This window comes from Prenolepis imparis, unplaced genomic scaffold (genome assembly GCF_030444845.1).
Source record: "Prenolepis imparis isolate NDT839.2.m4 unplaced genomic scaffold, iyPreImpa1.0 SCAF_18, whole genome shotgun sequence".
NCBI classification, from domain to species: Eukaryota; Metazoa; Arthropoda; class Insecta; order Hymenoptera; family Formicidae; genus Prenolepis; species Prenolepis imparis.
Window position 1 is genome coordinate 868,342 of NW_028141176.1, and position 288,358 is coordinate 1,156,699.

General features: G+C 38.3%; 2 protein-coding genes and 1 pseudogene across 2 annotated transcripts; 1 reads left to right on the top strand and 2 right to left on the bottom strand.

Annotated features, from left to right (window-relative positions):
- Window positions 1-3,729: 3,729 nt before the first annotated feature.
- On the top strand, window positions 3,730-4,311 carry LOC145946703 (uncharacterized). Its single transcript, XM_083056462.1, has one exon. The coding sequence runs from the start codon at window positions 3,730-3,732 to the stop codon at window positions 4,309-4,311; it is 582 nt and encodes a 193-aa protein (XP_082912588.1).
- A 15,192-nt stretch (window positions 4,312-19,503) lies between these two features.
- On the bottom strand, window positions 19,504-219,721 carry LOC145946704 (dynein axonemal heavy chain 7-like). The gene is made up of 17 exons (XM_083056463.1): window positions 219,670-219,721; window positions 218,412-218,760; window positions 216,931-217,040; window positions 216,403-216,848; window positions 214,538-214,758; window positions 171,787-172,073; window positions 170,947-171,200; window positions 161,392-161,688; window positions 107,236-107,731; window positions 92,611-93,356; window positions 91,538-91,897; window positions 89,182-89,648; window positions 88,068-88,225; window positions 87,748-87,994; window positions 79,647-80,052; window positions 54,051-54,314; window positions 19,504-19,854 (listed from the first exon to the last, which is right to left on the bottom strand). The coding sequence occupies exons 1-17, from the start codon at window positions 219,719-219,721 to the stop codon at window positions 19,504-19,506; spliced, it is 5,511 nt and encodes a 1,836-aa protein (XP_082912589.1).
- A 36,659-nt stretch (window positions 219,722-256,380) lies between these two features.
- On the bottom strand, window positions 256,381-257,949 carry LOC145946705 (uncharacterized; annotated as a pseudogene).
- Between the last annotated feature and the right edge of the window lie 30,409 nt (window positions 257,950-288,358).

Here is a 288,358-nt window from a genome sequence, read left to right on the forward strand (position 1 = left end):
AACCATCTCAGGGGAGGCGGCGTGCGCGGTGTCGTGGACCCTACTGGCGGAAGCATATACATCGCTATACGAGATGAAAAGGGACCTTCGTCGTAGGGGGATAGCACTGACATCGCGCGCGGCAGAAGTGCAAAGGATACAAGCTCGACGGCGGGCGATAGAAAAATGGAAGGGAAGACTGTCCCTCCCTAGGGCGGGACATCGCGCCGTTGAGGCAATTCAGCCAATTCTGGAAGAATGGGTAGACCGACAGCACGGCGGACTCTCCTACAGAGTGGGGCATGGGTGCTTCGGTGAGTACCTGCACCAAAAAACGGGAAGGGAACTCACCACGAGATGTCACCATTGTGACGAGATCAGGGACACGGCGCAACACACTGTAGAATTCTGTCCCGCATGGGAAGAACAGCGCCGTGTCCTGGTAGAACAGATCGGGCAGGGTCTCTCGCTACCAGAAATAGTGAGGGCCATGTTGGACTCCGAGGACAAATGGAAGGCGGTAGCCTCCTTCTGCGAAGAATTACTCACGCGGAAGGTGGCTGCGGAGAGGGAGAGAGAGAAGGACCCTGAGGCGGACCCCTGTAGGAGAAGAAGAGCAGGGGTAAGGCGCAGGGCTTATGCAAGGAGGTTGCAGTAAGAGTGAAGGGGAGGAAGGGAATGACAAGGGAGGAGGCGGAATGAGCGAAGACAATGGCCGTCCTTAGTCGGTCGTCTCCGCTCATTCCGCCGGAGGATGTTCCCCTCTTTGGAGAGGGATATCCTCGACAGGGAGGCCTCGCGGGTCGCGGCCGAACCTTAACCCCCTTTGGTGGCGGAAGGAGCGGCGGCCCGCGGGGGAAGTCGAGAGTAAGGTTGTCCGGAAGGGCAACTGGCTCCCGTCCCTCCTGCAAGGGAGGTCCCCTCTCAGGAGGAGGCCTCTTGGAGGAGGTCCTCTGGGCCGCCGTCGAATCTTAACCCCCTTGGGGGGCGGAGGGAGCGGCAGCGCAGGGGATTGGGGGAATGGCAGGGACTTGGGAGCGGGGGCTCCTGGGTCCCATTGCAGGCTACTACCCACGCGGGGGAGGAGAGGGTGGTGGTCCCCCCTCTCCTCCACGACCAGCCGAGTGACACTGACTGTGTTGTAGGAGGGACGCACAATAGTGTGTCAATGCGGGCGGCCATCCCGGCGTATGCGAAAGCGATTCCCGGGATGGCCACGACAACGCCCGGAGGGTCACCGTCAGGTTTAGTGAGTCGGGCAGTGGGCCTTCTGCCCCTTCCCATCCCCACATAACCCGAAGCTTCCCCCGAGGTGGAGGGTATGTGTTCAGCACATTCCTGACGAAAAAAAAAAAAAAAAAAAAAAGGTTAAAGTTAAGTCCGTGCGGGACTACTTCCGGGAAAGAAGCATCGAATATGTGGACAGAGAGGCGGTATTGCAGAGGAGGGAGGTCACGTGTGGGGTTCCACAGGGGTCTGTGTTGGGCCCCCTGATGTAGAACCTCACATATGACGCGGTGATTCGGACTGCCCTCCCCCCTGGCTGCGACGTGGTTTGTTATGCGGATGACACATTGGTTGTAGCCGGGGGAAAGAACTGGGGGGAGGCCGTAGCTCGGGCGAATATCGCTACTGGGCTCATTATTAGAGCGATCAAGGGAATGGGCTTGAGGATGGCACCACATAAGACAGAAGCTGTCTTTATGCATAAAGGCAAGCATGGGGTGCCACCTCAGGCACGAATCGAGGTGGAACTAAATGGAATTCCTGTCTTGGTGGGGCCTCGGATGAAATACCTGGGGCTCCATTTGGATGGCCGATGGACATTTAGGGAGCACTTCCGTCAATTGGCCCCTAGGGTGGAAAGGGCAGCAATGGCACTTAGCCGTTTGCTGCCTAATCTAGGCGGGCCTGACGGAAGGGCTCGTAAGTTGTACGCCGGCACCGTGCACTCAATACTGATGTACGGGGCCCCTGTATGGGTTAAGGAAGCCAACGCCACTCACGATATCAAAAACTGTATACATCAAATTCAGAAGCGAGTGGTGTTGAGAGTGTGCAGGGGCTACGGTACAGTCAGTTGGACGGCAGTTTTAATACTGGCTGGGATACTCCCCTTTGAGATATTGGCGACCATGTACGCCGATGTTTATAGGCGTGCACGGGAGCTAAAACAAAGGGGGGTGATTGTAACCGACGGATGCCGGCGTGCAATAAGAGTCCAGGCGAGACGGTCCGCAGTAACAAGGTGGTCGGAGGCATTGGAAAACCCAGTGCTTCCGGGAAGGCGGACCGTCGAGGCCATCCAGCCCTGTCTGGCAGAGTGGCTAGACAGGACCGGGGAAGGAGTTTCATACAGGATGACTCAGGTGCTCACCGGACATGGGTGCTTCGGTGAGTACCTGAGTCGAATAGGGAGGGAGAAGTCAGCTCGATGCGCCCAGTGCGATACGGGAAGGGATACCGCGCAGCACACTCTTGAAGGGTGTGCTGCGTGGCACGAGGAAAGGGGAGAGTTAATTAGGATAATTGGCAGCAACTTGGAGTTGAGGGAAGTGGTAAAAGAGATGCTCACCAGCGAGGAGAAGTGGGAGGCCTTCTCCTCCTTCTGTGAAACGGTGATGTCACGGAAGGAGGAGGAGGAAAGAGAGCAAGAAAAGGCGGGCAGGAATACCCGCCACCCCGAGACGGACGAGGACGGACAGAGTAGCGAAGAGGAGGATGGTGCCGGCCCCCCTCCCTCTGTCCCGCCGGCTGTGGGTACGCCTGCAGGCGGCGTGGGGGGGGGGGGACGGGGGTCGACTCCTTAACACCCGCATCAAATACTGATGCGGGATGAGGTCGTCGGGGGGGGGGAGTGAAGACGTGTAAGGCTTCGATGCTCCCCCCCCGACGGCCTCACGGGAAAGGGGGGTAAGAGCGACTGGGGTTCACCTTGGTGAGGTCCATTCGTGACCGCCCCAAACGGGAGCCTCCCTGATTGCGGCCGAATCCTGACCCCCAAGGGGGCGGAGGGAGCCGCAATCGGGGGGGATGGAAGGAGGCTGGGCTCCTCCGGTGGCTGGGCTTAGGCCTGATTGTTGCCGGGGGCAAGCGCAGTCTCCTTCCGGGACGAAGATGCAGAGGTGGGCACCCTCATACCGGATGCCGCTAGGCGCCGGGGTGGGGATGCTGCCTCTGTAGGGGGGGCCTTTCTCCTTCTGAGAGGGGCTCCCCAGGTGAGGGCCTCCGGAGCTAGCTGCCAAATCCATGTCCCCCTTGGGAATGGAGGGAGCACTAGCCCTGGAGGCGAGGGGGCCCCAGCTCGAGCGGGAAAACTCGAGCCGGGATCCCGCCCCCCAACTTTTGGGAGGGCGTGACGTGAGAGTGGTGCCCTCCTGCGTCACAACCGCGTACGGCCGCACGATGAATTCGCGGGGGAGAGCATTGTTCCTTCGGGGATGATGCTCTCTTGGGAAGACAAGGCGGGGGGGCGTCAGGTAGGCATGGAAACAGCATCCCTGGCGCCCCCTATCAACGCCCGAGTAGGTACCCGCAGTGGTTTTAGTGAGGTAGGCCTTGCGACCCCTGGTCGAATCACTCGTGATCGGCCAAGGGGAACAAGGAGTCCCACATAACCCGTACCCTCTACCCGGAGGGTGTGTGGTACCCATGAGCGTTTTCACTGCGTCACAAAATAAAAAAAAAAAAAAAGGTTAAAGTTAAGTCCAGAGGCGGAACGTTAAGCTAACCGCCAGAGCAAAGGCAGTTATGAAATTCCAAACCCGGCGACGTCTATTGGAAAGGTGGGAGGGATATCTAGCCGATATCCCCGACACCAACTCCAGCAACAGAGTCGTCGGGACCGTGCGTCCAAGATTAGAAGAGTGGACGACAAGGACGCACGGCGAGGTGACCTTCCACCTTGCACAGGTGTTCTCCGGACACGGTTGTTTCGGAGAATACTTGTGCAAGATACAACGAGAGGAAACGACGCAGTGCCACCATTGCGAGGACGGCATGGACACCGCGCAACACACCCTGGCCTACTGCCCAGCGTGGGCCGGGGAGCGCGGTGTCCTAAAAGAGGCAATTGGTGAAGACCTCTCGCTCCCAACAGTCGTGGAGAAGATGTTGGAGAGCGAGGGGTCTTGGAGGGCGGTCTCCTCCTTCTGCAGCGACGTAATGAAGCAGAAGGAGGAGGCCGAAAGGGAGCGTGAGAGAGCTCCACGGGAGAGCAGCGAGGAAGATGTCGACGGGCCGCCAAGGAGAAGGAGAAGGAGGCGACCTCGTCGGCAAGACCCTGCGCACCCCCCGAGACCCGGGGGAAGAGGCCGGGGAAGGGGACGTTAAACCCCCTCCCTTTAAGCTTCGCAGGATGTGAGAGAGAAGCAGCGAAACTTCCTCTCGCAAAATGAAGAAGACAAAACCTCCCTGGGCGACAAGTCTGTCGTACAGGGAGATGGGGATCGGGCCTCGAGCGGGAAACTCGAGACCCGATCCCGCCCCCTGGGGAAAACACTTCCCCCCGGGAGGGCGTGGCATGGGGGTGCGATCCCCCTGTGCCACAACAACAAGGGCTGGACCCCCCCTCGCCGAGCCAATGCGGCGGGGGGTCGGGAGTGTCCGCAGTCACAAGCGGAGGCTCCCGCGGGCAGGACATGGCGGGGGGCCCCCGGAAGTAGTGCAATTGCCAGATTCCCGGGGGCTCCCTGCAACGCCCGAGAAGGTCGTCGTGTGGGTTTTAGTGGGTACCTCGATGAAGCCCCGCACAACAGTCAAGTGCGGGGTGGAGGGAAGTCCCACATAACCCGTGTTCCCTTTCCCGAGGAGCACGGGAATGCATAAAGCATTTCCCACACGTTAAAAAAAAAGAAAAGGTTAAAGTTAAGTATATATACTTAACTCCAAATTCAAATTTGTATTTTAAATGCAGATAATAAATTACTATCACTATCAATGTTAATATTTTATTAATATTGTATCGTAATCACAATTGTCATCGTTATTATAATTATCATCATCAACAACATTATCAACATCATTATCATTATTATCATCATTTTCATCATTATTATTATTTTATATTATTATTATTTTTGTACTATTTTATATCATTATCATCATTATATTGTCATTTTTTTGTCATCATTATCAAATTTTATTTTTTATTAAAATATCAATAAACATGTATATAAATCACATAAATTACATATATATATATATATAACGTGTAACATACAAGACAATAATATAAATAATGTAACTACATTAAATAAAAATTAATTAATATAAAACTTTCAATCTGCTTATGATATTATAACTAATTATATTAAAATAATAATTAGATACTTAAAAAGTCGCTAGTAAAATTTTAAAATAGGAACGAAGTAAAGTCGACCCAACTAGCCAAAATTATATTTATTTAAAAAACACACAACGTTTCGACCATATGGATGTGGTCCTTATCAAGTGTAATACTGAAACAATACAGTTTTAAATCATAAGTGTGAGACGGTTTGATATGTCAAAAGTTAGAGATTTTTTACATACTTTATTAGTAGAGGTGCAGCCAAATTAACGATAACGTCAACTTTTCCATAATATAGTTACAACATATTTAAATAAACATAACATAAATTCAATTTTGTCAAAACATTTGAAAGAGAGAAAAAGAGAAAACGATCCTATCGTTATGATGATTCGTCAAAAACTAAATATATAAAGCCAAAGATTATACGACCTTTATAATTTTATCATAAATGTTATTGAGATTCTCAGTGTCTTTATGTAGGTTAATTGTATTGCTAACTTTTTTGATAAAAAACATCTCTGCGATTTCTCTCTTTCTAACATGTTTTTCGCTGTGAAATATAACGGGTGATGTCCAATCAAAATCGTGTCCATATGTTAGTCTGTTTATTTATGATCGAAACGTTGTGTGTTTTTTAAATAAATATAATTTTGGCTAGTTGGGTCGACTTTACTTCGTTCCTATTTTAATTATATTAATATTTATGACACATTAATGTGTTTATATTATTATATATTATAGTTTATATAATTATATTATTTGTTATTTATTCCAATTCTTCATATTAATATTTATGACACATTAATGTTTATATTATTATATATTATAGTTTATATTATTATATTATTTGTTATTTATTCCAATTCTTCTTATCATTAATGACTTCTTCTGGCTCATTCTTTTGATTATTCTTCTACTACATCATTGCTCTCAATTCTGAAACAAAAAATTATAAATTAATACTTTTTATTTAAAACATTTTTATATTTATATATAGAGTATCCTCCAAATTATAAATTTTAATATTTAAATATCTTTTTTTATAATTTGTTATAAACAAAAATTTTTCAAACAAACATTGTAAAATTTTGGATGTTTAAGAATATTATTGAATTAATCTTTGATTGAATAATCAAGATAAAATAAAAGTCAATTTCAATTCAAAATGTAATTTATTTATACAGCATACCTTTCTTTATTCAATACTTTTTTTTCCTCTTCTTTTTTTATTATCTATTCTATCTTTTTTCTCTTTCTTTCCCTTTTTTTCTTTTATTGATTGAATCTTCTTTTATAATTCTTCGTTTTCTGTGTCAGACAAAATTAAAATTATATTTTATATTTGTATTCTGTCAAATAAAGAATAAATATGTAATATAAATATAATAAAAACTGAATGAAATAAGAACTTATTTTTTTATAAGAACTTATTTTTATTCAATGAAAATAATATGTACCCGGCGATGAAAGATCTATAACTCGTATATGTATACATTTTAAGTCAGTTTCACGGTATAACCCCAGAAAGAGGATTTGCAGATTTTATTTTTGCACATATTATTCTACATATTGTTATAATGAATTTCATTGAATAGAGGTACACAAATATGTTATTAAAGCAAATCAATATATTTCATATTATGTTAAAGAATAAATTATTTCTGATAGAGTATATTACTTTTTTGCATTTGTAATTATAATTCATGATTTAATAAAATTATATATACAATATTAATAATTGATTTTTTATACAATAAATAATTATAAAATTATTTTAGGTCTTTAATTTCTTTGTTTGTTAAAATATATGTATAAATTTATTATATGAATCTCTATATAAAATAAAACTAAATATACAGGGTGTCCCATTTTAAAGGATCCACTCAAATATCTCAGAAACACTACGTTAAATCGAAAAATGTTTCAAACAAAAGTATGGCTGCAAGGGGGCCATAAGATAGTGACAATGATTTGACCTTGGATAGTCAGTTAAAGGTCATGTGAAGGTCACCATCAATTTCTTAAATAGAACTACTAATTTTTCAGGAAAAATGTTTCAGACAAAAGTTGTATGGTTTCAATAGGGACATAAGATGGTGCCATTGATTTGACCTTGAAAAGTCATTTGAAGGTCACGTAAAGGTCAACTTCAATTTCTTAAACGGAACCATCTATTTTTCATTGCATATTCTTGTAGCTTATCTCAAGAGCTTTCCAAAACCCTATAATAAAGTATTTTTTCATCAAGTACATTTTGAGTTATAAAGGTTCGAAGTTAACAATTTTTTGACATAAAATGTAAAATATATTGTAAAATATTCAGTTTTCGGTAATCATACCTTAATACTTTTTTGCACGGAATAATGAGACCAATCAATTGGTGTAAAAAAATACATAGTTGCTTATAAAAAAAAGTATGCAGCTGCATGTTGAATATTACATATTTTTTTTAAACAATTATCTGTTTTCTTTATACCAATTGATTGATCTTATTATACTGTGCAAAAAAGTATTAAGGTATGATTACCGAAAACTGAATATTTTACAAGATATTTTACATTTTATGTCAAAAAATTGTGAGCTTCAAACCTTTATAACTCAAAGAGTACTCTATAAAAAGATATTTTATTATAGGGTTTTGGAAAGCTCGAGATAGCCTACAAGAATATGCAATGAAAAATAGGTGGTTCCATTTAAGAAATTGAAGCTGACCTTCACATGACCTTTAACTGACTATCCAAGGTCAAATCATTGTCACTATCTTATGTCCCCCTTGCAGCCATACAACTTTTGTTTGAAACATTTTTCGATTTAACACAGTGTTTCCGAGATATTTGAGTGGGTCCTTTAAAATGGGACACCCTGTATGAACGTTTTATGTGCAATATATATAAATTTATAGTAGAGACAATATAGAGTATAAAATTATCTATACAAAACAAAGATTTAATTACTATATATCAAATATATATTAATACTTGTAAGAAGACTATATATGTCCTGAATTAATGGCAATAATACTATAAAACATTAATGGTAATATACTATAAAATATATTAGATCCAATACTACGAAATACTGCCAATATTTTTCAATGATATGAATATTAGTAAAAATTATCATCTTTTTCATGATTGTAGATATCATTATGAAAAAATATTATTGTATCACTATTATTTTATAATGACCAAAATTATTATTTTATTTAATCTATACAGGATATATCAGAAACTGCACAAGCAAAATAGAAATAATTTCACATGCAAATGTAAGATAAAAATGCAGAAAAAAATTGTTTTCATATTAAGTTAATTTTTTCAAAAAAAAGTTTAATTAATTCTTAAGAAAAAAAGAATGTTTTTAAAGCAGTATTTTTGTTTATGTAACTTAGTAGCCATTTACTTTTTTTTAATTATTTTAATATACAATAAAATAAAATATCTTTATTATTCTATGCTAGAAATTAATATAAGAATTTTTGAAATATTTTTTATTTAATCGGCTTTCAATATTAATAAATAATAAATAAATAAATGTGATCTGATGTTATAGATGTCGGCCAATAGAGCCAAGCGCGAAAATTAATTTCTAATTTTTCGGAACAGTATCTCTTGGTTTGAGATCACTTCCATTGTAAGTACGAGGTTAATTGATAATTAATCAAATGGAACTCAGTGATCTCAAACCAAGAGATACTGTTCCGAAAAATTAGAAATTAATTTTCGCGCTTGGCTCTATTGGCCGACATCTATAACATCAGATCACATTTATTTATTTATTATTTATAAGAATTTTTGTTATGTAAAATTATACATTATGTAAACAATATAACTATACAACAAGCTATAATATATTTTATTTTATTAATTGTATACAATGCCAAATAAAAGATAAATATTACATTACGATAGAGAAGATATAGGACATGCTCATATTTACAAAGATCTTAAGAAAAAATTCATAATTTACTATAGAGATTAATTAATTTTTAAGAGACTTAGAAAAGCATTATATTGGACTGTCTTTTAACTTAGTACCCTTCCTTACCCAGCTAGATGTATTCATTAAAAGTATGTCAAATTTTATCACAATCAAGTTAGAAACTGAAGTTGTAGATATTATTAATATTTGCATAAATAAAGAAAAAAAATATTTCATAAAACTCATTAAAATTATATATATATATATATATATATATATATATATATGTATATATACACAATTTTAATGAGTTTATGTATATGTATGTATATACATATAGTTTTTGATCGTATTGATCGTTTAATATTATTACCTATAATATCGTTACCTATTATCGTTTTTGATCGTTTTTGATCTCCCTCTTTCTTTCAATTTCTTTCTCCCTCTTTCTTTCTCTTCTCTTTCTTTCAATTTCTCTCACTTTTTCTTTCTGCAACACCCGTAATTAAAGAAGACACTAATTTTAAATAAATTTTGAAAACCTTAAATTCAAAAGATAATATGAAGACATAATATTGGATATATAAGCATTCTCGATATTTCTGCCATTAAAATTATATAATGAGTTTATGTATATGTATGTATATACATATAGTTGTATATACATATAGTTTTTGATCGTATTAATCGTTTAATATTATTACCTATAATATCGTTACCTATTATCGTTTTTGATCGTTTTTGATCTCCCTCTTTCTTTCAATTTCTCTCTCTTTATGTAATATAAAAATAATCAAGAATAAATCAAGAATATCACTTTTTCTTTCTGCAGCACCCGTAATTAAAGAAGACACTTTTTTACTAAAAAATGTTAATATTATATATTAATTATAAATAATTATATTATATTTTATTATATAATTATATGGATGTATAATACATACCTGTCTCTTTGTTCTTATATGTTTATCTCTCTCTTCTATCTCTCTCTCTTCTCATTAACTTCTTTAATAACTCAATAACTTCTTTAATAACTCTCCGTAATTTTGAAGACTGATCTTCAAAATCAAAAATTGCGGTTAATTGTCAAACTGTCAACTATTAACCCTCGCGATGACAGCCGCTCAATGTTACGAATATAACGCACAATGCGAATCGAGACAGCCAATCAGCATCGCGGAAAAGAGGCTTCAAACTTCGATAAAAACGAAATTCACCCAGGTAACACGCCTTTTTTCAAAAAGGAAACACACATGCATATGTATACAAAGATATCCATGTTAGATAAAAATAATTGTATCAGCCAATCGAGACCTTAGAATAGTCAACACAAAACACTTTCCCTCGTTGTCTCGATTGACGCCCTCCGTACTAATGTATCACCCGCGACACATACACATACACTCACCCTTTCATTAGCAACTAAGTCCGTCGATTATATTATTATGTATATAATCTCTTTCGTCACTATATTAGGAATAAACTTATAAATTTCAACACAAATGATTTTCATTTATTAGCAAGCCCGTTCCCACTCATTCCCGTAAACCGAGATCGCACAAGGTCCCATCCTGCGCAAAAGAGATTAAATTCTTTTGCCGAAAAGGGACCACCGAGCGAACGGCCCTTTAAATAGAGTAAGAGCGACCCTTGCGGTCGTTGACCTATTTGGGCCCAGACGTTCGTTCGGGTCGAACAGACGGATAGTCTGCCGTCGTTCGAAAATAAATTTAGTTACGTCCTTCCTTTCGACTCTTCCTTCCTTGAGTCTGGACGTAACATCACAATCAGTGAACTATCTAACTATTCGGAAAAATTAATGGCGTAATGGCAAATCCCTCGGAAGGCCAACCAGCCATAAAGAAAAAGAAGAAAAAATTACAATAATACATATTTTTTCGTATAAAAATAATAACTGGTTTACCCTTGCCGTCCAAGTCGTAGACGTCAGCGGGCTTAACCTGGGGCGCGAGCTAGATCGTGAATTGGAGTGAGAGAGGAGGGGAGGAGAGAGAGGGGGGAGGGAGAGAGAGAAGGGAGGAAGGGAGAGGGAGAGAGGAACAAATGGTCTTGAATATTTGTGTAGCAGCATAAGAGCCGATATCCTTTTTCGTCCCGATTTATTACAGTCAAAATTGATTAAAAAAAGTACAAAATAAATCGCGATGAGTGATCACTGATGATTGACGAGAGTCATAATTAATGATATGGAGCGCGATAAACCTATCGAACACAACTCGCGATTCCTAGCAGGCAGTAGGAACGTTCTAGAAGTCGATACAAAGAGTTGCAAAGACTATCTGTAGCACAAGCTTTCGGAAGGTCTGTCTGGTATGTCGCGGATTCCGGGCGATTAGGCTTTTCGAGCTTCCCCGTCCCTACCCCTCTCGCGTCCAAGCTGCTCGATCCACCTAAACGGAAGGGAAGCGGCGAGAGGCCAGCCAAGCAAATAATAAGAACCAAATATCGCGGGTCATGGTAAAGGTATACATATATGTATTTCGTTCGAAGTTCGAACAATAATAATATTATAGTTCGAAAATGACTAATCTTTTAATATTATAATAATATACAGTACCCTCCATAAGTTTGGAAACTTACGTTTTACAAATAAATAGTCGCACGGCAGCGATCTGCGCGGATTTTTGGTATAAATATATCGTAAGACGTTTAAATGACGATATACATATGTACTTTCATTTTGATTTTCTGTAGTTAAATAAACATTTGTGTAGCAAATTTACAAAGCAAAATGAATCGATTTTATTATGTATTTCCTTTATATTGTATACTTTTATAGAATGTTTCCAAACTTATGGAGGATACTGTATTTAGGGGAATAAGTTATGTGTGATTTTACAAAAATATGAATTTTTTGCGACTCGTAACTTTTTTATACTTTAATTAACATTAAATTAGATTATTTTTTCTATACAAGGTAAGATAATAACTGAGTTCATTCATTCATTTCATTCATCAGCCCAATCGCGCCCACTGCTGAACATAGGCCTCCCGTAGACTTTTCCATTCAACACGATCCTGCGCCACTTACATCCAGTCTCCCCGAATGCGCCTTATGTCATCCATCCATCTAGTGGGGGGTCGTCCTCTATTTCGGAGGGCCCTTTCTCTGGGTCTTCATTCGATAATCCTTCTCGTCCATCGTCCATCGCTCATCCTTGCCACATGTCCAGCTCAATTCCACTTTAACACGGTTATTCTTTCGATGGCATCACTTACTCCTGTTCTTCGTCTTATTATTTCGTTTGGGACTCTGTCCTTCAAGAATATGTCAAGTATTGCTCGTTCCATGGCCCTCTGGGCTACGCCAATTTTGTGGATTGTTTTCTTGGTAAGAGTCAAGGTCTCAGCGCCATAGGTTAATACTGGCAAAACACACTGGTTATACACTTTACGTTTGAGGCATATTGGGATGTCCGATTTAAGGGCATACTTTAGTTTTCCAAAAGCTGCCCATGTCAAGCCAATACGTCTGTGCAATAATAATAATCGCAGGTTTAGTTATGTCTAGTTATCTTGATCTCGTGACCCAGATAGTTGTATGAAACCACTTCTTCAATAGAGCTACCTGCCATTGATAAATTCTTACTCATAACGAGGTTTGTCATGTATTGAGTTTTGGAGAAATTAATCTTCAGGCCGACGTAATGACAACAGGTATATAGCTCTTGCAGCATTCTACGGGCGTCTTCTATAGAGTCCGCAGCCAATATGATATCATCGGCAAATCGCAAGTGGTTAGATGCTCTCCATCTATGTTGATTCCCATGTTTCCCCAATTCACTCTCTTACATGCGTATTCGAGTACGGCATTAAATAGTTTTGGTGATATAGTGTCGCCTTGTCGCGCTCCTCGTTCTATTGGGAACCTATCTGTATCTTGGTGGAGTCTCACAGAGGCAGTGGCATTTCGATAGATATGTTCCTGATTAATGTCGAATCGGTGGTCCACTCTGCTCTCTGCTAGCGCTTTTAACATGGCTTGCTGCTCTATCGTGTCAATATAATAAAAATAACTCTGTGAGTATATATAGACAAATAATAAAAAAGGGGCAAATGAATTTATTTTTATAAATTATCTTATATATAAATAAGAAAAAAACTTATATATCAGAAATATGGAGGGATTTCTACAAGAAAAAAACATATACTCGGTGGTTGAAAAAAATCCTATAAAAGGTGAAAGATTGAAACAGGGTTAAATAACATTGTAAAACAACTTCATTTAAATAATTACATCAACATTTCAACTTATCATAAATTAAGATCCAATGACAAATTACTACCCAAAGCATATGGGATTCCTAAAATCCATAGAGGTTTTTCCCCTTCGAATCATTATTTCATCGGTCAATAGTCCGTTATATTCCATAGCTAACCACATACATACATAAAATCTTAAATGATAGCTTACCGCCTGCCAGAAGTAAAATAAAAAACAGTTTTGAACTCTCCAAGGTTCTGCCTCAACTCAAGGGTGACGACGATCACATGTTAATATCTTTGGATGTAATTTCTTTGTTCACCAACGTTCCCATCGATCTTGCAATAAAAGGTATAAACAATAGATGGTCCTATATAGAAAAATTCACTACCATACCAAAAACAGAATTTCTAAACATTATAAACTTTATTTTAACCTCTACATATTTTACTTTCAATGATGTCATCTAACAAACAAACATTTGGAACTCCCATGGGCTCCATGGGCTCCCCATTATCTCCCATAGTAGCAGACATAGTTCTACAGGACATTGAAAATAAAGCTCTACATAAAATTTGTTTAAAACTTCCTATGTATTTTAGATATGTAGATGACATCATCTTAGGATATCCAAGAAACCAGACAAATAACATAATCGACATTTTCAACTCATTCCATCCAAGAATCCAATTTACAGCCGAATTAGAAAAGGAACGGTCTTAGTTTTTTGGAATTAAATAAGAAACAAAGAACACTTAATTTCAGACTGGTACCATAAAAAGTCGTACTCAGGTCGTTATCTTTCTTATTACTCGAACCATCCACTATGTCATAAAATAGGAACCATATATGGTTTATTGGACAGAGCTATGTTATTGTCACACCCCAAATTTCACAACAAAAATATAACTTTAATTATAAATACACTTTTGAATAATGTTTATCCATTACCGTTTATATACAAGCACTTACACCGGCGATTAAAAACTCTAAGTGCAAAAAACGTTAAAAGATATGATGCAGAGTTGGTGAATGAAGAAAGTAATGTAAAATTTATAGCAATCCCGTACATCAAAAAAATTTCTGAACAGGTGAGCAATTCGCTCCAAAAGTTTGAATTGTCCACTGGTTTCAAATGTAAATATCTTTGTACAATATCTTTATAACGACGCTCGAAGTCCCGCATTGTCCGACATTGTATTATTGTATAAATCGCGAGAATAACAAACGCGCCGAGCGGACCCGACGACCGACGGCAACCTAAACAATGTAAAGTCGGTCTCCCTCCCCACCATTATGATCGGCGCAAACGAACCGCCGCCGACGCATATACCCAGATAGCAAAATGTTAGCAGCATGTCGGCAGTATGACAGCAGATCTAATCATGACTTTACAGCAGATTCCTATCCACTGTATCCGCAATTGATGATATTCTGCTAGCATAGTTAGTAAGCAAAATCTGACAGCAGATTGGCGGCAGAAACCGAGCAGATCTGCACATATAGTTTGATGGCAGATTGGTGGCAGAAATCGAACAGATCTGTCAAACGCAATCTAATAGCAGATTGGCGGCGGAAATCGAGCAGGATCTGTACAGTTCCTTGCCATTTAATATAATAATTTAGTATAATAAAATTCAATATTTTTCGATGAATATAACAGATGCATAAGACGTGTTATCCGCTACTTATAATTTTTTTTTCATAAATATGATATTTAATGTATAACATATTATATTGTATATAGTTATATCTCACATAGCAATTTTAAATGTTCAATTTAATCTATTAATTAAATTAATAAAATAAATTGTAAAAATAATTAAATTTATATAATTTATAAAATTTAAGATATAATTTATATGAGAATTAAATTCTGCTTTATGCTTTAAATAGAAAGTAAATGGATAATTTTTCATGTATATCCTATTGATTCTAATAAGTTTAATATTCTCATGTTAGACTTGTCAGATGTCAAAAATTAAACTGATAGAAAAATATACTTTTGACCTTTTATTAATAGCCACGACTTGCAGACTTTATATCTATTTTTAACAGAAATTTGATTGCGAGAAAATACATCACATAGCGGTAGGTGAAGGAACTATTAAATAACTGCAAAATGTAGATCCTGTTGTCAATTGTGCTCGCGCAAATCTTGCTCGATTTCTGCCGTCAATCTGACACTAAACTGCGTTGCGCAAATCCTGCTCATCCTGGTTTCTACTACCAATCTGCTATGATAATTCTATACAAATCCTGCTTGATTTCTGCTACTGACTTGCTGCCAAATTATGTCAGCAGATTTTATAACATTTCTGCCAACGTTCTGCTATCATTATCTGATATAACAAGTTTTGTATAAAATCTGCAGTTTTTTTGCTGGCAAAAATATATAGCACACAGTTTTAATACATGCTCTTGACAGATTTGGCTATCTGGGTATATATAAGCCGAAGCTAGCAGAGTCTCACTCATCCGTTTTCCGATCCAGCTCCGACTTGAACACTGAACCTCGATACCTTCCAGAGCTCCATTAGACACCCGAAGCAGAGGACCCGGGGTGGAGAGTACTCCGCCTTCGTTGAGCGATCTCAACGTCCATGCTTCGATCCCGCTCCGCAACTCGCGACCGATTGCGGTGGAGCGTCCTCCGCCTCCATCGAGCATTCTCGACTACGAGCTCGCGAGTCCTGACCAAATTTCCACGCATCGGGAATCTCCCCGGGGTAGAGAGTTCTCCGCCTCCGACGAGTATTCTCGTCACCCGACGTACGTCCGTTCCCACAGAACCGCGCCGCTCCGTAAAGTACAAGGGAACAAAACCTGTCTGCGAAACTTACCGCACCGCGCGGAGATTTCCGCGTACCGCCGCGTACGATTCATCCAAAATCCCGACCGCGGCAATGATCGCGTAATTTGACAGCACAAGAGAGAACTTGTCAGAGCGAGCGAGACGTACGAACAACAGAACCGCCCGCACCCCGCCGAAACGCACCAGTGGGAAGCGAGACTCCCAGCTGATACGCAAACACGCAAACATATACACCGACACACAAATACACACGAAGCGTTAGTCCGCGTTTTGCGCACACAGACCTCCTATAGGCGAATACTTTTCTCTTTTGGCAATAAAACAATCGTTTTTTAAATTCAAACATTTTGTATCTTACATCTCCCCTTTCTCGAGCCCTGATCCCGACTCACTGTCCGAGCTCGCGAAAACGACAAAATTACATCTTGATCGGCAAATTATTTGTTCATATTATATTCAAGACGTTAATTCAATCAAAAATTTGAATAAGATTAATAAGTACCGATTGTTTCATTAAAGTTGCAACATGCAACAAACTCATCAACACAATACCCAATGCGTCTCATACACCTAAAGTTATAAAAAAAGGGCCGACCATCACGAAAAGCACATCCGACCTTAACAAAGATATGCGCCGTTAGTTTAATTTAAAAAAATACCGCACCGTCTTCGATGTAATTTTGTGTTAACAATCAATTAATATAATTTCATATGACTAATTTATTTCAATATGTATGCGACTGATGAAGCCATAAGTCAATTGCGAAACGTACCGCAATTTGTAATTTCTAATAAACATCTTTTATAATAACTTCTGCTCGTTAAGGCCTTGTAAAGTTCTTATTAATTGTTTCATCTTACGGGCTTATTTTTTATTGTTAATGTTTAATGTTTATAAATAAGAAATTATCTGTTTCCTGGCGTGTCACACACAAACCCAGAATTCAGATTACAACACACTGTCACAAAATAATTTTAGAATTATATACAATTTTTGTTTTCTCATAAAGGAAGCTTTGTTTTCTTAAAAAAAATGTTTTTCCACTTTTTGATGTCAATGTGTTTAAAATGTTTTAAAATGTCGAAAAATCACATTTTTACAAAATGTCCGTATGTATGTGTGTATGTATGTATCCATCTACGGAAGGACGTGATTGCTCTAATTTCCGTAAATTTTGAGATATCGGGTTAAATTTTTTTATATGAATAGATTATTATTAAAGGTTGGTCGGTATTTATTGAATTTGGCTTGGATCGGTTAAAGGATTCTTTTTTTATATAATTTTGAATTAAAAAAAAGGGCGTGATTGCTCTAACTTTCGTAAATTTTGAGATATCGGGTTAAATTTTTTTATATGAATAGATTATCATTAAAGGTTGGTCGGTATTTATTGAATTTGGCTTGGATCAGTTAAGGGGTCCTTTTTTTTATAAAATTTTGAATTTTTTTAAAAAAGGGCGTAATTACTCTAACTTCCGTAAATTTTGAGATATCGGGTTTTTGCATATTGCTTCGTCAACATTTTATTTCGCTCATAAAGCTTCCTCTATGAGAAAGCCAAACTATTATATACTACTAATAATTATGATTTAATTTCAAAACAAGCTTCTTCTGACGAGGAGCTTTGTGAGCGAAATAAAATGTTAAGGAAGCAATGTGCAAATTTCTAATTTGCACACTTTTTTTTGTATTATAACTAATTTATATTAATCATTGTTATTAACAACAGTATTATTTATTTTATTAAATTCTATTTTATTAATAAAAAACATTATTAAACTTTGTCCTATGTTTTAATTCTCAGTCTCCTGATATTGAAATTATTTGCATTGTAAAGTCATATACGGTTTCAACGAAGAAGCGACTTGTGCCGAATGAATAAGTTTGAAATAAAGTTAGCGTACGTCAGTTATTTTTATTTTTATTCATTTCATTTCGCGTGATCTGTTATGATAAATACGTATTAGGTCAGTCAACTTCTCAGTCCCCTGATAAGTGTTATGTTAAAAGTTTAATTTTGTTTTTATTAAGTTTTGTTTCAATTAACTTTTATTTAATGTAAATTATAATATATAATATGTATAAATTTTACTTTTAAGTTTTTCTCAACTATTTAAATCTTTATACATATAATTCAAACGAGATATTTTTAATTTATATATCTCAAAATTCTCAGTCCCCTGGTTCTCAGTTCCTGGAAAACAATATGACAGGAGACTAAGCACTAACAAAGGATTGATAAATGTATATTAAAACGAATGTATCTTTGTATTTAAAGAGCGTTTTGCATTGTTTCTTGATAGTTATTGGCAGTTATCTTATTATTTTACTTACTTATTCAATGTTTTCCTATGAAAGAAATTTTGTAATTGCAACTAGATTTTTTATTGTAAAAAAAATATCAGTTTTTTGTTTAAATATAAAGTTTTAAATACTTATTCGTTAATTCTTTTATCTAAATCTTAGTTCCTTGGAAATCTTCCTAGTCCCTTAACCATATGTTTTGGAAAGATGCTCATAAAATCATAAATACATATTTTACTGACTGGCCGCTTTTATAATAACATATCTTGTTTCATGTCATAAACCAATTATAATCCATTAAATATATTAAAAGGAATATGAACAAAAATACTATCAAATAATTCCTATTTTTATAGAACGACCCTTATATAAATGAGAAAACGTTAGAATATTAAAATGAGCTTTTTCGTAAAACGCTTATCGCGCAGAAATGTTAACGCAACGTGCTACACGCGAAAGACAAGAAATCGCAAAAGTGCAAGCAAAGAACTTCGACTTTCGACCTGCTTCGTTTGCACTCGGACCTTAGACGCGCACGTTAATATATCTAATCGATTAGGGATCTGCTCCTAAGCACCTTCCGAAAAGGAATCAAAGACATGAAGACAACGAAGGACCGGTAGCGAGAAGCGAGAACGTACCGGGAGTCGCATATTGAACCGCCAATAATTAACAAATCAAGACGCGAAATGGAAAGGAGTGAGTTAGAGGTAGAGTTTGAAGAAAATCAATTTAGATAAGTGTAAAGGAGCTAATATAGAATTTACTAATAAACAAACTGATTGAAAAAAGGAGCAAGATATATTTCGGAGATTGGGAGTTTCTATTTCCTTCGTCCAAACGATCCTATAATAACCTTCCGGCAACGCCAAATATAATATTTCTAAAGTTAAATAGATTTGTTACAATATGTTTATATTTATAATGTTTATTTATATATATTTCATAATAACACAAATATAAATTCAATCATCCAACTGACAAAGTAAAGCTAATCCTCTTTTAATCCAGTGACTTACAGGATAATTTGTGTCTAGATAAATTGACAATATATAATTCGAAGAATGTCCTGTAGTCTTGAGCACACCAAAACGTGCTGACGTTATATAAAGCGGACACTCGTATCGATCTCCGATAAGGATAAATGCCAGTTCGCAGGGTTTTATCCATACAGTTGGCATAGGGTCCCACAGTATTTTTGGATAGCTCTCGGCTAGCAACTTTTGCTGGAAATCCCATCGGGCTCCGCTTAAATATATTCCGTAAATATAAGCTCCATCGATGGGCGGTATCTTGGGTTGATGTATCAAAAATACCTAAATAATTAATTTATTTGTTAGTATAGATTTATTTGTTAGTAGTTGTTAAATAAAAAAAAAAGATATACTTAAAAATGCGCACGAGACGCTACCGCGTCTCCTGATTTCTTTATAACTATGTAATTATTTAAATTATTTAAATTATAATAAAAAATATGCCAATATAATAGACAATTAAAATAATATAATTCATAATATATTGGATTGAATAAAAAGTAATTTCGTATTTTTAGATCAAATTCGAAGACAAAATTTTCATATTTAAAAATAACTTAGTTCACAACGGTCTTTTGAGATACAATGACTATCTGTGCGATGTCTCGTGTCGTATAACGTGTATTATTTTTAATGTCATCAGCCAAAAACGCCTCCTGAGCGCTTATCATCTTTACACGTCGTATCACCAGCACGAAATTTTGCAAACCAATTTTGGTACACACGTTCAATTATAGCATCCTCTTCATATACAGTACCCTCCATAAGTTTGGAAACCCTACGTTTTACAAATAAATAGTCGCACGGCAGCGATCTGCGCGGATTTTTGGTATAAATATATCGTAAGACGTTTAAATGACGATATACATATGTACTTTCATTTTGATTTCCTGTAGTTAAATAAACACTTACAAAGCAAAATAAATCGATTTTATTATGTATTTTCTTTACATTGTATACTTTTATAGAATGTTTCCAAACTTATGGAGGGTACTGTACATATAGCACATATCTTTTTTTTAGTTTTCGTTGCGTTTTTTCCTTTGCGAAAATAAGAAAACATTAAACACCGAAAATACTGCTTGTTTTGCTTCATGTTTACAAAGTCGCCAAATAAAAAATACTGAACCGATTTTAAATAATAAACTCTTAAAATACGCGGGAAAACATAGCGTTTTAGAGTAATATATGTTTGTCAGGTTATAAATAAAGTTAGCATCAAATATTCTTTTTTAATGACATCTACCCGCAAAATACGAAATTACTTTTTACTCAACCCAATATACAGGGTGTCCCGTAAAGATCGGATCAACTCTTCAGGGTAGATTTCTGAGATCATTTTAAGACAAAAATCCTAATACCAAAATGTCGAGGCTATAATAGTTTTTGAATTATAAGCATTTATAGTTAACGAATCAGACCGCCTAAAGTTGGCGCGCTCAGGGGTGACACAACGCAAAGTGCTAAAGGCGAAAACTGACTATCGCCCTTCTTGTTAATATTGATATAAAGGTTATTTATCCGAAAATAAGATTGCTTATATTAATATTTTTATAAACACGCATTGTTCAATATAACATTTTCTTTTTTTTTAATATTAGAAGTGGACAATTTTTACTTTTACGTGATACATAAAACGCAAGCTATCACATGATATTTCTTTAAGGAATTTGCTATTAATTTCATATCTTACAGACAAAACTGTCAAATATGTAGATATGTATAGTTAGCGAATGTATTTACAATTATTTAATAAAATAAGCAGTTATTATTGCTAATATCCAAATAAAACTCATTCAAATACATAATTAATTAATTAATTATTTATTTATTTTTGTTAGAGATTTATTGTACGTTTCGGTTTAGAATCTGAACTTCAGATTTGAACCATCCTCAGCATCTGATAATAAATTCGAATAATACATTAGTTATGTGATTCTATTAATATAAACTGAGTTAATTGATTTCATAATACAGTTTTATAAACATGAAGTCTCTCTAAAGCAAACTTAATTGATCCTTGAGGATCAACCTACATACATAATTAGTTAAAGCTTCTCATTCGTCTATCCGCCACGCGACCGCCGGGCGTAACGACAACGGACTTTCGCAGTAAGTCTCCTCGCAGTTCCTGCCGTAAGAATCCCTAATGCATTCTAAATGCATCTCGTGTGTGTGAGCCTAGTCGATTTATTTATTCTTCGGTTATTGTGCGCTATTAGTTAAATTGTAACGGCGGCATGCGGGGCGTACGTCGACGGATGCGGTATGTAAACTCAAAAAATTAACAAAAATTCAATTTAACTAAGAGCGCACAATAACCGAAGAATAAATAAATCGCAATGTAAACCGAAATCTTTTTTATCACCTTTACATATTGGTTTTGGGGCGTTTTTGTTTCTCAAAAATTTGGTTCTAAAGACCTCTTGAATATTTTATCGGCTTTGGGATTTTGCGTTACATACGACAAAGTTAAGCTATTAGAGGCATCATCGTTGATACAATCGCAATCATTGTAATGCAATATTTTTTTAAATTCGTGTTTGATAACGCAGATCACAATGTTAATATTATAGAAAAGGAAGATGATGTGGAAGGTGACATTTGTCAACCCTCCATTTTAAAAAGTACAAGATTTGAGTAATTGAGACAAGTAAATTAGGCCTACGGGGAATACTAAAAAAAAACTTTACCGCAAGGTGGAATGGAAATGGGTTCAAAAGTACACTATAGCCTCTGATAAGTGAGATATGGCGAAATAAGTCGCTAAACTCGTTTGTTGTAAAAAGTACCCGAATTCTTCCTGCTCTAGTTTCAAAACTATATGTCGTAGAAAAGAAACTTATATAATCCTTTTTGTAGAGAATTTAATTTCCTACAATATTGTATAGAACTATTTTTAACCTAAGTGTGTCTAATGGAAACTGAGATATTCGCGAAAAATCGATTTTTCACCCTTTTCTTCCAAGGTGGCGGCTGAAGCTCATCACGGAGGAGGTCGAAAACTTAGTATGTCATTACTGACACCCAAACAAAGCGATTAAAATTTATTCCAGCTTTGTCCTAATTATTCGATTAAAATTGGGCCGTTTTAAACGACATGCCGACTGGACTATAAGAGCAGACTTAGTAGGAGACATTAGGAGATCCCTGGAAAACAAAAAATCCGAGATGCTATTGACTGACCTCTCGAGAGATCTCAACGATAAACAAAGACTAGACATTCTAACATATACGAGGGCAGTTCGATAAGTCAGTGACTTTTACAAGATATGGCACTCAAATCGCAATCTAATTTTATTTCTGATATTTACCATCTTATTTAAGTATACACACCAAGTTTCAAGTAGATCTGTCAAATAGAAATTTTTTGACAGCGTTTTAAAGCGGACAAGTTTGTGTTTTTTGCTAAAATGGAAAAAAGTGAATTTCATGTGCTAATAAAACATTACTTTTTGCGTGGAAAAACCATTAAGGAAACTGAAGAAAAGCTAAAAAAGTATTATGAGGACTCTGCTCCGTCGCATGGAATGGTTCACAAGTGGTTCACTGAATTTCGTTGTGGTTTTTGGTCGATTGTGAGCAAGCGCGGCACCCATCTGGCCGACAGCTTCTTCATGCCCAAATGTTTATGCAAAATATTAAAAACACGTTCGTTTGAGATGTTTACCATTTTGGCTATCTCGCGTATCTTCACTCGACAGTCGTCCAATACAATATCATTGATTTTATTGACTGTTTCTTCAGTTGTGACCTCATTCGGACGTCCCGGGCGCTCAGCATCATTCGTGCTTGTACGACCACAACGAAATTCAGTGAACCACTTGTGAACCATTCCATGCGACGGAGCAGAGTCCCCATAATACTTTTTTAGCTTTTCTTCAGTTTCCTTAATGGTTTTTCCACGCAAAAAGTAATGTTTTATTAGCACACGAAATTCATTTTTTTCCATTTTAGCAAAAAACACAAACTTATCCGCTTTAGAACGCTGTCAAAAAATTTCTATTTGACAGATCTACTTGAAACTTGGTGTGTATACTTAAATAAGATGGTAAATATCAGAAATAAAATTAGATTGCGATTTGAGTGCCATATCTTGTAAAAGTCACTGACTTATCGAACTGCCCTCGTAGAACAATCATCTGCAAATTGTAGGACAATTATCAGTCAGTAGAGAATAAAAATTGGAGAGGTATAAATTGAAAAGTAGGGGGCAAAATAAAGCCCTGGGAGACTCCCTTATAAGAAAAGCTCAGATATCTCACCATTTACTGGACCCCCATTTCGTCGAAGAGGTAATCGATTCACTCTTCCCAGCTCGGAATGTGGGCAATATACAACCGTTGCCCATTATTGATTTCGAGTGGGATAACGACGAGATGGGGATCACGGGAGGGAAAATAAAAGACGCCGTCAAAAGGATCAAGAACGGTAAAGCTCCCGGTCCAGACGGCGTCCACGGGAAGATCTGGGGCCTTGCATTCCGAGAATTAATGGAGCCAATGAAGAGACTGTACAATACATGTCTACAAACTGGCTCCTTCCCCCCAGTGTGGAAGAGGGTCCAAATAGTCCTTCTTCCCAAGGAGGGCAAACCGAAGGAAACACCCTCTGCATACAGGCCGATCTGTCTACTGGACAAGGCGGGCAAAATACTGGAAAAAATTATTGCCACTCGACTCGTCCAGCACCTGTCCCTGGAGGGTCCAAACCTACATCACGAACAATACGGCTTCCGCGCCGAGCGATCCACGATGGACGCAATCCTCCGTGTGTGCTCAATCGCGGGGGCCGTGGTGGAGGAAGGCGGGGTGTTGTTGGCTGTTTCTTTGGATATAAAGAACGCCTTCAACACCCTGCCATGGCACCAGGTCGAGGCGGCCCTGAATTATCACGGGGTCCCCCCGTACCTGGCTGCCATCGTGATGGACTATTTCAGGGATAGGAAGTTAACATACAACGACAGAGAGGCCAACGTATGTGAGAGGGAAATGTCTTGTGGGGTTCCACAAGGGTCGGTCCTCGTCTCCTTAATATGGAACCTCACCTACAACTCGGTTATAAGGACTGCCCTCCCCTCCGGCTGCAGCACCATTTGTTACGCGGATGACACACTGGTGCTGGCCGGAGGAGACAACTAGGGGGATGCTGCGAGGAAGGCGAACCTCGCGGTGGCTCGAGTTGTGCGCTCGATAAAAGGAGTGGGTTTAAAGGTGGCGCCCCAGAAAACCGAGGCCGTCTATTTTCATGACGGTACTCATGGGGTGCCACCAAGGACGGTGATAATTGTGGATGGAACCCCCGTCTTGGTGGGGACCCAGATAAAATGTCTGGGTCTCCACTTGGATGGCAGATGGGCCTTTGGCGAGTACTTCCGTCGCCTGGCTCCAAGAGTTGAAAAAACGGCAATGGCCCTTAGCAGGCTGCTGCCCAACCTTGGAGGACCGGACGGAAGGGTTCGCCACCTCTATGCCGGAGCTGTGCACGCCATGGCTCTGTACGGGGCCCCTGTATGGTGCGGAAGAATGGAGGCCACCCGGAAATTCAAGGACCTGATGCATCAGGTCCAGAGAAGGGTGGCCAACAGGGTATGTAGGGGCTACCGTACGGTGAGCTGGGCGGCCGTGGGGATTCTCGCGGGAATACCCCAGATCGAGATGCAGGCCCGAATGTACGCCGATGTTTATCTTCTGTACGATAGAGTGAGAAAGAAGAGTGTCAAAACAACTATTTCACTCTGTCGTATTCTGCCAATTTCTGGCTTCACTCGCTGCTACAGTAAAAAAATAGGAATGCTTCGTCTATATATATATATATATATATATATATATATATCATTGAGCAAACTTCAGCACTGCCATGAGCCCTCTCACCGCAAAATTGACAGTGGACATGGCCTTTGCATTGCGAGCTCAAATGTCCAAAGCGGAAACAAGAGAATATAAGAAAGTCTTAGTAACAAAAGGCATAACTGGATGTCTCACCATATACATAAAAGTAAACATACTTGGGAAGAGATTGACTTTTTAAATTAATCAAGATAGTCTTTGAAAGCACAATACTCGAGTGCGAATCAGCACTTGAAAAAACAGAAAGATTAAAATGTCTGTTTCTTCTATTTTTAGTATTCTTACAGAAGCAACATCATTGTCTATGCCCTTAAGGATTTCGGACATGTCCAACAAAACATTCCGGATGATACTCTTTCTCTTAATCTTGAAAGGGGGATAAAAATCGTGTATTCTTTAGATTTAAGAACACAGAATTAGAGACGAGAGTATTTGTTGCTTTACGCGACTAAATTGTACATTAATGCTAGAAAAGCCTACTTTTTTTATTTCAACGATCTCTTTTTTCGAAATGGAATAAAAAGGCCCACCGCAATAGGGACGATTGAAGAGCCGTCGAATAAATTACGACATCAAAGAGTCCTTCCGAGCACATGTCATATTTATTATTATTATTATTAAAAGGAACTGAAGGAACTTGAGCCCTACTGCCAAAAAAAGTTTGAGAAGACTTACCTGGAACAAAATTCGCATTCTCCTCTTCCACAGACTTTCTACTTACGGAGGACGAAGGGAGATGCGAGACCACTATCCTCTGCCGTTTTTAACCCTCTTTAACGGGTTAACATTTTTTAACCAAATAGTAGAACCTTGCTCGTTACAGGCCTCTCCCTGCACAACGGAGACATTAGGAATGACTCAAAATGACTAAGACTTCGATGTAGTATCATAATTTGCGGCAGATTTTAAATCCATGCTGTCGTTGGAATCAGGAGAAAAGTTGCGATAAAATCAAGTTTATTCTCGTTTGATTTCGCCAAGAAGTCATTTATAGATGCAGCGGTATTTGCATTGTCAGTGCACAATGTAGCAGGCCTGAGAGAGAAGCTTTTTATAGGATCCTGAATAGACATACTGTTTGTCAAAAAGACAAAGGCCAGCTATAAGGCCGGCCAGTCAATATATCGCGAAAGTTGACCACATGACATATAGAAACAGTCAAAAGCACAGAGTAATGTCTCAATAATTTAATTCAAACCAAGAGAATCAAATAAATGTTAACGAAGTCCAGAATATAAACAGATAGAAACTCTGAGCGGGCTTACATTTAGTCAGGAAGAACAAGATAGATCAAGTATAAGATCACTGAAGTTCACTATATAGCAATCGGAACTCGAATCTCTAACTCAGGTCTTTTGAGGAAGGGTGAGAAGCAGGGAAGTCTGTGGGCGCAGGGTAATGACGTCACGCGCGGAGATCCGCGCGATGGACAAAGGGTTCGTGGGGAAAGGAAAACCGCTTAGTACGTCCATGGAGAAGAGATTCGCGAAGGACCGCGTGGAGCTTCGTAGACGAGGTGTCCGCGGAGAGGACCGCATCGGACTGGGAAGGTAGACCGCAAAGCGTCTACAAAGGATAAGGATGACGAGTAGGAGAAATCTATTGCAAAGCATACTGTTCAGAATCATGCAAAGAGTAGTGTGATCGATTATATTCGGAATGTACCGTCGACTCGCATCACAATACACCGCCGCACCGAAAAAATACTCGAGGTCGATCGACAGCACAAAGTCGAAAACAAATCATGACCCTCACGCTCGACAATAGCATCGTGCGAATTAAGTGTCGCAATATGATTGGATCCTCGAAAACACACGTTCTCCGAAACACATGAGTAACGATTGTCAGCTGATTTTCGTCTCAGACGATTTGTACGAATCAGCCAGCCAAGGTCGTGTTATCAGTTCAACCGAGAATCACGTGCTACTCACACGCTATCGACGGAATTCAGTTGCGTTTTCGTGTAGCGGGCTACCCCGAGGTGCCTCCGCAAAAACCCGAGCCCGTCATCTCCAACGGACATTCGATCTCAGAGAGAACCGCGTATAGCGATCGCCGACGCGGCGATTTCGATCTAATTTCAACTTCTGTCATTCGGCTCTCGCTGAAGAAATCGTGAATAAACCTTCGTGAGAATCTGGAGCCGTTTCTTTCCATACCACCAAACTCACAAACATCCGAGGATCCGCCCACGTCCACCACAATTTCGGCGTGTCAACCGACGCGCGTTCCGGCAGTCACCGTCCCGCTCGACTTTCCGACGGAAGAACAACGACGGCGATCCTGAAAGTCGATCATCGCCGTCCACCGATTCGACCGTAATTTCGTGACTTTGGAACGAGCCAGGGATGCAACACATACGCATGAGTGTGATCGTAATTAATTGGCATCTTTAATAACAATTGGTACGATTTTCACCTCTTTTATACAACTGCAAGAGACTTTATAAACACCATGGAAGCAGGCATTCTCTCGTTAAAAAGGTAGGGTATGTATGGCATTAAAATTAGCATGGACGCTTACTCTGTACATTAGATAACAAAATAAAAATTAGTATGTTCCCACGCAATCCGTAACCATGACAAGAAAAAGAAGTTAGCCTATAATGAATTATTATTATAGACAATAATAATATTTAAATCACTAACGAACCACTATCAAACCATTAAAAAAACAACAATCGAATTACTATTAAATTATTTTTAACTATATTAAATCACTAACGAACCATAAATAATGGAACAGTATCAACAATATTCAACAACAATCAAACCATTATCGAACCATTCTATCAATTACATTAAACCAACAATCAAATGACAAATCAACTGCACTATTCAAAGAAATATTTTATTGCAGCATATTATTATAAGATTGCTGCCTAGAGTTATGTATTGAAATTAATATTTGCAACACTGTCACGTACGGAAATATGTATAATACTTACATACATGGTAGAGGGAAAGGAGAGAGAATTAAAGAAAATATATTTTGATAACAGTTGATTTAAAAAAAAAAGATTTGGTTAAATCACTAAAATAATTGTGTTGTATGTTTTTGTATAACTGCATTTTGATGTTCGTTTATGCGTGTGATTACTATCCTCTCACTTTCTCCTATGTACACTTTACTACAGGAGCAAAGAATTTTGTATATGCTGAAGTATCTTAGCTGCTTTCATTTTCCGAATACATCTCTTTGGACCTACCTAAAGATATAACTTATAGATATCTCTGCGGTACAAGATTTAAAGATAACGAATGCGATTCAAGCATTGAACACAGTGGTGTTGTGGACGGAACAAGAGCTGGTAGAGAAGTCTTTAATTGCGCACAGTACAATTGGACACGTTGAAATTGCACACTGTGCTATTCGACACATGAAGTTGTGCACTGTTCGATTGGACACATTTTATTTGTGCACCGTTCTTTTGGACACCGTTCTTTTGCGCACATATTCTTTTGGGAACATGTTTTTTTGCACACCATTTAAAAGTTATAAGTCTATTTGAAATTGTACAATTATTGATCTCGTTAATTACTAAAAGTACCGGTCGATATAGAAAATCTATGTGGAACGAGGTAAAGTGTACTTTGCTTCGGAAAGTTGCAAACCTATGTGGTCAGTGTGCCATAGAACAGTGCGCAAAAAACACTCATTCCTTTTACATTTTTAAGTATGTTCCCATCATGTTTATGGAAAACTAATTGCACCACGTGATTCTACAGCCGAAAAACTATAAAAAAGCATACAAATTTTACTTGCCGGCTGGGGGCAAAAATCGAAGACTTTTACACATCCTTTCAAACTTGTTAAATAAATAGTTTTTGAGAAAAAAATGTGGGGGATTACTTTCTGAATAACTCTAATATACATATATGGGGTGTTCAGCGTAACGGTCCGCACGATTTTTGAGACGTTTCCGACAGTTTAAAAAAAGTTTATATAGTAAAAATTAATTTATTTTGCGCAAGTTATCACATGCAAAAAAAAATTTAAAAAAAATTTTTTTTATAAAAAATTTGTTATTACGTTCTGTGGACTCCACGATTTTTTTCTTTCGGAGAACGCAAGGCGATATTCGAAATATCGCAAATGCACAAATAAACTATGATCTGATAGGCGAGGAAGACACCTGCCGAGATAGTTCAATAATAATAGTAAAAAATCGTTACGTCTTGTGGACTCCACGATTCTTTTCTTTCGGAGAACGCAAGGCGATATTCGAAATTTCGCTGTTGCACAAATAAACTGTGATCTGATAGGCGAGGAAAACATATGCCGAGATAGTTCAATAATGAAAGTAAAGAATTGTTATAGAATTTGGGAACCAAATAGACCGATTCGTAAAATTCAAACTGTAACTCGTTATGCTCTAGGAAGCTAACCTATAGTCGACAGTCCTCTAAACAAAACCAACACTTAAAAACTAATAAAATTTTAGAAGGGATAATAACAACGATAACAGATCCCAAACAATCCTCGGCGGACAGATCACAGTTATACAATATCGGACTGAGATAAACTCGAGAGGGTAATAAAAATATCAATCTCACTTGATAGCAACAAATTCTCCATTGGTCGAAACATAAGGGCATAAACAAAAACCCTAACCAATACTAATAACTTTTAAGTCAAGGGAGGCGCCTCCGGGGCTAAAAGGGCGTCATAAAAAATTTCTTATTCGTTGGAAAATATTAACAAACCAATGGAGAGGAGGAGCAAGGAGGTTAATATATCGCGATATCCCTCAAGAGACGCACGACTTCTTTTCGAAATCTTCTGGCGTCAAGTCAAGCTTTGGCTCAAAACTTCGGTCAGTTAGACGCCCTTTATTCTCGAAAGTGACAATTATAAGTCCGTCTAGTGCAAGTGAACTCAGTGTGGGCCCGAAAATCCAGGACCTCGAATTCACTTACCAACATCTATCAACGATCTTTATAAGAAGTATGTCCCTTCCATACGTATTCTATATCAGTTCACTTAAAAGAGTTCTTGGATAAATCATACTGTCAGATTTATTATTTAATAAGTTCGCATCTACTTCCCTAAAAATTTCCTCGCTAACTATCATAAATCTGCAACGTGAACTCCACGGTCTCTCCTTACCTCCGTCGGGTTCCCTGCATAATTGCAGTGCGAGCCTCTGACTTCACAGATTTCCTGCATAATTGCAGCGTGAGCCACGGTCTCTCCTTATCTCTGTCGGGTTCCCAGCATAGTTGCAGTGCGAGCCTCTGATTTCGCGGGTTTTTTTGCATAACTGCAGTGTGAGCCTCGCGATCTCCCTTTGTTTCCGTCGGGTTTCCTGTATAATTGCAGAGTAAGCCTTCCTCAACTTTCCTCACCGTACTCTCTAATGCAATTATAAAGGTGCAAACTTCTCAATATTAAATAAATATTAAAATAAATATTAAACAAATATTAAATAAAAATTTAGTGATACTATATCTAAGAACTCCTTCAAAGACCCGCTTCTTTATTATTATCATCGTTTAGTGGAGACTACGGCCCATTCCAAGCGGTTTATTAAGCGGTCCCGAAATCGTCGGAATCGGCGCCTAAGGCGAGAGTTGACTCGAGCTACGGCGGATTTATTTACAATAACCGATAACCACGATTTACTCCGTGAACAATTGGAAACATTAACCAGGGACCATATTAGTATTATTAACGCCCATTCTAACAACGACACACCGCCTTACTCCTTGATTTCTTCTCCCAAACCACAGAGAATACCCTATCCCCCTTCTCCTCCTCCTCTTGAACGGGATTCTCTCAGGTCACCCTCTCCCCCGAATCCATCCGTTCCTCTCGAACATCTCGAGGAACACGAGAAATTTCGCGAGATCGAAACGATCGATCTCGTGGACGAATCGTCGGAAGCGCCACAATATCCAGAAACCTCGAATACTCCTTCCCTCTCCCCACCTAATATAGAGTGTGGCGAACGTTGCACTTGTCAAGAGGCGAGAGAAATCCCTTCTTATTACGCCGACGTCTATGCTTTAATCAAGGGGCATAGTGGTCGAATTTCTTTTGACCATGGAGACGAGTTCTATCAATGGCTCCTTTCTAACTTCCCTATCCTAGATCTCCCTCTCTCAGAAGGTGTTTATACCTGCGGGCCAGACGATCCCGACAAAGAATAATTCAACAGAATAGTAGCGGGAAGTCTTCCCGGCACTCTCATCCCTATGTTCACCTCCATCCATCCCAACCATGTAAGATTCCCCGCTGACATCCTCCGAGCTTCCCCTTCCCCCTCCACCACCGAAATTACCGAACTCCCATGATCCTCACTCGAACTCACTCACTCCCACATACACATGCACAAACTTTTTATATATCAATTATTTATTTATTGAAAAATTATTGTAATAACCAATCGGGACCCTAAATTTTAAACAATAATTCTTTCCCCTCTCTGTCCCGATTGAAGACCTCCGTACTAATGTAACACCCGCGATCCACACTCACTCACTCATACACAGGCGCATCTATTTTCTGACTTGGAGAGCAACACTCTTAGAATAAGGAATAATAGTAATAATATAAGTGTAATAATTCCGATGAATCTAATTTTTCTTTTCTTGTCCTCTATACGATTAAAATTAATTAATTATCTTCATATCATGCCTAATACTCTTTAATAGACCCGATCTCATTACTTCCTTTCCCGAAATCGCACTAGGCCTCGTCCCGCGTGATAAAGATTAAGTTCTTTTATCGAAAAGAGGCCACCGACCGAATGGCCCTTTAAATAGAGTAAGAGCGACCTTTCCGGTCTATTTGGGCCTAAGCACGTTCGTTCGAGTCGAACAGACGGATAGTCTGCCGTCGTTCGAAGTAAGTTTAGTTACGCCCACCCGCTGACTCTTCCTTCCACGAGTCTGGACGTAACATTATCTTGAATTTTTTAAAAATTGCATTATGCAATTTTTCTTTCAAAATATTGTAGAGGACTTCAAGACGAATTCAACGTACTATAATAAGTGTCACTTTTCTTGATATTTAATATCAAATTTACAGCATTAATTTAAAGCAGCACTTACAAACTCTGACTAAAAATGTAAACATAAACATTGAACACTAAACATTGTGTGGAAACTATTTTCATCGTAACTATCGTAACATCGAACTGTCAAAGAAGTGTTTACTTTACTTATAATCAGGAACCTGGACCGAACCGGAACCAAAACCGATAACCGTTCTATAACCGGTTTTTTAATAGAACCGAAACTGTAAACCGTATTGAAATTCTATTAAATTTATAACACCGGAACCATAACCGGACCGTTAAATTATTTTCGGTTTACGGTTTTTTTCGGTAGAAGCACACACACATACACAATTTGACTGAACAACCTCAGCGCGGTGTACATTGGATAATGCGAATACCGATGATGTGTCAATTTTGAAGCTTCGTATCTTGGGAACGGCTTGTGTAAGAGACATCCATTTAAGAAAACATCGATGATCTTGACCTGACCTTCAATAGGTCACTCAAGGTCAAGTCCACATTTTCATCATCTGTCCCCCTTCAAGTTCTACAACTTTTGTCTGAAACATTCTTCCGTATCTTTCATATTTTTCGAGATGTTTGCTTGGGGAGATTAAAATGGGACACCCTGTATATATATAAAGTATATATAAATTATAAATAAATATGATGTTAAAGTCGGCCAATAGAGCCAAGCACGAAAATTAATTTTAATTTTTCGGAACTGTATCTCTTGATTTGAGATTACTGAGAGTTTTGACTTTAACATCATATTTATTTATTTAATATTGAGAGCCGATAAAAATATTTCTTAATTTATATATATAAATTATATTACTTTAAAAAATTATTATTAATTTTTATGACATATGAAAATATATTTATATATGTATCTATATTATATATACCTATATCTAAATATATTTTCATGTATAATATAAAGTGTTGTGTTTATTTATGTCATAAAAATTAATAATAATTTTTTAAAGTAATATAATTTAGAAATTAATTTAATTAGAAAAACGAAAAGTAAAAATTTTTAAAAACCTGAACCGTAACCGAAAAAATCATAATTTAAACGGTTTCGGTTTTTTTATTTATCAAAAAACCGAAACTGGAACCGGAACAGTTATTAAATATTTTATTAAACCGTAACCGAAACCGAACCCTAATTTTGTTTAGGTCTGGATCCCTACTTATAATAATAATGAAAAACTGTAACTTACATATGTAAGCAAATACCCAAATTGCTTGCTTCCTTTTGCAACACAAAGTTCTGTTCTTTTTATCAAATGACTATGCGTAGTAGCTACTATATTATATGGATCTAAAATTGCACAAACTGTAATTATCTTTTGTCGAAGATCTTCAATATTATTTATGGCAATTGTGTATTGAAAAAGTGCAAATATCGATGTGATGTTAAGTTTTCTTTGTAAAAATGCGGTCTAATTAAATAACGATCTAATAAACCGCATTAGATATTAATTTCTGTATCAAGAAAAATAAAAAAAAATAAAGCAGAAAAAGAAATGATAAACTATTGTAAGTATAATAAATGAAAAAATTAAGAAGAAATAGAAACCTATATTAACTTGAAAGTTCCGTTCTCGAGATCAATGTAAATTTTCTGATGACCAGAAATGCTGATTATGTCTGTTGAAAATATCACTGTTCAGTTCCCATTCCCACTTTACAGAGAGCGAAAGAGCGAAAGAGCGAGAGAGTGAAAGGGCGTGAGAGTGAGAGAGCGAGAGGGCGTGAGAGTGAGAGAGCGAGAGTCGGGGGCAATGCAGATCACTGAAGCAGCAGTTACTAATCACAAAAGAATATTTCTCAAACTTGACAAATGAACAGGAAAAAACACAATTCTTTAATATAATTAAATCCCGCGAAAGCGCGCGAGACGTAGAGCAATCTTTATCGATTCATTCGGCGCGCGATCGTGAAGCGTGCGACTTCGATAGTTCGAGATTCGTAATCGGGCGTTATCCGCAGGCGACGGTAAGGCGTACGAACGTTTCTGCTGAGAATACAAGCGGATCTGGCCGTGTCGTCGGCAATCGCTTCGACCGATCAGCTCTATAGTAATTTTGGCGAATTGCGCACGACCGTGACAAAGCACACGCGGTCGAACGCGTGTTGATGCTCGCTGGTTTAGATAGCGAGTAAGTAAACAATGCTTACATTTGCTGGATTTATTTTCTTTCTCTCGAGTGTTGATATCGGATTGATTTACGACCGTTATTCCTTTTGCCCACTTTGTCTTATCTCGCAGATATTATTACCGTTCGGTGGCATCAAATTAATTAGAGTGAATTCGCGCTCGTTCGAACATCCCGCCTGCCTTCATCGATTTGATCGAATGAAATAGTCGTGTATTATTAATCACAAGACATACAATAATTTGCGCTCGTCGAATGTCATTAATCGACCCCCCCCTTCTCTTTCGAACGCAAGGTTCGGCAACGCGCAATCACGGCCGATTCTTCGCGTTCGCTGCAACAAAGCTTCCCGAATGACCTATCGGTCGGCCGATCTTCGCGCGGGACGAACTCCGCTCAGACAGTCTATGTACTCGCGGCGTTATTTTCGTAGTCACGCGATGGGAGTAAAATCAGGCGGTTCACTGGTCTCTTGTATCTCGAGGTCGCGGTTCGCACGGAGACTACGCGCACGAGGCCGTAGGTCCTCGCCGGGGTGGACGTCAGTGAATCTTGCAAGGGGCCATTTCGTCGGTGGTGTCGGTCGCCTCGTCGCGCAGGAGGCACAATCGGCCGATCTTGATGGTGGAGTCGCTTCCCCACCATTTCGGTCGATGATTGAGCGTGTGCAGATACTCCTGGGACCACCTTTCCCAAAAACTCTGTTTTATGCGTTGGATCAACTGCCAGCGTGTCAGTCGATTTTCTGCCGTGTCGAGCAGCGAGGGCTCAGGCACGGCGTTGAGTGCCGTCCTATTAGAAAGTGCCCTGGTGTCAGGGCCGCGATGTCGTCGGGGTCCTCGGAGAGTGCCTCAAGCGGCCTTGAATTGAGGCACGCCTCAATTTGCACTAGGAGCGTAGACATCTCCTCAAACGTCAAGGTGGTGTCGCCTAGCACGCGTCGAAGGTGTCGCTTGAGCGATTTGACGGCTGCCTCCCATAACCCGCCGAAGTGCGGCGTCGCTGGTGGGTTAAATTTCCATCGGATGTGGTCGCGTCCGAGCTGATCGGCGATTTGACGTCCTTCTTTGCTGCTTGCGGCGAAGAGCGCCCTAAGTTGCCTGTCCGCTGAAAAATTCGTTCCGCAATCGCTATACATCACCTCGCACAGTCCTCTCCGGGAGACGAATCGCCGCAGAGCGGCGAGGAAGGCGTCGGTGCTGTAGTCAGACACGGCATCTAAATGAACAGCCTTGGTGCTTAGGCAAACGAACACCGCGATGAACGTGTTGTAGCTCCGATGTCCTCGGCCCTTGGTGGTCCTCAACGAGATTGGTCCGGCGTAGTCAACGCCGGTATGCAGGAACGGCCTTGATGGGGTCACCCGCGGGCGCGGAAGGTCGCCCATCTTCTGCTGCACGGCTGCCGCCCGCCATCGCAGGCAGGGCAGGCATCGGTGGATGACGCCTTTGACCTCGGATCTTCCTTGGGGGATCCACAGTCGCTGTCGCAGTAGTCCGAGTGTTTGCTGCACGCCTCCGTGTAGCGTCTTCTTATAGCATGCCTCGATGTACAACTTGGAGAGGTGGGATGCGCCAGGCAAAATGACGGGGTGTTTCTCGTCATATGGAAACAGAGCGTGTTTCAGTCTCCCGCCAACCCTCAGTATTCCCTTGTCATCCATGAAGGGCGTCAGCTTCAGGATCGAGCTCGTTCGATGTAGGGGCCGTTCACTAGAGATTGCGGCGATTTCATCACGGAATCCCCACGCTTGGGTGACACGGATCCATGTCGCCTCTGATTTCTCCAGCTCAGTCACGGACAGATAGGCGGCGTTCGTCCGCTGCGGTCGCAGCCAGCGGCGGCACCACTCTGTGACGCGCAGGAGCCGGTACAGCGATGAGTATCTCGTCAACATGGGCTGCTCGGCAGGGCTTTGTTTAACGGCTGTGTGGACGCTCGTGCGCTATTCCGGCAGATTGTTCGTCACGTTCAGTGCGGGGCCGGCCTCCCAAGATCCCGACGTTGTGCTCAACCAGGGTGGTCCCTTCCACCATAGGTCGTGCGTCACCAGGTCACGGGGCGACAATCCCCGTGAAGCACAGTCCGCCGTGTTGTCGCATCCTGGTGTGTGATGACAATGTGCTTCGGGTACCGTCCGCTGGATTTCTGACACGCGGTTCACCACGTAGGTCTTCCAGCGTGACGGGTGTCCTTGTATCCAAGCGAGGGTCACGGTGGAGTCTGACCAGAGGTGCAAGGTGGCGTCCGACAGTTCAACGACAGTTCGTGCATGGGAAACGAGGGCGGCGAGTAGCGACGCCGCACATAGCTCCAACCGCGGCAGGCACACTTGCTTGACTGGCGCGACCTTGGTCTTGGCCGTCAGCAACGACGTCCTAGCGGTGATCCACCGCTCGCAGATACAGGACGGTGGCGTAGGCTCTCTCTGACGCATCTGCAAATCCGTAGAGCTCGATGTGGTCGCCGACGTTGTGAGGAATCCAGCGTGGTACTCGCACGTTCTCGAGGCACGGTAGGTCCTCCTTCAGGGTCGCCCAGAGTGAGATGTCGTTTTCCGCCAGGGGAGTGTCCCAATCCAGTCCCTGAAGCCAAACTGATTGGATAAAAATCTTGGCGCGGATGACCACGGGAGCCAGCCAGCCAAGCGGGTCAAATAACTGCGCGGTGAGCGATAAAGCCGTTCGCTTTGTAGTGGGTCGCTCCCCGGTCGGCCGGATCGCGTAGGAGAAGCAATCGCCTGGGTGCCACCGCAGGCCGAGCATTGAGTGGCTCTCGTGCGCCTCCCAAGCTCGGAGGTCGACGTGTGTCCGGTCTTCGGCGGGAATGTCCCTGAGTAGTTCAGGGTCGGTCGCGGCCCACTTCTTCAGGGGGAAGCCACCCGCCTTGCAGAGCTGGACCAGTTCGTGCTGCATGTCGAGCGCTTCCTGAATTGTCGGAGCGTCCATGAGAATATTGTCGACGTAAACATCGCGACGCCGGACGGCGGCTCCCATCGGGTAACGCGCTTCTTCGTCGTCTGCCAATTGTCGCAGGGTGCGAATGGCCCCCCAAATGGGCAACCTCCCTGGTTGCGACCGAATCCTAACTCCCAAGGGAGCGGAGGGAGCCGCAACCGGGGAGGCCGGGGGGAGGGGTCGCGCGCCTGTGGTGGTCGCGCACTGCCCGGCCGCATGGGGCGCGACTTCCCCCCTCTTAGACGTAGATGCGGTGGGAGCGCCCTCCCACCGGAAGCCGAAAGGCACCGGTGGGAGGGCGCAAGCGCCGTAGAGAGGGTCCTTCTCCTTCTGAGAAGGGCCCCCTGGTGAGGGCCTCCGGGGCTGGACGCCGAATCCCCTATCCCTTAGGGAGGGGGAGGGAGCACCACTCCGGAGGCGGGGGGTGGCGGCTCGAGCGGGATACTCGAGCCGTGACCTCGCCCCCCAAACTTTTTGGGAGGGCGTGGCGTGGGGTCGGTGTCGCCCTGCGCCGCAACCGCGAACAATCCACACGATGCGTGGAGGAAGAGTGTCGTCCCCTTCAGGGGCGGCGCTCTCCCCAAGAAGGAAAAAGGCGGGGGGGCGGCGAGTCGGCATGGGATACCAGCATCCTCGCCGTCCCCCACCTAACCCCCGAGTAGGACACCCGCTGTGGTTTTAGTGCGGTAGGTCTTGGGCCCCCTGACTGATCCATTCGTGGATCGGCCAAGGGGAACAAGGAGTCCCACATAAGCCTTATCCCCTACCCGGGGGGTGAGTGATTTCCATGAGGTTTCCACAGCGATAGAAAAAAAGGTGCGAATGGCGAGGAAGGGGGCGCACGCCAATCCACGTCACTGTGTTTAGCTGGTAGTCCGTAATTGCCTGTGTCTCGTTGCTCCTCCATACGATCCGCTGCAAGTCGCGATCCCCTGGATGCACGAGGACCTGCCTGTACATTTTCTCAATATCTGTCGCCATGGCGTGCTTATGTCGCCGCCAACGCAGCAGTACGTCAGGTAGAGCAAGCAACAGGTTCGGGCCAATGAGGAGGTTCTCGTTCAGCGAGGCGCCCGAGCGAAGGCGCGACGAACCGTTGAAGACCACGCGTAGCTTCGCTTTTCCGTCGGCGTCCTTCAGTATACCGTGATGGGGGAGGTAGCACATTCGTCCCCCTGACTCTTCCCCGCGCGGCGCGGCGGGTGTCATATGGTGAAGGTCTTCGTATGCTTGCATAAACTCCTTGTAAAGTTCGCGCATTCGACTGTCACGCGCGAATCGGCTTTCCATGCACGTCAGCAGGCGTGCGGCAAAGGGTCGCGTCCCGGAAAGGTTGGGCAAGCAAGCGGCAATCGGCAGGCGAACGATATACCGGCCCGTCGCATCTCGAGAATGCGTCTCCGCGAACTGGTCTTCGCATTGCTGCTCCTCCTTCGTCCAGAGAGTAGGTGTGTGACGCAATTCCTCCTGTTCCCAGAACTGTCGCACCATTGCGGACAGCGATTCCTCGATTATGCACGAGTGTGACCGAGTGTGATCGCTCTCGGCCGTCGCGTCGACAGCTCCCGAAAAAATCTATCCGAGGTATGTGTTCTGCGTGATCGGTTCCCGCGGGCCCCCCTTGCTTACGCCGGGCTCGAGAATAGATGCGTAGACGTCGGCGCCGAGGAGGACGTCCACCGGATCGTTGTAGTGGAACTCGGGATCGGCAAGGTCGAGCCCCCGCAAATGGTGCCATGCTTTTCGTTTGATGGTTGTTGTCCCCGAGTACGTTGTAAGGCGGGGCAAGATTAGCGCCGACACAATTATTGCCGAACCGGCGGCACGCGGTAAAACGCGCAACGATACACGACCCTTCGTGGCGGCCGTTTTATGCCCTCTGACGCCGGACACGATGACGGTAGTAGGTCTTCGAGGTAGCCGCAGGCGATGGGCGAGGCTTTCCGTGATCATCGACGCCTCCGATCCTTGGTCGATGAGTGCTCGGGCACAGTGTTGACCGCCGAATCGATCGGCAACCCAAACGCGCGCGGTAGCGAGGAGAACCGCCCCTCGCCCCAGCACCGGACACTGCGCTACGTGTGACGTCTTCGCCGGGAGTGCCTCGCGACATGCGTCGTGTAGGGACGAATGGTGCCTCACCTGGCACGCGGAGCAACTTTTTTTTATTGGCACTCACCGACTGAATGTTTGCCGAGGCAGTTGAGGCATAGGCGGCTAGCCTCGACGTGCTGCTTCCTCTCCGTCGTCGTTTTCTGCTTGTAGATCTCGCACAGCATGATGAAGTGGTCTTTCTGGCACATCGAGCAGCGACCCCGCTTTCCTTCTTCCTTCTAGACGTGATGCGAACGCGCCAGTCGAGTGCCGTGATCGCCCGTTTTGATCCCGTTCGTTTCCTTCTGAGGATGCAAGGCCTCCAGGGTATGCAGACGTCGTTCCAAGAAGGTCTTGAGCTCGGACTACGAAGGCGGCTCCGAGGAGCCGCTGACTGATTCCTCCCAGTCGCGGCGAGAGCGCGCGTCGAGGAGCTCCGCCGTGAGATGCACGAACAGATCCTCGCAATTTGAGACCGGTCGTTTAATGCTTTCTAGTGAGCTGACAGTGGTCACCACGCACTGTAGGATCTTCTTCAACTCGCCGGCTGACTCGCTCTTCATCCGCGTGAGCGCCGTGAACGCGGAGAAGTATGATCGAACAAGCAGTCGTTTGTTCTCGTAGTGCTCGGTGAGCACGTCCCACGCCCGTTGATAATTCTGTGAAGTCGTGGAAAAATTTCGGACGAGCGCCTCTGCTTCTCCCTTCAAGCTCGCTTTCAGGTAGTGCAATCTCTCTATTTCGGTGATGCTGTCATCCGCCCCTATGACTGATTGGAATAAGTCTCGGAAGGGCGGCCAGTCCGCGTACCTTCCTGAAAACTGCGGCAGTTGAATGCGTGGCAGAGTCGTGCGTTGCCGAGGACGTGCAGAGTCGGTTGTAGCTGTAGACTCCTCGAGATCCTGTCGCGGCGTCAAGGCGGCCCTCATGGTCAAGAGCTGCGTCTTCCTCATCATGTATGTTTCTTCTACCGCTGCCGCGACGTTACTCTTCCAGTAGTCGTGCGGTTGCACCTCCTCCCAAAAGGTTGCACACAGATCTTCGTGCTGCTTCTCATATTTTTCCCAGCAGCTTTCCAGTCGCTGGAGTCGGGTATCAATGGCTTCAGCAGTAATGTTTGCGACGCCCGTCTTCTTCAAATTCTCCACCATCCTCGAGATGCTAATCTGTAGCTCTGCCTGTCGGCGGATCAGAGCTTCCATTTCCATGCTCATCCTTGCGTGGCGCCGAGATTCGGTTGAGAGTCACTGATCGGATGTCTCACTCACACTGCACGTAGGTTGCATCAGCGCGAAAATCCGGCTCGAAGGACCAGAATGTTCAGTTCGCGTTCCCACTTTACAGAGAGCGAGAGAGTGAAAGGGCGTGAGAGTGAGAGAGCGAGAGGGCGTGAGAGTGAGAGAGCGAAAGTCGGGGGCAATGCAGATCACTGAAGCAGCAGTTACTAATCACAAAAGTATATTTCTCAAACTTGACAAATGAACAGAAAAAAAACACAATTCTTTAATATATTGGATGATTGCAAAAATTCGTGCCCGATTTGAAGTTATTACCACCATCTATGCAAATCGGGCACGAACTTTTGCAATCATCCAATATAATTTAATCCCGAAAAAGCGCGCGAGACGTAGAGCAATCTTTATCGATTCATTCGGCGCGCGATCGTGAAGCGTGCGACTTCGATAGTTCGAGATTCGTAATCGGGCGTTATCCGCAAGCGACGGTAAGGCGTACGAACGTTTCTACTGAGAATACAAGCGGATCTGGCCGTGTCGTCGGCAATCGCTTCGACCGATCAGCTCTGTAGTAATTTTGGCGAATCGCGCACGACCGTGACAAAGCACACGCAGTCGAACGCGTGTTGATGCTCGCTGGTTTAGATAGCGAGTAAGTAAACAAGGCTTACATTTGCTGGATTTACTTTCTTTCTCTCGAATGTCGATATTGGATTGATTTACGACCGTTATTCCTTTTGCCCACTTTGTCTGATCTCGCAGATATTATTACCGTTCGGTGGCATCAAATTAATTAGAGTGAATTCGCGCTCGTTCGAACAATCACTGACATTGGTATACATTTTGACTCTGTCCACATAATTTTATCTAATATACAAGGATTTTCTTCATAAACAATGGTAAGCCATGCTATAAATTTTAAATGTTGTATTTCGTCAATTAGACGTATGTAAATATTGTACTAAAGTTATTTTAAATAGATGATATTTGTCTTTCATTATTCTATCTACACTTCCAACTGATATGTTCATTTCAATAGCAATAGCACAAATCGAGGTATGTAGATTTACGTGAAAATGAGCCAATACTACTGCAGAATTATTATTATTATTTTTAACTACACGACTTTGATACAGACGTTTTTCATTAGATAATTTTTCAGTTTTCCGCAACTGCTATTCAATGTTTTTAAAAATTTTTTCTGATAAATGATTTCTATCTTCATATTGTTGCCTGTAGAGCAAGACTACAGCTTCACGAGAATTTCTTCTACAATCACCAAATATTAGTAACATCTCAATTTTTTCCGAATTAGAATAACGATTCATTGTGAACCGCACTCCTATTGTAACTATCAACTTTGGAATACTGAAATATTATACGATGTGATTACGATGTCTCGATTTTTTACGTTTATGTTTATATTTCAAAGTTCCAAACTTTTAATGTTTATATTTACATTTTTAATCAGAGTTTGTAAGTGCTGCTATTTAAAATAATGCTGTAAATTTGGTATTTATTATCAATAAAAGTGATACTTATTATAGTGCATTGAATTCGTCTTGAAGTCTTCTAGAATACTTTGAAAGAAAAATTGCATAATATAATTTTAAAAATTCGAGGTAAATGGATTTTTTTATGAAAATTTTTTTTCCAAATTTTTCTTGCATGTGATAATTTGCGTGAAATAAATTAATTTTTACTATATAAAATTTTTTTAAATTGTCAGAAACATCTCAAAAATTGTGCGAACCGTTATGCTGAATGTGGTGTATTTACGGTACTCATACATTGTTAGCTTAGCCTTGTAATCACGTGATTTGAGGAATTTCCGATTTGGCGATATATCGCCAGAGTGGGAACACGAGGGCAGAGTCAGTCCACGGCCGACGCTCGTATGTAACGTACCGGCATACAGCACGACATGTATTATAACTGGAGCTAGCTCACTTGATAATAAATAACCATCATATAGTTGTTCATTAAAAGTCACGTTGGTGTTTAATTAACAACCCGACCAAATCGCAAGACATGACAATTTTGGCGACGAGGTAACTCGAACTCAATAATCAGGAGTGCGATAAAGAAAGTAGAAAAAGTGCGTTTGATTCGCTGTACTCGAGATCCACTATATATACGGTAATTGCACGGTAGTCGCGAACAAGCTAGTAGCCAGCAAAGTGTGTAGTATACGATAACGACGAAACTCAAAAGTAACGGGAGACAGAATTACGCAATTGTTGAAAACGGACGCGTAATAGATTTAGTATTCGGTAAATGCGGGTATGCAAACAATGTGTAATGTAACAGAAAATCGCGGAAAAAAGATATAAACAATAAACGCGAATAAGTGTAAAATTTTGTAATATTTCACAAAATTTTGTAATATTTCACAAAATTATATTTGGTGAATAGAGACTTCTAGAATATTTCGTTATTCGAATGTCGTCGGAATTCAGTAGCGAAGAAGAGATAACGATTCATAATATTGACTACACAAGGACATCGTGGATTCAAACTCTCTCAAAGTCATAGTTAGCTGAATTATTATCGAACCTACACATCAAATTCGACAGCAACAGCGATATCAAACAACTACGAAAACTTCTGAGATCGCACGTACGCGACAAACAGCGTAAACAAGAAACGGAACGCAACGAGGCGCCTGAGAACGAAATAAACAAAGTCCCCAAGATAATTCACACGATGTCAGAACACAAAGCGTCAAACTTAGAGTTTATACTAGGAAAAGATGACTGGGAAACATATACGGAGCGATTGGAGCTATATTTCCTGGTAAACGATATAAAGGCTGAAAAGCAAGCAGCAGTCTTGCTAACGAAAATAAATCCGGAAACGTATAACTTAGCAAGAGACTTATGTGCACCAGATAAACCAAGCACAAAAACGTATGCGCAACTAGTCGCACTTATCAAAGGCCACTTAAACCCCAAACCTTCGGAGGCGATGGAAAGGTGTAAATTCCATCAGGCCCAACAAGCGTTAACGGAATCGGTCGCAGATTTTGTTGCAAGATTAAAGCGACTTTCACTATATTGCAACTTTCCGGATGTAAACAATGCGGTACGAGACCAAATTGTGTGTGGCCTCAAGGATCATGCGACGAAGAAAGCCCTATTTCGAGAAGAAAACTTGACTTACGATACAGCATATAAAATTGCGACGCAAATGGAAACGGCAGAAAAGGACGCGACGACGACCGATAAATTGAATACGGTAGCGATGCCAAGCACAAGTTCGGTACAATGGACACAGCAGTCACAACAACGTTCTTACAGGAGCACACAAGGATTCTCACGAGGTAACAAACAGTACACCAGAGGTGCGTCAAGGAAAAAATTTACGGACGACAGCTCAAACACTCAAAACTCGAATCAGCGAACAATCACATGTTACTGCTGCGGAAAAGACAATCACATGGCCAGAGATTGTTTTCAGCGATACCAGACATGCAAAGCCTGCCACAGGAAGGGACATCTTACAGTAATGTGCAGAACAAAGAAATCGGAGGTTCAACATCTTCAAGCAGGATCAACTCAGGAAACAGAGAAGGGAGAAGAATCTTCAGAAGACTTCATCTGACAAGAAGAAGATGACATCGGTAATAATCGGATAAGAGTCGGTAATGTAAACATTATAACTGATTGTAAGACCGCGGAACCGATGTACATAAATATTATTGTAGACGGAATTAATGTAAAGATGGAAATAGATACGGGAACTTATGTAACAATAATGTCGGAAGAAAAAAAAAAGAGATATTTCCCGACTACACGAATCGAAACGCTGAATATGCCCCTGAAAGCATATGGTAAAGTCCCACTCGAACATGTCAGTATTACGACGGGATTAGAGGTTCAATTAGGTAAGCGTAAGGCAACATTAAAAATGATAATAATGAAGGGATCGGGACCAACGTTAATTGGAAGATAATGGCTACAGGCATTAGCACTATGGCCACTACCTTTAAATGAATTAGTAAGCGATACGTTGAGTTGCCATAAAATAGATTTGAGTAACGTTATTAAAGAATTTCCAAGTAGATTTCCAAAGTTATTTGGTCCAGGAACGGGACTATATAATAAAGGTGTTTTAAAATTAGTACTACGAGAGAATTCACAACCAAAAGCGCTTAAGGCAAGACACTTACCTTTCGCATTGACAAAAAAAGTCGAGAACGAAATAAATAGATTAGAGGCACTAGGTCATTTGAAGAAAGTAGACGTTAGCGATTGGGCGACTCCAATCGTACCAGTAATCAAATCGAACGGGACAGTGAGAATCTGTGGAAATTTCAAGCTTACGGTAAACCCTTGTTTAGTAATGGACCGGCATCCGTTACCATTGATAGACGAAATCTTTGTAGCATTGCGGAATGGCGAGAAATTTTCACAGATAGATTTACAGCACGCGTATATGCAGATTCCAGTAGACGAGAAAAGTCAAGATTACCTCACGATAATTACACATAAAGGATTGTATAAGTATACAAAAATGACAGAAGGCATTGCATCAGGGCCGGGAGATTTCCAACGGAAAATAGAACAATATTTAGCGGGTATCGAAGGCGTGATACCATACCTTGACAACATATTTTGCACCGGTAGTAACGACAAAAAGCACTGGCAAGCTCTTAATACGATATTTACGCGATTGGAAGAGACCGGGTTCAAAATAAACATAAACAAATGCGATTTTTTCAAAGATCGACTCGACATTTTAGGATTCGTAATTGATAAAAATGGACTTTACAAGTCGGAAACGAAAGTCAAGGCAATGATTCACGCACCGACACCGAAAGAAAAGAAGCAATTAGACTCGTTCATAGGATTAATAACATACTATGCAAGATTCTTACGAAATAGAGCCGAGAAGTTAAAACCGCTATACGAATGTGCTAAACAAGGTGAATTTAAATGGAATAAAGAATGCGCATCTGCTTTTGAATGGATAAAAACAGAATTAGCGTCCCCGAGAGTTTTAGCTCATTTTGATCCTGACGAGGAGTTAGTCTTAGCATGCGATGCATCGGCATACGGAATAGCAGCGATACTATCACACCGATATAAAGATAAAACTGAGAGACCGATAGCGTTCGCATCAAAAGTGATTCCGGAGCCAGAATTAAATAGAGCGATAATCGATAAGGAAGCTAGTGCGATAATATTCGGTTTTAAAAAATTCTACAATTACATTTTCAGTAAACAGATAATTTTACGAACTGATCACAAACCTTTGACTCATATTTTTGGCCCAAAACAAGAAATTCCACTCACGGTGGCTAGTAGACTGCAGCGATGGGCATATTTTCTTTCGAGATTTTCATACACAATCGAGTACATTAAATCAGAAAAGAACAGTAATTGTGACGCACTATCAAGACTCCCTATCGATGACGCGACTCCAATTTTTGATAAAGAATTCACTGCGGTAAATTACATAGAAGAAATCGAAGTTTTAAATGCGGGAGAGATTGCGAGAGAGAGTAAAAGCGATAAAATGTTAAGCAGAGTTATTCGATACGTAAGAAACGGGTGGCCAAAGGTAAACGAGTTAAGCGAGGAAGAAAGAAATTTGTATACGAAACGAGACGAGTTATCAGTGGATAAAGGGTGTCTACTGTGGGGTTATAGAGTTGTGATTCCAGAAAAGTTTAGGGAAAGTGTCCTTCGAGAACTTCACGCATCACACTTCGGAATAGTGAAAATAAAGATGATTGCAAGATCATATGTATGGTGGCCGAACATCGATAGCGAAATTGAGAACATGATCGCGGCATGTACAGTATGTGTGAGAGAGAGAAAAACACCTGCGAGTGTACCGTTGACACCTTGGCCTTATCCCGATAGGTTTTGGAGCAGAATTCACGCGGACTTTTTAGGTCCATTCCACGGACACATGTTCATGGTAGACGCGTACTCAAAGTGGCCTGAAATAATTGACATGCACAGGTGCACGCAGGCTCCAAAAGCTATCGAAGAATTTAAGAAAATACTCGTTAGGCATGGCCTACCGAGACATCTTGTTACCGACAACGGGACTCAATATACGAGTAATGAGTTTCGAGACTTTGTAAATAGAAACGGCATTAAACACAGCTTCACTGCGCCGCACCACCCTGCTACGAACGGTGCAGCAGAAAATTTTGTAGAGACTTTTAAAGACAAAGTGGACAAAATAGTGAAGAGCGGTAAAACATTAGATTATGCGGTAAACTTATTTTTATTTGATTATAGAACGTCAGAGCATTGCACAACAGGAAGAACGCCGGCGTATATGGTTTATAAGCGAGAATTGAGAACTCGTTTTGACTTGCTAAAGCCAGATGTTAGTAGTGATGTTTCCGATAAACAATTAGCTCAAATTATTGCGAAAAACGGTAGTCGAAATGTCGAATTCCAAATAGGCGAAATGGTAATGGTTAACGATTTCAGCACTCGTAACGATAAACGAATCGAAGGAAAAATCATACAGAAATTGTCTCCGGTAACGTATAGAGTTGAAACAGCACCTGGTAAAATTTGGAAGCGACACGTCGATCAAATTATTAAGTACCCGAAGGCGAACGTTAGAACTGCGAGCACTATCAAATCAACCGAGAAAAAACCACTGAGTATATTGCGGCGTTCAGGACGATTAAAGAGATAATGTCGGAATAGAGAGGGAGGAGTTGTGGTGTATTTACGGTACTCATACATTGTTAGCTTAGCCTTGTAATCACGTGATTTGAGGAATTTCCGACTTGGCGATATATCGCCAGAGTGGGAACACGAGGGCAGAGTCAGTCCACGGCCGACGCTCGTATGTAACGTACCGGCATACAGCACGACATGTATTATAACTGGAGCTAGCTCACTTGATAATAAATAACCATCATATAGTTGTTCATTAAAAGTCACGTTGGTGTTTAATTAACAACCCGACCAAATCGCAAGACATGACACTGAACATCCTGTATATACATATATATATATATATATATATATTGTGTGTGTGTGTGTGTGTGTGTGTGTGTGTGTGTGTGTGTGTGTGTGTGTGTGTGTGTGTGTGTGTGTACAGGATGAGTCATTTTAATCAATACACGCAAATATCTCGTAAAGTAAGAAAGCTGGAAAAAAATGTTTTATACTAAAGTTGTAGGGTTCAGAGGGGGACACTTGATGATGACCTTGATCCTGATGGACTCTTTTGGAGTCAAATTTAGGGGTCATTTTAAGGTCAACTTGATTTTCTTAAATGAAACCACCAATTTTTCATATCATATTCTTGTAGTTGGCGTCAAGACCTTTTTAAAACACTATAATAAAATAATTCAGAAATAGTATATATCGCTAGTGGTAAATATAAATTGGTAGACTTAAATTCGACGTAACTAGCAAAGGTTTATTCAATTATACAATTATATTCACAACGTTTCGACCATTTGGTTGTGGTCCTTATCAAGTGAAAAACACTATAACAAAGGATTGACAAGTAATTTTTACATTTAAAACGCATATAAAAAATAAAATAAAACTGAAATTACAAAAGAACTTACTTAATTAATAAACGATGTGGTGGTTAAATTATAAATATATAAATCTAAATCATCTAAGTAATAAAATGTAAATAGAGACAATCAAAGAAAACACGTCTCATAGCTGTGATGATCAGTCAACAACTAAATTAACAGTCAAAAAGATGTTTATACGACCTTTATAATTTTATCATAAATATTTGTCAGATTTTCTGTGTCTTGTTGCAAATTAATTGTATTGTCATGCTTCTTAATCAAAAACATTTCAGCAATCTCTCTCTTTCTTATATGTTTTTCGTTATGCAAGATGATCGGTGATGTCCAGTTGAATTCGTGTCCAAATTCACATTTATGTTTACTGATTGCGGAGTGATTAGTCACATGCAATTTTATGTTATTAAAATGTTCTTTAACTCTCGTGCATAAATGCCTCTTTGTTTGGCCAATATAAGACGCATCACAATCCTTGCAATCAATCTTATAAACTACATTAGTTCGAACCTCGTTACTTAATTTGTCTTTTCCGCGCTTGATTAACGTATTTAATTTCTTAGGTAGGCTGTAGACGACATTTATGTTCACCTTTTTAAGTGAACGTTTAATATCATCACTAACACCTTCAACGTATGGAAGCGGAATAACACGTGCTTTTTTTTTATGCAAGTTAGAACCAACATTATTAACAGATTCAAGAAAACTATCGTTGCCGTCATTTTTTAAAAAGTTGATTCTTCTATTTACATATTTGTTGATAAGGTGTTTAGGAAAACTATTATTGATTAAAATATTTTTGACAGTCTCAATATTAGTCCGGTGAAATTGATCATCAGATAGTAAAATTGCGTGGTCTATTAAATTATAGATGGTATTAATTTTATATTTGATTGGGTGACCCGAAAAAAAGTTTATGTATCTGCCTGAACATGTAGGTTTCCTATACCAATTAGTTATAAGTTTATTCCCTCTACGAATGACTGTGGAGTTTAAAAAGTTGATAGAAGAATCAATTTCAACTTCGTGAGTGAAATTCAAGCGCTCATGATAGTTATTAAACGTTGTTAAAATTTCATTAATTTTGAAACCTGGTAGCTATGAGACGTGTTTTCTTTGATTGTCTCTATTTACATTTTATTACTTAGATGATTTAGATTTATATATTTATAATTTAACCACCACATCGTTTATTAATTAAGTAAGTTCTTTTGTAATTTCAGTTTTATTTTATTTTTTATATGCGTTTTAAATGTAAAAATTACTTGTCAATCCTTTGTTATAGTGTTTTTCACTTGATAAGGACCACAACCAAATGGTCGAAACGTTGTGAATATAATTGTATAATTGAATAAACCTTTGCTAGTTACGTCGAATTTAAGTCTACCAAACTATAATAAAATATTTTTTCATAAAGTAATTTTTGAGTTATGAGACTTAGTAGCGCCATTAAACTGCTGGTGGTATTTGCTATATATACATATATATATATATATATACACATATACATGTATACATAGGGTGTAACAGAGCGGCCGTATCAGCCATTTTTGGAGGAAAATACGCATTTTTTTGAAAAATGTTTCATACTAAAGTTGTACGGTTTTAAGCGCCGCATTACATATATAGTAATATTAGAACGACCTTGAATAGTATTGTCAAGGTCACATAAAGATCTTGAAATTTTTAAATGGAAACCCCATTTTTTATTGTATATTCATGTAACTTACCTCGAGAGCTCTTCAAAACATTATAATAAAGTATTTTTTTATTCAGTGCTTTTCGAATTATAATGCTTGAAGTTTACAGTATTTATACATAAAATACAAAATATCTTGTAAAATATTCAGTTTTCGGTAATCTTACCTTAATACTTTTTATGCACAAAAAAATAAGAGACCAATCAATTAATGTGCAGAAAACGCATAATTTGTTTTAGGAAAAAATATGTTGCAAATTGTATATATTTTCTTAAAAATAACTATGCGTTTTCTTTACACCAATTGATTTGTCTAATTATCTTATATATGTTTATAAAAGTAAGTAAGATTAACGAAAACTAAATATTGTACGAGATATTTTGTATTTTATGTCAAAATAAACTTCAAGCATTATAATTCGAAAAATGCTGAATAAAAAAAAATACTTTATTATAATGTTTTGAAAAGCTCTCGAGGTAAGCTATACAAATATGCCATAAAAAATGGGGATTTCCATTTAAAAATTTCAAGGTGATCTTTATATGACCTTGACAATGCTATTCAAGGTCGTACTAATACTACTACATATGTAATGCGGCGCTTAAAACTTTATAACTTTGGTATGGAACATTTTTCAGAAAAATGCGTATTTTCCTCCAAAAACGGCTAATCTGGTATACAGCTGCTCTGTTACACGGTGTATATGGTATATGTATATTACATACAATATTATATATAAATACAGAGTGTCCCATAATTCACGAACCATCTCTCGTATGCATGTAGAGCATCTTAAACTGACAATGAGTAGAAAAGTCCTCTAACATTTTGCAATTTTCACAATAATTAATGAGAAATTAATTTTAAAATATTGGCCAATTCGCGCGCCTAAAGCGAGAAGACAGAGACTGTTGGCTCACTCGGAGGTCCAGCGTTATTTATGCGCTGCTTATACATAGTTATTGTCTTTTGCAGATCGCTCCTTCCCGCTTCGTCGCACCTAACAACCGTGTAACATTAGACTGTTTCTTTTCGTCGCGTGCTTAATAACCACGTAAGACTGGACTATCTTTCCTCACCGTGCGCTTGTAATCATGCGAATTGGCCAATCTTTTTTGCGAAAATCGCAAAATAATAAAAAACTTTTCCACTCACAATCAGTTTAACACGTTCTACATGCACACGAGAAGTGGTTCACGAATTATTAGACACCCTGTATCCTGTATATACATATGTAAGTTCTGTATACTATATATATACCCAGATAGCCAAATCTGTCAAGAGCATGTATTAAAACTGTGTGCTATATATTTTTGCCAGCAAAAAAACTGCAGATTTTATACAAAACTTGTTATATCAGATAATGATAGCAGAACGTTGGCAGAAATGTTATAAAATCTGCTGACATAATTTGACAGCAAGTCAGTAGCAGAAATCAAGCAGGATTTGTATAGAATTATCATAGCAGATTGGTAGTAGAAACCGAGCAGGATTTGCGCAACGCAGTTTGGTGTCAGATTGACGGCAGAAATCGAGCAAGATTTGCGCGCGCACAATCTGATGGCAAATTGACAACAGGATCTGCATTTTGCAGTTATTTAATAGTTCCTTCACCTACCGCTATGTGATGTATTTTCTCGCAATCAAATTTCTGTTAAAAATAGATATAAAGTCTGCAAGTCGTGGCTATTAATAAAAGATCAAAAGTATATTTTTCTATCAGTTTAATTTTTGATATCTGACAAGTCTAACATGAGAATATTAAACTTATTAGAATCAATAGGATATACATGAAAAATTATCCATTTACTTTCTATTTAAAGCATAAAGCAGAATTTAATTCTCATATAAATTATATCTTAAATTTTATAAATTATATAAATTTAATTATTTTTACAATTTATTTTATTAATTTAATTAATAGATTAAATTGAACATTTAAAATTGCTATGTGAGATATAACTACATACAATATAATATGTTATACATTAAATATCATATTTATGAAAAAAAAATTATAAGTAGCGGATAACACGTCTTATGCATCTGTTATATTCATCGAAAAATATTGAATTTTATTATACTTATATATTCAAATGGCAAGGAATTGTGCAGATCCTGCTCGATTTCTGCCGCCAATCTGCTATTAGATTGTGTTTGACAGATCTGTTCGGTTTCTGCTGTCAATCTGCCATCAAACTATATGTGCAGATCTGCTCGGTTTCTGCCGCCAATCTGCTGTCAGATTTTGCTTACTAACTATGCTAGCAGAATATCATCAATTGCGGACACAGTGGATAGGAATCTGCTGTAAAGTCATGATTAGATCTGCTGTCATACTGCCGACATGCTGCTAACATTTTGCTATCTGGGTATATATACATATGTGTCCATCCTAGATTACTCGTGCCACCCATTTAAAAACTAGAGTTGTTATTTCGAAATAAACGAAATATCTATTTTATAAATCGAGTACGTTCTACCGAATAGTGATATTTTCAACTTCCGTTTCCAGTCGGAAATTGGGAATTAAGATTGAAAGTAATTTTTTAAAAATGGAACATGATATTTTTTATTACAGATTTTGATACAAATATAACATATAGGGGAAAGTGGAGCAAAACCAGATACTTTTTTGGATTTGTCTTCCTACAAAAAATCAGAAGATAAACAAAAATCTACTGACCGTTAGTAGTGTTTAATGAACCTTAAACTATAAGAAAATAAGGTTAGTTACTGAAAAAAAATATTTGCTTAGGAGGATAATAAGATTTTTCGAAGTAGTCAAAATATCCGGTTTTGCCCTACCGGTAGGGTAAAACCGAGTCATTCAAAAGCGTGTAAATCACCGTGCAATTATGAAATCTTGATTTATTTAAATCATAATACAATACAAAAATGCACAGAAAGAATTTTCTCTTAGATTTTATCCTAAAGATCATGGTAATCATGGGACAATATAGTATGAAAAGAATTTTATGAGAATTTCTCTGATTAATACCTAATAATTCTCTGATTTATCACAATAAAAAATAATATCTATCACAATAAAATATAAAATGTTTGATTAATTTTACTGAAAGTATAGTTTCACTAAAAGTATGGTAAAATTAATTAAACATATTTTTAAAATTTTTTCCATACCATATTGTCTCACGATTACCATGATTTTCAGGGTTAATTCTTAAAAGAAAATTCTCTTTATGTGTATTCTATATACAAAAATCACAAATAAAAACAAATATCTTGTTCTACATAGCTGCAGAACTCGTGGGCCCACCCTTGGCATGCAATGCATTGTATCTAGCCTTCGATTGATGTTGAGTACAAATTATTGCAAAAGATGCAACTACATCCTTTTTTTCTTCTAAAAATAAAATGTTTTCTTGCTTTTTTTATTATTTCATTTTTTAATCTTATATTTTTTGTACCCGATTTTGCCCCACACATAGATACCCGGTTTTGCCCCAACACGGCGGCTGTATATTCCGACGTAAAAGAAACGATGAAAATAATGTGATTTGTACTTTCTAATATGTACAGAATTCAGTTCTGCATTTATCAAAATAGATGCTTTGTAGAGAAAAAGTCCACGACGATTTGATTGTTGTTCCGATATCGATCTTTTTTGTTTCGAAAACTTCAAACTTCTCTCAAAAAAGAAGTATCGTGTATATGTGGACACGGTTCATCTCAGAATAATAATGGCATTAATTTATAACTAATAACATGAATAGGCCACAAATGACAATACTTATCACGAAGTAATAGAGGTACCCGGTTTGACCCGACTTTCCCCTACATATATTACAATAATGATGTAAATTACATTAATAAAAAATTAAGGAGACTTTATAAATAAAATCTAATATTATATATATTATATTATATTTGCTTATATTTGCTAATATTATATTATATTTGCTATTACGAGCAGTTTGACATACCTCGAAGTCAAAATCGATTTTGTCGATTGGTATCTTGTACTTTCTGGCATAATTTTGAGCAATCGCAGTGAGGAATGCGTGCGCAAATGAGAATCCGGATATCCAAAATGACGTTGGTTGTCCATGATCTAACCAGCTTTGCAGCATCTCAAGTCTTTTTATGAGATCATTTACGAAACTTGGCAGTCGCTTCAAGCTAGGATAGGCGCATGCTTTAGTCCAATTGAGAGGAATTTTCGCGGTAAGCATATTGTTGGCCATTTCCTGTCATATTAACACACACACACATATATATATATATACTATATATATCTATATATATGTATATGGGGCATTCCACGCCAAATCAACGACTTTTTTCCCTGATCATTTTTGATTTGCTTCATTTTTAAATGTTTTTATATCCATTGAAAGTAGCTTCCATGAATTTTTTTAGATTTTTATCTTTATCGATTTCCGAGTTACACATTTAAAAAAAAATTGATTTTAACAATTTTCGAAAATTTTAAATATTTATAACTTGAAGAAAAATAAAAATATTGTCATTAATAAGGTAGTCATTTTTTTGTCTTTGAATGTATTTTTCGAAAAAAATATTGAAAAAAAAATGTAATAGTGTTTTAATCAATTTTAACCGAAATTATTTTTTTTCCTCAATGAGACCCCTTCAATTTTTTTTCAAAAAAATGTATATCATTTTAGATTAAAAACTAGAACTTAAAAACAAAATTTTTGAGCAATTGGCAAAAAGGGGATTCAAATATTTTCGATTTTTTAAGACTACTTTTCGATTTTTTTTTTCAGAAATCGCACTTTTTGGTGTTTCACACAACTCTGATTTAAAAAATAAATCTTTACAAAATTAACAAGCACTTATCTTAAAGTTTTAAGGGTTTTAAGGGTCAGGAAAAAAGAAAATTCCAATATTTTTAATTTTTTTTAACATATTGGAATTTTCGTTTTTCCTGACCCTTTAATACTTCGAAATGAATGCCTATTAATTTTGTAAATACTTATTTTTTAAATCAGAGTGGTGTAAAACACCAAAAAGTGCGATTTTTGAAAAAAAAATCGAAAAATAGTCTTAAAAAACCGAAAATATTAATAAATCCCCTCTTCGCCAATAGCTCAAAAATTTTGTTTTTAAGTCTAGAATGATATACATTTTTCTTGAAAAAAATCGAAGGGATCTCATTGAGGAAAAAAAATAATTTCGGTTAAAATTGATTAAAACACTATTAAATTTTTTTTTAATTTTTTCAATATTTTTTTCGAAAAATACATTCAAAGACAAAAAAATGACCACCTTATCAATGACAATATTTTTATTTTTCTTCAAGTAATAAATATTTGAAATTTTCGGAAATTGATAAAGATAAAAATCTAAAAAAATTCATGGAAGCTACTTTCAATGAATACAAAAACATAAAAAAAAATTAAGCAAATCAAAAATGGTCGGGGAAAAAAGTCGTTAATTTGGCGTGGAATGCCCCATATATAAATATGCATACATACATATACATACAATACATACATACATACATACATACATATACATATATACATATACAGGGTGTCCCGGGAGGAAAGGTCACTACTCTAGGAGGTGATAGTATCGGTCATTTTAAGCAAGAAAGTTCATATAAACGAGTGTCCTGTTCCGAACGATATCCGAGATCATTTAAATTTAGTGCGCAATATTATTACGTCTGAAGTCAGTTGATTGTTGATATTGGTTGCGTTGCAAAATTCATTGCCAGTACTGGAAATCTATAGTTCACATACTACAGATTTTCAGTACTGGCAATGAATTTTAAAACATAACTGTCGTAGAAGTGTTATTAAAAATGCCGAAGTGTTATTAAAATTTATTATAACTAAAAAATATTATCTTTTTATGTATTAAAAACTTTATTGGTTAAAAGTAGGGTGCCAAGTTCACATAGGAGTAAAAAATGTGTCATTTGAACAATAAATTAAAAACAGTACGTAGTATCTCTTTCTTATCAGTAATTTTGCCACTGTACATTCAATAGCTCTATCTCGGAAATCGTTCGGAAAAGGACACTCGTTTATATGAACTTTTTTGCTTAAAATGACCGAAACTATCACCTCCTAAAATCGTGACCTGTGCTCCCGGGACACCCTGTATATACATATAACATATAACATATATAAACACACACACACACACAGGCGCTCCCGCACACTATAAACAGGGTGAATAAGAAAGGTTGCAACTTTTAATTTTACTAAATTAATTTTACTAAAACTATGCATTTAAAAAAATGTTCCACACAAAAGTTGTAGGGTTTTAAATGACGCATTACATTGCAATAACATGTATATATAATCTTGAATAACGTTGTTCAAAACATATAAAGATTATCTTGAAACTTTTAAATAAAAATGCTTACTTTTATCTTTTATTGTATATTCATATAGCTTCGAGAGCTTTTTCCACTATTATATAATGTTATTATAAGGCACTATAATAACAAAACACTATAATATTATTTTATTAGGTAATGTTCGATTATGGAATTTGAAAGTTACAATATCGTCGCCATTAGCATTACCCAAGATGTATCGTGCAACTTCCACGCGGTACATTTATGCAATAAAAATTGAAGTTTTCATTAATAAATGTTAAAGTGATCTTTACATGACCTTAACAATGATATGCAAGAATATATTAACATTGTATGTGTTACGTCCAGACTCAAGGAAGGAAGAGTCGAAAGGAAGGACGTAACTAAATTTATCTCGAACGACGGCAGACTATCCGTCTGTTCGACCCGAACGAACGTGCTTAGGCCCAAATAGGTCAACGACCGGGAAGATCGCTCTTACTCTATTTAAAGGGCCGTTCGCTCGGTGGTCCCTTTTCGGCAAGAGAATCTAATCTCTTTTGCTCGGGATGGGACCTTGTGCGATCCTGGATTACGGGAATGGAAGTAACGAGATCAGGTCTATTAATTAAAGAGTATTAGGCCTCATATTAAAACAATTAATTTATTTTACTTTTAAAGAACGAGAAAAGAAGAATTAAGTTCATAAGCATCATATTATACTTATACATTATTATTATTATTATTTATTCTAATTGTGTACTTCTCTTAGTCGGAAAAAAAAAGAAATAGATGCTCGTGTGTATGAGTGAGTGATTGTGTATAGATCACGGGTGATACATAGATACGGAGGTCTTCAATCGGGGCAGAAAGGGGAAAGAGTTATTGTTTAAATTTTAGGGTCCCGATTGGTGGTTACAATAATTTAAACGATAATAGATATATAAAAATTGTGTCCATGTGTGTGCGTGTGAGAGAGAATGCTAGTTTATGAGAGTTCGGTAATTTCGACGGAGGAGGGGAAAAGGAAGGCGCGGAGGATATCGACGATTCCGATGAAGAGCAGTTCATGAGAATTGTAGCGGGAAGTCTTCCCGGCACCCTCATCCCTATGTTTACCCCTATCCATCCCAACCCTATCGGAGAATCCGGATGGATAGGGGTAAACATAGGGATGGATAGGGGTAAACATAGGGATGAGGGTGCCGGGAAGACTTCCCGCTACAATTCTCATGAACTGCTCTTCATCGGAATCGTCTGGCCCGCAGGTGTAAACACCTTCGGGGAGAGGGAGCTCTAGTATAAGGAAATTAGAAAGGAGCCATCTATAACATTCATCTTCGTGTTGGAATGGAATTTGCTCGATGTGTCTCCTGAAAAAGGAGTAGGCCTCGTTATAAATGAAGGGGATTTCTACTACCTCTTGACAAGTGCAACAAGGAGAGGGAGGGTGGTTTCGAGGTGCAGAAGATGGAATGTGCGATGGCTCTGGAGAGGAAATCAGAGGGTCAAGGGGAGTGTCAGGGTTCCTATTTCTGCTGTGTTTATTTATTATATGAATGTGTTCTGTAATTAAGCGCTCTAATAGTTCCTGGGTTGGACTATCGTCCGGGAATGAATCGTCGGGCCGTAGCCCGAGCCACTTCTTGCCTCAGGCGTCGATTCCGACGATGTCGCGCATGCTTTGCTCCAGCTCTCGAAGTCCGCTTTCTTAAGTCGTCCACTAAGAATGACGAACGATAAGAAAAATCGATCGAGGCGATGGAGTGCAATTTCGAAATAATTCTTGTAATACTATTCTCTTTCCATTCTGTCGTTATTAATTCTATTTCTTATTCTTTGCGCTTGTAGGATTTTAGAGAGAGAGAGAGAGAGGAGAGAGAGAGAGAGAGAGAGAGAGAGAGAGAGAGAGAGAGAGAGAGAGAGAGAGAGAGAGAGAGAGACTGGATAATGTTGAGTAGGGGAAAGGTATGGGAAACGGTATCACGAATCTCGCCGTTATTACGAGAGATCCTGAGTGATTTTTCGGGATGGATGAAATCACGGATCTCGCCGTTATCACGAGAAATCCTGAGTGATTTTTCGGGATGGATGAAATCACGGATCTCGCCGTTATCACGGGAAATCCTGAGTGATTTTTCGGGATGGATGAAATCACGGATTTCGCCATTATCACGGGAAATCCTGAGTGATTTTTCGGGATGGATGAAATCACGGATCTCGCCGTTATCACGAGAAATCCTGAGTGACTTTTCGGGATGGATGAAATCACGGATCTCGCCGTTATCACGGGAAATCCTGAGTGATTTTTCGGGATGGATGAAATCACGGATCTCGCCGTTATCACGAGAAATCCTGAGTGATTTTTCGGGATGGATGAAATCACGGATCTCGCCGTTATCACGGGAAATCCTGAGTGATTTTCGGGGTGGAAGAGAGAGGGAGAAGAAGGTTTAGGGTTGGATATGATAGGACTTCCTCAAAAGGAGATAAAGAAGATGGCTTTATCTTAAATCCAAGAATTATTTTGATACGGAGTGAAAATTGTACTTTATGTTTTTCCCTTTTTATATACATATATGTGTGTCTTGACTTACTGTTAGTAGAGTGCGTTGTTAATAATGGCTGCAGGGTTCTAGTCTGGTTGTGTGGTCTTCCGGACTTCCACTATGTTCTTTCACTTGCACTCTAACGAACGTCGGAATTTGAGTTGAAAGCGGATTTCGAAATTGAAAGTATATAAAAGTCCGAAGAGTCTAAATACGAGCTCGGATAGCTTGTGCACGGCAAACTGCGCTCGAAAGTTCGGATTAAAATCTACTCTCTCGAGGGATATCGCGGGTATATAAACCTTCTTGCTCCTCCTCTCCATTGGTTTATTAACATTTCCTGACGAATAGGAAATTTTTCAATGACGCCCTTTAGGTCCCGGAGGCGTCTCTTTTAATTTTACAATTACTACGATTGGTTAGGGCTTTTGTTTAGGACTCTAGGTTTCGACCAATGGAGAATTTGTTGTAGTCAAGTGAGGTTGATATTTTTATTACCCTCTCGAATTTATCTCAGGCAGATATCGCGTAACGACGATTTGTCAGGCGAGAATTGTTTAGGTTCGGTTATCGTTGTTAGTCTTTCTTTTAAATTTTTATTAGTTTTCGAGTGTTGGTTTCGCTTAGAGAACTGTCGACTATAGTTTAACTTCTTAAAATATAATGAGTTATAGTTTGAATTTTATGAGTTGATCTGTTTGTTTCTTAAGTTCTGTATTTACTCTTTACTTTTACGATGGAACTGTCTCGGAATATGTTTGTCTCGCCTGTCAGATTGTCGGTTTATCTGTGCGTCTGCGATATTTAAAATATCGCCTTGCGTTCTCCGAAAGAAAAGAATCGTGGAGTCCACAGGACGTAACGATTCGTTACTATTATTATTAAACTATCTCTGTGTATGTTTTCCTCGCTTATCAGATCACAGTTTATTAGTGCAGCTGCAATATTTCGAATATCGCCTTGCATTCTCCGAAAGAAAAGAATCGTGAAGTCCACAGGACGTAACATATGTAATGCGTCACTTAAAATTGTATAACTTGTATAAAATATTTTTTTAAGTGCGTAATTTTTAAAATCCCTAAAAACTTACCTTTTCAAAAAAGGTAAAAAAGAGTCGCCAAGTACACGCGCGTCAGTGAGAAATTAAAGTTACGAACCCATATAGAATTGTATAATTAAAGCGCTTCCGATTGTGCAAATCTAAATTGAATCGTACTAACAAAAATAATGATATCAAAAATTGCACCAAGTGAGAAACTTGAAAGTAGAAACTTGTACAAGTGAAAAATTAATGATAATACAAAAAAATTAAAAATTAATAGAAAAATTAAAAATTAATAGAAAAATTAAAAATTAATAGAAAAATTAAAAATTAAAAATTTAAGCAAAAATTAAAAATTAATACTTAAAAAAAAATAAAAAATTTTTATTATAAAAAATTTTAATTATTAAGAAACTTCATCAAAATAAATCAAGATAAAGAGGTGAAACTGGTGGTGCATGAATTCCTACGCTCTCAGGTAAAATTTTTTTTCTAGAGGTATCCATGCACTTCCGAAGCGCTGGAACACTTGTATTGCACACCATGGAGACTGGATAGAAAAATAACGTAAGTGCGTACCTTTTGTATTCACTAAATTACGAGATAGAAAATATTTAAGGTTTTCAGTTGACTCACTTAATAAAAATATTTATTTAAAACAAAGTTGACTTGTCGATTACGTTGTAATAATCAAGAAGATACGACAGTTATGATTAATCTATATGACGGAAACATATTTCATTCTGTAACACTAAATACTGTAACAAATCATATACATAAAAAAAATTGTCGAGACGTCACGGTGGACTTATACATATGTATACATATGTATGCAATTACGGATTTACGATTTACTATTGGGATTATTGGTAAATAGATTTATTATTCAGACTATTTTTAGAGCATACCATTATATCAATTGTAGAGTGCTGCTAATGTCGCAAAGCGCTGTTAAGTATAATCTTGTTGTTGGAAATTATAAACGTACAAGAATTAATCTATGTACAATATATGTGTACAGATATGTAAGCTGACATTAATTTCCTAAATAAAATGTGCACAGATATGTAAGCTGACATTAGTTTCTTAAATTAAAAAATTTGATCTTTGTATATCGTAGTTAATAGTAGGAATACTATGCCGGTTCTAACTCAGGTCCTCCGAGGGGTGACGCGGGGTGGGGAAGGGGGGGGGTTCTCCGCGGCGAGGGAGTCTGACGTCACGCGGGGCGGGGGGGATCTCGGTGGCGAGGGAGATGACGTCACGCGGGGCGGGGGCGCTTATCGCTGTGTGGGAGACGCTTATCGCGTATTGTTTTTCATAAACAAAACAGCGTATTGTATTACTTTGAATTATCTAACATGTTTTATTATAAACAAAACACCACAAAGTGAGCACCGATATTCGGCCGCCCTCGCGGTACTTCCCCTCCCCTCCCCCATAAGGCGACGCGCTTTGGCGGTACTTCCACCCTCCCCCTCCCATGCCCATAAGGCTGCGACGTTTCTTCCTCAATGTTTAGGAAGAATTCTTTTGCGATAATTTTGCCGACATTCGGCCGCCCTCGCGGTACCTTCCCCTCTCCTCCTCCATCTGAGGGGATCTTGGGAGGTCGCGCTTATCGCAATGAACACGTCGGGACGTGTTTTTTTCGCGGTAAAAGACCGTGTTTGCATTACGCGCCGATATTCGGCAGCCTTTGCGGTACCTTTCCCCTCCCCCTAAGCGGGATTCTTTCTCATTGTTTAGGGAGCGCCGATGTCCGGCCGCTTGAATTTTTATAAACAAAAATGAGCGCCGATGTCCGGCCGCTTTGTGTCAAAAGCGATAACGCGATGAAGAGAGATCACCTTTCTGATATGTAATTAAACAATCCGTTAATCATGAAGAGGGGAAGAAATGATTAGACGAAATATAATAAGGACTGCTGCCACTTCAGACCATAGTACGTGATTTGAAAGTGCATAGCTCGGTTGAAAAAGTATAGCAGTTACTTTCTTGTGTCAAAATTGTGCAGTAATGTGTAAAAAATGGAAAATAATAATTTCGAGGCAATATTAGACGAGTCGTCTGATGAAGATGTGATTGTCATTGAAAATGGAGAAGAGGCCTTTGAGAATAATGAGGCCATTGAGGAAGATGAAGACATGTATACAGATGTCGAAGAAGTGGACAAGGAAGAAGTTATGAACATAGAAGAAGAATCATCCGATGATGATGATGATAATATAAGAATTTTAGAAGACTCCGATTATGATAGTGAGTGTAGTGCGGACCTTACTGAACAAAAACAAGTGCGGGTTCTAAAACGAGCTGATATCCACGATATTGACGAACTACAAAAAATGTGTTGCATTTGTTTTTATTATGAAGCTAATAACGACAAATTTTGCACAGCATGTTTTTTGCGAGTCAATGACTTATTTTCACGTGCTAGTGCTGTGCGGAAACACGATACTGAAAGATACATTTTACTTTTGGGAGATAGATGCTGCGAATGTCGATTATCAGTGTCTCAAATAGTATCGTGCAGTCTGTGCCCTATTTGCAGACAATAAACTGTTTAAAAATTAAAACACTTAAAGTGAGAACTCTGAAAGTGAAGATGGCGTCTCAGGAAAGATTGAAGAACATTCCAGTGACTTCGATGGTGCATTATTTAAGAAATCGCGAATTTGATGTGCAAAAACCTCAAGCAAGAGATGTGACCCATTTTCTGCAATATCATGAAAGGAAATTAATAAGAACTGGCGTATGTAACTGCGTCGTATCATCTAAACACAGCCGAATCGCGTGTTTTCAGCGTCGATATCAAGAGTTATTGCATTTTTTAAGTGGACAAATGAAAGTTTGTATTGGCCGAATGGATATGACATTGCCACCATTGCCACCATTGCTATTGCCATCCAAATCAGATGTGTTGCCAGAACATAATATTCCGGATGCGGACCTAGAAAACGATGAGTTGGATGTGAGGGGACCGAGATTATATTGTAAGTACTCATTTTAAATAAATTAAAAATATAAATAAAAATATATAATTATTAATTAAAAATATAAAAAAATTTTTTGTTATGCAGAAACCGCATCCACCTCGCCATGCCGCCGCCGTCGCACCTCGCCATGCCGCCGCCGATCGCACCTCCGCTTGCCGCCCCACCGCCCGGCGACCTTGCCGCCTCGCGATCTATCCGCCGCCGTCGCCCATCGCGACCCCCCAGCGCCTCGCAGCCGCCGCTTCATAGCAGCCGACGCATTTTTTTATTTACGTATATTTTATTTTCATTCATATTTTTTATTATATTTTAAATTCTATACTCTTTAAATTTTTATATTCTTATATTTTAAATTCTATACTCTTTAAATTTTTATATTCTTATATTATTCCTTTTATATTATATTTAATATCAATTATTTGATATATTATTTTTATATATTCAATTTTTTTCTTATATTCAGACACACATATATTACACGCATATATGATTAAAAATTATTAATATTAAAAGAAAAATATATATTTATTCTAGAATAAGACGTCCTTCTCCCTCATCGTGACATTATTTAAATTATTAAAAATTATTATTAAAATATTAGTAGAATTAAATTCTCTCTGCTTCGCGTACGCCTCACGCTCTCCTAAAGCGTTTGCTCTCTCGCGGTCCCTAGCGTCGCGCTATCTTTCTCTTTCATGTACCTCGCCGAGCCATCTCTTTCTTCTCTCGCGCGTCATCTCTCGCGCTCTTCGCCGCTACATCTCTCTCTCTCGCGCGCTATCTCTAGTAAACGCTTCACGCTCTCTCTTCTAAGCGCTCTCGTGGTCCTTTTCGAGGGTATAAACAAAACAGTATGACAGTGAGCGCAGGCAGCTCGAATTTATAAACAAATATTTATCACTATGGTATTCCTTTGTGGAAATTTTGAGATGGAGCTGAAGCTTATGGAGAGCGGGTCTATCTCAGCAACGTTCGTCATAAAGTCTCGAACAGTCAACGTGTCAAAGCGTGAAAAAAAAGTGTAAAACAGTTTTTAAAAAATGGAATTTATTGGAGAGATATTTGGGCGGCGCTTCTTTGAACCTCTAATTACGGGGATATTCCGGAATGTCCCTTTCCTGGGGACACCATATATATTTCGGGAGGAGTTTGAAGGAAGACGATTCATTGAATGTGTTGTAAGGGCCATATTCTGCCTCTTCGCTATGCCGGTAAGGCTTATTATTATATACATATATATTAATTTTTTTATTTTTATTTATTTAATTTTTGTTTTTAATTTAATTTTCTTATATTTGTTTTTATTAATTATTAATGATATTAATATTTTTTCCAGAGCTTTATGATGTCTGACGTTCAAATTGATGGCTTTGTGAATGTAGAAAGAAGGAGAGATGTGAGGTACTGGCGGCGGGTGGATCGTGAACTTCATGATTGGTTGTGGGGTGACCTCCCCGAACAAAACAATAATCATTTCGATTATGGGGATCGCTTCAACTTGAGACCAATGTTTGGGGAGGAGCCATATCCAGAGGATGAAGATTGGAATTGGTATGTGTCTTTCTTGTAATAAATTAAAATATTAATATGTAAATAATAATATATTTAATATATAATTTGTTGTAGAAGAAGCCCTACCCGGCTGCCCCCACCGCTGCCACCATCGCGCCGCTACATATATATGTATATATATATTTTATATCATTATTAATAACCATATATTTTTTATTATATGTATATATTTTAAATATAAATTTTTAATTTTAATAACACACACACACACAATTATCAATATTACACATACTCATTTTAAGAATAAAAATTATTTTAAATATTAAAAAATATATAGTTTATTTTAGAATAATTCCTCTTTCCATCTATATTAAGAATATTATTATAAAAGAATTATTACATATTAATATTATTATAAAAGAATTATATATTAATATTAATAAAATATTATTAAAAATTCTCTCTCGCGAACACCTCGCGCTCTCCTTCGCTTCATCATCTCTCGCAACATCTCTCTCTCATGCATATACGCCTCTCTTGCAATATCTCGCTCGCGTGCGCCTCGCGCTCTCTCTTTCTCTCCTAAGCGCTATCTCTCTAGCAATCCCTAACCTCGCGCTATCTCTCTCTCTCTTTCATGTTTCTCGCTGCGACATCTCTCTTGCAGTCCCTAGCCTTCGCGATCCCTAGCCTCGCAGTCCTTAGCCTCGCAGTCCCTAGCCTCTCGGTCCCTAGCCTCGCGATCCCTAGCCTCTCGGTCCCTAGCCTCTCAGTCCCTAGCCTCTCGGTCTCTAGCCTCTCGGTCTCTGGCGTCACGTTCCCCCTTCCCCGCATGACGTCATCCCCCGCAAGGACCAAGCAACTATTGGGAGCTGTATGTATAAGAGCTAGGGAACTGTTTACGGATGGGAGAGTGTGGATTGGAAATGCGTGCAAAGAAATTACATCATAATTTAAACTTAAACTCTTATTCTTTTACATATTTTTTTCTTACATATTATGAACTAAAAACTAAAGCTGCCAGCTCACAATCGACGAGTTGATGTTTATTGAAGGCGTCGCTAGCGTGTATTACATTTAATACTTCTTTATTATCCTTTACAGTAGACGCGATATTTGAAAATTGTGTAAACTTGATATCGACTGTCCCGATAATTTTAACCAATCGATCAAAAGTTACATCGATGCATGGATCGAGATCGAACATACGGTGTAAGTCGATTCGATCATCATCATGCGTACATTTGAAGATTCAAGACTTATTAACTTGGTGTCGTTAATCGTACGAACTCGCACTGTGAGCAGTCCAACGCTTATAAAACTGTAGACATCTTTAGAGTCGTTTCGAAGCAGATTCTGAATATTGTGACGTTGCTCGTAGAGTCCCTTCCACGCTTCGAGAGATAGTATCAGTTCCTTTCCTCGATGATCTCCTATGGCGATTTCCACGTAACTCGGTGGATCCACTTTGATACCAATTTCGAGGAATTTGAATTCGGTAGCTGTCAATGCATATCGTTTGCATAGTATACGAACCGCATGAGGTTTTAATGAAAAGCTGTAAAAATAAAATTAGTTTAAAAAATAAAACAATTTGTAAAAATATAGACATAAAAATAGAAAAATAAAAAAAAGTTAAATTTACTTGTCGCATTTGTTCTCAAACGATGGAGTTTCATCACAATTCGGTATGTAATTATTCACATGTCTGCCGGAGCCGCTGCTTCTTTCGGTGGAGTACATTTTTTTCTACGTTATTAAAGTGAAACCACCAGTACGAACGGTTAACGCGACACTGATCGTATAAAAAAATTAATCGAGTGCTGTACATGACGCTTATTTTTAAAAGTAGTGGGGTAAATGTGGTGGGAGATTAATGCGCTATGAAATTTAGGAGAAGGGGAAACGGCGCTCGGATAAAAAGAATTCTTAGAAACGATTCGTGAGAAAAGGATTGGGGAAGGGGAATAAGAGATAAAACACATTAATGTTTAAATATTTTATTTTTTCAAATCTTGCAATTCTTTCTGGCGTTGCGACCACCAGTTAAATATTTTGAATACATTTTGTAATGCGCAATTCTTAACATGTTTTCCACATCGCGTAGTGTTTTTAACATTTAGATTATTTAGAGACTCGATATCGTCGTAATCAGCATCCAAGGTCTCAATAATGAAACCGTTTCCCGTATCATCCAATATATTGGCTAACCATTCTCGCTTTTCAAGTCCTTTTACATATACGAGAATGGATTCTTCTTCTTCTTCTTCATGTGGTCCACCAACGATAGCTGTTGTAATCAAACGCTGAGCCATGCTATATGGAACGTTTCCATCTTTCCATTGTAATCCATGATGATTTTGAGTCAACCATGAGGATTGGTGTCTCTCCGATTTTATGAGCACACCCCATGGTACAGGACATGCGAAAAAATAATGTGATAAAATAAATCCTCTTCTCAGGATTGCCGCTTCCTTTACAATGAATCGTTTATTGAGGATAAACCCCTGTAGATCCACAAACGTTGGTACGGACATGACGAAATCTCTCTCCCTCTCTTCGATGTATCAGTTAAAAAAGAAGAATGACAACCATCTCATAACACTTTGATTTATATTCTGCTATGCTTCCCCCTCTCTAAATTGTTGGTGCATTTAGGTGATTTTGCACACAACGTTGGTCAACGGGTTGTACTGGATCACGCGATCATGTATGATGAGACAGTACGCAGAGGTATTCATCGGTATGTTTTCCTTACACTCAAATTCCAATCTCATCCACGGTTGCGCTCTTGATCGATTCGTTTTGTCGAGAACAATCGATGATTACGAATGGGCCGTTACGTAGAAACATTGAGACGGTGAGACTCGACTCGAGATACTCGTATCCGTAATAGTTTTTGCAGAAACGCGCATACGTGTCGTACAGAATCGACCATCTGTTTTTATCGAAGTCCAGATTTATGTCGTCGTACGGATAACATTCCGAGTTCAGATAGAGTTTCACATTGGTCAATTTGCAATCGTCGAATCGACTCATATCCTCAGACATGACATTCTTCCGGCCTGTCTGCAGAGCAAAGATAACGTATCGTGGTTTCTCCAGCTGAGTTGCGGTTTTAATGGCCCAGGAATGCTTGGTTGTACGCTGCAATAGCGGAAACTCATACAGATCCCACGAGCGAAAATCCATGCTGAGGTAGCGTCCGCTTTCCAGAGCGCGCAGCATAGACAGCTTCTTAATCTCGCTCAACAACACATGTGGCATTCGCCATTGTATCTTGAATATGTTGATCACAGGCTCCAGTGTCGAATCTCCAACCAGACAATTGTTGTCGTTGCGCGATCGTATTAAGATCAACTCATGACGAGCGTTAATCACCACTCGTCTGTAATCCTCGCAAAATCCCAATAACATGTAGAGCGGCACGCAAAAATTGAAGTTTCCATTCACAGTAGTCGGATCACTCCAGCTGGCGTTTCTCATAATCACGCTTCTATCGGATGATATCGTTACATAGTTTTTGAGCATACTTGTTATTCCCACGTTTCTGTTGCCATCAATCTCCACGCCATCGAGTTCATATCGAATCTCATCAAACATGAATGGGACGCAATTATTTCCCAGTATCACATCAGATCCTTCGGCTGGTCTATTTATCTTTAATTCTCCTTCGATGTATAGAAAACTGTCAAACGGCAACGTATACAGATCCTGTTGTTGTATGGGTATTCTTATCTCATCACTGTGTCCGAACGTGGTGTTGGCGAACGGGTTGTACGTGTGAGTCTCGATTTTGACGATGGGATCGTCGAAGATTGGCTCTTCCCCGATGTTGAGGATGTCGGTCATTGTTCAGATATTTCGCACCGCGAATCCCAAAGATTGTAAAAACGCAACGTTTGATGCGTTCAGTTTCTTTTTCTTGGCGCAACCGGATGATTGAATATTAGCTAATGTTGATGTTGTTGTTGTTGTCGCTGGCTCCGTAAAGATTGTGTTATCTCTCGTGTCTTTCGATCCGTTCAACACGAGCATCTCATACGCCGCACACGTACGTTATCACTGTCGTCGTCGTACGTGCAATCTAATGGTGATCTCTTCTCCTCGAAAATCGAGCAATCGTCTGTCCTGGTCGACAACGCGTAACGTTAAATCCGTAATGCTCCGCGCGATGATCGGCAAGTAAATGATGTGCGCCGGTGTTTCCGATATCTTATATCCTGGTGGTACCCTCGGTGAAAATTCATGTATCGTATGAACGAGTTTGCCGTTGCTGTACGCGCCCGCGGTCACGTTACACTCTACGCGGATAATGTTCACGTTGATAATGTTCATCGGCATGTCCGACTCGTACCATTTTCGCGGCTGCAGTATACGGTTCGAGAATCCCAGCAGCGATCCAATGTTGTTAGGCTTGTTAAAATTCATTCTGTAGGCGCATTTGATCTCACGCCTCATCATATTGTAATTAGCGCGGAGCACTATCGGGTATTCTTCATCTTCAAAGTCACCATTGTCAATGTGTTTTTTATCGTCATCACGAACAGCGTGTCGCGGACGTTTTCGTGAAATTGCATGTTTCAAAAACTCATGTATCGCTTGCAGCTCGTACGATCCCTCGGGAATCGTAATTTCCGCGTCATCTTTGCCAAAGTAAAATTTATTATTCGAGGAATTCACGTTCGATATCGTGTGATAAGTCTCAAAATCCGCTAGACCGAGTTCGTATTCATCGTCGCTCAAATCTATGGCGAGAAAGTAGTTTGCCGCGAGGACGCTACTCTTTCCAGTCAGCGTGAATGTTGTAGACATATAGGCAAAACTGTTTAACGAATACTGAGTTAAATAATGCAATGTCCGTATTTAAATTCACGTGTATCGACCGTTCGGAGAAACTGCAAACACAATTGTCCACAGATGCTCTGATCATAAGTTTGAACAGGTGTGTAATTATATTGTATCTTTGTCACATTTAAATATCGCACCAATTCATTCGGTGGTCGAAGATTGCCAAAACTGTCGAAATATATAGCGCGATTCCTCCTCTTTGCGTACGCCACCCAATGAGTACCTGATCCTTTAGCGTTATCCAAATTTATGATCCCGCTCTCGTTTTGATATATACCACCGATCGGTAGCGAATCACGCATGAAAACACCTCTAAAATACGGAATGTGCATACGTTTTGCCAGTTGTAGCAATTGTATGTTGGTAGTTAGGCATTTTTAGCGTCTCTTTGACGTTTTTTTTCCCCTTTTTTCTCGTTGAAACTCCTCGTTCGTGTTTGTATGGAGCGAGATACAATCCGTGACCTTCCATGGCGCGATTGTGACGTAGCATCTCTTGCAACTGACGTTGTGCAGCTTTTCCGTCGTTCACCATCTTTGCTACACCAGCCGCTCCACCAATCATGAATCCAAGCGCGCCCAACATTGGTAGAATTGGCAATATGCCACCGCGTTTCGATACCGGAAGTATCCGTTTTTTCGTCATCTTTTTCTTTGTCTTAGTCTTCGTCGTCGTCTTCAGGCCCATACCGAGCTTCGTCTTGATTTTCATCGCTGCCCAGACAGCTGTGGCGGCGGCTCTTTCACCGAGAGTCGAATCTCTCGCAATGATACGAGTTCGCGCTTTGTCGGCGAGTACCTTATCCGCCACGTGTTTCTCGGTGAGATCGTTGCTCCGAGAGTACGCAATATCGTGTTCACGGCACGCCGTGTCCAATGGGTTGATACCTCGATCGCCTCTGGCTAATCGCTTTTGTAGCCGCGTGCCCAGACCACAAAACTGATAGCCGGGGATATGGAATTCGATTGGAAGTGCGTTTATTGCGTGATTTAATCGCGTCCTCTACCTATATTTTCGCTGACATTCGCTGCAATCCTTTATCATCGGCGCTGGACCGTCGATGTGCGTTCGCTGCCACGGTCGATTGTAATGTTCGAAACAGCGGCGACAGGCCTGAATCTCTGGATCCGCCTTTATGTGTTCCGGAAGCTTGTCCCACACATAGTGGATGTGATTTTCACATTGCAGTAAAACTGCTTTTGGCACAAATTGCAGCTGTTCGGCGCTTAAACCGTGAATATCGGAGGCACTTGTTAGCAGAACAAACATTTTTTCGTTACTGAGCGATTCGTGGTTCCGCGCAGCTTTAAATAGGCAAGCGTTCGATTCAATAGGGGAGTGGGAAAATGAGATTCGTGCGACAACCTTTGATGATACGCGTGACGAATTGCGACGACAGATTACGCTCGGTGGGGGACAACGCGGAGATGCGCAGACATGGTACGATGTTGCCGACTACTATACGCGCGATCGTATGCGGCTCCTCGAATTGCGGTAAAACTAACGTCTTGATTAGTTTGATAGAAAGCCCGCACGGTGTTTGCTTCGAAAACGTGTACGTGTACTCAAAGTCACTGCAACAGCCGAAATATCGGTATCTAGAGAATTTGTTGACGTCGATCGAAGAAATCGGCTACTTTACATTCTCCAATAACAGTGACGTCATTCCACCGAGCGAGGCATGTCCAAACTCGATTTTCATCTTTGATGACATGGCGTGTGATAAGCAAGATACGATAAGAGAGTACTTTTCAATGGAACGCCACTCGAACGTTGATTGCTTCTATCTCTGTCAGATGTACGCGAGAATACCAAAACATCTTATACGCGACACCGCGAACTTACTGATCTTGTTTAAACAGGACGGTACCAACTTGAAACACGTGTACAACGATCATGTGAATACCGACATGTCGTACGAAGATTTCAGTAAATTATGTCGTATTTGTTGGCAACAAAAGTATGGATTCCTAGTGATAGACAAGGACAGCTTGCTTACAAACGGGCAATACAGAAAAGGATTTAACGAGTTTGCGGTACCGCAAAACGATTAGTCGCTGCCGATATTCTGTCGCGAAGAGTGAAACGCGAGCACTCTGCAGACATGGCTGATAACATTCGCGAGCGTGAAAAGATTGCGAAGGAAATTGTGAAAACGAGCGAATCGATCCGTAAGAAACATCGTGCTTTGAAGACTGGTAAGATCGATGACGATATCGCAGTCAAGACTCACTTTAAACCTATTATCGAACCACTACAAAAGATTGTCGACAACGCGAGCTTGATCGCAGTGAATAACGAACCTGAGAGTAAAGCTGACGTGAAAATTAAAACGTTACCCGCTGTTAAGCGGTACGAGGAGGAGGAAGAAGATGCGACACCGAAAAAGAGAAAACGACCAAACACAAATCGCTCATCGACGCCACGTACATCGGACGGATTTTTACTGGATGAACCACCGATAAGCTCTACACCGTCCACCTCTACACAGTCCGCGACAACGAGAATCATACCATTTACAATACCCGAATCACTCGCAAACGAAAATGTTTTCGAAACCACAAGCAATTCACTTGAAACATACGTTCGAAACACGTTACAAACGTTGGAAGGTCAAGAAATGTTGCGAGAGTACTTCGGACCACTGGGACAATAATACATGGGCGCTCTCCTCGGTGGCGATAAAAAAACGAGATCGATCACGTATATGGTGTCTATTTCGACAAGGATGGAATGTTGCTCGGTAACGATTCGACATGGATAAATATGATTCTATAATTATAGACAAAGTAAAGTACATTGGTACACCTGGATTATACGAGCTAGTCTTCAAGAGGATTCCCGATGACGTTATTTACACGGAAGACGATATGCAAAAATACAAGAGCATATTATTGGCGACGAACGCGCATAAACGCAAATATGAAGCGCAAGGTCAATTATGGAGCAACAGGGGATACAAATACAAACAAATAATCGCACCGTTGATGTCAATTGAAAAAAAAAATCTGGAAAGAGTGTATTCATGCCTCAAGCGATGACGCTAACCGACAATAAAATCGATTACGTGCACTGGGACGACCCCAACGAGCTAGTGGATCGGGTACGATTGCTCGATGCTTCGCGCCGAGCTGGCCACAACGCTCACGACAACGAGATCCTGTCGATCATCGAGGAACTTCGCGAAGCAGGCATTATTATAAATTAAACGGGGTCTCGGCAAAACTAATCAGTCGATCGGCGTCATTCGCATCGAAAAATGCCTATCAACAAATTTGGATTATTCGAACGGAGAAATGTTGCAACTGGCACAAGCGATCATTGGGATAGATTGGTGAGAAGTTAGTGCGCGGAAACGCTCTGTGTTGTGTCGCTACAGACTATGATGCAAGATCGCGCAATATTCGTCGTGTAGCGCAACCTGAAGCTGACACTGATGCAGTCAACAAACTGTATGTGGAATCATGTGTTAAAAGATTGATGAAACAACAGAAAGAATCAGATGAGAAGCTGACTTCGTTCGAGAAGCTGACTTCGTTCGAGAAGGACGTGCGAGCAGTACAGACTGCGATAAACGAACTTCAACGCGCGGCTAACGCTAACTCAAAAACGACTATCAACCTGAATGAGCAGCAGTGAACGGGTTAGGAGCGACTATCGAACGGTTATCAAACATCTACGAAGGGTTATCGAACGGCTACGAACAATTATCGAACAGCTACGAAGGATTATCGAACTGTTATCTAACTACAATGAATGGCAGTGGTAGTGAACGGCCTAGCAACAGCTGCGAACGAGGGTACGAACAACTCAAGCAGGGCTGCGAACGAGGCTACGAACAAGTCATTAAAGGGTACATACAAGGCTACTACCAACTCAGGAACGGCTGCGAACGGGTCAGGAACGGTTGCGAACGGGTCAGGAACGGCTACGAACGAGTTAGAAACGACTGTGAACAAGGCTGCGAACGGGTCAAGAACGACTATGAACGGCTCAAGAACGAGTCAGGAACGGCTACGAATGGCTCAAGAACGGGTCAAGAACGACTACGAACGGCTGCGAACGGCTCAAGAACGGGTCAAGAACAGGTCAAGAACGACTACAAACGGCTCAAGAACGGCTACGAACGGCTCAGTAACGGAAATGAGCGATAAAACAAACAGCAGCAAACGACGATCGGGAAAAACCGACGAAGCGATGAAACAACATAGTTTAGAAAGACGGCAGTTGGTGAACGAACTGCACGCGCCGGCGAGAAAAAATTTTCCCCGAAGACATGTCATAGTGCGAGGATATGATGATCTGTGGCAAGCTGACATCGTCGAGATGCGTCCGTACTCTCGTTTCAACAAAGGTTATCACTACATACTCACTGTCATCGATGTGTTGAGCAAGTACGCGTGGGCAGTACCACTCAAGAGTAAAAACGGAAGCGAGACGGCTGATACTATCGCCGAAATAATTCGAGATAGCAAGAGATGCCCGAAAAACATGCAAACTGATATGGGGAAGGAATTTTACAACGCTGACGTGCAACGGCTTATGCGGAAACATGACATCAATCATTATTCTACATATTCGGTAATGAAGGCATCGGTCGTTGAGCGATTCAATCGTACGCTGAAGAACGACATGTGGAAGATGTTTACGCTGAATGGAACTTACAAGTGGATCGACGCGTTGCCGCGACTCGTATCGGATTACAACGCGCGCAAGCACCGAACAATCGGCATGCGACCCGCCGACGTCACCCCCGCGATCGCTGATAAACTTTTAAAAACGGTCTATAGTAACATAAAATTGCCGCTCCGGCGAAATTCAAAGTAGGTGACTCGGTACGCGTTAGCAAGTACAAGAAACTTTTCGAGAAGGGTTACACGCCAAATTGGACGACGGAGGTTTTTAAGATTGTTAAAGTGCAGCGTACTAATCCTTTAAGCTATCTACTCGAGGACTATCGCAAAACATCTGTCGCTGGAGCGTTTTACGAGTATGAGTTGCATCGCGCGAATTATCCGGACGTGTATCTTGTGAAGAAAGTACTGCGCAGGAGGGGGACGAGGTTTAAGTGAAATGACTGGGATTTGACAATTCACACAATTCTTGGATACATAAGGACAATGTGATTTAATTCATATAGACTGTATTTATTTTAAGAAAAATATAATGTGTACAACGTATAAAATATATGAAATATACATGAAATATATGAAATACAAAATCTTTATTAATACATCCTTTCCTTTAATCGTTACAATATATTACACATGTTACATAACAATATATCACACACACACATTATATTATTATATTTTATAAGGGTATCTGGTAATGTCCCCATGGCAATGTGTCAGTCGAATCAGGTATAATATACCTTATCAGGTATAATATACCGCTTATCGTCGTACGGACTTAAAGCAATTTTTGTCTCGCGGATGGTATACACTTCATGCAATTTCGATTTAATACATGACTGCTGACATGTCATTTCAATCTCGTCATTCAGGCACCATGTATAATCGTCGAATGTTATACTACGCGCTACAACGTTACTTTTGACACCTTTTGCTTTTTTAGTGTCCTTTTTGTCATCCACCCTCACCGCGTACATTTTTGCTCTAAGTCCGACGAATTCGGTCATTATCGCGCCGTTGTTCTCATCCTTCATCAAGCCTGGCACCTTTTTGTTTGCATGCGCTATACCGTACGCATTGTCAACTGGATAATCGCTCGTATCGAATCTAGCGATTTCACGTTTCATATTCTCGTACACATCGTCGCACTCGATGTGATATATTAAACTGTCGGTGTCGGTGTACATTATCCGGCATCTTTCACGATAGAGCGGTGACATGTACTCGTAGTGAAATTCATACAGACACACTTTCGATATATCGAGTATACACATACCAACATAGATTGGTTTGTTAAATTTTACTTCTAGTTTACGTATTTCGACGGCGATTAGGTTTTCCGCAAAGACGCTCCTGCTATGGAAATTTGGTTTCGCGATCATCGCTTCCGCACCGTATCGTCCGTCCCACTTTGTCAATAATTTTACATCCACATGATTTCGAACGTTTTCCATAGTTTCGCGAATACCGCGTTGTTCATCAGTTTGTACAAATTTTTCTCAAAATCATTTTTCGCTTGTGTTCTAAATTTCGTATTGAGTTTGATGTAATCGCGGAGCCATGCGGATTGAGCGAATTGTAGTATACGGTGTATCTTTACGATACGAAGACCGTGACGTGTGCACTGCTGCAGGTTGCGGTAGTGTATGACGTAACGCTTCTTGTCATATAGCGTTGCGAGAAGCTTATCTTCCCGCTTGCCGGGCGACTTGTCGCGCGTCGGACAGAACGGTAGGTCAATGTGCGTGTTGTGTTTACTTTGCGGGTACTCTAGATCGACTTCGAGAATATAACCTGTGACCGAATCCGGAGCGATCGCGCTAACGTCAAAGTTTGAAACGTCTTCGACCCATCGAAAATCGGCATAAGGCAATGGTTGACACATTGCCCATCCGTACAAATTATTTACATCGAAATACATAAGGTATGACGATGGTTTCGATGAGTCGTATGACTGCATGTACTTGTTATTAGCATGCGCGTATCTGTTGGAACATTAACTTAGACCACCGCGTATACCCCGTTCGATAAACATAACCGATGTCGATATCGGTAAGCAATTCAAACGTAATATTTGTATGTTTTAACATGGCGTCCCATGTATACCCGGGAAGAGTATAATAATACGCAGGGTCGAGTCCGTAACTCGCAATGCAAGTGTCGCGAAAGTTTTCAAAAATATCTGCTAATAACAAGACATCAGTTTTTAAATACAGATCACTATATTCGCCTAGAGTTCGAAGGGAGAATTGATTCCAGACGTTCTCAGCGTGTGCGTAATCGCTCTCGGATACAGTGTCACCGGTTAAAGAACTGTAAAACGATTCGCGTGGTGGTAAACGCGTGTCCTGCAGCCTGTCCACGCAGTCAATGTACTCGTACGGAAACACACCTTTTCGCGTTAATAATTCAAAATTGTGAGCGGATAATGCAGAAAAATTGAAACGTAAAATTTTTAACTTATCCTTCTCGAGAAAAGATGCTAATTTGTCAAGACTAGCACTGAGAAATTTGTATGAATCGATGAATCGTAATTTTATGCAAGCTTTCCGATCTTTGCCGTCGTCGTCGGTACTATTGACAGTCTTTGTAAATGAAATGTATTTTTCTTTTGTTATTGGAAGCACATCTACGCGTCCTTCATACGCGGTAGCTATTTCTTTTATGATAAAATGTGCGTCATAGCCGGATAGATTATGGAAAACTACAGGAATGACATAAGAGTCTTTGTAATTTATATTACAGTTTGAGTGCGCGGGACCCCTGCATCGCCCGGTCAGATGACAATGATCGCGTATGCGTGTATCATCCGGCGCAAACGGTTTTTCGCAAATGTGACATTGCGTGGCGCTATGAAATTTTTCCCACTCGTCTGATGTTAAATTTATCATGGGGACATTATCAGACAAAATACCCTTTATGCGATGCGCTAATTCCTCGAGTTTGTTGGCGAACCACGCGACACAATCGGCACCGCGATAAGATCGGTATGCGGATAATGTTTCATCGTACGAGCATTGCACATAGTACCTAACGCTAAATACCTCGTGATGTTGATCGTATGACACGTGTTCCGATGTCTTCCTCAGCACACACTCCAAGTCGGCATACACCATGAATGGAAGCCGCTCTTTTCTGTTGTAGTTGTCGAAGCCGAGCCACTTATCTTTATCGCTTGGTAACCGGATAGCGCAGTCGTTCATTTCTCCACAGTCTACCGTATGTGCCTGCAACTTGTCCTCTGATCCGAAATAATGCAAGCATCTGTGAAAGAAAAAAAAATTACAATTTTATTTACAATTTTATTTACAATTTTATTTACAATTATATAATTTGCAATAAATATACATACCGATCGCAGATATATTTCTTGTGGTAATGTTTGCTCAGTTGCGAGCTTACGAGGCGAGACAGATTTTTTATGTATGCGAAATGTCCAACGTTGTCGTCCTCCTCCTCCACGTACAGCAAATTTACATGTTTTTCTCTTTTTCGATCGGCGAGTCGTATCGGAAGAATTGATAGTTCCTTCTTCCTCTCGATGCCGTATACGTTGATTGAGATATTGTTTATATGTTCAAACTTTTTTATTTGATTCAACGTCATCGGAAACTCAATGTTTTGTAAATTTAACACCGTCGTATAGTGCGGATATGAAAATTCTCGTTCCACATTTCTTTCAGCGGGGTACAGAGCGGCCATCACTGACCACGCGAAACATGCATTATCCGTTGATCGCACATTAATTACCGCTCTATTCGTCATAATTTCTCGCGGTAATTTAATATGGCATCCCGCGCGCATAGGATTGCACTTGTTGACGTTGACCGTAAGATCGAGGATTCGTGACAATGCCCATCCGCTATCACGTTCCTGAAACTCTTCGAGAGACGTCAATGTGGTTTCGATGACATGCCGCTCATACCACTCGCATAAATCGGATGTGCGAAAAAGTTCATAATTTCTTGTGTTAATACTTTTGTTGGCGCGCTTATCACCTGTCACAAACTCACCGTTGAACACAGTATTTACTTTTACACAGTTGTGTATTTTTATAACGTCTTGTACTTGCTCGAGTACTACACTACTAGCATCTTCCAAAATTTGTCGCGGTTCGATATAGTCTGCGTTAATCACCGCACCGGTCAGTATATGATTTTCAAACGCGTTATCGATTTCTCGCCAAACGAGTCTTCCCGCGTTATTGTCGCCACTGTAATTATCACCACTGGATATAAACTGTCTCTGCAATCGAGTTTTTGCACCCTCGAGTCGCGCGATTCTAGCAACCAAAGATTGTCTATATCCAATCGAGAGTCGCGGACGCTTGACACGGCTGTTTTCTTCGAGCAGTTTGATAAATTCCTCGCAGCGCAGCGCCCATTCAAAATACTCGCCCAAGGTGGCGATTTGATGGGACCGCTCCAACAGGTCGCGTTCAGTCTGCTCGATGTTTTCCATTTTTCCACACTTTAAAATCACGTTCTATAGAGCACTTGCACCCGCTATTCTTTTTTCGACCGACGTATCTGTGCGCTTGCAAATTACGTACTATGATTTGAAGTGGCAGCAGTTCTTATTATATTTCGTCTAATCATTTCTTCCCCTCTTCATGATTAACGGATTGTTTAATTACATATCAGAAAGGTGATCTCCCTTCATCGCGTTATCGCTTTTGACACAAAGCGGCCGAGCATCGGCGCTCATTTCTGTTTATAAAAATTTAATCGTCCGGACATCGGCGCTCCCTAAACAATGAGAAAGAATCCCGCTTAGGGGGAGGGGTAAGGTACCGCAAAGACTGCCGAATATCGGCGCGTAATGCAACACGGTCTTTTACCGCGAAAAAAACACGTGTCCCGACGTGTTCATTGCGATTAGCAAGATCCCCTCAGATGGAGGAGGGGGGGGGAGGTACCACGAGGGCCGCCGAATGTCGGCAAAATTATCGCAAAAGAATTCTTCCTAAACATTGAGGAAGAAACGTCGCAGCCTTATGGGCATGGGAGGGGGAGGGAGGAAGTACCGCCAAAGCGCGTCGCCTTATGGGGGAGTGGAGGGGAAGTACCGCGAGGGCGGCCGAATATCGGCGCTCACTTTGTGGTGTTTTGTTTATAATAAAACATGTTAGATAATTCAAAGTAATACAATACGCTGTTTTGTTTATGAAAAACAATACACGATAAGCGTCTCCCACACAGCGATAAGCGCCCCCGCCCCGCGTGACGTCATCCCCCTCGCCACCGAGATCCCCCCCGCCCCGCGTGACGTCAGACCCCCTCGCCACAGAGAACCCCCCCGCCCCGCGCCCCCCTCAGAGGACCAGAGTTAGAACCGGCAGTATTCCTACTGTTGATATCTTTATAGAGTACGTAAAATAAAAATAAAAATATTTTTATAATATGACTAAAACTCAAGCTATTAATTAAGTCTATTAACTACTCAATTGGCTATTATATTAGTTAACTGGTCGATAATTTAAGATATTCTCCATCAATTCGCCTTGTAAGTAAACGATATCGCTATTGCTATAACTTGGTATGAAACTACCATGTTCCATAAGAGATTTTACTTACTTAAAATTTTAAATTCCATCTTTTCCAAATTTTATTTATAAATATTTCTCAGTGACTCAATTGTATATTTGTAAATAGAACATACCTCTAACAATGGTGTCATCACTACCAGTCCTTTTACTGCTTTCTCGAACGTCGTCAGGCTATTCCGTATTTCTGCCAAAAGATCATTATATCTCTCTAATTCTTGTACTAATACCGTATTCATCGATTCTATGTACGTGATTGGATAACGCTTTTGCGCTTCTTCAATATCAAATAACTCCGGTATTCTTTCGTATATATCCTTTTTCATTTGCAATAAAATTTCATCTTGCTTTATGGCATCGCCCACGATTACGGCACTCCGTATTAATGTCATAGAATCAAATAAATTCGCCGTGAGTTCAAGATTGCGAGTTATGCCCGCATTTACATGGAGACCAAACACTTCCGGTGATGGATTCAAAGGAATCGATTGTATATGTTTCACTATGTCCTCATGACCATGTCTGTGATATATTTTTATTGATTTATTTGCGCGAATATTTATACATACAGGGTGTTCAAAAAAGGTGGAGAACCCTGAATAACTCCAAAAAGATATGCAAAATAGAAAAAAATGTTTCAGACAAAAATTGCAGGGTTTCAAGTAACGCATTACATAGCAATACCAGTATGACCTTGAACAGCAACAATTGTCAAGGTCACGGAAAGATCACCTTGAAATTTTTAAATAGAAACCCCCAATTTTTATTGGGGTTCCTTTTATTGCACATTCTTGTAACTCATCTCGAGAGTTTTTCAAAACACTATAATAAAGTATTTTTTTATTCAATATTCTTTGAGTTATAAGGCTTGAAAAGTGTGTGTGTGTGTGTGTGTCTCCAGGTGTAAATCCGACTATGAAATCTCCATGCGGTACAGCTTGAGTAATGCTAATGCTAGCGATACTGTAACTTTCAAGCCTCATTACTCAAAAAGTACTAAATGAAAAAATACTTTATTATAATGTTTTGAAAAGCTTTCAAGATAATCTACAAGAATGTGCAATAAAAAATTGGGATTTCCGTTTACAAATTTCAAGTTGTTCTTTACATAACCTTGACAACGCTGTGTAAGATCATATTGGTATTGCTATATAATGCATCACTTGTAATCCTGCAACTTTTGTTTGAAACATTTTTTTTTCTATCTTGCATATTTTCAGAGTTATTCAGGGGTCTCCATCTTTTTTGAATACCCTGTATGAAGCATAATATCATACACATATTACAAATGTATACAATAGAAGTTCTCAACTAGGGATTTCTCTCCCTGGGAGAAATTTTAGAATTTCAGGGGGGAAATGAAACCATGAAACAATCTTAAATTTTCAATTCTGTTGTAAATAAAAACGAAGTAAATAGATTGGAAGCTGAAAATGAGCTTTGTGCCTTTTCAAACTCCTTTTAACATCCGTCCGCGTATTCAAGAATTGGCAAAGAAAAAACAATCAGGTTTCTTATTAATTGTAATCTTCATCTGTATAACTTTAAACTAATTTACAATATCCTGGCATTCTATTGAATTTTTTGTTTATTAAAATAAAATTGACTATAATAATAATGTAAAAGTATATGTATTAATATAGAACAAATAAAATATTGTAAATTTTATATGCATATTACTTTTAAGTCAATATATAGGCAGGATTACATTCTGATGAATGGTGAAAGCGGTGAATGGGCCAAAAAGGTTGAAAACTACTTAGGTTAGTTAGGTTAGGTTAGGTATACAATGAATACAATAAATTATAAATTACTATTTTATTTCAATAATAGATTCTCTGATGAATTTGCTTCTGTTTAATGAAAATAAAGAATTTATTTTTAAATGATTTAAATTTGTATTTTTAGAATATAAATTTTGAAATTTTAAAAAATAATAGTTTTGTAACACATAAAAATCTTATTTTGTAAAAATATGAATTTAAAGGGATCCTAAAGTCATCTGTTTTATCAACCAAAATGATAATTTTTTTTCGCACACTATTCATTTTATTGATTGAATAGAATAATAAATGCTGTTCTAAAATTAAAGTACATATAGAAACAAAGCAGGAACCTATTAATTTTATGTTAAAATATTTAAAAAATTAAAAAATTTTATTTTTTATTGGTTTTTTACGTCAGGTCAAAACAATACTTTTAAAGTTCAAATGGCATCAGATTTCTATTCAAATTTGTTTGTAATTGTTTATAGTAGAAGACTTTTTGGTTAATTTCTATTTTAACATTATCACCTACGATTTGTTTCAAAATTTACATAAAGCTTCCTTTCTAGTGTACAATTAATTATTTATTTATATGATGTTTTTAAGCCGGGCAAATAATATGTTGTTTTTGGGAAAAATCTCAAACTCCCCTACTTTCAATGCGAACCAAAGTCTGTATTTTTACAATTTTACATAATTTTGAATCAGAAATAGGTTTGGATTAGCAAACACTATCAGAAATACTACATATATGCATTACACAATCCTAAAGAATCAAGATTAAGCGTGGAGTGAACTTTATTTCGTTTTGCAAAGTACATGTGTGGACACAGTAGATTCCGCTTACCCCCCCCCCCTTCCTACGGGAGCTCCCCTTCCGTGGAATATATAACCTAACCTAACCTAACCTAACTTAACCTAACCCCTAACCGAAATCTATTTCTGATTTAAAATTATTGATTTAAAAGGGATAAAGTTCCGAAAAGTACTCACCTCCAATTTTTTTGAAACTCAGTATTCTTACGTAATTTGACGCGCTGATTACGAATATTATAGTGAAAATTGGCGACTACTTGATTTTCATGGTAAAAACCATAAAAAACCCATAAAAATTATAGTTTTTTACGTTTATCTCAGTAAATACGAAAAATCATGATAAATGTTTTAGACAAAAGTTTTAGATCTCACAGAGATAAATATTTTAGGTTTTATACATTTTCACCGTACGAATAATAGTTTTCGAGGAAATGAAGTAAAGACAGTAACAGCGTTAACACAAAAATCCTAACTTTAGAGTGCTTTTTAACTGTGAGTCCCCTCACCTCTCACAAACCGGGGTGCTTTTTTACTGTGAGTCCCCTCGCCTCTCATAACCCGGGGTGCTTTTTTTTTACTGTAAGTGTCCTCGCCTCTCACAAACCGGGGTGCTTTTTTTTACTGTGAGTCCCCTCGCCTCTCACAAACCGGGGTGCTTTTTTACCGTGAGTCCCCTCGCCTCTCACAAACCGAGGTGTTTTTTACTGTGAGTCCCCTTGCCTCTCACAAACGGAAGTGCTACTGCTAGAATAGAAAATCCTAATATTTGCAAGTAATTGAATAAACGGATCTACGTTGCAAACCCATGTGGAACCTCGCTTCGCGTGGAAAAGTGTATGCGTGGAAACAATGGGTTCCATTCCCCTGCGGGGAGCTCCACTACCAAAAAACTAGACAAATAGGTTTGCGTGGAAAGTTGCAAACTCATGTGGAACCTCGCTTCGCGTGGAAAAGTGTATGCGTGGAAACAGTGGGTTCCGCCCCCCTGCGGGGGGCTCCACTACCAAAAAACTAGACAAATAGGTTTGCGTGGAACCTCGCTTTGCGTGGAAAGTTGCAAACCCATGTGGAACCTCGCTTCGCGTGGAAAAGTATATGCGTGGAAACAGTGGGTTCCCCCTGCGGGGGGCTCCACTACCTAAAAACTAGACAAATAGGTTTGCGTGGAAAGTTACAAACCCATGTGGAATCGTATATGTACTGCAAAGTACATGCTTAGATGAGAGGACAGATATAAGATTTAGAGTCTATCGTTTTTGTCGAAAACTATCACTCGTACGGTAAAAATGAATAGGACATAAAATATTTATCTCTGTGAGATTTAAAACTTTTGTCTAAAACATTTATCATGATTTTCCGAATTTACTCAGATAAGCGTAAAAAACTATAATGTTTATGAGTTTTTCATGGTTTTCACCATGAAAATCAAATAGTCGCCAATTTTCACTATGATATTCGTAATCAGCGCATCAAAATACGTAAAAATACTGAGTTTAAAAAAAATCGGGGGTGAGTACTTTTCGGAACTACACCCAAAGATTTAACTAATCGATGTTTACCATTGACGAGAAAAGAATTTTTAAAGTTGGCTTAGCTGTAAATCTGAAGCTTACTCACCACTTTAACACTGAGAAAGGAATAGCTGGTAAACATTTTTATTATGATTTCATGGCTAGACATCCAGACTTATCGCTAAGAACACCAGAATCTACGAGCTTGATGCGAGCTGTGGGGTTTAATAAGCCGCAAGTAGAACTGTTTTACAACAATCTTGAAAAGCTCATAAACCAGTTCAATTTCCCTCCTTCTAACATATATAATTGCGACGAAACAGGGGTCAGCTGCGTTCATAAACACCAGAAAGTCTTGGCTATGAAGTCTGTGCGCCAAGTGGGAAAACTAACTTCAGCTGAAAGGGGCAAAAATATCACCATTCTTTTTTTGCATGAGTCCCAACGGATACTTCATTCCACCGTTTTTCGTTTTCCCAAGACAGAAAATGAATAATCGCCTCATGATAAATGCTCCAGCACAGAGTGAAGGTATTGCACAATCAAAGGGTTGGATGAATAGCGACTTTTTCCTTCAATACTTGCGGTATTTTATAAAATTTGCACGTCCTTCAAAAGAATCTCCTGTTCTCATCCTTCTAGATGGCCATTGTAGCCACAAAACTTTGGATGTCATAAATTTTTGTAGAGAACATAAGATTCATTTAATCAGTTCACCACCACACACAACCCATAAACTCCAGCCACTCGACAGAATTTTTATGAAGCCGTTTAAAAATGTTTATCACGAGCGATGTGATATGTGGATAAGAGCAAACGCAGGAACACGAATAACAGACTATGACATTGCGGGCCTTGTTGGAGAAGCATTTACTAAAGTGGCTCGACTGGACATAGCAGTGTCTGGTTTTAAATGCACAGGGATTTATCCCTTTGATAAGAACATATTTTCTGACATTGACTATTTACCATGTGATGTGACGAATATTCCATTAGTAGAAACAAGAAGTCAACAAGATAGAAACAACAGGACGGCTCCAGAATCTAATGTCCCAAAAGATGTTCCAAGTGAAATGGCTCAAGAGGCATTAGATGTCCAACCGTCTACTAACTTTACTACAGATATTTATCAAAATATTTTGAAATTGTCCCCATTACCTGATGCTGCAAAGAAGCGATCAGAATCAAGGAAGAGAAAATCAGAAAAAAGTGAAATTCTCACTTCGTCTCCTTATAAATTATTGCTTGAAGAAAAAGAAAATGAAAAGAAAGCTAAAGAACAGAAAAAAAACTTAAGAAATAAATTTAAAATGACGAATCGAGAGAAGATAAAAAAAACTAGAGCGCTAACACCTAAAAATACAAACAAAGACACTACCTGTAGTTTGCCTAGAGAGTAATGAAGAAGATTGGATTTAATGCTCTAACTGTCAGGAATGGACTCACGAGGCATGTGCTGATATCCCAGAGTGCTCTGATGATTACATTTGTGATCATTGTAAATTATTTTGAAGTTATTCGGTGTTAGGGGACCTAGTATAACCATGTCCGGTACTAGATGCCATTTCAATTAATACAAAATTTTATACCATAGTTTGATATTGAATTAAGTATTATATTATAATAAAGTTGATTATTTCGTTCATTTATTCTCATTTCTAATACTGTTAACTAATAATTAATGCAAAATAAAAATTGTGCAAATGGAAATTTGCACATTGCTTCCTCACCATTTTATTTCGCTAATTAAGATGGTTTTTCAATTATGGCTCCCTCATAGAGGAAGCTTAACTGGCACGTTGCTTCTTCACCATTTTATTTTGCTCATTAAGATGGTTTTTCAATTATGGCAATGTGCAAGTTAAGCTTTCTCTATGAGGAAGCCATAATTGAAAAACCATCTTAATTAACGAAATAAAATAGTGAGAAAGCAATGTGCAAATTTCCATTTGCACAATTTTTTTCAATACTAGCAAACCCTATATATAATTAAAAAATATTTTCTTAAAAAAATTTTTTTAAAGATTTCTATGCTACTGTGTTCTGAATGTTGTATAATTTGTCAATTTACAATTAAAAGAAATTGACCAATTCTCTCAACAAATTTGATATCAATCATGCTTTAATGATATTTTATTCAGAACTTTCAAAAAATTATTTAAATTTTAAAATAATTAAAAATTTTATAAAAAATAAACCATTTTAAAAATTCTCCCCAAATTAAATATCAATCATTCTTTAATGATATTTTCAAAAGTTCGATAAGTTCGATATTTCAAAATTTACGAAAGTTAAAGCATGTACAAACATTTTTTGAAATTGATAATTTTATAAAAAGAAAAAAAACTCACTGATCCTCGTCAAATTAAATAGTAAACATCCTTTAATGATACTCTATTTATGTAAAAAAGTTTATGTAAAAATATTTGTCTGATATCTCAAAATTCACTGAAGATAAAATAACCACATAAATTTTTTTAAAAAATTTTATAAAAACTTTATAAAAAATGAACCCTTTTACCCTTTCCTTGTTAAATTCAATACCAAATATCCTATTGGTACTTTATTCATGTAAAAAAAATTAGTTCGATATCTCAAAATTTGCGAAAAATAAAAATGTACATTTCTTAAAAATTCTAAATTTTATAAAAAATGAATCCTTTCACTGATCATCGCCAAACTCAATACCAAACATCTTTAAATGGTAGTCTATTTATGTAAAATAATTTATCCAAATATCTTAAAATTTACGGATATTAGAGCAACCACAGACATTTTTCATAAAATCTAAAATTTTATAAAAATCGAATTCTTTCACCGATTCTCGTCAAATTCAGTACCAACCATCTTTTAATGATAGTCTATTCATGTAAAAAAATTTATCTCAATATCTTAAAATTTACGAAAGTTAGAGCAACCACAGACATTTCTCAAAAAATTCAAAATTTTATAAAAAATAAACTCTTTCACCGATTCTCGTCAAATTCAATACCAACCATCTTTTAATAATAGTCTATTTACATAAAAAAATTTATCCCGATATCTTAAAATTTACGGAAGTTAGAGCAACTACAGACATTTCTAAAAAAATTCAAAGTTTTATAAAAAATGAAACACTGTATGCATTTTTATAAAAATGACAGTAAATAAAAGTGTTGTTCTACTTTACTTGTATGCCAAATTGGAGCGCTGCAAGCCAAATAATTTTTGAGATATTTAAATTTAAAAAAACATGGGTGAGCACATACATACATACACACACACATACGGACATTTTTAAAAAATGTTATTTTTCGATGTTTTTGAACATTCTAAACACATTGGCATAGAAATCTGAAAAAATTGTTTCACGAAAACAAAGCTTCCTCTATGATGAAGCAAAAATAAGTAAAACATATTCTTTCTATTTATCTTCTATATTCTATATATAGATTCTATGAAAAACCTTAAGTGTCCGCTACTAGGGGAACTCCCCTTATGGTTCTGCGTTCTGGGAAACAGACGTTTTAATTTGTTTGCAAAATCCGAATCTGGCCACAGAATTACTTTATCATGTCAGGAGCTAAATGGATTAAAATAACCAAACAACAACAATTTTTATCATATTTATCTTATTATAAGTAACAAGCAATTTTTTTCTTAAAAGACTCCAATGACACCTTAAAGTATGTGTAAATAAAGTAAAATACTGATTTTTATCTTGAAAATGAATTTTGGTTTTCAATCGTACGATTCTTATTTGCTAAGATATTCCATTTCGAATGTAGAGAATTTATAATGCATTATACCATAGCACTTTAGGCTAATAGATCACACTTTCAATTTCTGTAATCTTTCTTGTGGTGTGGGTATGTGCGTATGTGTGTGTGCGTGCGTGCATGCATGTGTGCGTACATGCGTGTGTGTGTGCGCATGCGTGCGTGCGTGCGTGTGTGTTTATATTATTGCTTTTCATATAATATTATATTATTGCAAAATTATGAATCATAAATATCTTTGATTAAAGGAATATCGCAATTTTCTAGAACTTGAAATAAATTCTATTCTATTCTATTCTCATAAGATTCATCAGAGAATTAATTATTTATAAATTAAAACTTTGATATATATTTTGTAACAAGTACTTTTTCGGTATCATATATTCTGGACCGAAATCTGCAAACGAATAGTTTGGATTTGCGATTACGTCTGGATTGAAAAAATCCTTTAAAATGGTAATCAGACACCTTCTGTCTCTCTCATCCGTCACTCTACCTCCGTAATTGCATTCACCTGTCAGATATGTAATTGCCTTGAATGGTACTTGCTCGTAATTCTGAACGAATAGTTTAAGTTGTTGGGCAGATATTTGCAAATCAGATTCGTTGAAATCTAAAAAGAAAATACAAATGCAGGGAGATTCTAAATTCTAAATAGAAATACAAATTAAGTGCAAATTACAAACCGTATCGAACATTCCAACCTTGTGGACCATAATTTCGTCGTTCTTGAACTACCGCATGGAAAAAACATAAAGCATATAATAATTTGAAGAATGTCTTCTTTTTCGTCGGATCTTTTTCTAGAGATTCCATCTCTCTCGCTGCTTCGCTCAAATACGATCTACACATATAACATTTGTTATTTTTATCTAATAATATTACTAAATAATTGATGTTAAAATAATTAAAATCTAATCTAATTCTTTCTGTTTGATACAGTAAAAATGTATAATACACTAAAAAGTGGTAATTTAATGCTTCCTATAATACATAAATTTTTGCTTTATACACAATGTTTTGTAAATAATAAATATAATTTTGACAGATTATTACTATTCAATAAAAAAAACACACACGACATAACCATTTCTCATAGATTTTTTTATTAAATATTTACTTTTATAATATTTAGTTTTACTAACAAATATGATTGCGACTTCTAAATTGCTCTATTATATCACAATTTTAAGAAATTTGTCATAACCCAATTAATTGCATAAACAATTATTTAATATATAATACTAAAAGAGGACAAGAAAAAGATTTAAAAATATTAAATAAAGCAGAGCAAGAGAAATTAAATAATAAAGATTAAGAAATTGCAAAGATAAGCAATTAAAGATTAAAAATCATGTAAGAGAATAAGCAGATATGACTAAATGACAAGTCCATCAAGTTCTGAAAAGCTGACCAAGCAACTGACAAGAAGTAGAGCACGATACGTGACTCCGGTCAGGGTCACTACACTTCTTCTTTACTTACAATTAGTGTATAAAGATATCAATAGCGAGAGGTGAGAAGATTACTTCCGAAAGTATAAGCGTATCACATTTATCGCGCCGAATATTATAACCGTGAAAATTCACAAAATAATCTAAAGTGTAATAAATGTCAATCAATAAACATTTTTACGGAAAAGGAGTATATTGGTTTTAATCCTTTGTGCGTACAAATCCCAAAAAGTTCCTCCCTTAACGGCTACGAGTACAAGTAATTTCTGATTAAAGTTGCAAAAATTGGCTATTCTAATGTATCACCTAATTGCAAAGTTGTCTATTTTAATGTAAATATATGTACTTCATAATATTATTTTGTAAACCCATTGGTGGTTCTGTAGTCATCTTGATGCTATCTTGTAGAATGCTAATAGGAAATCGATCTGACGGATAACTAGTCAACCACAGACGAAAGCTTGATACAATATTTGTATGATCAAGATTTTCGCAGATTTTCTCTAAATTGGGCATCCATGAAGCTGCTAAATGACAATTTTGTAAACAAATCCAAGAACCTTCTATTTGAGCTCGCTCAATTATTTTTTGCGCTATAGGTCCTTGACCTTGACCCATTGAAATCGATTCGAAACGTTCGAGATAATTCATACTCTCTACAAATTTTGTTAATGCGCCCATAGGATCAGATCCAGTGGACAGGATAAATATAAGAGGTGTCAGGCAACTTGAATCAGCGTATATTTTCGAAATATCGAAGGAAGGAGGTATCACAAAGGGCAGACCCATTCCATTTTCTACGAATCGTTGCACCTATTAAACGAAATACATTAGATTGCATGGCACATTCTAATAATTTTTGCAATTTATTAATTTATAATTAGATAATTTTTAATTAGAAATAAATGCAAAAATTTAATATTTTACAGATAAAAAATATTATTATATAAATTGTTAACAAAATTTCATAAAATGTTCAACGGAAACAGCAATAATTAGATTAAGTTAAATTATAAATTGAAACTAAACGAAACCAAAACTTTAAATTATAATTATACTAAAGTTTAATAAGTTAAATTTATAATATAACTCAATTAATTGTTAAGAAATCAAAGAAATTAATAAAACTCTCAATTTACATTAAAATACAAATTTAAATTTTTAGTGAACTAGTAAGAACGCCAATTACGGATGGTGCGTCAGATTCAACAAAAGTTAATCTTTCACTTAAATTGAATAATTAAATAATGAATAAAGTGTACTCTATGAAGTACACATTTTTCTTGGTGCGAAACTAACGTAATTAAATAAATCTCAAAATTCAAGATTTTTAATTTCAATAAATCCCCTCCGACCCTCTTAAAAAAGTATAGGCGAGAAAAATATCGAGCAAAGTTGCTGAATCGAGAATTACGAACTCGAGTCTTTTTCGTTGAAATTTAAATTTGAAATTAAAAGTCTTAGTAATTTTTTAATTATTAATTCACGCTAGCTAAAAGATTATTAAATATATTTGGAGGCAAAATAAGAAGATTGGAAAAGAAGGTTTGAATCACAATTAATGGTAAAAATAGTTGTTAGCAAGCGAAAGACTTAGGTTTGATTCTCGAGTCAGTGATTTTGCTGCAATATTCTTCTGGTCTATGCTTCTTTAGAGAAGTATGAAGTATATTTAAAATCTCAAACTCTTATTTAAGTATTTGGTATTGCACCAAAAAATGTTTGAGATTTTAAATATCTTTCATACTCCTCTAAAGAAGCGTAGACAAGAAGAATATCGGAGTAATCACTGAATCAAAAATCAACTATTAATTGTGCGTTGTGCACAATTAATAAACAATGAAAAATTAATTTTCATTGAAACTGACACACTAATTGACTACATCAGAATGCCGTAAATAAAAAAATAGAAGTTACAAAAATTTATATCAATAAAACTAATTAGTATAATTTGTAAAATAATTTTGTTAAATTATACATTGTTTTATTCGTTTCGAACAACGCTATAATTTTTATTATATCAAAATATTTATATAACAAAAAACAAAAGAATTATGTACTATTTTTTAACACAGATAGATTTTATGAATAGATTTCTAAAAACTATATTTACAACATAAAATTTTTTTAAATATGAATTGTTTAATTTAATATATGTATATTTGTTAAAATCTTTTCTTCTATGTAGGAAATAAAAGAGGATGGTTATTTATACATTATAATGGAACATTCTGCATTCTGCATAAAGTCAATATTTTCATTCTTTTGTTTAAAAACTAGAAAACTAAAAAACTAATAAATATTTCTTTTCTAAAATTCTTAACTATTTAAATGCAAATTCTAGAGTGCCTAATTCTAATTCATTAGTGTAAATATATGTACAAAATAAAATTTTCTAAAATTCGAATATGTATTTGTTTTGTTTAAAAAATATTATTGCAAATAAAAATGCTTAAGTGTTTCAAAGTAAACTATCCTTTAATAAGAATTTGAATTTAGAATTTAATTATATGTATAAATTCTAAATTATTTAATCTTAAATATATATTATCTTAAAAAAGAAAAGATGTAATATAAATTATAATTTTCGTGATATGTTTGCTAAAGAAAAATCTGCAAATTCTAACCGTAATTGTTATTGTTAAAGGAATAATTGATATAATGGAATATTCCATATATACACATAATTATAGTTATAATACCATTATCGGTATTGTATCCGGTCTTATCATTCTTACGACGATTAATTTTTGGAAAGGCGTTAACACTGTTTCCCAAGGCTGCGGTAGAAATAAATCAACAGGATCTAATAAATCATAATATTCTTTCCAAGACAGCAGATTTTCTTCAAAACTTCGCGTAAAATTGACGAAGGTCGGCAAAATGCTAGAGATTCTCGATATTTCGTTCCAGGATTTCTCAGGAACCCAATTAATGGCAGGATTTTTCGCCACCGGTACACTTAGAGCAGAGCCGCCAGAAATAAAAAATGACATCTCTTCCTCAGTAATCTCCTCCGATGCCAAAAGGATCGTCGTGTATAAAATAAACGAATATAAGATCTATCAAACAATGAATGTTGCGGTTAGTTTTGTAACATATTTCCAGTCTTTAACTCTAAAATAATTTTTATAAATTTATTGAATGTATGTATTTTTAAATTATTTAGAATTAGACTATAGAAGTTAACACTTTTTATAAGCCAAGCATTATTAGAATGTAATAAACACTTAGAATTTTTTCACGTCAGTTTTAATAAAACATAATAAAAATATAAATGTTTAATATAAAAGCTGATTATTTGTTTTGATTTATTTATTTCGTTTCTTTTAAAACTTATAAGTTTATTTATTTTAAAATACACAAAAAACAAAATGGGAACAATGACTTTTTTCAAAGAAGTCAGTTTTTATGCTTTAAGGTACATAAAATATCAGTCAAATATTTATTAAATAAGATATTAAAAGATAAAATATAGTTATAAGTATTTGTTGAAAAAAAATATCTTTATATCTTTGAACACATTCATCAAAATAATACTTCTATAATTATTTATAAAATTAAATATTTTATATTAAAATGTTACAAAAAAATTTAATATATTATAAATAAAGCAAATGTTTTTATATAAAAAATTTTTTTTATTTTTAAATTATTTTTAAATTATAAAATGTAAAAATGTAAAATTATATAAAAGTATATAAGAATATATTATAAATAATAGTTATATGAAAAACTTTTTATTCCCAATTTTATAACGATATGATTTCTTTACCTTATTCTTATCAAATAATGATCTGCATATGTTCTGATAAAGATTGTAGGTGAACGTTTTACGCAAGAAATCGAGTCTTCTTTCTAGATTTTTGCTTTTGCTGGCCGTATCAATGGACACGACATATAAATTTATAAACCATGATAATGAATATTGATACATCGGATTGATGTTGGATAGATCGACAATAGAATAATAAAGCGTCGCGCTATATTTGGCGATCGGTCGGTAATTTTGTCGGAATTCTTCAATCTGTATCGCTGTTTTTTTTGCGGCCACTTGCTTTCGCTTAATATCAGTTGATAGAATTTTTGACGAATCTAAAATTTCGATAGCTTTTTCGTCCTCAAGAAGACTAACGCCAGAGACTGACAGTATTTGCAGAATATTGTCTTCTACTTCTTTTAATGTTTTATTGTTCAAGGCATTTTGTACAATCAAATATTCGCGTTTCTCCTGTAGCTCTGGCTGTTCTTTGGCAACCACAATGCCTAAGAGTTGATTATCCAGTGCTTCCAGCGTTAAAGCACTATTGATCAATGTTATCTTATTAAAGATTTCAGGTGAATAGTGAGGATTACGAAGTTTAGTCGTGATGTATAATCTAAAGCATGGGTTATATTCAATACTCTTCTCGCCAAGTGTAATGTACAGGATGCCGCCAGATTTATATGTCTTTTTCATCAGTATAGGATCCAGCGCAGCATCTAGTTGCTCGAGAACATTTTCGATTAGGATTGGTTTACCTAATAAAACAAGAGATAATAAAAAGTCTACAAAAATATTTCGGACAATGATCTCCAAATTATATATATAATTATATGTATAATACACATTATACAGGATAGTCAAAAAGTCTGGAAACGACCAATTATTTCCGAAAATAGTGGTCCTGTGGGAAAATGTTTCAGATAAAAGTTGTAGGGTTTTAAATGGCGCATTATATAGCAATATTATTATGACGTTAAAGAGTGTTGTCAAGGTCACGTGAAGGTCAATTTCTTAAATGGAACCCCCTATTTTTTATTACATATTCTTGTAGCTTATCTCGAGAGTTTTTCAAAACACTATAATAAAGTATTTTTTCATTAAGTACTTTTTGAGTTATGACACTTGAAGTTTACAGTATTTTGACATAAAATATAAAATATCTTGTGAAACATTCAGTTTTCGGTAATTTTACCTTCATACTTTTATGCACAGAATAATGAGATCAATCAATTGATGTAAAGAAAACACATAGTTGCTTTAAAAAAAATATGTTGCAAATGTTGCGTCTTGTAGACTCCACGATTCTTTTCTTTCGGAGAACGCAAGGCGATATTTGAAATATCGCAGAGGCACAAATAAACTACGAATTGATAGGCGAAGAAATCATATGCCGAGATAATTTAACAATAATAGTAAAGAATCGCTACGTTCTGTGGACTCTACGATTCTTTTCTTTCGGAGAACGCAAGGCGATATTCAAAATATCGCAGATGCACAAATAAACTACGAACTGATAAGCGAAGAAAACATATGCCGAGATAGTCTAATAATAATAGTAAAGAATCGTTACGTTCTGTGGACTCCACGATTCTCTTCTTACGGAGAACGCAAGGTGATATATTAAATATCGCAGACGCGCAGATAAACCGACGATCCGACAGGCGAGGCAAACATATTCCGAGACAGTTCGATCGTAAAAGTAAAGAATAAATACAGAACTTGAGAAGCAAACAGATCAACTCATAAAATTCAAACTATAACTCATTACATTCTAAGAAGTTAAACTATAGTCGACAGTTCTCTAAACAAAACCAACACTCGAAAACTAATAAAAATTTAGAAGAGAGACTAACAACGATAACCGAACCTAAACAATTCTTGCCTGAAAGATCGTCGTTACGCGATATCTGCCAAAGGTAAACTTGAGAGGGTAATAAAAATATCAATTTCACTTGAGAACAACAAATTCTTCATTGGTCGAAACCTAGAACCCTAAACAAAAGCCCTAACCAATCATAGTAATTGTAAAATTAAAAAGAGACGCCTCCGGGACCTAAAGGGCGTCATTGAAAAATTTACTATTCGTCAGGAAATGTTAATAAACCAATGGAGAGGAGGAGCAAGAAGGTTTATATACCCGCGATATCCCTCGAGAGAACAGATTTTACTCCGGACTCTTGAGCATAATTTTCCGCACACAACTTATCCGGCCTCATACTTAAACCTTTTCGGCCTTTTCGAACACTATCATTTTCAAATTCGGCCTCGCTCGAATTCAAGTTTCGACGCTCGTTTTGTGTGTGAGTGAGAACAGAGTTAAGTGCGACAGCGAGAGGCAGTGAACAATAGCGAGTTCACAAAACCGGAAATACAACTACCGGATACACTGCAAGTCAGATCTCCATCTTGAGGCGCTTGACACGACGGAACTCTGTTCTGGATATTTTATCAGCGCGCTCCATAAGTAGTAAGTTTATCAAGTGTGCTACATCTCCACCCTTATACTTAAAAATAATTCTGGGATTTAAATTAAATCATATTTGTTTTCTTTTTTGATTTATTATCCTTGTTTACTTCTAACTCTGAAAAAAACTGTCTTTTTTCCCTCCATCCTTACATCTCTCTCTCTCTTGAAATCACTCTGGATTTCCCGGGATAGCGGAGCAATCCGTGATTTCTTCCATCTTCTCTCTCTCTTGAAATCACTCTGAATTTCCCGCGATAGCGGAGCAATCCGTGATTTCTTTTATCTCCTTATCTCTCGAAATTACTCTGGATTTCCCGCGATAGCGGAGCAAACCGTGATTTTTTCCATCCCCTTATCTTTTGAAATCACTCTGGATTTCCCGCGATAGCGGAGCAATCCGTGATTTCTTCCATCTTCTCTCTCTCTTGAAATCACTCTGGATTTCCCGTGATAGCGGAGCAATCCGTGATTTCTTCCATCTTCTCTCTCTCTTAAAATCACTCTGGATTTCCCGTGATAGCGGAGCAATCCGTGATTTCTTCCATCCCCTTATCTTTTGAAATCACTCTGGATTTCCCGCGATAGCGGAGCAATCCGTGATTTCTTCCATCTTCTCTCTCTCTTGAAATAACTCTGGATTTCCCGCGATAGCGGAGCAATCCGTGATTTCTTCCATCTTCTCTCTCTCTTGAAATCACTCTGGATTTCCCGCGATAGCGGAGCAATCCGTGATTTCTTCCATCTTCTCTCTCTCTTGAAATAACTCTGAATTTCCCGCGATAGCGGAGCAATCCGTGATTTCTTCCATCTTCTCTCTCTCTTGAAATCACTCTGGATTTCCCGCGATAGCGGAGCAATCCGTGATTTCTTCCATCTTCTCTCTCTCTTGAAATCACTCTGGATTTCCCGCGATAGCGGAGCAATCCGTGATTTCTTCCATCTTCTCTCTCTCTTGAAATAACTCTGAATTTCCCGCGATAGCGGAGCAATCCGTGATTTCTTCCATCTTCTCTCTCTCTTGAAATAACTCTAGATTTCCCGCGATAGCGGAGCAATCCGTGATTTCTTCCATCTTCTCTCTCTCTTGAAATCACTCTGGATTTCCCGCGATAGCGGAGCAATCCGTGATTTCTTCCATCTTCTCTCTCTCTTGAAATAACTCTGAATTTCCCGCGATAGCGGAGCAATCCGTGATTTCTTCCATCTTCTCTCTCTCTTGAAATCACTCTGGATTTCCCGCGATAGCGGAGCAATCCGTGATTTCTTCCATCTTCTCTCTCTCTTGAAATCACTCTGGATTTCCCGCGATAGCGGAGCAATCCGTGATTTCTTCCATCTTCTCTCTCTCTTGAAATAACTCTGAATTTCCCGCGATAGCGGAGCAATCCGTGATTTCTTCCATCTTCTCTCTCTCTTGAAATCACTCTGGATTTCCCGCGATAGCGGAGCAATCCGTGATTTCTTCCATCTTCTCTCTCTCTTGAAATCACTCTGGATTTCCCGCGATAGCGGAGCAATCCGTGATTTCTTCCATCTTCTCTCTCTCTTGAAATAACTCTGAATTTCCCGAGCGATAGCGGAGCAATCCGTGATTTCTTCCATCTTCTCTCTCTCTTGAAATAACTCTGAATTTCCCGCGATAGCGGAGCAATCCGTGATTTCTTCTCTCTCTCTCTCTCTCTCTCTCTCTCTCTCTCTCTCTCTCTCTCTCTCTCTCTCTCTCTCTCTCTCTCTCTCTCTCTCTCTCTCTCTCTCTCTCCTCTCTCCTCTCTCTCCCTCTCCCTCTCCCTCTCCCTCTCCCTCTCCCTCTCCCTCTCCCTCTCCCTCTCCCTCTCCCTCTCCCTCTCCCTCTCCCACTCCCTCTCCCTCTCCCTCTCCCTCTCCCTCTCCCATCTCCCTCTCCCTCTCCCTCTTCCCTCTCCCTCTCCCTCTCCCTCTCCCTCTCCTCTCCCTCTCCTCTCCCTCTCCCTCTCCCTCTCCCTCTCCTCTCCCTCTCCCTCTCTTCTCTCCCTCTCTCTCTCTCTCTCTCTCTCTCTCTCTCTCTCTCTTCTCTCTCTCTCTCTCTCTCTCTCTCTCTCTCTCTCTCTGTCCAACGAACGAACGAACGAACGAACGAACGAACGAACGAACGAACGAACGAACGAACGAACGAACGAACGAACGAACGAACGAACGAACGAACGAACGAACGAACGAACGAACGAACGAACGAACGAACGAACGAACGAACGAACGAACGAACGAACGAACGAACGAACGAACGAACGAACGAACGAACGAACGAACGAACGAACGAACGAACGAACGAACGAACGAACGAACGAACGAACGAACGAACGAACGAACGAACGAACGAACGAACGAACGAACGAACGAACGAACGAACGAACGAACGAACGAACGAATAAGTAATAAAATAATTAACTACATTATTAAATAATTAAAATATCAAAATTATATAAAAATAAATATATATATATATATCAGTAAGAAAACTAGGCCTGTTCTAACCCTTGTCCTCCGAGGGGGGTGCGCGGCGCGGCGGTATCTCCCTGGCGCGGGGGTGGCTGACGACATGCGCGGGGGGGGGGGTATCTCGACGACGCGGAGGCTGACGTCACGCGGGCGGGGGACGCTTATCGCAGTTTTGACGACGAGGAAGGGGGGGGGGTCTAAGCATGTTCGGCAACTGTTTATCTTTGTGATTTATGGCTACCCAATTTGTCACCGAAACACTCTAGAGTCCATTAAAACTATGTTTTTTCATTTTATGTCCATAAAATCATTAGGATATTATGGAAAGGAATGATGATTTTAGGGCCGACGCTGCGACGAACATGTCAAAACGTTATTTATAGGTGCAAATGTAAAAGCGTTGACGTTCGGCAGCTTTGTACTCTCGCAGAAAATCGGTCGTAAACGAGAGCGAAACATCTTCCTTAATATTTTTTAGGAAGAATTGCGATAATTTTGAGAGGAATGGGGGTTGAAACTTATGGAGAGAGTCTGTCTCCGCATCAAACAGTCTTTAGCATTCGTATAGCACAGATCAGAGTAAAAGAAATGGATGAAGATATTATTATGACTGAGGATAGTGATAATGACATAGAAATTATAGATATTGCGGAAGATAGTGATGTTGATGTAGATATTATACATAGATATTGCGGAAGATAGTGATAGAGAAGAAAATGACATAGTGAGTGAATCAACAGACTCCGATTATAATAGCGAGCACGGCGGGGACTTGGATATAATTGAATAATTATTGGGGGTGCCTGTAATCAGCAACATAAATGTTGTTACGAGGGTGTGCGCTATATATTCATATTATATATCTGAAGATTATATTAAATTATGCACTGCTTGTGTAGTACGAAATGCGGAATTATTTGTAAACATTTGTGCCATACGCGTGCATTGTACCACTTCTTATGAATTGATTATAGAAGAGTGGTGCAGCGATTGTCACGCTCCGCTGCATCTGATATTCACGCGGAACATGTGTCCACTTTGTAATCATTGTAAGTATCCGTTTTATATTTATAATAAATTAAAAATTTGAAAAAACAAAAGTAAAATTCACTGTTTCTATTTTCAGTATAAGACGCAGCCTCAACTCTACTACCTCACCAGTCATCGCTGCAGTCACTGTAACCACCTCCATCGCCCGGCCACCTCACAGCTGCCGTTGCCGCTAGCATTTTTTTTTTAATTTTATATTTTATATTAATTTTTATTCATATATTTTCATTTATATTTTATATTTTCTTTTATCCATTCAATTTCATACTTATATCTTTGATATTGAGAGCCGATAAAAATATTCTTAATTTTCTTTTATATTAATTTATATTTACATTTTATTGTATTCTTTTATATTCTTTTATTTATATCTATTTTTAAATTTTACATGCTTTTATATTTTTAATGACACACACACACACACACATTTTATGAATAAAAATTATTAATAGAAAAAAATTCTCTCTTGCGAACACCTCACGCTCTCCTAAGCGCTACCTCTCTCGCAGTCTCAAACCTCGCGCTATCTCTCTTTCATGTACCTCACCGCAACATCTCTCTCCTTCACGTTCGCCTCGCGCTACCTCTCTCGCGGTCCCTAGCATCACGTTCCCCTTCCCCGCATGACGTTATCCCCCACAAGGACCACTACAAGCTTCGTATGGGAGCTAGGGAACTGTTTACGGGTGGGAGAGAGTGCGGATTGGAAATGCGTGCAAAGAAATTACATCATAATTTAAACTTAAAATCTCTTTATTCTTCTCTCTTTTACATTTTTTTTTCATGCATATTATGGAGTAAAAACTAAAGCTACCAGCTCGCAATCGATGAGCTGATGCTTAGTGAAGGCGTCGCTAGCGCGTATTATATTTGGTATTTTTTTATTATCCGTTACATTAGACGCGATATTTGAAAATTGTGTAAATTTAACATCGACTGTCTCGGTAATTTTAACCAATCGATCAAAAGATACATCAATGCATGGATCGAGATCGAACATACGGTGTAACGTCGATTCGATCATCATCATGCATACATTTGAAGATTCGAGACTTATGAGTTTGACGATGTTAATCGTATGAACTCGCATTGTTAGCGGTCCAACGTTTATAAAACTGTGGACATCATTAGAGTCATTTCGAAGAAAATTTTAAAGTATCATCGAATATGAAATTCTTATGCTTTTATTCCATATATTCCTACAATTTTTGAAGATCTTACATTGAAAATTATTGTACGGAATTCACAAATTTGACATAATAACTTTATAAAAGCGTATTTATTTCGTTCTTAAATCGGATTTTTTTTTGTGCAAAGAATAATATTAAAATCGTAAATCCCCTTACTAATCTTGATCATTGAATAAATCTCACCATTTATCTACATTTCCCTTCAATCAGAAATTTATATAAATTTAAAATCATACTATATTATCGTATGCAATTAATTACAACTGCGATTTAGTGCGATTATATATATATTTATAATAAAAATGGAAAAATGTTTATATTTGTTTTATTTGAATATAAATGCATAACGAGAAGACTAGAGGAGACCGGGGCTTGTAGGCTCAGTTCAAAGATATTATAAAATACCTCTTTTGTTATAAAATATATATTTTTTTTTGTTTTGAACACGCGTTTTAGATTGGTCATCACTAATTAAATAAAAATATATTATATAACTAATTTTTATCAGATCTATAATGATGTTTTATTTCTTCTAATATAACAATATTGATATGTGTGCAATTGAAAACTATTAAAATCATCAAAAAGCCCGATCTCTAAAAGTTAATAAATTATATAATTTTTTCCGTGATTCACGTATATGGCACCACTGTGCGATATCTCTCTCGCGCTATCTCTTTCACGGTCCCTAGCCTCGCGCTATCTCTCTCTCTTTCGTATACCTCACTCTCTCTCATGAACGCCTCGCGTTATCTCTCGTAAACGCCTCACGCTCTCTCTCTCTCTTCTAAGCGTTCTCATGATCCTTTCCGCAGGTATAAACAAAACAGCGTATGGCGTATAGCATTACGGCTAGCGCTGATGTCCAACCGCTCGAATTTATAAACAGATATTTATTACTACGATTTATCTGAAGGGATGGGGCTGAAGCTTATGGAGAGAGGGTCTGTCTCTGCGATGTTCATCACAAAGTTTAAAGCAGTCGCTGAGCTAAGTATCGCTAAGTGTCGTCGAGCTAAGTTATTAAGTGCAGTGCAAAATGCCTTTTGGATCGGGAGACATTTTGGGCCAAAATTTTTTTTAACAAGAATGTCCTTAGGACTTCATGAAATAATAGACATAATATCTTGAAAGACCCACCTGCTAGAAAATTTATTGAGGACTCTGTTCCTTATATTCACAATGCCTGTAAGTTTTTATTATTATATAATAAATTTGTTTATTAATATTATCTACTAAATTTGTCGATTTTCAGAAGATAACCGAGGAATCCGTCCAAATCGGTAGATACCTTAATCTTCGGCATATGGAACAAGTACGAAATTATCGGTGGTGCGATCGGCGGGAATTGGCCGAGCTATGGGACGACGCGGAGGGGATCGTGGAATGGGCACAGGATTACTGGTGGGATGACATCTTCTGCCTCAGAAAATTGTTCGGCGAGGAATCATATCCTCCCGAACCTGTCAGGGAGGAATTATGGGTCTAGTGAGTATCTCTTTTTAATTTAAAAAATTATTAAAATAATAAAATAATTAATAAAAATTTTAAATTTTTTAAGTTGTTTTTATATCGCTAGTACAATAATCAAAGGGGTAGTTGTAAATTAATCGACCAAACTAGCCAAAATTTGTTTATTTAATAGAAGTTACAACGCTTCGACCATATGGTTGTGGTCCTTTTCAAGTATAAACTGAAATAATAATTAATTTAAAAAAAAACGGTTTGAATACAGAAAACAGTAATATACATAAATGGATTTGCTATAAAATTTTGAGTACATACGTTCTTATTGAAACACTTCACAAATTTGAATTAAAACAAATCATTAACATCTTGTTGAATTTTAAAGAGAGAGAAATCTTGTATCAGTATGAAACTTTGTCAGTGACTGAAATATAAAAATAGGAAACCAAGCTAAACGACCTTTATTATTTTGTCATAGATTTTATTTAAGCTATCTGTGTCCTTTTGTAGGTTAATTGTATTATTGAATTTTTTAATATACAACATTTCCGCGATTTCTCTCTTTTTCACATATTTCTCATTATGTAATATATTAGGTTTTGTCCAAATCAAATTCATGTCCGAATTCCAACTTATGTTTACTTATAACGGAATGATTGGTTTCATGCAATTTTATATTGTTAAAATGCTCTTTCACTCGAGTACGTAAGCGCCTTTTTGTTTGGCCGATATAAGATGCATTACAGTTTTTGCAATCTAATTTATATACAACATTAGTTCTCTGATCATTATGTAAACTATCTTTACCACGTTTAATCAATGTATTTAGTTTTTTTTGTTATTTTATAGACGTTGAAGCCCATGCCACGCATAACACGACATAGATCATAACTCACATCTTTAGCATATGACAATGAAATAAAAGATGTTCTGTCAGATTGTCCACGATTCATATCACAATCATTATTGTGATTACGATTTTTTAATACATTAATTCTTTTTTGTATATGTCGTTTGATGATGTGTTTAGGGAAACAATTATTAAGTAAGATATCATTCACCATCTCAATGTTTTTATGATGGAAAATGTCATTGGATAGTAGAATGACATGATCAACCAGATTATAAATAGTATTAATTTTATATTTTAAAGGGTGATTAGAAAAAAAAAGTTTATATATCTTCCAGAACATGTAGGTTTCCTGTACCATTTAGTAATGAGTCTATTGTCAGAACGAATGATCGTTGTATTTAGGAAATTAATGGAAGAACTGACTTCAATTTCATATGTGAAATTCAAGTTGGTGGTAATTATTAAAAGTCATTAATATCTCATCTATTTTTGTACGTGGCAATATAGCAAAAACGTCGTCTACATATCTATATATTTATGGGGACAGTGAAACTTAACAAACTTAAACATTGTGTCTCCAAATCATCCATCACAATATCTGCTATGATAGGTGATAAAAGAGAACCCATCGGGCTGCCAAATATTTGTTCATAAAACTGACCATTAAAGCTGAAACTAGTTGAATCTAAAATCAATTCTATTGCATGTAAAAATTGAGCTAAATTGAAATTTGTATTCTTAGCAATGTCAATCCAACGTTTTTTAATGGCATTTAAAACCAACTCTTTAGGAATATTTGTGAATAATGAACTAACATCTAAAGATATCATTATATCATTATCATTAATAAAAGTATCTTTAATATTTTTAACGTTTATCACTCGTTTATCGCAGTCAGAAACGGCTTTGAACGGGTCAGAAACAGCTTCAAACGGGTCAGAAACGGCTTCGAACGGGTCAAGAACAACTATCTTACGGTAGCGGACGATAAAGAACGACTATTGAAGAATGACAACAGGAAATTAATAATAGAACGAACAACGGCGATCGGGAAAACCGTTGAAGCAAAGAAGCAACATAGTTTGGAGATACGGCAGTTTGTGCACGAACTGCACGCTCCGGCGAGAAAAAATTTTCCCCGAAGACATGTCATAGTGCGGGATATGATGACCTGTGACAAGCTGACATCGTCGAGTAGCGTTCGTATTCTCGCTTTTGTCTTTACTATTGAGTGGTAACCTCTATTGAAACGAGAATACGAACGCTACTCGACGATGTCAGCTTGTCACAGGTCATATCCCGCACTATGACATGTCTTCGGGGAAAATTTTTTCTCGCCGGAGCGTGCAGTTGGATGCAACCGCTGGTTGTCCAGCGGTTCACAGCAGGTAGAAAATCCGAATTTTGTAAAGCTATGAAAAGTGTGTATTCTAACATTATTAGATTAAAAAAAATTTGAAGAAATGTATAAATATTTAAAAAGTAAAAATATTTCTAAAAATATTTCTCTATAAAAATATTTTATTTATATTACGATCATTTTATTAACTTTAAATATATAAAAAGATATATGCATAACTAACGATAAAAATATGCCGAATATTTATTTATCATAATAAATAATACATGTTATTAAAAAAAAAAAAAAAAAAAAAAAAAAATTATGACAGTCCAACGTTCTAACCTGGGATCCCGGGATTACTATTCTTGTGCTCTGCCGCTGCACTAGCGGCACCGATCGAAAGTGTGTCTTTCTTTAGGCCTCGTAACGAACCTGACAATTTCTCTAAACTTCGGGAAAAAAAAATTTTTTTTACAAGGCGCATTGGACGAAAAGCTCGAACACGGAGCAACTTTTTTTCGATGTAGATTCATCATACCAAAGGAGATCAAAATCGGTGAAGAGTCAACCGCGACCTCCCCTTGTCAGTCATAATAATATCTTCATCCATTTCTTTTACTCTGATCTGTGCTATACGAATGCTAAAGACTGTTTGATGCGGAGACAGACTCCCTCCATAAGTTTCAACCCCCATTCCTCTCAAAATTATCGCAATTCTTCCTTAAAAATATTAAGGAAGATGTTTCGCTCTCGTTTACGACCGATTTTCTGCGAGGGTACAAAGCTGCCGAACGTCAACGCTTTTACATTTGCACTTATATAAATAACATTTCGACATGTTCGTCGCAGCTTCATCCCCCTCAAAATTTCCTAAATTTCCACAAAAGAATATCTTAATGATAAAAAGAGAAATAACAAATGACTCTCTCAAATTAATAATAAAATGTCCATAAAATGAGAAACATAGTTTTATGGATTCTAGAGCGCTCCGGTTACAAGCAGCCGAACGTTGGCGCTGATACGTTGCAATTCTTCCAAAAAAATATTAAGGAAGATGTTTCGCTCTCGTTTACGACTGATTTTCTGCGAGGGTGCAAAGCTGCCGAATGCTTTTACATTTGCACCTATAAATAACGTTTTGACATGTTCGTCGCAGCGTCGGCCCTAAAATCATCATTCCTTTCCATAATATCCTAATGATTTTATGGACATAAAATGAAAAAAACATAGTTTTAATGGACTCTAGAGTGCTTCGGTGACAAATTCGGGTAGCTATAAATCACAAAGATAAACAGTTGCCGAACATGCTTAGACCCCCCCTCCATTGTCCTCAAAACTGCGATAAGCGTCCCCCGCCCGCATGTCGTCAGCCCCCCCCCCGCGCCGTGGAGATACCCCCGCGCTCCGCACCCCCCTCGGAGGACCTTGGTTAGAACCGGCCTAGTTTGCCTACTTATATCCCTTTTTTTTCTCTTACGAGAAATCCCAGAGTTATTTTTCAGTAAGAACCCTCCTTGTCCGGTTATTTTATTGTTCGCTCTCGTAGCGGACAATCCAAGGAGACGATCCTCGCGAGCCGCGGCTAAATTGGCGCGAAACCGCCGTAATAGGCGGTTAAGGAAAGCGTTGGCTCGGAGTCTGACTGCGGGCGAAACCTTCGGCTCCTTAAATAAAATTAATACACCGATTCACACAGACACAACCAATATATATCACCCTACGGTCTTTCCTATTTCCTCACCCGAATGTTCAGAAACTCCGCTGATTCCGTCCCCCGCTTCCCCTGCTTCTGCAGAACCTCTTGACTCCCCGCGAACTTCTCCTTTTTCTCCCGAATCCGCTATACCTCAGCGGGCCTCTTCCCCTCACCCCTCTGTTTCCTCTAGGAACGTCGATTCTCCGCAGAGCCCTTCTCCCTTTCCTCCCCCTGCTTCACCCGAATCCCCCGATCCACCTAGATCTCCGTCTCCAGCTCCCTCAACCATCAACCTTGAAGATTCTCCTCCCTCCTCCCCAACGCCTTCTGAAAATCGGGAACATCCAGAGGAGTTTGAAACAATAGATATCGGCGACGACGATTCTGACGAATCGGAATCGCCCACCAAGCTTACATACGAGCAATTTAGAGCTTGGTTAATAAATCAGCTCCCTGGGATACGAGAAGTCCCTGAGGGAGCTTTTACAATTGGTCCAGGCTCCGTAGATCATGAGGCCTTGCGAGAATTTTTAGAAAATACTAGCAGAAATAACAATTCCCTGATATGTTCATGGGCGCAGATATCCTTTAGCCGTCCCTGCACACCTCCTCTTAAGAACTTATCCCCCCTCCACCGTCCATATTCAGGAAGTGCCATGACCCTCACACACACATACACCTTTTTTGTATCTATTAGTTATTTAATAAAACTATTGTAATTACCAATCGGGGCCCTAAAATTTAAACAATAACTCCCTCCCCTCTCTGCCCCGATTGAAGACCTCCGTATCTATGTATCACCCGCGATCCATACACACACACACTCACACTTCTATTAGCGAATAAGTCCGTTTATTATTATTATCATGTATAGAATTTATTTTTGTCGCAATATATATATATATATATATATATATATATATATTAAAATAAATTTATAAAATTTTAACTTCAATGATTTCTATTAATTAGCAAACCCGTTCCCACTCATTCCCGCAAACCTAAATCGCACAAGGTCTCATCCTGAGCAAAAGAGATTAGATTCTCTTGCCGAAAAGAGACCACCGAGCGAACGGCCCTTTAAAAAAATGTAAAAGCGACCCTTGCGGTCGTTGACCTATTTGGGCCCAGACGTTCGTTCGACTCGAACAGACGTGCCGCATGCGTTTGTTCGAGAGATAAGTAGTTACGCCCTCCCTCTGACTCTTCCCTACTTGAGTCTGGACGTAACACAAATTACAAATTTTTTTTAAACTGATATTGTTATATAATGCATCATTTGAAATCTTGCAATTTTTGTCTGAAACATTTTTTTCTATCTTGCATATTTTTGGAGTTATTCAGAAGTCTCCACCTTTCTTGAACACCTAATATATATTTTTTTTCATACATATAAACATATACTCCTATATATGTATATCCCCTATTGAGGAATTACATTTTTCCAAAGGGGAAGTTTAGGTTTTAAATTTTTTTCTTGAAAACTATCTAGTTTACGAAAAAGATAAAAGAAATAAAAAAGTTTTTAAAGAAATCAAGCTTTCTAATTCATATATTTAGATGATCACATTCAGATGCGTTAAAAAGTTCTAATAAAAAATTGAATAGGGTTTAGTCATCCCTTTATAACGACACGGGAAGATTAAAATAAGATTAATAAATATCCTTTTTATTAATGGTAAATATCCACCAAATTGCATTTTTTAACTTGTCCAAAATTTGAGAAAAATATTAAAACTTAATTTTCACTTTTTTCTATGGAGGAATGTAACTCCTCTGGGAGAGAATATAGGAAGAAGTACATGTTTATATGAAAAACTCTACTTAATTTTTGACAAAAAATTATTTCCTAAAAATTTTCTTATTTAAAAACACCTTGTATATGTATATACAGGGTGTTCTATTGTAAAAGATTCAGACAAATATCTTTTGAAGAATGTATTTTAGAAAAAAATGTTTCAGACAAAAGTTGCAGAATTTCGAAGAAAAGAAATTGGCGCTACAGACATTTCCCTAAAGGACGATTTTCAAGGTCACTTAAAAGTAATTTATATTTTTTTAAATGGAACCACTTTAATATATATAGCAATATACCGTGTTCGATTGCCTGCTCGATAACATCCATATAATTATGGTCGGTTAGTTTCACGATTTCGAGTTCATTTGTTTTTTCCATATTGCGGATCCATTTATTGGTTTGACCTTGTGGATCAATGAATAGGCTCCATCTGTTCGAGTTATCCATTATAATGGCATTTTCGATGGAGAAGCTGTCTCGCGGCAAACCAAATATGTTCCAAGAATTAATCTTGATCTCCGAGCCCAATACTTCGACGAAGTTGTATTTTTGCGAGCAAGGTATATTCGAATTCATTACGTACACTCGCCATTTTTCCAAACTCTCAGCGCGAAAAATAGCTGTGAAGAGTCCCAGATATGCAATTACACCACAAGATATCAGGACATCACCAGGCAATGCTTCGAATGACATTTGTAATTTCTCAGTGACTGTAATCCAGCGATCTTTTTCTCCGCCTAATCCACCTATCAGCTTCTCCGCACGAATCAATTTATTTTTACAACTCGTCACCTATTATAAATTATTGTTAATATATGTAATGCATTAAAATATCTGTAATACATTAAAAGAAAAATTAAACTGTTGTTAGAATAATCAAAAGGTTTATTTCACATAATAAAATCACAAAAATCGAGAAAATAAAATTAAGTTTTTTAGACGCTTTGTTTTAGAAGCTTTGTCTTAAAAAAATTAATCTTTTACATAAAAAAATTAATATTATTTGATGTCTCTCTTTTTAAACTTGAATAATTTGTGATATAAATGTGATAAGAAAACAGCGTTATCAAAATACAGCATAAGCATAAATACAGAGTATAGAATAAGCATAACATAATATAAATATTTAGCAATGTTTAAAAAAATATTTTAAATAATGATAAAAATTTCTAAATTATCAAGAAAATTATATTCGTTTTTGTCTCTTTCAATCTTCGTCATGTGTTGCTTGACTCATTACACGTATTTTTAAAATTTTTTGTCATGAAAATATATGTATATATGCACACACACACACACACACACACACACACACACACACACACACACACACACACACACACACACACACACACACACACACACACACACACACACACACACACACACACACACACACACGCACGCACGCACGCACGCACGCACGCACACACACACACACGCACGCACACACGCACGCACGCACGCACGCACGCACAGGGTGTTTTATTTTAATTCCCCCAAATATCTCTGAAATTAAGCAAAATACGAAAAAAAGGTTCCATTAAAATTATAGAATTTCGAGAAGGAAAGAAGTTGACGCTACTGACTCTTTCCTAAAAGATGATTTTTAAAGTTATTTAAAGGTTAAATTTTTTTTTTTTTATGGAACTGTTAAGGGTGGAAATCATTTATCTCTCTGCTGGATTGCACAATAGATATTGTATTTTCACCTTATTACAGTGATACAAACGTGATTGCTCGCACGCCATAGACAGGAAGAAAAAGTGAACAAAAGAAACCGGAAAAAGAAGGAAGAGCTCACTGTATCCAACCCAAAAACAAGAGAAAGTATTGCCAACTGGTTATAGGTGCGCTGCAATCATTTCTGGCGAAAGATTTAAAAATATATTATATAATAAAAGATATAACAATTCCTACCAAAAGCAAAAACTCGTGCCTTGTGCACAATTGTTTGTTATAGCGAAAAATTAATTCTCGCTATAACCAACACAATTACATCCGCGTGCGGGCTCTGTAACCGGTTTATATTTTATATATATATTTGATATTGAGAGCCGCGAATTTGTCTTAATGTTTATTCCCCTTTCTAAAAAAGGCATGTTATTGACATTGTTGTCGCTTTTCCGCGATGCTCTCCTTTCCGATTGGCTCTCTGTCGATTTGCGTTGTGTGTTATATTTGTAACATTGAAAGGCTGTCATCACGAGGGTTAGCAGTTAGCAGTTTGACAGTTAATCCAAAATAAAATAAAATAATAATATGTTTTAAATAATATCAAGAGACACGGTAGTGTCTCGCGCCAAGTAACGCGCAAGCAACACCACGCGCGAGAGCAGCGAGGCACGCCGTGTATCTTTACGCGAATCGGATAGTTGAGAATACCTTAGATTTCGAATGCTTAATAACGGCTGAAGCGATCGAGTTCTTACTAGGCTTAATCGAAAGATTGAGTTTGAATTATATAATAAAAGTGTTTTTATTTTTACTGTACGTGCTTTGTAAGAGAAAATATCATAATGTAAAGTGTCAAATGTGATCAAATGTGAAAATTTTACTTATTTCTCCGACTCGAGGATGTACGTTTGCAACGTTTGATACAAGATGACGTTGGTGTCGCTCGTTCGATGGTAATAATCTGTAAACCGACCGATCGTGTTGTGTAGGAGTGAGAGTGTGTGAGAGACAGAGAAAAAGAGAGTGATGGAATGAGTGAGTGAGTGTGAGAATGAGAGAGTGTGCAATCTTTACGTGCGCGAATCGCGGTGTGGTGAGCCACGAAAGTCTCGGTAGTGAAAAAAAAGGTTGACGACTTGGTTACTTGGGGGGGGGGGCGGCACGGAAGTCTATTTACAATATATACAAGTTTTACAGTATTTTCACAATGTTTGCGCGAATTGAACTTAATTAAGGACTTCAGTTTTATGCGACGATTGCGCGTACGACCGAATTAATTGTCCGACGGAAGTGCGGAACAATTTACAAAATGGAAAGAAGCTACTACGAACTGCGAGTGCGAACGACTGCGAGTTGAGTGTGTGTTACCGGCTCCGAGCTAGCGCTTTTGACCTTCCAGAAAGTTCCTTGAAATGAGGATCATTTTTTGGTATCGAACGAAAGGGATAAGCGGTTTTCTGGAAAGTCGGAGGACAAATCTGTTTGTTGTTATTCGGCGTATTTGTGTGTGTGTGCCGATCTATTCGGGCAACGGTGACTTAGCGCGCCTCGCATGGTCGAGCGCGCGGCTCTCGACGCGACGCGAGATTGAGAGAGGGTGTGCACGTGATTTCTGCGCAGACCGAGAAGCGCGAAATGCTTGCCTCTCTCGCGCTCATTTTGATCGCGATTGAGATGCGCAGTCGTTAGTTCGGCTCAATTTCTAACAGAGAGAAAGAGAGAGGGAGAGAGACTCGCGGATAGGTGCACGTATAAATGTGCGTACGCGTGCACGCATAATAATAATTACTTTCTTGTTATGCTATCATTCTACTACATATTTCTTTCATAAATATACAATTATTGATTTAAAATAAGGAGGCAAATTAAAGCTAAAATATAAATAACAAAAATATACATTTATTATATCATTATCATGAAATCTCTTTACGTTATTTATTATTAGCTTTCATTCCTATTTTATATCAATAATTATATACTTGATGAAAGAAATAGGATTGGTAGCAGAAAAAAATAGTTATTATACAGGGTGTCCCATTTTAATCTCCCCAGACAAACATCTCGAAAAATATGGAAGATACGGAAAAATGTTTCAGACAAAAGTTGTAGGACTTGAAGGGGGACAGATGATGAAAATATGGACTTGACCTTGAGTGATTTGTTGAAGATCAGGTCAAGGTTATTGATGTTTTCTTAAATGAAACCCCCTATTTTTTATTGTATATTCTTGTAGCCCTTGTCGAGACGTTTTCAAAACACTACCTATTGATGTCTTTTACGCAAGCCGTTCTCAAGATATAAAGCTTTAAATTTGACATACCGCCGGCATTTGCATTACCCGATGTACATCGCGGGGAGGTTGTTCAGTCGAATTTGTATATCAAGTGGCTCTAAAAAGAGCAGACTTTGTGTGTGTGTGTGTGTGTGTGTGTGTGTGTGTGTGTGTGTGTGTGTGTGTGTGTGTGTGCGCGTGTGCGTGCGCTTCTTTAGTAAAACTTTTATCTCTCTTTCTCTACCATTTTCTTATCTTTTCCCTTACATTAAAATAATCAGAAGAAAAATAATTAGAGAAAATTACTAAAAAAGCACACACATACCCACACACACATACACACATAAAGTCTGCCTTTTTAGGGCCATTTGATGTACAAATTTGACTGAACAACCTCCCCGCGGTGTACATTGGATAATGCGAATGCCGATAATATGTCAACTTTGAAGCTTCGTATCTTGGGAACAGCTTGCGTAAGAGACATCAATAGGTAGTGTTTTGAAAACGTCTCGGTCTTGTTTTTACTTGGCGTAATTTTTTTGATATCATTACTTTTCTAGTACAATTCTATATAGCTTTGCAACTTTAATTTGTCACTGGCGCGCGTATACTTGGCGCCTTTTTTTACCTTTTTTTTTAAAAGGTAAGTTTTTATGGATTGTATCAATCTTTTTTGTAGTGTTATAATACTTTAAACTTGATTAATATTTTTGACATTCGCGTTGTGTGTTATATTTGTAGCATGGAGAGGCTGTCATCGCAAGGGTTAGCAGTTACCAGTTTGACAGTTAGTCCAAAATAAAATTAAATAAAATAATAATATGTTTTAAATAATATGTTATAATACTTTAAACTTGATTAACATTTTCGCGGAAAAGAGGCAACAATACTTGCGAGAATTAATGTTTTTTTTTAGAAAAAGACTAGAATAACACAAGCACGCGTTACGCCATTCCTCGATTTTATATAAAAAAGAATGATGGTTTTATATAAAGTTTGTTTAAACTTGATTAATATTTTTTGACAGAAATTAAATGATTAAAGTATTACATTGCTAATTAAATTTTAAAATAAAAATGTTATAAAAATTAAAATAATAATGTTATAAATAATATGTTATAATGCCTTATCTGTCATTAATATTTTTTGACAGAAATCAGCTGATAGCTGTTATAAATATTAATCGAGTTTAAGGAATTATAATACATTATTTAAAACATATTATTTTAAATGTTATAACATATTCTTATTTTAAAAATTAATTAGCAAATTGACGTTTTAATCAGCTGATTTCTGTAACAAAAATATTAATAGAAGATAAGATATTACAACATATTATTCACAACATATTGCTATTTTAATTTTTATAACATATTATTATTTTAAAATTTAATTAGTCGCTATATTAATATTTTCACTCACTCCAAAAAAAAGCGGTACACTTAAAATTTGGGAAAAAATTATCAAATTTCAAATGACAATAACTTCGTAAATAATAAAGATAGAAAGGTTTATAAAAAACGAAAATGAAGCTTGGAATCTCTACTTTAAGAATCTATTCATTTTAATGTTGCGAGATAAATTTATTGAAAATGGCGGATGACAAAACAAGAGCATGCAAAATTGAAAAATAATGGTCCGAGTTCGCTACGGCACATGGCGTGAGTCAAATGTCGTAACTTAATGGGATAAAAAGCATATGATAGTACAGAGTCTCCTCTTTAAAATGCTTTTTTAATCATCTCGATACGATGATTTTTCGCTGAGATATTCACATTTGAATTAAAAGGCAACTTTTTACTTTGAATGCGAAAAAGACTGACGTAATGTGCGAAAATTACTACTTTTGGGTATATAACTATAAGTTCCATCGATCGCAGCAATTACACGAGAAATGTTTGGATTAGCATTGTACAATTCATTAACGAATTCAGGTACGTGTCTTGCAATATAATTTTCTCTAGTAATTGAATTAAGACCAATGTTTTCCGGAACAAATCGTTGCATTAGAGATTGGCGAACAGTAGAAATTGCCATACTTGTCGCTTGTCTACTTGGATACTCGAAAATAACTTGTAAAAAGTCATCAGATAAACCCTGTCGTAGCTTACATAAAAACACCAAGAGATCCTTTTTCGATACGTACCTGTGACCCCCATTGCAAACTACTCTATCACAATAGTTAAAGAGTTCTAAAAATTGCTCTTTTGTCACGGGAGAGAATGATGAGAATTCAGAATCTGTGAGACTATTTTCATCAACGAATCTGCGCTTATTCACAGCGACATTGCGAAGTCCTTGCAGAAGAATCGCAAGTTGTGGACCTTTAAGAACATACGGTCTGTTTATAAATCGTAAACCACATAATAATGGCTCCAGGAAAAAACCTCTATCGTCAAGATAATGTTGACATGATCTGACATTCTCAGGAATATAAATATTGCACAAAATAAAAACATTTACTCGACAATCGGCAGAAATCTTGTGAACATCTTCTTCAACATTGCATATAATGCAGGTACGATTAGCAGTTTGTGTCAAAACATTAAGTCGAAGGCAAGTGGGATCGTGTTCTATTATGCGTATCTCATCAAGAACGGATCGATTACAATTAATGCAGAGCCTTGTTCGATCTGTTATTTCAAGAGCTGGTCTGTTAAAAGAATCACGTCTAACAATAGCGATTTCGCGGCGAGCAGCATTTTCATCCCCATCTATTCGACTCATTTGTGCCGGTAGAAAAGCGCCATCACAGATATAACAACGTAATCTGTTTCGCCAAGCCATTCTGAATCATCGATTACTGATCGCGCTCTTTTCTCAGCACAAACTAAATTCGAAATAGAAGAGAAAAGAAAAGGGCGTATTAATATATTGTGATGAAAATAATAAAATATATTTGAGCTTTACTGCAATTATTTGAAAAATACTGAAGAGAAAATACTACAACATACAATGACAGGATAAAAAATATTCCCAGTAATGCGATGTTAGATGATTATATTTATCCAAGTTTATAACAAGTATTGTTAGGCCTGGGCGTCGTCGGGCTCGCGTCACAATATATATATGTATATATACACACACTTTTAATCATTATTCTGAAACCTGAATCGGTGAAATTATCTGTGATCGCGTGATAAAATATCCATCTTTGAGGTCTCCTGGAGCTAAAATACTGCTTTAACGAGAGTTGTTGCCATGAGAACTTTTGATCAGAATGACACGAACAACATTTTCCCAAAGTTTCAGACAAATTTGCCGAGAACCCATTTCCATAAGTTTTGTGCGGGGTCCTTTGCACATTGTTTCCTCACCATTTTATTTTGCTAATTAAGATGGTTTTTCAATTATAGCTTTCTCATAGAGGAAGCTTAATTTGTACATTGCCATAATTAAAAAACCATCTTAATGAGCAAAATAAAATGGTGAAGAAGCAATGTGCAAAGCCTCTTCTTTGAGGAAGCCATAATTGAAAAACCATCTTATTTATTAATTTTTTTCTTTTTACTCTCCTTCTCAGGGGTGCTGAAGCGACTGGATGGGACACTGCCAAGTCCAGTTTTGCTCTCATGTTCTTGTTATATTGCAAGTTTTTAGTATAATGGCTTTTTGTGCTTCTTCGTGGTTGTATATAGGTAGCTTTGGCTGTGTCAAGTATTTTTTGAACGTGTTCGGTGTTATGCCTATTACTGATATTATTAGTGGTATTATGTATACTTTTTATTGTTTTCATATTCTTTACATTTCTTGTGCTAGTGTGTGTTTTTCTATTTTCTCGTTGTGCTTGTGTTCTATTGCGTCATTTGGTATTGAGATGTCGATCAGATATGTTATTTTTTCTCTTTTCTTTGTGAATGTAATATTTGATCTATGTAATATCTGGTCTATTGAATTTCATTGTTTAGTCGGTGTGTATCGTTATGACCTAGTATAGTCCGTATTCCTCATTTTCAATGATGGTTGTCTTGTGAAAGTAAAAAGTTGCCTTTTTATTCAACTGTGAATATCTCAGCGAAAAATCATCGTATCGAGATGATTAAAAAAGCATTTTAAAGAGGAGACTCTGTACTATCATATGCTTTTTATCCCATTGAGTTACGACATTTGACTCACGCCATGTGCCGTAGCGAACTCGGACCATTATTCTTCAATTTTGCATGCTCTCGTTTTGTCATCCGCCATTTTCAATAAATTTCTCTCGCAACATTAAAATGAATAGATTCTTAAAGTAGAGATTCCAAGCTTCATTTTCGTTTTTTATAAACCTTTCTATCTTTATTATTTACGAAGTTATTGTCATTTGAAATTTGATAATTTTTTCCCAAATTTTAAGTGTACCGCTTTTTTTGGAATGAGTGTATATTTATTTAATTAAGAAGTAATATATTTGAGAGCCGTTCGCTCGAAGAACCACTTAAGTCGACTTAAATCGTCTTTCAAAATTCGCTTACCACTGTGTTGATATTCATCTAAACAATAAATCTGTTCAGTCTCGCTAATTTCCTAACTATTTTAAGGTTTTAAAATAATATTTTGTATTGCGCGGTTTCAACGGCGCACCGTCACCAACGCGCCAGTCGATGTCAGCGCGCTGTCGATGTCATTGCGCGTTAAATTCACAGTTAATCGCTCAGATTTCTGTATATAATGTATATGAGCCGTTTGCTCGAAAAACGACTTAAGTTTTTGCACAAAAAATTTAATTAAGGATTCAACGGTGTGGTGATTCGAGTTATTAAACATTATGTTCCTCAGCTTTTATATTTTTTAATATAGAGGTATTTAGTAATAATTACTATTTAGTAATAATTTATTACCATAAAAACAAATTTTAAAGCAATATAATTGTTTTCATTATTGATTACATTAAAATCATATATAAAATTTTAAGTCGTTTTTCTGACGATCGACTACAACAACATGTAAAATATGTTTGATGTCCGTAAAAAATATTAATATATAAAAGCTGCTTTTTAGCATCAATTTCAATTACACATAAAATAAAACATTAATTAATTTAAAAGAAGACTTAGTATCTCGGTGGACGAAAATTTATTTTATTCTATATTACATTAATCTACTGTTTACTGTTTTCATTCTTATTACATTAATAAACTGTAGTTTTCTTATATATGTATATAGTTACGCATAATTCATAAAAAGATCGTTGTCTACACACAATCGCGATCGATATCAGAAAACTAATGAAATTATTAATTAGTTTTCACAATTAATTTGTAATAACATATACTGAGATGATAGATCTTGAAACGCATTTTTCACAAAATATATATTTATTTAATCGAATAAGAATTGAAGAAAAATAATTATATTAAAATTTAATTATCAAATTACGTTTTATTAATACTTTTTGACAGAAATCAGCTGATTAAAGCGTTAATTTGATAATTAAATTTTAAAATAATATGTTATAAAAATTAAAATTATATAATACATTTTGAATAATATATTATAATACTTTAAATTCAAATAATATTTTTGACAAATATTAGCTGATTTCTGTCAAAAAGTATTAATCGCGGATAAAACACAATAATATTATTTAGAACATATCATTATTTTAATATTTTTAACATATTATTACTTTAAAATTTAATTAGCAAATTAACTCTTTAATAAGCTGGTTTCTGTAAAAAAATATTAATAAAGAAAAAAAATATTAAAGGATCGTTGCTATAGGACTTATAGATTGCTGAATTTTCCCGATAAACGTTTAAACTTGAAAAGATTAAGGCCTCTATAAGGCCTAGAACATTTTCAGTCGGCTCGTTTTGTAGGTCTTGAAGAGACCTTCGAAACGCGCCTACTCTTCTAGACCTTAATTTTTGCAATCAAAGTTTAAAAGTTTTCCGTGAAAATTAAGGCCTGTATAAGGACTAGAACATTTTCTTTGGGCGCGTTTTAAATGTCTCTTCAAGAACTACAAAATGAGCCTTCAGAAAATGCTCTACGACTTACGCAGGCCTTAATTTTTGAATTCAAAGTTTAAACGTTTTTTGCGAAAATTAAGGCCTGTATAAGTCGTAGAACATTTTCTGAGGGCGCGTTTTAAAGGTCTCTTCAAGACCTACAAAAAAAGGCTTATAAGTCGTAGAACATTTTCTGTAGGCTCATTTTGTAGGCCTTGAAGAGATTTTTGAAATGCGCCCACAGAAAATGCTTTACGACTTACACAGGCCTTAATTTTCGCGAAAAACGTTTAAACTTTGAATTAAACAATTGAGGCCTATATAAGGCTTAGAACATTTTCTGTGGGTTCGTTTTGTAGGCTTTGAAGAGACCTTCAAAATGCGCCTACAGAAAATGTTCTAGGTCTTATACAGGCCTTAATTTTCGCGAAAAACGTTTAAACTTGATTGCGAAAATTAAGGCCTATATAAGGCCTAGAACATTTTCTGTAGGCGCATTTTGAAGGTCTCTTCAAAGCCTACAAAACGAACCCACAGAAAATGTTCTAAGCCTTATATAGGCCTCAATTAGGGAGGATATTTTTAAGAGAAGTAATATAACAACTAGGTCTCCGGAAAAAGAAAAAGAAAAGGGGGAAATGGATATAGATAAGGATCTGAGAGGGATGATTAAGAAAATGAGAGAGGAGGTCGAAAGAATGATAGGGAAATTAAGTGAGGAGATAAAGCAGCAGGAAAATAGGTTAAAGGAGGAGATGGAGGAATTGAGAAGGGATCATAGGGAGCAGGCAAAGGAGTGGAGGGAGGAGAGAAAGGTGTGTGTTAAGAGAAGACATTGAAAAAATAGCGAAAAAGGTAGAAATATTGGAGGGGAATAAGAAGGGCTAAAAGAAATGAAAGGGAGGGAAGAGAGGAATGAGAGAGTGTTCACGACTAAGGTGTGGATTTGAAGAGCGATCCGGTAGTGTCAAATTACGACAGTTTGACAAGACACAATTCTTTATTATTCACAATTATAATGTACACTTAACATTAATTATCTTTCCGTTCAGGCGAACAAAGTACGAAATGCGAGTTCGTTTCTCATGGGTTTCGCGTGTGGAGTTTATGAGCGACTGTGTCGAATGGGCACCGCGACATCCTTTTATTGTCTTTGACATTCCAGAAGATTCCCCGACGGTTAGCGGATTGGGCCTTCCGCTAATGCGCGGGTGAGAGCCTTCTAGAAAGTCAAAGACGGATTCGACGAATTGTCGCGTGCCACCTTCGATTTCCGCGATCGTAATCGGCGTTCATTGGGCGTTGCGAGGAAGCGTGTCGATAGCGCTCGCGCTCTTTGCGCATCGTTGCTGTGCGCGCGCGTGATTCTGCGCGGAGTGTTTGGTGAAACGCGCCATTTACGAAAGATGATTGCGCGCTTACGGTCGCGATCTCGAACATACCGCCCGCCTCACATCGTGCGATGGATCATGCGATGTGACTTAATGACATGCGAGTGACAACTAATACGATCATCGCGCCGCCTTGTGGGGGGGGAGTCATGCTGCTCTCGGAATGCGTTTATGCTTTTGTGAGTGGACTTTTGCAACGTTGATTCGATGCGGGCGTTCATGCGGTTGGAGACCGGTTATGGTTCCGCTGGATTCGGCGGATGGAATGTGATGGTGATAAGTGTGATTAGCGCCCGGATTACTATGGCACGTAAAGTGCATTGCGACCGGTGTTGACGGCCGGAGTAACTCAACATGAGGCACGTAATACAATGCAAGATAAGGTTAATGAAAATATGTACGCGAGAATGACGATATGTAATAATCGGAAGACGCAAAGTTTTTTTTTGTTGTTATTTCTGCGAATTGTCAGTCTCACCCTGTGACGCCAGTAGCAGGAGTACGAGTTTTGTGATGGGTCTCGTGAATTTCGAGGTTGCGGTGCGCACAGTTACCATGCGGACTAGCCCGTCGGCGCCGGGATGTGTGGCCACGATTCGAGCGAGCGGCCACTTCGAGGGCGGTGATGTTTCTTGCAGAAGTAAACATAGTCGTCTAGGTTGGATTCTGAGGTTGTCTTCGTTCACTTTGGCCTTGGAATGAGGCTCTGTATGAACTCTTGTGAGACCAGCGCGATCAGAAATGGTCGCGCATTTGCTGCATTTGTTGCCATCTCGATAACCGTGTTGTATTTGTATCCAGTAACGTGGGCTCCGGAAGTGCTGTGAGTGCGGAGCCGATCAACAAGTGACCTGGCGTGAGTGCTGACAGATCGTCTGGGTCGTCGGTGAGTGCGGTCAGAGGCCTTGAATTAAGGCACGCTTCAATCTGAGCTAGCAGTGTGGCCATTTCTTCGTACGTGAGTTTGGTATCGCGACTCTCCGCAGATAGTATTTGGTTGATTTCACGACTGCCTCCCATATGCCACCGAAATTGGCCGCCGGAGGATTGAACCGCCATTGGACTCGATTGTTTGCCATTTCTTTGGCGATTGCCTTTCCTTCGACACTACTGGCCTTGAAGAGTCTTCGCAATTCTGCATCAACGCCGATGAAATTTGTACCACAGTCGCTGTGTAACTCAGCGCACATAGCTCGACGTGACGTGAATCGGCGAAAGGCGGCTATGAATACTTCGGCTGTATAGTTTGATGCGACGTCCAAGTGCACTGCTCGCGAGCTCATGCAGACGAAGATGACAAGGAATGCCTTTGCCGTTTTTTGTCCACGCCCTGGAGATGTTTTTACAAAGACGGGTCCTGCGTAGTCGACTCCAGTGACCTCGAATGGTCACTGGAGTCACACGGGTGCGTGGCAGATCCGCCATCAGCTGCTCTGAGATTACCGCCCGCCATCGCATGCACGTGATGCAACGATGTATGCAATGCTTTGTGAGACTCCTTCCCCGCAGAATCCAAAATCGTTGACGTACCATGTTCAAGGTTAGTTGCGTTCCGCCGTGAAGTGATTTTTTGTGGCAAGATTCGATTATTAGTATTGACAGCTTGGACGTAGGAGGAAGTACAATAGGATGCCTCTCGTCGAAGAAGAGAAGGGAGTGTCAGAGTCTTTCTCCGACTCGCAGAATTCCTTCCCGATCCACGAACGGTTTGAGGCAGGTTAAGGTGCTCCGTGTGGGAAGAGGTGAGGCTGACAACAACAAGGTTACTTCCCTTTTATAAGTTGCAGATTGGACCCAGCGAATCCACAATTTCTCTGCCTCGATAATCTCTGCTGCGGAAGGTGGTTCGGCGTGTCCTTTGCTGTGACCCATTGGCTTGTGTACAGTCCTGCGTCTGTTCTTGGGCAGCCACCGAAGACACCATGCGGTTACTCGCAAGAGTTTGCTTAAGTTCGAAAACTTTTTCAGTAAGAAATGATCTTCGGGAGTCGTCATGACAGTTAGTGACGAGGTTCTTTGCTCCTTTTGACAGTCAGCAGATGGCTCCGTGTGACTTCCGTTGCCTTGAAGAGAGTGTGCGTCCAGAAGGAAAGGAGGTCCGGTCCACCAGAGTGCGTGATGTGTCAACTCGCTTGGCAGTAAACCCCTGGATGCGCAATTGGCGGGATTTTGACTACCAGGGAGATGATTCCAGTGTGCCCTTGGAAGTAAGCTTTGAATTTCGGCAACTCTGTTGGCGACGTATGTCTTTCACTTGAATGGATGGCCCTGTATCCAGCCCAGCGTTATCATTGAATCGGTCCAAAGATACAGCGGTGAATCGAGGAGGTTGAGCGTCGACGCCGTGTGAAAGGCCAGGCGTGCGAGGAGTGTGGCAGCACATAATTCCAGTCGAGGTAACGAGACTTTTTGGTCGGTGAAACCTTACTTTTGGCGGTTATTAAGGATACAGACGCCCTTCCATTTTTGTCTTCAGTTTTCAGGTACAGCACGGCTGCGAATGCGCGCTCTGAGGCGTCCGCGAAACCGTGTACTGATCTGACCTGAGTGGACGCTTCTTTACTCAAGGCTCTTGGAATCCGGATTGTCGATAAGAGAGGAAGCTCACTCTACAACTTGCGCCATCTATCCGCTTCATGTTCTGGCAGGGTGGTGTCCCAATCGAGGCCTAGTAACCATGCAGATTGTATGGCTATCTTTGCGTGGATGATTACTGGAGTGAGCCATCCTAGTGGATCAAACAATTGCGCCGTTTGTGACAGAATTGTTCGCTTCGTGATTGCAGTTTCTTCAGGGCGTTTTACGGCGAATGAAAAGCTGTCCGTTGTTGGGTTCCACAGGAGATTCAACATGGAGTGTGCCACTTCCAATGACGTCCAGGACCGGGAGTCCACTGTCATCCTGTCTTCTTCTGGTAAGTGTGTTACTAACTCTTTGTGGAATTTGCAGCCCATTTTTTCAAAGGAAAGCCGCCTGCCTCGCAGAGTTGGATTAGTTGTTGCTGGATTTGCATTGCTTCCTCAATGGAATCGGTGCCGGTTAGAATGTCGTCGACATAGATGTCTTGAAGTAACGTAATTAGCACCCTACGGATATTTTTTGCCATCGTCGTGAGCCAATTGATGCAGAGTGCGAATAGCGAGGAATGGAGCGCACGCTAATCCGTAAGTCACCGTGTTGAGATTATATTCTGTGATTTCTGAAGTAGCAGTGTTTCTCCACAAAATGCGTTGCAGACTTCTGTCGTCTTTATGTACCAGGATCTGCCAGTACATCTTTTCCACATCGGTGGCTATCACATACCGATGTTGCCATCGGAGGAGGATGTCGGTCAATGCTGGCAGCAAATTCGTCCCGATCATGAGGTGCTGATTGAGGGAAGTGCCTGAAGGACCGGTCCAGGATCCATTCGAACACCATTCGAAGACGCGTTGAGAAGCTGGCTTTCCGAAGCACTCCGTGATGTGGAAGATAACAGGCTTTCCTTGAGTCAGCATGCGAAGTTGTGCTCGCCGGTAACATGTGGTTAAGTTGCGCGTAAGTTTCCATGAATTCCTTGTACAATTCGTAGAACTGACGATCCTTTGCAAAGCGCCGTTCGGTGTGCAGCAAAAATCGTTGTGCTGCTGCTCGGATTTCCGACAGATCTGGAAGTGTTGGCTGCACAGGCAATCTGACGACGTAGCGGCCGTCGGGATTTCGTGTGTGCGTTGTGACGTAGAGGTCTTCGCATTCTTGCTCCTCTCTGGTGAGAGAGGTGACAGTCGAAGGAGGTTCCTCTTGCTCCCAGAATCTGCGGACGAGAGCAGAAAGTGAATCGCCAACTATGCACTGGTGAGTGGCGATCTGTTCGGTATCTTCTCCGGTTTTGAATTTTCCAGATAGGATCCAGCCGAAGATTGTCTGCTGAGTTATGGGTTGCGATCTGGAGCCCTTGCGCAGGCCGTTGCGCAGTATGTCTGCATAGATGTCTGCCCCCAGCAGGATGTCAATCGGGTCGGACGATGTGAGATCGGGATCGGCGAGGTCGAGATCACGAACGTGAGACCACTCGTCTGAAGGAGCATCTGAGACGCTCGCGTATCCCGTAAGCCGTGGAAGAATTAACTCTGATAACGTTACTGAATCTCTTCCTGACCGCGATGAGATTCTTACGTGCACGCGTCCTTTGGCAGTGTTCGTCTGCTGGCCTCCTACGCCGAACACTGCTACCGAGGTGTAGTGCCGCTGTAATTTCAGTCGCTGAGCTAGGTTTTCCGATATGAGTGTTGTTTTGGACCCTTGGTCTACAAGTGCGCATGCCGTGTGAAAATTGCCGAAGCGGTCGGCGACGCGTACGCGAGCGGTAGCAAGTAAAACAACAGGTTTTGACCGTGATAGGTTGTGTGCGACGTAAGACGTCTTTGAGGTCTCCGCCTCGATCGGGGCTTGCCGGTATGCGTCGTGAAGTGAGGTGTGATTACGTTGTGCGCACACGGAGCATGATCATCTGGACGGACAGTCGTTGAATTTGTGTTTCCCCAGGCAGTTGGTGCAAAGGTTATTTGAGTCGACAAATTGCCTTCCTTCCCGAGTCTTCTTTGTTTTGTACTCCTCGGATTGCATTAGTGTGTGTTCCTTCTTACAGAGGCTGCATCGCGTTGATCCGAAATCGCGTTTCTGAGTGTGTAGCGTGCGCGTAGATCGACTCGTACTTTCGTTAGATTTGTTCGCGCCGGGCTCAATTTTTCCTGGTTGAACTGCCTCCAATGTTTGCAGCCTACGCTCGAGAAATCGCTGCAACGTTGCGAAGGTTGGCGGTTCTGGGGAGTCGTTGATAGAGTTCTCCCATTTGCGCCGAGTGCGGGTGTCGAGTAGCTCCACGATTGAGAAAACGAAGAGGTCTTCGGTGCTTGAAATTGGTCGGTCGATGCTGTCCAGAGTGCCTGCCGTTGTGGTCGCGCCGTGAAGGATCTTGCGCAATTCGGGCGCGGATTCCGCTTTCAATTTTGGTAGTGCGACGAATTTTGCGAGACACGACCGCACTAACAGTCGCTTGTTCTCAAATTGCTCGCGCAAGATTGTCCATGCGTGACGGTAGTTTTCCGAGGTCGTGGGCAGATTTTTTATCACAGACTCGGCGTCTGCTTTCAGGCTCACCTTGAGATAATGCAGTTTTTCCACGTCAGAGAGATTGCCGTCATTTCCAATGATGGACTGGAATAGATCCCGAAAGGCTGGCCAATCTTCGTACTTTCCGGAGAAGTGGGGCAGCTGAATCCTGGGCAGCGTGATTCGAGATCCCGATGAGTCAACTCTTGACGTGGAGGTCTTTGCGACTTGGTTCTCGTTGGCAAGGCTGGCAGCATAATCGAGGAGAACGCCCTTCTAATTAAGGTACGCTTCCTCTGCAACTTCGAAGTGATCCTTTTTCGTGTAATCGTGCTTTCTGATGTCTTCCCCGTAGTCGGTGCGAAGGATCTCGTGTTGTTTTTCGTACTTGGACCAGTATTTTTCCAGCTTATCTAAACGTGCCTGTACGGCGCCGGAGGTAATGTTGGCTTGGCCCAATTCTTTTAAGTTTTCGACGATGCGTACCATGAGTCCGTGTGTCTTCCGTTGGCTGTCGATCAGGTCCTCCATTTCCCTTTCCATCTTGCTTTAGGAAATGCATTTGGGTTGGCTAATACGTTTCACTGGTTTTCAGGTGATTCAGACACGAACGCTGTACGGCAAACGCGGATCCGGCTCGAAGGACCATAAATGTTCACGACTAAGGTGTGGATTTGGAGAGCGATCCGGTAGTGTCAAATTACGACTGTTTGACAAGACACAATTCTTTATTATTCACAACTATAATGTACACTTAACATTAATTATCTTTCCGTTCAGGCGAACAAAGTACGAAATGCGAGTTTGTTTCTCATGGGTTTCGCGTGGGGAGTTTATGAGCGACTGTGTCGAATGGGCACCGCGACATCCTTTTATTGTCTTTGACGTTCCAGAAGGTTCCCCGACGGTTAGCGGGCCTTCCGCTAATGCGCGGGTGAGAGCCTTCTAGAAAGTCGTTGCAAAAAAGCGTGTCGATAGCGCTCTTTGCGCATCGTTGCTGTGCGCGCGCGTGATTCTGCGCGGAGTGTTTGGCAAAACGCGCCATTTACGAAAGGTGATTGCGCGCTTACGGTTGCGATCTCGAACAGAGAGAGGGAGTAGAGATAAAAATAAGAGACATGGAGAGAAAATGCTCCTAGAAAATAGCTGCTAGTTGCAAATTACATAGTTTTTCTTATAAACAACTATGTGTTTTCTTTACATTAATTGATTTCTTTTATTATTTTATTCATAAAAGTGTTAAGGTAAGAACATCGGAAAATGAATATTTTACGACATTTTCCATAGTTTATGTGAGATTATGTTAAACTAAGGTATAAAATCCATATTTCGTAAACTATTCACTTTTACCATCTTACCTTTATAACTTTTTATAGTGAATATTGCGAGGAATAGATTTATGTAAAAAAATTTGATGTAATTTCATTTAAAAAAAGATAAATGATCTTCAAACGACTTTGAAATTCCCTTAGGAAAAAGTCTGTAGCTTCTTTTTTCCTCGAAATATTACAACTTTAGTCCAAACTTTTTTTTGCTTAATTCGCTAATTTTGCTTAATTTCAAAGATATTTACCTACAAATTAAAATAAAACACACACGCACGCACGCACACGCGCCACACACACACACACACACACACGCACGCACGCACGCACACACGCACGCAGACACACGCACGCACACACACACGCATACACACACACGCATACACACACGCATACACACGCACGCACACGCGCGCGCACGCGCTTCCCGTGCTCGTCCGTATTATGTGCGATAAGTAATTATCGTCAAAATAATATAAGAAACTTTTAAAAGTGAAATTTTTATAGTTTCTGTGTACTTTATAACTACATATACATATGTGTGTATTTAGAGAGAGATTTTCCAAATATTTTTAAAATATGTCCCCAGCTTTCTTTTTATTTCTTTAACATTTAATTTCTTCTATAAATAAAGATTAAATAGCAATGTGAAAGTTTTAGTCGGCGGTCGTTGTTTATTAAAATATTATTAACAAAAAAAGTTGGATATCAAGATTTAAGAAGTTTCACCAAATTGTTTCAAGAAAAGTTACGAAGTTTATCACTAGAAAAACATTGGAAAATTTTATTGATTTGCAAAATACTACTGATAAATTTTTAAAACCAGTAAAACCTTTAATTGAACAGTTTGGATCTGGAAATATTTATAATTCAGATCGAAGTAATTTCCATTTACTCATTCATACACGATACAACCAATAATACCTATAATGACAATTTGTTGTCACTTTTATTTATTGTATTAAAAGTAGTTAATGGTAATTTTGAATCAAGAGTAGAAGAATACTTGTTTAAATTAATAAATGTTATTGTAAAAGCATCGAAATCTAGTAAAATGACATTAGGAATTTTTCTTTTATAACTATTTTATATTTTTAATTAAATGATTGAATTAAAGTAAAAAACAATCGTTACGGCTCTGCTAAAATTGAATAACTAATTAGAGTCTCAAAATGAGTTGGCGATGAGAGTCCGGGCGCAGTTAATAAAGCGCATATTTATTTAAATGAGTAAACTTTAATATAAAGATAGTTTACATAGATAATGATACGCAGCGATGATAGCGTACGTTTCGGCTCTTTCTTTAAGCCTTCTTCAGCGCATACAATTAAAAGATTGACTGTCTATTAGATGAAATTTAGTTTGTGATGTTCAAGACGTGAAAGACTGCTACCTTCCATATTATATTCAGCTAATCTTGAAGTTATTTCTTCACTGGGTAGATAAGCCCAGGAAGTCGATAATGAGAAATATATTATTATGTCGTAAAATCTGTAGGTGAAAATTCACTTTTTTATGGAAGGAAGCTTATTGTAAATGTTAAAATTTTTTTATGTATTATATAACAAAAAAGAACGGATCAAAATAACTTATAAATTTGTAGATCTCATTATTGTACAGGGTCGAAAATTGTAACGGAAGCGTGGAGTTGTCTAAAGTGTAGCAGAACAATCGCATTAACATACTAAATTCACTCCATCTTTTTACATAAGATACGTCGATGACATCATATTGACGGCTCCTCCTTCTCTTTATAACCACATACTAAATACTTTTAATTCGTTCCATCCCCGCCTACAATTCACGGTAGAAATTGGGAAAGATAATAAATTAAATTTTCTTGATCTAACTCTAAATTTGAAAAATAATAATATCTCCTTTGATTGGTTCCACAAAGCAACTTTTTTCGGCAGATATTTAAACTTTTATTGTCAACACCCCATCTGCCAAAAACGTGGCACCATAATAGGTTTAATCGACAGAGTGATATTTCTATCTCATCCATCATGTGATCAAAAGAACCTTGAAATGTGCATCAGAATTTTATTAATTAATGACTATCCTTTAGAATTTATCTTCAGAACGATACGAAATCGCTTAAAAACAATATTCAACAACGATTACTTAAATAAAAAGAACAACATTTGTAAACAGAACGAAGAGCGAAATTTCTTCTTTATTATACCGTATGTTCCCACTATATCGGAGCAATTCAAAACCATCACAAAAATATCAATACTAGAATCGCAGACACGGGACTTAATAAGATGCGCAACATCACAAAAGTCCACAAAGACCCACTAGAAAAGGCACATTGCATGAATGTAGTTTATAAGATAAACTGTAATAATTGTGACACCTCTTATGTGGATCAAACCAGCAGACAGTTACATACAAGAATTATTGAACATCATAACCATATTAAAAGAAATACAGCAAATCGTTCTGTCATTACCGAACATAGGCTCGAATTTAACCATGATTTTAATTGGGACGAAATACAAATTTTAGATAGCGAACCTATTCTTGAAAAAAGACTCGTCTCCGAAATGCTATATATTAAGAGACAAAAAACAGCCTAAATTCACACACAGATACAGAACTATTACCATCTTCTTATTTTACTGTAACTAATAGATTGCCCAAGATATAAAAAAGAGAAAAAAAGGGAAACATCTTCATGTGTTAGTCCTTAATTTATTAAATATCTATAATAGCATATTATAGTGTTTTCTTTTTCTTTTCTTTTTCTCGTGACTTTTAGTTTTTAATTAAAACGTTTATTTATTGTTTATACACTTAACTTTTATTTGACTATTATTCGTTAGCTGACTCCTTTGACTTTTACATAACGTACCAGTTTGTCATGTTTATCCTAGATTTAATTTAACCACTCTCCTCACGATGAGTGATATCAGTAACCGAAAAAAACTTGGTCTCTAAGAATATTAAACATTTAGTATGTTAATGCGATTGTTCTGCTACACTTTAGACAACTCCACACTTCCGTTACAATTTTCGACCCTGTACAATAATGAGATCTACAAATTTGTAAGTTATTTTGATCCGTTCTTTTTTATTATATAATATATAAAAAAATTTTAACATTTACAATAAGCTTCCTTCCATAAAAAAAGTGAATTTTCACCTACAGATTTTATGATATCATAATATATTTCTCATTATCGACTTCCTGGGCTTATCTACCCAGTGAAGAAATAACGTCGAGATTAGCTGAATATAATATGGAAGGTAGCAGTCTTTCACATCTTGAACATCACAAACTAAATTTCGTCTAATAGACAGACAATCTTTTAATTGTATGCGCTGAAGAAGGCTCAAAGAAAGAGCCGAAACGTACGCTATCATCGCTATGTATCATTTTCTATGTAAACTATCTTTATATTAAAGTTTACTCATTTAAATAAATATGCGCCTTATTAACTGCGCCCGGGTTCTCATCGCCAACTCATTTTGAGACTCTAATTAGTTATTAAATTTTATATTTTATTTAATAATTTAAATGAGTCATAAAAAACTATTAAGTTAACATTTATATTTCTTACAATTTCATTTTAAAATGTGATTAGCAGAAGCTTATTTTCTAAACATTGGTTCTAATAGCGTTTTTCTTATCGATTCATGGACTGGACATTGTCCCAATATTATTTCGGATTTAACACCTCCAGGAAAATATATTACTATGTATTATGATAATAAAGATATTATAGCAAAAAACAGCCATTAGATGTTTATGGATTTAAAATTTGGAAAAATTTTGCTAGAAGATTTTCAGATACGATTTTACTATTAGAAAGTAATATAAATTTGCACGAACGAAATAATATAATAAAATTGCAATCTCTGATACATAATCAATTGTCATCTTTACGATATCACAACTTATTTAAATATTTGTGGTTTGAAAGAGGTTAGACGAACAAAAGACCAGAAGAATTTGAAAATCCGATACAATTTAGTTTTGACGAAACTTCAACAACATGTAATATTGAAGGTTGCAATAATATAGCTATCGTAAGATGTTCTTGGTGCAAGAAGTCATTATGTTTAAAACATTTTTTTGTAAAATATTATTATTGTAATGAATATAATGATTGAATAATACAAAATGTAAATAAATTTATTATGTAAAAGTAGAGATACTAGGCCGGTTCTAACCCTGGGGCAATGATGGGGGGGGGGGGCGAGGGAAACCTATGGCGCGGGGGAATGACGTCACGCGGGAGAGGGGGAATAACGTCACTCGGGGGAGGGGGAATGACGTCACGCGGATGAGGGGGAATGACGTCACGCGGGAGGCGTCCGCGAAGTACTGCGAGGGGGCCGCGGGGAGGGGGAAGTGTCCGCGATTTAGGTGCCGGGTCCGCGAGGGGTCCGCGGGGAGTGGGAGGCGTCCGCGAGGTTAGGGTCCGCGAGGGGTCCGCGGGGATGGGGAGGCGTCCGCGAGGTTAGGGTCCGCGAGGCGGCCGCGGGGAGGGGGAAGCGTCCGCGATGTTAGGGTCCGCGAGGGGTCCGCGCGGAGAGAGGAACGCGAAGGAGAGCGCGAGGCGAACGCGAGAGAGAGATGACGCACGCGAAGGAGAGAGATAGCGGTCGCGAGATAGTGCGAGATGGCGAGGTAGCGAGATGACGCGAAAGAGAGCGCGAGGTGCACGCGAGCGAGATATCGCAAGAGAGGCGTATATGCAAGAGCAAGAGAGATAGCGATCACGAGAAAGAGAGAGATGTCGCGAGGCGTACGCGAGAGAGGTAACGCGGCGAAGGAGAACGCAAAGAGAGAGGCGTACGCAAGAGAGATTTTTTCTTTCTTAATAATAAGATTTTAATAGATGGAAAGGAGAGGAATTTTAAATAAATACATTTATTTAATAATAATAATTTTTTTAATTATTAGGTGTACAACTTTGCTTCCGCCATTTTCCTATAGATGGCTTTAGCGGTAAGTAGTGGTCGAAATAAATAGATCATAGACGTCATGCAATAAACTTGGGCATCTGTCAACATAACCCCATAGAAACATTAGTCGATTTGTGTCTGCATCATAAAGTTATTCTCGATTGAAAATGTCAGTTTACGAGCCAAATTCTCGTCATTTGCGGGAGGTTTTAATTTTCTGCTTCAATATGAAGAAATCTGCGGCTGAGGCTCATCGAATGCTCTCAAATACTTATGGTGAGGCCGCTATTAGTGAAAGAACGTGTCGTGAGTGGTTTCAACGCTTCAAGAACGGTGATTTTCACGTTGAAGACCGGTATAGCGGTGGAAGAGAGAAGGTTTTCGAAGATGCAGAATTGGAGGCATTACTTAATGAAGACTCGAGTCAAAGTCAAGAAGAATTGGCACGATCATTGGGAGTGACTCAACAAGCAATTTCAAAACGCCTCAAAGACATGGGAATGATTCAGAAGCAAGGAAATTGGGTGCCGTACGAGTTGAAACCGAGAGATGTTGAACGGCGTTTGTTTGCTTGTGAACAGTTGCTTGAAAGGTAAAGACGGAAGGGATTTCTGCATCGCATTGTGACTGGGGACGAAAAATGGGTTCATTACGATAACCCCAAGCGCAGAAAATCATGGGGTATCCCGGCCATGCTTCCACGTCGACGGCCAAACCGAATATTCACGGCTCCAAGGTTATGCTCTGTATTTGGTGGGACCAGCTCGGCGTAGTGTATTATGAGCTGTTAAAACTGACTGAAACAATCACAGGCGATCGTTATCGAACGCAATTAATGCGTTTGAGCCGAGCATTAAAAGACAAACGGCCGCAATACAACGAGAGACACGATAAAGTGATTTTGCAGCATGACAATGCTCGACCCCATGTTGCGAAAGTGGTCAAGACATACTTGGAAACGTTGAAATGGGAAGTCCTACCCCACCCGCCGTATTCTCCAGACGTTGCTCCCTCTGACTATCACTTGTTTCGATCAATGGCACACGGCCTGGTTGAGCCCTTCCGGTCTTATGAAGAAGTAAGAAATTGGATCGATTCATGGATCGCTTCAAAAGATGACCAGTTTTTTCAACGCGGGATTCGTACGCTGCCCGAAAGATGGGAGAAAGTAGTGGCCAGCGATGGACAATACTTTGAATCATAAATATATAACCAGTTTTTTACAATAAAGCCTCGAATTTCGGAAAAAAAACGGCGGAAGCAAAGTTGTACACCTAATAATATATATATATATATATATATATATATATATATATATACATATGTGTGTACTGTACAAATGTGTGTGTGTGAATTTAAAATATAAAATATACAATATATAAAATATACAGTATAATAATATAATATGAATATAAAATATGAAATATAAATAGGGGCGGTGTTGAGTGATGGTGCGACGGCGGCGGCATGGCGAGGTGGATGCGGTTTCTGCATAACAAAAAATTTATTAATATTTTCCTATTTTTTAAATTTATTCTAAAATAAAAAACTTACACAGATTACCAAGAAAACTCGTTTGCAATACAACCAGGATTGAGTTCTGTTACATAGAAATTATGAACTCGCCATTCAAAAAAGTCGAATGGAGAATGATACAAATTATGCGTAAAGATGCAATCATACAGGTTTTTCGTGTGACGTTTTTTGAAACCTATTTCGCGCCCGTGTATTGCCTGCACGAATGAATTTACTGGAGTGTTTGTCGATAGTGCTGGAACATTGATATCTACGCTTAAGTAACGTTTGCGTAGCGATCTTCTTATTTCTTCAAATCGCGCGATTCGAGAGGTCCGTGACTGCAAATCTCCGATCAATAATTTTAGATTTATTTTTATTTCATAAAATTTCCAAAAAAATCTTGGTTGTGGGTATTGTCCTTTCAGCAAATCGATACATCCATCGCACTCCAACTCCCATTTACTATAACTCATTTTACGTTCATTTGGATGCACTGCAAAATTTTCTTTTTCGAAGAAATCGGCTTTCTTCAACACATCTTTTTCCAGCGATACAATATATTCGTCCTGAGTTAGCATCTTCATATCATTCGCCATTTTCACAGCACTTTAAGTGTTTTAATTTTTAAACAGTTTAATGTGTGCAAATAGGACACACACTGCACGATAAAATTTGATTTAGGGAGCATCTACAGTTGCAACACGTTTTCCCTTCAATTAGAGTATATCTTACAGTTTCATGCAACCGCACAGCACGAACATGTGAGTATAAGTCTGTTACTCGCAGGAAGCATGTAGAACAAAATTTTTCATCTTCATTAGTTTTATAATAAAAGAAAATATTACACATTTTTGTCAGTTCATTAAAATCATTTATATCGGCCTGATTTAAAACTCGTACACATTTGTCATTAAAGTCATCGCTACACTCACTATCGTAATCAGAATCTGCTGTCGATAATATTTCAATTTCAGATTCTTCTTCTATAATTTCTTCATCATTTACTTCTTCGGCATCTATATCCATGTATTCATCACTATCATCAATTACAATTACTTCTCTATCCATTTTACATTCAAGACTGTCAGAAACGTGACGATGGGGAACACATATTATAATGTTGCTCCCCTCTTGATTTTTAATTCTACATCTCTCTTGTTCTAACTCGAGTATCATCTAGCTCATCACTTTTCTAGAGAGCGAAAAAGTTTTGTCAACTATGCACTTATCAGACAGGGAAAAAATAATTAAACGCAGATTAACAATGAAATAATTTATTCGTTAGAAGCATCGTGAAGAATAACATTTACAGCACAAGTTATCAATTCACAATCTATAAGTGATTCGTTGTCAAACATATGACTTTCACGTATCGCTTTTGCGGCATTGCTCGCATCGCAGATATTATCACGTTGTAAAACATTTACAAATTGTTTAAACTTTTCAGTAACAATATGCGTATTTTCACACAACCAGAAATACATATGATCAACACATTTTTCAAAATCGAATAAATGTAATAAAGTTGATGGTTTCATGTACAAAGTATTATCTGATAATGTAATCTTTATAATTTTTGAAGTATGCATATTAATCACTTCGAGTGTCAGATCTCGAATCCATAGTGGAGTTTCAGTTAACCGCTCAATGTCTGCTCGCTTCTGCATTAGCAATTTCCACGTTTCAATAGACAATACTATTTGATTGCCTCGATTATCTCCGAGAGCTAATTCCACAGAAGATATATTTCCAACGCTGATTCCAATTTCCAAATATTTGTACGATGTTGATGTTAGGGCATATCTTCTTCCAAGAATACGAACCGCACGATGAGCGCTATAAATTTGAGGTTATTTAAAAATCATTATTTAACAAAAAAAAAAAGTATTAAAACTTACATATCACATTTCTTCTTGCACAAAACATCGCTCTCCTGAATTCTCGGAGTGTAATAATTCATGCTGCTTAAAAGAACCTTTCACTCAAGTAATCAACGCAATACTAAATAATTATTATTACAATTTTACATTGTTGCATTGCAACTGCAATTATTGCTGACGCGATAATATTTTCAACCAATCAAAGCGCCGATGCACGGCTGCTGTCATCCCCAGGTGTTCAAAACCTACTTGACAAAATCAGCTGATTAGCAAAATGTATCAAAGCGCCAATGTACAGCTGCTATGATATCATCCTGCTATGATATCATGCTATGAAATCATCGTAAAAATGCAACATATATAAAATTTCAAGCTCCGTGTACGGCTGCTATGACATATATCATCCTCAGATAATTAGACGTAAAAAATGCAACATATTCACAATTTCAAACGCCGATGTACGGCTGCTATGACATCATCCTCAATGAAATCATCGAAAATATGCAACATATCCAAAATTTCAAGCGCCGATGCACGGCTGCTGTCACCCCCAAGTTTTCAAAATGTACGTGACAAAATCGCACCGATTTGCAAAATGTATCACAAGCGCTGATGTACGGCTGCTGCCATGACATCACCCCCAAGTTTTCAAAATGTACGTGACAAAATCACACCGATTTGCAAAATTGCAATTTTCAAGTACAGCTGTTATGATATCATCTTCAGATGAACTATTAGATGTAAAAAATGTATCAATTTCAAGGCCGATGTGCCGCATGTGACAAAATCGCAACATACTCGAGTTTTTCAAGTGTCAGTGATCAAATAAAAATGCTGGTAAGGAGGCATACTCTGTCAGTATCTTTGTCAGAGGTTCAAGAAGTGCATCTCGAATAAAGAAATATGGCACAATTGGAAGCAAGTTTGTTGGAGCAATCAGCAAGGGTGAATTCGGTGGAGGAATACATTGTGTGGGAGCAGCAATGTGACCAATACATCGAATCATTGCAAGAACAAAGCCGAATCAAACGCCAACGATTAGCGATTGGAGTTCGACAATCACTTGTCGCCCAAATTGCTCGCCTAGAAGGGTTGACAAATTTGGTACGCCGACGTTTCATACACACAGGTGCCGGATGCAGTACGCAAGAAAACAGATTATTTTGGCGTGAGATTGATACAGCGTTTGAAAGTCGCATATTGACTGATGCGGTAATAAACTATAATCACATCGAACCTCGTCAATTTCTCGAAGATGCCAAAGACATTGTGATCAGACACATGCAACAAGTTATGCAAAAACATTTTAATGTGAAAGTGAACACTGTGTTTAATGGTGAGTTCGTGTCGGGTGATAAGCGCGCCAATAAATCAATTAATACTAAAAACTATGAAATCTTTCACACGTCCAACCTACGCGAGTGGTACGAACATCGCATTATCGAGCCCACATTAGCATCTCTCGAAGAGTTTCAAGAACGTGATAGTGGTTGGGCATTGTCGCGAATAAACAATTTGACTATAAATGTAAACAAATACAATCCAATGCGTGCGGGATTACACCACGTGCCACATTAAATTACCGCGAGAAATAATGATGAAAAGAGCGGTGGTGAATGTGCAATCAAAACACAATGCATGTTTTGCGTGGGCGGTGGTCGCTGCACTGTATCCCGCCGAAAGAAATGTGCAACTAGAATCTTCATATCCTCATTATACGACAGTACTCAATCTCCAAGACATTGAGTTTCCGATGACATTAAACCAAATTAAAAAGTTTGAACTTGCTAACAACATCACCATCACGTTTACTGTATTGAGAACGGCATCATCCCGATGCGTCTCTCGGAGCAAAAGAGAGAGAAACACGTCAACTTGCTGTACGTGGAAGACAGCAACAACATTGGACATTTCACATGCATCAAGAATCTCTCCCGACTTGTCAGCTCACAATTGAGCAAACATGGTCACAAGACATATATCTGCGATCGGTATGTATATTTATTGCAAATTATATAATATATGTATATTTATTGTAAATTATATATGTATATAAAATAAAATTGTTTATAATTGTAATTTTTACAGATGTATGCATTATTTCGGATCTGAAGACAAACTGCAATCACATACGGTAGACTGCGGAGAGATGAACGACTGCGCTATCCGGTTACCGAGCGAAAAAGACAAGTGGCTCAGCTTCACCAACTACACCAGGAAAGAGCGGCTTCCATTTGTGGTGTACGCCGACTTGGAATGCGTTTTGGCAAAGACGGAAGAAGAAAAAAACTTTCAACATCATCAAGTATTTAGTATCGGATACTATGTACACTGCTCGTACAACAATTCGTTATCCGCATACAATTCTCGTCGCAGCACCGATTGTGTTTCATGGTTTGCCGAACAACTACAAAATTTGGCGCAACGCGTAAGGACTATTTTAACCATAAATGTTCCTATGGTAAATTTAACATCTGACGAGTGGGAAAAGTTTCACAGCGCAACGCATTGTCACATTTGCGAAAAATCGTTTGCGCAAGATGACGCGTACGCGATCATTACCATCTGACCGGACGATACAGAGGTCCCGCGCACTCAAATCGCAATCTAAATTATAAAGAATCTTTTTGTATTCCGATAGTTTTTCACAATTTATCAGGTTATGACGCACATTTCATTATCGAGGATATAGCTACACCGTTTGAAGGGAGCATTGAATTACTTCCGATAACTAAAGAAAAATATATATCATTCACAAAAACTGTCAATAGTACCAACGATGACAAAGATTGGAAAGCTTGCATAAAATTACGATTCATCGATTCATATAAATTTCTCACGACAAGTCTCGATAAATTGGCATCTTTTTGGATAAAGACAAACTCAAAATTTTACATTCGGAATTTCAAAATTTACCGATTGAAAATTTCAATCTATTAACACGGAAGGGCGTCTTTCCGTACGAATATATAGACTGTGTCGAAAAGTTGCAAGATACGTGTTTACCGCCGCGCGAATCATTCTACAGTTCCTTGACCGGTGACACAGTATCCGAGAGCGATTACGCGCACGCCGAGAACGTCTGGAATCGATTCTCCCTTCGAACGCTAGGCGAATATAGCGATCTGTATTTAAAAATTGATGTCTTGTTATTAGCAGATATTTTTGAAAATTTTCGCGATAGTTGTATCAAAAGCTATGGACTCGAGCCCCGCGTATTATTATACTCTTCCCGGGTATACATGGGACGCCATGTTAAAACATACAAATATTACGTTCGAATTGCTAACCGATATCGACATGGTTATGTTTATCGAACGTGGTATACGCGACGGTCTAAGTCAATGTTCCAACAGATACGCTCATGCTAATAACAAGTACATGCAGTCGTACGATCCATCGAAACCATCATCATATCTCATGTATTTTGATGTAAATAATTTATACGGATGGGCAATGTGCCAACCATTGCCATATGCCGATTTTCGATGGGTCGACGACGTATCTAATTTCAACATCTCGTCAATAGCGCTCGATTCGCATACAGGCTATATCCTCGAAGTAGATTTAAAGTATCCACAACATCTTCACGACACGCACACTGACCTACCGTTTTGCCCGACACGTGACAAACCGCCCGGCAAGCGGGAAGATAAGCTTCTCGCAACGCTATATGATAAGAAGCGTTATGTCATACACTACCGCAACCTGCAGCAATGTATGCGACACAGCCTTCGCGTTACAAAAATATATCGCGTATTACAATTCACTCAATTTCCATGGCTCCGAAATTATATCGAACTTAATACAAAATTTCGAACACACGCGAAAAATGATTTTGAAAAAAAATTTATACAAATTAATGAATAATGCGGTATTTGGCAAGACGATGGAAAATGTGCGTAATCGTGTCGATGTAAAACTCATCACACATTGGGATGGACGATACGGTGCAGAGGCAATGATTGCGAAACCAAATTTTCACAGTAGAAGCATCTTTTCTGAAAATCTAATCGCTGTCGAATTACGCAAACTCGAGGTAAAATTTTATAAACCAATCTATGTCGGCATGTGCATACTCGACATCTCCAAAACGTGTTTATACGAATTTCATCACGAGTACATGTCACCGCTGTATCGTGACAGATGCCAGGTAATGTACACCGACACAGACAGCCTAATATATCACATTGAATGCGAAGGTGTATATGAGAATATGAAGCGCGACGTGAGAAAATTTGATACGAGCGATTACGCTGTGGACAATGCGTACGGTATACCGCTCGTGAATAAAAAGGTACCCGGTCTAATAAAAGATGAAAACAACGGCGCGATAATGACCGAATTTGTAGGGCTTAGAGCAAAAATATATGCCTTGCGAGTGGATGGCAAGAAAGATACCAAAAAAGTAAAAGGTGTCAAGAGTAACGTCGTCGCGAGAACGATAACGTTTGACGATTATACACGGTGTTTGAATGATGATATTGAAATGACACGTAGTCAGTCTTGTATAAAATCGAAATTGCACGAAGTATACACCATTCGCGAGACAAAAATTGCTCTAACAATAAGTCCGTACGACGACAAGCGGTATATCATACCTGAAACCACTGATGCATTACCGTGGGGACATTATAAAATACTATTGTAAATAATAGATATATATTTGTTGTAAATATGTATATTTTGTAAAATATGTAAAAACTGTATATTATATGTATATTATATGTATATTAGTATGTATACCATGTAAAATATAAAATTTTATTATTTATAAAGATTATGTGTTAGATGTTTTTACAATATATTATTTGTAAAATAAACAGTGTACAGATATTTTAAATAAATGTTTATAATACATTATTTTTATGTATCCATGAGTTGTGTGATTTATCCAGTCCCAACCATTTCACATAAACATCATCGCCTTTATCGAGGTACGAACGTGGTTCAAAAGTGGTTCGAAGGTGGTTGATCGAGGTACGAACATGGTTCGAAAGTGGTTCGAAGGTGGTTGATCGAGGTACGATTGTGGTTCGAAAGTGGTTCGAAGGTGGTTCGAAGGTGATTGATCGAGGTACGAACGTTGTTCGAAAGTGGTTCTTGGAGGAGGAGATGAGGAAAGGGAGATGGGGAGGAGTGAGGTTGGGAGAGGATAGGATATACACGCTAGCGTACGCGGATGATGTGGTGATGATGGCAGAGGATGAGGGGGGAATGAGGTGTATGATGGAAAGATTAGGAAGATATTTGGAGGAGAAGGGATTGGAGTTGAATGAGAGCAAGTCGAAGGTGATGAGGTGCAGGAAGGGGGGAGGGAGGCTGAAGAAAGCTAGTTGGTATTGGAAGAGAAAGAAGTTGGAGGAGGTAAAGGAGTACAAGTATTTAGGCTATGTAGTACAAAGGAATGGGAGGCAGGATGGACAGGTGAGGGAGAGGATGAGGAGGGGGGCAGCAGTAATGGGGCAAGTATGGGGGATAGGAAAGAGGAGATTTGGGGGTAATTGGGGGAGGAGATTATGGATTTTTGATGCGTTAGTGTGGACGGTTTTAGGGTATGGGGTTGAGATATGGGGGTGGGAGGAGAGAGAGGGATTGGAAAGGGTACAGGAAAGGTATATGAGATGGATGTTAGGAGTGGATTATATCGCCGGGGTATATGATAAGGGAGGAGCTCCAAAGGGAAAAGATAAGATCAAGGATGGGAAGAAGGGCGTGGGGATATGAGAGGAGGTTGTAGGAGGGTAAGGGGGGGTTGGCAAGAGTATGTTTAGAGGAAATTAAGGAGAGGGCTAAAAAGGGAGGGGAAATATCGGAGTGGGAGAAAGAAAGAAAAGAGTTTTTTGAGGGTAAAGGGATGAATTTAAGGGAGGTGGAGGAAAGAAGGGAAAGAGGGGAGTTTAGGTGGGAGGAGGTTGAGGAATGGGAAAAGAAAGGACACAGGGAGGAGAGATGGGAAAAGATTGAGAATTCGGAATATAATAAATGGTACAAGCAGGTAAAGGGGGAGGGAGTACCGAGGTATCTGAGAAAAGGGTGGACGGAAGGAAGGTGGCAGAGGATGGCGAAGTACAGATTGGGGAATGGGATGAGGGGAAATAGATATTGGGAGAAGGAGGAGGAAAGGAGGTGTAGGATGTGTGGGGGAGGGGTAGAGACGTGGGAACATGTATGGGAGGAATGTATGGAATGGGGAAGGGGAGAGAGCTGGCAGGAAATGGTGAGGGAGGTACTGGGAGAGGAAGGAGAAGGGGAATTGTGGGTGAAATTGTTGGAGGAAGCGAGAGGGGACGGGGAAGGAGGTGAGGGGAAAGGGGGAGAGTGAGTGAGAGAGAGAGAGAGAGAGAGAGAGAGAGAGAGAGAGAGAGAGAGAGAGAGAGAGAGAGAGAGAGAGAGAGAGAGAGAGAGAGAGAGAGAGAGTGGAGGAGGAAAGGCAGAAGTAACCGGAAGCGGAGGTCCCACATTAGATTAAGCTAGTAGTAAGATTGCGTAAGATAGGAGGGAAAGGGCGAGAGTGTGTGTGTAGGGGTAGATAGAGCGAAAAGAGAAAGGTGAGAGGGAGGTAAATGGTGCGGCGAGATAGAGCGAGAGTAAGGCGGAGTTGCGTGGCGTTTTTTTTTATTGTATATTTTGTATATATTTTTGCATATAGGCTAAGTTATAGGTTAAGGATAGATTATAAGTGGATGTAAAAAGTGTATAAAGGTTTGGGACCGCTCCTTAAGGGAAAAAGCGCCTTGTAATCCCCAATTGGGGCAGCAATAAACTTTTCTAAATCTAATCTAAATGGGAGTTGGAGTGCGATGGATGTATCGATTTGCTGAAAGGACAATACCCACAACCATGGAGATTTTTTTGGAAATTTTATGAAATAAAAATAAATCTAAAATTATTGATCGGAGATTTGCAGTCACGGACCGCTCGAATCGCGCGATTTGAAGAAATAAGATCGCTACGCAGACGTTACTTAAGCGTAGATACCAATGTTCCAGCACTATCGACAAACACTCCAGTAAATTCAATCGTGCAGGCAATACACGGGCACGAAATAGGTTTCAAAAAACGTCACACGAAAAACCTGTATGATTGCATCTTTACGCATAATTTGTATCATTCTCCACTCGATTTTTTTGAATGACGAATTCATAATTTCTATGTAACAGAACTCAATCCTGGTTGTATTGCAAACGAGTTTTCTTGGTAATCTGTGTAAGTTTTTTATTTTAGAATAAATTTAAAAAATAGGAAAATATTTTAATAAATTTTTTGTTATGCAGAAACCGCATCCACCTCGCCATGCCGCCGCCGTCGCACCATCACTCAACACCGCCCCTATTTATATTTCATATTTTATATTTATATTATATTATTATACTGTATATTTTATATATTGTATATTTTATATTTTAAATTTACACACACACATTTTGTAAACACACACACACATTTGTACAGTACACACATATGTATATACATATATATATTTATTAAAAAAATTATTATTATTAAATAAATGTATTTATTTAAAATTCCTCTCCTTTCCACCTATTAAAATCTTATTATTAAGAAAGAAAAATTGCCTCTCTTGCGTACGCCTCTCTCTTTGCGTTCTCCTTCGCTGCGTTACCTCTCTCGCGTGCGCCTCGCGACATCTCTCTCTTTCTCGCGATCGCTATCTCTCACGCTCTTGCATATACGCCTCTCTTGCGATATCTCGCTCGCGTGCGCCTCGCGCTCTCCTTCGCGTCATCTCGCTACCTCGCCATCTCGCACTATCTCGCGACCCCTATCTCTCGCCTTCGCGTGCGTCATCTCTCTCTCGCGTTCGCCTCGCGCTCTCTTTCGCGTTTCTTTCTCCGCGCAGACCCCTCGCGGACCCTAACATCGTGGACGCTTCCCCCTCCCCGCGGCCGCCTCGCGGACCCTAACCTCGCGGACGCCTCCCCATCCCCGCGGACCCCTCGCGGACCCTAACCTCGCGGACGCCTCCCCCTCCCCGCGGACCCGGCACCTAAATCGCGGACACTTCCCCCTCCCCGCGGCCCCCTCGCGGTACATCGCGGACGCCTCCCGCGTGACGTCATTCCCCCTCCCCGCGTGACGTCATTCCCCCTCCCCCGAGTGACGTCATTCCCCCTCCCCGCGTGTCGTCATTCCCCCTCCCCGCGTGTCGTCATTCCCCCGCGCCATAGGTTCCCCTCCCCCCCCCCCTCATTGCCCCTGGATTAGAACCGGCCTAGTATCACTACTTGTAAACATTTATAAATTATTTCATTATTAATTACGTTTAGAAACTATTGTATAAAACTACAAATAAACAAAATATAAGACATAAGAACGAAAAATAGTTGTAAGTTATAATAATCTTAAGATATTATAAAAAAAATAATGTACAAAGATAAATAAAAAATTAAATTTCGTTGGAATCAACGCACCGAAATCCGCGTACGGCTCTCATAGCCAGTTTAAATCTTAATTTAGAAGAGCCAATTTAAATATTTAATATAGAAGAGCCTTTAAATTCTTAGTGTTTAGTTTACGCCGGCTGAAAAAGGCGTTATTTACAAATAGTTATACAAAGGCGAAGGAGAAAAGTATTGTTTCAAAAGGTTTGAATAGCTTAGAGGTAAGAGCAATCGCCCGGCAAGCGAAAGACTCGGGTTCGATTCCCGATTCAGCGACTTTCGGACCAATATTTTTCTCGCCTACATTTCTTTAGGGGGGTCAGAGGGGATCATCGGAATTAAAAATCTCGAATTGAGATTATTCCGAAAAAGTCTTGACAGCGTAAGCTTGAAAGCGCAAGCAAAAATTCGTGCCCCGTGCACAAGTATTTAATTCCAACGAAAAAATTAAATTTTGTTGGAATCAACGCACCGAAATCCGCGTACGGCTCTCATAGCCAATTTAATTCTTAATTTATAAATAAAAAACAAAAGTTTTAATAATTTTAAGGAGAAATAATAAAAATTATCATAACTCTTAATATATTTTATAATCTGTAATACTAGAAATATCAATTGATGCGCGGTGCAAAGAACTGCAAGCACTGCATATACAATAGTCATTTTTCGCTCATTTTTCAAAAATTTAATTTTATAAAATAATTTTATTTTAAGTGGATGTATTTGAAATAAAATTGTCTTTAATCTTTATTCATAGAAGAAATTAAATGTTAAAGAAATAATAAGAGGGCTAACAATATTATTTTAAAACTTATTATTAATTATATTTTAAACATTTTTGGAAAATCTCTCTCTCTATATATATATATCATAGACATATTAAGATAGACTGCTTATGAGGCAGTGAAACCGGGAGTGGGGGCGTCCTCCTCTGAGGGTAAAAGATAGCATAAATTGACTTGGCTTGCTGACTTCTTTTAATGGACGTGACATATGACGTAATCTGCGCACCAGTATGCGCAGTATACCGTTAGAAGAAGACAGAAAGCCAAGTTAATTCATGCTATCTTTTTCCCTCAGGAGGACGCTCCGTACCACCCCAGATAACCAAATCTATCAAGAGCATGTATTAAAACTGTGTGCTATATATTTTTGCCAGCAAAAAAACTGCAGATTTTATACAAAACTTGTTATATCAGATAATGATAGCAGAACGTTGGCAGAAATGTTATAAAATCTGCTGACATAATTTGGCAGCAAGTCAGTAGCAGAAATCAAGCAGGATTTGTATAGAATTATCATAGCAGATTGCGCGCGCACAATCTGATGGCAAATTGACAACAGGATCTGCATTTTGCAGTTATTTAATAGTTCCTTCACCTATCGCTATGTGATGTATTTTCTCGCAATCAAATTTCTGTTAAAAATAGATATAAAGTCTGCAAGTCGTGGCTATTAATAAAAGATCAAAAGTATATTTTTCTATCAGTTTAATTTTTGATATCTGACAAGTCTAACATGAGAATATTAAACTTATTAGAATCAATAGGATATACATGAAAAATTATCCATTTACTTTCTATTTAAAGCATAAAGCAGAATTTAATTCTCATATAAATTATATCTTAAATTTTATAAATTATAAATTTAATTATTTTTACAATTTATTTTATTAATTTAATTAATAGATTAAATTGAACATTTAATTGCTATGTGAGATATAACTACATACAATACAATATGTTATACATTAAATATCATATTTATGAAAAAAAAATTATAAGTAGCGGATAACACGTCTTATGCATCTGTTATATTCATCGAAAAATATTGAATTTTATTATACTTATATGTTCAAATGGCAAGGAACTGCAGATCCTGCTCGATTTCTGCCGCCAATCTGCTATTAGATTGCGTTTGACAGATCTGCTCGGTTTCTGCCGCCAATCTGCCATCAAACTATATGTGCAGATCTGCTCGGTTTCTGCCGCCAATCTGCTGTCAGATTTTGCTTACTAACTATGCTAGCAGAATATCATCAATTGCGGACACAGTGGATAGGAATCTGCTGTAAAGTCATGATTAGATCTGCTGTCATACTGCCGATATGCTGCTAACATTTTGCTATCTGGGACCTTATAAGCAGTCTATCTTAATATGTCTATGCTATATATATACAGAGTAATTCATTTTAATCTTAACAGGCAAATATCTCGAAAAATACGAAAAAATGTTTCATACAAAAGTTGTAGGATTTGACCTCAAGGTCAAAGTCAGGTCACCATCAGATGTCCCCCTCGAAATCCTACAACTTTTATATGAAACATTTTTTCGTATCTCTCTCTCTCCCGTATTTTTCGATATTTGCCTGTTAAGATTAAAATGAATCACCCTGTATATGTATATATATGTATATAGATATATATATATATTAGGGTGTTTCAAACAAAAAAAAAGTTTTTATTTTCGCTCGCATTCCAACTAAAATGTTAGCTAGTGGGGAGATAATAATTACCCTAAAATGCTAACTCCAATAGATTTCATTTAATGGTTCCACATTTGCCTTGAAATTTTCCCATTTAAATAATACGGGAAATGCGATTTTTTCTCAATAAATTCGACTTATCTTTATCAAAATCAATTAAAACAATGCAAATTTTAATCTTATTATTTACTGTAAACTGTGTTGATAACTGCTAAAACAAAGTAAATTAAGAACGCAGTAGAAAAATGAATGAAAGATCAACTAAAATAATTAAAAAAGGCGTTTTTTTCAATTTTTATCTATTTTTTAACATAAATAATACACCAACTAATAAAGACAAGCCTTATTCGGTCATAGCTGGATCTTCGTGCTAATATTTATTGTGTGATTTTACATACTATTGTTTTCAAGTTCATCGAACTGCGCGCCAAATAAATTTTTTGGTCTTGATACACAGTTATATGATAAACAAGAATAGTAATATCATGATATTAAATTGATTAATCATTTTTTATCTATTTTTTTTAACATACAGGGTGTCCCATAGGAAAATGCTGAAACTAATCAGCTGTCATTTTTTAATGCATGTAGTTATTGAGAAAACAAAAATTGTGTTAAAAAGAGGAAAATCTGCAGTTTTTAATGGATATAAATAAAATGTTTGTATACCAGTTTATTTTATTGATGAAAAGTAATGAAAAAGTGCTAATAATAACATAAACTGATAATGATAAATATTTTCGAAGTGCGCACATGTACAAAAGTCTATTCTTTGACGAAAACTCGTAAAAACTTTTTCTAACATGTCATTTTTAACGTTATTGACGATCCTTTTAAGGTTTTTATTGGTTGGTGTATTATTTATGTTAAAAAGAATAGATAAAAATTTTAAAAAACGCCCTTTTTTATTTTTTTAAATGATCTTTCATTTATTTTTCTACTGCATTTTTAATTTACTTTGTTTTAGCAGTTATCAACACAGTCTACAGCAACTACTGAGATTGAAATTTGAATTGTTTTAATTGATTTTGATGAAGATAAGTCGAATTTATTGAGAAAAAGCCGCATTCCCCGTATTATTTAAATGGGAAAATTTCAAGGCGAATGTGGAACCATTAAATGAAATCTATTGGAGTTGGCATTTTAGGGTAATTATTATCTCCCCGCTAGCTAACTTTTTAGCTAAAATGCGGGCGAAAATTAAAAAAAAATTTTTTTTACACACCCTAATATATACTTATATATACACATATACACAGTTATAAAGTACATAAAAAATTATAAAAATTTTACATAATTTATATATCTTATAGTTTTGACGATAATTACGCACATAGCACGGATGAACACGGAGATCGTATATATGGAAGCGTTTATAATTAATTCTCGAAAATGATATTCCGTAACGTAACTCTATTATATTACACGTCTCGTTCTCAATGATGATGAGATGTAATAATGCTTGTCATGACTAACTTCACACATTTAGAGTATAAATGAGTTGAATTCAGCGCCCCCTGTCTCCCAAGTGGCGCCTCCTGCTTTCTTTCATCATATTGTTTTGTTGTGTATAACTTCGCACATCTCGAGTTTTGACTTGCGGATATTAAAGTTCTTTAACAACAAAAAAGAAGAAATTCGAAATGGGAAATGGAAAAAAGAAAAAACACTCACGTTCCAGATCAATAGAACGTCACAGCAATCGTGACAGGTCTGATGCAAAAATGCAAAAACGCAGGAACAATTGGATAACCTCACAAAACAACTGCAATTAGTCATACAAGCTAAGGACGCTGGCTTTGTCAAAAAGACAAATAGCAAAAGAGAGGTTTTAATAAGCGGTAGGTAAAAAATATCTCTTTTGAACATTCCAAATGAATGTCAAAAATAATTGTCGAGTCCATACGACTCAGACAAGTCCATACGACACAAACAATCGTTGAGTCCACACGACTCAGACAAGTCCATACGACATAAAAGTCTATACGACGTTTAAGCCCATGCAATATTAAGTCAATACGACGTTATCAAGGAATTAATTGCGAGAAAAACTCGCAAGTTATAAATAAAGTAATTTAGCTGATAAAGGTTATCTCGGGTTTGCAGATGGAATTGAGGATGACAATAAAGAGAATGTACTTGAGCACAACAATACCATTGAAGAACAAGAGGATAATCCTTCAACATTTGTGTCCAAGGAAATTTTGGACATTCTAGGTGAGGATCCTAACCTGTTAAAACATATCCAAGTTGCGTTTCATCCGGAATTGAAGAACAGATGGGAAAAATGGAATCGAGAAGGATTTCCAGAGGAGGAAAAGAAAATTATTTTAGAAAAATATCCTCGTAAAAGTGAATTGTTTGTGGAGGCTCCCAAGGTCAACCGGGAAATGTTTCATATGTTAGACGTGGCAAAAGCACAAGATGAACATTTCGTAAAAACCCAAAATTCGGTTGGTTCGGCATTATCAGCACTAGATGCTGCAACATCTCTTATTATAAATAATCCAGAGGATGAAATTGATTAAGAGATGCTTACAATATATCTATATGATGCGGGAAAAATAATCTGTGATGTTTTTTATCAGCAATCTGTTGCTAGAAGATCATACATTACTCCGATCTTACCAATATCACTGAAACCAACAGCAGATGATGTAAAAGCAGATGAATGGTTATACTGTTCAAAATTTGCGGAGCAATTAAAAGATGTTCAGACGGTTGAGACTGTGTGTGCTAAGATCAAAGCAGCTAACAAAAATGCTAATACTTCTAAGGCTAGATATCAGGAAAACTTCAGAAACCCACCTGCAAGATACAAGCAGGGTTCGTATCAGAGACGCTCAATGATGAACTTCAAACCAAAAAACATAAGGTACAATAAAAAAGCGTCGAGAACTGCGGCATCAACAACAAGTCGGTGAAGGAGAAATCGTCCAAGAAGTAACTGAGGTAACTTTAATAGCTGGTCGCTTAAAATACTTTATTCATAACTGAAAAGAAAGAAATAACATCCGACCAATTCATAATCCAATACTTAAAAGGATATAAAATCCTCTTCCATGAATCTCCCAGACAAATTAGACCTCCAAAGGAATCAAATTGGTCGACAGAGGAACTTTAAATAATTAAAATAGAAAGTGATGTTATTGACTAAAAAAGTGGTTGAGGAGTGTACAGAATGCAAGGAGCAATTTATCTCATCGTATTTCTTAGTCCCAAAGCCAGATGGCTCCAACAGGTTTATATTCAACTTAAAAAATTTAAACGCGTTTATTACTCAAAGACACTTTAAAATGGAAGATTTGCGGTCAGTTAAAGTTTTATTGAGTCAAAGAGATTTTATGACTTCAATTGATTTGAAGGACGCGTATTTTTTAATCCCGGCACATGAAGACTTTTAAAAATTTTTGCGTTTTAAATTTCAAAATAAATTATTTCAGTTTACATGTTTACCTTTCGGGTTATGCACTAGCCCTTACATTTATACCAAGGTTATGAAACCGGTTATGAACAGACTAAGAGAACTAGGTATGACAGTAATTTACATTGATGATTTACTTTTTATTAGAAAGTCTTATAAAATGTTCTAAAGATGTACAGATAGTAATCAGACTTTTGGAGCATCTAGGCTTTATAATAAATTATAAGAAAAGTTTCTTAAAGCCAAGTCAGAGATGCAGATATCTAGGACTGATAATTAACTTCGTAGATTACACACTGGAATTTACAGAAAAGAAAAAGCTACAAATTGGTAAATTATGTAAAAGTTTTAAAGAAAGTTATCTTATTATAAAATTAGAGAATTTGCTAAATTATTAGGTGTTTTAACAGCAGCTGTTCCTGCCGTAGCCTATGGTTCCATTTATTGTAAGAGATTAGAAAGAATATGTTATTATGTGTTCGAAATTATCGGTGATATCGTTGGTGAAATGCACTGAGATGAAGAGATCGACTATTTGTAATAGACAACAAAGATTTTATTAGTGATAGAATCGATTACAAAGAATGATCGCGAGAAATACAGAGCACAGAAAGTTATCGTAAACGAGATGTTTGCTAAACAGCTGTCGATAGCGAACTGAACTGGATTTCGGCGAAAAATAGGTATGTCAAGGACGTGATAATGCCGAACTGCTGATTTACAGTTGCGAGGTGCTGCGAGACGCGCGGCAAGACGCTCGAGACGCGGAAAAAACGTAAACACATTCGCTCGGGAAGCCGAGCCGATGCACGACTTTCGCAGAAATAGAAGTTAATATAAATGAAATGATAAATTGAAAATTACATAGAGATCCGAGAATTAAGATTAAAGTATTTTAACAGAATAGAAAGACAAAAATTTCTCGCATTAATCGTTAGTGAAAATAACTATAAAGGAAAAACTTTAATTAATAAGTTTATGGAAGAAGAGTTACTCTGGTGGCAGCATAACTCCAGTATAGGAAAAAATCCTATTAAATTGAAAAAGTTTCAAATCAAATTATCATCAGATGCATCTCTGACTGTATGGGGGAGCTTATTGTGAAGGTAAAAGTGCTCATGGGTTTTGGTCTAGAATAGAAAGAAAGTTTAGCATAAACTATTTAAAGTTTTTAGCAGCTTTCTTTGCGTTAAAGTGCTTCGTGTCTCATTGCTCTAATTGTAAAATTTTAATAAGAATAGACAACACATCTGCAATATCATATATAAATAGAGCAGGTGTCATTCAAAAGCCCCACATAAGCAAACTAGCTCGAAAAATATGGAAATGATGCGAAGACAGGAAATTATGGATTTTTGCATCATACATTTCCTCAAAGGAAAATATTGAAGCAGATTATGCATCGTGAATTGGCAATATAGATACTGAATGGGAGTTAAACGATAATTCATTTAAAGAAATTAATAAAAAAATTTGGCTTCTTCTCAATTGACTTATTTGCATCCAGATTAAATAAAAAATGCAAAAGGTTTGCTCAAGGTTTCCTAATTCCGACGCTACAACAGTAGACGCTCTAACAATTCCTTGGAGTAATGAAAAATTCTATGCATTTCCCCCCTTCGCACTGATTCCAAAGACACTTTGGAAAATAATTTCAGATAAGGCAGATGGTGTGATAGTTGTTCCAAGATGGTTAACTCAACCTTGGTACCCCCTTTTCATAGCGTTATTAACTGCGCCACCACTAATTTCCAGTCCCAATGAAATCTTTTACTATCCCCTTGCAGAACGAAAAAACATCCTCTTGCAGCAAAACTGTCGTTGATGGTAGGGAAATTATCCGGAAGGCATACATATAATAAAAGGACTTGATAGAGATGCTGTGGAAATTATGATTCATTCTATCGCTGAAGCTACATCAAACAATATCAAGGTCCATTAAAATTATGGACGAATTTCACAAAAAACAATCATCTGGACGTGTATAATGCTAAAACATCAGACATTATCAAATTTCTAATGGAAAGGTTTAAAAGAAGCGCAAACTATGGTACTCTCAACGCCACCTGCTCGGCTATAGCGCTTATCTCTTCACACAACATCCATAAAGATGGTCTCATATCACGGTTTCTAAAAGGCACTTTTAAAAAGAGACCCACAAAACCCAGGTACACCATTACGTGGGACACAACACTCGTACTCGCTCTGTTAGAGAAGCTTCACCCTCTCAAAAAACTAAAACTTAAAGAAGCAACGGAAAAAGTTGCCACACTCTTGGCCCTCACCACAGCTCATCGACTGCAGACCCTAGCCCTAATTAGCACTGACAACATTTCGGTCTCAGATTCAGAAATATCAATTAAAATACCAGATTTAATAAAAACATTTAAGCCAGGTTCCTTTCAACTGGAATTAATACTTCTATTTTTAAAGAAAAACCAGGTTTGTGTGTGGCCTCTGTTATTTTGGAATATCTAGAAATTACAAAAAACTTAAGAACAAAGAATAATAAAAAATTGTTAATTTCAACGATAAAACCTCATAAAGATGCATTATCTCAGACAATAGGACACTGGATCAAATCCTTGCTCACTAAAGCTGGCATTGACACAAAACAGTTATCTGCATTCAGTACGCGATACGCAGCAGTATCAGTAGCTTTTAAAAATGGAGTAAATATAGATACAATCAGGCGAACAGCGGGTTGGTCATCTGGGTCACAAATGTTCGCAAAATTTTACAATAAACCCATTTTGCCATCGAAACATAAGTTTGCACGGTCATTGATATTAAAAAACTAAAACTTCGGTTAATTATACTATTTATATTTAAGTACTCTTTGTAACCTTCTAAACAGATAATTAAATAAATTAAGAAATTAAAAAATTAATATTGTAAGAGTGGGTTATCTCAAGCTCTGAATGTCTTCATCTCATCATCATTGAGAACGAGACGTTTCATATAATTCTGATCGAACTTCGCCCGCCTTCGGCGGGCTTGTCAATAACTTTCGATCTTCAAAACAGAAAAAGAGATATTTCAGAGAGAAAAGAAACAAAAATTTTATCCGGAAATTTGCTCGCAAACGCTTCGTTGATGAGATATTGAGTTTTTTTTTTTTTTTTTTTTAACTCCTATGCTTTATTTACAATCTATCCTAGGATAATGAGTAAATGTTTTGACGTAATTAGACAGAGAGGAGGTTGCCCATTGGCAGCCTGCTTACTAATTTTAACTTAATTACGTATTGAATTATTTTGGTATGCATAGAATTAAGTTAGTGCTTAAATCGAGTGGTTAGGTCTATGGGATTTAAATCTTTTTAGTCTTTTCGTCTGTTCATTTTTTGAAAGAAGATTCTTTGCAAATATATTGGGATGAGAATTTAGTTTTGCGTGGTATTTTTTACTAAAGTTATGTATTTCTTCTCTCACTGTGCACATGCCGAGGTCTTGATCGATCACTTCGTTGGTGACGTACCACGGAGCGTTGGTGACGATTCTTAGGGCCTTGGATTGGAATCGCTGGAGTATTTCGATGTTGGATTCGCTGCTCGATCCCCAAAGTTGGATTCCATAGGACCATACTGGCTTGAGTATGGTTTTGTATATTAGCAGTTTGTTGTCCATTGTTAATTGTGAATTTCTACCTATCAGCCAGTATAGTTTGCTAAGTTTTAACCCTAGTTGTTTCCGTTTCATTCAAATGTGCTTCTTCCAGGTTAGTCTTCGGTCAAGGTGTATTCCTAAGTATTTGACATCTTCTGCTTGTGGTATGGCGGAGTTGTTAAGTGTGATGATTGGACATGTTTCTCTGCGCGTCGTGAATGTTACGTGTGTTGACTTAGTTTCGTTAACTTTTATTCTCCAGGTTTTGAGCCATTTCATTATCTCGTTTAAGTTGACTTGCAATCTTTGAGACGCTGTTGTTGCATTTGAGTGCGATGCTAGGATGGCGGTGTCGTCCGCGAAGGTTGCTACCATACAGTTTCCCAGAGTCGGAAAGTCGGATGTGTAGAGTAAATATAAAACTGGACCGAGGACACTTCCTTGGGGAACCCCGGCGTTAATCGGAAAGAGGGATGTTAGTTCTTCTTGAAATTTAACTTGAAAGTACCTGTCACTTACAAGGGGAGGTCGCGGTTGACTCTTCACCGATTTTGATCTCCTTTGGTATGGTGAATCTACATCGAAAAAAAGTTGCTCCGTGTTCGAGCTTTTCGTCCAATGCGCCTTGTAAAAAAAAATTTTTTTTTCCCGAAGTTTAGAGATATTGTCAAGTTCGTTACGAGGCCTAAAGAAAGACACACTTTCGATCGGTGCCGCTAGTGCAGCGGCAGAGCACAAGAATAGTAATCCCGGGATCCCAGGTTCAGAACTTTGGGCTGTCATAATTTTTTTTTTTTTTTTTTTTAATAACGTATTATTTATTATGATAAATAAATATTCGGCATATTTTTATCGTTAGTTATGCATATATCTCTTTATATATTTAAAATTAATAAAATGATCGTAATATAAATAAAATATTTTTATTAGAGAAAATATTTTACATAGAGAAATATTTTTAGAAATATTTTTACTTTTTAAAGATTTATACATTTTTTCAAATTTTCTTTAATCTAATAATGTTAGAATACACACTTTTCAGCTTTACAAAATTTAATTTATTACTCATTATTATTTTTTGCTTCAATATGTAATAAATATGTCATAAATATATAAGTAAGATATTTTCTAACCGACCTTCTAGAACCCTTATTAGTAGACAGGATCAGACGACTCTCTCCTCTCCCTCCAACGTTCCTTACACTTTCACAACCAGCAGTTTTATCCAGCGGTTCACAGCAGGTAGAAAATCCGAATTTTGTAAAGCTATGAAAAGTGTGTATTCTAACATTATTAGATTAAAGAAAATTTGAAAAAATGTATAAATCTTTAAAAAATAAAAATATTTCTAAAAATATTTCTCTATAAAAATATTTTATTTATATTACGATCATTTTATTAATTTTAAATATATAAAGAGATATATGCATAACTAACGATAAAAATATGCCGAATATTTATTTATCATAATAAATAATACATATTATTAAAAAAAAAAAAAAAAAAAAAAAAAATTATGACAGCCCAAAGTTCTGAACCTGGGATCCCAGATTACTATTCTTGTGCTCTGCCGCTGCACTAGCGGCACCGATCGAAAGTGTGTCTTTCTTTAGGCCTCGTAACGAACCTGACAATTACTCTAAACTTCGGGAAAAAAAAAATTTTTTTTACAAGGCGCATTGGACGAAAAGCTCGAACACGGAGCAACTTTTTTTCGATGTAGATTCACCATACCAAAGGAGATCAAAATCGGTGAAGAGTCAACCGCGACCTCCCCTTGTTAGATACGATTTTAGAGTTAAATAAAATGGTGGAAGGAATTTACGTTTTAATTTGTATAATAGATCAGTGTGCCATACTTTGTCGAAGGCTTGCGCGATATCCAGGAAAACTGCGGAACAGAAGCACTTTTCATCTAAATCCTGGTATATTTTGTTTACTATACGGTGTACTTGTTCTACTGTCGCGTGTCGTTGACGAAAGCCAAATTGATGGTCAGGAATTATGTTGTATTCTTCAAGCAGTGGTGTTAATCTTTTCAAGAACAATTTCTCGAATACCTTCGAGAGAATTGGAAGTAGACTAATGGGTCTGTAGGAGGTAACTTCATCGGCTGGCTTGCCTGGTTTGGGGATTATGATTATTTGAGAGATTTTCCATTGTGAGGGAAATTGTTCTATCCGTAATATGGCGTTAAATATTATTCTGATAAGTTGAAGTGCTTTAGGTGGCAGTTGTTTGATCATTTTGCCGCTTATGAGTTCATAACCTGGGGTTTTTTTGGATTAACTTCGTGTTTGATTACCTGTATGATTTCATTCATCGTGAATGGTTGGATTGGAGACGTCGATTGACTTGGTTGTTCCAAGCATTGGTGAATAAATTCTTCGTCTATTAGACTAATTTCTGCGGCAAGAGGTTGGAAAACTTTTTCTAAGTGTGCTGCGAATGTTGCTGCCTTATCTTTGTCGGTTCTTGCACAGCTGCCGTCGTTTCTGCGTATGGGTGGTACGTGTTGCTTTGGCTGCTTGAGGCTGGTGGCTTTCCATAAGTTGTAGTCAGTAGCTTCAGTAGCTGTTAAATTTTTTAAATAGTTTTGTACTGATTCGTTTTTTTGTTCGTTGAGAAGGTTTTTGAGTTCTCTAATTTTTTTGTTTAATTGTGTTTTAATTTTTGGGTCGCGGGCCAGTTGCCATTTTTTCCTGATTTTTCGTTTTTCAGCTATCGCTTTCTTGACACTAATTGGGCAGTCCGAGGGTTTGTGGATGGTGCTTTTAGTTGGGGTCGCACTCCAGGCAGCATCTTGGATAGAGGTGGTTAGGTGTTCCAGATCTTCTTTTGTTTTTATGCGAATGTTTAGTGATATCTTGCTTTCTAGTTGTTCTTTGAAGTATTCCCAGTCTGTGTTTTTGTTGTAGAATGGGGTTGGGATTTGTTTTTGTATAACTTGTGAGCTTAGTGTTACAATGATGGGAAAGTGGTCCGAGGAGAGGTCTAGGCATGAATCGATTCTTAGGTAGTTCTCTGCTATTCCTTTAGTTACGCAGAAGTCGATGACGTCTGGAACTTTTCGTCTGTCGGTTGGCCAGTAGGTAGGTTGTCCTGTGGAAAGATAGTTTAGGTTTTTGGCTTTTATTGCTCTGAGGAGTTCTCTTCCTTTGGTGGTTGTAAGACGAGAGCCCCATTGCTGGTTTTTGGCATTGTAGTCACCCCCTGCTATGAAACGGGCACCTAGTGTATCGAAGAATGCTGTAAATTGTTGCTCTTTTATGTTGTGTTTTGGAGGGCAGTAGATTGCCGAAATGGAGATAGGTCCTGTCCAGTCGTCTACCACGATGCTGGTAGCTTGTATGTGTGTCTGTTCAAATTTAGGTAATTCGTAATGCTTAATGGAGTTTTTGATGATGATTGCAGTGCCTCCATGTGCAGTTCCGTCGGGATGGTTTGTTTCGTAGATGGTATATTGTGGCATTTTGAAATAATTCTTTTTTGTGAAGTGAGTTTCAGATATTAAGAGTAAATCTAGGTCTTGGTTTTGTATAAATGTTTTAACTTCTAGTGTATGCTGATTCAGACCAGAGTTGGCGTTCCAGGATGCGATTTTAAGCGTTTGTATCACACTTTTATCTTTGAGACAAGAGTAGTAAGGAGGTTAAGCATGGTATCCATGCGCTCCATAAGTTTGCTTATCATGAGTTCTAGGTAGGAATAATTCTGTTGAGTCGTTGTTTGTTGCAGCTGTAGGTTAGGTGCAGTTTGCTGGTTTGATGCCGTAACCGCTTGAGTGAATGTGGTATTTGATTTAAGATTGTTGGTGTTGTTAGTAGTTGTCTGTTTGTTTGTTTGCACTGTTGCTTCTTGTTGTTTTGGTCTGAGTGTAGGGTATTTTCTTTTTTGAATTTCCTTATAGACAATGCAGCCTTTATAGCTTGCTGGGCGATTGCCTTTGCAGAGAGCGCATGTAGCTGCGGTTTCTTTGGGTTTGATGCATAGCGAAGTCAGATGGTTGTTTCCACATTTGACGCATCGTGGTTGTCTGTTGCAGTATGATTTTGTATGACCATATCTTTGACATCTCAGGCACTATACAACTTCTCGTTTAGTGTGAGAAGGTTCAACTTGTACTCTCATATTCTGTAGGAACTGTATGTCGTAAATTGATTTGTTGTTTTCTTGCGGTTTTAGATTTACATAGAACATCGAGAGCGGCGTTTTTGTTATACGATATTTGATGTTATGGATACTAGTTACTGTGTGTCCTTTTTTGGTGATTTCTTCTGTCAATTCTGTTATGTCGACAGTGTGATGGATGTTCCGGATTACCATCCTGAAGCTCTTTTCCTGATTGAGTTGATATGTGTGAAATGCCGTTTTTTTAGCAGTTAAGGTTTTTATGATTTTTGTATAGTTTTCGGGATCAGTAGGTTGTACTTTGACTTGATTTTTCCCAGTAATTTTGAAGGAATATCCTTCTTTTGCAACAGCGTCAAGAGTTTCCACGAGCGGCTTAATGTATAGTACGTCGGGAATAAGGATGGGCGGTGTCTTTAATGTTTTATTTTTATCCTTTTGTGTCTCTTCAGAGTAGACGTCCGTTATTTGACTTAATGCTTGGAAGCGGTTGGCACTGTTTACTGTTACATATTCGGTGATTGGTTTTTGTTTGGTGTTTCTTATGAGTATCTGGGCTGCTTCTTTGCCTTTTCTTGCTTTCTATCGTCTGCCAGTTGTTTTCTTGATTTTCTGATATTGGTGAGTCATTATAGCACTGGGATCCTATCATTGGCTGCGAATGCGATATACGTACGTTGGGAGGCTGAGTAGCAACTTGCCCTTGTTCATTGACCTGTACAAAGGTTTGGGATTGACCCGTGGCGGCGGCCATTTGGCCGTCACCTTATCTAATTTTCTGTTATGCGAAATGCCCAGCGTATAAGCGTTCGCGGCCGTACTGATTAATTCAGAACTGTTACCCGTCGCGCGCTCGCGCGCCACAGCAAAACGGTCGATTATCGCAGTGTGTTTACTATGCTCACGGAGCAGCACCGAAACACGTCCGTCCCCGGCAACGGCTCGGGCGACACTGTATTGAGTTTTGAAGTTCAGAACTATAGGAATGAATAATGTCGAAATATCTCTTTTTCTGTTTTGAAGATCGAATGTCATTGACAAACTTGTGTGTAAACACAACAGTCTTTGCACTGTAAACAAAGCTCCATCCATTCGTACCAAATAATTTTCCAAAGAAATTTCAGACGCACAATGTCAGTCAACCACTCGCTCTCTTATTGATAGATGTAATGCTTGTCTCCGGACTGGAGGTCATTATTTTGAACAAAATATTTAATAATTAAATTAAATTGATTATTGTAAAGCAATAAAGAGGATAAATCTAAATTATTTCGACATTATTCCTTCCTATAGTTCTATAACTTCAAAAGTAAATATCTCTTCAACGAAGCGTTTGCGAGTAAACTTTCAGATAAAATTTTTGTTTGTTTTGAGGTCCTGAATTCATATTTTAAGTTTGGCCATTTAACCTGGAAACACCCGTATATGGTTGAATTTAGAAAAAAATAAACTTTTAATTTGGTAAAAAAAAATTATTTAGTTTTGAAAAATATTAGGTAATGGAGGTTTTTGAAAAAAAAAATAAAAATATAAAAATGTTTTCTTCTAACTTTAAAGTTTAAAGTATTCTTCAAGCAATTAAACTGTTATTTAACATTTTTTTATCTCTTATAATTTCGATATTTGACTCTAAAAGAAAACACCGTTTTTTTTTAAATGGGTGTTTTACCTCTTAAACCTCAAAATCCGCACATATAAAAAAAACGTGTTTTTTTACATATTTGTGTTTAACAACATAATTTTAAAGGAGAATTAAATCGGTTCCGAACAGTTGTGACATATCCCTTGTAAGTCAAAAGTTGAATGGGTCTATTCTACAAAATGCTCTATAACGCTGTATCTCTATAAGCTATATATCACTGTAGAGCAAAAAAGAAAAAGCAAAGAGCGAAAAAAAGAAAGCTACAGAATACAGAGCTTATAGAGCGAAAATTTTTTTACAGAATATACGACTAAACAGTCATATTTTTTCATAGAAACATCTGACAAAAAAATGTTTCGATTAAAACTAGAGTCGTATATTCTGTAAGAAAATTTTCGCTCTAGTAGATATTTTTATTGATTCCCCAGAGGGATACAATTTCGCTTACAAAAACCTTACATACTAACTTATCCTCTATCTCTAATTCTAAAACCTAAAATTACTCTACGCTTCTACCCTCGAGTGTGGACGCGGATGGTTCGCGAGTCTCGCTTGCTACGCTCCCCATCCTCGAATCGTCCACATACACACACATACACCTCTCTCGCCTGGGACTTCCGTTTCCTCTTGCCGATTCCTCTACTTGTTTGATCTATTTTAATTAACCCCTTCACAAACTCTAAAAACTAAATTCCATTTGCCCTCTTCATCCCCCCTCTTCACTTGCTTCCCCCCTTTTCGGTGACCAAGAATTCTTTTTACTCGCTCTGAGTGCTTGTTCCTCTTTCTCCCCGCTTATATCCCTTTCCTCCCTCTTCCTTTTCCACATCTCCTCGATATTCTCCAAACTGCCTCCCCTTTCCCTCCCTTTTATACTATCCTTTCCTTCTAATACTTTCTTCATCTTGTACCCCTTAACTTTCTAATCAGGTATTCCCTCTCTGCTATCGCCGCTCCTATTCTATGCCTTAAACTTTCCTCCGTTGACTTCCCTCTCTATACTTCCTGCTCCTAGGCTTAGATCCTCGCTTCTTTGCGCGCCCCCTCTATATCCTTCTACTCTATGCTCCGACCTCTATCCGCGTTTCCTTTCTCATCCTTCTGTATTCCGTGACTCAAGTTACTCTCTACCTGTCACTTACATATACCCTCCCAACCTTTATTCTCGACTCTCCTGTAGCCTCCACCTTCACCACCACACTCTCACACGTCCACTCTCTCCACACCCACACTTCTACTACCTTTCTCTCTTCACTCTTTCACCGTCCTAAACACGCTTGCCACTCGCCCACGTGTCACTTTCCCACGCACCGGAAACGGAAGTCCAAATTTTCGCTCTATAAACTCTGTAACTCTGTAGCTCTTTCTTTTTTTTTTGCTCTTTGCTTTTTCTTTTTTACTCTAGTGATACATAGCTTACAGAGATACAGCGTTATAGAGCATTTTTACAGAATAGATTCATAAGTTGTTTTCTTTTATAGAATCCAAAAATGTAATTTTATATAGAGTATTCTATTTTTAAAATTTTATAGTTAACTCGCGCCCCATCCATCCGAGGTTTGGAAATTAATATCCATTCAAGTTTGAAGATTCTTCAGACTCATACAATTCAAGACCCTAACCTTTAAAATCTATGGCATAATTTCCGAAATATTAAGCTGTAAAGAATTATGTGGGCCACTCTGTATATTGTATATCGATAATATGTGGATAGATAATTAGGACGCGCGGTTTAAACTTAAATTATGTTTTTATAACACAGCATTAATAACACAATAATCAATGTTGCCAGCTATCTGAAAATAAAAATGTAGAAATAAAATATATCCGTTTATTTTTTTACTTTTCCTCGTATTATCAATAATCGGTACAATTATCCATTCAATACATATTCTTCTAAAATTTTCTATTGTAGGACATGGTTATACATATATCTAATATTTGTGAAAATATTAGTGCTATAAATATCGTCACAAATTTATTTGTGGATGTCTTGCACTGCGGTCATTTTATGGAGAACGAGTAGTTAATTCATAGAAATTATGATTAAATAATAAAGTATAATTAATTAATTGATTAGGTACACGATTTTAAAGAATTGATAATTTTCTACGCAAAATATAGTCCATTATCCCATTACTTTCATGTAAAAGTTCAACATATAATAAAAAAATAAAAAAAAATAAAAAAATCATAAAAATTTATCAATAAAGAGTTCTTTTGAAGAAATTTTCATAACTATATTTTAAAAGAAACACATAATTGAGAGTCAAAACAAGTTTAGTATTAATCAGTTATTGTAATATATTTATGTATAATATAATATATACAGGGTGTCCTAAAACTACTGTATTAATTCTTATTGGCAGATTTCTTAGAACATTTCAAGGCGAAAATCTTAATAGAAAAATATCAAGGCTATAATAGTTTTTAAACAGGAAACGATTATATTTTATGAATAACGAGGTTGGGATTTCGCGCGCTCAGACATGGCGAAATAACAGATAAAAGAAGTGACTACGAATAAGGTGCACTTTTTATGATATTATGATTATTGTATACCAGGCCTGCGGCCGAGTTGCACATTTCGGCCGATTTTTACTTGCTGCTATCTTCACTTTTTTCATTTCATAGTATCTAAATTCTTAAAGTGAAGATAGCAGCAAGCAAAAATCGGCCGAAATGTGCAACTCGGCCGCAGGCCTGTTGTATATAATAGTAATAGCATTGTCATTATATGTTTTCCCGCTTCTTTACGCATTGCATAAGTATATTCTTTTTATAAATAATGGATGCAACTAAAGGCATCTCAAAAATGATTTAAGTAAAAATTTGCAACATGTTTCAACTTTACTTGTCAAAGTAATCGATCAATGTTACAATGTCTGTTATGTTACGCAATGGTGATTATTTTGAACATTTATTGTAAAAATTTACTTTAATTTACAATTAAAATTTGTTAAATATGTTTAATTTTTAATTACTGATTTCATTACTTTCTACTGGAACAATTCCAAGTAGCAAATTCAAATTGTTCACATTATTTGACATCATCGACATCAAAATGATGGTCATTCGACGTTAAAATGATGTCATCTGATGTACGGTTGCTATCTGAGTTGCAATTTTTTGTATATCATTGCAAACATTTCGAAATATTCCAGAAAATGCAAAATAAATAAATATTAAATCTAATCTATTCTATAATCTGTTCTATTACAATTTATCTCGCACAGCGTAGCTTAGTAATATTGATCGATTATTTTGCTGAAGTTGAAAATTACAAATTTTTATTTGAAATATTTTTTAGATGCCTTTAATTCTCGCATACATTATTCGTAAAAAGAATATACTAATGCAATGCGTAGAGAAACGGGAAAACATATAATGACAATACTATGGTAAATTTATATGATAATATAAAAATAATCATAATATAAAAAAAGCGTCCCATTCATAAAAACACTTTCACTTGTCATTTCGCCATATCTGAGCGCGCAAAATCTCAGCCCTATCATTTGTAAAATATAATCACTTCCCATCTAAAAACTATTATAGCCTCGACATTTTTGTATTAGAATTTTCGTCTTAAAATGTTCTAAGAAATCTGTCATTAAAAGAAAATATGGTAGTTTCAGGACACCGTGTATAATATAAACATAAAAATCAAGCTCATTTGACATATGTTCAAATATCTATTTAAAATTATACAAATTGTATATATGTGAAATCTAATTACATTATGTTTCTAATCACAAAGTTACAACAATTTATAAATAATTATAAAAGATAACTAAATTAAAAAAGTAATGCGACACATACATTCTAATATTTGGGATATTTATCAAGATTAATATTTTAGAAAGAATAAGAGAGAAAAGAGACAAAAGAAAAAAAAGAGAAAGAAAAGAGAAAAAAAAAAGAAGATGAAAAGAAAAAGAATAGAGAATATATACAGGGTGTTTCTAAAACTATATATGTCAGAAATTTTAAGGGTGTATTCTAGGGATCAAAATAAGAAAAAAAGTTTCTATAAACATGGGTCTAAAAATGAAAATTAGCACCTTCCCATATCTCCCCCTCAAAATCGGATCAAATTGTCAAAACTACATAAAAATAAAGATCACTATTAATTATTACACTATGCAAAATTTCAATCGAGCTGTAAAAAAGTCTTCGAGAGCTATAATACATTTTTCGATTTTTCCCTCCAACTTTAGGGGGCTATAACTTGGAGGCAAAGCATTTTTGGACCCATGTTTATAGGAACTTTTTTTCTTATTTTGATCCCTAGAATACGATCTTAAAATCTTTGATATAGTTTTAGAAACATCTTGTACAGTACCCTCCATAAGTTTGGAAACACCTTACGTTTTTCAAATAAATAGTCGCACGGCAGCGATCTGCGCGGATTTTTGGTATAAATATATTGTATCACCCGTTAAAATGCGCCCAGAAACATTGTTCTACGATCTCTCTAAACCGAGATATGGCTGCTTAAAAATCATCAAATTTTGCTAGTTTTAAAGCACTCCCCTAATTGTTTTGCGTAGTATATATTTCCATCTAAGACATTTGCAACATTTGTTAAATAAACACAAAGCAAAATGAATCGATTTTAATATGTATTTTCTTTATATTGTATACTTTTATAAAATGTTTCCAAGCTTATGGAGGGTACTGTATATAAAATGAGAAAAAAAGGAGAAGTATAAGGAACAATAGAAAAAGTGAGATGGAATAATAAAAAGACCTCATTTTCCAGATGAATCTTTTTAGTCATTATTTCGTGGAGGTTCTCGCGTAGAATGTCCAGCTTCTTATTCAATTCGGTTAGCATTTGTTGCCTTTCACGTAAGAACGTGAGAGTGTTATTGTAATCCTGTTCAGCGGCAGCGAGTTTGGCTTTCTTCGGCATAACTATTTTTGCCACTTCATCGTACAATACCATCGCGCGTACCCATTTGCACAGACCCTCGGCGGCTTGAGAAGCATACGCCACGACTTTTGGCTCAAAATTCTTATTCGTCATGTATGTTTTTTTTATTTCCTAATGCATTATAATTATGTATTAATTGTCTAATATTTAATTCTTTTAGGATAAAGTTCCGAAAAGAGCTTACCTCCGATTTCGATAAAACTTTGTGAAAAGCTTTTTTTCAAGTTAAAATGGAAGCCTTTAAAAGGAATTTTGACGATTTCTATAAGAAAGCTATTTGTTAATAGAAAATAGTAAAAAATATAATAATTATATATGTTACTACATATGTACACTTCTATTAATATGCAATCTAATTTACTGATATGTATGTAAAAACAATACATGTATAGGTGGGGGAGGAGCAAAGCCCCTCCTCCTGTACTCTCATCCCGAAAAAACTAAGCCAACTCAATCTATATCAATACATATACACTGAGCACAAATGAAAAAATAGACAATCGTTGTCGAATAACGACTAATAAAAAATGTAAACAAATAATACTTGAAAATTAAGAGTGAGCAACTTTACTTTTTGCTCTGAATTCTAAAAGCTTCCATTTTTTATATATTTCAACGCCATTGAAATCGATGAAGTCGTCACAAATGTGCATAATAATTATACTTTTTACCATTTTCTCTTAAAACATGCCTTTTTAATAAGAGTCCCAAAATTCCTTTTAGAGGTTTTTATTTTAACCTCAAAACAAGCTTTTCACAAACATTGATATCGAAAGTAATCCTTTTTCGGAACTGCACCCCTCTATTACGAACTCAATTTAATATGAATGATGAAAATTACATTGGCTATGCGAGCCAAACGTGGATGTCAGTATGTATGCTTCCAATGAAATTAATTTTTTCGTTGGAATTTAATTCATTGTGCACGAGGCACGAATTTTGCTTGGTATTTATGCCAAGACTTTATTTGGGAATAATCTCAATTCGGATTCGGGAAATTAAATCTCGAATTGAGATTATTCCCAAATAAAGTCTTGGCATAAATACCAAGCAAAATTCGTGCCTCGTGCACAATGAATTAAATTCCAACGAAAAAATTAATTTCATTGGAAGCATACGTACTGACATCCACGTTTGGCTCGCATAGCCAATGTAATTTTCATCATTCATATTTGATATATAACGAGCGTTTATAAATTCACATGGTTTGAACTCAATTTAATAATTTTGATATTTTTTTCTAATTCAATTTAATTTTTATAATATTCCGTTAATTATCTTTTTAATCATTCTACAAATTTTTTTAAATTTAATCTATATTTTAATAACACTTTATCAAAAAAATTGACCAGAACAAGACTAATCGTTTCTCATAATTTTTTTGGACTGAATACGAATCCGATTTTTAAATTATTCTATTACGTCACAATTTTGAGAAATTCCAATTAAAGTTGCAAAAAGGGCTATTTTCACGAATTTTATCACATTACAGTTACAATACGTGACGTGCTAGAAAAGTTTTAGTACAACCAAAATAAAGTATGTTGTTAGGACTGTCAATCCTCAAAAGAAATGTTTGATATCGATTATAAATCAATAAGATGTCCATGGTTAAATGCCATGTATTGCGAAAGTTAGCTGTTACTTAGGTCATTGACGATTTACTAAATAGCCTTCAATTATGTTTATTTAAACTAAAGTTTTTTAGGTCGCAGAATACGAATTCAATGTCAAAATTGTCAAATTCTAAATGGTGGACTCACAATATGGCAAATTTATAAAAAAATATTTGTAAATATTTACATCCGCCATATTGAGTCCATTATTTTGAATTTGACAATTTTGACATTGAATTCGTATTCTGCGACCTAAAAAACTTTAGTTTAAATAAACATAATTGAAGGCTATTTAGTAAATCGTCAATGACCTAATTGTAAGTCACAGCTAACTTCCGTAACACACCTGATATTTAACCATGGATATCTTATTAACCATAACCGACACTAAAAATTTTTTTTGAGGGTTGAAAGTCCTAACAAGATACTTTATTTTGGTTGTAATAAAACTTCTCTAGCACGTCACATATTATAGCTATAATATGACGAAATTTGTGAAAATAGCTCTTTTTGCAACTTTAAACTTTATTAACTTTATTGCAAATTTCTCAAAATTGTGACGTGATGGAGCAATTTGAAAATCAGATTTGTATTTAGCGTCCAAAAAACTATAAGAAATAACTAGTCTCGTTCCGGTGTTCGAAAAGTTATTTTTTGTTGAACAGTGTAATATTTGTACCTACATCTACAATATAGAGTATAGCAGTGTATGGGCAACTATAAAGCGTCAAAACAAATGACGTTACTGGTGCTTTAGGCGTGGCCGACTAAAAGGGCGTTCTGATTAATCCGTCCCATAGTTGCTCATGCTCCAATTGGCTGGTAATCATAGCCATGTGGAAAGAGGCTATACTCTGATAGCTCGCTCCATAGCTAAGTAGGCTCTGAATAAGCTCGCTCAATAGTTGCTCAGCATTCTTAGAGCGTGGATGATTATTTATTTATGATGATTTAATAAAAAAGAAGACTTAATTTTTTTAGAAACCATAACTATATGTAAAAGCATAAATAATAATACAAATTTTTGAAAATTAATACATACGTAATATATATATATATATATACACAGGGTGTCACGTAATTCGTGCCCCACCCGTGCAGATAGAGCAATGTTTCGTGGTTACTAGGTGGTTACTATGCTCGGGAGCAAAACGGTGGAAGGCCCTCTCCTTCTACTGCGAGAAAGTCATGTCACAGAAGGAGGAGACGGGGGGACGCGCTCTCGCCTCCGAATCTCGGGAGGAGAGAGATGACCCTTCCTGGTTGCCTGGGCGAGGAAGGGGCCCTCGCCGGGGAGGGGGCGTGGGAGGGTCAGGCCCCGTTCCGCTCCAGGGGCTCAATTCTGTACACGCGTATCGACAACTATCGGTTCGGTAAGTTAGCGACGTTTGTCGCTTGCACCACCGACACAGACGGATTGAACCTATTCTATACAATGGTCATAACGATATCCATCGTTGCAAGCGACAGTCGTCGGTAAGACTCTATCGAAAAGTACAGTCATAGATAAAAGAGAGTTCTCAGCCAATAGCATTGCAAATTGTAGAAAGGTCCTAAAGGTTTACAAAAGAAGAACATTCCGTCGTCTTTCGCGCCACGTTACTTATTACGTTCTATTAATCATATATTATTTAGACTCGTAAATTTAGATTTACAGAATGTTAATTTTACAATTATTATAAAATTTACATTTAAACTTAACTATTATTATTATATTGTATCGAGAATTGATAGTTTTTATCATATATAATTTTAATTGTTGATCAATATTAGAAATAAGGCTCTGAATATAAATTAATAAATATTACAGAATATAAAATATAAAATATAACAGAATATAAAATTGAAATTAAAATATAATATAATATAATATAATAAATATAATATAAAATATAACAAAATATAAAATATAAAATAAAATATAAAATAGAATGTATAAAATTATAACAAAAATGGTTAACAACAAAAAAAGAAAGTTACTTATAATACATAAATTGGTTGAAAAATAAAAGCATCGTGTCGCGAGAGCGAATATGCCAAGTATATAGTGATAACATTATTAACACTAACAATAAGTCAATATAATTTTTATCATATATAATTTTAATTGTTGATCAGTAATTTAGAAATAAAAATCTCTGAATATAAATTAATAAATATTACAGAATATAAAATATAATATGTAAAATATAAAATAGAATATTAAATATAACAGAAGTGGTTAACAACAACAAATAGAAAAATTTGAAAAGAAAGTCACTTTTACATAAATTGGTTGAAAAATTAAAACACAGCGTGTCGCGAAAGTGAATTTGCCAAGTATAATGATGTGACATTAACGCAATAAGTTAAAATATAAATGATATAAGAGATTAATAAAAATAAGTTACAGATAAGTTAAATTCTTTTTGTTTTTTTTTCTTTTTATTAATCTTTCATTATTTATATATTATTTATTATTATTAGATACTAAAAATGATTCAATAGAAGGGTTGAAACATTTATCGTTTAATTAAAAATAATAAATAATTGTTTATGGCACTTTATATTTAGTGTATTTGGCTCTTGCCTTTTTCAATTTAATATTTATAATAAATTGATCAAATAATAGAGCTATTTGTAAAAAATATCACTAAAAAGTTGTCGGTATAACATTTTCGTCCTACCCGGGGTACCTCGATAAAAGTTGTCGGTCACTATCGACATTGTCGGTCATGACCGACGATCGTCGAAACGTGTTCATCGTTACGACGCGTACAGAATCGCTTTTATCGATACGTGTTGCTTGACGCTGTTAACGACACCGGCGACTATCGGTGAACAGAATTGAGCCCCAGATGATACCGCGGTGTGATGAAACCGGCGGGGGAGGACCCGGGACACCTAAGTCCTGAACTCCTCCCCCGCCGACCTCGGAAGAGGGGCAAGGGGGATTCGATCCCGCTCTGGCGGGAGTGGATCACCTAAACCCTAAAGGAAACCCCCTCGACTGACGGCTGAATCCGAAAACGAAGGAGCCACAGTCGGGGGGCCGGGGGGGGGAATCACAAGGGGCCAAACCGGCTAGAGTTTGGTATCCCATTGCAAGTGATCCCCCCAGAAGACAGAGACGCGGAAACTGGGATTCTTCTACTGGACACCTTCAGGATGCCAGGGAGGGGACCACACTCCCGTGGGAAGGGCCGCCCGTCCTCTGGGAGCGGTCTTTCGAGGAGAGCCTCCTGGGCTGGCGACCGGATCCACCATTGCCGGCCCATGGGAGGGGGTCACAGGGGACCAAGCGAAAACTTGGCGCCCCACTGCACGTGACCATCCCAGAGAGGGAGGGGGGAGTCGGCCGTGCGCCGCGCGCTCGGCCTTAGGGTCGGGCGTCCTGCTGTTTTCGGCCGGCTCCCTTCCCAATGGGGACTCACATAATGTGAGTCGGACAGTTGAGAGTATATCATAGATTCGAATGCTCATAACGGCTGAAGCGATTGAGTTTTTACTGAGTTCGAATTATAACAGGAAAGTGTCTTCATTTTTCCACTGCTTTGTAAGCGGAAATATCAAAGTCTCAATGTAAAAATTTTTTTAATTTAAAAAACGTCCACATTACCGTCATCATTATTTTTTAAAAGATTTAAAATTATTATTTTTTTTATTATATAAAACTATTTTGTTTTAGATACACACAACAAGACATGAAAGGCAGCTAATCTTCAAAATGATGAAGATCGGATAGTAGGGACAGAAGTTACTAATATAGACCATCGCAGGAAAACAAATAGAAATTTAAAATATATTACAGAGTCATGCAATGATGAATGTAATTTTCATTATAATATTAAGAGGAGTAATAAATTAAAGCAAATACTTATGATTTGCAATCAAAATGAAGAAATGCAAGAAGAAAATCTTAAGGCAAAAGTTACAGCATATTATCCAAGAAAGATAATAGAAAACTGCAAATTTCTCAAAATACGGAGGTTTCCATGGTTATCACATCTAAGAATTTAATTAAAATTTACTTGATTCAAAAAAGGATTGTTTTGTTGGCTTAAATAATATCACAGAAAGTTATCCACGTTCTAAAGAAATATACCAGCTGGCAGATATTTCACATGCAACAACAGAAGCAATAACTCCTATGTCATTTCCCGGTATCTCTTCCTCGCTTTCTCAATTTCACCGGCAGTATGACAATCCACATAGAGTGAAAGAATAACTTTTATCAGATAAATAATTTTCTAAGCATTAAATCAGTCAGTACAAGAAAATATTGTTATTGCATTAATCTTCTTTGTGTACGTTTGTAGGAAGTCCTTAGCAATTAGAACCTGTGACCCCTTTTATCATTTTGTCCAGTAAAACGCAAGTTATGCATCTTAAACGTAAATTTAGTGTGTCCAACTACGGACAGTCATTCGATTTTTGATTGCAAAAAATGAAAGTGCAACGAATATTCATCGCCAATTAGTAGAAGTTTATGGGGAAAAATGCATAAGCATTCAAATAGTACGTGTTGCCAGTCATTGAGCGCTAAGAACGAATCATTTGAATGATCATGCATTTTTCCTATAAACTGCTAATTGGCGATGGATAATCGTTGCACTTTCCATTTTTGCAATCAAAAATCGGATGACTGATGATTGCCCGTAACTCGCAGTCAGACACGCTAAGTAAAAATCGCTCCATGATTGCAGCGTACTTATAGCTGTGAAGTCGCTTCCGCACCAAACCAATGTTTTTAGCATACCCAAACAAAAGTTTTTAATGTCCAGGGATCCGATCATTGTTATTTCTTGAGAAAAAAAAATAGTGAAACTTACTTTTGGACTCCTCGTATTTGTAGTTAAAAGTAATTAATATACCATATAAAATTGAAAGATTTACGAATCGTTAGAAAAAGATTTAGTTATTATAACTAATTACTTTATGTTATAAATAGAAATTTATAAAAATGTGACACACAAACAAACACACACATATTCATTAAAGTTAATTAATACAGTTAAATGTAATTTATAAAGTTTTAAATGAAAAAATTAAAGTTAAATAAAAAAGTATAACACAGTTTTAAGTTATTTATAAATCCAATCATTATTATAAAAATAATAAGATCCTTTGTAATGTTTTAAGGAGAAAATTTTAATATGAAAATTTGGAGGCTATTTATAAAATGAGCAGCGATTAAAGCTTGTTGTAGTATCGACATATTTATATTACAATGTTTTATTTAAAATATTTTGCGGAACTTGTTTTGTTTATTTTAAATTAATATTTTATAGAATCTGTGATTAAAATTTCTCTATTGGTAATTTTAAAATATCCTATATAATTGTAAAAAAATTTTTTACATTTTTAAAATGTTAAAATAACATTTATATACATTGTTACATTTAACATAAGTAACATATTAAAATAACATTTTTTTTAAATTAAAAATTAAATTATAAAAATTAAACAAAAGGTAATATAAATTTTACATGATTTTTAATCAAAAATTTAAATTATTACATGTATAAAATATAAAATTAACTTTTTCATAGTTAATTTTATTATTAAAAATATGTTAATTTTACATAAAATTTATTAAAAATTACTTTGAGATTTGCATTTATTTTGTGTCAAAATATTTAATATAGTATTATTATATAATTATGTTATTTAATATATAGTATTTGTATCACTGTTTAACATACAGGGTGTATCTGAATGATCTGCACAAACTTTGAGAATAAGTTCCAGAGATCTAACAAGCATAAAATGCCTTATAAACATGGGGTCGGAAACGCTTGCTTCTGGAGTTACAACAGTTCGAAATTTTCCTGCAATGCTTGGAGAAATTATCATGACAAATTGCATAGGAATTACAAACTGTTTATTTCTTCGATCTTGCCACATTTTCTGCTTGTTTAAATCCCTGGAACTTATTCCCAAAGTTTGTACAGACTATTCATATACACCCTGTATATATATATATATATATATTATACTTAAGAAATATTTTTTAATCGGCTCTCAATATTAATAAATAAATAAATATGATGTTTTTAGAAGTCGGCAAATAGAGCCAAGCGCGAAAATTAATTTTTAATTTTTCGGAACAGTATCTCTTGGTTTGAGATTACTGAGTTCCATTGATTAATTATTAATTAACCTCGAACTTACAACGGAAAAATAGGCGAGAAAAATATTGGTCCGAAAAGTCGTTGAAGCGGGAATTGAATCCGCGTCTTTCGCTTGCCGGGCGACTGCTCTTACCACTAAGCTATTCAGACCCTTTCGATCCTATATTTTTCATTTGCCTTCTAATAGATGTTAGTAGATAACGCCATGATTAGGCCCAGGCGTAAATAAATATATAACTTAAGAAATATTTTTTAATCGGCTCTCAATATTAATAAATAAATAAATATGATGTTTTTAGAAGTCGGCCAATAGAGCCAAGCGCGAAAATTAATTTTTAATTTTTCGGAACAGTATCTCTTGGTTTGAGATTACTGATATATTTATTTACGCCTGGGCCTAATCATGGCGTTATCTACTAACATCTATTAGAAGGCAAATGAAAAATATAGGATCGAAAGGGTCTGAATAGCTTAGTGATAAGAGCAGTCGCCCGGCAAGCGAAAGACGCGGGTTCAATTCCCGCTTCAGCGACTTTTCGGACCAATATTTTTCTCGCCTATTTTTCCGTTGTAAGTTCGAGGTTAATTAATAATTAATCAATGGAACTCAGTAATCTCAAACCAAGAGATACTGTTCCGAAAAATTAAAAATTAATTTTCGCGCTTGGCTCTATTGGCCGACTTCTAAACACATCATATTTATTTATTTATTAATATTGAGAGCCGATTAAAAAATATTTCTTAAGTTATATATTTATTTACGCCTGGGCCTAATCATGGCGTTATCTATTAACATCTATTAGAAGGCAAATGAAAAATATAGGATCGAAAGGGTCTGAATAGGTTAGTGGTAAGAGCAGTCGCCCGGCAAGCGAAAGACGCGGGTTCAATTCCCGCTTCAGCGACATTTCGGACCAATATTTTTCTCGCCTATTTTTCCGTTGTAAGTTCGAGGTTAATTAATAATTAATCAATGGAACTCAGTAATCTCAAACCAAGAGATACTGTTCCGAAAAATTAAAAATTAATTTTTGCGCTTGGCTCTATTGGCCGACTTCTAAAAACATCATATTTATATATATATATTATGTTTTAACACAAAAATTTATTTAGACCCGTTTGGGATACATGTGATTTGTGTTAAATTTAACACAATTTTTTTAACTATTACTTACTCCTGCCATACTAATCAGTCGCTACCTTACATTCTCGTGTACGACCATTAGCCATTCGTATTTATAAATCGATATATAATAAAAAAAAGGTTTAATTAATTTTTCTCACGAATGCTTGAAAATTGCATCGAGTGATTTTATTTTTGATTAGTTTGATAGTTTTATTAAGTAATATACAATCACAATTACAACATATATCCAACTCATCGAAATCAAAGGAAAGAAATCCTGGTAGTTCCCTTGTAGATCCATTAATTTAAGTTACTCGTAACTAGGTCGCTCAAGTATAGATACACGGTTCGTCTCACTGTTGCTGCATATGACCTTTTTACGTGACTTGGTGCAAGACACTATTGTGTCTGTTTAATGTGATATTTGATTTGATGTTTGATTTAATGAAATGTTTCTCTTAAAAGTAGCGTTAAAGAGATTAAATTTATTGCGCTTGATTCTATATATACATACCTGTATTATATGTTCTGGAATGTTATCTTTATCATATTGTCGCAGAAAATCCAAGAACTTAATGTCACCTAGTAATCTTTTGCTGGGCGGCCAATAATCCAAAATCTTACCACCAGTGATTGGATCTTCAGTTTTAATTGGTGCTACGTTCATCATCACGCATACAGCAGCCATGACTAGTTTGATAACTTCCGGAGGACTTTTCATGGTTTTTATCACGGCAATATCCGCCGGTTTCAACGTATTGAGTGCAGCTATTGTTTTCAAAAAAAATTCTTCATTAAATAATTTTATTATGAATTTATTCAATAATTATTTATAAAAATTAACAAATTTTATTATAAAAAAATAAATATTTTTACAAAAATTATAATATAAATATTATAAAGTTAAATTTACACACACGCACGCACGCACGCACACACAAATACATTCTTAAATGTACAATGGAATTAAACAGATTTATATTGTCAATTTCATTTGTTAATAACTTTTAAGAAGAATGACCGACGGCTAAAACTTTTTGAATGTTGTTCAGGGTCATGACCTTGATAACATATGTCAAGGTCAAGATCATCGGAGATGCCTCCTTTCATCTTCATTTTTATTTATGACTTTTTTTTGTTAATAACTTTTTAGTAAACAATGAGCGACGGCTAAAATCTTTTGATTGTTACTCAGTACAGTGACCTTGCCAATATAAAGATCAAGATTATTGGAGAGGCCTCCCCTAAACAGAAGTTTTATCATGATATATTATCCATACAACATCCTTTTCTCCATACACTTTAAATGAACAATTAAATAAATACAATAATATATAAATATAAATAATAGAACCTATTGCCTCATCTAAGGCTGGTAGAGCTTCAGCTAGATCCGCTTCGCACTCCATTTTCAATTGCTTGGCGATTTTGGCCTGTGCGTTTGCAGTATTTTCGTCTCTCTTTACCAAGATCGTTGCTCGTTTGACGCTCGCATCTTCCGTTTCTATCTGCCTCAGTGTCTCCGCCGTTTCCTTCGCTGATGCTTCCAACTGTGGCTTAAGCTTTGTCAGTTCAAAGCGCATCTGAGAAATTTGCTCAGCCGCATATTCCAGTTTATCGATACCGCTGAGGTATCGCTCTCTATAAAATGTATAGATTTATAAGAAAATTATTATCTAATGATAAAATAATATTATAAAATGATAATGTAAATGACGTGATGTGTTTAATAAATCATATAAGCTTAAAATTAAGTTTTAATATTGTATCCAAGGAGAGAACGTGAATCTTCTGCGCATAGCCTGATAAAATGGGAAGAGCGTGGCGTGCTACTCACAATCAGTAACGTATATATAAATACGGCACTCCCGGCCTAGCTCTATTTTCTGATGTTTCGGGGTGATACTCTGATGTTTCGGGGGCCTGGTGTTATTTGTTACAGGCACTGACAAATTACATAAGCAGTGGAGGAGGAAATCATGGGCGGAGATTTCCCCGAAATGGACGAGTTTTCGCCCGATCCGATGCACGTTTTCTTGTTGGATACAATATATATAGTAATTTATTAAGTATTTCTATAAGCGTTAATATTTTGAAATGGTCAAATATCTTGAAAAATACGGGTTTTAGCAAAAAATATTTTAAACAAATGTTTTGGGATTAAAAAAATTTATTAGCAGATAAAGATTCTTTGACCTTGAAATGATCAAAGTTGCATCAAAGTCAACTTTAAGATTTTAAATGAGAAAGCACATTTTTAATTGTATTTCTTTAGCTAATCTCAAAAGCTTTTCAAAACATTATAATACATTTTTTAATTAAATATTTTTATCGAGTTATGAAGCTTAAAAGTTACAATATCGCTAGCATTAGAATTATCTAAAGCGTATTCCATGGAGGTTATCCGTCGGATTTACATTTTTGTATGCGTGCGTGTGCGTACGCGCGTATGTGTATGTGTGACAAGGTAGAGAGTAGGACTTTGTAAGTCATCACTTATACAGTATTTAACAACTCCAAACAAAGATTTAAAAACTGCTAATTAATTTATTAAATGTTCAAATTGATATTCTTCCACTGTTTGACAATATGTTGAGCGAAAAATAAAAATATTTAGCAAACTTCATAACTTCTAGTGTAACTAAAAGGACCACGCACTAATTATATGAAAAAAGTGGCCGCCGTTAAAATCGATTAAAAGTATGAAAAAGTGTACTTTGTGTAATGCCAATCAAAAATTCAAATGGGCACGACCTTCAAAATATGCTAGTTTTTAAGCTACGAGCCCACAGTTTTCTGTTTTTTGTCTAAAAATGTGCAAAAATATTACATTTATGAGCTCGTAGTTTAAAAACTAGCATATTTTGAAGGTCGTGCCTATTTGAATTTCTGATCGGGATTACACAAAGTACACTTTTCCATACTTTTGGTCGATTTTAACGGCGGCCACTTTTTTCATATAATTAGTGCGTGGTCCTTAAAAATAAATTTTTTTTTTTAATTTTTTGATTTGTAGATTTTGTCTCAGAATTGACTCTTTAAATAATCTCAGTAAAAATAGTCTGGAAAGCTCATGTTACGAAATCTCGCGGCCATTCGATCGTGTATCTCATCTACTAATTCATTGATTATTATGAAACGTTTCATATAAGGAATTACGAATATTCAAACTAAAGTGAACTGAAGCCTCCTCTTGTCAAAATCAAATCTTTTCTAAACATTTTTAATCACATTTTGAATAGCTAATACTACTCTGTTTCTTAATACATGTAAATAATTTTTCGCAATTAAAATATTTTTCAATAAAACAGTCTTATAGTATGATGACCAATAATACCAGCCTAAACATTCATCTTTTGATGATGTTGCATATGACAGTGTCATTTAATGTAAGGATTTTCATCAGCTCAATATCTGCAATTATGACGATTAATACATTTATTTCATTTAAAAATAACTTTATCAGAAAAAAAATCTAATTAAAGAACTGATTGTTATCAAATTGTGTTATCATTTTTAAACAAAATTTAATTCTTCTGTCATCAATTCTTAAATAATATAAATTAAATTAAGCATTCTCTCTCTCTTAAAAAAGATGCACGGTAATCGGTCTCATTGATAAAGCTTTTTTGTTATTATAGCGCTTTTCTACGCGGAGACTCGCTCGTCTCCAAGCTACTTTTTCGCAGGAGAAGGATGTTTCTCTGATAGATACCGTCTAGATACAAACAAGTATTTCCATATAAGAACTTTATTGTACAATATATACAAAGGTCACGTTCAATTATATTTTGTGTGTGGCCCTGAAAAAGCCATTAGTGCGTCGATGAATGCGCTACTGTAGTCGCTCCCGTCACTGGATGCGCGGCTGCGTTGAGATGTAACAGGATGACCCCTATCTCATACGGAGCGTCAACGGAGTCCTTGGGAGAGCTGTACTTCTCAGGCAGTGGTGTAGCGGCTGTCTGAATTGAGATGGTGGAGCCGGTCTTTCAATCAGAGAGGTCTGACTGCATCACCTGGTCGCTGGTAAAGACTGTGTATTGTCGACTTTTCGCTACTCCTCTCGGTATACTGCGTGCCCCAAAGAACCCAACTCAAAAAATCCGTCTGCATATCCAGTGTCGTGTTCCGGATGAGAAGTAATAAGGCCAGTAGCAGCAACAAGAGCGGTGGCACGTTTCATGGCTCCAAGGCGTCGTAAATCCTTCACACGCCCAGCACTTCAATTTTGTTTTCGAACTGTCGGCCTTATCTCTTTTATGTGTTCGTTGAGCAGAACGAATGATTCCAATCTACTTACATAAGTCGCAATATCATCGCCAGGATTGTAACGATACTCACGAAATTGCATCTGAAGCAAGTATGCAGAATCCGGAGATTTTTGTTTATATACACTCGTCAAAAAAATTATCGCAACACGTAATTAATATCAAAATTTAGCATAAATTCAAATAAGCGTATCTCCGCGAAAAATTGTCGTATTTCAAAAATTTTTTTTTGTTTTAAAGGGTAAAGTCTCTACTTTAAGGAACTTTCGTTCAATTTTGATTTTATTTTCTCCCCCTTTCTGCATCCCTTTAAAAGGATGGACGTGTTTTTTTTTCAAAAAATTGCATAGTTTGACGAACTCTACGGAGTGTACTAAATTTTTTTCGCAAATATCATTATAACTATCGTAAAATATGGACTTTTCTCTACAAATTAAAAAAAAATTGAATACCATACGATTTTTTTTCGCGAAGTTACGGCGTATCAAAGTTACCTATGCATTTTTGGCAGGGATATATGTTCGTATTTAAAACTGTGTATTTCTGCCTCGTCTTCGGATGATCTTTTATGGGAAGATGGCTGCATGATTTCGAAAGACTACCAACCAATTTCCAGCAATTGGAAGTAGCCCTACATCGAATATGGTTCGAAATTCTGCAAGCCACAATTAGAGCCTGCATTAATATGCGTGAGCGCCTGCAAGAGGTCATCCGAAGACGAGGCAGAAATATACAATTTTAAATACGAACACATATATCCCTGCCCCAACACACACACACACACACACACACACACACACACACGATGGGCAAAATCCGACCAACAACCTCCCCGTAGTGCCCATCGGGTAATGCTAATGTTGGCGGTAATTGAATAAATAGGCAAAAATGCATAGGTAACTTTGATACGCCGTAACTTCGCGAAAAAAAATCGTACGGTATTCAATTTTGATGATATTTGCGAAAAAAATTTAGTACACCCCGTAGAATTCGTCAAACTATGCAATTTTTTGAAAAAAAATCACGTCCCTCCTTTTAAAAGGATGGAGAAAGGGAAAGAGAATAAAATCAAAATCGAACGAAAGTTCCTTAAAGTAGAGACTTTACCCTTTAAAACAAAACAAAAATTTTTGAAATACGACAATTTTTCGCGGAGATACGCTTATTTGAATTTATACTTTTGATATTAATTACGTGTTGCGATAATTTTTTTGACGAGTATATATTCAACAACTTTATCCACATTTCTCGTGCTGTTTCAAAAGTCATGACCAATGGCAATGGTTTCTTGTCTAACGTTGTGATTAAAATTGCCATTGCTATTTTATTAGCCTTCTTCCATTAATTGAGTTCTGCTACATCATCTGGATTATCACCTTCGGGTTTGACTAAACTGCCATCAATTACTTCTAAAGCATTACGAGTATTCAAAATTGCTCGTATTTGAAATTTTATTGCACCCAGTTGCTGGAATCCGCGAGCTCCTCAATTTTCACCTTGTCTCCATCCATTATGTTTTGATAATTGGCAAAGTTCAGAAAAATATACGTGGCAAGATCGGCACTATTTTCAACTGCAAAGCAACCTAACCTAACCTCCTAACCTCTAACTTCAGCAACTGTATATCGTTTTTACATTTACGTGCCTGGGCCCATAACATGTTGATTTGGGTTTTCTCAAGTAACTAGTGAGTAAATTCAGTTGCTGTTTATTAAAAGGCAATGGCCCTAAATGATCGATGTGGTACATGTCTAAAGGTAATTCGCTTTTTTCTATTGTATTCAAGTCCTTCTTATTTATCCTGTATTTTTCGACTGAAATGTTGGCTATGCAGTTTTCAACTATCTTTTCAATTTTTGATTTCATATTCGGTATCCAAAATCTTTTAATAATAACGCTTCGGTTTTTGTAACAGAAAAGTGACCCCTCTCGTGTGCATATAATGCTGTTTAATAATTTGTATGCGCATTGATCTTGAATGAATAATAGAATAACTTCATTATATTTTTTGAAGAGCAAGCCATTTTTTATTATATAGCTTTATCTTCTTTAACTAAATCGAACATTTTTTTGATATCATTATCCTCTTGTTGCGCGCGCTTAAATTTTACTGTTACAGACTATCGCTATTATCTATTATCATACATACCGGAAGAGGATTGCGACTTAAAGCATTTACGTGTGTCATGTTTTTGCCAGGTCGATGTTCAATAGTATAATGGAACTCTTCTAAAAGTAAGACTCATCTAGCTACACGTATGCATAGATTCTTTTTATGTGTAGTTCGAGTGAACGCGTTACAATCTGTCACTATTTTGAACGCTATTCTTAATAAATAAACACAGAACTTAACTAATGCTTGAACTATAGCAAGTACTTCTAATTCATAACTTGTATAATTTCTAATTTATAACTTGTATAATGCTGTTCTGCGAGAGTAGTTTTGTCGCTCGAATAATATACTGGATGTTTCGTCTTCATTGCTTTTGCATTAAAATCGCACCGTATCTGTCGGCTGACGCGTCGGTATGTAACTCCATTTGTACGCCTAATTTATATAAAAATGTAATACAGATTTATCACACAATATTTCTTTTAGACTCATAGACGCTTTCTTTTCATTTTCAGCAAATCAGAATTTCGTGTTAGATTCCAACAAGTAACTTAACGGACGTGCTATAATCGAATAATTTGGTATAAATTTTCTGAAATATCAACTTAATCCGAAAAAGTTTTGCACTTGTTCTACATTTGTTAATTCTGGAAATTTACGCACTGCTTCAACTTTATGGGTACTTAATCGTTTTTTACTATGTGACCAAGAAATTCTACTTTATTCTGTAAAAAAAACATTTCTTCCAATGTATTATTAATCCTGCTACAGTCGCGATTACTTTTAATACCATTTCAAGATTTCAAATTCCAGTATCTTTATCTGTAGAAGGTATCATTAAGTCATCTAAGTAAGTCAGCTCTATTTTATTGTATATTGCATCTCGAAAAATTGCATTAATAAATTGTTGGAAAACGAACAGTGAATTACAAAGACCGAAGGATACTTTTAAAAATTTAAAGTGATCAGGAATGATAATATTGATGCGCAGTTCATTTCACGCACAGAAATCGATCACCTGTTCCCCACTATCGTTTAATGCTTCCTCGTTCTATCAGTGTTTAACTCCGTTTATGATTTCATTATCAACTCTCGCGTTGAAATCGCCAAGTATGATGATTTTATCGTGTTTTGGAGTTGCATCCAGCATTTCTTGTAGCTTTAGATAGAACTGATTCCGCTCTTCCTGCGGTTTGTTCAGTTTGTTGGCATTTGAGGCGTATACGCTAAAAACATGTGTCGCTGTTCTCTCCTGAAACATGTAAGTGGTCTTCAGCATCCTTTGATTGGCATAAACTATCTCTTGTACGTTTTGCTGGAATCTTTCGTGCACCATAAGGCCCACTCCACCTGCCGCTCGCTCATTCTTGTCTTTCCCACTGTATACCAATATATAATCACCATATTTCGCATTGCCTTTGCCTTCATCTCCGATAAAGCACAGATATCGATCTTATGCCGCTTTAGTTCAATGAGAATTTCCTGGTCTTTGTTGTTAAAAGTTGTTATGTTCCAGCACCCGATCCTCATTACGTTCATTCTCCTAATACGTTTCTTCATCTTATCTTTCCTATGTGATCTTATCCGAGTTGTGTTTCCCGTTTGTGAATTTGCTGTGTCGTCATTGGTAGGTCGATCCCGATCCGAAGCTATCTTGTTGGTACTTAGAGAAGGCTCCTTTTTTACCGTAGGCAGGTTGCTAGCCTCGCCTATGAACCCTCCTCTTTTATCCGGGCTTAGGACCGGTGACGAGGGCTCAGCCATCCGGGCGACAGCCAACATTAGGGGGAGAGAGGGGGGGAAGAGAGAGAGAGAGAGAGAGAGAGAAAGAGAGAGAGAGAGAGAGAGATTAACTAAAAAATGTAATTAAGAAATAAACAAAAACTGAAAATTAATGTATTATTGACTTTTTAGAAAGGACAGAATTTTAAGTTCTTTACAAAGAGATTGATTTTAATTGTGATACTGTAAACTGTATTGTAGCAAATACACTCACTCCAAAAAAAAGCGGTACACTTAAAATTTGGGAAAAAGTTATCAAAGTTTAAATGACAATAACTTCGTAAATAATAAAGATAGAAAGGTTTATAAATAACGAAAATGAAGCTTGGAATCTCTACTTTAAGAATCTATTCATTTTAATGTTGCGAGAGAAATTTATTGAAAATGGCGGATAACAAAACGAGAGCATGCAAAATTGAAAAATAATGGTCCGAGTTCGCCACGGCACATGGCGTGAGTTAAATGTCGTAACTCAATGGGATAAAAAGCATATGATAGTACAGAGTCTCCTCTTTAAAATGCTTTTTTAATCATCTCGATACGATGATTTTTCGCTGAGATATTCACAGTTGAATAAAAAGGCAACTTTTTACTTTCACAAGACAACCATCATTGAAAATGAGGAATACGGACTATACTGGGACATAACGATACACGCCGACTAAACAATGAAATTCAATAGACCAGATATTACATAGATCAAATATTACATTCACAAAGAAAAGAGAAAAAATAACATATCTGATCGACATCTCAATACCAAATGACGCAATAGAACACAAGCACAACGAGAAAATAGAAAAATACACACCACTAGCACAAGAAATGTAAAGAATATGAAAACAATAAAAAGTATACATAATACCACTAATAATATCAGTAACAGGCATAACACCGAACACGTTCAAAAAATACTTGACACAGCCAAAGCTACCTATATACAACCACGAAGAAGCACAAAAAGCCATTATACTAAAAACTTGCAATATAACAAGAACATGAGAGCAAAACTGGACTTGGCAGTGTCCCATCCAGTCGCTTCAGCACCCCTGAGAAGGAGAGTAAAAAGAATAAAATTAATAAATAAGATGGTTTTTCAATTATGGCTTCCTCAAAGAAGAGGCTTTGCACATTGCTTCTTCACCATTTTATTTTGCTCATTAAGATGGTTTTTTAATTATGGCAATGTACAAATTAAGCTTCCTCTATGAGAAAGCTATAATTGAAAAACCATCTTAATTAGCAAAATAAAATGGTGAGGAAACAATGTGCAAAGGACCCCGCACAAAACTTATGGAAATGGGTTCTCGGCAAATTTGTCTGAAACTTTGGGAAAATGTTGTTCGTGTCATTCTGATCAAAAGTTCTCATGGCAACAACTCTCGTTAAAGCAGTATTTTAGCTCCAGGAGACCTCAAAGATGGATATTTTATCACGAGATCACAGATAATTTCACCGATTCAGGTTTCAGAATAATGATTAAAAGTGTGTGTATATATACATATATATATTGTGACGCGAGCCCGACGACGCCCAGACCTAACAATACTTGTTATAAACTTGGATAAATATAATCATCTAACATCGCATTACTGGGAATATTTTTTATCCTGTCATTGTATGTTGTAGCATTTTCTCTTCAGTATTTTTCAAATAATTGCAGTAAAGCGCAAATATATTTTATTATTTTCATCACAATATATTAATACGCCCTTTTCTTTTCTCTTCTATTTCGAATTTAGTTTGTGCTGAGAAAAGAGCGCGATCAGTAATCGATGATTCAGAATGGCTTGGCAAAACAGATTACGTTGTTATATCTGTGATGGCGCTTTTCTACCGGCACAAATGAGTCGAATAGATGGGGATGAAAATGCTGCTCGCCGCGAAATCGCTATTGTTAGACGTGATTCTTTTAACAGACCAGCTCTTGAAATAACAGATCGAACAAGGCTCTGCATTAATTGTAATCGATCCGTTTTTGATGAGATACGCATAATAGAACACGATCCCACTTGCCTTCGACTTAATGTTTTGACACAAACTGCTAATCGTACCTGCATTATATGCAATGTTGAAGAAGATGTTCACAAGATTTCTGCCGATTGTCGAGTAAATGTTTTTATTTTGTGCAATATTTATATTCCTGAGAATGTCAGATCATGTCAACATCATCTTGACGATAGAGGTTTTTTCCTGGAGCCATTATTATGTGGTTTACGATTTATAAACAGACCGTATGTTCTTAAAGGTCCACAACTTGCGATTCTTCTGCAAGGACTTCGCAATGTCGCTGTGAATAAGCGCAGATTCGTTGATGAAAATAGTCTCACAGATTCTGAATTCTCATCATTCTTTCCCGTGACAAAAGAGCAATTTTTAGAACTCTTTAACTATTGTGATAGAGTAGTTTGCAATGGGGGTCACAGATACGTATCGAAAAAGGATCTCTTGGTGTTTTTATGTAAGCTACGACAGGGTTTATCTGATGACTTTTTGCAAGTTATTTTCGAGTATCCAAGTAGACAAGCGACAAGTATGGTAATTTCTACTGTTCGCCAATCTCTAATGCAACGATTTGTTCCGGAAAACATTGGTCTTAATTCAATTACTAGAGAAAATTATATTGCAAGACACGTACCTGAATTCGTTAATGAATTGTACAATGCTAATCCAAACATTTCTCGTGTAATTGCTGCAATCGATGGAACTTATAGTTATATATCCAAAAGTAGTAATTTTCGCACATTACGTCAGTCTTTTTCGATTCATAAGAGTCGTCATTTACTGAAACCCGTACTTATAGTAGCACTTGATGGATTTATTCTCGATATTCAAGGTCCTTATTTTTCCGATTCTCGGAATAATAATGCGGCGATTTTGGAGAATGAATTCGAGAGAGATGCAGAAAGAATGAGAGAATGGTTCCGCGATGGAGACATTCTAATTGTAGATCGAGGATATCGTGATGTTACAGAGCTCTTGGCTCGGCTGGGTATTATATGGAAAATGCCAGCACTCCTTCAACAAGGGAGAAATCAACTCACTACAGAAGAAGCCAATGATTCACGATTATTTACCAAGACGAGATGGATTGTTGAAGCTCGAAATGGTCATATCAAATCGATATTCAAATTCTTTCAATAGATTATACCAATACCTCACCTTCTGAATCTCGGTGATTTCTATCGTATTGCTGGTGCAATTATCAATAGGTATCGTCCAGTTATTGAGATGCAAGGAGCCAATGCAGAATTGGCTCGTCAGATGCTTGAGAGAGCTAAAACAACAAATATTGTTCAGGCACTAGTCGAAGTTGATAACCTGCACACACGTAATGCTCAAAGATGGGTACGATTAGATGTACAACAAATTCCTGATTTCCCAATTTTAGATTTAGAGTATTTAAAAGATCTCACTGTCGGTATTTATCAAATCAACTTAGCACCGTCGTATGTGCAGGATAAATTGCAAAGAGAGGGTCAAGAAGAATTTCATGTCGAAATGATGAGAAACGTACAAAGGCTACCTCAACCTGGTCTTATGAGAGTAAGAATTTTCTCAAGATTTCGGAATGCAACTAAATATCAGTTGTGGATTGCGTACTGACCCAATAATGATCAGGAACCAGCGGATGTTGTAAATGAGCTCGTACAGGGTTATTATTGTACGTGTAAGTCAGGTGCACGAACGCTAGGCACGTGTGCACAAAAAATAGCTAGTGTACTGTGGTATGTTAGATATGCTCAACATCAACAAAATATCAAATATCCCTCAACTAGGGTTATCAATGTCATTCATGATGCCGCGAACAGATTGCCTCCTGAATAAAATCGTATTATTTAATAAGATTCGTATTTTTTTTTTTTTTTTTTTTTTTTTTTTTTTTAAGTAATAGACATATTTTTCATGAATTGAGGACAAAATCGGTCCTTTTCACGCCATAATGATGTGCAAAATCCGATCGCGCAACCTCCTCGCGGTGCACATTGGGTAACGCAAATGCCGACGGTTCAAACTGTTATTACTGTTACGATTCATCAATTCATTGGGTTATTAGGTTTTATCCTAATAATCGCGTGATAAAATATCCATCTTTGAGGTCTCCTGGAGCTAAAATACTGCTTTAACGAGAGTTGTTGCCATGAGAACTTTTGATCAGAATGACACAAACAACATTTTCCCAAAGTTTCAGACAAATTCGCCGAGAACCCATTTCCATAAGTTTTGTGCGGGGTCGCGAAAAATAAAAATGCACATTTCTTAAAAATTCAAAATTTTATAAAAAATTAATCCTTTCACCGATCATCGCCAAACTCAATACCAAACATCCTTAAATAATAGTCTATTTATGTGAAATAATTTATCCAGATATCTTAAAATTCACGGAAATTAGAGCAACCACAGACATTTTTCATAAAATCTAAAATTTCATAAAAGTCGAAATTCTTTCATCGATTCTCGACAAATTCATGACCAACCATCCTTTAATGATAGTCTATTCATGTAAAAAAATTTATCTCGATATCTTAAAATTTATGAAAGTTAGAGCAACCACAGACGATTGTCAAAAAATTCAAAATTTTATAAAAAATAAACTCTTTCACCGATCCTCGTCAAATTCAATACCAACTATCCTTTAATGATAGTCTATTTATATAAAAAAATTTGTCCCGATATCTTAAAATTTACGGAAGTTAGAGCAACCACAGACATTTCTCAAAAAATTCAAAATTTTATAAAAAATGAAACACTATGAATTTTTATAAAAATGACAGTTAATAAAAGTGTTGTTCTACGTTACTTGTATGCCAAATTGGAGCGCTGCAAGTCAAATAGTTTTTGAGATATTTAAATTTAAAAAAACATAGGTGGGCACATACATACATATACACACACACATACGGACATTTAAAAAAAATGATTACGGACATTTTTAAAAAATGTTATTTTTCGATGTTTTGGAACATTCTGAACACATTGGCATAGAAATCTGAAAAAAAAAATTTTCACGAAAACAAAGCTTCCTCTATAAAGAAGCAAAATTAAAAATTAATAATAATAATAATAACAGCAATAATATTACAATAATAATAATATTAATTACAATAATAATGAATAATACTTTGTCCAATTTTATTAATTTAATTCTAATACATTTTTTTGTATTCTGTCATTAATTCTTAAGATAATTTTTGACTTACATAGTTTTGCAATGTAGTAATTTACTGCAGAAATGTTTTTCGCAATTCAAAATTTTCAGTTGAATAATCCTTCAATGTATCTCTAATATCTATATCTAATCAAACTTCCAGTGAAATTATTTAAATCACGTGTTCTTATTGATTGTGGTTGCTCTAAACTTGTGTAATATTACTTCTTGTACTACATTTTCCCATGCATTATTATATCTTTCATTATTTACTTCCAAAATATTATGGAAAACACAAGCTGATACAATATTGCCAACTTTGAGACGGACAGTACGCCAAGTCGTAATGGTGGGAATAGAATGGTCGGGCCACCTATTCCCACCACTACAACTTGGCGTGCTGCTCGTCTCAAAATTGGCAACACTGAGCTGATACTATATTTGACACGTAAGAATAATGGACATCGCTACGTTTAAGAATTCTTCCTTCATCTTGCTTTGAATCTTCCAAAAGCTATTTCTGCACATACAACCCCAGAATTTAGATATACATTAAAAGATTATTCCATGGTGTTAGTTGATTGTTCTTCGTGTATCCTTTTAGCCATTCAAGTACTGGATATGCAAGATCACCGATTATTAGATATTGACATATTTAAATCCACTTTAGTTTGGTAAATAAATGTTAAATAATAAATTTTAAATAAATGTTAAATAATTATTCTATAAATGATAACAATGTAAGTATGGAATCATATTGTTGCACCCGTGCGTTCCGGTCATTGATGTTAATCGTGCCAAACGGGTATATCGATATTTTGGCGAGAAACGGACATCCAAAAATCTTTCCCTTTGCAACCAGTGCTGCATATTTGCAGACGCGACAGCTACTTTGCAGCCTGTAGAAGGGGGGGGATAGTCTGGAAGCGCATTCTCTCTCTCTCTCTCTCTCTCTCTCTCTTTCTCTGAGAGAAGACGTGTCAAACATCGCTCTGCAAAAGTGATAACTTTTAAGTGGTTATATAGTGAGGGAGAGTGGCGAAAAAGTATTGAAGTAATAGTTGCATAGACCGGGAATAGACATGAGTGTTATCTAACAGGAACATGCTGATTTGTGAGCGTGAGAGTTATATTTCTTGTATAAGGCATCGAGATTTCACGCGACAGGTAGACATTAAAGGTGGACACAAAGCGCTGACGTGTGAATTTGGACAAAGGTAATTGACCGCCTATGCTGGTATTAACAGCTTCGGCCGATAATTATCGATATGAACGATGAATATGATGAGTATCGATGCTCGGCATGTAAGAAGGCAATAAAAAATCAGGTTGTTGCATGCAAGTCTTGTGTTAAGCTGTTTTACCATCCAGGATGTGCAAGTAAACATAAAATTTATGATAGAAATCGCGAACTGGTGTCGTGTCCTGGCCCATTTGAGAAATTTACAATTGAAAATGAAGCAGATATGAAGAAGGCACCGACAGCAGCGGGGAGCAGCAGGGAAAGACAAGGATCTACAGGATCTACGGGTTCGTTTACGACATCAAGCAGTGGAAATAGAATATCAGGAGCGAGTGGATCATCGAGTATTGACGTAAAAATAGATTGGCTTGTAAAAACCGTGAAAGAAATAAAAGACGAAACAGCATGTAAGAAGGAAATTAAAATGATGGTTAAGGAAATAGTTCGAGAAGAATTTGGAAGTATTAAACAAGAACTGGAAGACTTGAGAAGAATTATACAAGGAGGAGAGGGTGGACTGGCAGAAGGAGCTCAAAGATGTTATAGTGAAGCAGTTAAAGAGAAGAAAAAAGAAAATATTATAATTGTCAAACCCAAGGTGCAACAGGAGAGTGAAGCAACTAAAAAACTGATAAAAGAAAAGGTAGATATCAAGAATATGGCTATGGGAATAACGAAGTTAAAAAAAGGAAGTAAGGGAACAGTGATTCTCGGCTGTGAGACTGGAGAAGAAATGGAAAAGCTAAAGGCGACAGTACAAGCCAAGCTGGGCGAGAATTTTAACGTTACTGAGTCACCGCGGATGAAACCTAAGATAAAAATTGTCAATATTGGCGAGGAAGAAATGGAGTTGAATGATGATGACTTAATAGGTACAATTAAGAAGCAGAACAAAATTGACGCGAAAAATGAAGGAATTCATATGCGAATAGTGAAGAGAATAGTTAAAGAGAAAATAAATGAGAAAGATCAGTCCGGAAGAAGAGGAAAAGATGGTATCGTAATAATTGAAGCAAATGAAGAGACTCATGAAGTAATGTTGAGAAAAGGGAAACTGAATGTAGGATGGAGAAAGTGTCCTGCATTCAATCACATTAACATTAAAAGATGTTTTAAATGCTGGGGTTATTATCATATTGCAAAGAAGTGTACGCGTAATGAAACATGTCACAAATGTGCAGGAAATCACAAGGTGAGTGAATGTACAGCGACAAAGAAAAGATGTATAAATTGTATGTTTAAGATTCAAACATACAATTTGAAAATAAATGATGAGCATGGCGTACTTGATCCGGAATGTCCGACTTTCAAGAGGGCGATACAGGAGGAGAAGAGGAGGGCCGGATGGGAGGAAGATAAATAGCAACTACAGAAGGAAACGGAATTAATACTATATACAAATGCGCAAAGTTTGATGGCGCATAAAGACGAGATACAGCATCAGATTATGAAGAAAATGAATCCTGCGTTCATAGCGTTATCAGAAACCAGAGTGACTGCTGAAATTGAAGACTGTGAAGTGAACGTACCGGGGTATAGTATGATTAGATGTGATGCTGAAAACAGAAATACAGGAGGGGTTCTTTTATATGTAAGGGACGATATTAAATATGAGATAGTATTAGTAAAAAAGTTAGAAGCGAATTGTTGGTGTGCTGTGATTGAGGTGAAAGATAAATTGTATAAAGGAGTGATAACAGTAATACATCATTCACCGAGTTCATCGCATGGTGAGTTCGTGAGATTTCTGGAGGATATAATAGAAGAATTAATAATACGGGGAGAATGTAAAGTAATAGGAGACTTTAATATAGATATTATGTTGGACTCGTTTTATACAAAGAAGTTACAAACGACAATGTTGAGCTTAGACATGAAACAATGTGTAAATAAACCGACGAGAATTACGAAAGATAGCAAGACAATTATAGATTTAATTTACGCTAATAATAAAATAGAAGTGCAAGTAATTCATGAACCTAAAATAACGGACCATGCGTGGTTAAAAGTTGATCTTAATGCGAATAAAATTGATAATAAATACAGAGAATTTAGTGCTAGGAATTTTAAAGAGTTTAATGTAGATGAATTTATTAAATTAGTGGAAAATAAATTAGGAAAAAGCCAAGATATGAATGTCAGTGTGAGAGCGAAGAAACTTGTTGATAATATAGTAGATGCGTTGGATGCTACAGCACCTAGAAAAAAATTTAGAATTCCGAAAATATGGGAAGGGAAAAAGTGGTTTTCGGATGAAATAAGGGAAGCAGCGGCTAAAAGGGATGAGGCGTACAGTAAAGCGTTGTATGATGACACGGATGAAAATTGGTCACAGTTTAAAATCGAAAGAAATGCAGTGGTTAAACTAATCAGGACAAAGAAAAAAGAATACTATGAAAATATGATAGATCATAACAAGGGAAATCCAACATCTATGTGGAAAACCTTAAAAGAAATAATAAGAGTCGAACCAACGGGTACAAAAAAAATAGAGAATATAGATTTTGAAATATTAGATAATACTGAAGGGTGCAATATAGCTAATAAATTTAATTTATATTATATACAGAGTATTGAGAATATAGTAAAATCTATAAGTAGAGATAAGTTAGGAAGTCCAGGTAAAAGAATTATTTTTGTTATTGAAAGCGAGGGAATAATGGAAAATTTTGAGATGATTAGAATAGAGCATTTACAAAAAATTGTTATGGAACTACCAAAAAAGAAAGGTACGGAGAAGGGATTAACTAGTGATATACTTAAAGCAGTATTTTATGTAATAAAAGAGGAATTTATTGATATAATAAATAACTCTTTGAGGGAAGGTTGCTGTCCAGAAGGTTGGAAAACGTCTACGATAATACCGATTCCAAAAATAGAAAAAGCCAGAAAAGCAAGTGAATTTAGGCCTATTAATATATTACCAATATTCGAGAAAGTATTAGAATTAGTAGTTAAAAAGCAAATTGAGGCGTATTTAGAAGATAACTGTATTATAACAGAACATCAGTCAGGTTTTAGAAAACAGTATTCGTGTGAAACAGCGATTTAAACAGTCATTGACGAATGGAAACTGGTAGTTAGTGAGGCAAAAATGGTGGGGGTAATTTTCATGGATCTCAAGCGAGCATTTGAAATGATAGATAGAGAAAGACTGTTAGAGAAATTATATCAATACGGAATTAGAGGAACAGCTTTAGAATGGTTAAGATCATATTTAAAGAATAGAACACAGCAGGTACGATTTAACAATGAATGGTCTACATTATTGGCCACAGAATATGGAGTACCACAGGGATCTGTATTAGGACCTTTGTTATTTATAATATATATAAACGATATAATTAAAGTCTGTCCGGAGGGATGTAGTATAAAAATGTTTGCAGACGATACGCTAGTGTATGTGACTGGAGGGAGTAGTGCGGAATTAGAAAGAAAAATGAATATGGCATTTGTTACAGTGGAAAGATGGATGAATACAAATAAGTTAAAAATGAACGCAGGGAAAACGAAATATATGATAATTCGAAGTGTACGAAAAGAACTGAGAGGTAACATTATACTGAAATGTTTGGATGGAACGGAGATAGAGCGTGTGGAAAGAATGAGATATCTAGGCATAATTATTGACGATAGGTTAAGATTTAAGGACCACTGTGATTATATGCTAAAGAAAATAGGGAAAAAAGTGAGTTTTTTAAATAGAATAGGTAACTACATATCGGCATACACTAGATGTATTATATATAAGTCAATCATAGCGCCTCACTTTGAGTATTGTGCGACGCTGTTAATTAATATGGGAGAAACACAACTGAATGAATTGCAAAAAGCGCAAAACCGGGCCATGAAGGTCATATTGCAATGTGATAGATATACCAAAGTGGAGAGTATGCTGCAAGCGCTGCAGTTTATGTCCATAAGACAGAGGCTGAATTATAATGTGTGTATATTTATCTTTAAGATTTTACAGAATATGTTACCGGATCAATTAAAAAATAAGTTAACAATAGTGGGAAAAGAGAATGAAAGACAGACACGGCAAGCTGGGGACATTGTAGTACAGTTTCGTAGAACAACGAGTGCACAGAAGAGTATGTTTTATGAGGGAGTGAAAATGTACAATGCCTTACCAGCTGAAATAAGACGAATCGAAGAACTGGAAGCGTTTAAGCGAGAGTTAAAGGAGTATATTGTAATTAATGTAAATTAGACTTGTATTTTACAAATAGCTGAGAAAGCTAATAAATATCAATCAATCAATCAATCAATCAATCAATCAATCTCTCTCTCTCTCTCTCTCTCTCTCTCCCTCTCTCTCTCTCTCTCTTTTTTCCTAGAATTAATGTACTCAGGGCTTCGGTCATTAAGCACAGCGATGGTGTGTATAAGACGTTATTGGGTAGCAAGGAAACAGTTGATCAGAGAAGAGATATAGAGGCTTCGTTTAGGGTATGCAGAGATGACTCTCAAAGGACGACGGTCCATGTGCCAACCCCTCCTCCACGTGATGAGAGTTGGAAACGTCGAGGTACCCCCTCGGCGGCTAACGGGGTACTGGCTTCGGGCAGAGCGCATATATCGTTATGTGTCTTTGGACACTGGCGAGATCGCTTGATATCCCTTCGAATGCTGCGGTCACAGCCGAAAACTGGGCGAATGTCCGGTCGTTAGGCTGGGGGTAATTACCCTTAAGCCGTGGCAGGGGATGTCGAGTGATCGCAAAGGTGTCATCGCGGCGCATTAGGCGCAATCTCGAGGAAGCTTGTTCCTCGGGATGGCTGACCTTAGGAGGAAGGAAACATAGCTTGGCTTGGTTCTCGAATCTGAAGGAGAATCGGCCCGGGTGCCTTGCTTGTGGGGTGCTCACGGAGGGGTGGCGGCTTGGTGGGAGGCGAGGTATGCCTCGACGAGCCTATCGGGAACAGCCACCCTCTCCGCTAGTAGGTTGCGCCTCCGAGGTCGGAGGTGTTCGGGTAGGAGCGGCCTCACTGCGCGTCCTGGTTGACGATGATGTACCGGTGGGCTTCGGCCGTGCCGGGGTGATCTGTTGGCTGGGATTCGCGGATCGCCTGAGGTCTGCACGCGTTACCCGCTCCGCATGGGGCTCGAAAGAGACCCAAGTAGAGTGGGTGGTGAGGGTTGTGCTTCACCCTCCGGAAATACGGAAGCACACTTATATCGAGTCACTTATGTCGAGACACGGATGCCCACCGAGGCGCGGGGATGTCAAGTGAAGGGGGATCCCGGAGGCTGACATCGCCAGCAACAGGGGTCCGCCTCCCCTTCGTATAAAAACACGGAGGCGGGGACACGGGTAGATGATGGTTCTCTGGGTCTTTACTCAGAGGGCAATGCATCATACAAACAGGGGTCCGCCTTTCCCCTCGTATAAAAACACGAAGGCGGCCGGTGCTAGGATGTATTCGGAATGGAAACATCCTGGTTTAAATGGCATAGTCTGACCGGTGGACGGGCACGTGCTCCTGCGATTTCGGTTGTTCCTTGTGCCGGGGTGGGACACTGGTGAACCCCCTCACCTCACATGATACTTGGAGCGGCCCACCTTCCCTCTTCTGTCAGGGGCTAGGTGCCAAGAGGGGTTTCGCAGGAGAGACGACTCCCTGCCAATACAGACGTCTGTCTAGTGGGGATCACTCGTTCCACTATAAACATTCGGCGAGTGACACGCGATCGGCCGGGGGGGGGGTGTCTGGCGGAAGGTGTACAGGCTCCTCCCCCAACGAGTAGTATGTCCGGGCAGAGGGACATTTGGGGATGGACGGTCTCCGTGGGGACCCGAAATCTATCGCTCCCTCCTGGGTGGCACCCTCTCATTGGACGCCACCTTGTCGTGGTGAGAGGGCTCACCCATCTCGCTGGAGAGATGGGTGCTAAGAGCGTCCAATACGGCAGTCTTGCCGTATAACTTTCTCAGGCGTGCGGAATGTCTTCCGCACGTCGGAGAAGTCTCTTACGCCGAGAGACACGAGGCCCGGCTCCCTCGAGGGTTTATCGTCCGCGAGCCGGTAGGGGTAGGCGGCCCTGACTTCAATCGCCCGGTGGCATGGCACCGTTAGGGGAGGACATTGCACGGCGCCTGTGGCGCTGTCCTCCCTCCATGCAGTTTGCGGCCTCGGCCGCGGGGTTCCCGTGCCGTTTTCTCGGGGGGGTGTTTTCGGGGGTTTTTCTCCCGGGGATGTTCCCCCCGGGGTCTCGGGGTGGGTTCTCGTGCGGCGGGGGCCATGGGGATGGGTGACCATCCGTGACTACCCGAGGGGCTTTGTCCGGAGGGTTTTCCCGAGGGGCATCGCCCGGAGGGAGTCACGGTGGTCGGTCGCCGGGGCCGCTCGGACGTTTCCGAGGCGGGGCCCGGCGACGAAAGGAGCCTCAGGGTGCTGGTTGGGGGTCTCCAGGCTGGGTAGCCTGGGTCCCCGTCCCAGCGTCCCTGGGGTTGGCCGCGCCCGGGCCACTCGGACGTATTCCGAGCCCGGGCCGGGTGCGGCGCGGAAGGCCGCGCGTGGTTACCCGAGGGGCTCTGCCCGGAGGGTTTACCCAAGGGGCATTGCCCGGAGGGGACCACGCTGGCTGGTCGCCGGGGCCGCTCGGACTTCTTCCGAGGCAGGGTCCGGCGAGGAGAGGAGCCCCAGGGTGGTGGTGGAGAGCTTGCTCTCGTCCCAGCGTCCCTGGAGTTGGCCGCGCCCGGGCCATTCGGACGTATTCCGAGCTCGGGCCGGGGGCGGCGGAGAAGACCACGCGTGGTCGCCCAAGGGGCTTTGCCCGGAGGGATCACCCAAGGGGCTCTGCCCGGAGGGTGCCACGCTGACTAGCTGCCGGGGCCGCTCGAAAGTATTTCGAGGTCGGGGCCCGGTGGCGAGAGTAGTTACCACCAGTCGGAAGCGACCGTTGCCTCTTCCGAAGCAACCGGCTGGTGGAAGGTGTCTGCCCACACTGGAAGTGATTACCGGTGTGGTGCGTGCTGGTCGCCACGGCGGTTAGGGGAGGGCCGGGGAGCGGCGACCCTGTCTGACCCACCCGGGGCCCCCGGGTGGCGCCGCCTAGCCTGGTACCCTCGTTGTCGGAGGCGAGGGACCCCCGAAAACCCACGCGGAGAATCAAACCTCCGCGTGGGCCAGTAAGGGGCCTGGGACCCTGGCGGGGTGGCTCGTTAGCCATCTCGTCATGGGTGTAAGCCGACTCCCGGTGAGTCCACCGGGCTCGGTCGGTGAGGCGCTGCCGGTCATGTTTCGGGGCGCCCCCCGACCGGTGGGAGATTCGCCGTTCGGTGGAGCCAGGCCAGGATAGCGGGATTTCTTAAAAATGACTACTCTAAATAAACATACACAAGACGTAGAGAAGGGGACGGAAGACATGGAGCTGTGCGAAACAGTGACCTCTCGGCCATTCAGCGCAGCCGCCGTGCGGCAAGAGGAAGGAGTCTCGACCAGAGCAAGAGCCATTAAGATGGCTGTGGTGAAGATCGAGAAGATGGACCAGAAAGTTAAACTGGTCGAAAAACCGGGGCCGAAGTCCAAGACCACGCCGATATCGGCACCTCGGGACAAATCGGGACCTACTAAGGAGCCGGAAACAGAGAAGGTTATCGACAAGGACATTGAGAACGAATCCGAGTCTTCACTTGGCTCGGAGACGATCAACATTCTTTGCCCGTCGAAAAAGAGAAAGAGAGGGAAAGGTAGACCGGAAACGACCTACCAATACAGGCTTCTCAAACAACAGAGAGAGGAGAGAGTTAAAAGAGAAGAGGAAGAGAACGAGAGGGCCATCATGGACCCAATGGTGATCCTAACGGACTCCAATGCGGACGTGGACGTGGCGGCTGAAGGATTCAAGCAGGTATGCTGATGAAGGCGGTCGTCAGGTCCAAGAAGGGTCTTAAAGGCACGATACAGGCGGAGATCAAAGAGGCTGCGAGCTATCTCGAGGCCGCCATTACGATCTTCAACGAAAGAATCGCAGCCAAGGATGTTGGAGAGGAAGAAGGCTCAAGAGAACAACTGCGAAAGAAGATACGGGCTCTGCGCGCGGAGAATGCCAAACTCCACGTCGAGGCGACCAAGGCGAGGATACAGAAGAGGAAGGAGGACAATGAGAGACAGTCCCAGGCTGTCTCTGCTATATCTTTCGTTGAATCTGGGGCACACGGGGATTACGCAAACTTGTGGGTATTTTCGCCACACAAGGGAACAATCGAACCGATGGACGTACAGATAGAGGAGACCAAGGAAACTCCCCCACCACCACCAATGAGGCCCCCGATTAAGGGGATCTCGAGAGCAATGAGGGAGTACCCACCAGGGATCGAGACGGAGGAGGAGAGATGTAAATACGATGAATTATTATCCCAGATACAGACTCTCCTACAGGAGAGAGAGACATTCATGCGGGGGCCCAAGAAAGCCACCGAGAAGCCTCCCCCTCCAGAAAGGAAGGCCCCCCCAAATCCAACGGCGGCCATCGAAAAGCGCGGAACAGCTGGCCCCTCCAGAGTGCAGGAAGCACCAAGGAGAGAGGAGGCAATGCCCGCGCCAACGAGGGAAAAGCCGAAGAAGAGGAAAAAGACGAAGGGGGGGAAACAACCGACGGCTGCGAACAACACGCAGCAAGCCGGGAACAAGCGAGAGGAGCCATCAAACAAGGGCAAACACCCTCCTATCTCGGAGCCCGATAAAAGGACTCCTAACGTCCCTCTACGACCGGCCGGGGCACGGGATAATACCTGGGCAACGGTCGTCGGACGACGGGAGAAGAGGAGTATCGCCACCGCCGCCCAAGAACTTAAGCCGGACATCGGGAGAGAGGACACGGCTAAGAAGCACTCCCCCCTCTCATTGAGAGGGCTAAGGGCGAGGAAGCTGGAAAGCCCAATGAGAGGAATTTGAGGAAGAGGAAGGCCTTAAAGTCAGCGGCCATTACACTGACGTGTCCTCCGGGTACATACAAGGAGGCAATACTCAGGATCAGAGAGAAGATCATCCTCGGTGACCTCGGCATACCGCGCATCAAAGGCCACAAGGGCATCACCGGTGCAATGGTGTATGAGGTCACCGGGGAAGACAGAGATGTCAAGGCCAACCTATTTGTCGAGAAACTCAAAGAGGCACTCGGCGGAATGGAGGGGGTAAAGATCGCCAGGCCAGTTAAGACCGCAAAATTAAGACTGCGGGGACTGGACGAAGCGACAAGCGAGCAGGAGGTGCGGGACAAACTGGCTGAGGTGGGCGGATGCGGGGCCGACGATATTAAAGTCGGTCTCATAAGATTCGCCGCCAAGGCCCTTGGCACGGCATGGGTGAAGTGCCTGCTCGTTCCAGCGCAAAAATACTGGAGAAACGGAAGGTACAATTCGGCTGGATATGCGCTACAGTCGAGTTACTCAGGGACAGGCCCCTACAGTGCTACAAATGCATGAAAAAGCATGTCCTCGAGGAATGCAAGAGCGAGAAAGATCGGCGCAACAGTTGCTACAATTGCGGCGCCGAAGGACACAGAGCAAGGGACTGCAAAAACCAGCCCAAATGCATGCTCTGCGAGGAAACGGGAAAGGTGTCGAATCACAGGATGGGGAGCGCAGCGCATCCCCCTGCGGGCAAGAAGGTGAAAAGCAGCAAGGGCAAAGGGAACACTAAAGATCCCAAAGCCCTGGCTGCCCCACCAACAATAGGAAGGAAACCGGGTGAGAAACCTCCTATGGGACCACCCGGCAATGGAGGGGCCAAGAGGGGCTCCGGGGATGGCTGTGCCTCCCCCGGGCTCACCGACGGCCAGACAGTGGAGGCGCCCAAACCCCAACGGGTACGTAGGGGAAAGGGCGCCTCCAAGGAGCAAGAGAAGGCAGGAGCAGACGCGCCCCCAGCTTGTAATAACGAGCTCGAGAAGGTGGTCATGGAGGAGGCCTAAACATCGCCTATTATGGCGAAGCAAATAGGCCTCCTCCAAACAAATTTGAACCACTGCGCCAGGGCCCAGGATCTCTTCCTACATACCCTGGCGCAGTGGAAATGTGGCGTAGGGATCGCGGCCGAGCCGTATCGTGTCCCAGAGGATAACCCCTGCTGGGCCACAAATGATAGCGGCTCGGTCGCGATCACGTGGAGGATGGAGCCGGGCTCTCCTCCGTGCAAGAGGATAGGTGCAGGACGCGGGTATGTAGCCGTTGAATGGGGCCCACTGTGGGTAATTGGATGTTACATCCCCCCCAGCGTGGACTCTGCCACGTTCGGGGATATCCTCGATGGGATTGCACTCGTCGTAATGAGGAGACTCCCCGAACCAACTGTGGTCGCCGGGGACTTCAATGCCCATTCGGCGAACGAACCGCAAAGGCAGGGTCTTGGAGGATTGGGCAGCGGTTCTCGGCCTCTGTATTGTCAATCAGGGGTCGAGCAGCATCCTCGTCAGGCCGCAGGGGGAGTCCATTGTTGATTTAACATGGGCGTCTCCCTCTGCGGCGGACAGGATCGGAAACTGGCGGGTGACGGACGAGGAAACCCTGTCCGATCATCTTTATATCCGGATGGGGATCGACGTCACCCGCCGGGGGGTGCTAAATCGTGCCCAAGGGGGGGATCCACCCAAAAGGTGGGCCCTGGCCAAATTGGATTCCGACAGGTTGGTGGCAGCCATGCTCTCTGCCACCTGGCCCGGTGCAGAGGCACCGCAGGGAATAGAGGACCAGGTGGCATGGCTCGGGGAGACCATGAGGAACGCTTGTGACATTTCCATGCCCCGAGCCAAGCCGAGGCCGCAAAGAGCGGCGTACTGGTGGACGGAGGAGATTGCCGACTTGAGGCGCACCTCCGTCCAGGCCAGACGCCGCCTTAAAAGACTGAGAAGGAGAGGCCTCGGCGACGACAACGAGAGTGTGGCAGAGGCGCTCGAGTGCTACAGATCAGCTCGTGGCACTCTGAGCGCCGCCATCAGAGCGTCGAAGGCGAGGTCCTGGGACGAACAGCTCCAGGGCCTCAACGCCGATCCTTGAGGGCGTCCATACAGGGCAGTGATGAAGAAGCTGCGGAGATGGACGCCCCCCGTGACGGAGGCGCTGGACACGGAGGTGTTAGAGAACATTTTATCGACCCTCTTCCCACAATGCGACAGAGTTCCTGAACTCTACATAAGGGAACCTGTCGCGTGGGAAGAGGAGTACGAAGTGTCCAGTGCCGAGCTGGCCGGGATTGCCAAGAGGCTTAGGGCCCGGGGCAACAAAGCCCCGGGGCCCGATGGGATTCCCGGAAGGGTCTGGCTTTACGCCATGACGCACCTGTCGGAACCCATGCAACGGCTATATACCGATTGCCTTAGGGCTGGAGAGTTCCCCCCAGTCTGGGGTAGGGCCAAGTTGGTCCTTATCCCAAAAGGGGGCAGAACAGATGGAGCGCCTTCCGCATATAGGCCCATCTGCCTGCTCGACGAGGTCGGCAAAATATTCGAACGAATCATAGCCGACCGACTCGTCAGGCAGATGAGGGAAGTGGGGCCTGACCTCCACGAGGACCAGTTCGGATTCCGCGAACATAAGTCTACGACGGACGCGATTTTGCGCGTCCGTTCGTTCGCGGAATCCGAGACTGAAGAGGGCAGGGTGGTGGTTGGTGTATCACTTGATATCACCAACGCCTTCAACACCCTGTCCTGGGGAAAGGTGAGGGGCGCCCTCGAAGAGCACGGCGCCCCTCAATATCTCGTGGAGGTCGTCAAGGCCTATTTCCGAGAACGTGGCCTTGAGTACCGGGATAAAACCGGTGCTCAATGCGGAAGGAAAGTGTCGTGCGGTGTCCCACAGGGGTCAGTACTAGACCCCCTGCTGTGGGACATCACATACGACCAAGTGCTCCGTTCTGCCCTTCCCCCCGGCTGCCGTGTCGTCTGCTACGCAGATGACACAATGGTTCTGGCCGGGGGGAACGACTGGGGGGAAGCTAAAGGGAAGGCGGACCTTGCGGTGGCCTGCGTGGTGCGTGCCATAAAGGAGTTGGGCCTTAAGGTGGCTCCCCATAAAACGGAGGCCATCTATTTTCACGATGGCTCCCAGGGGAAGCCACCAAAGGCCCAGATTATCGTGGACGGCATCCCCGTCCAGCTGGGGCCAAGCATTAAATATTTGGGGCTCCGGCTGGACGGTACTTGGCGCTTCGACGAGCACTTCGGTCGTCTGGCAGATAAGGCCGACGGGGTAGCGGCGGCACTTAGCCGCCTGCTGCCCAATCTTGGCGGACCGGACGACCGGGTGCGAAAGCTGTATGCGGCAGTAGTGAATTCGGTGACCCTAAATGGGTCACCGGTGTGGGCGGACGAGGCGGTTGCCAGGAAACGTATCCGGGATATATTACGCCGGATACAAAGAAGAGTGGCCATCCGCGTCGTCCGCGGATATAGAACTGTGTCGCATGCAGCGGCCTCGGCCCTTGCGGGACTACCTCCCATGGAGCTCCAGGCGTGTGCCTACAAGAGGGCGTACGCAAGAATAAAGGAGCTCCGTGGGATGGGGCACAAAATAACGGAGAGGGTCCGAGGCGTAGTCGGAGCGCAAGCCCGACGACGCATGATAGAGGAATGGGGGGAGTATCTAAGACACATCCCCCCATCCAACTCGGGAAGGAGAGTCGTCGGGGCCGTGAGGCCTGTCCTGGAGGAGTGGATGGACAGACCCCACGGCTGGATGTCGTACCACGTGACGCAGGTGTTCGCCGGACACGGATGTTTCGGCGAATACTTGTGTCGAATTGGTAAGGAGCGCACCACGCGGTGTCACCACTGTGATGAGGACGAGGACACGCTGGAGTTCTGCCCAGCGTGGGCAGAAGAGCGCCGTGTCCTCGTCCAGAAGACTGGCGAGGATCTATCGCTCCCGCCCATCGTTGCAAAGATGGCCAGGGGCGAGGAAGTATGGGAGGCGGTCTCCTCCTTCTGCGTCAAAGTGATGACGCAGAAGGAGGAAGCGGAAAGAGAGCGAGAGAGACGGGGAAGAGTGAGGAGACTCCCTCTCTCCCCTGAATCCCGGGAAGAAAGAGACGACCCCTCCTGGCTGCCTAGGCGAGGAAACAGCCGTGGTGGGGGCCGGGGGGGAGAGAGCCCGTGACGAGCCGAGATATGGAGGCGGGGGAAGGGGAAGAATGCAAAGACCCCGACCCCGTCGCCACCAGCAGGGAGCTCCCCTGTGACATTAATGGGGAACTTAGGTTCTCCGGGTCTCGCGGGGGGGGGGGACCGCCTCTCTATGAGAGGCGGCCAGCTACAACGGGATGTTGGGCGAGGGGAGCACAGCGCCCTTCGCCCAAAGGAGATGAGGGAGGAGGCCCATCTGGGCGGAGTGGTTGAGCGGGGGGCGTTATGCCCCCCCCCGCTTGACAGATAGAGGGAGGCCCCTTTGGGGCGGAAATGCAGTCCTGGGAGGGGGGTGGGGGCGGACGTCGCCCGGCTGGCGGCCGCACGGCGAAAGCCCTGCGGCCGGGAGTCGGGCGGCATCCGCCCCTGCCTCGGCCGAGTTCCTCCCCCGGGGAGGGCCTCGGCGATGCCCCCGGGCCGATGGTCGAATCCCGCTAAGGGAGGGAACCGCGACCCGGGGGCATGGGGGACCACAGGGGCTCTCTAGGAGCCCCATTGCACGTGGCCCTCCCGGGGCAGGGACGCGGCAGGGGCGGCCCTCTCACCGGTGCCTCAGAGCGCCGGTGGGAGGGCACCACTGCTTGCGGGGGGTTCCCCCCCACTGGGGGGAATTCGGTGGTAGGCTCTTCAGGGCCGGAGGTTCGTGTGTCTGGTGGTCCTACGATCGAATTAATGGACACCACGAGTTTCTTGGTTCTGCCTGATAAAAATAAAAATAAGAAGAATGAATCTGGATCATCCAGTAAAACCAAGGAGACTCTATTTAAAGTAATGAAGCCTGCAGATTGTGGACTCAGGATTAAAAGGCTGTCGTATGCGAGGGATTGTGGCGTCAGAGTTGAGGCTTTTTCTCCGGATATGGAGAGAATCAGGACGCACCCAGGCCTGTTGAGAGCGGGACTCACGGTGTGTGAGAACGTAAAATTAAATCCAAGAATAATCGTGCACGGAATACCTGCGGGAATGTCGGCGGATGATGTGAGGAACGAGCTCATAGCACAGAACTTGAAGGATGTTGGCATGAATGACTTGAAGGTTGTCTATATTTTCAAGCCTAGACAGAAGAGAAGCACTACCAGCTGCATTGTTGAGGTGTCACCTGAGGTGCGCAAGGTCTTGAAGGGATGCGGAAGAATGTACCTGCGCTTTAATGCCTGCTCTTTTGCTGACTATGTGAGGATCATACAGTGTTTCAGGTGCCTCAAATTTAGGCACGTCGCCAGAGATTGCAAGAGTGAGCCTGCGTGTGGTCACTGTGCTGGACCCCACGATATGAAGGATTGTGGGAGCAGAGATCAGTTGCCTAGATGCTTCAACTGTGAACATCAATACGGACCTAATAATAACAATTATAATCTCACGCATGCCGCTATGGACGCTGTCAAATGTCCGATCCTGGGTAGGAAAATAAAGGACAAGATCTCAAACAACAAGTATGACTGATTCGACAAGTAACCTTGAGGATCTTAATATGTGCCATGTCAACTGTCAGTCTCTCTTCGCCCACTTGGATGAGTTTCGGCTTTTTTTCAGCAAGGCAGATTATCATGTCATTTGCATGTCTGAGACGTGGCTGCGATCTGAGATCTCGGACGACATGGTTAAACTTCCTGGTTACTCCCTCTTCAGGTGGGATAGGACGGGCAGGCAGGGGGGTGGTGTGGCGTTCTATTTGGCGGATTGCCTTCGTGCGTCGGTCCTCAGCGTCTCGGAGGAGTCTCCTGCTCCTAGGCCGGAGTTTGTCGTGGCCGAGATTTTATTCAGAGACTCATCTAAGCTCCTGCTGTAGTATACCGGCCTCCAAAGGTGGGATATCTGGAAGAGTTCTTCAGGGTGTTTCTAGAGCGTCAGGTGAACTATAGACACTCGGTCATCTTCGGTGACTTCAATGCTGATATGAACCTGGACTCCTTCGACAGGCAGCAGTTGACCTCCTTTGTTTCTGCATCGAGCTTGCATCTAGTTCCGTACATGCCCACTGATCATCTCAGGAATTCCAGCACGCTGCTTGATCTATGTATTATTGATGACGCTGACAAACTCAGAGGGTATGGACAGCATGCGGTGGCATTTCTGTCTGCGCATGATCTCTGTGAGATATGCGATCAAATTACAACGTCGACGGGGGAGAATGGTTATCTGTAGGGACTGGAGTAAATTCGATGCTGATGCCTTCAACGTTGAAGTCGGAAACATTGACTGGACTGATCTCTTTATCTCGGACAGCATGGAAGAGAAGATCAACACTTTCAACACTAAATTGTTGCAAGTTTTTGACTCTCATGTACCACTGAGAAGATTTTAAAAACCTGCCTGCTCCGTGGATCACGGGTGACATACGTGCGGCGATGCGCGACAGAGACAAGGCCAGAAGAAATTGGCGGAGGCGGAAATGTGATGAGAACTATTACCGATACAAGGCCCTCCGTAACAGCGTACAGAATCTTGTGCGAGCGGCGAAGCGAGCGTACTATGTTGAAGCTTTCAGTGATGGCAGCTCGGATGAGGTGTGGAGCAGATTGAGACATCTGGGGCTGATCAAAGCAAGGGAGGCTGGCGTTCGTCTCGTGCACACGGTTGAGGAGCTGAGTGAATTTTTCTGTCATAACGAGGATCTTCCTGATGAGGACATCTCTTTGGGGGACTTAGTTGGCGGAGTTTTCAATGATGAAGATTTTCATTGGAGCTACGTGGGTCCGTTGATGATTGGAAGGATGATTGCCGGGACAAAATCTGATGCTGTGGGATTGGATGGCATCTCAGCGAGATTATTGAGGCTCGCAAGTAATTGGTTGATACCAATTCTGGAGCACATTTTCAATTTTTCCTTCGCAAGCGGAGCCTTTCCGGTCCAGTACAAGACTGCACTTATCTGTCCAATATCGAAAGTCAAACATCCTACCTCGGTGCAACATTATCGCCCAATCTCGATACTTCCGGCACTCTCGAAGGTATTGGAGCGGGCTGTCTGCGAGCAAATACGTGGGTATCTAGAAGACCATGACCTTTATGACCCTTATCAGTCGGCTTATCGAAGGGATCATTCAACACAGACATGCTTAACACGGATGTTAGATGAGATCAGACGGGCGGCAGACCGTAGAATGATTACCATCTCAGTATTCTTCGATTTCTCGAAGGCCTTTGACAGGGTGGATCATGCTTTGCTGCTTAGAGGGCTGAAGAGATTGAAGTTTTCTGACAGTATCTTGAGGTGGATGCATTCCTATCTGGTGGGACGAAGTCAGGCAGTTAGGGACCATATAGAGGGTACTATCTCTGCTCTGTCACGGGTGGGCTCGGGCGTGCCTCAGGGTTCGGTCTTGGGACCACTGTTGTTCGCGCTCTATCTGTCGGATTTTAAACAGGTATTAAGGCACTGCAAATATAACCTGTATGCTGACGACCTTCAAATCTACATACACTGTGAACCCCGTGACGTAGTGGAAGTCATCTGGATGGTCAATGAGGATATCACAGCAATATTGGATTGGACGACAGCTAGCAAGCTTATCTTGAATGCTAATAAAATGCAGGCCATTATTATGGGTACACAGAGATTTATTAAAGCCATTGATCTGACTACAACACCCTGCATAATGGTTGATGGATCAAGAATCGACTACTCGACATCGGTCAGATACTTTGGAGTGACTATCATGAATACATTGTCCTGGTAAAAACAGATCTTGAAAATTACGAATAAAATCAATTCTGTGTTATATCAACTAAAACTTTGTAGACAGCTCTTCCCGGAGGCTCTCAAATCTAAACTGGTGCTCTCTCTTGTGTACCCATACATCGATTACTGCTGTGCAACATACACGGACATGATGGCTGAGCAAAACCTGAAATTGCACAGAGCCATAAATTCATGTATAAGATTTATCTTTAACGTGAGGTGGGATGACACATAACGCCATATTACAATAGGCTTCGCTGGCTCAAGGTCGACTCTCGGAGACTCTATTTTGTGGGATGTCTACTATTTAGGATTATTCAGAATAAACAACCTTGCCTTCTTTATCAAAATTTCGAGCGTAGAGCTCCGAGGACGGATAGGGCTACCAGGGCACCTAGTGAGGCGTTATTTCTGCCTCATTGCAGGACCGAGTTATACAGATCTTTTTGGCTTACATCGGTCAGATTGTGGAATGATCTTTCTTCTCATATTCGTAGCGTCGACACTCTGTCGGAATTCAAGCGAAGGTTCTACGCGCATTTATTGGAACGTCAGTAATTTTCTGTGTGCTTGGAGTGTCTCTCTCTCTCTGGCATGCCCCTGTTTGCACTATTATTATTATTGTTAATATACCTCGAGTACCCTTGGAACTTAGATATATAAAATGTTATTTTACTTCGTTGGGTGGATGTAATATACTCACACTCTGCACATATGACACATTGCCTACACAGGCATTCTCATACACACATATACACGTACATTCACACATGCACACATTCGCGTTGATTAATGTGTTGTATATAATTATTGTAACACTATCTGTTTAACTTATTGTAGGAATGTAAATATTTATGTATTGCTGCTCCTTTGCGCTTGAGGGGATTTATCCCAGAGCGCCAAATAAATGAAGCTCTCTCTCTCTCTCTCTCTCTCTCTCTCTCTCTCTCTCTCTCTCTCTCTCTCTCTCTCTCTCTCTCTCTCTCTCTCTCTCTCTCTCTCTCTCTCTCTCTCTCTCTCTCTCTCTAATTCCTTTAAACATGTGTATCTATTTCCCGTCGAGAGTGCGTACCGAACGTTACGTGTATTCCATATATAGCGAAGACGCAACATTTTGGGAGCTCGTCCGGAATCAAATCGGATACAAAAGATTTTTGCAATGGAGACTTCGGCATCTTTAAGGATGAAAGCTCGCCCCAGTGAATCAACGGAGGCGGTAGCTCTTCAGTCGGCATTACAAGAGATCCATCAATTAAGGGAAGAGAGATCGGAGTGAGGCTCGAATATCACGTTAAACTGGATACTTTTGACGGTACTGTCCCTTTACGTGAATTTTTTGCACAATTTGAATTAGTTTCTCTCGCGTATAAATGCGTTGGCCTTGTGTTGGAGAGAAAAAGCGCGTGCAGTTTTGAGTGGTATAACTAAATTAGAAAAATCAAAACTCGAATTTCGTTTCGGTGAGGGGCATTTGGCGGTAGCTTATTATTCACAGTTTACTTATCGAAGACAGAAATTTGGAGAAGATTTAGTCGAGTTGGGGGCAGATCTTGAACGTCTTTCACTTTTAGCATATCCAGAATATTCTCACGAGATCCGGGATAAAATTTCTTGCGCGCAATTTGTTACCGCTCTTTCGAATAGTTTTATTAAACGAATCTTACAGCTTGAGAATGTCACGTCATTAAAACCAGCCGTACAAAGAGTGATGGCCATAAGACTGATACAGGAAAGTAGTTTCGCGAGTGAGAAAAATAATAGTAATAAATTTCAATCATTGTTTTTCGGGGAACATTAAGTTAAGACATCCTACAAGAGAGGAACTTCCAATTAAATTTAAAACTGGTTAGAGTACAATTAGGGGAATTTTCTTTGGAAATGCCGATGTATGAAGCCAATACTTTAGAAGATTGTATTTTAGAGGTTGATTTTTTTTAGAACCGGAATAGGCAGGTAGGATCTTTGAATCCTTTGTAGAAGTCCTTCATTGAAAAGAATTTTTTTGCTGTCGAATTTATAGTATTGCGGAAAAAGTTCCGAAAAATTTAAAAGAATTTTTCTTACAAAATTCGCTGGAAATGACTGCGTCTCAGAAAGACGTTTTTGCTGATCTTCTGAATAAACTCCAGGATATTTTCTCCGAACAGATAATAGCTGGGAAATGTGACGTTCTTCAACATGAAATTAAATTACAGGATTCTCATCCTATTAAACAAGCTCCTAGAAGAATTCTTCTTCGATTGCGCGCGGAAGTCGAAGAGATGACAAACCAAGGGGTTATTGAGGAATCGTTTAGTCCTTGGATTTTACCAGTGGTTATGGTAGGAAAGAAAGATGATTCATTAAGATTCTGTGTCGGAAACTTAACGCTATTATTAAAAAGGACTCTCCGTTGCCCAGAATAGAGGATCTTCTAGACCAGTTATCTGGTAATGCATGGTTTTCAACATTAGACTTGAAGAGTGGATATTGGCAATTAAAAATTCGTCCTGAGGATAGAGAGAAAACCGCGTTTTCCATAGAAAACGGACTTTCAGTTCACTGCTACCCTTCAAATTATGTAACGTTCCGGCCACCTTTGAACTGGAGCAAGTTCTTTAACAACGTATTTCAAAAATCTGTTTAATTTATTTAGATAATGTAAATTGTTTATGGTAAAACTTTTGAGGAGATGGTAGAAAATTTAAGAAAAGTTTGTCTTAAGTTTCGTGCGGCCAACTTAAGTATTAATCCAAAGAAATGTAATCCTTTAGTATTAATCCAAAGAAATGTAATCCTTTTGAAAAGCAGGTGAAATATTTAGAATACATTGTTTCTTCTGAGGATATTTCTACTAATCCAGAAAAGACAGCTGCTGTTGCAGACTGGCCTGTTCCTTAAAATAAGAAACAGATTCGAAGCTTTTTAGGATTCTGTTCTTATTATAGGAAATTTGTTAAAGGTTTTTCTTTAATTGCAAAACCACTGTTTATTTTAACAAAAAATCAAAGTTTGTTTGATCTAAGCAATGTCAAGAAGCTTTCTTAAAATTAAAACAGGATTTGACTACTGCTCCTGTGCTTTTTTTTCCTCTGGAAGATGGGAAAATTATATTGGATACGGATGCTTCCGGTCATGAAATCGGCGCAGTTTTATCTCAGATACAGAAAGGCATTGAAAAGGTTATCGCTTATTTTAGTCGTGTTCTAAGCAAAATTGAGAAAAATTATTGCGTGACTTTAAGAGAAATACTTGCGATAGTGGAATCAATCATTTTCATCATTATTTGTATGAACAACAATTTTTAATCTGTACAGACCATCCTTTCTTGAGGTGATTGATGTCTTTCAAGGAATTGGAAGGACAATTGGTACGATGGTCAGAAAGACTCCAACAGTATGATTTTGAAATTAATCATCGAAGCGGACAATCTCATAGTAATGCAGATGGATTTCCTTCCCTTGTGTAGAAATAGATTGTAGATTTTGTTCTAAAGTAGAGTTGCAAAATGCTTTAAAGGAAAATAAGTTAGTAGCATGTATAGTTTTAGAAGAAAATTCTTCTGAGGTTTGGCAAAGGGAGAACAATTAGAGGATCAAAATATTTCATTTATTCTGCAAGGAAAAGAGATAGATAGTCGATCTCTTTGGGAAGAGGTTGCTACTAGAAGAATTTCTTCAAAGATTTTCTAGTCACATTGAGATGCATTATCAGTTATTCGAGATGGAGTTTTATATAAAAAATGGGAAACCTCAAGTTTTTAAAAACTAGTCTATTACAACTTATTGTTCCTAGTAATCAGATTAAACAAATCTTGAAAGAAGCTCATGATACTCCTTCTGGACATTTCGATATAAACAAAACCTTGGAAAAAATTCGCAAACGTTTCTATTGGGCCACTTGTAAGAAAGACGTAGAAGAATTATGCAAAACCTGTAAGATTTGTTTGGCGAAAAAAGATCCTTCTGATAAAGGAAGATCACCTTTACAAATTTATAATGTTGGGACTTTTGAAAAATTACAGATGGATATTCTTGGTTATCTGTTTCTATGACTGGGAACAAATATCTTCTGTAAACTGTTTTACTAAATGGGTGGAAGCTTTTCCGTTAAAAAATGTTAAGGCTGCGACGGTAGCTGAGGTAGTTGTTAATCAGGTTTTGTCTAGGCATAGTGTTCCATTAGAACTGCATATGGATCAAGGAAGAAATTTTGAATCGCGATTGTTTCAGGAATTGTCATGGATATTAGGAATAAATAAGACTAGGATTATTGCTCTTCATCCCCAGTCTGATGGTCAAGTCGAGTGGTATTTGTCGAAGTTTATTAAGGAAAATCAAGAGGATTGGGATCGTTGAGTTCCAATGTTTCTTTTGGCTTATAAATCTTCAAAGCATGAAATTACAGGAGCAACTCCTGCAGAATTATATTTTGGACGAGATTTGAATTTACCTCTGGACTTGTTACAAGGTTCTTTTGCAGGTTGTAATTCTTCAAGTTCGGCAGAGGAATATACCTATATTGTATGTCTGGGATTTATGGGAAAAGTTAGATAAAGTTCATCAGGATGTAAGAGAACGATTAGAAATCAAATCGGACTCAATCCTACATTTGAATAAACAATTATTTCGCCTCTTTTTACTTGCGAAATAGGTCCAGGTTTTTTCTTTATAAAGTCAAAAAACTAACCCAATATTGACACTTTTTATAATTACTCTGTATTTAAAATTTTTGTTGTTCATTTATTTCAAATTGATTCGATGTATAAAATAAAATAAATACAAGACAAATTGGGTTAGTTTTTTGACTTTATAAAAAAAAACCTGGACCTATTTCGCAAGTAAAACGAGGCGAAATAATTGCTTATTCAAATGTAGGATTGAGTCCGACAGAAATATCCAGATTATGCAATGTCCACGTAAGATATACATTATATTAATTATATATTAGATTAGTAATCAGGATAGGCTTAGATAGTAATTAGTTAAGTAGTTAATAAAGTTTAATAAGAAAATTAAAAAGTTAATAACTTTTGACTTAACTTAGTTAAGTTTAAATAAATAAATTTAAAACATTCATTTTAAAAAAACGTTTTTAAATGTTGAACTTTTTTAGCTATAAAATTTATTTTTTTGCTTTAATAATATGTATTTTATTATAGAGCGACGGTGTATAGAATTATGAAAAAACAAGAAGAGGAAGGCCACGTAAATCCAGGGCCATATGTTGGTTCCAAAAAAAGCACGACGGAAGAGCAACTAGAAAGCATTTTAAATTCAATCAGAATAAACGGCTTTCAATCATCAAGAAAAGTAATTTTTTTTGTAATATATAAGATTTTTATATTTAAAAACACTATTCTAATATCTTACAGATAAAAGCTGACAATGCATTGGCATGTTCAATGCGCACTATACGGCACAGGTTCCAGGAAAATGGATATTTCCATCATATCCCTGCCGAGAAGGAAATATTACAAGCGCAACACAAAGAGCAGCGGATAGCTTTCGCGTTAGAACATTTAGCCTGGAACGAAGAAGAATGGAATGTTACGATTTTTTCGGATGAAAAAGTATTTAACACGGATGAAAATGGAAGAGTCACGTTATGGAGAACAAAAGGGACAAGGTATGCCGAGGAAAATGTTGGTTTCCGTAAACTATCTGGACGCATCACATTAGGATTTTGGGGGTGCATGTCCTCGCATGGTCCTGGACCACTGGAGCGGACCACATCGCATATGAACAGCGAGGAATACATCCACATATTATTCGATGTGATACTACCATATATTGCGGAAACATTTCCCGGCATACCTTATATAAATTTTATTCAAGATAATTCAGGGGTCCATCGAGCGAGAGCTGTCCAAAATTGGCTGGCCGCACAACCCACCATTAGAACGTTGAACTGGCCAGCCAAGTCCCCGGACATGAATTTAATTGAAAATCTTTGGGGCATAATAGTACAAAACTGGGACCCTCAAATTCAGAGAACATGTGAGGCACTTGCGCAATATGTTTTCGATCAGTGGGAGGGTCTCCGCGCAAGGCCCGATTTATTTCAAAACTTAATAGCGTCTATGCCCCAACGATTAACTGCAGTAATTGAGAATGGAGGAAGCGTTACCCGCTTTTAATATATTAAAAATGTTTAAGATTTGCTAAGTTTGTTGTTCGCGGAATTTTTTCTTTATTATTTAGTTTTTTATTATTTTAGTTTCATACATCATTAAATAATCGTTAACGTTAATTTTTATTGTTAATTTTATTATTATTATATGTTTAAACTGATAAATATATAAATCTTGTATAATAATGTAATATATAATGTAATATAGAAGAATAAATATAAAATATGAATCGATCAATTGTAATCTCTTGTATAATTATTACATTATAATAAAAGCGTATCTAACAATAATTAAGCAAAATCTATGATTGTATCATGAATATATATGTATATTTATATAAACACTTATTTATAATAATAATGTAAATTTTATTACATATAAATTATATAATTATATTATATTTATCGAATTACAATATATAACTATACATATATAATTGGATTTCTGATAATATTTTTATATATTTTTTTTTCATCCTTTTTATTCTATTTTTATATTTGATATATAATATGTAATATAGAAATGTAACATAGAAGAATAAATATAAAATATGAATCGATCAATTGTAATCTCTTGTATAATTATTATATTATAATAAAAGCGTATCTAACAATAATTAAGCAAAATCTATGATTGTATCATGAATATATATGTATATTTATATAAACACTTATTTGTAATAATAATGTAAATTTTATTACATATAAATTATATAATTATATAATTATATTATATTTATCGAATTACAATATATAACTATACATATATAATTGGATTTCTGATAATATTTTTATATATTTTTTTTTCATCCTTTTTATTCTATTTTTATATTTGATATATAATACGATACTTTATCTCATCTATTTATATATTGCTAGATCAAAAACAGGTTAAAAAAATTTAATATTTTTTGTAATGTACTCTACTGACATTATATTTTTGTGTTAAATTTACACATTGTATACGCAAATTTGACGACATCGTGATCGCTCATCGCGCATGACCACATGACAGTGATTCGCATCCTGAACTTGATTGCGCGTTCATAAACTTATTAAAAAAAGTGTCGCAACCTCATTTACCACGATTGTACGTGTTTATTTTTATTGAATGTTTTTGTTTAAGAAAACAATAGATGCTTGACTGATTTGAAAACAATAGACGCTCGATGGCTCTAGATTTACGATTATGGTTTTTTTACTTTTCTCAAACAGCAAGTTTTAAACGAACGATATAAAATTCGCGAAATAAATATTCTTAAATTTTATAAGTTTTATGCTGCATTTATGCAATCTCAAACAATAAGTACTAAGGCCTGAAGCTGCAAAATAAAAAATACAAAAATTCTAGCCACTTTTAGTTATACGTTATCAAAATATTTCTGTGCTAAAAAATTAAAATTTTTTTTTGGAATTTTGCAGTTCTGTCTAGAGTTTCGTTTGCACCCTGTCGAGTTCTTTTAATAAATATTAAGACCCGAAGTTGTAAAATAAAAAATGAAAAAGTTTTGACCACTTTTAGTTATACGCTATCAGAATATTTCTAAATCTTGAAAGGTTGAACAATAAGAATTTTCAAGGCTCTTTAATATTAAATATATATATTGAGAAATAAATTGGCTATAAGAGCCGTACGTGGATGCAGTGCGTCGATTTCAACAAAAATTAATTTTTCGTTGAATTAAAATACTTGTACACGAGGCACGAATTTTGCTTGGTACACTGCCAAGACTTATTCGGAATAATCTCAATTCGAGATTTTAATTCCAATGATCCCCTCTGACCCTCCTAACTACATCTATTTAGGTGAAGAAAATACATTCACACAATTCTTTCAAACACTTGGTCCCAGATTTATAATCGGCGAAGACTGGAACGCTAAAAACACATACTGGGGATCGAGACTGATAGTTGCGAGAGATCATAAACTAAAGAAGTCTGTGGACAAACTTAAATTGCTCGCACTATCTACCGGGGAACCAACCTATTGGCTCATTGGATCCAAGAAAATCTCCTAATCTGCTAAACTTTTTTATAACTAAAGAAATATCAAAATATTGCAGATTGGAATCGTGTTTAGACGACTCTTCTGATCACTCATCTGTGATGGCCACAATAAGTACGCTACTCATCAACAGAGCAAAAAAAGAGACTCTTTATAACAGGAAAACAGACTGGGAATCTTACAAAGATTACATAAATTCAAACATTGATCTAAGAGTCCCACTCAAAAGCGCCGAGGACGTTGAAAATGCTACTAGGTATATAACGAATCTTATACAAACGACGACCTGGAAATCCATCCCGGCTACAAGTACGACTGTCCGAGAAGACTAACTACCCAGACGAGATCAAAGACAAGGTGAGGGTAAAGAGGCGATTACGACGACAGTGGCAAACCAGCAGACATCCAAGTGATAGATCTGCGTACAATAGAGTGTTATGCTAAAGAATTGAAGGCTCTTATCTATAAAATAAAAAATGAAACTTTTCAACATTTCCTGGAAAATCTATCAGTGACCGAGAAGGATGACTATTCCCTTTGGAAAATAACAACATACCTGACAAGACCTCAACAATCCATAGCTCCAATAAGAAAAGAGGATGGTTCCTGGGCTAGAAACGACAAGAGAAAAGCAAATGAATTCGCTAAGTTTCTAACGTATTTCTTCGAACCTAATCCGGCAACTAATGTCAGCAAAGATGAAATAGACGATTTCCTAGCAGACCCACCCAAATTCGAATCGGCAATTAACTTGACTACACCTAAGAAAGTTGCAAGAACAATTATTGAATTCAAGACAAGAAAAGCTCCAGGATTCGACCTAATCATCTCAGAGCTCCTAAAAAGATTGCCAAAAAAGGTATAACCTACCTAACTATCCTTTATAATGCCATAATAAGAACGGCATTTCTCACACCAGTGAAAAGATTTCAACAATAATAATGTGCCCAAAACCTGGTAACCTTCCCAACGACGTTAAGTGTTCCGTCCAATTAGTTTGCTACCAGTGATTTCTAAACTTTTAAAAAAATTCTTCTCATCAAACTAAAGCCAATTTTCTCTGAAAATAAATTAATACCAGACCACCAGTTTGGGTTTAGGGCCAAACACTCGACTATAGAACAGATTCATAGAGTCGTAGATAAAATAATAACAACTTTCGAAAAGAAAGACTTGCTCGGCGGCATTTCTAGATATCCAACAAGCATTTGATAAAGTCTGGCACAAGGGTCTACTTTATAAATTAAAAAAGCAATTGCCACACTTACACTACTTGTTACTAAAGTCTTACCTGGAAGGCAGAATCTTTCAAGTAAAGCAACAAGACGAATTACACTGGTCAACACTAATTTTGTCACAAAAGGAATGACAGGTGATTTCTAAAGAATTTTTCCCGTAGATTATGAATCTGAAACCCAAAATGTTCCATCACGTCACGTTTTTGAGAAAAACGGGATTAAAATGTCAAAAATATCTGTCTTTGGCACTTTTTGAACCTCTGTCACAAAAAAACAAGACGTGATAGAATACTTTCTGTGGGCTCAAATTACAGCTTGAACCTTAAACTTTAATGTTATGAAGCAGAAAAACATGTGACAATACTGTAAAGTCGTGTAGCACAGGTTTTTTGATTGGACGCGCGCCAATTTTGATCTCGTAAGTAGAGTCCTAGTATGCTGGCTGACTATTGTTGGACACTTTCCTGAAGCAAAATACTCCAGAAAATCATAAAATTATAGCCTCAAATTAGTTTGTTTAATCAATAAAATTTTTTTATTTACTTAATAAAACACCCCGAGTAGTGAGAGGCGAGATAAGTAATTTTATAATGCGACTCCGTAATTTAATTACGGGGTTATAATTTTATGATTTTCTGGAGTATTTTGCTTCAGGAAAGTCTTTTTTAAGTGTTTGTAAGACTTCACTTACTTATGAGATCAAAATTGGCGCGCGGCCAATCAAAAAACCAGTGCTACACGACTTCACAGTATTGCCACATGTTCTTTTGCTTTATAACATTAAAGTTTAAGATTCAAGCTTTAGTTTGACTAGATGCAATCCAGCAATAGTTAAAGAAATGGCGGATCAAGGCGAGCCTGCCAAATCTAATCATATAACCTTTACACTACGAGAGGATTGCCCAACAGTGAAATTCGAAAATCAGGAATTACCAGTGAGCTCTACAGTCAGATCTGGGCCGCAGTCCACTTGAACCGACGTCTCACGTGGACAGATCAAATTAGGTCAAAACGGAATTAAACCTACAATTCAACAAACTAGGCTGGTTAATTGGAAGACGATCTTCGCTTTTAACAAACAATAAACTACTAGTATATAAATATATTTTAAAACCAATCTGGACCTACGAGTTGGAATTATGGGGTACAGCAAGTAATTCAAATCTGGAAATAATTCAACACTTCCAAAATAAAGCTTTGCGCATCATATTTAACGTCCCGTGGTTTGTGCGCAATAGCTTTCTACACGAAGCGAGGCCCACCCCCGTCACCCCGTGCTTTCAGCGCAAAACGAGGTCTATATTTGTCAAATCTCCCTCAAATATAGACTTCGTTTCGCGCTGAAAGCACGGGATGATAGGGGTGGACCTCGTTTCGCGTGGATAGTTGCAAACCCATGTGGAAAAAGTGCATAATTACTTACAAACACAAAAGCAGCACGCCAAGTTGTAGTGGTGGGGGTAGAGTGGGGGTAGGGGGGACGGCCGCTTACGAATATTTGTGGATAACACACATCATATATTTACTTCTCAAATATATAAGGTGTCATAAAAATAATAGTCTATTTATGAAAATTGTTTTGTTAATAACTATATAGTAAACAATGAGCGACGACTAAAATCTTTTGAATGTTGTTCAAGATCATGACCTTGATAACATATGTCAAGGTCAAGGTCATTGGAGAATCCTCCCCTAAACAGGAGGTTTATCGGTTTGTTAATCGCTGAATGCGAATTCGAGGTTAAAATTTCAAAATTCAAAATAGCGGACCCAATATGGCGGCCAAAATCACGAAGTTTAAAATCTTTCCGATTGTTATGAAACCTGGTATCTAAGAGTGTTTTGTGTCGCTGAATACGAATTCAAGGTTAAAATTTCAAAATTCAAAATAGTGGAGTCAATATGGCGACAAAAATCACAAGATTTAAAATCTTTCCTCCACGTAACACACTTTGGGGCCGTGAAATTCATCGAATGCCGAAGGTAAAAATAGAAGAACAAACTGCTGATATATCTTTATTGAAACAAAAAGCTACGAGTAATTAAAAAACTGAAAAAAATTTGTATCTTTGGATTAAAAACTCAAAAAGTTTTTAAAAACTAATGAAACTATGCATTTATATATTTTTGGCCGCCATATTAGATACGCTATTTTGAATTTAAAAATTGACCTCGAATTTGTATTCAGCGACACAAGAAACTTAGATACCAAGTTAATGCCGTTGAAAAGGTTAAAGATGATGTAGAGGAATATGAAAAAATTATAAATGTAATTGCTTCTCTCTCTGAAAGATAACTTTTTGTCTATAGACAGCAAAATAAACGACGAATTATTATATTAGATCGATTTGTACGCGTAGTAAGAGAAATTGTTAATTTTGAAACGCAAATTGTGCAATATTTAAGTTCTCTCATATGATTGCAGCCAGTGATAGTAACAAACGCTTATAAATTATTGGAGGGAATCACTGGCGATGTATTTTCTTTCCAGAAAACAATCCTTGTGAACAAAAATACTCCAAGGATGTAAAATGCATGACAGAACACCTTTTTAAAATTATAGAAGACAATAAACTGCTGAATTTTCAAAAGTAATAATAAATTATATTTAAAAAATCAAATTTTAATTTTCAACATATTGAACACTATATAAAGTCATGCATAAATATTAGTTTTGATAATAAAAAACTAAAATTATCGATAATTTTGTCGATAATAATGACAATTTTAGTTACGTAGATGAGACCGCTAACATGTCGGAGTTCGGCCGTTGCTTTTGGATTCCCTTCAAAACTAATGTACAATGTTGCTTTTGGAGATTCCCTTCAAAATTAATATACAATGCTCTTTGCGTTTTGTTTCGTGTTCTCTGTCCTCTACTTTATGCATTCGCCCTATCGATGTTTCTTCTCTTTCTGTCGCCCGAGATAAAAATGGACGAACTTCAAAAGAGACAAGAAACACGGGACAAAGATCACGATTGTTGATAAAACAGAGCACGAAAAAACCAGAAAGTAAGAGACAAAAGCACATTGTAAATTAACCTTAAAATGATCTTAAAAACAAACATTGAAAACAAACTATGAAATTTTGTTTTAAATCTTGATCCGATATACACGTGTTTTAAACACACGTTTTAAAGTATTTATAACGGATTTATTTTTAGAAAAAATTCTTTAGAAAATATTTGTTTAATTAAAATGTAAAAATTTAAAAAATTTGTTATTAAAGTGTCATTTGTATCAATTTATTAATTAATATGATGCGATAAAATAAAACATCTTAATTTTACACTTGGAAAAAATGATTCTTAAATATAATATTATTTTATCGTATCATACTACTTAATCATACTACAATAGCATTTTTCATTTATACATTACCTATTGAGAGCGACTTCTCGCCGTTTTTCCGTCGTCAGATTAGAGAACATTCGTACAAAATCAAGAAACGAGGCAGCCGTGATATAAGTCTTTCTACCAGTAATCTCATAGAATTTTCTACTCATGTCTTTTGCACAATCATGGAAGAACTTACAGATAGTCACGGATTCAAGCTTGATATTTTCGACAAGTTCAACATCGGCAATGATGCGATGTGCCACCTATTTAAATTAAATTTAATTAAAAATTAATATAGCACATTTTTCATACTAGTGAAAATGCGCACAATGAGTGCGTATAATAAATATAAATTTAAATTTGAAATGTAATTTTATTAAATTATAATAATTTATATAATTAAATATGAAGTTATTTTATGAAATCATTGAAAATAAATATAAATTTATCTATATACTTATAAAAGACCCTAATAGCACATGATATCATTTGAATATTCTATACTCATACTGTAAATATACGTAATATACTAACAATAAGAACATCTCTATTACATTTTTTGTAATATTATTTCTTGTATATTCAGAGAATATATATTTTTAATATCTCTTACAGTTATATATATATATATATATATATATATATATATATATGTGTATACTAAAATATATATAAAAAGGTGCGGCCAAACTTTAGGGAGATATTCTTCACACCTAAAGGATAAAAAATGTTATAATATATAAACATGAGTGCAGAAACGCTTATTTCAGGAGTTATGTTGAAAATACAGTTGACTGTATTACTTACAAGAAACAATTTAGGATTAATCATTGTGGACGATAATCGTTTAATCAGTAGGTTTATTTACATTTTTTAAAAAGTGACCTTGAGTACAGTTACAACAAATGTTGAAAATGTCCACCATTTGTCTGAATACACGCTGGTATAAACGCTGCGCGTTCCGACCATTACCATCTGCCAAGCCATAAATGAAATGCATGTCTGCAAGTTCCGCATTTGTGTACATAACCATGGCTGTGATTTTGTACAATCATAATAAACCTTCCCATACAGCATCAAAACCAAAACATGTCTAAAATCATAAGACGTCTTTAAAATGTCTTTAAGATATCTTTTAGACATTATGTCATAAAATGTCTTAAAAACGTATTAAAGACGTCTTAAAGATGCCTTATGTCCCGATTTTAGACATATTTTGGTTTTGATGCTGTATCGGTTGTTTCACGGATGATCTACAGTACAGAACTGAACTAAAATGTGATCACAATGTTTTGCCAATTTCAAGAGATGCGCATCCCTTGAAGATAGCAGAACAACAAATATTGACTTTGAATAACAAATATTGATCTTTAATAACATTAAAAATGATCCCTTAATAACATTAAAGGTCAATATTTTTCTGATTTTTACCTGGCAGATAAGGTCACTACTTCATCAGCCGTAACGTCACATATTCCGAAAAGAAGCTCTAACTCCTAAAATAAGCGTTTCCGCACCTATGTTTATATAACATTTTTTCATCCTTTAGGTGTGAGGAATATCTCCCTAAAGTTTGGCCACACCCTTTTAAAACACCATGTATATATATTATTTCACGTATATTTTTATATATTCTTAAAATATATTTTTAATATCTTTCATAGTTGTGGCGATTAAAATAATCCCACAATGAGTCCTTACAATCTGCGCCACTGCGAGTCGCGCGGAGCGTCCTTCCCACAGTGACAATGTCAAGCGAATAGTAGGGACGGCGTACTAGGCTGCGCACCACGAGACAGCAAACTCGTGGAGAAAAATATGCCCGGAGAAGCATATAAGACGGCCCGTCGCAGAAACGAGACAAGCTCACAATTCTCAAGCGCAAGCCACTGAAAAAGGCAACATACGGCGCCAGACGCCAATATTGAAAAAGAAGACTTTGGAAAGGAATCACAACCACGAGGGACGGCAAGGAGAATATCTCTCCTCAAGTAGACGGATAATAGATGTCGCTTCATGCAATCTCCGCTAAGTGGAGGAAATTCGGCGCTCAGCCGCCAACCGGTGTTCCATCGCCATCTTCCGGTGCTTGGCCGCCAACCACCGATGCTGGCCATTCGAAAACCGGCGTTAGACGCCAAGAGCTTGGCCACCAACCTCAGGCACTCAGTCGCCAGCCTTCGGCGCCAGTCGCCCCGGATCCGGCTCTGAGGCGCTTTCCTCGGATATCCAGCCGCCAACCTCCGGCGCCAGTCGCCTTCCTCAATTTCTGGCGCCAGTCGCCCAAAACCTGAAGCACCGTCGCCTTCCTTAGGTAGGCAGCCGCCAGTCTCCGGCACCAGTTCCAAGGGAGCTCGCAATCAACCATCTTCTTTCAGCACCAGACAATCAGAGCCCAGTGATCAGCAGTCGTTTTCCGGTGCCCGGACGTCAACCATCGGCAACAACTGCCACGAATCCAGCGCGCAGAAGACAAATACAGATACCAGGCGTTCCAATCTCCAGCCGACTCATCGTCCTTGACGAGTCCTCGGCGGGAAAAAGCCTACACCGCCCAGACTCCATTTCCCCGTTAAATGGGACCAAAGTTCATCGCCTTCCGTTCTGTGGCGCGTCCCGTCATTGATTTCGCCTTTAAGACGTCACCAAGTACAAGGGCCACCAGTATTCGGACCGGTAAAGAAAACCTTTAAAAATGCATTTACTCAGACAAAGAAATAGGGAGGCCAGCGATGTCAATATCTCAATAATAACAATATAAATATACACTAACACATTTACACATGTAAATCAAGAGACACTGTAATATCTCGCGCGAAGTTTCACGTGCACCGACGAAGCACTTCGTGCATATATACGCGAGTCGGATATTTGAAGAGAACTTCATATTATCAGATCTCATATAACGGTTGGGCCAATTGAGTTTTTAATAAGTTTAATCGATAGTTTGGGTCTCAATTATATAAAGAACGTGTCTTTATTTTTTCTCTACGTGCTTTGTAAACGAAAATGTTATACCGTAGTACGGCACTGGGGTGCGCCGAATAAAAGGATGAGGATCCTCAGGTCGCACAGGATGTCCAAAGAGCCAATAATGTTAATAGTTTCAAAAATACACTTTTATTTCAATTAATTTGAGTTTTCACTTTATTTTCGTCCTTCTTTCCGAATAGATATTCACTTAGTATTCAATGGTTAGTTAGCGAATGTTTCTTAATGATTCGAACTTTTATTAGCGACTCTTGTCTTGATGTTTCGGATTCTTATTAGTGACTCTCCTCGCGGGCCGAATCTCGGTGTTATATCCTCTTTTGTTCTTGAATTTCTTTCGGGAGAGGCTCTTGGAAACAGATCTCTGATTGGTTAATAATATTCACGCGTTTTTGATCTAAGTGCAAGCGAAGCAGGTCGAAGTCGCAGGTCTTCGCTTGCATCTCGCGATTTCTGGTGCTTCGCGCGTGTCTCGCTGCGTTAGCGTTTTCGCGCGACGAGCGTTTGGCGAGAGCGCTGTTTTATGAGTAAAAATATTTTATAATATTCTACAGTAAATTCTTATTCCTAATAAATACTGGTTATAGTCATTCGGACTATAACATCCCTTCCCCGTTAAAAAAGAAAAACGGAGGTACGAGGTTTTTCGCTTCCTTTCTTATTTTACGTTAAGTAAAATTATTTCTAATGCTACGTACAATTATAATTCCCGGTTACAATGTAGTATTATAATCGTTTCTTATTTCTAAAATCTAGTACTTTGACTTCTTTTTAATATTGATCTTGGTATGTCAAAGTCATCGACTATCCTAACTGATGGTCGTCTTTTGTTTTTATTTCTTCGCCGTATTATTATCCAAAATATTATAATTAATATTATTATTATTCCGCTAGATGTCATTGGATAGATAAATTGTTTCGTTGCGTAGAAATTTTGTTCGTTGTTTTGTGTAAGTCGTTATCTATATTTTTCAATTTGGCTTTGAGGTTTGTTAATTCCAAGAGATGTTGTAAGATATTTTCTAGCGTGTCCTCGTTACGTCTTGTTATCTTTCTGTCTCTTGGAATTGTTATATTGATATTAGGTAGAAAAGTTTCTAGAACGGTTTCGTATGTCTTTTCTTCTGTTTCTATTGTTGTGTCCGTTGTTGTCAGTTTACAATTTCCGTTTAGCGTAATTTCGCCGGTATTTCTTATTACTTTATTTTCCAGCTGACCGTCACATTGTAGGGTTATCGTTTGTTCGACGTCCGTCGAGTATAACCAAGTGTACTCTTAGTGTAATGCTATCCATAACATATGAGTTGAGACATAGTGTCTTACATTACATTTGCTCTGATAATGCTGTCGCTGCGTATACATTTGAATTTCGCACGGTGCGCCTAAATCTACGCGGTGTACAGGTGCATTGGGGTTACATACATATTGTTTATTAATTTTATTACAATTTCGCAATTAGCTTTCTGTCATTGCAGCATATGTTAATTTTTCTATATCTACAACAATTATTTGATTATTTATTCTAATATAGTTGTATACATTATTGGTGTGGGGAATTCTATTACTTTTACAACATCATAGGTTGGTTGTGCAATTAAAGGGAAACGCAAAATTGTATATATTGTCGTCAAATCACAGTACGCTGTTATCGCGGTGTTTTCGTCTATCGCTAACCAGTCGTCTGTGCGGATTTTAAAAGGGAAATTTAATCCTTCTGGTAGTTGTGTGTGTGCGCTGCCGCTTCTTTGAAATGAATCACAATGTCATCAATCGGCATTAATTTAGGGTGCATTGCGCCTTTTCGTATGTATGTTAAATATTCCATTATATTTTCTGCGTTCTTTACTAATTCGCTTATAATTGCATCTATGGCCCTAAAATGGTCACGTATTTCTTCTAAATAAATGGATTCGATTATGGTTTTTCGCAACAATTTTTCGTTATGTTCCATTATGTTTTCTAATTTATCTAAATGCGCTACAGTAGCATTTATTATTTTTAGTTGATTTCGAATCGCGTGTTCGGTTACTTGTCGATTATTTTCTAATAATTGTAGCTGTTCGTTTATGCGTTTTTCGTCGTTTGCATACACCCCGTGACGCTGGTGAGGAGGACGATTAGTTTTCTATAAATAGGTTTCGTCTATTTGTATGCATGCGCACTGCTTTTCTTCCCTTTTTTACTGTGTAGTTTACGTCGGAATTCTTTTCGGTTATTACGTACGGTCCTGTCCATAGCGCGTCTAATTTTTTCGTCCCCGTCGGAGCGTCTAGTCGTACACGAGTACTTTGTCGCCTATCGTAAATTTTGTTTCTTTTGCGGATTTATCGTAGTACCCTTTGGCTTTTATTTTTTCTTCTTTAATATTTTCTTTCGCGAGCTGGTTCGTTGCCCGTATTCTCTCTTTTAATTCTTGCGAGTAGTCATCGTAACTATATGTTAGTTTAAGGCGGTCTCGCTAGGGCTGTCGGTAGGTCCGCTTGATGTCCGTATACTAATTCGAAGGATGTATACCCCGGAGGGGCGCGAAGTAGGCATGGGTTCCAGCCAGTGATGCAAGATTTCACGCGCGACAGCCACTTCGCGACAGCCATCTTGCAGTGGAGGGGGTAGGTCGGCAGCGCAGAGCGCACCGAAAAGATGAGAATCCTTGTCCTTCGAACATATGTAGAAGAGAACAGGTATATATCTTTTGTCCTTTAGAACCCTTGTCCTTCGAAAATATGTAGAAGAGGACAGGTATATATCTTTTGTCCTTTATTTTCTTTTGATAGAATAGAGCTACGAATTTCAAGCGAATCTGGAATACTGGCGATAGCGAGTAGGCGATGCGACCCAATATGCAAAAAGAAAATATAAAATATAAAAAATATATTTAATATTATAAAATAATATTAATAAAATTAATATATTTTAAACATAAATTAAGTAACTTATATTTAAAATTGTAATTAAAAATAATTATTAATTAATAATAATTATAATTAATAATTATAAGTATATTTTATATATAAAAATCCACTCTTGGCCAATATATACGCCTTTCTATTAAAAAAGATTTTTTATCTTTAAAGAAATAATTGTAATAAAATAATATTTTAATTTATAAATATTGTTTAAGATTTTATTCTTTTTATTCCCTATTTCTTTTGTACTAATGTACGACGTACATATTGTTGCTCAACGGAAATCGCGAGAAGGTGGTGGTTTCTTCCGTCAAAAAATTTAAAATATTGTATATTGGGAAATGTATTTCAATCATTATATTCAGCTTCCCGACGAGCCGTGTTTACCTTTTTTGCGCGTGTTGATCGTTTTACTGCGCGTCTCGTCTTGTCAAGCAGCTCTCGAATCAACTGTTTGACACAATAACAATCTAGCGACAGGTTTTTGACATTTATGTTTTCGAAATTCGTCGAGTCAGCTGTAGACCGTTTTACTATAAACATCTCTCGTTTTCGAGCAATTAGCTCTTGATCAGTATATATATTTCGCTTTAACAAATAGTATAAAGTAACGAAAAATGTGTGCTGAATTGACGAAGCCCCGAAAAGCTCGTAAGCGAAGTTTTGCAGAAGCTTGGCTTACAGACGACCGATACAAATCTTGGGTATGTAAAGTATCATCTGATAGTAGTCTTTATTATTGCAGTATATGCAATAAAACTTTTTCGTGCAATTCAACATACATATTAAGACATGCTGACTCCGCGTATCATCAAAATAATATTAAAAAGAATACATTATCATCTGATAATAATAGTAATGATAATGTTGAGATACCAATAAAAAAATCGCGTAAATCAATATTTAAAAAAGAATGGTTAGATATTGAAGAATTTAAACTTTGGTTGCGTGAAGTGCCACATGACGAAAGTTTATTTTTTTGTTTGATTTGCGATAAATCTATCGCTAGTAGTTTATCGCAAATCCATCGTCATGCAGAATCCAAAACACACATAAATATATATAAAAAATATCTAGAAAAAAATCAATCAAATTTAGAAGATTTAAATATGCAAAATAAATCTCTTTTGCCATTTAATGAGCGTAAAAAATCCGCGGAAATCAGATATGCAGCATTAATTGCTGATAAAAACATTTCTCATCAAAATGCAACAGAGATTCTTACATTTTTTCAACAAATAGGAGAAGATCCTGACGTATTGAAAAGCATGAGCATGAGTCGAACGAAATGTAAAGGCATTATTACAAACGTTTTGTGTCCGATTGAGACGGATCGTGTCGTCAATAAAATTCAAAATACAAAGTTTTCAGTTTTTATTGACGAAACATCAAACATATCTAATAATAAATGGATGACTTTTTTTGTCCGATACGTTGATTCGGAGACATTAGATGTTCGCTCGCAATTAGTCAAATTAATCGATATTGATGCCAAAGATTCAAGCGCAGAAAAGTTGTTTCAGGCATTTAAATGTGAAATGTGGAAACTGCAGATACCATTTCCAAATATTGTCGCCTTATCGTGCGATAACGCATCTGTGATGACAGGGAAATATTTATCGTTCAAAAAAAAGTTGGAAGAACTATGTCCACGTTTACTAACTTTAACATGCCCTTGCCATTCCGCTGCATTAGCAGCGCATACTGCATGTAATAAAATACCTGCGTATTGCAATGAATTTATTAAAAAAATTTCTAATTATTTGAACAGCAGCCCAAAACGTACAGCAATTTTCAAAGAATTTTGTGAATGTTTCCAAGAAACAAATCGCAAAATATTAAAATTATGTGATACACGCTGGCTGTCTCATTATTTATGTGTCGAACGACTTCTTGAATCTTGGGATACAATTAAATATTTTCTTACCGAAATGGTTGTAAGGGAAAAAAAAAATTCTGGAGAATATCTACTGTCTATGATGAACAACGTTGAACTAAAAGCTTATTTTCTTTTTTTAAAATATACTTTAAATTTCTTTAATGCATTTAATGCATTTTTTCAAGCATTAGAAACCAGAATTCCCATTTATTACAACCAAAATCCAAAAAATTTCTTTTCCAAATCTGCAAAAATTTTTTAAAAGAAGAGCATTTAGAACCATTTTCTGAAAATATTGCATTCTCTTTAAAGGAGAACCAAAAAGATCTTAATGAAGTTACTTTGGGTTCAGAATGTGAAGAATATCTTAACGAATTACTACTGGAAGGTCACGTAGACATTGTTAAAATTATTCGAGAAAAATGTTTAACATTTTATGTGACTGCTGCAGAAGAAATTCGTAAAAGATTACCAATAAATGACACATTTTTATCACAATTAATAGTTTTTCAACCATTTGTAAGCTTATTTTATAATAGAGAAACATCATTCAATAACGTTTCTTTCGTCATTAAAACTATTAGCGGTTTTGATGAAGATGCTTTAAAAAAAGAATGGATTGCATTAGCATCAGATTTTACAATGGAAGAAAAACAAAGCCTCACTAAATTAAATTTTGATAATGCTAGGAAAGAAATTTTACAACGTCGAGACACCAATAATAATGCTAAATATCCTAATTTAAAAAATGTTATAAATACTATTAGATCGCTTCCAAATTCTAATGCCGATCCGGAGAGAATGTTTTCTCTTTTAAATAATGTAAAAACAAAAAAACGTAATAAATTTTCGTCGGCTTCTGTTAATGCTATTTGTGTATTTAAATCTGCATTAAAGACGAGGGGAGAAACAGCTATAAACATGCAAGTTAATGAAAAACATTTGTTTCTTATGTCGGCGGACAAATTATATGCTACTGCTGTAAAAAAAATTAAAATATTTTAAAGCTACATGCTGCAGACGCTGATGTTGCCGACATACCTGGTCCCTCGTCTTATTAATAATACATTTTATTTAAAAGACGTCATGCTTAAAAGCATGTAAGAAAATTGTGTATATAAATATATATACACACATACACATAATATATTTATATGTCGAAGTATATTGGGATGCAATTCACTTTTTATTAATTAATTATATATAATTGACTTTTTATTTCTTTTTTATTTATTTTATTAATTTGTTTATTAATTTTTTTTTATTTTAAATATTTATTTATTTTTATTATTTTATAATTTTAATATTTTTTTAATAATGACATTTCCCAATATACATTTTAAATTTTTTGACGGAAGAAACCACCACCTTCTCGCGGTTTCCGTTGAGCAACAATATGTACGTCGTACATTAGTACAAAATAAATAGGGAATAAAAAGAATAAAATCTTAAACAATATTTATAAATTAAAATATTATTTTATTACAATTATTTCTTTAAAGATAAAAAATCTTTTTTAATAGAAAGGCGTATATATTGACCAAGAGTGGATTTTTATATATAAAATATACTTATAATTATTAATTATAATTATTATTAATTAATAATTATTTTTAATTACAATTTTAAATATAAGTTACTTAATTTATGTTTAAAATATATTAATTTTATTAATATTATTTTATAATATTAAATATATTTTTTATATTTTATATTTTCTTTTTGCATATTGGGTCGCCTACTCGCTATCGCCAGTATTCCGGATTCGCTTGAAATTCGTAGCTCTATTCTATCAAAAGAAAATAAAGGACAAAAGATATATACCTGTCCTCTTCTACATATTTTCGAAGGACAAGGGTTCTAAAGGACAAAAGATATATACCTGTTCTCTTCTACATATGTTCGAAGGACAAGGGTTCTCATCTTTTCGGTGCGCTCTGCGCTGCCGACCTACCCCCTCCACTGCAAGATGGCTGTCGCGAAGTGGCTGTCGCGCGTGAAATCTTGCATCACTGGTTCCAGCATCCTCCGCGTCCCCCACCAACGTCCGTGATGGACACTCGCAGAGGTTTTAGCGTGGTATACTTCGCCCCATCACGGGGAGGATTTCGGTCCTCTCCGGGATGGGAGGAAGGAGTCCCGCATAACTCACTGTCCCTTCCCCGAAAGCTCTGGGTACCTATAAAAGGTTTCCTCTGCGTCACAAAAAAAAAATGTATACCCCGTAGCCGTGCGTGGAGTCGTATTATACGTAAACATTGCGTAGGGTATCCACTCGTCCCAGTCTGTCTGGTCGGCATTTATATAGTGTCTTAAATATTCGGCTAAAGTACGGTATAATCGTTCTAATGCTCCGTTGCTTTCAGGGTGATAAGTTGTCGTTTGAATTTTATCGATTTTAAGTAATGTGCACGTATTTTTAAATATTTCGCTTACAAAATTTGTTCCTTGATCGGTTAAAATTTTTTCGGGGATCCCGTATTCGAAAATTATTTTTGTGTCAAATTCTTTCGCGATCGTGTTAGCCTCTTGATTTGCGATCGGTATCGCTTTGCTAAATTTGGTTAAATTATTATGAAAAGTTAGTAAATATTTATTTCCGTTGTTAGTTATGGTTAATGGTCCGACTATATCTAGCGCGCATTTTTTGAATGGTTTACTCAGCGTGTCCGTAATAATGAGAGGTGCTTTGACTCGTCGCGATAATTTATTTTTCTGGCAAGACTCGCATTTCGAGATATATTTTTCGACATTTCTTGTTAACCCTGGCCAGTTATGATTTAATCGAATTCTTTTTATTGTACGTTCGATTCCCTGATGTCCTCCTGTGGGCGCATCGTGATATTCGTAGAGTATTTGTTGTTTCTCCTCTTCGGTATATACTCTTGCGTTATCGGCGAGTTTTTCTTCTTCTTCGTTTTCCTCTTCTTTTATTTTGAAGATTTCTTTCTTTCTTCCCTCGGTGACATCTCGAGTTACGTGTCGGCTTAGCGCGTCAGCGTTCGCGTTTGCTCGTCCGGCCTTGTGGATGATCTCGTAATCATACTCTTCTAATTTTAATCTCCAGCGGATGAGTCTCGATCCGGGATCCGTGACGTTAAATAGCCAAATTAGAGGTTTATGGTCGGTTATTCTTTTAAATTTTGTTCTATAGATATATGGTCGAAAATGTTTAACTGCCCAGATGATCGCTAACAATTCTTTTTCGGTCGTATTATAATTTTGCTCCGCGCGAGATAACACTCGGCTGGCGTAAGCGATAGGTCGGTCCTTGCCTACCGGTCCCTGTGACAGCACGGCTCCGATTGCATAGTCAGAGGCATCGGTGATCACGTTGAATTCTTCGTTGAAGTCCGGATATTTTAACACTGGCGCGGTCATTAATTTTTCCTTTAGGGTGTCGAACGCGATTTGTTTTTCGTTTCTCCATACGAAAACTTCCGTCTTTTTTGTTAGTTTTGTTAACAGTTTCGCGATTCGCGAGAAATCTTCAATGTATTTGCGATAGTAGCCCGGTAGTCCGATAAATGATTGTATGTCTTTTACTTTTCGTGGCGTCGGAAAATTTTTTACCGCTTTTAATTTTGACGGATCGGGTAGTATGCCGTTCTCGGAAATAATATGTCCTAAGTATATTACTTCTTTACGTAAAAATTCGCATTTTTCCGGCTGTGGTTTTAAATTATGTTTTCGTAATCTCTGTAGTACTTCCGCGAGTCTTCTGTTATGATCCTCTAAGCTGGATCCGTATATAACGATATCGTCGAGATAAACGAGACATCTGAGCCCTTGTATCCCTGTTAGTACCGAATTCATTAATCGTTGGAAGGTCGCAAGCGCGTTTTTTAATCCAAACGGCATTCGGTTGAACTTGTAGTGTCCATAGGGGGTTGAAAAGGCGGTTTTATTTTTATCGCGCTCGTCCATCGGTATCTGGTGATATCCTGATGCTAGATCAAGCGTCGTAAAATATTTGGCGTTCCCTAACTGGTCCAATATATCGGTAATATTAGGCAGGGGAAATGAGTCGCTTATAGTTAAATTGTTAACTTTTCGGAAGTCTACTACTACCCTGAATCTTGGTTTTCCTGACGCATAGGCTTTTTTCGACACTACTAATAATGGAGCATTCCATTGGCTTACGCTTCTTCTAATAATTCCGTCTTTTAGCATTTCTTGAACTTGCTTATTTACTTCTGCTTTATACTTCTCGGGAAGACGATATGGTCTTACGTTGACGGGTGAGGTGTCGGCGCGCGTGTTTATCGCGTGGTCTAAGGTTGCAGTGCATGTTAGCGGCTCTCCGTTTAGATAAAATATATCATTATATTCTTCGCATATTTTTTGTATTGCTTTTCTTTCTTCTGGGTTTAAATAATCTGCGCGTAATAATTGTCAGATTCGTTCGTTGCGCGTTAATAAATTATGAGTGTCATCCGTGCGTATCGTATATACTTCGTGTGCGTTATCTTCGCATATGTCTTCTACGGTTACGAGCGGCGTACTAATCTCTACCGCGTTATCGATAGTATTATACTGACGGGACATCGGTAACTTTTTGGTTTCACGAGGCACCGTCCAATGAAGATTCCTGGCGCGGTTTCTTCTGCCTTTATCACGCCTATCTTATTACGATTCGTTGCCGCTTGTATTATTGTTTCGCTACGCGGTTTTAATTGAATTTTGTTGTACGGTCGTAATTTTAATATGGCGTTTCCTATTTGAAACTCCTGCTTTTTGTAGTCGCACGCGACTTGTTGTTTTTGTAGAAAATCAATTCCTATGATCCCTTCGTATTCCATCGGGAAGTCATCCTTTACGACATAAATCGCGTGTTTGATTTTTCGGCTGCCTAAATTGATAGTCGCGTAAAATTTTCCTATTGTTCGCGCTTTATGCCCGGTTATGCTGATCAAAGTTATTTTGTCGTTATATATCTCGGTTTCGCCTTTCAAATGTTTGACCTTTATTAGAGAGACAGTAGCACCAGAATCGTAGAGCATGTTAATCTTGCTGTTCTTTACTTCGCGTATTGGTAGAGTTATCAAGTTCAGACTCGCTGCCCCACGAGACGTCTGTCGCACGTGAGTTACCTGATATTCTATCGCGCGCGTCTTCTTATTCTTTCCTTCTTGCCGTTCTTCCTCGTCACTGCTATGCTCGGATTCGGTATTTCTTTTTCATGATTGCGGTTTCTTACGATTCTCAATTTTATTAATGCTTCGCGGTTTTTTATTATCAGTTCCTTTATCGCGGTCCGGTGTGTTTGTCTTCGGCCTTCCATTTAGAGTCCAACACTCGTCGCGATTATGTCCGCGTTTTTTACAATAATTGCAGAATTTCTCTATGGTATTTGCGCGAGGGGGCTTGTCCGGTTTGGGGAATGCGTATTTACTACTGCGGCAATCGCGTTCATAATGCCCCGATTTTCCGCATTTATAATATTGCGCGGTCGTACGTTGTCCTTGTCGCGTTTGTTGTTGCTCATTTTTATTTCTGTTGGGAAAATTATATGCTCGCGAAGTATTTGGTCCTAAGAGTTTTTCTTCCTCGCTTGCGCCGGTTATCGCTTCTTGGAGCGTCGCGTATCGCTGTGAGCGAACGAGGATCTTTAAATCGTCACGTAATTCGAGTTGGTAGTTGAGTAAGGCTTGCTTCTGTATGGTCTGTAGTATAGCGCGTTTGTGTGCGACGGTGTGATTTTCGCTTCTATCATTGAGTTATATAATTTCATTGCGAGTTTGTCGGCACGCTGTCCGAAAATTTGGGCCGTTTCGCCGGGTTTTTGTTTCAATGAATTGAACTCGAGTTGTAAGTGCGTGGTGCTTTGCTTGCTTTGATAAGAATTTTCGAGCTGTTGCTTTAATTCTTCGAATGTTTGTATATCTTTTGTCTCGAAATCTTGCATGGCTTTATCTTTTAATTTAGTATATAAGATTACTTGTACTAATGATTCTTCTTCCGCGGGATTAATGTTGTTTATAGCATAAGTACTTGCGTTTAGGAATTCTTTTAATCGGTTTTGCGAAGTTCCGTCAAATTCCGGAATCATCAATCTAGCTTCTTTTAATGGTAAAAAATTTGGTGCGGTACTCCGTCGATTTCTTATATCGCGTGCGGTCCGCCCATATGTCATATCTTCGCCCGAGCTATCGTTTTCTCGGGTTTCGCGTCGTGTAATCGTGTAGTCGTGTAGTCGTGTTTTCCACTCGTGTTATCCGTCGATTATAGTGGTGTTCGTTTGTGTGTGCAATAACGTCTATTCATTCGCATTTCGTAATGTATTAATCTCCGTTCGCATTTCGCGTATGCTTTGCATTAATTCGCGCAATAGCCGGTTATCTGCACGTCTATTTTGGTTCGCGGGTGGCTCATGTACATCGACTTCTATGAGTTGCTCATTTCGACGGGGTAGACTATTTCTAAGCTGGTTTATTTCCCTATCGACGGCGTCGTCGGGTACGTTCGCCTTTTCGTTCGGGGGTGTATGCATTATTGACATATCGCTTTCGGATGAATCGAAATCGCTACTATCGTACGTAGTTGACCATCCGTTTTTCTGCGACGCGTTGCTAAGCGTTCGGCTTACGCGTATTTTAATTTCTTCTCTAGTTTCGTTATAACTGTCAGTTCGCGCCTTTAGTATGTTTTCGTCAAAGCTATCGAAGGGGAACTCGTGTTTAGCGATTATGTTATCGGGTAATTTGGCTTCTTTATCACTTTCGCTCGAATATTCGTCTTCTAATTTTCTACGAACTCGCTCGAGATTTTCTAAAGTTCTTGGTAACGCTTGAATCGCTCGCTTCGCGGAATCGCTATGTAACCACGACTTGTTTAATATCGGTTGTTGGAGAGTTTCGTGTTCTTCCGACATTCACGCAGAAATATTATAAGGATCGGACTTACAGTATTACGGCTCGCATCTTTACGCTCTATATTGCTCGGTACGGCTCGGCTGCTGATGCAACTCGATCGCTCGTGGGCTGATAACGGCTGGCGGCTCGGTGCTCGTGCTTGATACGCAGGTCGTCGCTCGGTGATGACGCGCTGTCCGTGAGATTGTCGCAGGTCGGCGTTGTCCTTGGGACGTTGGCGATCCTACTCGATTCTCAGCTGCTTGCTTGTCGCTTTTCGTACTGCTTGCGTTGTCCGTCCTTCTCTCCCACTGTACTGTGGCTTCTGCTTATTTCCGTCAGCTGTTTTTCTAACTGGCGTGCCTGCTTCCACAGTTGTATATGTGTGTATTGCGGGTCTTAATTTTTAATATACTGCTTTTCGTGTTGTCCGTCGATTATTTCGACGTGCCTGATTTTTCTAATACTGTTGTATTGTTTTCAGGTCTTCTTCAGGTTCCTGCTGGTCCTGGCGGTCTGTCGGCGCAATCCCACCGCTGCCACCAATTTTGTTATGCCGTCGTACGTGCTTCGCGCGTGTCGCCCTGCGTTAGCGTTTTCGCGCGTTTGGCGAGAGCGGTGTTTTATGAGTAAAAAATATTTTATAATATTCTACAGTAAATTCTTATTCCTATTTGGTTATAGTCATTCAGACTATAACAAAAATATCACGATGCAAAGTCTCAATGTTAAATATTTTTATTTAAAAAACGTCCCGGTCATCATCTCCGTATCCTATCTCACAGAAAATTTACGTTTCTCATGTTTCAACACAAGATGGCGCTAGTGTCCAGTCACAGTATATGTAATTAAACAATATTCTAAAGTTAATTTTAAAATTTAGCAGCGCCAAGATTTGTTTTAATTAAAACTTTTAATTTTTTTTATTTGTATTAATTTTTAATTTTTGTATGATTCTATATGGATTTGCAACTTTAAGCGCAAATCGAAGTTTAGCTCATATCACCGGGTGCTTCGAAAGCGAAGTCTATAATTATACGACTCTATATGAGTTTGCAACTTCAATTTTTTATTGGTATAAGTTTCTACTTTCACTTGCTGCAATTTTTTTGATATTATCTTTTTTACAACGATCCCACATAGATTTGCAACTTTAATTTTTCACTGGTGCGCGTGTACTTGACGCCTTTTTTTGAAAAGGTAGTACCAACGATTAAAAAGGTTTAATGTTGTAACGGTCGCTTTTCGCGAGCTCGGAATAACTCGGTCGGGATCAGGGCTCGTAAAAAGGGTGAGACAACGAACGTAACGGTTATTGGTAACAATAGTAATTTATTAATTTAGGTGTCGGTATGTACAAGTGTGCGTGTGTGTGCGTGTGTGGGTGTGTAACGCCGGTCGTTAAAGCCCGTGTATTATGCGGGCCTTTAAATCGCTTCGATTGTGTTTACGTCGCCCGCGAGACGCGGGGTCGGCGCGGCGAGCGGGACGCTCGGTGTTGTCGCGGCGCGAGTCGGCGCGAGTAGAACAACGCGTCAGCTGAGAGCGGCCGCTCTCTTCGATATATCGAAGAGAGCGCAATCGAACGGCGCGCGTATTTAGTCGGATTTCGCGGACCGTGATTTCGGCGTGGACGCGACGAATCGGCGTGTCACGGCCGTCCGTATGGGTGTCGGGGGGAGGAACGCACTGACGGTCGAGAACCCTCGACGGAGGCGGCGGAGCTCCACCCGCTGACGTCAGCGCGCTGTTTGCGGGGTGCGGTCGGAAACCCCGGACTCCCGAGAATAGCTCGGGGGAGACAGAGTACCCTCTACCTCGAAGTCAGGGAACGGTGGAGGCGGAAGCCGGTAGTTCGGAGCACGGAGATTATCTCCGCAGAGGCAGCGTACGCGTCTACCTCGGGCTCTTTTTCCGGGCGGAAGGATTCTCCGATACGACGGAGTCGGAACGGTATCTGAGAGAGCTCTTATCGTGAGCTCTCTTTTTATATGGATCGAGTAACGGGATCGGAGGCTGGATCGAAGGAGGGGGAGTAGGGGTGGTACGACTCGGTTTATTTCGGCGCGCGTCGGGCGTTTTCGTGGAACCGTATTTAACGGTTGAATTAATTGTGGCGCTCAGCGCCTGCTGCCCTGCCCGGCCGGTGTTCGCCGGGCGCAGCCTTCCGACGGGTGGACGGTCGGGAACGATGCGGGGAGGCATCGTTACAATGTTATCCATCCAAAATATTAATGTAACAATTTAGTAATGCATTTCAAAATGTCGTTTTTGCGCGAAAATGCAAGCTTTATCGATGTGATATGGAACTTATTGCAGTACAAAGAACTCTCATTAATCTTATGTGAAATTGGATTTTGGTTAAATCAACTGTTTTTCTTATAGATAGATAGATAATTGTGTTTATTGTTCCCCTATGGGGTTTCAATTTACATAAATCTTATAATGTAGCTTACATCTAATCTTATGTCTAACGCCCGCCTGACCTCTGGCGATTCTCTCTCTCTCTCTTTCCTCCTTTTGCCTTTTACTTTTCGCCCTACTTCAAGTCTTAACAATCTCGCTACCTTCTTGTGCATACTCTTAATACTATCCTAGCCTAGTTTGGACCTCCGCTTCCGCTGTACTTTTTACTCTCTCTTCTACTCTCTTTCTTTTCCTCTCTTTACCTCCTCTCCCTCTCACTCCTCTCTCTCTCTCTCTCTCCCATTCTCACCCTCTCTTCCTCTTCTCTCTCACTCTCTCTTTCTTTCTCTCTCTCCTCCTCTTCTCTCCTTCCTTCCTTTCCTTCTCTTATCTCTTCTATCTCTCTCATTCACTCTTCTCCTTCTCCTCCACCTCCTAGTATTCTCTCTACCGCTTCCTGCCAGCTTTCCCCATTCCTTCTTTCCTCCACGTATTCCTGCCATACATGTTCCCACGTTTCTGCCTCCATTCCACATATCCTGCATTTCCTCTTTTCCTCCTCTTCCCAATACAATCCTTCTCTCATTTCGTTTCCCAATCTAAATCTGATCACTCTTCCACCTCACATCTGCCCACCCTTTTTTCAAATAATCCGGAATTTCCCCTCCTCCTATTCTTTTATACCATTTGTTATATTTTGATTCATCTGTTTTCTCTTTTCTCTCCTCTTTTTGTTTACTTAGTTCCCTTTCTTCTAACTCTGCAAATGTTACTCCCTCCTCTCTCCTTCCCCTAACTCCTCTCTTCCTCAAAAACTCCTCTCTCTCTTGTTCCCATTTCCCTATTATCTTTCCTCCCCTCCATCCTTTCTCCATTTCTTCCCAACATTTCCTTGCTATCTCTCCTCCTTTTCCTTCCTCCAGTCTTTTTTGAAAATTCCATGCCTTCTTCCCCGCCCTTCCTCTCATCATCCCTCTCTTTAATTCCTCCCTTATCATATACCCTGGTGTTCTGCTATCCACTCCCATTGTCCATCTCATAAACCTTTCATGCACCCCCTCTATCACTCTCCTTTCTTTCCACCCCCAAATTTCCGCCCCGTATCCCATTACTGTCCACACCAATGTACCATATAACCACAGCCTTCTTCCCCAATCTTTTCCCCACATTCTCTTTCCTATTCCCCATACCTCCCTCATAACTATTGCTGCTCTTTTCCCCCTTTCCTTTACTTGTTCTTCCATTTTTTTGTATCGTGTATCCTAAATATTTCATCGACTTTACTTCCTCCAATTTCTTTCCCTTCTATCTCCAATCTATTTTTTTATTTCTTCTCCCTTCTTTTCTAAACCTCATAACCTTTGTTTTCTCCTCATTCAACGTTAGCCCCTTCTCTTCTAAATACCTTTCTAATCTACTCAGCATAGCCCTCATCTCCTGTTCTTTTTCCGTCATTAAAACTATATCATCTGCGTATGACAGCGTGAACACTTTCCCTTCTCCTAATTTTACACCTCCCCATTTGCCTTTTCCCATTTCTTCCTCCAAATCTGCAATCAATAAATTAAAAAGCATTGGACTCAGTGGACACCCTTGTCTTACTCCCCTCGCCGTCCAAAATTCACCTCCCTCCCTTCCTTTCATTTTGACCCTACTTCTCGTCTCTCTCAACATCTCTTCTATTCTTATTATCAATCCTTCCCTTATCCCTTTCTCCCTCATCGCTTTTATTGCCTTCTCCCTGTCCACCGAGTCAAATGCTGCCCTCAGGTCTATAAAAGTCGCTACCATTTTGCCTCCTGCTCTTCCCAATTGCCTGTTAATTAGATAGTTTAGGGCATAAATCTGGTCTATGGTGCCCCTCCCCCTTCTAAAGCCCGTCTGACTTTTCGATAGTAGCCCTTTCTCTTCTACCTCTCTTCTTAATCTCTCTCCTAACATCGCCGTATATATTTTATATAATGATGGCATTAATGTGACCCCCCTGTATTCTTCTACTCTTTCCCCATTCCCTTTCTTTATGATCGGAATGATTATTCCGTCTTTCCATTCCTCTGGCCATCCCTCTCCTCTTCATATCCTATTACATATTGTCCATGCCCACCTTCTCATTTCCTCTCCCCAATACTTCCATACCTCATTTGGCATTCGTCCTTCCCCATGGCTTTCCCGTCCTTCAAACCTTCTATTACCCTCTTTACCTTTTCCCATTCTAACTCTGCCTCCTCCTGTTCTCTCCTCCTTTTTTCCCCTCCTTTCACTACCCTTCCTTCCACCCCTCCTAACAACCTCATGAAGTGTTCTTTCCATTCTTCCATATCTATTTCTTCATTTATTCCTCTCGGTTTTCTCACTCCGCTCTTCTCACTCACGCTCTTCACTTTCTCTCATTCACCTCTCGCTCCTCTATTTCTCTTATTTCTCCTCTCCACACTTTTCGCACTGTCACACCTAGCCCACCGGAAACGGAAGTCCTGCTGTTTTTCTTATATGTTGTAGCTTATGATCTGCTGAACAAAAGATGTAAAAGCCTCAAAGTTTAATAATGGACAGTTATTGAGTTATAACCAGTTAAACAACTCGCAGAGTTCGAGTTTTTCGTGTTTGACTGACTGTAAATCAGTCTGTTATTTATCTTTAACTGTCTATTATTAACTCTCTATTATTTATCTTTGAGTCTATTACATTTTTGTTCAGCAGGTCATAAGTTACAATATATGGGGTATTCCATACCAATTCAACTTTTTTCCCGACCATTTTTGATTTGCTTAATTTTTTTTAAGTTTCTGTATTGTATTGAAAGTAGCTTCCATAATTTTTTTAAAATTTTGGTAAATATTGACAAAAGGGGACCCAGCCCCAATCACCTTGACCTTGACATATGTTGTTAAGGTCATAGGCCTGAGTAACCTCCAACAAATTTTAGCCGTCGCTCCTTCTTAAGAAGAAAGTTATTAACAAAAAAAAGATTTGTAAAAATTAAAATTTGTACGTAGTCTAACAGTGAAAAACTTGATGACAGATTGAAAAGTAAGATCTAACAATCTTTCACTTGGACGAATCAAACAAGACTGTATCAACATGAAAATTCACAAATACAGAACATAAGAAATAAACACGAGAAAAAATGTAAACATTGCATAAAGGTCAAATATAAATACAAAGGTATGTGGAAACGTATGTCGAACGTATGTGGCAGTATACTAAACACACACACACGGGGGGGGTGCAAAGGGGGCCTTCGGCCGCACCCGCCCCGCCGGTAGGCAGGGTGGACCTCGCTTTACAACTTACAGCATGTGTCCATTGTGATTGAACTCTTCGCAATGCATCCCCTACCGGCGGGGAGGGTGCGGGAGGGGGGCCAAAGGCCCCCGTTGCACCCCCCGTGTGTGTGTGTGTGTGTGTGTGTGTGTGCATATACGTTTGTGATATTTTATATTTTCTTTGCAATTTTTTTTATTAATAACTTTTTATTAAACAACAAGCGACGGCTAAAATTTGTTGGAGGTTACTCAGTCCTATGACCTTGACAACATATGTCAAGGCCAAGGTGATTGGGGCTGGGTCCCCTTTTGTCAATATTTACCACCAAAATTATTTTTTTTCTTTAATAAGATTTCTTCTAAGATTTTTTTCAAAAAAATATATATCATTTTAGACATAAAAACAAAATTTTTGAGTTATTGGCAAAGAGGGGATTCAAATATTTTCGATTTTTTAAGACTATTTTTCGATTTTTTCAAAAATCGCACTTTTTGGTATTTTATACCATTCCGATTTTTTTATACCATTCCGAAAAAAATAAGTATTTACAAAATTAACAGGCACTTATTTTGAAGTTTTAAGAGTCAAAAAAAAAGAAAATTCCATATATTAATTTTTTCAATATTTTCTTCGAAAAATACATGTAAAGACAAAAAAATTACCACTTTATTAGTGATTGTAGGATGTCGGGAAAGAGATATAAAATAAGGTAATTCTTAATACATTGAAAACGGTGTTTATTACGCGAATTCGGTACGAAGAGAGAGCGCGACTCTCGACCGGGCGGTCGTCTTATATACAGTCGTCAAAACTAACCGATATTTCGAATCACGCCAATCACGCGAGGGCACGAATTCGACAATCTCTGAGACGACGAACGGATAAACATGTACGGAGGACATACGATACAAAAGAATATAAATACGGAGACAATGCCTTACACTAATACATGCCCGCAATAGTAAGACGGACGACGGATAAGATAAATAAGTCGAGTCCGTTAAATAAATGCCAACAGTTCGGCCATTCTGACATTAGGCCGTCCCGGCCTAACATAATTAAATGTCGCGAAATAAGTATTAATAAATTGTCGCATATCGGATGAGCGCATACTCGTGAAACATAATTACATTTTTACATATGGTCGCATCTGATCGGGCGCAACTACCCCGCTATACGGTCGTTGCGTCACCTGGAAACCGTCGATATCGCTTACAATATATCGGTCATAATCGAGCGCTTTCGTTATTACATACGGTCCTTTGAACTTCGGTATCAGCTTTTTGTTTATTCCGACCGTATTCTCTATATTTCGTATTTCCACATAATCGCCAGGTTGATATTTGCGTGCTGGTTTTCGTCGCAAATTATATCGCGCCGCACTTTGTTGTTGTGATTCTTTAGTTTTTATTTCGGCGTCGCGTCGAAGTCGATCGAGATCACGCTCTGCGTTTACATCAATCTGTACAAGGTCGCGTAGTACATCATTTGTTTTTCCTCTCTGTTCTAATCCGAACAGCAAACGAGCAGGTGTTTCGCCGGTTACACGGCAGACAGTATTATTTATCGCGTATTCTATTTCTTTTAGAGCACAATCCCATTTAGAGGGCGTTTCACACAATTTTGCTAGCATTGGTGTTATCATTCGATTAAATCGCTCTACCTGCCCGTTGGCTCTCGGTGTTCCGACGGCGACTAAAACGTGATCGATTAATATCGACTTTAAAAATTTACTAAATACCTCGGACGTAAAGCAAGTGCCTCGGTCTGAAATTAAACGCCTCGGTTGACTATATACGCGGAAATAATCACGAAGATGTCTAATAGTTTCCTCCGACGTCGTTGACTTGCATGGATAGAGTCTAATGAATTTTGTAAACGCATCGATAATGACGAGTAAATGCCGAAATCCCTTTCCGGTTTTTTCTAACGGCCCTAAATGATCAACGTGAATTGTCGCGAACGGAGAGTTTTCTTTTGGAATGCTAAATAAATAACCCTCCGTTTTACCGCTTGGCGGTGAAAATTCAATACAACGCAGACAGTTAAAAACGTATTCCTTGACTTTGTCTCGCATCCGCGGGAACCAATAAACTTTCGTTATGCTATCGACGACCTTGTCGACACCGACGTGACCCAGGTCGTCGTGACAAGTTCTAATTACGTTGTTTTCCATCGATTGTGGCACGTAAAACAATAATTTCCCATTTTTGTCCTTCCGATAGACCAATCCGTCGCGTAATTCATAATATTTCATCTCACTCTTTTCGAGTTCGTCACGCATTTTAATAATCTCCTCGTCGCGATCTTGGCAAATCGACAGAGTTCGCTCGAATGTATTGCCCTCGAGTACTAAAATACTGTGGCAGCGGCTAAGTGCGTCCACGTGGCTCATACGCCCCCCCGGGCGGTGAACGATTTCACAATCGTAGTCCTGTAAAAAGAGAGCCCATCGCGAAATCCGGGGATTCACGTCTTTTTTGTTAAGCGTGAGTCGAAAGCTGTCACAGTCGGTCATTACCTTAAATTTCCGTCCCGCAAGATAAATATGAAAACGTTTTATCGCGTACACGACCGCGAGACACTCTAACTCGAAGCTATGGTATTTCGCTTCGGTGGGCGTCGTTCTCTGGCTCCAAAATGAGATCGGACGCCACAATTCGTCGCTCTGTTTTTGGAGCAAAATTCCACCGAAACCGCTAACGCTCGCATCGCAATGCAGCTCCGTATCGGCATACGGCGAGTATATTGCTAATACCGGTCCGCTCGACAAGCGCTCCTTAAGTGTCTCGATTGCCGTGGTTTGTAGACTTTCGAATTTAAAATTCGCGTTTTTTCTGATCAAATCGTACAGCGGTTTCGCTATCACGGAAAATCCGGGAATAAACCGGCGGAAATAACTCGCCAAACCGATGAATCTCTGTACTTCCTTCGCGTTACGCGGGATCGGGTAATTCAGCACTGATTCGATGTTTTCATCGCTCGGGCGTATGCCGTTCTGACTCACGCAATATCCCAAATATTTGACCTCTGTTCGCGCAAAGCAGCATTTGTCGAGGCGAAATTGCAAACGAAATCGACCGGCCGACTCGAAAACCTCCCGTAAGATCTCGATGTGCTCGTCTAGGCTTTCCGTCGCGACCAAGATATCGTCTAAATATAATAATATTTTATTTTCTCTAATTAATGACGCAAACACCATATGTACAAAGCGCTGAAACACACGCGGCACGTTCGTCAATCCAAACGGCATACGTAGATATTCAAACTGCCCCAGCGGTGTCACAAATGACGTATACTTTATCGACGCGGGATGCATCCTGACGTGATGGAATCCATCCTTTAAGTCTAAAATCGAGAAATATTTTTTGCTTCTCAAGCGATCAATATTATCGTCGATCAATTCCGTGGGGAAATTATCTCGCACCGTGATTTTGTTCAGTTCGCGATAATCGACGCACAAACGAAGACTTCCGTCTTTTTTTCTAACGAGCACGATGGGACTTGCATACGGGGAATCACTGTGCCGTATGGTTCCATCACTCAAGAGCCTGTCTAAAACATCGCGCAAAGCCTCTTTGTCAGCGAATGACAACCTCCGCGGGCGCGACGCTATCGGCTGTTCATGCTTCAACGCGATGGTCATCTCGAAGTCGGGCGCGCCGCTCTCCGCCCGCAAGCAACCGAGGTAACATGCCTCGTACGCCTCGCAAATCTCTCTGACGCCCTTCTCGCCAATACCTTCGTCGATTCGGAGTTCGTCACGCACATTAACCGAATCGTCACAACTCTCGATTGCCATAATTTCGTCAAAAGTACTCGGCTCCTCAATCGCTACGATCTCTATAGTTTTTCCGAACGTAACTTGTATCGACGGACACGTCAAAAAATCTCTTCCGAGAAGGACATTATAAGTCATTGCTTCGTCCGGTACTGTATAAAACTTTATTTTAGTTTGGACGCCACAGACCTTTACAATGCTATAAAAAATACTATTTATGCGAAGTAAAGAGCCGTTAATACCGCGAAATTGATTTTCGCTTTGATCGACCGGCGAACACAATTTTTCTGGGACGCTGCTACTTTTAATTAAGCTGACCGGTGATCCCGAGTCAACCACCGCGCCGTCGGTACAATTAAAATCCGCGCCCTCGTCCGCCGCGAAAATATCTACATCCGCAATATACGGTCCAGGAAGCGCGGCAGGTCGAACCGCGTCCGCCAACACGATCTCCGCCGATCCCGCCGCCGGACTCGCCACCGCCGGCCGCCCACGCCTAGGGCATCCCGCCGCCAAGTGTCCCGACGCCCCGCAAACATAACATGCGCGATCCGTCGGCGGCCGTCCGCAACGTGCCGCGATATGGCCTACCTCACCGCAGCGAAAACACCGCGTCCGCCCTGATCCCGGCAGCCCGGCTCTCCCGTCGGCAGCTGGCCCCACACCGCCTCCTCGGCCCTCCGCCCGTCCTGGTCCCACCGACGCCGCTCCCGATCCTCCACCGACAGCGGGTCTCGCTCCCCCGGGCGGCCCCATTCTTCTGTCTCCGCGCTCGAACACGATGCTCTCGAAGGCCTCCAGCAGCTCCGTTCCCGACCGGAACCTCATCAGACGCGCCTGGTTCCGCACGTTCGTAATGCCCTCAATTACGTGGTCAAGGAGCTCGTCCTCAGCCACCGGGACACGATTAGCAAGGATTACCTTCTCGTGATAATAATTGCTAAATGGCTCGTCGCCCCTCCACATGCGAGCCTCGAATTTTCTCCGGAGCGTGATCCTCGCCGGACGCAGGTCGAACATTCGCGCCATTTCTCCCAGCAGCTCCTCTATTCCTAACGCAAGGTGTTCGGTTTTGGAATAGAACCAGGTCAATGCCCGTCCCTTCAAACGAGAGCCGATCAGGATCCTGGTGGCGCTTTCGTCAAGACGATAGGTGTCCCTGAGGAGTTCGAGCTGACTCCTCCACCTCCAAAACGTACTCTCGCTCGCGTCAAATTCCGGCAGCAACTCCCTGACGCCTCTAAAACTTTCACCACCGGATGATCCCGTTGATACCACCGATGAGCCACGAAGCAGCTCTCTCTCCCTTTGTAAAAATGATCTCTCTCTCTCCCACAACTCTCTTTCTCTTCGCAGAAGATTTAACTCGGCGCGTTCTAAATTTCCGAGGAGAGTGGACGAGGCGCCTCCATGCTCTCGCACCGCCGCATCCCGCCTCGCCGCAGTCCTCTCCAACACGGCCTCCTCCGCAGCAAACTCCTCCAAGAAGTCGTCCTCCGCCGCGACCTCCCCCACCGGGGTCTCTCCCATCTCACTCTCCATCTCCGGGCGCGAGGCACCCGTTGAGCGCCACTCTTCTAGCTGCTTGCTCAATTCGGCCCACACGCCCGGATCGCCGATCTTCTCAAGCCTCTGGATCAACTCCGCCTTCGATCCTCCCGACGGCAGCCCTTTCGCCCGTAAAGCCGATTTTAATTCCACCACCGTGAAATTATTACCTGGCGTACTCATAATACACTTTTCTTCTTTTTCTTCTTTTTTCTTTTTTTTTTCACCGAGCAATCGACACGTGAACAGAATCCCACTTCTGATAAACTGTAGGATGTCGGGAAAGAGATATAAAATAAGGTAATTCTTAATACGTTGAAAACGGTGTTTATTACGCGAATTCGGTACGAAGAGAGAGCGCGACTCTCGACCGGGCGGTCGTCTTATATACAGTCGTCAAAACTAACCGATATTTCGAATCACGCCAATCACGCGAGGGCACGAATTCGACAATCTCTGAGACGACGAACGGATAAACATGTACGGAGGACATACGATACAAAAGAATATAAATACGGAGACAATGCCTTACACTAATACATGCCCGCAATAGTAAGACGGACGACGGATAAGATAAATAAGTCGAGTCCGTTAAATAAATGCCAACATGATAATATTTTTATTTTTCTTTAAGTTATAAATATGTGAAATTTTCGGGAATTGTTAAAATAAATTTTTAAAAAAATGTGTAACTCGGAAATCGATAAAGATAAAAATTTTAAAATGGAAGCTACTTTCAATAGATACAAAAACAAAAAATTAAGCAAATCAAAAATGGTCGAGGAAAAGAGTCATTGATTTGGTATGGAATGCCCCATATGAAAAAAAAAACAAATGATTATCAAGATCCAATTTTATATAAGATTAGTGCAGGGTTTTTGAATCTTTTAGTATAAAATATTTCTAGCCAAACTTTATATAATATCTTTTTCTTATTTCCACTTATAGAATATCCTTCCGCAATGATTAAAAATTCCACCCTGTATATACATGTAATATATTGATTGCCATTGTGTACTATACATTGTATAGATTGTACAAATTGTATGCATTGTATACATATTGTCTTTCATAAGCTGCGTCCTCACTGGAGCAACAACGAGCAACTTTTTGTTGATGTTCCATGTTTCTTAAAAAAGTCGCTAGTTTGTCGCCAAAAGTTTCTTAAAGTTCCTTACTGTTTCTGTTGCCAGCGACAAAAATGTTTCCATTCGAAACAGTAAAGATAAAGAAAAGATAAAGGAAAAATTAATAGTACGCGTCAACGCGATAGGAACAAATGTTGTAGTGTAGATATTCACTTGCCAGTGACACAGTCGCGATACGGTCGCATTATTAAAATATCTCACAATCAGATGAAATGGGATACTGAATTAATTATAAAATTAATAGAAGAACATAAGAAGTGTTTATATAGGCATCTTCCAATAAAATATATAAATGTAAAAACGCAAAAATAGATGCTTGGAATAAAATTTCAAAAGTTGTTGGTGCCGGTATGGCAGAACAAACAATACAAAGAATAGAAAATTTGATTAGCCAATTTTATAGGAAACAAAAGTAAATGCGTTCAATGAAAAAATAAGGAGCTAGAGCCATATGTATTTGTAAATAATTTGCTAATAATCTCATGTTATATCTATGAAATGAAAATATGGTCCGTGAATGTAGTGATGGAGGTCTTGATGAAACTGAGGTATATAATTATAGTTTATAATTCATTTATATAATTATATCTATATCAATCTATATATTTATTTAATTTAACTTTAAAGTTATTTTATGTAATAAAACATAATTAATAATTTTTTTACCATGGAATTTGATTTTCGGATCGGACATAAAATAATCAATAAATTTTTTTGAACATTTTGCGCTTCTTGCAATAAATTGCGTAGTTTTCTACCAATAAAAACAGGACTTCCGTTTCCGGTGTCAACAGTACTAATTGTGGAGAAAGTAGTGGGTGCCTGTGAGTAGGAGAATAGGTGGTTTATAAGCGAGAAGGAGGTGAGAGAGAAGTTAGAGTGATAAAGCAGAGTGAGTGCATGTGGATAGAGTGCAGGTGGGTCGTGAGACCGCGAGAAAGAGGCATAGAAAGGGCGTGAAGTTAATGGTTGGGAGTGAGTCAGTAGATAGTGTGGAAGGCGAGGGTGACAGGGGGAGTGGAAAGGAAGCTATGGAGTTTAGGTGCCGTGGGGATCGCAAGAGGGAGCGAGCGACCGGAGCGTGGCTAGAGAGTTAGTAGTAGGTGGCGTGTAAGGATACCAGAAGGCATAGAACAAGGAATAGAGAGAAGAAAAAATGGATGAGGTGGTAAAGCTGAAAAGTAATAAGGCGAAGGACAAAAGAGGGAGCTTGGGGACAATTGAGGATATGCTAAAAAGGAAAAGAGAGACGTCGGATAAAACGAATTTAGGAGGAATGGACTGGGGGGCGACGAGTCGGCATGGGATACAACATCCTCGCCGTTCCCCACCAAACGCCCGTGAAGGACACTCGTAGTGGTTTTAGCGTTGGTATACTTCGCCCCATCACGGGAAGGATTCGTCCTTCCTGGGATGGGTAGAAGGAGTCCCGCATAACCCCCTGCTTCCTTACCCGAGAAAAGGGAGTACCTATAAAAGGTTTCCACTGCGTTAAAAAAAAAAAAAAAGGAGGATAGAATGGAAGGGAAGGAGATGAGGGGTGGGCATTCAGGAAGTGTAAAGCTAACACGATTGCCGGAAAAAGGGAAAAGGGTGGGAACGGAGGAGTGAAGGGAATATTTTAGAGAAATGAATAGGGAATTCAAAGAGGAGATCTTAGCTGGGTTGACGGATATAAAAAGGGAGATTAAAGAGGAAATCAAAGAAGGAATTAGAGAGCAGGCAGAGATAAGGAAGGAATTGAGAGAATTAAAGGAAGAACTGGGTGAAAAGGAAAAAGATGGGAGTCGGAGAGGGAAGATATGAGAGAAAGGCTGAAAGAAATGGAGAGAAGGATGAAAAAAGCAGAGTCTGAGAGGAAGATAGGCAGGATGGAGGAGTGTAGCGCAAGGAATATTGTGATAAAGGGAATAAAGGGGAGGGAATGGAGTATACAATAATATACAATAATTTCTTTCGTAGGCAGTGTTATCCTTTGGATTGGAGAGATTTTATTGTGTTTTTTATCCCGAAAGACCAGACAAAAAGAAAGTATAAACCGATATCTTTATCAGTTTGTTTGAGCAAGATAATGGAGAGAATGGTCAATAATAGATTGATATGGTGGTGTGAAATGTTCTCGGTTTTCCATATTTCTTTGGTTTTAGACGAAGTAGGTCTTGTATCGACAATTTAGTTATTCTGCAGTCAGGCATACTTTTGGGCAAAGAAAAGAAACAGATCATGTCAGCTGCTTTTCTTGATGTAAAAGCGGCTTATAATGGAGTATTAGTTACATTTTACTGGATAGATTAGCTAAGTTGGGTCTATCTTCGAATATTTTGGCTTTTGTGCAAAATTTGGTTTATATGCGCAGGATGATTTGTAGATTTGAAGAGATTGATGAAGTTAGATGGGCATTTAGAAGCCTCCCACAAGCGAGTGTTTTGAGTCCACTTTTATACAACATTTACGTTACAGATTTAAATAGATGTTGCGTCCCGGGATGCCGTATAATTCAATATGCAGATAACATTTGTATTTTCACTAGTAATGATAATCATGATAAAAATGCCATTATTTTGAAGAACACTTTAGTGAATATTAATAACAAGTTGGCGGAGTTGGGTTTAAGTCTTTCAATAGATAAAACGAAACTATGTAATTTTTACCTCTGCTCAAGAACTTTAAGAGGATTGAAAAGAGTAATTAGAATAGGTGATATAGAGATTGAGGCATTTAATGATGTTGGCTTTCTAGGTATGATTTTTACTTCCAGATTAAAGTGGAATTTGCAGATTAATCACTTGTGGAAAAGTTGTCAGAGCTTAATTAAGATATTGTCATGTTTTGTCATACTTGGTGGGGAGCGGATCTTTACCTTCTTAGGAATATTTATATAGCCTTGATAAGGTCTAGAATTGATTACGGGTGCTTTCTTCTTCATGATATTTAAAAAAATCTTAGGTTAAAGTTGGATAGGATCCAATTTAAAGCTTTGAGAATTTTGCTGGGTTTGAGAGCCTCATCCCCAACGAATTTTATTTTGGGTGAGATGAAAGAACCTCCGCTCTTTCTTAGAAGTGAATTTTTATGCAGGAACTATACGGCAAGAGTTTTAACTCAGTCTAATCATCCAATTATTGCCATTTTAGATGAATGGGAAAATCATTTTCTTGGGGTTACTTAAGATGCAACTAGTAGAACTCCTTTACTATTTCAAATGTACATCAGTTTAAGAAATGTAGCCGGTCGTATAGAGCGGGATTCAATTCCTATGTGTTATAGAGTGCCATATGAGTCCATGATTTTTATACCTCATGTGGATTTTTTGTCGGGATTAAATTTTGACAAAGATGCGAATTGTGAATTTTTTTTCTTCGACCTTTTTGGGGTGGAGTACCGAATAGGTAAACCCTCCGATTTTTTTGAAACTACACTATTTTTTGTATTTTTGAACGCTGATTACGAATATGATAATGAAAATTTGCGACAAGGTCATTTTCAAGGTCAAAACTAAAAAAAACTGAAAAAATATAACTTTTTAGATATTATTTCGATAAATATTGATGTAAGAAAAAAATGTTTCAAATAAAAGTTGTAGTTCTTGTAAAAATACATCATTTATGTTCTATACATTTTTTGCGTAAAAGTTTTCGAGAAAATCGATGTTAAAGACTAAAAACGGCGGGTAAAGTTCCGAAAAGTCACCTCTGATTTTTTTGAAACTCAGTATTCTTACGTATTTTGATCCACTGATTACGAATATCATAGTGAAAATTGGCGCATCTCTCATTTTCATAGTGAAAATCATGAAAAACCCATAAAAATTTTAGATCTTACAGAGAAAAACATTTTATGTCCTATTAATTTTTACCGTACGAGTGATAGTTTTCAACAAAAACGATGGAATCTAAATCTTATATCTGTTCTCCCATCTAAGCATGTACTTTGCAGTACATATACGATTCCACATGGGTTTACAACTTTCCACGTAGAGCGAGGTTCCACGCAAACCTATTTATCTAGTTTTTCGGTAGTGGAGCCCCCCGCAGGGGGGCGAAACCCACTGTTTCCACGCATACACTTTTCCACGCGAAGCGAGGTTCCACATGGGTTTGCAACTTTCCACGCAGAGCGAGATTCCACGCAAACCTATTTGTCTAGTTTTTCGATAGTGGAGCCCCCCGCAGGGGGGCGGAACCCACTGTTTCCATGCATACACTTTTCCACGCGAAGCGAGGTTCCATATGGGTTTGCAACTTTCCACGCAGAGCGAGGTTCCACGCAAACCTATTTGTCTAGTTTTTCGGTAGTGGAGCCCCCCGCAGGGGGGCGGAACCCACTGTTTCCACGCATACACTTTTCCACGCGAAGTATTAAAAAATATTAAAAATATAAAAAAATTATAAAAAAATATAAAAATTATAAAAAGAAAAAAATGGAGTCAGTTCTTCGTCACATCCTTGTCGTTGACTCCGGGTTCGGCTGAGAACGAAGAATATATTGATGTTTGAGAGGGTTTTTCTTATCTAATTTTTTTCGAAAACTATCAGTTTTACGCAAAAAATGTATAGAACATAAATGATGTATTTTTATAAGAACTGCAACTTTTATTTGAAACATTTTTTTGTTACATCAATATTTATTGAAATAATGTCTAAAAAGTTATATTTTTCAGTTTTTTTGAGTTTTGACCTTGAAAATGACCTTGTCGCAAATTTTCATTATCATATTCGTAATCAGCGTTCAAAAATACAAAAAATAGTGTAGTTTCAAAAAAATCGGAGGGTCCACTTATTCGGAACTTTATCCCATTTTTGAGGCAGAGATTAAAGAAACTTTGTATTTATACAGATGGTTCTAAACATTTATATTCGGAAACCTCCGAGGTGGTGAGGGAGGTCTCTGCTACAGGTGCGGAGACCCCTCGCACACCACCAACCGGTGTTCGACTCCGCCGAGGTGTCCGCTCTGTTCTGGGGCAGGTCGGCGGGTCGACCATCGTCTTGGTGGCAAGGGGTGCAGGGGCAAGAGACCCGTTGTAGAGGTTGAGCTCCCGGTGCCCCACTCGCGGTTGGACGGGTCGAGGGAGGACGTTCGGCCGAGAAGGAGCAGGCGCCCGGGCGTCCCGACGGAAAGACGGCCAAGGATCTGCACGCTGCCTCCAGCAGTCTCCCGCGGGGGGGGGGTGGAGTTGCAGGGCGGAGGAGGGTTGGTTCGGGGCTTGCCTCGACGCCGCTCCCTCCGGCTAGTCTCGCCTTCAGGGATTGATATGGTCCAGAGTGGTGAAGATTGCCGAAGACTGTCGTGGTCGTCTGTAACGTTCCTTACTCGTTTGTGCCGTTTTTAATCATGTTTTCTTTTCAGTTGGCTTTGGCGCTTGGTCGTCTGGGTGGTGACCCGCCACCACCTCTTTCGATTCCGAGGGCGAGGAGCTTCTGGATCCTTGATCCGGGGGTAACCCTCGCCCTCTCAGCGTTTGTTAGCGTGCCTGAAAAGGCACGTTGACCGTGGGGGTCTTTACGGCCCGTTACTAAGGTGGACCGGGGGAGGTTTAACTGGCGAGTCTTGGACTCGCCTAGAATTGCCCCTCCCCCTTTCAGCGAGTGGCGGGCTTGCCCGCATCGTGATTAAGGGTCGCCCAGGCGGCCCCGTCCGGGAGGCAGAGAAAGGGAGTGAGGGCTCCTAATCCCATTGCACGTCACCCCCGGGACGAAGGGGGAGTTGGCAAGTAATCCTGCCGCTCCCCAAAGCCGCCCTCCAAGGAAGAGTGGGCAGGGAGGTTACGGGGAGCTCTCGAGGGTGCACCCCTGAGTACGAGCCTGGAAACTGATAAGGCCAATAGGAAGACACCTGAAGTAATGCGTTAGCGGTTCCTGGTAGGTCCTCAAAAAGCGCATGGGATTACCGGTAGTTTTTAGTGAGTATTGGGTCCGACCCTTCGAGTTAGGACCGCGAGTACCACACTACCACGGTAAGGCCTTCGGTCCGACCTCCCTCAAGGGGCCGTGGTGTAACTTGGGAGGGCCCGACGGTCGAGTGCGTCGGATGTATGCGGGAATTGTTAATGCGGTGGCCCTATACGGAGCACCCATATGGGCAGAGGTTGCGAATACCACCCGAAAGATCAGGGACGCACTGCGACGTATACAGCGGCGCATAGCGATCAGGGTAATTCGCGGCTACAGAACGGTCTCGCACGCGGCGGCCACGACTCTGGCCGGGCTCCCGCCGATGGAGCAGGTCACGGGGATGTACGAAGAAACGTACATCCAGACGCGGGAGCTCCAGAGGCGAAATGTCAAGTTAACGGCTAGAGTCAAAGGCATCATGAGGGTCCAGGCCCGACGACGTCTCCTGGAAAGGTGGAGGGAATATCTTGCCAATATTCCCGAGACCAACTCAGGGAGAAGAGTCGTCGGGGCCGTGCGTCCAGTATTAGAAGAGTGAGTGGAAAGGACGCACGGCGAGGTGTCGTACCGTCTTGCGCAGATAATAACGGGGCATGGATGCTTCGCTGACTTTCTGTGCAAGATCGGTAAGGAGCGGACGACCCACTGCCACCACTGTTGAGATGAATTGGACACCGCGCAACACACATTGGCCCATTGTTTAGCATGGGCCGATGAGCGCGGTGTCCTTACGGCGGCGGTGGGTGAAGACCTCTCACTGTCGGTCATCATTCCAAAGATGATTGACAGTGAAGAGGCTTGGAAGGCGGTCTCCTCCTTCTGCGAAACAGTAATGTTGCAGAAGGAGGAGGCCGAAAGGGAGTGCGAACGCGCCCCACGAAGTGACGGGAACAGTGGCGACGGAGACGGGGGAACACCTGCGCCTCGCAGGTTGCGACCCCGTCGCCGAAACCCGCGGCACCTGCCGAGGCCGGGAGAGAGAAGAAGACCGGGGGGGGACGGAGGAGGCGATTATAGCCGAACCTGAATCCTCCCCTCGGAAATAGGCCTCACGGGAAGGAGCAAACGAGTGGTCCTCTAGATATAACAGGAGGACCACCTGAGCTGCAACGTGCGGCAAGCTCTACCCCCCTGTGTGAAGGAGGTAGTCCACTACTAGGACTACCTCAGTAAACCCACATAGTGGGAGGGGGATCAGGCTTCGTGTGGGAAACCCGAACCTGGTCCCGTCCTTCATGGGGATATAGTTGTATCCCCCAGGGGGGCGCGGTGCGGAAGTGTGGCCCCTCCGCACCGCAAACTGTCGGGAAGACAAGTCCCTCGCCAAGTCAACATGGCGAGGGACAGGGAGTCGCAGTAACCAAACGCAGTGACTCCCACGGGATAGTCAGGCGGGGGTTTCCCGGAAGTAGTGCAATCGCCAGATTCCCGGGAAACCCCTACAACGTCCGAGGTGGCCACCGTGTGGGTTTTAGTGCGGTAAGCTTGGGCCCCCTAGCCGAACCATTCGTGGCTCGGTTAAGGGGAGCAAGCAGTCCCACCTAACCCATGCTTCTTTCCCGAGGGGAATGGGTATCCATAAAGGATTTCCTTCACGTAAAAAAAAAAAAAAAAAAAAAAGAAAAAAGGGCCGTGGTGTGCGTAGTGCGTAAACGCATTTTCCATAAAAAAAAAATATAAAGGAGGTTAGAAGAGTAGGGGTAAGGAATAAAGACGGATCAGGCATGGTGGTAGTGAAATTGGGAAACATAAATTTAAAGAAGGAGATAATGGAAAAAAAAGACTAAGGGGGAGGGATGAAAGGATAGAGGAGAATCTTATATGGAAGAAGAAAATGATAGGTCTGTGAAGTTGGCACCCCGAAATGCAAATTTTTACAAAATTTATATGGCATTTGATTGGTGTCCATAACTTGTCCATAGATAATCTTTTTTTGTCCACCTTGCAAAAAAAATTAAAAATAAAAAAAAATTGAACAAATTTTATCATGAGCACCCCTAGATGCGTTTTTTTTTAAATTATGTATGTATTTCGATTGTCCATTATTTGTTCACGTTTGACCACAAATAATCAATCTTTTGTCCACCTTGTAAATAAAAATTAAAAATAAACAAAAATTCAGCAATCAATTTCATCATAAGCATGCCAAGTGCATTTATTTAAAAATTATAAATGGATTCCGATTGTCCATTATTTGTCTACATTTGTCCATAAATAATCGTTTTTGTCCACTTTAAAAATAAATTAAAAATAAATTAAAAATTAAATTAAAAACAAAAAACGAACAAATTTTATCGTATTTCTAATAAATGTGTTTTTTTTTCTACAATTATACAATGGATTCCGATTGTTTATCATTTATCTATAAATGATTGTCTTTGATCCATCTTGCAAATAAAAATTAAAAATAAACAAAAAATTTAAACAAATTTTATTTTATAAGCATAATAAAAAATCCTTAAGTGTTCTTTTTAAATTGTGTATAAAATTGGATTTTCCACAATGTTCACAATTTATATATAAATAATTGTTTATTGTCGATTATTAAAGAGAATTGCAAACAACTTATCTCAAAATATATCTTAATAAAATATTTTTTATTAACATAATAGTTACTTATCATTAATACGTATATTTTTTATAACACGTAATATTTTTTATCGACATAAAAAATACATTTAAAAGGCATTTTAATTAATGTTTTTTAAAATTATTATTAAAAAATTGCACATAATTTCAAAAATTCAAAGAATAAGTGTAAATAAAGATAATCTAAAGATAATCTAAAAATAAAACTAAAATTAAAAAACAAAATATTTCAAATGGGAGAAGAAGCATGCCAATTCTATAGTAAAATAAAATAAAACTTAATTTTAGGGTCTATACGCGCAAAATTACGAAAATAATGCAGTTTAAATAGTAAAAATAATAGTTAAAAATGCTTAAAACTATTAATTTATCATCTATGTTAATAAATGATTTTTATGTACTGTGACGTGGTCGTCCCGACTCACGTGCACTCCCTATCGCGGGGCGAAAGCCGAGCGGCCGCGCCAAGAGAGCGAGCGAAAAATGAGCGAGAATGAGAACCCCGAGAGACTTAACGCCGCGAAAAGTAATAGCTTATTAACGAGTTTTTGTTTCTTTTATTTTTATATTTTTGGGAGCCTGACCGGGAGAGAATATTGTCGCGGGAGAAAGAGAGAGAGAGGTGTTGTCGTCATAGGCGAGAAACAGTCACGGTTGGAGAGAGTAGCGAGACAAACACACCACCAAGAACCATAAGAACTGCAAAACAACAAAGAGGGAAGCAAATACAGAGCGTCACGGAGGAATTCGGCCTTGACGAGCTACTGACACGAGGTCCAGTGAGGCGCCCGACTACAGGCGCCGGAAGGGCCCCAGACCGGGAGGATAACTTTCCTCCCGCGGGATACCGCTCCGTCGGAGACGGGACACAAGGCCACCGCGGGGAGGCCCGCGGCGCGAGGTCGCGAAGGCCTTCAAACCCCGCGCAAATACCGCGCGAATAAATATATTTTATCACCATCACGAGAGGTACTGTGAACCCCGTACGGCCTTGCTAATCTCACGCGGCGACGGTAGACGGCACGGCGCCGTAATTGGTTATCGCGTACGCACCCCGCGTGCGCAGCATTGATCCAGCTGTCGATTTCGGGCCGATAGATCCGGGAGATTGGCGCGACCGCTCGACCCGGCTACACGTGTCTGGCAGAGGTTAAGAGAGTCTGACTAGAACCAAGATATAGAGACTGCCACGTACTCAGGAGGGATCGTCCGGTGAGGCTACCCTTGCTCTTCTTGCGGTAAAGTAACTAAAACGTCCATCGTGTAATTTCTAGCCTCCGTCGTTCTGGCCCGGTCGCGCAAGGATTTAGTGTAATTAATTAATTTGCGTACGGGCGTTGCCCGCTTCTTCGAGAATATTATTTCTTTGGCGATTTCGTGAGAGCGATCGGGGTCATGCGACGAGGATTGTCGCGATATTACGCGTAGTAATTGGTTCTTTCGCGGAACTTCGTCTCTCCGGGGCTCACTAGTCGTCGCGTCCTTCTCATACTTGTCGCGCATTATTCGTGTAATTGTAAAGTATAAGTGAGTGTGCCGTATGGATGATTCGAGTGTGAAATATTAATTGCGTAATCGGGAATATTGTTGGTCGTGTGATTACGTGGGCGCGGAGATACGCAGGGAGTGAGAATTTACGTGAACACGTGCGAGAGCGTGAATCCGAGAGAGACAGAGAGTGCGCGCGCGCGAGAGCGAGCGAGACGGCGATAGGCGAGGTGCGCGATTACTCTCTCTGCTCTCTTCTCGCCGTAGCGGAAACCTCTCGCGTGTATTGCGAACTGCCGATCGCGTGGAAATTCGCATAAAATATTCCGATCCGCGAAATAGACCGGATTCGATCTTTATCACCTTGATGGTCGCGTCAAAACCGTAATACTGGTATTAGTTATATTTCGCGCAATCTTGTTCATCGCTTTCGGTTCTTCTTTGTCTAGCGTACGTTGATTGCTGTAAAGATATTATTTACGTTTTATAACCTGTTGTTAAGGTCAGATTTATCGGATCTTTCTTTATGACATTATTTAATTTCCTTTAAGAGCACTGTTTACTCGGAATATTATTCGAGTTTATTTATATTTGCTAACTTCTCGCACAGTTGTTCTATTATAATAAATCTGATCACCTTTGTTTGGCTATTAATTACGCGCCTTCTGTTATTTCTGTGTTCCTTTTTTTTGTGATGTAGTATCTCGCTTTACATTCAATCGAGTCATCAGTCTCGCGGAAATTTATTCTATCAAGAGTTGGATCGTGCGAGCAATTAGTCTTTTCTCGCGGCAACCACACCCTGCCCCTCTACCGTTAAGCGAGCAGCCGGCCCGTCGCGGAACTTCCGGCCGAATTTTCGCGTTCGTATAATTATCGTGAATTGACACGTGAAAGACCGTGTCTGGCGCCCAATCCGAGTATAATTTCTCATATTCGTCGGCTGGCGTTCTGCTGCGACTCGCGCGGAACGACCAAGACCCCTGATTCCGCGGAAATAAGTTATTAAAGGACAATATTTCCTTTCTTTGGTTTTTGTCGACGGCCCAGCCCCCCCGTCCTCGTGCTCCTCGGACGGAGAGTGGAAAATCGTCACAGTACATATATTATATTTTTATAAATACTATTACTATAGTATACACTATACTATACTATACACGGAGACATTTGTACTGAATTTGGATTATTAAAATATTTTTCTCTTTGCAATTTATATTATTTTTGCTTAACTCTCTTCAATTTTGGATTTTTTGGTTGCAAGTTTATTTTCTTTTTTTATCATTATTATTGATTTAATATTTATTATCTACGTATACGTTGAACTTAACTTTTCTGACAAAGATTCTACGGCGAACAACGTTATCTGGATGCATTGCTTCGTAATTTGATCTTAAATCTGAATGTTTTAAATCTTTAAAAATAAAAATAAACCGTCTGCATCTTTACATTCGTATAAGCGATTATATGTGGGCCTTAAATTCTTCCGCATTCCTTAAAAAATCCATAGATTTTTAAATATGTTTATGCTTTTGTAGATTCAAAAATCTTGCTATATTTAAATATATAAACAAATTGAATTTTTCAAAAAACAAGCTTTAGAAATAATGTGTCAGTCCGGTTGTAAGTACTTTGTATTTTTGACCATTAGTTTCTTTACGAATTACTAATATTAATTAGGCCCATTTACGAATTCAATTATAATAAATATTGATTTAGTAATTCAGTAAAATTTTCAATATTATTACATGTTGACGTGTATCCACATATCTTACAAAAAGTCTTTAGATGTTTCTTATCAAATACATTAACAAATATGAACTTAAAACGAATATTATTTATGCACATTTTAGCCGTAATATGCTGAAAACAAAACTGTAGTTCATCGCCAGCCGATAGAAATCTCCACAGTGTTTCCACTCGCCTTTTAAGCCAGAGTTCTTTTGTTAAAACAAATACCTAACACGCACAACGCGCTGTTTCAGTAGCATTATAGACCTTTTCAGATAAATCACGTTTAATGCAGTGGATATAAAAGGATTATACATTTGAAATATTAAGTAAATATAATTGCTTATTGAATTATTTGTGATACGTAATTTGTGATATTTACATCCGAATTTATTATTTGGTCAAATAATCACAATATTATATATTATATGTATATCAAAGGTAATATATTTAATTTTTATATATTTTCAATTATTTTAAGAATCGTATTTTTAAAAAATCGTATTACATATCGGTAAATTTTAACTAATTATTTTAATAATTCTGAAATTTAAGAAAAATTTTCTACATTTTAGATCGTATTGTCATACATATAATAGCTGATAGCATATGATAATTGGTATTAAACAATATCGATTATTATTAACTACTAAAATACTAATGTATTTTATTTTTGAGCAATATTAAATGGCGTGCTCTTTTATTTAGTCTTGAAATTCATTATTATTTATAGTATGTTTATTTCTATTTATATTACTCATATTATAATTTTGATAAGTTAATATGTTACAATTTTTAATCAATTTAGCATAATTTTTAAGTTGTGAACTAACATTTTATTTCAGCTATTCGCACGAAAAATATTTCATATTTGATAAATTGAAAATATTGGAGTTTGACAAAAGTGTCCGACAGGTAAGTTAGATTCAACATTCATCATTTCATGAACAATAAGAAGATTTTGTAACATAAAATATAATAAGACGTATTTAATGAACTTCCACATAATTTTTAATCAAATTGCATTATATCGATAAATAATAGAATTAAAAGATAATAGTTAGTTTAGCTTTAAATATCCAAAATGCCTAGAAAAGTTTTTGTAAATCCTAAAGTTATGTTAGATGCACTAAAGAAATTCGAACCGTTTAATCAAAATTATCAATTAAAATGTTAAAATGTGTCGGATAAAATGTGGGAAGAAGCGTGTAAAATCATTTCTGATAAATTATTACCTAATACTTTAAATTTTTATGTCAGAAATAATAGATGGAATTTAAAAGAAAATTTAGAGAAACATTTCAATATCCCGAGAAAGGAAAAAGAAGAAACAGTAGATAATATTAATTCTTCCAATCAAAGTAATAGCAGTGAGGAATTCCAACCATATAATTTTTTAGATAATGTTAATGGAAAACTACCAAAATTTTGGTTTGAGTTAGAATTATCTAATGAGCAATGAAAATCTATTTATCCCATATCAAAAATATACAAGGAAAAAGGAACTAATGGTAAAAGATATAAAGTACTTAAAACCGACTGGACTGACATAATTTATAAAGCTTGTTTTTTGAAAAGTAAACTTCCATGTGTTTATATATTTAAATATAGCAAGGTTTTTGAATTTACAGAAGCACAAACATATTTAAAAATATATGGTGTTGAAAATGCGGCCGAAACTGACGCCGCGACTTCCGCGAAGTAAATATTTTGGTAACAACCTGCTTGGCCCGAGCGCTCCCGCTCTCTCCCCCCGTGCCCAGGCGGTTCGAGTAGCTTTGGAGAGCCGGGGGTGCGACGAGCCTACTCACCGTTTTTCGCGTTTAAGAACCAATAGTCGTTCTGACTTCGTAGAATCAAACTCTGCGTGCGATATTCGAAAGTACCAGAGAATATTCGAGACTATCCGTTATTACAAATTCTGTCTACGCGCTCGCGCCCGACAGTCTAAATTGTGTATTGCTTGTTAATCTTAGTTGTGACAATCGCAAATAAACGTGCGGAACCAAGGCAATCAAGACTTGCTACCAATCTATCTCTATCTCTTCCTCACGCTCTCTTCCTCTATCTCTCTCTCTCTCTCTCTCTCTCTCTCTCTCTCTCTCTCTCTCTCTCTCTCTCTCTCTCTCTCTCGCGCGCTTTCTCTCTTCGTCTTCTCTTCTCAGACTACAACTACTTTTGGATAGATCCCACTGCTCGATCATCCTGATTGGCAAGGGTGATACATAAAATATGGTTTTTGTAAGGAATGCGGAGCCGAATTTAAAACCCATAGTTTATATGAACCAGCTCCTGATAGTGATATTATTTTAAAAATCCATACTGTGGATACTTCTAGAATACCACATGAACAGAAACGAGCAGTAAAAGGAAACACTCCAATAGCGATTGGGCAAGAACTTTTGCATAAACAACCGAGACAGTGGCGTAATAATGCTGTAAAAGACCTATCGTACGAACATCCTGAACCACCGTATCTTCCATGACAATGTACGTTAAGAAAAGAGGAAGAAGCTATCATCCGCGAATTAGATATCAATAAAAATTTTGATCTTATAAATTTGTTGATTGAATTGAAATATAAAGGAAAATACATGGGATATATAAAAGAAGTTTCGAAAGAGCACTTTTATTGTTTTTATTGGTCTCCCCTATAAATGGATTTCTACAAAACTTTAATCAAAAGATTTGGAAAAATTGAAATAGACGCAACAGGAAGACTAATAAAGTCAATTGAAAAAATAAATGGCGAAAGAAAGCATATATTTTTATATCAAATTATTGTCAAAGGCGAAAATAACATTCAACCAGTTTTTCAAATAATATCCGAAAAGTATAATACAAATCTAATTACATATTGGCTAAGAGAAATCATAAGAGATGGAGCTCCAATTCTCCCGGAAGCCAATTGCGATTATTCAATGGCGCTTCTAAATGCTATAAGTTTGGCTTTCAACGAACGTAATTTAAAACATTATATTTCTGATTGTTATCGATGGATTTATGGTGAAATCTCACAACATCCACTTCAATGTTGCATAAGAGTCGATATTGCTCACTTGATTAAAATTATTTGTCGTAAAAATGTATTTGATAAGAAAAATCCAAAAATAAAAGATTTTTTTGTAAGATGTGTAGGTATCATGTCAACATGCAATAATATTGAAGACTTTTCTGAAATACTAATATCAATATTTATTGTTGCTCATAGCCAATACGATAGTAAAGATGTAGACGGTAATGATTTGTGCCAAAAAACAATTCTATTTATTTGAAAAAATTAAAAATTTTACTTCTACAGACAATAGTAATAACGATAAAGAATTTGATTATACCAATGATTTAGATGAAAATAATAATTTAATTTCTTTTATAAACAAAATTCGAGAACAGGCTGAACATAAAGTTAATGAAACAGTAGAGACCGATAGATACAACGCTTTTTATTGTCCCGAACTCGTATATTACTTACAAGGGAACGGTCGGAAGTGTCCCTCACCGATTTCGATGAGCTTTGAATATGTTGTAGAGCATTGAAAAATATTAGTGTTTCAAACTTTGTCGGTCTATTCTGTATACATCCACTTTTAAACCACGCAAATTTAAATAAATTTTGAAATCTGGGCGATGAGAATTGATAATGTGTTAATGATTGCAATTTCAAAATATTATTTCTAATATGAAGATCTATGGCAAGATTTAATAATATAACAGTATCAGAAAAATGTTTAATAAAATTTTTCCTAAATCGAAAGCCATATACATCTAATGGTTGTATTCTTCCCGTTGTACCAGCCGGAATAGTTAGAAAAACAATGTCTTTTGCAGAATCTGGTTTAGTTTCTGAAATTACATTAGGACAATGTCCACTCCAGGAATCTAATAATAGTACTGATTTTGGTCCGACATTCGGAAAAAATACATCTTTTAACCAAATTTTTACATGATTTGATGTTAATTTGCCTGATGTTGAAGCCGTAACAAAAATATTAGGCGCTTTAAATAATGTTTCCTGCACTCTTGGAGCAAACGTTCCTGTAACTTCTTTTAATACAATAAAAAGAGGCGATAATAATCTACCATCAGCTACCATAGACTGTAATACAGATTCTACTTTTTAACACCTTTATGTGCTAGAGTACGACCGGAATGTAATTCTAACTGAAATCCGCTCTGATCCGAATTGTAAATATTTTCTATTCCGTATCGATTAATAATCGAGTAATATCGAGTAAATATCGAGTAATATTTAACGTTTGTAATAAATGCATCACATTTATTTTCCAAATCTTCATTTGATAACAAAGATTTTTTTGTTATAAATTTTGTTATTTTTCGAGATACAATATCATGTGTAATTTTGAATCTTTTTGCCCACGTTTCTGAAGCTTTAAATCTTGTCGCGTGCTCTTCTTCTTGGGCTCGAGAAGCCCATCGTGCGATGTCAATGTCAAGAATAATAATTCCTTTTTCCAGTGCTTCATTGAAACGATTTAATGTGTTTGAAGAAATTCTTTTTAATTTTTCCAATCTACTACCACCTTCACTGATTTGCTCCTCCCATCGTCGTAATTGTCGTATCGATGTAACTTTTTTGAATTTTTGTCTAATTCCTTCAAGTGATCTTGGTTTTGTTTTACCACTTTTCCAGTATTCCACAGCTTGTCTTTTATAATCACTTGATATTGTTGCATCAACAGAATTGCAAATAACATTTTCCGGGAGACATACTTTAATCATCTCTCTCAAATATATCAACTTTTTCCGCTTCTAGAATGTCAAACGAATTGTAAAAATCTAACGTTTCTTTCTCTTCTAATTGGAATTCTTTTTTATTTTGTATTTCCTGCAGCATACGTTTAATTTTTTCTTTCACTTCTATTTCTTCCGAAGTTATCGGACTTTGTGGAAGATTGAAAGCAGTGAAAATTACATAGAGTAACATTATTACGTTGTATGGATTAAAATGTATCATTCTGAAAAATATTAAAATTCAATAAATTCAATAAATTTATTTAAATTTAATAAATTTGTCTCGAATTTTGATTATATAAAAAATAATACGTACTTTATAATTAATGTAATGATCTTTTTATATTAATTCCGGCACCTCTTTTCCGTCACTTTCTTCTCTCTTTCTGATGTACAACACACATTTCTTTACATTATCACTTCACAAGATAAAATAACAACTTTCCATATGACGGACGCTTATATACTAGCAACGTTTGGCGCTTCTATATCACGATGTTATAAAAATCGCATTGTGGAAACATAATATTAATATTCACACATATATACATATATATATATATATATATATGTATGTATACAGGGTGTCCCATTTTAAAAAACGCACCTCGATAATTCTTCAACGAAGCATTTTCAGCAAAAATGTTTCAAACAAAAGTTGTATGGTTTCGAGGGGGACATAAGATGGTGTCATTAATTTGACCTTGAATAGTTGCTTGAAGGTCACGTGAAGGTCACCTTCAATTTTTTAAATGGAACTACTATATTTTTTTACATAAATCGATTCCTCACAATATTTTGCATAAAAAGTTATAAGGATAGGATGGCCAAAAAGTGAATAGTTTACGAGATATGTTATACTTTAGTGTTTGACATAATTTTACATAAACTATTGTAAGGTAGAAATTAGGATAGGTATTTTAAATGATACGGACATGCGAGCGATAGTAAAATACGATCGAGATGCTAGGGAGTTGTTGTTAGCGGTTGCGAGGAGGAAGGTAAAAAAAACAGGAGATCGTTCTTGACAATTGGTTAATAAAGAAGTTTACTTTAAATAAAACTCCAATAGTAAGTCAGAAGTGGGATAAAGACACTCATCGGCAATCCGGACGAGACGCGTGTAAAAGACGAGTCGTTGTGAGTCGCGAGCGAGAACGAGAGGAAGTTATCGCGGATTAGTGTTCTCGACAGTCGTGTGTCGCGTGTGAATTCAAGAAGATAACGGTTGCATACGGCAATCGGTAGAATTCTACGTGAGAGAAAGTGTTATGTACTGCTGTAAAAATTTCGATCAGTGGTCCATAGTCGAATTGAGAGAACAATTGGACACTCTTGGTTTGTCGAAAGCCGGAAGAAAAACTGAATTATTTGTGAGATTGTGTGAAGCCGATCCGAACGGAATTAAGATGAGCAACGTATCGGGTGGCAGTAATATGGACGGAGAAGCCAGCGGAGAGCAGCACGTTCATAGCGAAGAAAATAGGCAAGAATTAATAGTCAGCGGCGATGAAGGCATGCGGACAGAAGTGAATCCTACTGAAATGAACATTCGTGAAAGAGAATTGGAACTTCTTCGTCGAGAGAAGAATCTGATTGCGCGAGAATTAGAAATATTGCGATTGGAGAACTCAAATTTAAGACAAAGAGCGTCGGAGAGAGAAGTAACGGTCCCGTTAGGCGAGTCCTCAAGATCACCATGGCAACAGTCAGCAACAAGATCGGTAGTGACACCATTATCTCACTCAGTGGTGCCACGACCCAATATCAATGCTATCTGCGAATTATTGACAGAGTTCAAAGGAAAAAGTGAAGTTTATTGGCAGTGGGAGAAACAATTTCGATTATTGTGCGTGACGTATGAGTTAGATGATCGAGCAGGATTTTAATCGGTACGCGGTTAAAGGATCAGGCACTTAAGTGGTTTCATTCGAGACCGGAACACCTTGAAATTTCTGTTGAAGAATTGCTTACAGAGATGCGGAAAATGTTTGATTATCGACCAGCTAGAATAACACTCAAAAGAAATTTTGAAAAACGTGTTTGGCAAGTGACTGAATTGTTTAGTGAATATTTTCATGACAAGGTGACATTAGCGAATCAAGTGCCGATTAATGAAGAAGAGATAGTTGATTATCTAATTGAAGGCATCTCCGCCATACACCTAAGGAACCAGGCAAAAACTCAACGATTCGCTACTAAAGAAATGCTGTTAAGTGCATTCGAGCAGGTGCGGCTTGAGCCTGAGGTGAAGGGACGGTCACATCGAGGAAGTGATCATAACAGAAAAGAATCGAACGAAAATGCGGAGAAGAAGTTGCAACAAACGAAAAAAGTGCGCTGCTATAATTGCAATGAGTTCGGGCATAAAAGTCAAGATTGTTAGCAGCAGAAACGTGAGCGAGGTTCCTGCTTCAATTGTGACAAAATGGATCGGATTAAAGATTGTCCGCAGAAAACGAAGAAGGAGGTGGCTAAGGGGAAATCATGTGAAGCATCGAAAGAATCGACGGATGCGGAGGCGAAACAAGTTGGAATCGTCGAGGAGCAAGTTGGAGTCGTCGATGAGCAGATTTTTAAAGATTTACCGTATAATTTTGAAGGTGATGGACTGTCGTTAAAACTGACTTTGCGTACATTATTAGATTCGGGGAGTCCTATTAGTTTTATAAAACAGTCTTTTATACCAGCGAAATTGATAACGCAAACGGATGACGAAGTAAATAAATATGTTGGATTAAATAAATGTCCGTTAGAAGTTAGCGGGGTAGTTAACGCGATCGTAGAGTATGAAGGTGAGAAAATAACTGGATTGTCTTTACGAGTAGTACCGGATACATCTATGCAAGCGTCAGTTATTATCGGTAGGGATGCATGGAATATTTTAGGGTTAACTGTTAGTCGTGAGAAAAATAGAATAATAGAAAAGCAAGAGAAAGAAAGAGAAATTGAAGAGTTAGAAATATTAGATACAAGTGAAGTTTTAAATATTAACGCGAACATACTAGAAGGAGATGCGGTTGATATTTTAAAAATAAACGAGAGAACTGCACCTGAATGGCATGAGCGTTTAAAGGAGTTATTTAGAAATGAATATTTGGGTCCGGAACGACCAACTATTCCTAAAATACATACAGAGATTAAATTAAGATTCAAACAACATTCTCCATTTCATTTTACACGCGTAGAATATCGTATCAGGAACGTACAGCGTTAGAAAAAATAATTGAAGACTTGAGATTTAAAGAAATTATTAGGCCAAGTAAGTCACAGTACGCGTCGCGAATAGTATTAGTTCCGAAGAAAACAGGTGGAATGAGAATGTGTGTAGATTTCCGATCTTTAAATGCGGTAACAGAACGGGAGAATTATCCTCTTCCAATTATCGAAGATGCAATAAAATCTTTAAATGGTAAAAAGATTTTTAGTTTGTTAGACCTTAAAGACGGATTTTATCATATTGACGTAGCAGAAGAAAGCATTCAGTATACATCTTTTGTTACTCTTAAGGGACAGTATGAATTCACTAAAATGCCATTCGGTCTTAAAACGGCACCTAGTACATTTCAAAGACATGTAAATGAAGTTTTAAATGAACTAATACGATCAGGTGATGTGATAGTTTATATGGATGACTTCTTAATAGCAACACAAACGATTGAACAGCATTTAAAAGTATTAAAGAAGCTCTTTCGAATTCTAGTAGAAAATCGGTTAGAATTGCGGCTAGAGAAATGTAAATTTCTATGTCCTGAGATAGAATTTTTAGGTTACGTTGTAACAGGAGAAGGAATTCGTCCTAGTGAATCGGGAATAACAGCAGTAAAATAATTTCCAGTACCCACAGATGTGCGTGAAATTCAACGATTCTTAGGATTATGTGCGTATTTTCGCAAATTTATTAAAAACTTTTCAGTAATCGCCAAAACCCTTATCAGATTTGTTACGAAAAGGTGTAATATTTAAATTTGGAGACAAGCAAATGAATGCGTTTGAAACCTTGAAAACTAAGTTGTATGAATCACCGATTCTTGCATTGTATAACCCAGCGGATGTAACAGAACTACACTGTGACGCTAGTTCGGCTGGATGCGGAGCAGCCTTATTACAGAAAAAAGAGGATGGAAAATTTCATCCGATATTTTATTTTTCGAAACGAGCGACAGAAGTCGAAAGTAGATATCATAGCTTCGAGCTAGAAACGCTAGCTATTATTTATGCGCTTAGAAGATTCCGAATATATTTATAAGGTTTGAAATTTAAAATCATTACAGACTGTAATTCTTTGATACAGACGCTAAATAAGAAGGATATAAATCCTCGTATAGCCAGATGGGCATTAGAATTACAAAACTTTGATTATCAAACTGAGCATCGAGCAGGGACAAAAATGACACATGTAGATGCGTTAAGTAGAGTATATGTACTTGTAGTTGAAGAAAATTTATTTGAAGCGAACTTGCAATTATGTCAGACATTAGATCCGAAGATTCGAGAGATTCGAGAGAAGTTAGAAAAGTCAGAGGATAAGTATTACGAAATGAGAGACGGGTTAGTTTATCGAAAGTGGAAGGATAAAATTCTATTTTATGTACCGCAAGGAATGGAACATGAGATTATGCATCGTTATATAACGAGTTAGGTCATTTCGCAACAGAAAAAACTTATAATATTATAATGCAAAGTTATTGGTTTCCGAAACTGTTCAAGAAAGTAGATCAGTATATAAAGAATTGCTTTAAGTGTATTGCGTATTCGAAACCTTCAGGAAAACAAGAAGGATACATGCATAGTATACCCAAAGAAAGTGTTCCATTCGCTGTAATACATGTAGATCACTTTGGTCCAGTTGTAAAGGGTAGTGTTGCAAAGAAACATATTTTCCTAATAGTAGATGCCTTTACAAAATTTATAAAACTATTTGCAGTGAAAACGACCTTCAGTGCGGAGACTATTAAATGTCTACAAGAATATTTTTGTGCATATAGTAGACCGAAAGTCTACTTAGTATCTGACCGAGGTACTGCATTTACCTCCCGAGAGTTCGAAGATTTTTTAACCGAGCAAAATGTGAAGCATGTAAAGGTAGCAACGGGATCACCTCAAGCGAACGGTCAGGTGGAATGTTATAATCGCGTATTAGCATCTGCTTTAGAAAAGTTAAGTAATGAACAGAATTGGCCGAAAACGTTAAGAGATATCAAATTTGCTCTTAATAATACTAAATGTAAATCAACAGGAGCAATCCCCAGCGTTTTATTATTTGGTATAGAACAACGCGAAAAAATATAGATTATATTAAGGAAAATATAAAAGACGAAAATTGTACTAGCGAATTGAAAATTCAGTGAAAATTGAACTTAGAAAAAATTCTTCGCTTATTTTGTAGCTTTAGCAATGCCATCTACACAAGGAACGAAATTGTTGATATTCTCTTAGTTCTTGGAGAATGTCGCCGCAATTACCGTGCAGCAGCTCGAATGTATCATGATCGCATATTTCACTACGAGATATTGAAAAACAATTTGGTATTCCAAGAAGCAGAGCTCAGAGATTTTTGGCCTTGCATACATTTCATCCATATCACATAACATTGACTCAGGCACTAACACTTAATGATTTTCGTCGAAGACTTGAATTTTGTAATTGGGCCCAGGCTATGTTGCGGCAGGATCAACAATTTTTTAGGTTTGTTATGTTCTCAGATGAAGCTACTTTCCATAGTACAGGCCAACTGAACCGACACAACAGTCATTATTGGTCCCACGATAACCCACACCGTCCAGTTGATCACCAACATCGCTGGAGTCTTTTAGTGTGGTGTGGTATTGTAAATGGATACTTAATTGGTCCCTTCTTTTTTGACGGAAACGTTAACTCAGCAAACTACTTACATTTCCTTGAACATGAATTGCCAGTCCTCTTGGAGGACGTAGACCTGGTGACAAGACAACGCATGTGGTTCGAACATGATGGCGCACCACCTCACAGGAGTCTCAGAGTCCGACAGTTTCTACACCGTTTCTTCCCACGTAAGTTTATTGGACTTGGAGGACACATTGAATGGTGCCCAAGATCTCCGGATCTGACAAGTCCCGATTTTTTCCTATGGGGATTTATAAAAAATGTGGTTTACGCAGAAGTACCTACAACTAGAGACAATATGATAGACCGTATAAGAAACTGTTGCAATTCTATTCCTAGGAATGTCCTTCTGGAAACTGTTCGAAATTTCGAACGTAGAATTCAATTATGTATTCAGAATGAAGGAGGAATTTTCGAACACTTATTGCGATAGAAAATTCTCAAAATCTTGCCTTAACTGGCCGGATCTTTTCCGATCTTGCCTTAACCGGCCGGATCATGTCCCGATCTTGCCTTGACCAGCCGGATCATGTCCCATGTATTTGATAGTTTATGTAAAATTATGTCAAACACTAAAGTATAATATATCTCGTAAACTATTCACTTTTTGGCCATCCTATCCTTATAACTTTTTATGCAGAATATTGTGAGGAATCGATTTATGTAAAAAATATGGTAGTTCCATTTAAAAAATTGAAGGTGACCTTCACGTGACCTTTAAACAACTATTCAAGGTCAAATTAATGACACCATCTTATGTCCTCCTCGAAACCATACAACTTTTGTCTGAAACATTTTTGCTGAAAATGCTTCGTTGAAGAATTACCGAAGTGCGTTTTTTTAAAATGGGACACCCTGTATATACAATACAATATATATATATAGGAGCCAGCTAACATTAATATAAAATTATATATAATTATATAATTTAAGTCATAAAATTATATGTATATATAATAATTATTATTTATTATACCTATTATACTTTATTATACTATATTACTTTATTATAAAGAGCTTATATAGAGATTTATATATTTTTATAGAATTTTATATTGTTATATATGATTATATGTAAAAAATATTTAGCGAGACTAATTATAAAAATACCTTTAAGTTAGAGGCGCTTTAATTGTGCGATGAGAATACGATCGACTTTAGTCATATTACTAGTAATTTATCTGCGCTTCTAAATGTGGCTCTTTAAATGTGTCGATAAATGTGAGCTCAGAATACGGGCCCAGGAGTTTCTAACACCTATGCATGGGGGAGGAGGGGGATGAGGCTTCAAACAGGGTGTTTCGAACCGTTATCCCGCCCCCGAGGGAGGACCAAACCTCCCGAGAGGACGCGGCGCGGAAATAATATTATAATTGAGATCGTAATGATTGAATCTGAGAAATAGAGATAAGAACCCCACGGCATCATTCGTGGATTTAAAGATTCAAAACCCTCTCTACTCTTGATTATAATTAGAAAAATAACTAATCATCATTGAATAAATCTGTAAATATTTCAGTTTCTGAATTTCAGAATTTTATGATTAATTTTAATGTTTCTGAATTTCAGAAACTGAAATATTTACAGATTTATTCAATGATGATTAATTATAATTGACTAATTATAATTAAAAATAGAGAGAGTTTTGAGTTTTTAAATTCACGAATGACGCCGTGGGGTTCTTATCTCTATTTCTCAGATTCAATCATTACGATCTCAGTTATAATATTATTTTATTGATTCAATAGTGTTCCTAAAACATATTTACTGACATATTCAATTGTAATTTATTTTTATTCCCAGACATAATCGAGAATAAAGTATTTGTAAATGCACGAGGTAACAACGCGGAGTCTTCACTTTTACCTTCCTGTCTTATGTATGCAATTAGCATTCATATTATCTTCTAAATTCATATGAAAACCTCTAAAAGAAGAATATTGAATTGTATTTGTAACAGTTTTTGTAATATCGAATGAGAAATAAGTCATAGAGAACGCATATCAGCGAATTATTGGACTATATAACAGGGCGGTTTTCAAAATGCTCCCACGGGCTAGCACTGATATAATTATGATTCTTGTATATTGGATAACCTATATAATGTAAATTTATGGTCCACTAAAGTTACTTCTGATGGGCAGAAATCGACTCAAATTTAACACCCTCCTTTATGGTCCACTAAAGTTTCTGATGGGCAGAAATCGACTCAAATTTAACACCCTCCTTTCTAGAAAGAGAATTTATCATTCATAATACTTCTACAAAAAAGATTGATTTTAGACAAATAATATTTTATATTCATATTCACTGAATTGTTTCTAATTTAAGTACTTGGCTAATTAATTATTGATTTCATATTTAGTTTTTATTTTATAGAAGTTCCATTTTTTAAAGAAAAATGGCACGATTCCCATAACTTTAGCACTAAATTTTGACTGTGAATTATGAAGGCACTTTTGACGAGAAACACGGAAAAAATATTTTAAAAATTCCACAACCAATAAATATCATGAATAATCTTGAATTATATGTAAATTTCATACACTATATACATGTAATGGAACGTATTTTGACACATTTTTATGTATAGTAAACGAAATGCGAAGACGGGTATCATTCAGATGTATGTATCTGCTTTAGCTTTATTTACATTTTTTGCACAAAAATACAAAACCATCTTTGTTTCGCATAGATGTTTCTGTTCAGTTCGCTATAGTACTCAGTATTATTTGTTCACATCATGAACACGAATATTCATCTTCGTCTTCATCCAAAATTGAAATATTTTTCAATTTTTAATTCGTTCCACGAAATTCTTTCGACAAATGAAGCTACGCAAACTTTTCTTGAAGAATTAAAAGTAATTCCTTCTCGTACTTCGGTACCGTCCAATTATTGTGGCTTACCAATAAAGATTAAAAAATTGAATTCTTTAAAATTAGGTTGGATATGGCACTGCTGAACAAAAGTAACGAAAAAAAGTGCAAAGTGTTGTCGTAAAAGCATAAATCTAATGGAAAATACATTTTTCGAAGGAACAAAGTGTAGAATTAGTTTACAGGACATTGTTACGATTGTAATTTGTTTTGTGTTACAAATAAAAGTTACCGACGTAATTGAAAATCTACGTTCGTGGCGTCATCAACGCGGTGATAATGAATTGAGTTCTGGAACTGTAGTAGACTATTTTTCATATTGCCGTGAAATAGCCGAAATTATCAGTTCTCATTATGTTGGAGTGTTCGGTGGCGAGGGCAAAACTATACAGATTGATGAAACATTTCTAACAAAAAGAAAATACCGAGGCCGAGTTTACAAAACAAATGTCAATCGTCGTTTTAGCTATTTATTGTAAGGAAGACAAGACTGGCATTTTTTATAAAAAGTAGATGGAAAAAATAAACATGATTTGTGACCGTATATTAAAAAGTTCGTTGATCCCAAAACTTGCAGAATTTGTATTGATAACGCGAAACAATATCAAGGTGTTGAAAAAATTATTTCCTTCAATTGCACACATCATACTACGAATCACAGCATCAGAGAATTTGTAGCAGAAGATAATCCTACGAACACAATCAACGATCTGGAGAATCAAAATAAACACTTAAAAAAAGCAATCGTTTCTCGAAAAAAGACAGAAGCGTTTTATCAATATATGGCATTATATTATTATCAAAAAAATATATTAGAAAAACAATATCGATATGACCGTGAATCACAAATTATGCAATTTTTCGAGGACATGAGTATAGTTTACCCTGGTTGGATCAATGGACAAAAAAAAGATATACTGGATTTGAAAAATCTTGAACTTTCTCCGGAAGATGTTAATAGTATTTAAGATTATTTGATACCATCCAAGCATCAACGTGAAATGCCAATCGATGAAGAGTTTGATTCTGAAGACAATTGTAAGAATGATGCCGATAATTCATGATTTGATCCATCAAGATATTTTATAACAGTTTTTTTATACTTACAGTAATTTAATATTTGCTTTTCTTCTTTTTTCTTTCATTGAAATTGAAATATTTTGTTTTATTTAAATAGATTTAATAAAAAAAATATTTCAAAAAATATTTGTGTAACGTCTACGTAAAATTTACAAATTAAATGTAAATTTGGACCGTGGTGGCAGGGAAAGGGAGTGAGGGCTCCTAATCCCATTGCACATCACCCCCGGGACGAAGGGAGAGTTGGCAAGCAATCCTGCCGCTCCCTAAAGCCGCCCTCCAAGGTGGAGGGGGCTGGGAGGATACATGAGGGTTCGCCCTCGGGATGAGCCCGGAAGGGCCAGGCCCAGTTGGGGGCCCCACCTGAACCAATGCGTGAGCGGTTCCGGGTGGGTGCCCTCCATGCGCCAGGGATTGCCAGTGGTTTTTAGCGGGTATTGGGTTCGACCTGGAACCCTGGTAGAGTTAGGACCGTGAGTCCTGCACTACCGCGGTAAGGCCTTCGGGCCGCCCTCCCTCAAGGGACCGCGATGTGCGTAAATGCATTTTCTATCGTCACAAAAAAAATGTAAATTTGGAATGTAAAAAGAAAGTGCGTAGCAACTAACGGATCGATACTAATCAATATGGTGCATTCGATGACGAGACAGAGCAGGTGGTCATAATTAGATAAAAGTATTGATTAATTATTTAGTTTCACCGTGGATGAGAATCACCTCCCACTTTTAAAATTCCTTAAGAAACAGGGGTGGGAATCCTGCGCGGGGATTCTTGCAGCTTGCTATAAATAAGCGAGACAATTAGCATAGTTTGTCATTTATCCAATCGACTAAATCATATTAACTTCAATACTAATAATCTAACTTAAAGTTGTGAAAAAATTGAATAAAGGTATTATTTAAATTATTATTTGGAAGAAGTCTAATTCTTTTAATTCAGATTAGATTAAATTTAAAATTTGACTTGTCGGTGTCAATGAGAATGGCAACATTATTTGACTAATTTGAACTTTGACTAGTTGTCGCTGTCGAAGAGTATAGCGATAACATCATTAGTCGCTGATAATAGTGTGGCGACTATGATCTAACAGTTGAACTTAAAATTCTCATAAAATCGTTAGTCGCTGACGAGTGTGGCGACAATGATTATTAAATTGTTCCTTAAATTTTAATAGATGCCCAAAAAAAGATACCGACGTGTACAAATTAAAAGAATTACATTTCAAATTAAACAAGCAATTACACTGGTCAACATTAATTTTGTCACAAAAGTACTGATAGGTGATTTTGATAGGATTTTTCCCGTAGATTACGAATCTGAAACTCAAAATGTTCCATCACGTCACGTTTTTGAGAAAAACTATAATCATAAAATTATAGCCTCAAATTAGTTTGTTCAATCGATAAATTTTTTTGATTTACTTAATAAAACACTCCGAGTAGTGAAAGGCGAAAGAAATCATCTTATAATACGATCCCGTAATTTAATTACGAGGCTATAATTTTATGATTTTGTGGAGTATTTTGCTTCAGGAAAATCTCTTTTAAGTGTCCAACAGTAGTCAGCCAGCATACTAGGACTCCCCTTACTTACGAGATTAAAATAGGCGCCCAGTCAAAAAACCTGTGCTACACGACTTCACAGTATTTTCACATGTTTTTTATTTCATAACATTAAAGTTTAAAGTTCAAGCTTTAATTTGAGCCCACAGAAAGTATTCTATCACACTCCATTTCTTTGTGAGACAGAGGTTCAAAAAGTGCTAAAAACGGATTTTTTGACACTTTAACTCCGTTTTTCTCAAAAACGTGACGTCATGGAACATTTTAGGTTTCAGATTCATAATCTACAAGAAAAATCTTATCGAAATCATCTGTCATTTTTTTGTGACATAAAAAGGGTCGAAAAATGTTGACTAGCGTTATTAACCATCAAGATCCCTTTTCTCTTCAATAAACTACACAATCTTAAATCTTATCAAATCCCAGTAATATTAAAATATAAATTAACTCAGTTTCATTTTGAAATTAATTATCCTAATTATAAAACTATTAACAAAACCGATCCTCGGCGCAAAATATATAAAATGCGGGAATTATTCGGACCGAAATAAAATCTTTAAAATTAATTAACACATAAACGAGGTCTAATCCCGGGTAAATTTCTTAAATGAATTGACCCAAAAACGGACCAAATAATTTTTAATTATCAGAACGTGACATATGTATTTAGTGTACATACACAATATTTCAAATAAATATTTACATATGATTAGCTGTTTCAAAAATCAATAATCTTCATCTATGTTATCATATGTTGTCAAAGTCATTATCCTAAGTGACCATAGTGTATGCGTGGAAGCAGTGTTCCGCCTCCCCTACAAGGGAGCTCCATTACCAAAAAACTAGACACATATGTTTGAGTTAAACCTCGCTTCTCGCGTGATTATCGAACAATAACGAAATCTTTAATGCTTTATAATTTTTGAACGAGTCGTGACTGTCACTTTTTCAAGATCAAGATTAGGATGATGATCTTGACAACATATATCAATGTCAAGGTTATACATGAGATTGCCGTCATTCTATATAGTTAGTGTTACCTGTTTTATAAATAATTCATATTTTTGCTAATATTTTGAAAACTATTGATTCTAGAATTTTTTTATTATTTTCTTCATGTTTTTCGTCAAAAGTGTCTTCATAGTTCACAGTCAAAATTTGGCGCCAAAGTTATGGAAATCTTTCGAAAAAAATTGAATTTAAATTTTTTTTATATTTTATAGAAAAAAATTTTTTGAAATTATTTTTTAGACATAAATATTTCTTAAACATTCTATTATGTACAAATTAAGATATTTTATATGTACTTGGCGTACTTTTTTTTACCTTTGCGAGATTTCTTTTTTAATGGGATCATTTACCATCTGCAGTCCATCATCATCGTTTGAAAAAATTAGAAAGAGCTGCACGTAATAAATACGAATGTTTATAGCAAAATTTAGATATTGTAATGCTAGAGCTAATTCAGATTTTGTCGACAAAGGTCAAATTCTTGTGGAATGCAATCAAACTGAAAAAAAATGAAATTTTCTTATCTTCTGATGCATCAGTTGATGCTGATGATGTGCAATTTGCTTTTAAAGTCGATGAAGGATTAAGTTGTTCAGACGTTGCTGAATCCATTTCAGATTATGATGATGTGGTAGATATTGAACCTCAAAATACTATTGATAATTTTCAAGAACCTCTTGCTGAAGTCTATACGCAGTGATATGTCTCATAAGCAAGTAAATGTTGTTCTAGAGGTTGTTTGAACCCATCCTTATTTATCCACATTGCCAAAGGATACTAGAGAAAGGAAAGTAGAACTTTTAAAGACTCCACGGACCGCACATCTCACACTTAATATTGCAGGAGGTGAATATCTCCATTTTGGATTTAAGACTAGAATTCTTTCCATTCATCAACAAACTAGACTGATTCCACTTGATACTTTAATGATAGACTTTAGCACATATGGTGCAACATTAGGATGATCAGGGCAAAATTCAAATATGGCCGATACAAATTAGAATTACTAATATTCCTTGAAATAAACCCGAAAACGTAGACGAGGTTCATCGAAACCAACTAATACGCAGGAATTATTTCAATATTTTGTAGATAAAGTTCGGAATGTATTAAATCACGCAGGAGTTGTTTTTTATAATCAATTAAAACCGATTAAATTAAGATGTTTCATAGCTGATTCTCCTACGCGGGCTTTTGTATTAGGTCATAAAGGCCATGGCAGTCTATTTCCATGTTTGAAATGTTGGATTAGAAGAAATTGGTTTCATCGTTGAGTAATAGCTTATCGTGGTATTCAGCATAGGCTTCGTATAGACGAATAGTACAGATAACGCATTGATGGAGAACATTATACAGATTCTGACTCTGCTCTGCTTACTTTGAAGATGGGGTTGGTAACTCAAACGATCTTCAATTATATGCACGTTTGTCTTGGTGTTGATCCAAAAATGAATAGTGTTTTTGTTGATGGAAAATGTAATCCAAGTTTAAAACTTTCAGCGAGATTACTTAAAAAATAAAATTACTTAAATATTATGACAACACGTCTACAACAGAGAATTACTGCCTTAAAGAATTTTCGCGAAAACTGCAATTAATGAAAAAGTATAGAGGGTTTAAGGCTACGGAAAATCGCCAATTTCTTCTATCTATTGCCCCAGTTGTTTATTATTGACTCATAAATCCTGCTGCATGCAAACATTTTCTTCTATTACATTCCGCCATTCGAATTCTGGTCAGTTTTTCCTTATCAGAAGACCGTCTTGATTTTGCACATACAGTATTAAGCATTTTTGTGAATAAAGCAGAAGATATATATGATTCAGAATTTTTTTCTTACATTACTCATTGTCTTTTACATCTCGTAGATGACGTGAGGCGCTTTGGCTCATTAAATGAATTATCCATGTTTCCTTATGAAAATAATACATATGATGTATTTCCGTAATGTTTGCCGCAAGCCTCATCAATATTTGCAGCAAATCGTAAATAGACGACTTGAAAAATTTCAAGTTACATAAAACATTTGTAAATGTAACTGAGAAATTGATGCGTTCCAGTAGATCCTGGGTTAGTCCTATAGTTTTTGATGTCCCGCTAGATAGTCGTCAGTTTCAGATTTTAGACACAGGAAAATTTCGCATATCAGTAAAAAATCAGGATAATACGGTAATATTACAAAATTCAACAGTTTGTCTTATTCAGAACATCATTCTTTCACGTGAACATTATCAGTTGACAGTTAAAAAGTTTTGTAAAGTCGAAGAATTTTTTGATACTGATTTGCTATCATCATCATTAGTAGATGTCTTCACATGTTTTTTATATCTATTTGTTTACAATGTTTGAAATATCTTTGTTATTTTTAAAGATAATAATACAATTTTATTGTAATTAGGAATGTAAGGTATCGAGAGAGCCATAAAATGTTAATAATTTTTTTGGTGGGGGAGGCGCTTTGATGATTTCAAGAATCATCATTACTTTTTTAAACAAAATCACCATAATTTTCATATATGTATAAATTGATTTCTCGAAATATTTGGCGTAAAAAATTGTTAGAGTGGAATAATCGAAAAATTAATAGTTTACAAGATATTTTATGCTTTATTCTGACATATTTTGGCCAAAAATATGAAATATCTCATAATACACTTATTTTTTATAATCTAATGTAATAATTTTCTGCATAGAATAATGATATATATCAATTGGTGTAAAAAAAATATATTCTTGTAATTAAAAAAAATTGCAATTTACAATGTGCAACGGCATTCTTTTAAAAATAATTTTTTTTTTTTTTTAATAATATATAATTATATGTAAGACTATCGAAAATAAAATAAATATATTACGAGATATTTTATACTTTTTGTCAAAATTTGTCAGAATGAATATCTCGTAAATCATTCATTTTTCGACTATTCCACTCTAACCATTTTTTTCACTACATATTATGAGGAATTGATTAATATACAAATTATGGTGGTTTTGTTTAAAAAAAGTTATGATGGCCTTGAAATCGTCGAAGCGCCTACATCCACAAAAAAATTATTATTATATGGCTTTTTTGATACCTTAAGAGGATGCCGAAAATGGTCTTACCGATCGAATGCGAATGTTAATTGCATTGAGATATCTTTTTGTTGACTATACAGATCAATAAATTTTTTCCACGATTAAAGTACTTATAAGAACGGACTGCGCGGGCTATAATTCCATATATAATTAATCTAAAAAATTAAAAAGAGTTAAATAATTACAGTTTTGTACAAGTACAACAAAGTTGTTATCAACTTTTCGTGTCAGCTCGTAACAATATCTATTTAATAAAAAAGTTCTGTAGTTTGTTTATGCACAAGATATAGCTCACGCAGTCGGGATATCATGAATAATTAAAAATGCGATTACAAGTCTAGTAAAAAAGTTATATATCAGTAAAGTTTTCACGCATATGTGTGTGTGCGAAATCGAGGCTCAGGAATAAAACAGAGCAGTAGATTAGTTGCGTGATTTCGCGATAGATAGAGCTGCAATATGTTGACCTGACAAGGACAGACAGCATCGTATTATCTTTCTTTCTTTCATGCGTGTGCGAATAATATATGTATATGTACATACTACATTGCATGGGCTAGTTTCGAGACGCTGTCTGCTGCCAGTGCGTATGAAGGAGATTACAATGCGCTTAGCTCTCGACCGGCAGAAAAGGATATACAAGTCACTGTCTCTTTCTCTCCCGAGCTGTAGCTGTAGCTATGACACGCGTCGCACGTCGCTAGCCTCAAGATTTCGATAATTTTGAAAATCTTACGGCGTGGCTCGTCTACTAGATCTCGCCTATTTCTATTAATTTAATAATTTAACAAAAAAAATTGTAACAAAATCCAAATAATTATTACAATTGCATTAAAATTTATTTTGCATACAAAAGAATACAAATAAATTAAAAGAATAAAAAGTATAAAGAGCGTAATAATAAAAATTCATTCTTAGCTAACTGTTCAGGCTGAATAATGCATTCGCAAATTTTAATTGTGGGGAAAATCGTCCCGTTAAATCATAGTTAAATTCTTCGTTGCCGTAAAAAAATCGTATTTTAATTTCGCATTTTATTATTGTCCGCATCAACCTTGTCATTTGATTCGAGAAATATCGAGCAATAAATAAGTCAAAAGCGATAAACAGGGCCACGCGTCCTCGAAGGAGCATCGAAAATAGAACCGTGACAACGCAAGCCAGCTGAGGTAAACATAACGCGAAAAAAAGGGCTCTCGGGTCGACGACCGCCGGCTGTTGACACTAAATCAGCTGTTAACGCGTCTCCTTCTTACCTGCGCGAATTATCGAGACTAGACGTGCGCGCACGCAACGAAAAATTTAAAAGGGGTCGGGTAAAGAAAGTTTCAAAACTTCGACGAGTTCGTTGATCGCCTTTGACGAAAAGACACGACGCGGCGTAGTCTAGAAAACAGCAATTCCTTCTGTCGCTCACAGAACGCGAATTTTCAGAAAGACTGTCGCGCGCTATCTTATTTCAGAGTCGCTCGCTCTGAAATATTGCCGGTGACGAAATCTTCAACTCGAAGTCGCTCGCTTCTTTCACGCGTCATCGCGCCCAATTAAAGATTGTATTTTCTTTGTGTTTTTTTTTAATAAACTTGTGTTTCTTTCTCTTTGTCACATCGCCGCTTTGTTGTTCATTCGTTCCTAATTCTCATATCACGCGCATATATAATTTCGTCCGCGCCGAAACACCAACATATGTATATGTTTTCTCTCAAAAAAATTGTTAATTTTAAAAAATTACTTATTGTTTTAGTACAAGAAGAATTAAATAAAAATTAAATTATATGTTATTTCGTTTGGACAAATTATTTTGATAATATATTTTTTACTTTGATAATAGTAAAATAATAAGTACAGTAAAAAAAATAGTACAGATAGTAGTAAGAAAATTATTTTTGTAATAATAAAGATAATTCTATTGTTAAATAATTATATACATATATCTTTTTGTAAATGGAAAACGTATATGTTGTTGCTCAAAACTGGAAACTGCGAGAAAGTGGTGACCTTTTTCGTCAAGTGGAAATGTAGGAAAACGTTTTCTTTAATATTATATTAGATATAATAATTATATATCCACTTCACTGCTTGTATCACACTCGTTTTCAATCATTTTGAATAACAATTAACAACAATCTCTATTATGATATCTCGGATCGAGTGCGAGCCGCAGTCCACCGAGGGAGATTTTATACACTCTCTATTCTGGTCGTCTCCAGACTTTTCGAGAATTTTAATGTATTTCCGGTGTTAGTTTTTAGATGAAAACGTTAAAATGACAAAGCAATGAAAATTTTGTCACTAATGTTGTTTGTTTTCCCTCGGGTGACTGCCGCGAGACAAGCATCGATCTATTATATTATCAATTTATTATCAGTACTTGGTGAGTCGGTGCGCGCTGATGTTCGACCGCGCTTGGTTTCGCGCATGTGAGATAAGGCGCCTGCTCTTGCGTAGCAGCGGCAACTTTAAGCGATTTGTAACGAATTTAAAATTACATTTAATCAAAAATCATTGGTTATTGTGCTCTGGCATATTAAAGAATAACAGAGATAATATATCTAAATCTAGTAGTGAATCAACAGCTAGAGATTTGCTGCTCAAACGAAGAAAATTGGTATCAAAAGTAATATAACAACACATTGACTTCTAATACATAATTAAAAAATATCAGCCTAAAATTCATGGCTCGTTTCAACAGAACAAGTTATCTTGACGAAGCCTTTGAGAGGTCAAATTCTTTCGCAGGTTTATATGAATTTCAAACAATCTAGTATATATCTAATATGTAATAAGCACACTAATCAATGGTCGAATGCTCGTTTATCATTTTCAGAAGAAGGAACACAATCTGACAGAATTACTCCAGCATTAATGTTTAAGATCGCCAAGGTTAAGGAACCACTATCCAGTTAATAGAGAAAGCTTCAATCTTTTGATGAAAGAAGTAGCCCCTTTATCGTATACCTGATCGAAAGACTAACTAAATTAATAGATAATCGCTATGTTGAAGCAAAAGATTATAAGTCCCTTTTTGAAAAAGCTTTCTCCTATACTTTGTGACCGTTTTTCGTCCGTCACAGGGGCGGAGTAGCCCGATCGAGAGAGGATTTGGGAGCACTCTCTCCGAAAGAGAGGGCGATATTTTGTTGTCGAGCGACGACTCTTTTCGTCGCCTCGCATGTAGTTGTAATTTAAATTTAACTGCGATACGGAATAAGTTGAAGTGAGCGGCCACCGGCTACCGATGTACAGGAAGAAACAACTTCTAGGGACAACGACCAGACAGGGAGAGTGAACGGCTCAGGCAGAAGCGGCACGCGCGGAGACGCCAAATCACGTAAGATCCTTAATTATTATAATACGATTAATACAGAGTAAGGGCCCGTTATTGCCGGACAACAATTTGCAGCCTCGGAAAGCGAGAAACGGCAGCTGAACAGAGGAGAGAAAAGGCGCCGACATCTCAAGGCAGGGATGGATACTCCGGTGGGGCTCCAGAAGCCACCGTCCCGAGGAAATCACATGGACCGTCGAAGACTGATCACCTCGCGACAAGTCCAAGAACCGGCCGTACTTATACAACATAAAAGAAGCGTTCATCCGGGACATGCAAGCGAGCGGCCACAGTACAAGTCCGTATCAGCAACAACAAAACGCTACCGAGAGTTCAAATTACCCAGGGTAACGAGGGCCGAGGGAAGCAGACGAATCGTTAAGGATCTAGGATCGATTATCTATCAGGACCGGCGCGCGCAGCGCCGGGGCGTGACCTGCGCGCGCAACACTTGAGCAGGAAGCTACCGGCGAGCCGCGGGCCCGTTGTCGTTCACTGTTCGACCGGACGGCGACTTGCGAGCCTCGAGGGATACCGACAGATTGCAGCGCATTTTCTTGTAAGGCCGCCACTTCGACTATTCGGTAAGAGCGAATCCGGCGGGGACCCGTGTCTCGATTAGACGGGAGTCATTGGCCTCGTTTATTTAGCCTACCAAAAATTATAGTTACCGAGCACGAGATTGTGCAGGAAACACGGCGCCCGTACCGAGATTCGCCGTAGTAATAAGAATCCGCCGCCCCTCTCTCTCCGGGGACCGCCGTACCGCGTCGACAGTCTAATTTATTGTCCGATTAACTGTTAGTATTAAGTCGCCGTTGAAAGTAATGATTAATTAATGATTCATTGAGCTATTGTACTTTCGCATAATCTATGTTGTTCTCGTAATCGTTTTGCGTCATGTCGCTCTCCCTTGTACCTACGAATTATGTATCACCGCGTCGGGATGTAACATGAGATGTCTATTTCTTTCACCGAGAGTGACACATATTGAATAACCCCTATTCTCTCTCTCGATGGAAATTACCGAGACCTTGTAGACGAATTATGCGAGTGGCTATTACTGAAATATATATATTAACTTTTATATAATATCTCTCGAGTCATTAACTCTCTCGCTCTCCTCCTCACCAAAACTCCGATCACAACGTCGTTTTATAAAAGAATCCCGCCCCTCTGCCTATTCACGAACTGAGTTACCGAGGTTGAGCCGTCGTTCTTAACTGATTATTTATCGTACCGTTTTGTGCTGTGTGTCCTGACCACACCTGGTGCCCAATAAACAAATTTGACTGTACTTTGGCTGTGGTTACCGAGATAAAAAGCGACGAAGTTGCACGGCATTGCGGAAAAGAAAACCGTCGCAAATTTGGCGTCCAACGTGGGGCCCGATGAATAAAATTTCATTTAAGGCAATTGAATAATTAAACTGACCGAGTGACGGAGATAAGGGGAAAGGAAGGAGAAAGTTTTTTAAATATATTAGCCACCGTTAAAAACAGCCTGGAGAAATTCCCGATAACTTTCTCATTTATTGTTTTATTTACTTGTGATTTGTAATTCCCCTTGTCTATACTAATCTATTCTTTACAGCCTGCGTTTAGTAAAGTTTTTTTTGTGTTTTTGTTTGTTTGGTTGAGAAATTACTGCTGAGACAAAAGGGGTCCCGAATTTAGAGTGCCACCGTGTATATAGTCGCGAACGAGTGTCGCGTACGCGGGACGACAGTCGTGCGCGCTTGTGTACGCATTCCTTGCGGTTCGCGCGCGGTAATGTAAACAATCCCGCGTATCGGTTACACACGATAGCTACAGCGTATCCTTGTACTTTTTCGGTGATTTGGAGTATTCTATAGTGTGTTTCGACTAATATTATTGTAGAATTAGGAATTGAAAGGAGCGCGAATGAGACACCGATACATATAGCTTCTCTTGTGTAGAGTATAGATGCGGGGTATCGAAAGTCCTTGAATTAATTACCAAGAGTGTTTCCGTAATATTTATATATTTATATGAGCGAAAGCATTTAAGTGATCGTCTTAGGTTGTGAAGGTGGTGCGATTTAGCGACTATATGGTCCAATTTTTTTTTGAGTGTTGTATTAAGCCGCGTCGGTTCGGCAAGATCCCGGATTCTGCCATAATACTAAAGCGATATTTGTTCAATAACCTTGTGGTTGGAATTCCACGATCTCGGTCGTAAACGCGGTCGAAAATATTTGGAAAGCATACTCTCTCTCCTCTCTAACCTGGGGTGACATTCGTGTAGATTGGCGTAGCGAACCGTGTTTGCCGTGTTTAGCATAACGATACCGAGCTATATTTATCGATTAGTGATCCTTTTTTTCTCTTCTTTCTTCTTTCGTGCTTCTACGCGATAATGGCTAATAAGGAGAATCTGAAATGGGTGCGCGAACTTTCGCTTGAAGACTTAAAGAGGGAACTTGAGGCTAGACAATTGTCGGTCAAACGGATTCTCCCTACCCTCCGGAATAGACTACTTAGATTCGAGTCGGCGAGATTAATTGGAAAAGAACATGTGCCTACTCCCGAGATATCGGATTCTTCCGAAGACAAACCGAGTGAGGAGGAGCGGTAGGTGGGGTACATGCTCAGATACCGGGACAGCCCGCGATACGAATAGAGGCCCCGACTGCTTCGCGAGTGCGGAAGGCTGCGAATCAACGACCCTACCACGCTAGGACGAACGCCGCGACGGATGCCTACAATATTATGAGAAAATGGAATCTGAATTTTTCCGGAACGCGCGATGGCGAGGCGGAGGTCTTTCTAATTCGGATAGAGCAGGGTCGCCAACTAATCCCCTTAGATGATGAGGACGTATTTAAGTGTCTGCCTTTCTTCCTGTTGGGTACCGCAGCTCATTGGTTTCGTTTAAACCATCATCTTTGGCGTACGTGGGGAGAGTTTGAGGCCGCGTGGCGGTCGCGTTTCGGGTGTCCAAACTTCCAATTTATGTTGCAGGATGAGATCATGCGCCGGAAGCAAGGTAAAGACGAGCCGGTGGTCGACTATATTACGTATGCATCCTTTTTGAACGTTTAGACCCCCCGTAGCATCTGGGCGAACCATTAAATTATGCTCACCGGAATATGCTACCGAGATGGCGCGTCGCTGTGCGTCGGAATGAAATTTACGATTTTCGTTCGCTGGAAGTGTTAGCTTCGCAAGTTGAGGAATGTTATGACCTTGACAGGCAACCTGCTGCCACGCGCTCCATCTTCCCGGAACTCGCTTATCGCACTACGCCGCGTTCATCTAAAAACACAAAAACGGTTACCGCGGCGGGAATAGCAATACCGAAACAGAAGGGAAAGAAAAGCGTAGCTACCGAGGTGGGAAAGAAGCCATCCGCGAATACGGTATCTAACGCTAATTCCGAGCCCAGGCCCTCGACATCCACCGCGAGTGATGCCCGACTGGCCGGGTTACAGTGCTGGAACTGCGAGGAAAGGGGGCACCGGTCGCGGGATTGTAAATAGGCGCGAACCCTCCACTGTTATCGATGCGGAAAGAAACAACACACGTTACGCACATGCCCTAACTGCTCGGGAAACGAGAACGAGAATCGGTAGATCGGGTTCTAACGGCTCCGGGGAAGAAGACCCGCGAGAATAGACATTTGCCAACCATTCAATCTTATGTTACGTTAGAGGAGACCGAATTTCCGCCGTTGCAGTACTTCATTATTCACCTTCGGGGAAAACCCTTAACCGCGTTAGTAGATTCCGGTTCTAGTAGGACTCTCATCGGAAGTGAAGGAATTCAGCTAATTCGATCTCTCGGAATACCCGTATCGCGATACTGAGGCGAGAAGATCAGAACGGCTAACGGACAAATCGCGCGGATAGACGAAACCAGCAAATTGCCTCTCCAATTAGGCGATATTGAGCACAAACGTTCCGTGGGATTATTACCTGATCTAGCGGTACCCTGTATTGTCGGGATGGATTTTTTATGCAAGTTCGACATAGGTTTAGATTTGGCTAAATCAGAATGGTTCTTTTCGAGACAACTGACCGTTCGATATCGATTCGATTCTACCGAGGGAACCAAGTATACGTGCAGCGGACTACCCGAACTCACAGTCACCCAAGAAAAAAAATTAGAGGACTTCTTAGCAAATACCGTTCCAATACCGAGTGAAAATTTTTTTAGGGAGATGTCTCTCATCATTACCACATCTTGTAGTACTTCCGTCAGATGTTTCTGTATGTCATATGAGTATCATTGTCACATTTTTCATGCACAGAATTCTTTGGCAAGATATAAAAAAGGTGTACTGAGACTTTTCGTCCACCCTGTAGATGTAAATTCAACATATTCAATATAACGTCCAGGACATTCAGATTATGGGCATTTGACGTTTTTTAATTGAAAATTATAATGAAGTAATTCTTTTAAGCATGAATCCCTTTACTTGAATCACTTTTCTTGAATTAATTGATGATTAACACCAAATATGGATATAATATATGATATAATATGTATCTCTTTTTGACATTTATATTAGGAACATTCAAATATTTTATTGATGCATGGTTGATCTTTTGTAAGATTTGTCTATATTACAGCAATATTATGTATATGTCTATGATATGTACATTGCCAGCTTTTTGTTGTTAATTTATTATTATCTAATAACAACGCGATTCTCTCCTTATAAACAATGGTATTTACACCAATACTTAAAATTGACAAAATTTTAAAAACTTATTATTTGAATTACTTATATAATTAAAATAATTTTCATCTTCCGAGAGAAGCAATAAGTATAATAATTTGAGCAATCGAATCAAAAGGACACATATTTTGAATTTCATATATAATTCCATTGATTTTCAACGGTTGTAAAAAAGAACCATGTTAAAAAATGAATTTTTTTTCTTGATTTTTTAAACTTATTGTTTTTAATATGTTTTATTTCCGGACACGGCTTGAAATATTTGGATTTATTGTTAATAAGACTTCAAGTAATTTTGTATGGTTTGATAATTTGTTATTTTCATTCGTTTCTTCATTTTGTTGTAATGAATGTATTTCGCTTTTACCTTTATTCATCCAATTTTTAAATTAATGCATATATCTTCGTTTTTATTAATTTCTTTATTAATATTATTATCTGTATGATTGGTATTTATATTATTATCATTGCGATTAATACTCATAACATTATTATTTGTATTATTTATATTAGAAGTTACAATAGTAGAGCAGATGCTATTTTCATAGTTTCGTCAATAGATTGTAAATGCATCTTGATAAAGTCTAAATGCATAAGTTTGTATATTTAAAAAAATATATTTTCGCAAGTCTTTAAAATATGTTTCACAATGTGCTGATGTTGCACACACATATTTCGAATTAAATGTGGGGGCTCAAACTCTAGACCATAATGGAAATTCTAGACATAATCTTGTTATTTGTTCATAGAATTCTGGTAAATATAAAGCATTTAAACGAGAAGCTTTTTATCATTATTTATTTCCGTTTGAGTTTTTAACTTCTGAATCCAACGATGAATTTTGTCATTATTATCGTTATTATTATCCTTTATATATCTTTTATATCCATTATATTATTTTCTTCTCTTCTGACTTCTATGTGGTTAATATGAACTTATATGCACTTAAGTTGCAATATGATTTTCTAAGCTTCTTCTGCTGGTGAAGGCAATTCTGTACTATAATATCCATCATATTGCTGAGAACTGACAGTTAATGTAAGCAACAAAATTGATTCAAATTTTTTAAATAATTCTCAACTTATTATAGGTGCAACACATCTTATAAAAAATATTTTTATGTCAAGATGTTTTTTATCGAAATATTTCCAACGGCAAACAAGTTTTATTAAATGGGCAACATCGACTTTTATATATGTATCTGCTGACCGACTAATTTTAATATTGTGACCATTAATGGTAGAAAAGCATAATAAAACGTATTTTTTAATAGTTATTCGATTAAAAGCAGATGTCATTGCCCCTAAGAAAGCTCTGGAATAATCAGAAATTGCTTCCTTTAGTTTGATTGCACCCATACGTAACCATTCTTTAATTCAATATTCAATGGAATTGGTATCATGTTTCTCAGAGATCATTTCATGAACTGGTATTATTAACCCCTCGACGTTTATAACAATGACATATAAAAATATGTAGCCACTTTGTAAGCCATTTGCAATTTGAATCTTTGAGACAAAATTTCCTGTTGCGTCCATAACAATTATTTTATGTTTTTTTCGACAATATTCTCTGTATACATTGCGTTTGCGTTGGAGTTCTATAACACACACAAATCTTATCTTGTAACGATACATTGTTACGAACGATGATTGTTACGAAACATTCTTTTCCTAACTACCTGTCTCTTTCTTACTAACCCATTCTCTCTATTGCTTTGTCTCACTCGCTCGCCCATGCACTCGCTCGCTCGCTAGCCATCTCACTCACTCGGTCGCCCTATCTCGCTCGCTCGCTTATCCCTTCTCACTTGCTCGCTCCATCTCACTCGCTCGTTCATTCTATCTCGCTCATTCTCTCACGCCGCCGGAGAGTGGGGCAACTGGCCGGATATATAACGGCGCCCAGTCGGCACATCGACACCAGATCCTATTCTGCGATCCCGTCTACCACATGCTCCAGAATACGATTCCTGACTGGGCTAAGGCGTCTCTTAGCTCAGCCAAGTTTTCGGCTTCCTGACACCCGTCCGGGCTAAGGCGTTTCTTAGCTTAGTCGAGTTTTCGCCTTCCTGACACCCGCCGGGCCGAGGCGTTCTTTCGGCTCAGGAGGTCTGGCTCTCCGAAGGATTGACGAAACACTTAGTGCCACCGAAACACCGTCTACGCTTGCAGATAATCGCCCGCGCTTGTGGCCTCCGAGCCACCCTGTGGATACCGCCTGCGCTTGGCTTCCAAGCCACCCTATAAATAACCGCCTCCCATCGCGTACACACACTATAAATACCACACTGTATATACGAGTAGTCATATGAATAAAGATCATTTTTATTCGCAACCGAAGGAGTTCTAGCAAGCTTGAGTCTCCCCTTCTCTCGAACCCTGACGCCGACGAGCTGATCCGCGCGCTCGAGAAAGGTGTGCACGTTACAATCTAAAGTGATTTTATGTATGCTAACGCAATACGAAAGTGTATGTTTTATTTTTCTTATAGTATAAATTGGATCTTTGACATCTTTTGAACCAACATCTAAAGTTTTGTCGTGATATTCTTGTTTCGCTTTACAAAGTGCAGATGATTTATATAAAATAGGAGATTTAATATCACTAATTTTTATTTTCTGCATGGCTAATCTTCGCTATTCTTCTTCTTCACCAATTTATAACTCCCTCAATTAATAAATCTTTACCTGTGATTTGTCGTATTTGAAAACGCAGTTATCATTTTACTTTTTCATGTGAAATTGTAGAAATATCTTTTGTAACACACCGAATAATTAAATGTTCCTCTCTCTTAGGTTCTGTGTCAATATAAACAGTAAAAGAACTTCCACATGCTTTACTTTTGCATTTCCCATCAATTTTAATAAAATGCGAACGTTTGTCGGAAAAAGAAACTTTTGTCTTTTTAAATGCACATGATAATCTAAATTGTTGTCAGACTTCATCACTAATAATATCATTCCAGACATCAGGTTTAAGACAAGCATATATTTTATCCTTATATTCTATATATCCAGCTTAATATTTCAGTCCAGAGCTCATATATTATATAAATATTAAATGTACTTAAATCATGACTTTCTTCTGTAATATCAAATGTATTTTTTATGTAAATGAGTGACAATATATTTAATATGATATATTTAATATCAAAGAAAATCTAAGGATCTGAGCTAAACCACAAATAAGCTGTTAAGCTGAGCAGTTTAGAATATAACAAATATATGTATTTCCAAGAACAGAATTATTAGATACAAGGATCTCTAGACCAAAAACTTGTGTTTGTATATATTTATCTTTCCCACACACAGCTCTCTAACTGCCATCTAGAAACTTTTCTTCTTCAGTTGGAGCAATCTGAAAGTTCCCTACAGTTCCCTCGATTCAAGCCGAGTTTGTTTCTGCAGTTAAGGAAGAGTTTCTTTCCACGTGACTTAGTCAGACAATCAGCTACTTGTTTCTTAGATGGTATGCTGATAAGTTCAATCTTTTCATTCCATACACAGTCACGAAGATCATGGAGTTTCACGTCAATATGCTTTGCTCTTTTGATTTCTGGATTGCAGAAAACGTATATACAACTCTGGTTATTTTCATAAATTCACAGGTAGCATCGGATTAATCTTTATAGATCAGTCAATACATTGATGAGTCATGAAGCTTCCAGTAGTGGATGCAGTAACAGCAGACACATATTCATCTTCAGTGGTGGAACATGTAACAATTTATTGTTTCTTGCTACTCCACATGACAGTATTTCCATAAACTTTAAAAAGATAGCCAATGAATTTTCTGTCATCTAGGTCATTAGCCCAATCAGAGTCGGTGTATCCAAATAAAGGCATTTTAGCTGAGCGTTTGTATACTAGCTTCATATCCATCATACCCTGTAGGTATCGCAGTACTCGCTTCAAGTGTAAAAAGTGTTCATCAGTAGCATTGTCTTGGTATCTAGACAAATATCCAATAGCGAAGCATATGTCAGATCTCATGCCCAACATCAAATACAAGCCTTTCTAGCAATTTCTTGTAAGGAAGTTTTAGTAACTTCAGCATCGGTGTATAGCGTCTCAATTTGCAGTTCATTTTTATTGGGGTGTTTACGGGATTATAATCTTTAATACCAAACCGTTTTAGAATTCTAAACAAGTAATCAGAGATTATACAGGAGTTTCATTCTCAATTTCCTTTTCTTCGTCGACTTCAATTTTACCATTGAAATGGTTTTCTTTAAATTTAACGTCACGAGAATAAATCAATTTACGAATGTCAGGATTCCAGAAACGATAATCATTTGGATCATAACCAACCATAATGCATGTAATTGTGTTATCATCTAGCTTGAGACGTCTCTCTTTTGGCACTGAAGCATAAGCATAAGCAGCCAAACATCTTCAGCTTTGATAGATCTGGTTTATGACCATACAAAGCTTCTTATGGAATCTTATTTGGAGTAGTTTCCGTAAGAGTGCGATCAAATAGATAGCAGCCAGAACAGCTTTGCCCCATAATTCCTTAGGCAGCTTGGATTCGATTAGCATCGACTTGGCACGTTCCATTAGAGTTTGATTCATTTTTTCTGATACTCCATTTAATTGAAGTGTGTAAAGTGTAATGTATTCTAATGTCACACCTTTAAACTTGCATAAAGATTTCATTTTATTTGAACGATATTCCTCGCCATTATCATAGCGCAGTCTGGAAATCTTGCAACCAAAATGAACTTCTGCCATAAATTTATATTTCTTGAAGCGATTGATAACTTCATTCTTGTTCTTTAATAAACAAATAGCAGTTATGTGTGTAAAATCGTCGATAAAAGTATAAAAATATCTCGCGTCATCATGACTAGCAATATTTAACGGTCCACAAATATCAGAGTGTACTAGTGCAAGTGGTCTCTTAGCACAAGCTCTGGTATTACTGAATGGCAATTTGATTTGTTCTGCCTTGACGCAGCTGTCACAAAAATCCAGATTCTCAAACTTCTAATCGATACGTTTAACCATCTTTTTTGTGATTAATTTGCACATACTTTAATGTTCTAAACAAGTATTTTATGCTATAGCATGATCAATTTGTTCATGTGATGAACGACAGCATTCGCAACAACCTCGGGTGCACTTGTAGATAGTAGAGACTTTCTTTCAATTCACCTACTCTAACTAACTTTCCATGAAAATCTTTGCTTGACCTTTTCCAAATATTCCACCATTTTAGTCAATTTTGCTAACAGATATTAGGTTTTGGCGTGATGATGGGGCGTACAATACATCCTTCAGAACTCTAAACTTTTTCCGTCCATTGACCAATAAATTCATAGTCATGTGTCCACCTTTGACAGCACATTACATTGATTCACCATCCTTAGCTATACCAATAGGGGAGTTCAAATTATGTGGATGTGAAAGAAGTGAGTCATTATTCACAATATGAGCAATGCAACCTGAATCTATGATGCTTTTAGAATTTATATGACTTCTTACGCGATGATGTTTAAAATGTAAAACCTGAACTAGTATAATCCTTAGTCGTGTTACCTGTATTTGCTTACTATTTAGTAGACTTCTTTTTTATGATTTTGCTTCTACATTTGTTCGCTTTGTGACCAGGTTTGCGACATTTAAAACATATTACCTTAGTCTGCGCCTCAAAGAATATTGGTATTTTACCAGTTGCATTGTCCGTGTTTGTTTTTTCGCCTTTTAGTTTTAATTCTGCTTCTAACAGATAACCCTTTACTTGTTCCATGGTTGAATCTTTTTCGAGCGTTTCGAGTATAGCGATAACGGTATTGTATTCACTAGGCATAGCTATTAATAAAAATATGACTAATTTCGACTCATCAACTGTCCCGCCGATTTGTAGACTTGAACAGCGGCTTCAAATTCCATAAAGAAACTACTGTACGATTTATTTTTTTCGCACTTCATGAACATGAATTTCTTTTTAAGATATACTTTGGTTCCTAACGATTTGCGTTCGAATATGGCACACAAGGAATTAATCATTTCGTAGGCGATAGACTCCTTCTATTTTTTTCTTTCTTATCTTTGCATCTGATTTTCTCCAGGGAACGGACTCTAGGTCTGTAGCTGTTAGTTCTTACTTTGCATATTTTCCAACTTCCTTGTCTTCTAATAATGCCAGAATTTCTATGAACACATAAAATCCTGTTCCTGCAAATTGTGTAATTCCAAACGTTGCTTGTGTCCATAATCTCTTATATAAATGAATGACGATATATTTAATGTCAGAGGAAATCTAAGGATTTAAGGTAAACCACAAAAAGCTGTTAAACTGAGCAGTTTAGAATATAATCCAAATATATATGTATTTCCAAAAACAGAATTATAGATACACTTGTAGGCGCAAACCCTAAATCTCTTTAGGTACGTCCCTACTTAAATGAAGAGATATATAGGTTCACATATAAAACCGCTTAAGAGGGATCGCGATATATGTAAGGTATGCGACCGCCCCCACCCCCCGACAAAAAACGCGTGATCGGCTGACGAAATAGGAGTAGTAGTTAAGAGAGAACGAGAAGAGACAGCTCGATAAGCGAAGGACTGCTTGCGTGCGATTAAAAGATAAGCGAAGGACTGCTTGCGTGCAATCTGAATAAGCGAAGGACTGCTTATGGTTTTCGTTTAAGTAATCGGTTGTAATCAGTATTTCCCAGTGGACCAATTAAAAAACCATCTTTATGACTGTACTTAAATCAGTGTAATTTCACTATTCCGCCAAACCTATCGGGTCCTACACACTTTTATAAGGATCTCTAGACAAAAACTTGTGTTCATATATACATATTTATCTTTCTCTTTAACTCTCTAACTGCCATCTAGAAACTCTTCTTCTTCGGTTGGAGCGATATCTGAAAGCTCCGTACAGTATTAATTGAGTCTTTAGTAGAATCTAATGAGAACGTTGTATCATTGTATTTTACGAGTTTATTGTCTTCAATTTTTTAATTTAATTTTATTTGTGTTAAAATTCTTCTATTTTCACGCACATTTATATATACACTATGTGCATTCCATTTATTATTCAAGCAATTACTAATATCTTGCCATACTTTGAAGTATATGTTGGTAAATTCCTATCTTTTAAAAGACTAT

What these genes read in the sequence shown, in the direction of transcription:
- LOC145946703 (XM_083056462.1), top strand. Translation starts at nt 3,730, where the DNA reads ATGAAATTCCAAACCCGGCGACGTCTATTGGAAAGGTGGGAGGGATAT.
- LOC145946704 (XM_083056463.1), bottom strand. Translation starts at nt 219,721, where the DNA reads ATGGACAGGACCGTACGTAATAACCGAAAAGAATTCCGACGTAAACTA. An exon ending in CGTGGCAGTTGTTGCCGATG is followed by an intron (nt 216,849 to 216,930) that starts GTTGACGTCCGG and finishes GTTGATTGCGAG; the next exon opens with CTCCCTTGGAACTGGTGCCG. An exon ending in GAATATATGATACCGAAAAA is followed by an intron (nt 80,053 to 87,747) that starts GTACTTGTTACA and finishes AATATATCACAG; the next exon opens with ACATGGTCATGAGGACATAG.